The 288,358-nt window shown below is 37.4% G+C and overlaps 7 protein-coding genes across 21 annotated transcripts in view; 4 read left to right on the top strand and 3 right to left on the bottom strand.

Annotated features, from left to right (window-relative positions):
- The first annotated feature begins 7,706 nt into the window (after nucleotides 1-7,706).
- LOC137405367 (uncharacterized) lies at nucleotides 7,707-17,310 on the top strand. Its single transcript, XM_068091600.1, has 6 exons — nucleotides 7,707-7,749; nucleotides 13,110-13,237; nucleotides 14,901-15,008; nucleotides 16,391-16,493; nucleotides 16,673-16,796; nucleotides 17,178-17,310. Exons 1-6 carry the CDS (start codon nucleotides 7,725-7,727, stop codon nucleotides 17,215-17,217), a joined length of 528 nt encoding a protein of 175 aa, XP_067947701.1. The 5' UTR covers nucleotides 7,707-7,724; the 3' UTR covers nucleotides 17,218-17,310.
- A 10,344-nt stretch (nucleotides 17,311-27,654) lies between these two features.
- LOC137403826 (pre-mRNA-splicing regulator WTAP-like) lies at nucleotides 27,655-32,384 on the top strand. The gene is made up of 6 exons (XM_068089891.1): nucleotides 27,655-28,474; nucleotides 28,572-28,671; nucleotides 29,239-29,360; nucleotides 29,906-30,084; nucleotides 31,077-31,231; nucleotides 31,657-32,384. Exons 1-6 carry the CDS (start codon nucleotides 28,247-28,249, stop codon nucleotides 32,091-32,093), a joined length of 1,221 nt encoding a protein of 406 aa, XP_067945992.1. The 5' UTR covers nucleotides 27,655-28,246; the 3' UTR covers nucleotides 32,094-32,384.
- On the bottom strand, nucleotides 32,335-78,439 carry LOC137403824 (TELO2-interacting protein 1 homolog). 4 transcript variants are annotated; one of them, XM_068089888.1, is made up of 23 exons: nucleotides 78,397-78,439; nucleotides 76,458-76,656; nucleotides 75,756-75,892; nucleotides 73,119-73,188; nucleotides 71,152-71,297; nucleotides 68,880-68,992; nucleotides 67,382-67,478; nucleotides 65,712-65,880; nucleotides 61,931-62,124; nucleotides 59,498-59,674; nucleotides 59,227-59,349; nucleotides 58,670-58,789; nucleotides 53,889-54,073; nucleotides 51,160-51,296; nucleotides 47,553-47,718; nucleotides 45,081-45,434; nucleotides 39,117-39,222; nucleotides 37,912-37,994; nucleotides 36,998-37,113; nucleotides 36,561-36,648; nucleotides 33,909-33,995; nucleotides 32,843-32,923; nucleotides 32,335-32,467 (listed from the first exon to the last, which is right to left on the bottom strand). In XM_068089888.1, the coding sequence occupies exons 2-23, from the start codon at nucleotides 76,649-76,651 to the stop codon at nucleotides 32,396-32,398; spliced, it is 3,015 nt and encodes a 1,004-aa protein (XP_067945989.1). In that variant the 5' UTR covers nucleotides 76,652-76,656; nucleotides 78,397-78,439; the 3' UTR covers nucleotides 32,335-32,395. The 4 variants fall into 4 exon arrangements, 3 of the variants coding, with proteins under 3 accessions (XP_067945989.1, XP_067945991.1, XP_067945990.1); XM_068089890.1 differs by having other exon boundaries at nucleotides 45,264-45,434; XM_068089889.1 differs by having other exon boundaries at nucleotides 32,350-32,467; nucleotides 32,835-32,923.
- Nucleotides 78,440-88,717: 10,278 nt separating this feature from the next.
- Nucleotides 88,718-178,314, bottom strand: LOC137403917 (MAP7 domain-containing protein 1-like). 11 transcript variants are annotated; one of them, XM_068090034.1, is made up of 21 exons: nucleotides 178,212-178,314; nucleotides 171,266-171,424; nucleotides 163,990-164,148; nucleotides 161,741-161,848; nucleotides 146,391-146,515; nucleotides 135,966-136,188; nucleotides 131,134-131,343; nucleotides 127,834-128,016; nucleotides 126,511-126,639; nucleotides 124,827-125,015; nucleotides 124,021-124,139; nucleotides 123,501-123,647; nucleotides 120,129-120,197; nucleotides 118,852-119,188; nucleotides 118,043-118,209; nucleotides 110,833-111,042; nucleotides 110,433-110,618; nucleotides 108,660-108,900; nucleotides 107,588-108,002; nucleotides 100,504-100,693; nucleotides 88,718-89,781 (listed from the first exon to the last, which is right to left on the bottom strand). In XM_068090034.1, the coding sequence occupies exons 1-21, from the start codon at nucleotides 178,276-178,278 to the stop codon at nucleotides 89,569-89,571; spliced, it is 3,846 nt and encodes a 1,281-aa protein (XP_067946135.1). In that variant the 5' UTR covers nucleotides 178,279-178,314; the 3' UTR covers nucleotides 88,718-89,568. The 11 variants fall into 11 exon arrangements, with proteins under 11 accessions (XP_067946135.1, XP_067946136.1, XP_067946126.1 ...); XM_068090035.1 differs by lacking the exon at nucleotides 171,266-171,424 and having other exon boundaries at nucleotides 178,212-178,296; XM_068090025.1 differs by lacking the exons at nucleotides 146,391-146,515; nucleotides 161,741-161,848; nucleotides 163,990-164,148; nucleotides 171,266-171,424; nucleotides 178,212-178,314 and adding an exon at nucleotides 140,791-142,277.
- A 149-nt stretch (nucleotides 178,315-178,463) lies between these two features.
- LOC137403865 (WD repeat and coiled-coil-containing protein-like) lies at nucleotides 178,464-264,798 on the top strand. 2 transcript variants are annotated; one of them, XM_068089958.1, is made up of 15 exons: nucleotides 178,464-178,518; nucleotides 179,115-179,232; nucleotides 186,881-186,913; nucleotides 193,767-193,927; nucleotides 197,256-197,370; nucleotides 197,660-197,803; nucleotides 198,194-198,300; nucleotides 205,523-205,695; nucleotides 208,034-208,138; nucleotides 213,817-213,979; nucleotides 215,644-216,042; nucleotides 226,348-226,469; nucleotides 228,232-228,337; nucleotides 255,530-255,661; nucleotides 263,693-264,798. In XM_068089958.1, the coding sequence occupies exons 1-15, from the start codon at nucleotides 178,464-178,466 to the stop codon at nucleotides 264,175-264,177; spliced, it is 2,418 nt and encodes an 805-aa protein (XP_067946059.1). In that variant the 3' UTR covers nucleotides 264,178-264,798. The 2 variants fall into 2 exon arrangements, with proteins under 2 accessions (XP_067946059.1, XP_067946060.1); XM_068089959.1 differs by lacking the exon at nucleotides 186,881-186,913.
- On the top strand, nucleotides 223,460-223,881 carry LOC137404086 (uncharacterized; the record flags this gene model as incomplete). Its single annotated transcript, XM_068090242.1, has 2 exons — nucleotides 223,460-223,528; nucleotides 223,810-223,881. Coding segments are annotated over 2 exons (141 nt in total), but the record flags the coding sequence as incomplete, so codon positions are not given.
- Nucleotides 264,799-287,874: 23,076 nt separating the features above from the next.
- Nucleotides 287,875-288,358, bottom strand: part of LOC137403651 (POU domain, class 3, transcription factor 2-like) — a 6,137-nt gene continuing 5,653 nt past the window's right edge. Inside the window, exon 3 of the mRNA XM_068089629.1 lies at nucleotides 287,875-288,358. This exon is cut by the window's right edge and continues 671 nt beyond it. The gene's annotated coding sequence lies outside the window, so the exon portion shown is untranslated.

Genomic DNA, 288,358 nt, shown 5'->3' with positions numbered 1-288,358 from the left:
AAGTTCTCAGTGAAATGAAATGTAATTCACTCAATTCTTGATGAATTTTAAATCTTTTTTTAAAAAATTTTCTGCCATATTTAGGGCTGTGCATTTGCACCATATGTACTGCAGTAGATCCGCCCCTGTAATATATTTTATGTTTTTTACTATTATTTCTTTCAAGGTCAGCAGATAATTCGGATTTACTAAGAAAACTAAAAAGGTGGCATCTACTGGTAGGGAACAGTGCCAGTGAAACCAGAAACAGCTTTTGGTTCAAATTCCAAGTAAAGTGAAAATAGACTTCTCCATACCATCAGTTTCAAGAAATTTAGTTTTGAATTTCTATCACACTGTAATCAGCAGCTGTGTCAGTTTTGCTGTACATCAACATCATTATACTAACAGACAGCTGGTCATTGGCTACTAACAGACAGCTAGTCGTTGGCTACTAACAGATAGCTAGTCATTGGGTACTAACAGATAGCTGGTCATTAGCTACTAACAGATATCTATAGTCTTCGGGTACTAACAGATAGCTGGTCATTAGCTACTAACAGATAGCTAGTCATTGGCTACTAACAGATAGCTAGTCATTGGCTACTAACAGACAGCTAGTCATTGGCTACTAACAGACAGCTAGTCGTTGGCTACTAACAGACAGCTAGTCATTGGCTACTAAAAGATAGCTAGACATTGGCTACTAACAGATAGCTAGTCAATAGCTACTAACAGACAGCTAGAGATAGCTAGTCATTGGCTACTAACAGATAGCTAATCACATAGATACACAGATAGATTCATAGATAGATGCATAGATAGATACATAGATAGATACATAGAAAGATGCATTGATAAATACACAGATAGATATATAGATAGATTCATAGATAGAAACACAGAGAGATACATAGATAGATGCATAGATAGATACATAGATAGATACACAGATAGATGCATAGATAGATACACAGATAGATTCATAGATAGATTCATAGATAGATACATAGATAGATACATAGATAAATGCATAGATAGATACATAGATAGATGCATAGATAGATACATAGATAGATGTATAGATAGATATGTAGATAGGTATGAACTTTATCATCAGCAGTCAATGCTATTTAAAGCAAATTAGACGTGAAACAAAATTCCAAAAAAGAATAAAGATTAAAGAAATACTGAGTACGATGAAAGAGAAAAACTGTTTTGCATAATTCTGTTCTATAAAATGGATTGACCAGGTGTTGGTGTTTGGCATGAGGTGTTGGTGTCTGGTATGAGGTGTGGTGTATGGTATGAGATGTTGGTGTCTGGTATGAAGTGTTGGTGTCTGGTATGAGGTGTTGGTGTCTGGTATGAGGTGTTGGTGTCTGGTATGAGGTGTGGTGTCTGGTATGAGGTGTTGGTGGCTGGTATGAGGTGTTGGTGTCTGGTATGAGGTGTGGTGTCTGGTATGAGATGTTGGTGTCTGGTATGAAGTGTTGGTGTCTGGTATGAGGTGTGGTGTCTGGTATGAGGTGTTGGTGTCTGGTATGAGGTATGGTGTCTGGTATGAGGTGTTGGTGGCTGGTATGAGGTGTTGGTGTCTGGTATGAGGTGTGGTGTCTGGTATGAAGTGTTGGTGTCTAGTATAAGGTGTTGGTGTCTGGTATAAGGTGTGGTGTCTGGTATGAGGTGTTGGTGTCTGGCATGAGGTGTGGTGTATGGTATAAGGTGTTGGTGTCTGGTATGAGGTGTTGGTGTCTGGTATGAGGTGTGGTGTCTGGTATGAGGTGTTGGTGTCTGGTATGAGGTGTGGTGTATGGTATAAGGTGTTGGTGTCTGGTATGAGGTGTTGGTGTCTGGTATGAGGTGTGGTGTCTGGTATGAGGTGTTGGTGTCTGGTATGAGGTGTTGGTGGCTGGTATGAGGTGTGGTGTCTGGTATGAGGTGTTGGTGTCTGGTATGAGGTGTGGTGTATGGTATAAGGTGTTGGTGTCTGGTATGAGGTGTTGGTGTCTGGTATGAGGTGTGGTGTCTGGTATGAGGTGTTGGTGTCTGGTATGAGGTGTTGGTGGCTGGTATGAGGTGTGGTGTCTGGTATGAGGTGTTGGTGTCTGGTATGAGGTGTGGTGTCTGGTATGAGGTGTTGGTGTCTGGTATGAGGTGTTGGTGTCTGGTATGAGGTGTGGTGTCTGGTATGAGGTGTTGGTGTCTGGTATGAGGTGTTGGTGTCTGGTATGAGGTGTTGGTGTCTGGTATGAGGTGTTGGTGTCTGGTATGAGGTGTTGGTGTCTGGTATGAGGTGTGGTGTCTGGTATGAGGTGTTGGTGTCTGGTATAAGGTGTTGGTGTCTGGTATGAGGTGTAGTGTCTGGTATGAGGTGTGGTGTATGGTATAAGGTGTTGGTGTCTGGTATGAGGTGTTGGTGTCTGGTATGAGGTGTGGTGTATGGTATAAGGTGTTGGTGTCTGGTATGAGGTGTTGGTGTCTGGTATGAGGTGTGGTGTATGGTATAAGGTGTTGGTGTCTGGTATGAGGTGTTGGTGTCTGGTATGAGGTGTGGTGTCTGGTATGAGGTGTTGGTGTCTGGTATGAGGTGTGGTGTCTGGTATGAGGTGTTGGTGTCTGGTATGAGGTGTGGTGTCTGGTATGAGGTGTTGGTGTCTGGTATGAGGTGTTGGTGTCTGGTATGAGGTGTGGTGTCTGGTATGAGGTGTTGGTGTCTGGTATGAGGTGTTGGTGTCTGGTATGAGGTGTGGTGTCTGGTATGAGGTGTTGGTGTCTGGTATGAGGTGTGGTGTCTGGTATGAGGTGTTGGTGTCTGGTATGAGGTGTTGGTGTCTGGTATGAGGTGTGGTGTCTGGTATGAGGTGTTGGTGTCTGGTATAAGGTGTTGGTGTCTGGTATGAGGTGTTGGTGTCTGGTATGAGGTGTTGGTGGCTGGTATTAGATGTTGGTGTCTGGTATGAGGTGTTGGTGTCTGGTATGAAGTGTTGGTGTCTGGTATGAGATGTTGGTGTCTGGTATGAGGTGTTGGTGTCTGGTATGAGGTGTAGTGTCTGGTATGAGGTGTTGGTGTCTGGTATGAGGTGTTGGTGTCTGGTATGAGGTGTTGGTGTCTGGTATGAGGTGTGGTGTCTGGTATGAGGTGTTGGTGTCTGGTATGAGGTGTTGGTGTCTGGTATGAGGTGTTGGTGTCTAGTATGAGGTGTGGTGTCTGGTATGAGGTGTTGGTGTCTGGTATAAGGTGTTGGTGTCTGGTATGAGGTGTAGTGTCTGGTATGAGGTGTTGGTGTCTGGTATGAGGTGTTGGTGTCTGGTATGAGGTGTGGTGTCTGGTATGAGGTGTTGGTGTCTGGTATAAGGTGTTGGTGTCTGGTATGAGGTGTAGTGTCTGGTATGAGGTGTGGTGTATGGTATAAGGTGTTGGTGTCTGGTATGAGGTGTTGGTGTCTGGTATGAGGTGTGGTGTCTGGTATGAGGTGTTGGTGTCTGGTATGAGGTGTTGGTGGCTGGTATGAGGTGTGGTGTCTGGTATGAGGTGTTGGTGTCTGGTATGAGGTGTGGTGTCTGGTATGAGGTGTTTGTGTCTGGTATGAGGTGTTGGTGTCTGGTATAAGGTGTTGGTGTCTGGTATGAGGTGTTGGTGTCTGGTATGAGGTGTTGGTGTCTGGTATGAGGTGTGGTGTCTGGTATGAGGTGTTGGTGTCTGGTATAAGGTGTTGGTGTCTGGTATGAGGTGTAGTGTCTGGTATGAGGTGTGGTGTATGGTATAAGGTGTTGGTGTCTGGTATGAGGTGTAGTGTCTGGTATGAGGTGTTGGTGTCTGGTATGAGGTGTTGGTGTCTGGTATGAGGTGTTGGTGTCTGGTATGAGGTGTGGTGTCTGGTATGAGGTGTTGGTGTCTGGTATAAGGTGTTGGTGTCTGGTATGAGGTGTAGTGTCTGGTATGAGGTGTGGTGTATGGTACAAAGTGTTGGTGTCTGGTATGAGGTGTTGGTGTCTGGTATGAGGTGTGGTGTCTGGTATGAGGTGTTGGTGTCTGGTATGAGGTGTTGGTGGCTGGTATGAAGTGTGGTGTCTGGTATGAGGTGTTGGTGTCTGGTATGAGGTGTGGTGTCTGGTATGAGGTGTTGGTGTCTGGTATGAGGTGTTGGTGTCTGGTATGAGGTGTTGGTGTCTGGTATGAGGTGTGGTGTCTGGTATGAGGTGTTGGTGTCTGGTATAAGGTGTTGGTGTCTGGTATGAGGTGTAGTGTCTGGTATGAGGTGTGGTGTATGGTATAAGGTGTTGGTGTCTAGTATGAGGTGTTGGTGTCTGGTATGAGGTGTGGTGTATGGTATAAGGTGTTGGTGTCTGGTATGAGGTGTAGTGTCTGGTATGAGGTGTGGTGTATGGTATGAGGTGTTGGTGTCTGGTATAAGGTGTTGGTGTCTGGTATGAGTTGTAGTGTCTGGTATGAGGTGTGGTGTCTGGTATAAGGTGTTGGTGTCTGGTATGAGGTGTTGGTGTCTGGTATGAGGTGTGGTGTCTGGTATGAGGTGTGGTGTCTGGTATAAGGTGTTGGTGTCTGGTATGAGGTGTTGGTGTCTGGTATGAGGTATGGTGTCTGGTATGAGGTGTTGGTGTCTGGTATAAGGTGTTGGTGTCTGGTATGAGGTGTAGTGTCTGGTATGAGGTGTGGTGTATGGTATGAGGTGTTGGTGTCTGGTATGAGGTGTTGGTGTCTGGTATAAGGTGTTGGTGTCTGGTATGAGGTGTTGGTGTCTGGTATGAGGTGTTGGTGTCTGGTATAAGGTGTTGGTGTCTGGTATAAGGTGTTGGTGTCTGGTATGAGGTGTTGGTGTCTGGTATAAGGTGTTGGTGTCTGGTATGAAGTGTTGGTGTCTGGTATGAGGTGTTGGTGTCTGGTATGAGGTGTTGGTGTCTGGTATGAGGTGTTGGTGTTTAGTATGAGGTGTGGTGTATGGTATGAGGTGTTGGTGTCTGGTATGAGGTGTTGGTGTCTGGTATGAGGTGTAGTGTCTGGTATGAGGTGTGGTGTATGGTATAAGATGTTGGTGTCTGGTATGAGGTGTTGGTGTTTAGTATGAGGTGTGGTGTATGGTATAAGGTGTTGGTGTCTGGTATGAGGTGTTGGTGTCTGGTATAAGGTGTTGGTGTCTGGTATGAGGTGTAGTGTCTGGTATGAGGTGTGGTGTATGGTATGAGGTGTTGGTGTCTGGTATGAGGTGTTGGTGTCTGGTATAAGGTGTTGGTGTCTGGTATGAGGTGTTGGTGTCTGGTATAAGGTGTTGGTGTCTGGTATAAGGTGTTGGTGTCTGGTATTAGGTGTTGGTGTCTGGTATGAGATGTAGTGTCTGGTATGAGGTGTGGTGTATGGTATGAGGTGTTGGTGTCTGGTATGAGGTGTGGTGTATGGTATAAGGTGTTGGTGTCTGGTATGAGGTGTGGTGGCTGGTATGAGGTGTTGGTGTCTGGTATAAGGTGTTGGTGTCTGGTATGAGGTGTTGGTGTCTGGTATGAGGTGTGGTGTATGGTATAAGGTGTTGGTGTCTGGTATGAGGTGTGGTGGCTGGTATGAGGTGTTGGTGTCTGGTATAAGGTGTTGGTGTCTGGTATGAGGTGTGGTGTCTGGTATGAGGTGTGGTGTCTGGTATAAGGTGTTGGTGTCTGGTATGAGGTGTTGGTGTCTGGTATGAGGTGTGGTGTCTGGTATGAGGTGTTGGTGTCTGGTATAAGGTGTTGGTGTCTGGTATGAGGTGTTGGTGTCTGGTATGAGGTGTGGTGTATGGTATAAGGTGTTGGTGTCTGGTATAAGGAGTGGTGTCTGGTATGAGGTGTGGTGTCTGGTATGAGGTGTTGGTGTCTGGTATGAGGTGTGGTGTCTGGTATGAGGTGTTGGTGTCTGGTATGAGGTGTTGGTGTCTGGTATGAGATGTAGTGTCTGGTATGAGGTGTGGTGTATGGTATAAGGTGTTGGTGTCTGGTATGAGATGTTGGTGTCTGGTATAAGGTGTTGGTGTCTGGTATGAGGTGTGGTGTCTGGTATGAGGTGTGGTGTCTGGTATAAGGTGTTGGTGTCTGGTATGAGGTGTTGGTGTCTGGTATGAGGTGTGGTGTCTGGTATGAGGTGTTGGTGTCTGGTATAAGGTGTTGGTGTCTGGTATGAGGTGTTGGTGTCTGGTATGAGGTGTTGGTGTCTGGTATGAGGTGTTGGTGTCTGGTATGAGGTGTTGGTGTCTGGTATGAGGTGTAGGTGTCTGGTATGAGGTGTTGGTGTCTGGTATGAGGTGTTGGTGTTTAGTATGAGGTGTGGTGTATGGTATGAGGTGTTGGTGGCTGGTATAAGGTGTTGGTGTCTGGTATGAGGTGTTGATGTCTGGTATGAGGTGTGGTGTCTGGTATGAGGTGTGGTGTCTGGTATGAGGTGTTGGTGTCTGGTATGAGGTGTGGTGTCTGGTATGAGGTGTTGGTGGCTGGTATGAGGTGTTGGTGTCTGGTATCAGGTGTTGGTGTCTGGTATGAGGTGTTGGTGTCTGGTATAAGGTGTTGGTGTCTGGTATGAGGTGTAGTGTCTGGTATGAAGTGTTGGTGTCTGGTATAAGGTGTTGGTGTCTGGTATGAGGTGTTGGTGTCTGGTATAAGGTGTTGGTGTCTGGTATGAGGTGTGGTGTCTGGTATGAAGTGTTGGTGTCTGGTATACGGTGTTGGTGTCTGGTATGAGGTGTGGTGTCTGGTATGAAGTGTTGGTGTCTGGTATGAGGTGTTGGTGTCTGGTATGAGGTGTTGGTGTCTGGTATGAGGTTTAGGTGTCTGGTATGAGGTGTTGGTGTCTGGTATGAGGTGTTGGTGTCTGGTATTAGGTGTGGATTTTCCAGGGAAGTAGAAATGTAATGTGTGGTCAGGTAGCTTGGGGATTGGAGACAAGCTACATGTTGGATGGCTAAGTACCAACTTGTAACTTTAGCTTTAAACTTTATATCAGTATAAAGTGAGAGTAGAGAGGTTGAGGTTGCATGAGTTCTTATTTATTTTTCAGATTCCAGTGTTGAAAACAGGTCAAGATCACCAGTTGCTCGATAAGTTTAACCAAAGAATGACCAATTTAAATTTACAGCACATGTGAAACATTTGAATCAGTGTTTATTATTGTTTTTGATATGTTCAAACTAGTCTGTGAGCATTTTTTTTCTTCTCATTTTCTGAAAAAATTTCATCTGTAGAATGGAGACAATCTAGCATGCGTGCAAATACCATGCAGGCATCAAGAGCTGATTATGTGAACATCAGTAGTACGGAGACAATCTAGCATGCTGCAAATACCATGCAGGCATCAAGAGCTGATTATGTGAACATCGGTAGTATGGAGACAATCTAGCATGCCTGCAAATACCATGCAGGCATCAAGAGCTGATTATGTGAACATCGGTAGTATGAAGACAATCTAGCATGCCTGCAAATACCATGCAGGCATCAAGAGCTGATTATGTGAACATCGGTAGTATGGAGACAATCTAGCATGCCTGCAAATACCATGCAGGCATCAAGAGCTGATTATGTGAATGTCACCTCAAACACTTTGCTTGAGGTGGCATTGGCCTTGATCTTGCCATGTTTGATTAGTTTTCAACTTTAACTGACAAGAATACATTAAGGACCTAAGGCTAAGATAAGTGATAGTGTGTGAAACGCCATCTGTGCGCATCATTATGAATTAACAGTTTTTCAAAGCTGTTTGAGCGTTCAAGATGAGGCTTGTCCTTCTTACTTTAGGTAAGCACTCACTGAATTTATCCTTGTAATAGCAGAGAAGTTGTTCCTTTTCCTATAGACATGAATAATCACGCATATGTGATACGATTAGTGAAAATTTCCATATGCACAATAGAGATAGAACTGTCAGAATATAGAAAGTCTGAATAACTGAATAAGATTACACAACTACCTCTCATCAGAGCATGAATAGCTAAACTGGAAAATATTTTCTCTCATAATTTTAAAGATATTCCAGCATTTTATATCTGAGAAATACGCTGCTAAGAATATTGATGCATTTCAAATTCTCGTTAACAACTATTACTGTACTCTCCTAATAGAACTACATGTTTGCTGCTGGTGCATACAATAAATAATTTTGTTGGTAATGCATACTAAAATATATATATATGTATATATAAAACAAGTTATAGAGCAACTAAAATTTATTGCACTACAATATTGTTTCGTATGGTTTACAGTAAAATCAAAAACACAGCTTTGATTTTACTGTCATATATATATATATATATAAAAAAAAAAAAAAAATTGTTTCCTCACCCCGGATACCCCGTATGGGTGGTAAATTCTGCTCTAACTCGGGTCTCCTACCAGAGACCGTGGAGTTTGAGCACTCGTCTCAAGATCTTAGCTGTTCCCAATAGCGCACTTTTCTGCAACTCACCTGAGTTGATTGTTGTTGGTATTTGGGCAAGCCACATTTTATGCGCCGGTGTTATTGCGCCCAGTGCCCCAATCACTACTGGGATTACGGTTGTTCTTACATTCCAGCATTTTTCAATTTCTTCTCCAAGAGGGAGATATTTTTCTACCTTTTCTTTTTCTTTGCTATATATATATATATATATATATATATATATATATATATATATGGGGAATTGAGTCATATATATATATATATATATATATATATATGACTCAATTCCCCATAGTTGGATACTTGAGTGCCTCAGTATGTACAATGTTCACCCTGCTCTTGTGGCATTCATCAAGATGTCAATGACCAAATGGAAGACGGAACTGGAGGCTAATGGCAAAAAGCTGGCGAGTGTACAAATTAAGTGAGGCATCTATCAAGGTGACTCCTTATCACCGCTGCTCTTCTGCATATGCCTAAACCCTCTAAGCAATATGTTGGAGGAGACTCAATATGGGTACCAGTTTAAGAGTGGCACCAAGATAAACCACCTCTTCTACATGGATGACATCAAGCTGTACGCTAACAAAGAAAGGGACATTGATTCGCTAATACACCTCACTCAGGTATACAGCAAGGACATCGGAATGACCTTCGGTATTGAGAAATGTGGAAGGCTAATTCTTAAGAAAGGCCATTCTATGCTCACAGATGGCCTGAGAATGCCAAATGGTACCATCAAAGATATAGAAGAAGGGTACAAGTACTTGGGGATTATGCAAAGCAACATCAACCACGAAGCCGAGGTACGTCACAAAGCCATTACCGAATACAAGAAACGCCTTCGGCAGGTCTTACGGAGCCAGCTCAATGCCAAAAACCAAGTCATGGCAATAAATACCTACGCACTGCCAGTAATAAGATATCCAGCAGGCATAATAAAGTGGACTGAGGAAGCCATCAAAGAAACAGATATAGCAACTCGTAAACTGCTGACCATGCATGGAACACTCCACCCAAAATCTGATACTACTAGATTATATCTTGATAGGAAAGATGGTGGTAGGGAACTCAAAAGTGTACAGCAGACAGTGAAAGAGGAGGAGCAAAGCATCAAAGCATATGCAGCCTCCATGGCCATCTCAGATAAGTTGCTAGGTGAATTTCAATTGGCTGCTCTTACAACAGACCTACGCCCTGATGATGAGGAAATTGACTGGCACACGAAACCTCTTCATGGTGCTTACCACCAACAAATATCCAAGGTTGGCGATCTTCACCAGACATATATGTGGCTGAACAAAGGAAACCTAAAGGCCAATACAGAGTCGCTAATCATGGCAGCCCAGGAGCGAGTGCTCCCAACAAGGCAACTCCAAACGAAAATCTATCACACTAGAGACGATCCTAGATGCAGACTGTGCAAAGATGCACCTGAGACCATCCAACACATCATCAGTGGATGCAAGCAGCTAGCAGGGAAGGCATACACTGAGCAACATAATCATGTCGCAGGTGTTGTGTATAGAAGTCTATGTGATGAGTATGGCCTTAATAAACCACAACACTGGTGGGAAGCTCCTGGTAAGGTCAATGAAAATTACCGCGCTAAGATCCTCTGAGACTTCTACATCCAAACTGACAAGCATGTCCTAGCAAACCAACCAGATATAGTGGTGGTAGACAAGGAGAACAAGAGGGCTACTATAATAGATATAGCAGTACCCAATGACTACAATATAGCCAGCAAAGAAAAAGAAAAGGTAGAGAAATATCTCCCATTTGGAGAAGAAATTGAAAAATGCTGGAATGTAAGAACAACTGTAATCCCAGTAGTCATTGGGACACTGGGCGCAATAACACCGGCGCATAAAATGTGGCTTGCCCAAATACCAACAACAATCAACTCAGGTGAGTTGCAGAAAAGGGTGCTATTGGGAACAGCTAAGATCTTGAGGCGAGTGCTCAAACTCCCAGGTCTCTGGTAGGAGACCCGAGTTAGAGCAGAACTTACCACCCATACGGGGTATCCGGGGTGAGGAAACAATTTTTTATATACATATACAGTACTTTCATTGAGTAGTCCATAATCATTCTTATATAAAAAATGTTTTACATATGGTTCCATAAAAAGTAAATAAATAAAAAGGTATTGCCATGTGGTGTCATAAGCGCAAAAACAAAAATTTACCCAAGGAAGACTCACAACTCCTAAGTTAGGATATACGTACATAGTATGTCTTCATTAGACATTAAATGCTTAGCTAATGGGCAGCGGCTACCCCAACACTTCATATAGATGGGTGAAACGCCTCTGAGATGTTATGACAATAAAACCTGTTAGGTTTAAACCTGTCTTACTGCAAATATGTACTACTTACCTGTCTATGGATATGATGCCTCTTAATGAAATCAAACATTTGGTCGATTAAAATGTAGAGCAAAACTTGTTCACGTGAAAGCAGGGTTTAAACAAGGCTGGCTATCCGATTGGCTGCAATGCTACTCGGTTGTTGCATAGCAACAATACACAGCTATAAAACTTGTTTTCTATAGCAACTATATTGCTATAGAAAAATAAAATGAACTCATCAATACAATTATAGCAAACAATTGGAGGTTGAAAAAAGATTCCATCAAATGGAATTTGAACCCTTGACATTTAGCTTGCCACCACCTGTGTGCCAAATATTCGCTCTCCAGACCTTTACAATGATTGTGCGTTAAGTTATTTTCTCCGCTTTTTTGACACACCCTCGCCCTCATTGATGCTCTCACCTGGTACTCAAGATGCTCTCACACGGCACTCAAGATGCTCTCATACGGCACTCAAGACGCTCTCACGCAGCACTCAAGATGCTCTCACACGCCACTCAAGATGCTCTCACGCGGCACTCAAGATGCTCTCACGCGGCACTCAAGATGCTCTCACACGGCACTCAAGATGCTCTCACACGGCACTCAAGATGCTCTCACACGGCACTCAAGATGCTCTCACACGGCACTCAAGATGCTCTCACACGGCACTCAAGACATAAAGGGTACTCGCTAGTCTAGGATAATTTTCAAAGCGAAATACCTGTAGACAGTATGAAGTTTATTTGAATTTGTTTCCACTGATTTATTCACACGACCATAATCTGTATATTTATGGCAGGTTACTCGATTAAATTCGTGTACAAATAGACTCGTCGCTATTGTTCAACTTTTTAAACAGTCGTATCTAAACACCGCTCATTTATCCCACCTCGTTCTATTCCACCCTTTATGCAGCTAGAAATTTTTTCCCAAACCAGCTCTTTCTACACTCAAACATTCCTTCAATATCTCAATTTATGAACTCTTTAACTTTCTCTTACATAGTCAAATAAAGTTGTTCAAAAGTCTGGACACGCATTTAATACTTCAGTAAACAGCCTGCCCATACCCCTACTCATCTTTTAAGTTCATACAAACTTGCCTGCCCATACCTCTACTCATCTGCTAAATCCATACAAACAGCCAGCCCATACCTCTAGTCATCTGTTGAGTCTATATAACAGCCTGCCCATACCCCTACTCATCTGTTAAGTCCATACAAACTTGCCTGCCCATACCTCTACTCATCTGCTAAATCCATACAAACAGCCAGCCCATACCTCTAGTCATCTGTTGAGTCTATATAACAGCCTGCCCATACCTCTAGTCATCTGTTGAGTCTATATAAACAGCCTGCCCATACCTCTAGTCATCTGTTAAGTCTATACAAACAGCCTGCCCATACCTCTAGTCATCTGTTAAGTCCATGCCAACAAGGGAAGGTGTAGATATAGCTCTTGCCAACACCGTAACATACATGTAACATTAGCGATGACAGGTGCCCCTTCATTGAGATCTACCTTCATCCCATTGCCAAGGCTGTGATGTGAGCATTTTCATATGGGATGCCTTGGATCAAGCCTTGGATCAGGCCTTGGCATTCGTGTTAAACTGATGATGATAAGCGGATGATAAAAGATTTGACACTTGACTTTGTGGCGCACGCGGGAAGCTTCCGCGCACTCAGAGGATAAGCACTGACGACTCCCATTTCACTTATTTATATGCAAATAAGTTATGTTACTTAATGTTAGACTAGCTCGGTATTTATATTACTACCTTTACTTACATATATTTTACTTTCTTTAGCGCTGAGGCTACACTTTTGTTCCCATGTCTTTAACATAAAGACCTGTGATGAGATAAGCATATTTTATTGTTTATTAATTTATGAATTTGGTTTCTTGCATATAATTTGATTTGGTATGTTTAGTTCCCCACATTGTTTTAACTTATGCATTTACTTTTAAACTTTTAAAATTATATACAATTACAAGAAGTATTTATTATTAAATTTTAAAAATGTGGAATAAATTAAATGAAATATAAGACATTCTCTTAAAATATTGACATATGACAGAAAATCTCAGGATGGATTTATTTTGTATTTAAAATTTAACTTTATAAAGGAAGCAGCCTGCTAGCACTTTTTATGTACATGCTGTCTAGGAGGTCACTTCCTGTTTCCGCTGTCTGTGATGTTGAGCAGCAGATTACACATCCTGCTGGTCCATGATGGGATATAAACTCTCTTCTATACTGCGGATCAAAATCATACTTTTTACTTAATTCGCAATAAGTCTCCGCGATGCTGTATATTATTTCTCACAAGTACATGTAATAGCTTTCTTACTATTTCTAGCTGGAATATTGACCTGTACTTATGGAGAAGTACTTGGTGATGGAGTAGATGTCGCATCGATGCTTCCGCTACTCCAGAAGCTGAACGGTTTAGCGAGTGGATATAATGGACCTGATAACGTCAAGGATGTAAGTTAAAAATATCTTCCTCACTAATTCATTTCTGGTAAACAAGCTGGTCTTTCCCGTAGGTCAACTTCTCACGCGATTGCTGACACCTAGGATGAAAAATATCTTTTATTTCACTATTAAATTTTTCCAATTAATTCTTTTGGTAATATGAACTCATTTTATCAAAAACCAATTAATTCAAATTGATGATTTTTGACCTCATGTTTTTGAAGTTGAACTGGCAATCATATCTCAAGGAGTTGTTAATTTGTGTTCTCAAAGTATTAATTTGTGTAAGTTAGAAGCAGCGCCAAGTTGTTTACTTGTAACATTTATTGTAGGCCTATAATAATAATATATAATAATATATGTAAATAAAAGTTATAGTTTGTAAGGTCTAATAAATATCTCAGGCTGCAATTACAGGCCAAGGCCTAAATAAGGTCAAGGATAAACAGAGCATGGCCACTTGATTTCAGCTTGTCTTTTTTTATTCTTGTAAGCAACCACCATTAAAATACATGTATATGTAATACTAAGCCATTGAAATATATGCAATATTTATGCTACAGTATTCAATCACTGCGCTTTCCTGCTTCGAATGGGTTCGGCGTGCTTCCACTCTGTATAAAAAAAACTGAAAAATTTGAATGCATTCGACGCTATTTCCCTTCGGTAAATTTTTGCGAAGGCATTCACTGTGAGAGTACTTAAACATAAAAACGCATACAGCTGATGGATCCAAATTGATCATAATCGGCTAAGCTCTCCTCAGAGGAGGTACAAAATTTCCACACACAACCACGAGGGTCTCTGCTATGAAAATATTCTACTGCCACTCACTACTGTTTCTGCTTGGCTTTTTACCTGCATTAACATTTGCATGCCAAGGATGGGTTGCTCCAATTAGAATGATGAAATGATTACTTTTTAGTGCAACTAGTTGGCTAAGCAGGAATTAAAAAGTGATTGTGAGTCAAAAGCGAGTCTACTTTAAAAAGTTGTGTTTTTAGGGCTACATCGTGAATCTTAGAAGGATATTTATAGCAAAATTCCGAACCGTTGAAATAGTATGGTGCGAAATCGTCGGCACTGGGCAGCTCTGAACCCATACAAAGCATGGAAACACAAAAATAAGGCTTGATGGTAAATTGCCTAGTTACTATTGTTCATGTGTCTGTACATCTTTTCACTGTCTAAGGTTATGAAATCAGTCTATGATTCTGATGAAGATGTAGGCTCAGTAACAGTTGAAGTAGTTACGCAGATGTAGGTCATTTGTTATGCAAATGTAGGTCATTTGTTCTGCAAATGTAGATCATTTGTTATGCAAATGTAGGTCATTTGTTCTGCAAATGTAGATCATTTGTTATGCAAATGTAGGTCATTTGTTATGCAAATGTAAGTCATTTGTTACGCAAACGTAGGTCATTTGTTATGAAAATATAGGTCATTTTTTATGCAAATGTCGGTCATTTATTATACAAATGTAGGTCATTTATTATGCAAATGTAGGTCATTTGCTATGCAAACGAAAGTCATTAGTTAGCAATTGCTCTTGTTAAGTTAAATGTCAGCTTGCTGCGTCACTTCCTATTATGGAAACGATCACAGACAGTTATTACAAAAAGGGGCAACAGCTGCCCATTCTATCAGCTGCCGCACCCTTCTCTAATTTTAGACAGTCATATTTGGAAGGTCAATTAGAATAACAGATCAAGGTTTATGCAGCAGAGTGAAAGACCTCGCCACAAGCTTCTCCAGTACTAAATGTGCCAACTCATCCGTGGTAAAACTCTAGCATTTCTTCAACTTTCTGTATAAAGCTGCTGTAACAACCACAATGTTACTTTACACTTGCGAAAAACTTTCAAGTAGCAATAAAAACCAGCCTTGCTAAATTATAAGCATGACATTTGGGCTAAACAGGAAGTGCATGAGTATGTTACATGTAGTAGCTGTTATTTCTTGACGAACAACAACCCTTTTATTAGTGTTACAGTTTTAACAAGGAACTCTATTTACAAAATAGTACTTTATTAATTCTACGAATTATTCCAGACATCTCTTGTAGCTTGTCATGCACTAATTAAAAACAAACAAGTTGAAAAACTCACTTCGCATTATTTATTAATCAGAGTGATATTACAGCTCGTTGTTTTACAGCTTACAGCTTTTCCGGGGAAATATAACTCCAACAGTGTTGATTTACCTAATCAATAAATGTCATCTTAAAATTCAACCTTAAAAACTTGTCCATCTTTAATGCCACTTGATCTTGGCTACGTATAAATAATTAATAAATGGTCTTTTAATAAAACTGTCAAGTTCGCAAGAGACAGCCTCTCTCTTAAACTCACTGATAAGTGTTTAAACATCACCATACTAGTGGCAGCTGTTGCATTGTGGTTTAGAATACCTGACCTGCAAACAACAGGTTGAAGTTTTATTCCAAAATAAGAACACTAGTGGTGACAGGAATAACATCCAACCTTGAATTGCTCTCTACAACTGGACATGTCTCCAATTGTTTAGGTTGCTTGGCAACTAGACTCAGAAATTTCTAATCAAGATCCCGAGATATTGTTTGAGCAACAATGCTGGTGATGGCGATGCTTTGCTATTTGCATTAGAAGCCATGGATGGTGATGTTTAGAAGCCATGGATGGTGATGTTTAGAAGCCATGGATGGTGATGTTTAGAAGCCATGGATGGCGATGTTTTGCTATTTGCATTAGAAGTCATGGATGGTGATGCTTTGCTATTTGCATTAGAAGCCATGGATGGTGATGCTTTGCTATTTGCATTAGAAGCCATTGATGGTGATGTTTAGAAGCCATGGATGGCGATGTTTTGCTATTTGCATTAGAAGTCATGGATGGTGATTTTTTGCTATTTGCATTAGAAGTCAGGGATGGTGATGTTTAGAACCCATCGATGATGATGTTCTGCTATTTGCATTAGAAGTCATGGATGGTGATGTTTTGCTATTTGCATTAGAAGTCATGGATGGTGATGTTTTGCTATTTGCATTAGAAGTCATGGATGGTGATGTTTTGCTATTTGGATTAGAAGCCATGGATGGTGATGTTTTGCTATATGCATTAGAAGTCATGGATGGTGATGTTTTGCTATTTGCATTAGAAGTCATGGATGATGATGTTTTGCTAGGAAGCGACAGCAGAAGCAAGCTCAGAGCTCTTTACACTACTTATTCGACTCGGAGAGATCAGCCACGATGAACTCGGACTAAAGCCAGCGACTCCGGAGCCAAGTTTGTATTTTATGCTAAAATTTGGCCATGTCTTGGACCTCAGTATAACTTGGTGAAACACTTGTGGTGTGAAATAAAAAAAAAGTGACAAACACGGTTTAGCATGCCTATATCAGTCTCCAATCGCTGAATGTTTAAAATGACAGCCATATTTAACTTGTCTCTGGGTCTGTTTGAAGAAAGACAAGCCTGTAGGGACAACTTCTCAGCAAAGAAATGCAAGCTTCACATAGATATGGGACATTGCAATCCATCGAACCAATTCTTCAAGTGGATGCATATCAACTGCTACAAGTCATGCGGGTGGGTGTCACATCTTGTTGAGATGCTATTCAACATCTTGAGAGAAATGTTTGTGTGAAACTACTAGTAGGTGTACTAATTACCTGGATGCATACATTTGATCCAGGGATTGCGTTTCCTTGAATAAAAATACTACCTATTAAGTTTAGTCAATGCTGTCAGCTAACTGGAATTAATCATTCTTAGTAGCTTACTAGCTTACCATTTCTTAGTTTACTCTCTACTTTTCATGCATGGTACATGTGCGTGTGTGCGTGTGCACGTGTGCGTGCGCGCGCGCGTGTGTGTGAGTGTGATCAGCATATTAAGTGTGCACATATCAGAATATATGAGAGTTTTGTGCAAACTATTTTAAGATGAATACTTTTGTTTCCGTTGTAGCGGTTGTCTTACCATAAAAGAAATAACTGGAGCAAACTAAAATCTTCACCTACAGCAGTCTTTCCTCCACCTAGAGCGGCGTGCCCAAAGAACTCCAATTGCTGTATATTGATCACTGCTGCCTGTTTGTTATGTAATAATAATAACACATAAACAATAAAATGAAAATACGGGCAACATAAACTCCATTTTCAACAGGTTAAAGCAAAGAGACCCATGACCATCTTTTCCTTGACATAGCCATTGGCTTTATTAGTTACACATAGATTGATAAAAAGAGGACAGAGCAAAAAAACTATTTCGATGCATATAAAACCAGCATAATGTAGCTTTTTACAAGCACACCTTACCAGTTTCATAGGAACATTCTCTCCATGTTACAGGGCTTAAAGTTGGCTTGAGTAGCTTAAGAAGGTGCATTAGTATTACATTTACTTGAGCGCATGGGGCTCCTTCTGACATTTGGACAGATTTACTTAAAGCTACAGTTTACACCTTGAAAACTTTTGTTACCCAATTGTCATTACCTATCGGTATATCCTATCACAGGCGGCCTGTGCTAGGTGGTGCTGTTTCTCTAGGTGCTTCCCGCGATGAACTAAACATGCAGCAATTTCATGCGGCGGAGCCAGGTCCTTTTGGCTTGCCACCATGAATGTTGAGTGTACAAGTGAAACCAAGGAATGCATTTTTATACTTTGCACAGATTGTAAACAAAATGCTTTTGAAAACTAAAAAAATTTCAAAATAGAAAACATAAAGGAAGAACTTTGACAGAAAACTTAAGTACTTAATGATATAGCTGAAGCTGTGATGTACCACGAGGAGAGGACAAGTCTAAAGTATCTATATATGCAGCCTGGTTCAGCTCACACTACAGATCTAGGAAATTTCGGTTAATCCATGAACTCTACATAACTCTTGCGACTTCGTCGTAAGTATCGCAACTCCAAGTCTTTTCGACGTACAGACAGCTGATGGCTCATTCAGAGGAATATCAAAACATTAAAAAACCAAGTAGGACTTTATTAAACACCTTAATAGTAAACTAGCGCTTAGAGTGGTCTGCGCAATAAACTGGAGCCATTTGTTGAAAAACTGAAATTCTCATTTACAACATTGTTAATCAGTGTAAATTTAATAAATAGACATAAATTATATATTAAATTAATTCTCATTTTATACAGATTTCAAATATGTAAGCCAAACAGTCGTACAATAATTTTTTTGAATCATCAGGTAGTCTAAATTCTAAAGATTTCATTTTTTTCATGTTTGAAGATAACCATCTGTACAAATATGATTAGACAACATCCATTTTTATTTCATGTCTTAGTTTGAACAGCTCTTTGAGCAGCATTAGGTGGACCGGCAAAGAACCATGGGGGTTAATTGGCCAGCCTTTCTTTTTACGAACATCTCGACGCTTTCTGAGCTCATAACAAGTTTCTTAAGCTGTACAAAATCTAAAAACTCTTTCTCATTTAGGCCAGAATTAAAAATAGAGCAGACAACTCTTGTTGTTTCATAGTTACAACATTACTGTGAATGTTTTTTTATTTGACAAAATAATAATTATATAACATTTGCTACGCAAGTCTCACCACTACTGTAGCGTTTGTCTCTAAACCAAGGTGCACATTTTATAGTCTCCAAAAAAGTCTCCTATAAGAAGCATTTTTGAATGCAAATGTCTACAGAACAATTAAAAGTAGAATTTACGTGTCCCAGCAGACAGTGGTGGCACAATCCCTATATATCACTATCTATATATTTATTTTTCAAAGCATGTCTGTCGTCTGTGTGTCATTCCGTCTATAGCTATTATTAGAATAGCTGTAGCTGGACAACATTGCTGACGCAACGTCATGGCCTACTGCCATTAAAAGCCTAGCGCCTATTAACTAGCTTACTGGAATTACTAGCTTAGAATTAGTAAGCTTATTAGCTTACTTAGTTTAGGACTATTTAGGACTAGTTTAGGACCTTCAGGACTATCAACAATTAGCCAATACCTTTCAGGGCTATCAACAATTAGCCAATACCTTTCAGGGCTATCAACAATTAGCCAATACCTTTCAGGGCTATCAACACAACATAAAGCTAATAAGGTTTACCAAGGAATGTCTGGTATTTAGCAATGTTATAGAAAAAAAGTTGTGTCAAGTTTGAGAAATTTTAAGAGCACTCTTTAAAAGGTTCCTAAAAGTTAAATTGTGACCTTGGTATGACAATTCAATTTAGAATGACTGAATTTATGTTTTTTGTTGTAGCTATGCGTGAGGTCTTAAAAATCATCATAATGTACTAATACAATAGCCTCCTAAATATAGCTGCACAATGTGATTGCGGCACTATTTGAACTTTTGTTGATTATAAACACTCTTACCAGTAAATACAGTCCTACCTCTACACGCGATTGACCCTACATGCAAATGCAAAAAACTCACAATTTGAGCTGAATTTTTAGCAATTTTTTCTTGAAATATGTACGAGTAATTTTTGAGCTAAGAGCATACGAGCCAGTTCTCAATGGCCATTATATGGCTAGAGAGACCGCTTTTGAGAAAAGCATCGTTGGATATTTCTCCTTGAATCAGTTTGAAAAAAGTTTTTATTAGGCTAGCTAAATGTCACAATGAACGCGAGGCGAAAGCGAATAACCGGAAACTGATACTTAGAAATATGATGACAAAATTGAAGTAAGTTTAATAAAAGATTAAAACTTAGCTTCAGGTGTTTGTTTAGTCAGCTAAATTTATTGAAATTAAATTCAAAGTTTCTATTACGTAGAGTTACACAGTTTAGTTTACCGAACGCGTTGTTCTCAAATCTTCCTCAGACCGCGTTATCCACAAAGTCATCTCGAAGGATGTCTGCGGGACACCTTCACCAGCACTGCCCCTAGCTAGCAGAAACAACGCAGTATGTTTTAATCAACAGGTGTATATTTGCTTTACTTGAAATACAGAGAATAGGATGTATGATCAAGAAAGTGCAAAGTAACTCTGTCTGTGCCTTTGCCTGGCTTTCATATAGCTTGTTGAGGGCTTCGGCTCTGCCTCTTTGCGAATTGGTTCCAGATTGGTGGTAGTGCTGAGCCGATCTGAACTGGGTTGACTTTACGAGTTTTTGTTAGCCTGCCTTCCACCACACATGAATGTTGCATTTTATAGCAGATTGTGGCTAGTTGATGATTTTCTCATCACACACACAGAATACAATTAGTCAAAGCACTTCATTCGCAAGTGATTACATGTACACAGCAGCACTGCGCTAATTCAACTGACTCATCACATAACACACAATTGCTCTATCAAGCCTACTGCAATGTTTACATAAACATTCCTGTGGCACCTACTCACTGCGGGCGCTGTCAATGGGCAACTATAGTTGAAGCTGACAAGAGTAGGTGGCTGTAGGCAATACGCACACTGACGATACAGTACAAATATTAGCAAGCATTACTTACACAGCAAAGCATTACATAAAACACAAGCAATATTAAATGGATACTACTTCAACATGTTCAGACAATTCCTATTTACATGAATACTACTTCTACATGGTCAGACAATTCCTATTTACACCTCCTCCTGATTTCTAAATCACATCAGTCAATTACATAAAAATCAGCCAACCATTGTGGTGGGCGGCGTTCTCTATGGCTGATACGAGCCTCATTATGGTCTACTATTTCTTGATTAGCATTGTTTTCGTTTCCAATGTCTATGTCATTGTCGTCGTCGGGTGGTAGTCGGTATGGTAAGTCTATAGAAACTTTTGTATCACTGGCTGGATTACTTGGTGAGATTCGGTGACAAAGCCGCAGATCTGCTATGTGTCGTGGTATTTCATCTAGATGAGCAGCAGTGTTTGATAAGAGTGCTGTGATTCTGCCAGTCGGCCAAATCGTAGTACACTCTGACTTGACCGGCTTCACATAAACTATATCTCCGGGCTTAAATGGATTCAAGTGTGTCTTGGCATGTCTCAGTGAGTTGGTTGCAGTGTCAGGCAGCGATCTTAACTGATAGTTGAACAGTGATTCAGCGGGTACTACTTTAGCAAAATTTGGAGTGTGGTTGTACCAATACAGCATCTCCTGAATACTTCCGCCAGTCCTGGCTAACATACATTTTATAGTCCTATGGTTTCTTTCTACAATCCCATTTCCTGAGGCTTTATGTACACAACTAAACAAGTGCTGCAAATTCCATTTTTTAGCATACGTGGAAAATTTGTTACTCCTATAGCATGGCCCGTTGTCAGAAAGTAATTGCACTGACGAACCTCGTTCACAAAATAACTGGTCTAATTCCGCAACTACTGCTTCAGATGTTTCATTTCGCAGCCTCCTCCAGATTGAAAATCTGCTTGGTCCGCAGTCTACTACGGCGAGGTATGCTGCTCCATCGCAGTGTGTAATATCTGTGGCTAGTCGCCACCAGTTATCTTCCATAATTAGACTTTCTTTTTCCCACTTAACAGGAGGTAGATCGACACGCTTGCATACTTGACACTCTGAAACAACCTGCTCAACATCTGCACAACTCACTGCTTGATCACACTTAGCCTGTGCTGCATAAAGTGTTTTGTCAACTCCAAGATGGTGTGTGTCATGCAAATTCCTTAACATATCTCTGATTTTAGAGTCTGCAGCATGTGTACACGCAGCAGCACACACCCTTTCCTTCAGCCACTTCTTGGGTACTCGTGTAGTTTGTCAGCAATATTGTCCTCTGATCTGACCAGTCGTATTTCCAGGCTCAACTGATAAACCTCTATCAATTCACTAATCATACTCAGCCGTCTGCGTATAATCATTTCACCAAGGCCACCTACGTACTTTTGGCCTTTTTGCATCAGAAATGATCAATTTTACCCAGCCGTACACTGTTGCTGAGTCAGTTATAAGTACTATCTCCGTCGCACCTCACTTAATTGCCATGCCTAACCCTTTGATCACTGCTTCCAACTCTGCCACCTTAATATGCATTCCCTCATATTTGCGGAGCCAACTTTCATCTTCTACTTGCTGACCACCTATTTCCACAGTTGCTCCAACAGCTAAACTGCTAGCATCACACCAAACTGTTGCTCTTTTGGCCTTAGAAACAACCCACTTTCCCTTTACTGGGCCCTCTCGATTCACACGTTCCACTACTTCTTTTAACATTCCCACAATGAACTTTGGAATCATCTCATTCCAATCATACTCACTTGACCTGCGTTTTAAATAGCTGCAAGATACCCATAGCTAATTTGCAACAGAATAATGGCTTGTCAATTTGCCACATACAGAGAAAAGTTCACACACTGGTTTGGATATTACTTAGATTATATCATTGTCTCACGATCACATAAGTGCCGAGTCCTGGCAAATGACCCGCAGACCAAGCACTCTGGCATTACGTATGCTCTCAGGCTCCTTTGTCTTTAAACCGTATCTCTGCAAATGGTTTCTAACCTCTGCTACAGTTACCATGTCTTGATTGACAATGATGTCATCAATATAGTGATCAGTTCCATTTCTTACCGTCTCACTCAGTGATAGCACCCTAGATAGGATTTTAGACATTATTTTCGGAGCGACATTCAACCCAAAACCCATTCTTGTCATGACATACGTCTTGTTACAGTAGCGCACCACCTGAAACTTTTGCAAATCTGTAGCCACATGTAACTGCAGATAGGCTTTTTGCAAGTCTAGCATGCATACGTTATTGCCCATCTGTCGCCACTTTCTAAGCTTTTCTTGACAAATTGCAACATCCTGGCCTGGATTACAACTAATATAGTCATTAAGCTCTCGACTGTAATCCATCACTGGTCTAACTTTCCTTTGTTTGTTGGGCTGGAACACTGCCATTAATGGAATTAGTCTATCTACAGTTCCATGTGTTCCCTCATCGTGTTCCACCAACCAACCATCATGGATCCACTGCTCAATCTCGTTAATGTACTGTTGCTTAAAGTTTTCCTTGATAGTGTACTGAGCACACTGATTTGACAAGGGTTCATTTCCTTTCTACTTCCACTTCACTGTCCACTTTTCACCATCAAAATTTGCTGTGAAGTCTGAATCATCTACCTGACACTTTAGCTGTGGCGGTTTTGTGCATGTTGCTACCTGGGGTGCCACTTCCTTGAAAGATACATCACCTTCTTGGTTAATACATACACCACCAAGCTTCTTTATGCCATCCATTCCTAAAATGAACGAACATCCGTTCACTAACGTTTTTGATACCAAGCAGCGTAGGCCCACAGTAACTCCATTGGCACTAATGTTCAGATCTACTTCACCTGCACAAGTTGCTACATTTCCATCAAGCATAGTCACTCTGATTTGATTTTGTGTACATCTTCTACCAGACAGTCTTAGTAATGTAGTGTTATGCCCAACAATAGTACTGATAATTGACAGCGTCGATCTTACTGATTTGATTTGGGGTGAGCATCCGACGCATATGCTCCCTCTGTTCCTTTTTCCGACTCTTGTGGACACATGTTTGCAAGATGTTCAGCTGAATCGCAATTGAAACACGTATCTGTTTAACGGTGTTGTTATTCACTTGCTTTGGTGATGGACAGTTTCTCGCTAGATGACCACTACCTTTCCAATTGAAGCAAATTCTGCCTTTTTAGTTCTGTTTAATGGTAGCTGCACACGCATACATTGGCCCAGATGACTTACTCGCCATCATAGCTCGGGCTTTCCCAACAATTTCGCTCAATTCCAAGCTGGCAATATTAGCTGTTGATCGTAGCTGCAATGAAATGTCACTAGGTAAGCCAGCAACAAAAGCACATCTCAGGATCGGTTCTGCAGTCTGTTGTCTAGTCAAACTCACTAAGCGTCATAGATCTGCTAAATATACATCCACTGACTCACCGTCTAGAAGCACACGATTGCATAGCTGATCATATGAAGCAAACGGGTCTGAACTAAACGCTGTAGATAGTTCAGTTTTTATTTTCTGAAAGTCCTTTTTTGTTTCAGTAGAAAGCTGTTGGTAGAGTGCAAATGCCGATCCAGATAGAGATAGAGGTACAAACTTGGCTAGATCTGTCACCTCTTGTAATTGTGCAACAAGTTCTAATTTATCAATCCATGTAGAGAATTCACCGCTAGTCTGATAGTCCTGGTAGCTTTTGATAATGTCAGAAAAACTAACGTTCGCTGCTATTGTCCCAATAATAACGCCGAAATAATGTAGCTTGTGGCTAGTTGATGATTTTCTCATCACACACACAGAATACAATTAGTCAAAGCACTTTATTCGCAGCAAGTGATTACATGTACACAGCAGCACTGTGCTAATTTAGCTGACTCATCACATAACACACAATTGCTCTATCAAACCTACTGCAATGTTCACATAAACATTCCTGTGGCATCTACTCGCTGCGGGCACTGTCAATGGGCAACTATAGCTGAAGCTGACAAGAGTAGGTGGCTGTAGGCAATACGCACACTGACGATACAGTACAAATATTAGCAAGCATTACTTATACAGCAAAGCATTACATAAAACACAAACAATATTAAATTAATACTACTTCAACATGTTCAGACATTTCCTATTTACATGAATACTACTTCTACATGTTCAGACAATTCCTATTTACACAGATCATAACCACTAAATAGGTATTTGTTACTGGGTGAGCATAAGTAGTGTATTACATTTATTAAAAACACGTTTTTCACTTTGATATCTTATCTAGGAGTTTTTTATATAGTGGTAACGGCTTAATTTGTACTTATTTGTTTTATAAAAGAAATGGTGCCTTGAGATGCGAGTAAATTGGCATATGAAGTTATGAACACAATCTTAGAATGTATTAAGCTCGTATGTCAAGGTGCGACCATAAATATAGCGTCACAAACTGGTATCGCAGCATTTATGCACATACAGTAGACGCTCCTACAACGTATACCTCCTATAACATAAATTCCAGATAACGTTATTAATTTATGGGAAGTTTTTGCTTCGTACTAAGTGAACAATTCCAAATAATGTTTTCATGAATGAACATGGAGAAACTATGTAGTTCATAACTAATCTGAATCCTCGCACAACATCAGTGTTGAATTTGCTTTGTCATCTTATTCTATGTTGACTATGTTCAGTTTGTGTACGTTTGCTTTGTCACGTGGGAACCAATTTGATTATTGCTGGTTCAGGTACAAGTTAAGGTGTTAATCTGTTGTTAGCAGTACTAATATTTACCATTAAAAGTTACTTCTTTGTTCTATAACTCCAACAACTAACATACACAACCATAAACCTATTAACTATACTAGTTAATAGGTCTATGTACACAACTAACAAAATTCTATGCAATAATATTAATGAACCAAGGTTAAAATAGCCAATAAAAGTTACCTCCTTACTCGAATGGTCGTCTGTGTTTGCTTGCACAGTCCATACGGCTCCATACGCGGAGAATCAACTGATGATGGAGAAGGAGGCTCTATAGGTAGGAAAATAATAGAGGCTCCAGAGGCAGAGGGAAGAGAGAGGGAAGCTTCAGAAGCAAAGGAACGCACCTCAGCAGGCAGAGGGAGCCTCAGCAGGTAATTGAGAAAAAGAGAGATAAATAGATCGACAGATGCTGAGTCGTCGGAGCTGTTCTCTCTAATAGATCCCTCTGTTAGCTTGTGAGAACGCGTTTAGGTACTCAGTTTCTGTTCTTTATGTTGCAGAGGGTTAGCAGTTGAGTGAACCCATTTTAAATTGCGGCTGTCTCGCTCGGCTAGCAAAAAGCTGCTCGGCTTGTCGCTCGTCTCAGGAGGCGAGGTTTAAATAGGTCATAGGAGTGTAATGATTGGAAATGGTGACTAATTTCACTTGTCTTGTACAGGTTTGATATCTTTTAATGGTTTTCTGGCATGTCAATTGATGTCTCTTTCCCCATAGGCTCCTTCCACAGGAGGTTTCTAAGCTGCTTGTAGATGAGTATACCTATGATGAATGTCTTTATTGCTAGTTCTCTAATGTCTTAGGTGTCATATTCATAGTAATATTGTATATGTCTCTGGTGTTTCGATGTTTCTCCATTATGCTATCTGCTTTTGCTAATCTATATGTATATACTTCTCAAAGGGTGTGTATTCATTCGTCGTTGTATATGTCCAGCTATAGCTATTAAAATTTTGGAATAAAGAATCCGTAAAGCAGAAGATTTGATCTTGGAACCTCTCCTTCCATTAATATTATTGTTTAGAATTTAGTTAGTTGTGTATTTTAATTGTTGTACTTATAGAATAAAGAATTAACTTTTACTGGTAAATATCAGTATTGCTTACAACAGCTTAACACCTTCACTTGCACCTGCGCAGCCAAGTCGCATAGACAGAAAAGAACAATTCCCTTTCAGTGCAGCTGAGGCATCAGGTGCAGCGCGTATTGTGACAAGCTGTTGTTTTGTGCACTTCGCTCGCCAGAGGATAACTCCGCATAAACAACAGTTTATCAAGACAGGCTAACCTCAAGCTGGTAACTTGTGTTTTACACTCATCATATTCGCTAGTGTTCCTAAAGTCACCAGAAAGCATGATCAAGAATATTTATCACGTTATATCACAGCCAGGACAATTCTTATTGCATTTCCTGAGAGGATGTAACAAGGTAATACTTTTTACTTCAATATCATTATTATACAAAATGCCTTTTTTATTTGTTATTATTCATATAGTTGATGCTTTATTTTCAGCTACCTTTTCAAGCGTATGTGCATTTCTGCTTTATATCTGTTATATACTCATTTATATCAAATCATAATTTGTTGTTAACATTTTATCTGCTACATATTATTGGGAGTTTTATACATCTTCTATGCTACTCTCACTTGCTATCAAATTTGCTGTTGCCTTTTCTATTATTTACTTTTCGTTTCATTTTAGATTCACGATATATCGGTATATGCTTATATATCAAATAAACATACTATTCACATACAACTAACAACCGATAATCCGTTGGATCTCAAATCTATTGGGAAGTGCAATACAGCTCTTATCACGTAAAACGGATTATGTATTTACGTGGTAGAAGCGCCGACTGTACTCGGAACAAAGATTCAAGAGTTGTAGTCTCTTAGCTATGTGCTAAGAGCTATGCGCTACTCTCGTAGCTATGCTAAAATCTTCACAATTTGCAGCAACACGAAACTATTTGAATTACCTACCTATCCCCCACGATTGCGCATGCTCCGTTATAGCTTATCGGCCATTTGCTTTGCAAATGGTTTAAGACTTTTGCTAAACGTTTCTTTGTTTGAATTCTAGATTTGACTTTACACTCCTTTGGAAATACACAATTAAATGTTTTTTTTACAGTGATGATTGTTTTATGCAAAGTAACATATACAGCTATCCAAATGGCCTTGTCCGGCTAACGTACTGCACGGTTGTTATTTTGACTTTCCAATATGGACGACGTACATGTAACACACGGATATCTGAATTGCTTGAAAATCGTATTCCATGATTAATGCTATGTCAGAAGTCGCCGTATTTTTCATTTATTCTATATGAAAACAATTCAAAACAAGTTAAGTGTAATATTTTCGGCAGAAAAGCAAGCCGTAATTTTATCATGTTTTTTTATTTGTTCAGTAATGGATTACTATCTAAAATTCACACAAAATAGTAACTATTGCAATATTGATTGGCACATGACAATTCATTTTACGTTATTACAGTCTATCGTCCATTATTAAGCGTTCACTGTTAAGTGAGTGTCAGTTGTCGAGCAAGATTAGACTAACTTTCATTTCTGGTTAAATGTGAAAATCCATAAAATCGCTTCTTCATTGTAAGCCTCATAAAAGTCAAGGATGTGCAGCTTATTAGGATTTGCAGTCAATTCTTACAACGCCATTAATTAGTCTTTAAATTGCTATTTTAATGTATCTGATCGTATAAATAAGAAAACGAAGTGCTTGTTCAAATTTCTTCGCTCGTAATCCCTGACTGGTTAAGACTATTTTGATTGCCACCGTGTTCGCATTTTAAGGGTGTTTTTCAAATCAAATTTGGAGACTGGTTACAGCTGATGTTTTCACTGAGTTGTAGTAATTTTGCAAATTTTTTATTTACATTTAATCATTTATCTTTTGCTACATGTGTGCTGGTCTATTTTATAGACACTGAATACAGGCTGCTGACTAGTTATTCTTGTCTCCTTCACCTACACAATTACTATATATGCACATCCAATAGGGTTGTGTACATATCAAGTATGACAGAAAGTGATCAAGCATCTACTGATGATATAAAACCAGTGAGTATGGTCTCAGTTTGGTGTATAATTTGTTGTATTAACTAGTCACATACTAGTTAAATATCTCAAGTTTTAAAATACTGTTTTGTTATTACAGGTGCGAATACCAATTGAGGAGTTAGAAAAACTAGACAAACATGATTTGATTGACCAAATCAGTTCACTCTTCGATTATATCTCATCACAACAGCCTGAAGGTGCATTTTTTCTCAATTTTATTTTCTAATTTTGTTTGCTATTTGTCAAATGTTCTATTAAACTTTGCACACAATAGGACAATATGTAAATGAATTGATTTTCCTTCATTGAGTTAAATTCATACTTTGTCTATTTCGTAAACGAGTTCTAATTAAAGCAGATGTGACAATGGTAGATTTTATGAGACGCCTTGCCTAGTAGATATATTTTAATCAAAAGTAATCTCCTTTAAGTATTACTGCATTGTTTTTTTGCTTGATATTTTCAAAAACCTTGTTTAAGATAATGTACCATTTGTCACAAAAACAAATCTTATTATCAGCAATATAATATTGGTGTGTTGTCATTCCTTGTGATTGGTAAAGCTACGCCTTGTAATTTAATTCTTTTACGTGCCATATTAGCTTGCTATTGTACTAAATCGACCTATATGTCTGTATGTAAATGCTGTACCATCAGAGTAAATCATTTATAGGATCAAACATTTCAGATCTAGTTGTATTAACCACGTGAGTTTATACTTTGTCGGTCGGTTACTAATTTAGCCTCCTATTTGTCTCTGACAGACATACAAGCTCTGCGGGATGCTGAGGAAAAATACAGGCAACAGGTGACAGATATAACAAGGCGAGAGAGTATGTTACTCAAAACACTCACAGAGAAGGAAAGGGAAATATCGGATCTAGCGGTAAGTAGAGTTCACTTCAGCAATCAACTGCCGATATGGTATTAGATGGCGCAGAGCATTTATAAGCCGCAAACACGCTGAGGCTGCTAAACTCCTACTCTTCACGCTGGAAAACCCAATGATGTTCTCTCTTGTTTTAAACTGCATTGTTAACAGTTAATCAACACAGTTGGTCTCCATTGAATGCAAATCATCCAATTATTGTATTAAGATATTATAAAAGGTATTGATTAAATTGTCAAGCATCTTATGTAACATCTCTTGTTGAAAGCGATTCGTTTGTATTCAAAAAGTATGTCATAAATAAAATTCATCAGTATACTTGATGCAAAGCAAAATGGTTGCATAAAAAGGCACCAAGGAGTACATAATTGGCATAGCTATCTTGTGATATTCTTGACATTCCTGTATCTTGTAGTAACTGCTTGTGTGCAAATGGAATTTTGAATAATCTAGACAAAGCTTTTTGCATATAGCTCATGTAATTATGTTGCAGTTTTCACTTGAATGGGGCATCTTACATCTTTATTCAATGTTTATTGTAGGCGCAAATAGAAGAGCTAAAACAGTATCAACTACCGAGTACGAACCAGCTAAGGACTATGCTTGTAGAACCCACTGTCAATGTTGTCATCAACAGGCTTAAAAAGGAACTAACCAGCACAAAACTTCGTCTTGAAGAGTCGCAAAGTGAACTCAATGCTTGGAAGTTCACACAAGACAGGTGATTAGCCAAAGCGGCAACACTCCTGGTCGTACGTGCGTACAGAGAGTTGAGAGAAAAGGAAAATAATATATGAGGTATAAGAGGAGATCATTCTCCTGCGACCACTGCGTAACATCTCTACGGTAACATACAAATCTTCTCCAAGGTCATTGCTAAATCAACAGTAGTCCGTCACATCACCACGGTAACATGCAAATATTCCACAAAGCCGTAGCTAAGTCGGCTGTGTCTCTGTACGCCAATCATCTTCTGATCAGTGGGCATACCAAGGTCAATTTATTAGTTAGGCAGCTATATCACGAATGTTGCTCGTGCCTCATTCTAACCCTTGTTTATTTCACAATTTTCACATGTTGAACCGAAAATATGTGGAGGCGAGTGTCTCTATGAGGTCACTTCAGGCTGGATGAGCATTAAGGTTCTGCAGGGCATAATAATCCCTGACAGTTGGAGAAATCTAAAATGGTAATAGCAAATGCAATTCTTGTACGATATAAGAGGAAGGCGTGTGAGACAGTGAAACATGCTCAACTCTGCACTGACAGACAGTTTCCTATAAGAACTGTGGCTGTAGGCAGATGTGTAGTTAACTGTCGGAATCTCTCGAGCGCACAATTGCAAATTTTAGTGAAGGTTGTACATACTGTCTATAATAATACAATATGTACTTATTTCTGTTATCATTTTTAATATCCAACATATGACTGCTTCATTTCTTTATCAATGCCTTCTCTTACATGTAGATGTTACATTACCTTATACTGCTCTATTCTCACTTCATGCTTAGAACTGCTTAAATGGCAAGCCCTAAAAGTTTGGCTTGTTCTACAAATTCTAGTATTGCATGTTGACAATATTAGGTCTCACTGTCCATCATTAATATATGTAAATGGTGCAGCTCCATCGGACCAGCTAAACCAGAGACAGAATGGCGGGTTTGGAAAGATTTTTAGATGTTTAACTATTTGTTTTGTTTTTCTATATATTAGCCAAACGGGTAAACAGCTGATGGCCAGATGTAGAACATTGCTCAAAGAAAACGAAGAGTTAGGCAAGCAAATTTCCCAAGGCCGCATAGCCAAATTGGAAGGAGAGATTGCACTTCAGAAAAAACTTGTTGAAGAGATGAAAGTTGCTCAGAATGGTGTGTATAGTGGAACACAGCATGGCACTGATTCTATATTTGGCTGGATTTTCCGTTGTATGACATCCGTTTTCTAGGAGGTTAAGAATTTTGAGTCTCAGGTCGCTTTCAATTCAGGCTCTGTATCATAATTTGTTCTACTGTAACTTTGCTGGACATAATAATGCAATCACAGTGCTAAATCACCCTTTCAAACCTATTTAGTTATGCAGGCATTGTTCTTCTGGCAGTTAATATTAATTGCAACAAAAAACACTGCAATGTTGCTTCGCCAGTTTTTGTTTTAAACCGTAACAAAATTTTTATCAATGTATAAGTAAGTGCTCGCGGGTCTCTCCTTTCAATTTGTCTCTTATAAGTTCAAGAACATTTCATAGTTACCAGTCTTTCTTCAAAGATTGGGTTATTTTGCATGTTGGTTGCAGAGACTGAACTATTTGTGGTTGAACTGGATGATGACACAGAAGGGCTCCAAACGACCATATACCTACTTCAGCAACAACTGAAGGAGGCTAAAGAACATATAGCATCGCTTGAGCAGACCAATTCCGGCACTGCCAAAGGTAGTCAATCCACAAACAGTGTGCAACCAATGGTTGAGCCAATGGAATGTCATACCGATCAGTCTGATGGCACAGTCTCTAATCATACTCATTCAACGTCAGTCAAAGATTCACAGCCAAATGAATTGAAATCCTGCAGCACTAACGAAAAATCCATTCCAAATGGTGACGTATCATTACAATTAGGCACTAAATCCGAATCGGTAGATCCAGAAAATGACACAACTGGGAAGGTAGATGATGCATTGACTACGGGTATAAACAAAAATGGCTTTCCAGAAATGATGGTGGCCATTTGAATACTTTTAGGTCTTGTATATACATGCCGATGGCTAAGAAACCGTGCTTGGCAGAAAAGATCGATGTGTCTACAACTTCTGTTGAATTTGTAATTACAACTCTGTAAAAATTATTTTTGTCAATGAATTGCATACAGCAAAGCGTGGTTGTGATATTTGTTGGCAACTTTCTACCGCAATATCATTTATGCAGTTAGCATTTGTTGTATCAAGTTGATGTGATAGGGCATTTAAATTTGTACAGAATTTTATAAATGGATGAAATAATAAAATATACACAATGCACTGAGAGCTCCTGCGCTTTAGCTGGTCCTTTTCACCCATTCCATCAGTGTGTTCAAATTGTTCACGAAATCCCTCGCTCCTGTACCAGTCTGCAATGCGAAGCATTAACATGCAAAGTCATAAACATGGCATCTGCAAGCAAGATCTATAGAAAGATAGATTAACTGAAGTAGGCTAAACGCTTGATTGTATGTACTCGGTTTTCAGTTGAAAAAGCTATAGAAGGAAACCAAGAAAAGTGGTGGCATCTGGAAAGATTCAATGGTGAGATACAAGATTGCTGTCACTCACTGGAGTACAAAATGTGTAACTTGGCAGACAGTTGGATCAGACAGCTGTAAAAAATCTAGCAGCCTAAATTAGCAATAAGGGTGAGCCGAGTCCATGCTCTCGACACTAACGGAATTAGTATAGTGATATAATCATATTCACAAAATGTATACAAAAATTGGCTACCTGCATACCTTGGAAGAAAAATTATTTGCCAAGTACCACACCAGGTGACCATCCTCACTGGATATTTGCTGCAGAGAGCTTAAAGATGCCTACAAGCCACAAAAATAGGTGTGGTATGCATCAAGATTAGGAAGTCACATACAGTCATACCCCCGACATACGAACTCATGTCTTCTGGGACTGTGCTCGTATGTCAATTTACCTGAGCCTCGAGGCACTATTTTCTATATAAAATAACTAGGTACAAATTAATCCATTACCATATTATAGAGAAACCACCTAAACAGGCTATTACCGCGGAAAACGCTATTAATTGTTATATTTCAGTACCTACGCTAACATAGTAACAAATACATAATTAGTTGTTATGATCTGCAATAAAATGTTCTATCATTATGTACACTACTGTATGTGGCTTTTATCTTTGAGACAGACATTGTGGATGAAGGCAGTCTGAAAGACATGAGAGCAAGGCATTTGGAACACTAAACTCTTGAAATAGAAATTTAACTTCAGTAAATTTAGCATACTAAGCACACACTTGAAGCTAAGTTTTAATCTTTTAAAAAACTTACTTTAATTTTGTTGCCATATTTTTTAGTACCTGTCTCCGGTTATACGCTTATGCCTTACATTCAGTAAACTTTTAAAACTTGAGCCTTTTGAAAACTTTTAAAACTGATTCGAGGAAAAAGACCAAACAATGCTGTTCCCGAAAGCAGCCCCTCACATACTTGGCCATATAGTGTAATGGCTATTGAAAACCAGCTCGTATCTCAAAAATAACTCATACCTCGCATGTTGGGGCGCTTGTATGCAGAGGTATGACTGTACTAGGTGATGAAACAAAATTTGGCACAGATTATGGAGCAGTAGTTTCTGAATTTAGTTTTTATGTATTAATGGAGATCAACCATGATTAAAAAACATTCATAAAAATATAAAGATGGCCCTTGGTAATAACACACTCAAATATAGACGTTTTGCCGAAAAGGGTAATACAACAGCAAGTACTTGCTCTCTAATATGCATCTAGCAGCATACAAAATAACCAATGACTGATCAATTACTGACCTGCTGGAGCTTGACTGGTTGGTTTACTGACAAATAAGGCAGGCATGCTAGCACAACAGACTGGAGCAAGTTGAAGCTCAGTTTCAGCTACAACATAAAAAATGAACGTGTGTTCAACATAGCCTGAGACAGTCTGACAACAGGGGTCAGACCGTCTCAGGAATACAGCGACAGAAGAGAGCGATAAAAATACAGTGATTGGAATCGAAGAGATTGATAGCTGCGGACTCTTAACCTACAGCAGTGATATTTTGAACCTACAGCAGTGATATTCTGAACCTACAGCAGTAATATTCTGTACCTACAGCAGTGATATTCCTAACCTACAGCAGTCGTATTCTGAACCTACAGCAGTGATATTCTCAACCTACAGCAGTGATATTCTGAACCTACGGCGGCGAGATTCTGAACCTACATCAATGACATTCTGAACCTACAGCAGTGATACCTTGAAACTATCTGTCAGTATATTAATTCTGTATGACCTGGAAGGTTGTATACACAAGTAAAAAAATACAACCACAGCGTTGCACAAAAGCTACCAGTTGTATAATTAATTAAGAAATCTTTATAATGAAATGCAAATGTGGCATTCGTACAAAAAGTTACGATAATTGTCAAAAATGTTAATACTGATGGTGAAGAAGATAGATGTAGGAATAATTATGAGGCAGTAATTATCAATACAATATTACTCACAATTACAGAGAAGCAGGAATTATCAATACAATACTACTCACAATTACAGAGAAGCAGGAATTATCAATACAATACTACTCACAATTACAGAGAAGCAGGAATTATCAATACAATACTACTCACAATTACAGAGAAGCAGGAATTATCCAACGACCAAACACAAGCGAAGCGATTGTTTGGGAGCTTTATGATAAATGCATATGTGCACACAACTCACAAAAATAATTCATCAACGGTCGTCCCAAACCCTTGTACCGAAATCCCATCAAAAAATTTAACCATTTTTGTGTGGAGTTGTTTAAGTATAATAATGATACAAAACACATATAAACCTATTTAAATATGTTACCAAGTCTTTGAAAAGTGTAGACAATATCCTAAAACTTACCCATCTGATCGGATTATACATAAATAGAAAGGTTAGTTTGGACTAAAATCGTCATTAAAACCTGACAAGCCTTTTTTAATCAAAATTAAGGCCGACCAAAAAAACACCCATAAAGCCGTGCGACAGATGGTAGAACCATAAAGCCGGGCACATTTCACGAAAAAAACTAGTCACTAGTCTATGGCTATCACTAGTCATATGACTAGTCTATCACTAGTCTAAATTTCACTAGTCTATGGCATTGTCCAATTGCCGAAGGTTTCTGTAATAAACGTAGAAGTACTGAAAAGTAATCGTTATTTTTGCCGACAACTCTGACATTTTGGACACTTATAATGAGTACTTTGGTATTCCAACTGATGTCCAAAGCAGTAAAAGTAAAGGAAATAACGATGATATGTTTATAACGATTCTTATAAGATTATTACAATATTTAATTATAAGAATAATTATTCGATTTTATAAGATTATTATAAGATTTAGTTATAAGAATAATCATTCGAATTTACAAAATCGAAGTACATGTATATAGTGTCTGATGGTGTGCAATATGTCACTGTAATTATTTTTTTAAAGATTTTGTTGATGATACTACGGCTGTGCCCAATATCGCTGTACTGCCAAGCCGTTTTTAATATCTGCAAAATTAAGTAATAGGCCTACATTTTCTTATAGATATACCGCTATTTCTATGACAACCAGCTAAAATCTGTTTGATTTTTAAACTCAGCATAATTTTTTGGATATAAATACAGAAATCTAGATAAATATCACAACTTCTTGATATTGGTTGCTATGACGTTTTGAAATGTAAACAAAATTGTGCATTGGTTTTCATTTCTCAAGCTTTAACACCAGTTTTCTCAGAACTATGTTTTCGCACTAATGGTAAACATGCATTCAGTTTATTGACCATGAAATCTGCTGTAATTAAGCTGGAATCAAATTTTTTTGCAAAATAACTGAGAATTTTCTCCTTCTGCTAGTGTACATAACTCTAAATCTCACACACCCGACTTAACCATGGCTTTTTTTACATGACCATTTCTTTATTTTGCTCCTGTTTGCAAAAAACTTCCAGACACACGTGAATGCTAAATAATTGCTAATGCTTGCTTTCTGTTACAGATACTGTCAAAACCATTCTACATTCAACACAACCAACTTTAAAACTGTGTATATTACACAGCATTTTGCCATTTTACTTCTAATGTTGCATTTCTCCTATTGCAGGGAGAGATATAAACATATAATCTTTTCCTTCCATTATTGCTGTTTGTTGTACATAATAACACCCAGTACATTACAGCTACCATTGCAGCTACCATTGCAGTTCTCCTATTGCACTGCAGTGCCATTCGACTGCTAATATTGCATTTTTCAACCAGCATTACCCTTTCTTTTTTCCATTATCACTTTGGTCATGGGCTGTATGACAGGGAAATTTCTAGTCAATACAATATTACTCACAATTACAGAGAAGCAGGAATAATCAATGCTATGCTGTTTACACCTACATAAAAGCAGACGCTGTCTACACTATGTTCTCACCATTGGCTACTTACGTCTATGCATAGTTTGCCAATGGTCTCAAGGAGGACAACTTGAAGTCTGTAGTCAAGTGTGTGCCGGTAGGCCTTGCCCGTGTTCATACTGGCCAGACAACAGAGATGAGAAATCATAGTCAAAGTCACTTCAAGTAACAACATGAATGTTCTACAGAATCCCCCATGATAAGCAGGAGCCCAGTTTTTAGATTATGATGGAGTTTTCAGGATTGTGTATGATCTGCTAGTTAATGGAAGGAAACTATTTAAAATGAGCCCTAAATGATTCAAATCACAGAGCAAAACAATCCAACCACGCAGTACAATCGTGAGGGGACCACAATTTGGAGCGTAGACCAATAACAAAAGACAACATTAATAGCCAACAAACAGAGGGCCACTAATTTAGTTCAGATGTTACAGACAAGTAACGCTGAGGGGATATCACAACTAACCTTGTGACAGCTCTCTTTTGTAGGAGATCAGTAAAAGCTGGTATGATTTCCTTGCCAACCCTCACTCTAACAAAGTCTTTGGAAAGATGGCCGAGCACCGTGAGACAATGAGTAGCCTGTCAGGATTAGATTTCCAATGAGCAGCTCAAGAATCACGGACTAAAACTAATTTGATTCAGAAGAAAAGATGCTCCGGATATAGTTAAACTCTCTTTATTCCTCGAGTTTATTCTAAACTTCGAGCTAATAGTTGACTCTACACCCAAAGTGACTTCTTTCATGTAACGGTAACAATAAAAACTTCCTTTAACTGAGTTTTGTTTATTATTGCCTTTTTACATACTATTACTACCACTACTACTGCTATCACTACTACCACCACTATTACTACTACTACTACTCCTACTACTACTACTCCTACTACTGCTACTACTACTGCTGCTGCTTCTACTACTGCTATTACTCCTACTACTACTACTGCTATTACTACTGCTACTACTAATACTGCTACTACTACTACTGCTACTACTACTACTACTGCTATTACTACTACTACTGCTATTACTACTACTACTGGTACTACTACTACTACTGCTGCTGCTTCTACTACTGCTATTACTCCTACTACTACTACTGCTATTACTACTACTACTGCTACTACTACTGCTTCTACTACTGCTACTACTACCGCTGCTGCTTTTACTACTGCTATTACTCCTACTACTACTACTGCTATTACTACTACTACTACTGCTACTACTACTACCACTATTAATATTGCTACTACTACTGCTTCTGCTACTACTACTGCTGCTACTACTACTACTGCTGCTTCTGCTACTACTGCTACTCCTGCTGCTACTACTACTACTGCTACTCAATGAGCTTGTTACTTATCTGTTCCTCTAGCATACCTGAATGACGACGAGTGGTTCGGAGTCTGAAAATCTTTTAGCAAAACCAGGCCAAACTTCATGCACAGCAGGTAGGAGTTCATCTGTAATGAATTTTGATGATGATAAAAAACGATTTCAAAATGAGTGAAATGAAAAGAGTTCATGATGAAAGGGATCAAATAAACAAAAGGTTCAGCCATACACAAGAAAATGGGAGGAAACACTGTACTCTAATCGGCAAGCAAATTCTTTTCAACTAAAAATGGAGACAGTAGGTTGCCATTTGTCCATCATCAACATATTCAAGGTAACAACTGGTTTCACTAAAAGTGGTTGTATTCTCATAATAAAAACTCAAATACAGCCATATGTTATGAGTGGTACCACCACTGTACACATGATAATGGCCAGACATTCAACGTATGACGTCAAACTGTGCCTAATTGCTGATAAGGGAGAGATTAATTAATGCTTCAGTTTCCTGTTGTTATTCATACCACACCTCAGTTTTTATTTACCATGATACTAGCACCCTGGCAGTCTCAAGTGCTGTAAAAGAACGTCAGATGTGCCAATGACGCACAGATAATATGCACAGAGATTTTGCAACCCTGGAAGGTAAATGATTGGAGCAAGTGGGAGCAAGTGCTGAATGGCTATGCCGAATATCATGGGTTCAAATCTTGTACAGAGTAATATTTTTCCCAACCTCCAACCTAGGATTCTGGATAGACGTGCATAGTGTTATTGTATTATGGTAAAGAAGATATGCCTACCCATTTATGGAGTTCCACGAATTATACACAAACTGATGCTACCGTTATGAATATTTAAGGAAGAATAGCGATAAGACAATTATCCAATGATGAACCAAACCTTCAAATGGATAAAATCTGCCTGTTCTGTGTTTGATATTTGACAATTTCAAACTAATTGCGAGTATGCAAACTCTCAGGGGAAACAACTTCTAAAGCGTGGAAGCTCTGTCAAATTGTTTATTGGGACTTTTATTTTATGAGGGATACCATTTCCTTCAGCATAAAACCGAAAATCTTTCAAAATTTTTATTTTTCTATATGGAACCCTTTGCATTAAAATTAACACAAAATTAAACCCAATTTGATATCAGATAAATTTTAAACCTTCAAAGCAATTTTCATTATGAAGCATTTTACATCTATTCACTCAACCTTGATATGTGAATACAGACCACAAGCACGCACCTTGAGAATGTGAAATTACAGTCAAAGACTCCTGGATTATATTGATGGTTAAAAGACGAATCTGAGGATTAGAATGAGAGATGAGATGTCGACAGCGATCCAATACCTGCGAAAAAAGTTACTAAGTTACAAATGCAGGCATTGGCCAAAGATAGGTACCATATTTTCCAGAGTAAAAGTCGCTGTTTTTTTCATAGTTTGGCTGGGGTGTGTCTAATACTCCGCAGTGATTCATGTGTGAAATTATTAACACGTTATTACCAATCACTACCTTGCATCTCCTAGGCATGCTGTTGACCAATGTATATAACCTCTCGGAAGTGATCACCCTGTATAATCAGGAGTGATTGCCCTGGAGTGATTGCCTTTATAATTTCTTCTATCAAAGAAACTTTGGTTGTTGGTTTGCTCCTTGCTACTTGAGTCTTAATCTGCTGCCATAAATTATCTATGGGATAAATATCTGGAGACTACGCAGGCCAGCTCAATACTGTAACTCTGTTTGCTTTGAACGACTCCTTGCACCATTTCGCTGTGTGACGCGCTGACTGACATGCTTCTCCAGCAGATCTCCTAACATACTGACTGACATATTACAGCAATATTTTGCAGATCACAGTTAGATTCATCACTGAACATAATTTTTCTCTACTGCTCTAGACTCCAATCTTTGTGCTCCTTGGCCCACTGCAAACGGGGTTTTCTGTACACACTAAAAAGCATGGGTTTTTGTTCTTAGGTTTCCTTGCCTCCAAACCATGCTTTTGCAAAATCCTCCTTGATGTTCTTGCCGCAACAGATAGATGTTCCAGTTGATTTCCTAAGCTCTTTTGCAAGTGCAGCACTATATTTAAACTGATCTTGACGACAATTTTTGACCAAAATACGTTCATCTCGTGATGTGGTAGCTCTTGTCTCCTTGATTTGCTGTGATTTGATAGTGCCCTGTCCTGCTTGTACCTTCTTATGGTATACCTGACAGTTGAGATGTTCTGTCCTCTCTGTTTAGCAATAGATTTATAACCTATCCCTTGCTTGTGAAGGTTCACAGTCACAGCTCTCTCACTTCAAGGTCTTTAACCATTTTCGCAATTAAAATTTAGTGTGAAAAGACCTCAAGCGCACACTGAATTTATACTACTCCAAATCTTTCTAACTATAGAATAATCCCATCACTGACTACGGTATGTCCTCGCCTTTGTTAAACTCCCTTTTGTTAAACTCCCCATTTGTTAAATTCCCCTTTGTTAAACCCCCTTTGTTAAACTCCCTTTTGTTAAACTCCCCATTTGTTAAATTCCCCTCTGTTAAACTCCCCTTTGTTAAACCCCCTTTGTTAAACTCCCCCTTTGTTAAACTCCCCTTTGTTAAACCCCATTTGTTAAATTCCCCTTTGTTAAACTCCCCTTTGTTAAACCCCATTTGTTAAACCCCATTTGTTAAATCCCCTTTGTTAAACCCCCTTTGTTAAACTCCCTATTTGTTAAATTCCCCTTTGTTAAACTCCCTTTGTTAAACTCCCCTTTGTGAAACCCCCTTTGTTAAACCCCATTTGTTAAACTCCCCTTTGTTAAACTCCATTTGTTAAACCCCATTTGTTAAATCCCCTTTGTTAAACCCCCTTTGTTAAACTCCCTATTTGTTAAATTCCCCTTTGTTAAACCCCCTTTGTTAAACTCCCCTTTGTGAAACCCCCTTTGTTAAACCCCATTTGTTAAACTCCCCTTTGTTAAACCCCCTTTGTTAAACTCCCCTTTGTTAAACCCCATTTGTTAAACCCCATTTGTTAAATCCCCTTTGTTAAACCCCCTTTGTTAAACTCCCTATTTGTTAAATTCCCCTTTGTTAAACCCCCTTTGTTAAACCCCTTTGTTAAACCCCCTTTGTTAAACCCCATTTGTTAAACTCACCTTTGTTATACCCCTTTGTTAAATCCCGTTTGTTAAACTCCCCTTTGTGAAACCCCCTTTGTTAAACCCCATTTGTTAAACTCCCCTTTGTTAAACTCCCCTTTGTTAAACCCCATTTGTTAAACTCCCATTTGTTTAACGATAGGTAGTATTTGCCTACCTAAAATTGATTACTTTATGTTATATTGCATGAGTTTGGGAATCGAACATATGCAACAAAAAAGATTTGTGTGAAAATTTGGAGTCAATCTCTGAGACTAATTCCTCAGTAAAAATGGTTTTTATCGCTGTGTTTCCATGTTTCGAATGAATGAACACCCTAATGTTCAACGATTCGGAGTGCACTTTATCGATTTTTCCAAGGCTAGCGAGGTACTCCTTGAAACGGAACTTGTTAAAGTGAACTCGCTTTCGGGTCACAGTCACTTTTCAATTCACACTTCGTACACTTGTTGCACTAACTCAGCCAAAATACATGATCAGAATCTTATTCATTATTAATAATACTAGATGAATGCCTAGCGTTGTCCGGGTATTAAAAAAGACTTTGGACAAATTAATTTTAATTTAACATATACAACGTTTACCATTATAACTTTTAAACTTCATATAATGAGAAAAGTGTTTTTTGTGCAGTTCAAATGAGTCAAGAAAAAAAATAAAACAACTGTAAAGGTTTTAAAACTTTTTCAAACAGCTGCAACTTTTAAATTTCATATAATGAAGGAAGTGTTTTGGTGAAATAAATCAAGGGGAAAAATAAAACGATAAAGGTGTTTAAATGTAAATGTGAAATCATTAGCAAGTAATAGCTAAATATAGTCTGTTTTGCTACGATTACAATGAAAAATGATATGGTATTCAATTATATGATTTTACTTTGTTTCAGTGTTGGCAATACTCGTATAAGGCGAAAATATCATATATAGTGGTATAAAAACCCATAGTAAGTATCTAATCCAAACACTGCCTGGTAAAAATCATCATCAATATTAACAAAACAATATGTTAACCTAGTTAACAATATGTTAACCTTAGTAACTATAGCTTAGCTACCTACAACAACTTTAATGCATTTTGTGGTAACGATCTGCAAAATAATGTAGCATCACAATGTGTTACGTGCAGTACTACCGTGATAGTAGACCTTCGAAACAGACGTGTAACATAAACGCTGAATCTAACTTAAATGAATTTAGCTTACTACACATACTTAAAGGTTTACTTGCAGTAAAATTCACATTACCGTTATTTGGTATCAAAAGATTCCCCATGTCTTACTCCGTTGTATTGTAGGTGCCAAATATGTGGAAATGTGATTACAAGCTCTTAAAAGCTCAAAAACGAACAGTTAATCGCAGCTATCATGAAAACGCCATAGGTTGATATTAGGTAGGTTATTATCTCTACTGGGGAGAGCTTTACTAGGTATTATCGATTTGAATCCATCATCAGTGAGCGTTTCTATGAGGTCGAATAGTAATCTAATAGTGTATGCCTTTGCACAAATTTTGCGAAGCAAAATGTCGTCGAATTCGTTTGGGTTATACGGCTTCTATGATTTGGAGTGGAAGCAACTGCACATCCATTCCAAGCATGGAAACCAAGTAATTGTTTGAAGTTTTAATCTCATTAGAAAGAGTTGATTTTGAGCTTGCTAAGGATATGCAGTGTGCATGGCTTAAATAGATTATGCAGTAAGTAGTCTATGCAAAGTTATCGTAAAACCTCTATTTAAACGCCATGGCGTTCTATTTTTCAACCCTTCCCATGGTGGTGGTCAAGTAGGAATGGCCTTCAAATAGAGGCTGCCGTTATATTTTTCAAATAGCTCGTTAAAAAGTAAATTTAACCCTTTTAGGAGCAAAGCGAATGTCGCCTATATTTTGCACTTCCCTTCGGGCAGAGTGACATCCCTTTTGGATGCAATAAATCTGCTAACTTGTCAATGATGTCTAAATAAATATATGCACTGGGAAGTCGAGAAATATCTCTACCAGTTGATATCTATTGCTTACAATTAACCTTCGATGATATTATAGCCTGTGGCCCTGTGCACTGCTTTGCAATTTGATGATACTTTTAATTTTTTATTTCATTACCAATTTGAAGGTGTATTTTCATTTTCTAACTATATTTAACAATGTTGCGTAAAAGCTCATTGCAATCATTGACATGTTTGCTACAGTTTACAGCCAAAACTGACTTTTTAAATGCGATAGAAGAGGAGTTACGAGTTTCGATCCATTGTAAGCCGTGTTGAGATAGCCGCAACGATGCTATTAAATAATATGTTATAAATCTGCAAATTTATAAGTTATACAACAATAATCTATCAAATGCTACAATTACACATTCAAGAACAAGTGACATAAATGAACCATACTTATATTACAGGCAGAAACAAAGCTAACATTTTTAAAACAAAAATATTTGTATCGATTGCAAGGCCATTTGCGTTCTGATTGTTGCTTTCCATGGAACGAACGAGCATCTCCTAGCGGTTCAAGACCTTTCACAATGTTTCCTGACCTCAAATCTTCTTCTGCGGTACTGAACTAGTCCATATTAGCGCCCAAACAGTTGTTTGAGCAAAGCAAAACTTTTACGCGTGGCATTTCGCACAAATGATAAACATTTAGCAGCATTGCTAAGCACAACTTCTAGTCTAAAACTAGCCGTTCATATACCATCATCAATGTAATCTGTTTTCCACATACATCGAAGTATTCAGACCGCATTAAACAAGGACATACTATTAGCCTGATACAGTTATTAATTATTTTTATGGTGCTGCATTAAAGTTGGAAAACAGACTTCGATAAGAACAGAAACAACGAAAGAATTGATTGTTATTGATGTAACCGAATCATTATTAGTACAATTTTGAGGACACTTTTGTACTGATCATTTGCTATTGTGGGTTCGCGAAAATCAAAGAATGTAAAAGTGGCGGTCAAATGGAGGTAGCATTCAAATAAAGGAGGCGTTCAATTAGAGGTTTCACGGTAATCCAGCTTTTGCTAAATGGACTACCGTAAATTCTGTAGTATAAATCGACAATTTGACACCAAATTTCAAGATTAAAAATCTACCCACAACTTATACGGTGGTACATTTTTCATGACACAAATTCTAATAAAATTCAACTTCAAAAAACTATCGCAAATCTAAATTATTTGATATGACATATAGGAATTTATTTATAAAATAGTAAAATACTAGTAATCCTACTCAACATGAGATGGATGAAACACCATGAGATAGAATCAAAGTCCCACTCTTCGCCATTTAAATCGTCATGGCTAGGATTGCCTTCCGGAATAACGCGTTTTATTTCGAGTTTGATGCTTTTGCCGTAGTATCTGCCTACAAGCCCTTCTGTCTACAAGCCTATCATCTGCCTTACACACTTCAGTAATTTATTTGGTACATTCACTATTGTCCATCCATTTTTTCTTGTACGTGAATCACGATTCTTGACAGAAATCTGTCTTGCAGCTTTGCTTTTCTGTTAAATGCGTACAAAACTATCAGAGAAAGCAGTTTAGTTCTATTGGCGAGGCGGGCCAATACGACGGAGAGTGCTGTTTTCTTGTCCTGTGGTCTTCGCAAGAACTATTCTTTTCTCAATCTTTTGGTAATTGTTGTGTTGCCAACGGCACCAAAAAATTTTGGCATTTTTGCTGATGGCGTTTTTCAAAACCATTTATTCAGCTACGCACATCCCACCTCTGATGCCGACTGAACTATTAGCGATCAAGCGATTTGAGCCAGAGAAGGGGGTCGACTTATACAGCAGGTACACGTCAAAACCAAAATTTTTTAGTCAAAATTTAGACCTCGACTTATACGCCAGGTCGACTTAAACACCGGAATTTACAGGCAACAAAGGCAGGGGTCTTAATACTTCTGGCTAAGACTGTATACTCTCGAAAATACGGTACATGAACTTCTTTGATCAACCATTGATAAATATTATTTAGCCATCATATTACTAGACTAACCACTGAATCAGCGAGTCATGCTCAAATATACATGTAAGCAATGATACCTTTTTAGTAAGTCTAAAAAACAGGGGTGGCTCTTTCTTCTCCACCTCAGGCATTGGCTTCTCCACAGTTTCATGTGCTTCTTCTTCATTCAAATCCTCTTCCTCAAGCGCGAGGTTAACATCGTCTGCAGCCAGTCGTGTTTTGTAGTAATCTATTACATAATCACTTATCCGCTTGCTCACCTCTTGTGCGGAGGTTTCACGAACGTCCCTTATCGCCTGATGGAAATCTACAACTACGTGTCCGGAAGGTTCTCGAGAAAACCAAAGAGACAGCTGTCTCGTCAATGTCTGAAGAACTTTAAGGAGTGACAGAGCTCCGTCAGCATAATTCTCATCCATCGTCAACAGAACCTGAAAAGTGTAATGCCATCAGACCCAAGGAAACGATAAGTTTATTTGTTCGAGCAACTCTATGAAAGCTGGTAAAGCACATGCTTGCAGTTGAGCAGAGAAACGAATGATGAAGACTTTGAAGAGACTGTCATTTACTCTGTACGTTCTATATATCTATGTCTGTATATCTATATATCTACTGTAAAACCTCTAATTGAACACCATGGTGCTCCATTTTTCAACCTTTCCTCTATAATGGTGGTCAATTGGAGGCGGCGTTTAACTAGAAGCTAGTGGTCTATTTTTCAACTGGCTCGTCAGAATTTTCGGAAGATAAATTTAGTCCTATTATGGGCGAAGCGAATGTTGCCTGTATTCTGGCCTAATTTTCTCGGTGGACCGATATTAAACATTTTGAATGCAATAAATCTGCTAACTTACCTCTAACTTGTCAAACATCTCTTAATGAATGTGCATAAAAAAACTGAGAAATACCTCTACCAGTTGATACCTATTGCTTGCAATTGACCTGCGATGATATTATAGCTTGTGTCCTTCTTTGTAATTTGTTGGCATTTTCAATTTGTATTTCATTATAGGCCTAAATTTGAAGACATATTTCTATTTTATATCTTTATTTAATATTGTTGAATGAAAGCTCATTGCACTCACTGATATGTTTGCTACAGTTTGCAGCCAAAACTAGCTTTTTATGTGCAATAGAAGTAGAGTTATGAGCATCGATCCGTTGTAAGCCGCATTAAAATAGCCGCAAGGATGCTATTAAATATCACGCTATAAATCTGCATCTTTATAAGGTATACAACAATAATCTATTAAATGATAAAAACAGATATTATATACATGTGTATATATAATACAAATTTATAAATTAAACAATGATAATCGATCAAATGTTACAAATATATATTCATGAACAAGTGACATAAGCCAACCATACTTATATTACATGCAGAAACAAAAATTGACGTTTTTAAAACAAAAATATCTCCATCATTTGCTCGGATAGCTGCGTTCTGATTGTTGCTTTCGATGGAACGAATATCCTCTAGTTATCAAATACCTTCCACAATATTTTCTGGCCTCAACTCTTCTTCTGCACTGCTGAACTAGTCAATATTACCGTCCAAACAGTTTTTTGACACAGCAAAACTTTCACACGCTATATTTATCACTAATGCAATGCGTAAGAGTTTTGCTCACAATAAACGTAGCCGTTGGTCCAAAACTTGCGAACCGGTTTCTATATGCATGTTCTTCGCGGCATTAGGAGCGCGTTAAACAAGGAACCACTAGTAACCTGAGACAGTTAGTAGTTATTTCTGTGGCATTGGTTTCGAAGTTCCATCTACCATCGTTTTAAACCGTTTTTATATATGTACATGTACTTCGAAGTATCAGGACCGGGTTAAACAAGGACCTACTATTAGTCTGAGACAGTAATTATGTATTTCTATAGCATTGCTTTGAAAGTTCATCTACCATCATAAATTTAAACTGTTTTTCAAATATGTAGGCTACTTCGAAGTAGAAAGACCGCTTTAGACAAAGAGCTACCACTAGCCTAAGACCGTTATTGATTATTTTTATGGTGTTGCTTTCAAAGTTTTAACGAAAAAAGAAGAGAAGATTTGAAATTGGGAAGTAATTGTTATTGATAGAAACGATTTTGTGGACACTTCTACTGATCAGTTGATAATATGGACTCGCAAAGATCGAATAATGTCAAAATGGTGGTCAAATAGAGGTGGTGTTCAATTGGAGAGTGTCAGACTATTTTTCATCTCTTCGCTCAGGGTGACGGTCAACTGGAAGTGGCGTTCAAATAGAGGTGGTGTTCAATTACAGGTTTTACGGTATATGTCTATATATCTATATACCTGTATCAATAAAGTCTGTATAAATCAATAGATTAATGTGGACATCTATGCCTACCACCAAAAACTCTACAACCTGAGGACAACCAAGTCAAAGTTAAATATGTGACAATCAATGCTCTGTACACTCGATCCCAGTGTGTCCAACTACATGCACCCATGCTACACCATATATATAGCATTAAGTTACGATGATCTACATACAGGATAGATGTACAAATCAACATTCTATTGATACCTCTATGATTATTTGATCTATATATGGTAGAATTGTGCTTTGGGAATGAATGAGAATGCTGGAAAGTACAGAGGGACTGGTTGGATATCTTTGCAGCCGTCTAATGTTCAGGGATAAAGCATTACAAAGGTAGTTTGAATGTTTCTCAATGAGCTCTCCAGTGCCACTGTAAAACACATAAGACCCATGATGGATTAAACTTTGCTAAACCAGGTAGTAGATAAAAATTTAGAGAAAAATTCAGTATAAAACATTACAGAAGTATATCAATATCTTGATTGAGGTTCTTATCAAATATATAGAAGGTATGAATATATATATGCTTGCTTGCAGCTGACCAATGCAAAAGCAAAAAATAAATTAAAGCATCAAACGAGTCTGGTAAAACATATTTCATTTGTTCTAATTATATATACATGATGAGAGATGATGGGAAGGAATGGAGTAAGATGTACATGACAGAGAGATGATGAGAAGGAATGGAGTGAGATGTACATGACAGAGAGATGATGAGAAGGAATGAAGTGAGAAGTACATGACAGAAAGATGATGAGAAGGAATGGAGTAAGAAGTACATGACAGAGAGATGATGGGAAGGAATGGAGTGAGATGTACATGACAGAGAGATGATGAGAAACAATGAAGTGAGAAGTACATGACAGAGAGATGATGAGAAGGAATGGGGTAAGATGTACATGACAGAAAGATGATGACAAGGAATGGAGTGAGATGTACATGACAGAGAGATGATGAGAAGGAATGGAGTGAGATGTACATGACAGAGAGATGATAAGAAGGAATGAAGTGAGATGTACATGACAGAGAGATGATGAGAAGGAATGGGGTAAGATGTACATGACAGAGAGATGATGAGAAGGAATGGGGTAAGATGTACATGACAGAGAGATGATGAGAAGGAATGGAGTGAGATGTACATGACAGAAAGGTGATGAGAAGGAATGGAGTGAGATGTACATGACAGAGAGATGATGACAAGGAATGGAGTGAGATGTACATGACAGAGAGATGATGAGAAGGAATGGAGTGAGATGTACATGACAGAGAGATGATGACAAGGAATGGAGTGAGATGTACATGACAGAGAGATGATGAGAAGGAATGGAGTAAGATGTACATGACAGAGAGATGATGAGAAGGAATGGAGTAAGAAGTACATGACAGAGAGATGATGAGAAGGAATGGAGTGCGAAGTACATGACAGAGAGATGATGAGAAGGAATGGAGTAAGATGTACATGACAGAGAGATGATGACAAGGAATGGAGTGAGATGTACATGACAGAGAGATGATGAGAAGGAATGGAGTAAGATGTACATGACAGAGAAATGATGAGAAGGAATGGGGTAAGATGTGCATGACAGAGAGATGATGAGAAGGAATGGAGTAAGATGTACATGATAGAGAAATGATGAGAAAGAGTTGAGTGCGAAGTACGTGACAGAGAGATGTTGAGAAGGAGAAAAAGACAAGAAGAAGAGAGAAGAACGAGAAGGGAAAGGAAGATAAGAAGAGACAGGAAAAATAAGAAAGAGGGCAGTGACAAGAAAAGAGAGATATTGATAATACCTGTAGTGCAAGGAGGGCAGTGACCAGGAGAGAAAAGGAGAGAGAGGTTGATAATACCTGTAGAGGAAGGAGCGCAGTGACAAAGAGAGAAAAGGAGAGAGATGTTGATAATACCTGTAGAGGAAGGAGCGCAGTGACCAGGAGAGAAAAGGAAAGAGAAAGGTTGATAATACCTGTAGTGAAAGGAGGGCAGTGTTCAGGAGAGAAAAGGAGAGAGATGCTGATAAAACCTGTAGTGCAAGGAGGGCAGTGACCAGGAGAGAAAAGGAGAGAGATGCTGATAATACCTGCAGTGAAAGGAGGGCAGTGACCAGGAGAGAAAAGGAGAGAGATGTTGATAATACCTGTAGTGAAAGGAGAGCAGTGACCAGGAGAGAAAAGGAAAGAGAAAGGTTGATAATACCTGTAGTGCAAGGAGGGCAGTGACCAGGAGAGAAAAGGAGAGAGATGCTAATAATACCTGTAGTGAAAGGAGGGCAGTGACCAGGAGAAAAAAGGAAAGAGAAAGGTTGATAAAACCTGTAGTGAAAGGAGGGCAGTGACCAGGAGAGAAAAGGAGAGAGATGCTGATAATACCTGCAGTGCAAGGAGGGCAGTGACCAGGAGAGAAAAGGAAAGAGAAAGGTTGATAATACCTGCAGTGCAAGGAGGGCAGTGACCAGGAGAGAAAAGGAGAGAGATGCTGATAATACCTGCAGTGCAAGGAGGGCAGTGACCAGGAGAGAAAAGGAAAGAGAAAAGTTGATAATACCTGTAGTGAAAGGAGGGCAGCGACCAGGAGAGAAAAGGAAAGAGAAAGGTTGATAATACCTGTAGTGCAAGGAGGGCAGTGACCAGGAGAGAAAAGGAGAGAGATGCTGATAATACCTGTAATGCAAGGAGGGCAGTGACCAGGAGAGAAAAGGAGAGAGATGCTGATAATACCTGCAGTGCAAGGAGGGCAGTGACCAGGAGAAAAAAAGGAGAGAGATGCTGATAATACTTGTAGTGAAAGGAGGGCAGTGACCAGGAGAAAAAAAGGAGAGAGATGCTGATAATACTTGTAGTGAAAGGAGGGCAGTGACCAGGAGAGAAAAGGAGAGAGATGCTGATAATACCTGTAGTGAAAGGAGGGCAGTGACAAAGAGAGAAAAGGAGAGAGATGCTGATAAAACCTGTAGTGAAAGGAGGGCAGTGACCAGGAGAGAAAAGGAGAGAGATGCTGATAAAACCTGTAGTGCAAGGAGGGCAGTGACCAGGAGAGAAAAGGAGAGAGATGCTGATAATACCTGTAGTGAAAGGAGGGCAGTGACCAGGAGAGAAAAGGAGAGAAAGGTTGATAATACCTGTAGTGAAAGGAGGGCAGTGACAAAGAGAGAAAAGGAAAGAGAGATGTTGATTATACCTGTAATGAAAGGAGGGCAGTGACCAGGAGAGAAAAGGAGAGAGAGATATTGATAATACCTGTAATGAAAGGCGGGTAGTGACCAGGAGAGAAAAGGAAAGAGAAAGGTTGATAATACCTGTAGTGCAAGGAGGGCAGTGACCAGGAGAGAAAAGAAGAGAGATGCTGATAATACCTGTAGTGAAAGGAGGGCAGCGACCAGGAGAGAAAAGGAAAGAGAAAGGTTGATAATACCTGTAGTGCAAGGAGGGCAGTGACCAGGAGAGAAAAGGAGAGAGATGCTGATAATACCTGTAGTGCAAGGAGGGCAGTGACCAGGAGAGAAAAGGAGAGAGATGCTGATAATCCCTGCAGTGCAAGGAGGGCAGTGACCAGGAGAGAAAAGGAGAGAGATGCTGATAATACTTGTAGTGAAAGGAGGGCAGTGACCAGGAGAGAAAAGGAGAGAGATGCTGATAATACCTGTAGTGAAAGGAGGGCAGTGACAAAGAGGGAAAAGGAGAGAGATGCTGATAAAACCTGTAGTGAAAGGAGGGCAGTGACCAGGAGAGAAAAGGAGAGAGATGCTGATAATACCTGTAGTGAAAGGAGGGCAGTGACAATGAGAAAAAAAGGAGACAGAGAGGTTGATAATACCTGTAGTGCAACGCCTGACTGACTATGGCTAAACCAGTGACTGCTGTCTGTTTAATCAGTACATTGTCATGGGAGCATGACTCCAGTATGGAGTACAATGAATGTAACAAGAGCTCTGGGTAATTCTCTCCAGTAACCTATAAAGTGAATGTATCTAGTTAGACAAGGCAAGTTATCGGCGCAGGGCTTAACTCACGAGACATAGTAGATAAAGAGCATTTTGAACATGCTGGGTCTTTATCATCAAGTGTATTTGCGATGGAGTATATTTACTATTATAAGAGCTGTGTCTGACTTGTTTGTCTGAAGCCACACCGAGTTGTTAGTAACAGAAATGGTTCCAATGAGATTTGGACCCAGAACTTTCAGATTGCTAAACTGACACTCTACCCGACTGATACCCTACAATTTATCACACGGAACATGTTTAAAGGTTTGACCATCTTCACACTCACTTATGGTAAATGCATGTTGATAAGCGTTGATATATATACATATGGGTCATGATCACAGAAACCATGGTTAAGTCGGGATTGTAAGATTTAGAGTTATCTACATGAGCAGAAGGAGAAAATTCTCAGTTATTTTGCAAAGAAAATTTCGATTCTAGCTTAATTACAGCAGATTTTATGGTCAATAAACTGAATGCATGTTTACCATTAGTGCGAAAACATAGTTCTGAGAAAACTGGTGTTAAAGTTTGAGAAACGAAAACCAACGCACAATTTTGTTTACATTTCAAAACGTCATAGCAACCAATATCAAGAAGTTGTGATATTTATCTAGATTTATGAATTTATATCCAAAAAATTATGCTGAATTTTAAAATCTAAACAGATTTTAGCTGGTTGTCATAGAAATAGCTGTATATTTATAAGAAAATGTATTACTTAATTTTGCAGATATTAAAAACGGCTTGGCAGTATCGCAATATTGGGCACAGCCAAATCATCAACAAAATCTTTAGAAAAATAACAACAGTAACATATTGCACACCATTGGTCACTATATACTTCGATCTTGTAAATTTGAATAATCATTCTTATAATTAAATCTGATAATAATCTTATAAAAATGAATAATTATTCTTATAATTAAATATTGTAATAATCTTGTACGAATCGTTAGGAAAATATCATCGTAATTCCCTTTACTTTCACTGCTTTTGACATCAGTTGGAATACCAACGTACTCATTATAAATGTCCAAAATGTCAAAGTTATCTTTAAAATCGGCAAAACAGAAACGATTATATTTATCGCACGCCATTTTTCAGTACTTCCTGTTTAGCATAGCAACAGTTTTAAGGGGTTTTTTACGAGGGTTAAAGACTTCTATTGGCTAAACTGACTTCAGATTCAGAAAGATTACTCTTTGATTGGTCCAGATGAACGTGTTACAAAAATCGTTACCAATATTATAAATTCAGTTAGTGCAATTTCAAAGTCGGATAACTCAAATTCCAGATTTGCGACTTAACCATGGTTTCTGTGACTGCGACACATATATTGACATACATGTATATATGTTTATATATGCATATACATATATATGTAAAACATATTTATGCATATATGTTGACATATATTGATATCTGTCAAATACCTTTTAGATTTGAGAGTTTGGGGCGTGAAATGATTAACTTACAGTTTATGTCTTCTATTGTGAATTTCAATCTAATATGTACAGCAGATAATCCGACAACATAAATAATCCGATCCCGGGAACGTTTACATAAAAGGTATTTTATGTTACCGAACATTAAAATAGGCCTGTGTTTAAATTGCCTAATCCATTCTAAGATCTTCCTTAACTCACTCTTTTGGCCTTTTAAAAGGAGAAACTAAACTTCACTTTTTAATTTAATTACCGCATAATAATAGGGTCTTATTAGTTTGTATCAACAAACTTCTTTTTTTTTACTGATCACTTTCACATAGTTTAGGGTCCATGATTACGGTAATTTTATATTAAGTTGAGAGGAGCCCCACTTTCACATAGTTTAGGGTCCATGATTGAGTTAAGGGGAGCCCACACCTTCAAGGTCAAGGTCTATGCTGAAAAGTTGAAAAAGTATTGTATATGTTAAAAATGAAGTACAAAATAAATATATCTTCACTATAATAAGAACGTTATTTGTCTGTCCGACGGCGGGGTTAAAGGTTAAAGGTCAGGATAAAAGACTGGTGTCAACGAAACTCCAACTTGATGAATTCGGTCTGGCAGACCGACACTCTAACACCTGCAGCAATTGACTTCCTTCAGGTATTCCTGAATAATTGAGCACATACTCATTCTCTGTGCTTTACCAGCACACCTGACTATCTTTCATGGCGAACTAAACTACCGGGGTACTAGTATATACATGTATATAATAGAGAGACAACTATACACCATTTTTTCCCCGACATATGGAGAGAGAAGCAGAGATATCAGAGAGAGCAATAATATTTTTAAGACTAGCTATGGAACTCTCGTTGTTCACATCGAATTTAAGAACTTGCACAAACTTGATGCAATGAAATTTCTTACATAATACGGAAGCAAAAACTTTACATAAATTCTTAACGTTACGGAAATTTACATAAAAAGGTGTATTTTATAGGAGAGTTTACTGTCTATGAATCAGGTAGCAGAGCAAATTGAACTTGTATATAGAGATTTAAGTATATTTATAGAAAAAAGATGACAGCTCACTAATACCCAGGCACCCAGGCTAACAGCCTTACCTCATGAATGGCAACAAATCCCTCCAATATGAAGCAATGTAGTTGTGTATTCTCATTTCTCTGCGATATGCTCAGTCTACTTCCATTCCTAGCCTCAGACTGGAGTCGTCTGTACCAGTCTGTGTACAACTCCAATATGCTTCTACATGTGTCTACTACACATCGAGAGCCCTCTTTACCCTCCTCTAACGAATAAAAACGAATCAAGATTATAGCCATTGAGGTGAGCAATAACAAGTGACATCGGAATGGGAAGAATTGTGAGTGTGTAGAGTTACCATGTGATAAGGGGTGTGTAGTTGTGTTACCATGTGATAAGTGGGTGTGTAGAGTTGTGTTACCATGTGATAAGTGAGTGTGTAGAGTTACCATGTGATAAGTGGGTGTGTAGTTGTGTTACCATGTGATAAGTGGGTGTGTAGAGTTACCATGTGATAAGTGGGTGTGTAGAGTTACCATGTGATAAGTGGGTGTGTAGAGTTACCATGTGATAAGTGGGTGTGTAGAGTTACCATGTGATAAGTGGGTGTGTAGTTGTGTTACCATGTGATAAGTGGGTGTGTAGAGTTACCATGTGATAAGTGGGTGTGTAGAGTTACCATGTGATAAGTGGGTGTGTAGTTGTGTTACCATGTGATAAGTGGGTGTGTAGAGTTACCATGTGATAAGTGGGTGTGTAGAGTTACCATGTGATAAGTGGGTGTGTAGAGTTACCATGTGATAAGTGGGTGTGTAGAGTTGTGTTACCATGTGATAAGTGGGTGTGTAGAGTTACCATGTGATAAGTGAGTGTGTAGAGTTACCATGTGATAAGTGAGTGTGTAGAGTTACCATGTGATAAGGGGTGTGTAGAGTTACCATGTGATAAGTGAGTGTGTAGAGTTACCATGTGATAAGTGAGTGTGTAGAGTTACCATGTGATAAGTGGGTGTGTAGAGTTACCATGTGATAAGTGGGTGTGTAGAGTTGTGTTACCATGTGATAAGTGGGTGTGTAGTTGTGTTACCATGTGATAAATGTTTCAATAGACGTTCAAGTGTTGTAGATTAATGTGGGTGCTCTTTGTTAAAAGAGATAAGAATTCTACGCCGGAGGCCATAGTAGCACACTTCTGTTTCGCTTAGGGACACTCTTTCAAAAAAAGCAGGACTGAAATATGAAAAAATGTTTAAAATGGAATAGGTGCAACAAAACTTGCTTTACTTGCATGTTTTTTGCTGTTTCCATCTTGCGGGTGACGCAAACTTGCCGATTAACTGCGTTGTGGAAACAGTACATGAAACGTCCGATTAACTGCGTTGTGGAAACAGTATATGAAACGTCCGATTAACTGCGTTGTGGAAACAGTACATGAAACGTCCGAGTGTACAATAGAGACTATCATAGTAAATACATCGACGACATGCTATAAATCCATTGCAATACGACAACCTAACGAGAACTGCTGCGACATATAACTGCCTACTTTGGGCGGGTTACGGTAGCATCATCCTGCATTAATGTAATTTCATTATTTTAATGCGAAGGGTTAAACTATAACACAAGTTGTTTTTCTGTTGTGCGTTCACTTAAACAAGCCTTCAAGTATTTATGAACAATTTCACAGCTACCGGATTCGTTGTTTTGTCGACACATCTGACGATCTATCACAATGAACGAAATTTACTAGAATGTCACAGAAGTTGTATATATGATGAATATAACGCAATAAGCGCATTGTTTTTTTCTCTCTTATATGTGGCAAGGTAGGTTACCATTCAAACCAAATTTGAGAACTTACTCGACTTGACAATTTACATTATATGGAATTTTTTACATAGTAAAAAAGAATATGTGAAATAAAAACTTCACATAAATTCTTTACGTTATCTGGAACTTACGTTATAAAAGGTATACGTTATAAAAGCTTCTACTGTACATCTTCTAAGCGATTATCAGAGAGCACATATTGCATTTCACTTATAAGTATAACAACATTCCCTAAAAATTTGTTGTCCAAGGAAATGCAAGTTTCGAGGGCAGTTGAGTGAACCCAAGGGAAACATGGCACCAGCCATTCAGTTTGCCTTTCAAGTGCCTTTTACGTTTCAATTACTTGGAATGTTTGTTAGACAGTGCTGGGATGCAATCTCATAATCAAAGACTTGTAAGACTCTTAGGCTAAGAGGCACGAAGAAGAAGTGCTACAGTCTGAAGGTGATGAAAGGTGCTGAAGCAGAAATAACTTCGGCAAATATATGTCAAGAATATGATGTCCTTCAGGATGAGCTGACCTCATAAAGTTGCAAACAATAAAAATCAACCTAGATTATAGGCTAAGCAAGCCTTACTTCAGAAATTGATTCCTGAAGGTGTGGGTGTTATTATATACAACAAAAAGCAATAATGAAAGGAAAAGATTATATGTTTATATCTCTCAGCCTGCAATAGGAGAAATGCAATATTGACCAATATTAGAAGTAAAATGCACTGATATTATTAGAATATATCTATATTAATATAATATATATATATTATATGCATATTATATATATATAATATGCACTGATATTATTAGAATAACCAATATTATCAATATAGTAATAATATAAAACCAGTGCACAATTTTGTTTACATTTCAAAACGTCATAGCTAACAATATCAAGAAGTTGTGACACTTATATAGATTTTTAGAAAATCTATTTAAAAAAGTGTTTGGTCATGACAAACAGCAATAATGAAAGGAAAAGATTATATGTTTATATCTCTCCCCCTGCAATAGGAGAAATGCAATATTAGAAGTAAAATGCACTGATATTATTAGAATAACCAATATTATTAATACAGTAATAATAGAAAACCAATGCACAATTTTGTTTACATTTCAAAACGTCATAGCTAACAATATCAAGAAGTATCAAGAAGAATATCCAAACTTATAATTAAATACTGTAATATCCTAATCTCATTAGAATCGTTAGAAAAAAATATCATCGTCATTTCCTTTACTTTCACTGCTTTGGACATCAGTTAAAATACCAAAGTACTCAAAAGTTTCCAAAATGTCAGTTACTTTGAAATCGGGAAAAAAGAAACGATTTCTGTACTTCTATGTTAATTACAGAAACCGTCGCCAATTCGACAATGCTATAGACTGGTGAAATGTGCGCGTTATATTTCGTAAAATGCGCACGACTTAATTTTTCTCTTTTCTGTCGCTCAGCGTTTCGTTTGCCGGTTTTAATGTTGATAAAAGTAAGGCTTGGCCAGTTTTAATAACGATTTTCGGCCAAATTAATCTGTCTATTTATGTATAATCCGATCAGATGGGTTAGTTTTAAGATTTTGCGGGAATCTTTCAAAGACTTGGTAACATGTTTAAATAGGTTTGTATGTGTTTTGTATCGTTATTATACTTTAACGACTCTACAAAAAAATGGTTAAATTTGTTGATGAGATTTCGATGCAAGGGTTTCGAATGTGTGCACATGCATTTATCATAAAACTCTCCAACATTCGCTCTGCTCGTTTGTTCGTGGGATGATATGCATATTATAAATATATTATATATATACTATATGCATATTATATATATATGTATATATAAAATATGAAAAAATCTTATCACATTATATGTATATATAATGTGCAAAACTGCAATTAAATCGATACAACTATGTGAACAAGAACATAGAGTGAGCAATAGAAAGAACATGGATTGAGCAATAGAAAGAACATGGAGTGATCAATAGAAAGAACATGGAGTGAGCGATAGAAAGAACATGGAGTGAGATATAAAAAAACATGGAGTGAGATATAGAAAGAACATGGAGTGAGCGATAAAAAGAACATGGAGTGAGCAATAGAAAGAACATGGAGTGAGCGATAGAAAGAACATGGAGTGAGCAATAGAAAGAACATGGAGTGAGCAATAGAAAGAACATGGAGTGAGCAATAGAAAGAACATGGAGTGAGATATAGAAAGAACATGGTGTGAGCAATAGAAAGAACATGGAGTGAGCAATAGAAAGAACATGGAGTGATCAATAGAAAGAACATGGAGTGAGATATAGAAAGAACATGGAGTGATCAATAGAAAGAACATGGAGTGAGCGATAGAAAGAACATGGAGTGATCAATAGAAAGAACATGGAGTGAGCGATAGAAAGAACATGGAGTGAGCAATAGAAAGAACATGGAGTGAGCAATAGAAAGAACATGGAGTGAGCAATAGAAAGAACATGGAGTGAGATATAGAAAGAACATGGTGTGAGCAATAGAAAGAACATGGAGTGAGCAATAGAAAGAACATGGAGTGATCAATGGAAAATGCTGATTAAAGACTGATGATGAATAGTATTCTTATTCACAGGAGAAATCTACTAGGTGAAAGTTGAATTTGCGAGCATTATGTATCGCTGCCATCGTGAGAGAAAGATAAATGGCTATAAATATTATTGAATTGACAAACTAACTTTACAAAGTGCTGACAAAAATCAATTTTACGGAACTATGATGGCTTTAAACAAAAAGTTTTAGTTTATGCTGCAACCTTCTGAGAATAACAACAACAATCGTATAGAAAGATAAAAACTGAAGCTAATTAATTTCATAGAGGAACAGACCTGACAGCAAATCAGAGGAATCAAGGGGCGAAAAATTTCAAGATGATGTATTTTGTATACTTCGGCTAATAAAAGTGGTACTATAAGAATGTTGTATAGGAAATGTTCCGAGACATCAATAAAACTACTGAAGTGCCTCACCAGTTTCCAACAGATTAATTTGTTGTTTAAACTGACCTTGAGAGGGTCGGATGTGGTACAAGACACACTCGTTGAGAATTATAGCACACTGGAGTCTATTTTGTGGGCAGCATTGGAAGTCTGTCACAAAATAGTCTGCCACCAAATATGTGTCACCTACAATAATCTGTCACTTGTCAAAACATCAAGCCCTTGTGCCACAAACATGTTCAGCAAAGGCAACCCCAAAGATGACTGACACGAAGTTTAAGCATTAACTTACCTAAGAGAACTAATATGCTTTGCAAAAAAACGAAGGAAAAGCAGTAGGGATGAAAGATGCAATAGTTTCTACTAGTTAGTAATTCCTACTGGTTAGTAATTCCTACTAGTTTGTAATTCCTACTAGTTTAGTAATCCCTACCAGTTAGTAATTCCTACTAGTTAGTAATCCCTACCAGTTAGTAATTCCTACTAGTTAGTAATTCCTACTAGTTTGTAATTCCTACTAGTTAGTAATCCTAACCAGTTAGTAATTTCTACTAATAAGTAATTCCTACTAATTAGTAATTCCTTGTACAGAATACTGTGTATTTGGTAACTCCTTTACTAACTGTATTTAATGATCGTATGAATAGCAGTCCTTATCTCCCGCCACACAGAATTATCTGCGAATGATGTAAACTGACGTCTGAGAACAGGAAATTCCTCACTACCGGCTGTCAGCTTGTGAGTTTCTAGACAAAATAACAAACCACAGATTGTCAAAAGCCTCAGCTGTAATGGCTTCCTTTCTTTTGTGATATCCTCAGACTTGAATGTTTTTCTATATTATTTCCAAAAGTTATCAAACCATGCTGACTTAAAATATGATCACTTTTGTACCTGTTTGGGATGAATCCAAAATACTGACAGCCGTGATATCAAGTTGCAAAAGCTGGCACAAGGCCAAGCCGATCCTTCGGAGATGACTGTGACATCGCAAAAGTGCATCCACTTCCGACTTCAATGAGTTTAAATAACCATTAAAAATCTTCAAAGCAGACAAACCACCTGTCTCATCTGCAAATAGACCAGGTCAGAAACCTAATACTAACTGTTAGTTCATACTTATCTCATCTGCAAATAGACCAGGTCAGAAACCTAATACTAACTGTCACACTTTTCAAAAAACAAAATCATGTTCAAAAGCACAGGACTGTCTTCAGTGGCACAAAATCTTCTTGCAGTGTGATGAGCGGGTTGCTAATATATCACATCTATCAATCACATCATCAATCATGTCACACATCTATCAGTCAGTCATCTATCAGTCAACGAAAACACATCTATCAATCAATATTTCTATTGATTGATAGATGTATTTTCACATATACATGTAATTGATGCCCTATAGTGAACTCATTATTTGACTATAGGGCGTCAAATAATGAATTGGTTCTCTTTCATTCCTACTATCTTCAAAAATGAGCAGATAGATTTATTTTGATCTACAGGCAGACATCAACAAGCTGATACTTCGTTCTGATAGTTGTAGCGTATAGCGAAACCGTCGTATGCTGGAGCAAACCTATAGTCTTACCTGTATAACTCGAGATATGAGCTGACTTTTTAGTAAGCTTCTTCTTTGAGATACGAGTAATATTTGAGATACAAGCATATGAGCCGGTTCTCAATGGCCACCACACTATACGACCAAGTATACAAGGGATAGCTTTTGAGAACAGCATCGCTTGGCTTTTATCATTGACTGAGTTTGAAAAAACCTTTAAAGTGTTGGCTAATAGTTAGAGTGAATGCGAGGCAAAGAGCATATGGAAACAGATACTAAATAAATATGACAACAAAATTAAGGTTGTCACAACTAAACTTCAAGTGTGTGTCAGCCAAATGGTCAGCTAAATTCATTTAGGTTAAATTAAAAGTTTCTATTACGTAGGATCACAAAAGTTTAGTGTACAGAACGCGTTGCTCTCAAATCTCTCTCAGACGGGAGCTATCTACACCGTATGTCCCGAAGATAAAAGCTCCATTCGGTAGTGTACATAGTGATTTTACATTTTATTGCAGATCATAACAATTAAATGGGTATTTGTTACTTTGTTAGGGTACGTACTGAATTATAACAATTACAAAAATTTAACAGGTGACATGGTAACAGATTAATTTGTGATTAGCTATTTTATATAGGAGGTAGTGCCATGAGATGCGAGTAAATTGACATACGAGCGCAGTCCTAAAACGCATTAAGCTCGCGTGTCGAGGTACGACTGTATATATAGATCAAAGTGTTTGTTCGTTGGTCTGTTGTAAGCATAGACCTATTAACTATAGTATAGTTAATAGGTCTATGGTTGTAAGTCTAGCTATAGCGATAAAATACGCGCTTGCTAACGTTGGGATCGGAAAGACGGCATCTAGCGTAGACAGCATCGAAGGAGAATAAATACCGGAAGTAAGAACGTGTCGAGACGTTCTTGGTGTCGGGCTGGCCACCAAGGACGGTCCGATCCCCATTGCCGAACCACCATCACAGTCGGCCAAATGCACGAAGTGTCGAAACGAGTCTCGTGGCTCTTTCGACCCAAACACAAAGATGCTTTGATTAGCAAAGTACAACAAAACTGCTAGAATTAATGGGTAGAAAAGCTACTCCGGTTCATTTATAGTAGCGATAAGTTAATTCTTTTTATCACCACTTTATCATAGGAAGGTGCGAATAGAGGTGTAATCTTGGCAAGACCATGTTTAGTTATACAAGATCAAACTTGATTGAACTAACACTAGATATACAGTAGCTTACATTAACATCAAATTCTGTATTTGTAATTATTTTCACAATTGATTTTCTAACAATTTTGTTATTTTGACTAACGAAACTATAAAATTTCAAAACATTTTACGTGGCATGTTAAATATTACTTTGTACGCTGCGAGAAATATTTTAACAATGTTTTACATAGTTCCTCACGAAATTTGTTACTAGAAGTGATGATAAAGCAAGGTATAGTTGGTATACAAAAGTGTAGTTCTCCATATGAACTCAGGATTAAACGTTATCCAGAATAATATTGCATAGAGTATGATGGTAGACGGACCCTCATGCTGGTCCGTCTACCGTCAGAATCAGCTAGAAAAAGTAACAAATTTTATATGTTACCCGCAATCATCACGATTAGACCTATTCTAATTAGTCAACAAGATAACAAATATTTGCTATAAGAATGAGAATTGAATTACGCTAGCTGCAACAAGAACGGATTATCAAATGCCGCGCCATGGATCTATGCTGTATATCCAATCGTTAGACCCACTCACTATATCTAGACACCTTTCTCGGTAAAGTTGTAACAACATCATACAGCCTCTGTTTCAACACCTCAGACACCCCTTCAACTTTATCTTGTACATCCCTGAGGCTAGCCTGGCTGTGAGAGGACAACTCTTCATGCACGTCACATATGCTGTGCGTTATTACATCTAAGAGGACGCCTTGACATCCTTCCAAATAACTGCAGTAGAAAAATAGACATGATATGTGTGACCCTCGCTGGTCCCTAGTATCGTTATATATACATGTATAGACATGACATATGTGACACTCGCTGGTCTCTAGTATCATTATATATACATGTATAGACATGATATGTGTGACCCTCGCTGGTCCCTAGTATCATTATATATACATGTATAGACATGATATGTGTGACCCTCGCTGGTCCCTGGTATCATTATATATACATGCATAGACATGATATGTGTGACCCTCGCTGGTCCCTAGTATCATTACATATACATGTATAGATATGACATGTGTGACCCTTGCTGGTCCCTAGTATCATTATATATACATGTATAGACATGACATGTGTGACCCTCGCTGGTCCCTAGTATCATTATATATACATGTATGGACATGATATGTGTGACCCTCGCTGGTCCCTGGTATCATTATATATACATGCATAGACATGATATGTGTGACCCTCGCTGGTCCCTAGTATCATTATATATACATGTATAGACATGATATGTGCGACCCTCGCTGGTCCCTACTATCATTATATATACATGTATAGACATGATACGTGTGACCCTCGCTGGTCCCTAGTATCATTATATATACATGTATGGACATGACATGTGCGACCCTCGCTGGTCCCTAGTATCATTATATATACATGTATAGACATGACATATGTGACCCTCGCTGGTCCCTAGTATCATTATATATACATGTATAGACATGACATGTGTGACACTCGCTGGTCCCTAGTATCATTATATATACATGTATAGACATGATATGTGCGACCCTCGCTGGTCCCTAGTATCATTATATATACATGTATAGACATGACATATGTGACCCTCGCTGGTCCCTAGTATCATTATATTTACATGTTTAGAGATGACATGTGTGACCCTCGCTGGTCCCTAGTATCATTATATATACATGTATAGACATGATATGTGCGACCCTCGCTGGTCCCTAGTATCATTATATATACATGTATAGACATGACATATGTGACCCTCGCTGGTCCCTAGTATCATTATATACACATGTATAGACATGACATATGTGACCCTCGCTGGTCCCTAGTATCATTATTTATACATGTATAGACATGACATGTGTGACACTCGCTGGTCCCTAGTATCATTATATATACATGTATAGACATGATATGTGCGACCCTCGCTGGTCCCTAGTATCATTATATATACATGTATAGACATGACATATGTGACCCTCGCTGGTCCCTAGTATCATTATATTTACATGTTTAGAGATGACATGTGTGACCCTCGCTGGTCCCTAGTATCATTATATATACATGTATAGACATGATATGTGCGACCCTCGCTGGTCCCTAGTATCATTATATATACATGTATAGACATGACATATGTGACCCTCGCTGGTCCCTAGTATCATTATTTATACATGTATAGACATGACATGTGTGACACTCGCTGGTCCCTAGCATCATTATATATACATGTATAGACATGATATGTGTGACCCTCGCTGGCCCCTAGTATCATTATATATACATGTATAGACATGACATGTGTGACACTCGCTGGTCCCTAGTATCATTATATATACATGTATAGACATGACATATGTGACCCTCGCTGGTCCCTAGTATCATTATATACAGGTATAGACATGATATGTGTGACCCTCGCTGGTCCCTAGTACCATTATATATACATGTATAGACATGATATGTGTGACCCTCGCTGGTCCCTAGTACCATTATATATACATGTATAGACATGATATGTGTGACCCTCGCTGGTCCCTAGTATCATTATATATACATGTATAGACATGATATGTGTGACCCTCGCTGGTCCCTAGTATCATTATATATACATGTATAGACATGACATATGTGACCCTCGCTGGTCCCTAGTATCATTATTTATACATGTATAGACATGACATGTGTGACACTCGCTGGTCCCTAGCATCATTATATATACATGTATAGACATGATATGTGTGACCCTCGCTGGCCCCTAGTATCATTATATATACATGTATAGACATGACATGTGTGACACTCGCTGGTCCCTAGTATCATTATATATACATGTATAGACATGACATATGTGACCCTCGCTGGTCCCTAGTATCATTATATACAGGTATAGACATGACATATGTGACCCTCGCTGGTCCCTAGTATCGTTATATATACATGTATAGACATGATATGTGTGACCCTCGCTGGTCCCTAGTACCATTATATATACATGTATAGACATGATATGTGTGACCCTCGCTGGTCCCTAGTACCATTATATATACATGTATAGACATGATATGTGTGACCCTCGCTGGTCCCTAGTATCATTATATATACATGTATAGACATGATATGTGTGACCCTTACTGGTCCCTAGTATCATCATATATACATGTATAGACATGATATGTGCGACCCTCGCTGGTCCCTAGCATCATTATATATACATGTATAGACATGATATGTGTGACCCTCGCTGGCCCCTAGTATCATTATATATACATGTATAGACATGACATGTGTGACACTCGCTGGTCCCTAGTATCATTATATATACATGTATAGACATGACATATGTGACCCTCGCTGGTCCCTAGTATCATTATATACAGGTATAGACATGACATATGTGACCCTCGCTGGTCCCTAGTATCGTTATATATATATGTATAGACATGACATGTGTGACACTCGCTGGTCCCTAGTATCATTATATATACATGTATAGACATGACATATGTGACCCTCGCTGGTCCCTAGTATCATTATATACAGGTATAGACATGACATATGTGACCCTCGCTGGTCCCTAGTATCGTTATATATATATGTATAGACATGATATGTGTGACCCTCGCTGGCCCCTAGTATCATTATATATACATGTATAGACATGACATATGTGACCCTCGCTGGTCCCTAGTATCATTATATACAGGTATAGACATGACATATGTGACCCTCGCTGGTCCCTAGTATCATTATATATACATGTATAGACATGATATGTGTGACCCTCGCTGGCCCCTAGTATCATTATATATACATGTATAGACATGACATGTGCAACCCTCGCTGATCCCTAAGGCTGTTTCCATGGCACAAAATGGCGCATCGTGTGTGTCACCATGATATTAATATATGCCCCGAATGGCGGTGTGTCACTATGATATTAATCTATGCCCCGAATGGCGGTGTGTCACTATGATATTAATCTATGCCCCGAATGGCGGTGTGTCACTATGATATTAATCTATGCCCCAAATGGGGGTGTGTCACTATGCTATCACTGTGTGGAAACTTCGTATATGTGAATGTTTACGAAACTACTGAGAGCCAATATAGTGACAGCAAGAGAAGGCAACACCCGCCAATCGACATGCTTATCAGTCTTCAACAACTAGCAGTAGCAAAATGGACATAACCGGTAACAGGAATGCGGAAGAGTTATCCATTCTATTTTTGGAATGGAGTCAGAGCCCTTCTTCATACCATCAAATCCCTATCTATGTTTGCTGATATTTAAATCCCCATACTTGAATGAGGTTTCTTACCAGTTGCAATTCAAGAGTATCCTATGAGACCATTTGAGCAAGCCCAACCTCACCGAGTAAATCGGGTGGTTCATGCAGACCCCTGCCACCTTCTTAACAACTGCTGATATATTCTTGGATACTTGGTCATACCATTCCTTGGTCTTACTCACAATGAATTTGCCATCTCCTAAAACAACAATACTATATATTCATTAGGCTAAAGAAGCAGAGCCAGTCAGAAGTAAAGTATACGCACCTCTTACTTAAAGTACTGCTGAAATGGTAAACTGACCTTGTTGATAGATGCTGAGTACAGACTAAATTTAGGAGTTAAGATGCAAAGCAATTCTCATATACAAGTTTATGTGATGTCATAAAGCACTAACAATTATCCCTCATTTTATGTAACAATAAATTTGGCTGAAACTTTCAAATGCAAAACGATGAAGCGTGCTAGTGAGAGCCCTTCAACTGTCGCCTGACTATCTCTAGCAACCTGGCTCTCCCAACCTACACAGACTTGAAGGCCCAGGGTGGGAAAAATTCATGATATTCTTTTGGAAATAGAGTAGTTTTTTAATTGAAATCAACTTTTCTTGTTTTCTGTGAACTTTTTGATAAATTTGATATTTTTCGGCTCAATTTTGGTTATGCCTGTCGGTGCATTACTCTGCACATCAGAATGTTGGTGAGCCCTTCAGTCTTAGTGACTTACATGCTTTGATCTGACAACTTCTTATATTTCTTACATTCAACAGCCGTATAAAATCATAATGTGTCATAGCTCTACCCAACAAACTATATGTAAGTTAGTTGGGTAGAGCTATTAGTAGTTTTACATAAAAATACACTATGAAATATTTAAGCACAATTTTCTTTGGTGTGATCGATGCAGTTGGTCATGTGAAATATAAATACCAGCATTTTAGTAGGAGTTTAGTAGCTAGCCAGTTTCTTTTTGTTGAATGAATGAAAGCAAAGGTGGAGAATACTCTTCAATGATTGCACTTGAGCTGATTGTAGCAAAAGGTGGGAAGTCATAATATCATTCATTAAACAGAGTAGGGGGGACTGTACCATGTACAGTTGTTACCTCACAATTAACTAATCACACTTCGAGGTTTACTAAATAAACTCACACATCCTAATTTTAAAGTCCTTTTGTGGCATAGTACTTCCCCATGCAGTCGATCATAGTACTTCCCCATGCAGTCGATCATAGTACTACACCTGCAGTCGATCATCTCCATCACACTTGCTAATTCACAGCAGAGGAATGTTTACAGATTTGTTAAGCACACATCAAAACAAGATTGTTTGTCAAGAAACACAAAATTGTGAAAAACTAAAAAATAATGATTATTTTGCGAAAAAATCATGATTTAGATCAATGACTTGGATAATTTAAATTCATCTAAGTCATTCGACGATTTAGATGATTTGACTTTTTCGTGCCAACCCTGATAACGCTAGTAAAAAGTGACATATTTTCAACAGTAAGAGGTCACCATCCATAAATCTATATGACTGGTTAAATGTTACTAGATTTGATTTGGTTACCCATAAATGTTAGGAATTGAATGCCATCAACTCCCTCTGCTCCTCTGCTGCACAGACTGGCAATGCACGACTGGCGATGCTGGCAGCTACCGCATCGCTAGTCTTGAAGAGAGGTATAAAACTCGAACCTGAAGACAAGTTGATAAAGTGTTTAGCATCTTCACTGCAGTCCTGGTCTCCTGAGAGGGAGGTGATGAGTGTGCTCTGCATCAACTCCAGAGCTGCCTGTACGCACAACAGATATGTTATCACACCACCCTACATAGAGGAGCTAGGTAGAGCGCATGATCACACCACTATAGTCTTGTCAAGTACAGCCTGTTATCACACTACCCTACATAGGGGAGCTAGGTAAAGCGCATGATCACACCACTATAGTGTTGTCAAGTACAGCCTGTTATCACACTACCCTACATAGGGGAGCTAGGTAGAGCGCATGATCACACCACTATAGTCTTGTAAAGTACAGCCTGTTATCACACTACCCTACATAGGGGAGCTAGATAAAGCACATGATCACACCGCTATAGTGTTGTCAAGTACAGCCTGTTATCACACTACCCTACATAGGGGAGCTAGGTAAAGCGCATGATCACACACTATAGTGTTGTCAAGTATCCTGAATCACTCTTCAACAGAAGCTACTAACATTTGTAAAAACTTGATACAGTCAAACCTCTTCATATGACCACCTCAATACTTGAATGTCCAACATATGATGTAAAATTATGCTACACTTAAAATAATTTGTAGTGCACATTGCTCAAACCATTGCAGTATTATTTGTAAAAGTGAAGAAGCAGGTAGAAACTATAGACACAGACATCTAGATCATTCATGTGAGGTAAGTTAGTGTAGACTTCAACTAGTCTAAAGTCAGTTACGATGCGCATCTCTATAACCACCTCTATCTCCAATCCTAAGCATTGTTGTGCCTACAGATGCGTTTGGATGTTTCTAACATCCTGTAGCAGCAATAAACCTTTTTCAATGATTATCATTTCATTAATTTTGTTTTTACATACAATTCAGCATTATCACATTTAAGTTTTTACATATTTAATATAACATAATTTCTATCAATTCAAGTTATCATAAGTTTGTGAGTTGTGGAACCAATTAAACAAATTACAGTGAAGTCTTATGGAAATACCTAACTCAAAAAACGATGGTTTTAACATATGAAACAGATCTTGGAAAAACTGAAGTCTGTATGTATGTAGAGATTTGACTCCAGCTATACTTGGGCAGTAATAGTGATCCCGGAATAGTTATATTATAACCATAATCTTCTATATATTAATGCTATAGTGTGTATTCATTTGCTCCTTCGCTGTCTGTCATACTCTTCGGCCATGGCAATAGTTTGAAATAAAACATTGTTGCAAGCAGGATTTAAACTCTTAACAATCGGTTAGCTCGACTGACGGTCTATGACCAACACCATTCAAACGCGTTGGTCACCCCCTTTAATGACACGAGTGATGATCGCTCATGACACACAGGATTGCCAGGTACTAGAGAGCATAACACTCTGACCTCTCCGTCTTATTGTTAGCTACACAAATAATAATACGGAGAGGTTGTAGTTGTACGCTGATGAAATACGATGGCCTGATGACTTACCACTAAGATCTTTGACTTCTCTCCAGAGGCGGTGATGACTTTGGTTAGATTGAGAGAGATGCCAGGAAGATAACTTGGTATAATCAGCTCAAGAAGCTCAGTCAACTCCTTATCTAGTAGCCATAGCATACCCATATTCTAATATTCTAATGTTTCATGTATCACTCAAAACAGAACAAAATACATATTAAAACTAAAAGAAACCAAATATGCGTTGCTATTATCAAATGGCTGAACTCGAGAACCTGACCATAATTTCAAAAAAATTGTTAACCAAACATTGTTAGATTGATCCATTATTGCTAAAAAGTGCACTTGGAGCAGAACAAGAATGTGGATAGCAAAAGCGAGATTATGCTTGTCTTCAGATCAGGCAAGTGTTTTTATTACAGTAAAAGTCAAATATGACCTTTTTGAAGTGAGAACAAATAAAAAAAATCGCCTTTAGCAAGAATGAGCAAGGCACATATTTTATATCGCTAGTGTGCAAATATAAGTTTAACATGGTTTATCATAAGCAAATCCACCTGAAATCCATCCGACTTCTCAAAATAACCAGCAAAAAACTTACACAAAAGTATATTTTACTTACAAAATCTGCATGATACTTTAATTCCAGGATGAACATAAGTATTGCGTACATACACGTGACTGACTTACTTGCTGTTCTTTACTCGCTGTTTTTGCGCGCAGTTTGGTTTCCTGGTTTTCATTATTTTTACTTGTATATTTGTTTTATTTGGTTTCATTTCCTTTTATTGCACATCATCACATTCTTTCTGTCTGTACGTGGTTTAACATCCTCTGTATATGTATAGTTTCACTTCCTCTTATTGCACATCGTCACATTTTCTTTGTCTGTATGTGGTTTAACATCCTCTGTATATGTATAGTTTCACTTCCTCTTATTGCACATCGTCACATTCTCTCTGTCTGTCTGTACGTGGTTTAACATCCTCTGTATATGTATAGTTTCACTTCCTCTTATTGCACATCGTCACATTCTCTCTGTCTGTACGTGGTTTAACATCCTCTGTATCTGTATAGTTTCACTTCCTCTTATTGCACATCGTCACATTCTTTCTGTCTGTACGTGGTTTAACATCCTCTGTATATGTATAGTTTCACTTCCTCTTATTGCACATCGTCACATTCTCTCTCTCTGTACGTGGTTCAACATCCTCTGTATATGTATAATTTCACTTCCTCTTATTGCACATCGTCACATTTTCTCTGTCTGTACGTGGTTTAACATCCTTTGTATATGTATAGTTTCACTTCCTCTTATTGCACATCGTCACATTCTTTCTGTCTGTACGTGGTTTAACATCCTTTGTATATGTATAGTTTCACTTCCTCTTATTGAACATCGTCACATTTTCTCTCTCTGTACGTGGTTCAACATCCTCTGTATATGTATAATTTCACTTCCTCTTATTGCACATCGTCACATTTTCTCTGTCTGTACGTGGTTTAACATCCTTTGTATATGTATAGTTTCACTTCCTCTTATTGCACATCGTCACATTTTCTCTGTCTGTACGTGGTTTAACATCCTCTGTATATGTATAGTTTCACTTCCTCTTATTGCACATCGTCACATTCTCTCTGTCTGTACGTGGTTTAACATCCTCTGTATCTGTATAGTTTCACTTCCTCTTATTGCACATCGTCACATTCTTTCTGTCTGTACGTGGTTTAACATCCTTTGTATATGTATAGTTTCACTTCCTCTTATTGCACATCGTCACATTTTCTCTCTCTGTACGTGGTTCAACATCCTCTGTATATGTATAATTTCACTTCCTCTTATTGCACATCGTCACATTTTCTCTGTCTGTACGTGGTTTAACATCCTTTGTATATGTATAGTTTCACTTCCTCTTATTGCACATCGTCACATTCTTTCTGTCTGTACGTGGTTTAACATCCTTTGTATATGTATAGTTTCACTTCCTCTTATTGCACATCGTCACATTTTCTCTCTCTGTACGTGGTTCAACATCCTCTGTATATGCATAGTTTCATTTCCTCTATTTACGTTTGATTTCATTTTTTCTGTCTCACTTTGCCTGCTGAAATGTGGCTTCACTTCATTTCACTTGTTCCACATCCACGCCACTCCATTACTACCGCTTCTAGACTTATTTCATTTCTAATGCAGTCACAAAATATTACACCACCCACATACACATAGCTATACTTTCTCTCTTTAGAAAAAGCTACCGATACAATTCTAATTTTCTTTGCAAATCAGCACAACCAATCTTACCCCTTCGGCTGTTCAGTAACACAAGAAGAAGCTGCAGCGAGAATAATCTAAGTTTTATGAGCTTCTCTTTTGCAGTGATGTCAAGCAGGCCTGCCACAAGCCCGCCATAGAGCGGTAATGATTCTTTCAGCAGAGTAGAGTAGCAGCTAAAATATCAATTGTAGCCCAATGTAAGACATTTCTCTCAAAAATACAAAAAGTTAATAGCTTGCTATACATGTACAGATCATACAGCATCAAATCTCATATATGTTATTTAGCGATCATCTAAAAGTTTATAACAATCTTCTACGTTTTATATATGACTAGCCGAATGCTTTGCGTTACACTGGTAATACAAAATGGTTCAAACTGTGTGGGCTTTTGCAAAGAAAATTTATTTTTAATTGCTCAAGTTGTTTTACCCAATGAATTTAAATAACTTAAGCTAGTAACTTACTATACTAAGAGCTGTTATTATAATTTAAGCCAGCGTTAGAAAAAATATTACATTTTCATCTCTCACGCAATCATGATCTTCAAAGTGCACTAATAGCAACCAATAATATTTTCGCAAGCGCTGCATAAGTTATTCCACACAATTATTCCATAGCATGAAGTAATGGTTAGCTCGCCTCTCTGTAGAATATTGTATATATATATACTGTATATATATGTATATATATACTGTATATATATACTGTATATATATTTTATATATATATATATATACTGTATATACTACCAGAGACACAGAGATACAGTATATATATATACAGTATATATATACATATATATACAGTATATAGATGTACAGGTTAGGCCAAGTACTGAGTATCTGCCATCCACTAAACATGAAGAAAGATACAACCTGCTGCCTGGATCAAATTACTAGTTATTAAACAGGAAAAACTAAGAGGATAAATCTGGGCATTCAGTCGAAATGAAGTAAAACACCTGACAAAAGTCTAAAACCAAACTCTCAGAGAGTGAGATGGTGCGCTGTAGTACCACTCAAGAGCAGGGACGAAAGAACTTATTTTTGGGCTAACAGCAGAACAAAAATATCATTTAGTTTAGACCATTTCCTGCCTGCTAGACTACCGCTCTGCACTGCTGAGAAAACGAGTACAGATGGAGTAAAAAGCCAGAGTCTCCTAAATCCATCGAAATGCCTCAGAAAAGTAGTCAAATTACCAACTCGTGTATTACCTGACCTAGAAAAGTTAGTGCTGCGGTGTTTCCGCTTTGGTACTCAGTTGAAATTAAATCAAGAAATAAAAACTTTATGCCACAAAAAGTAGAAACAGATAGATGACAAGAAAGTACAACTCTAAGTGAGTGATAAGAAAACAATAGGGCAGTCATTGCTGACATGGCCTATTGACCTATTGCAGAGAGTATGATACTGTATGTAAGCATAAAAACATAATTTCAAAGTATCTTTTCTGACAGCGGAGCAAACCTTATGTACACTCTTGACAAACTAGAGACTTACACAGACCTTACGAGAGACTTACACAGACCTTACTAGAGACTTACACAGACCTTACTAGAGACTTACACAGACCTTACCAGAGACTTACACAGACCTTACTAGAGACTTACACAGACTTTACTAGAAACGTACACAGACTTTAGTAGAGACTTACGCAGACATCACTAGAGACGTACACAGACCTTACTAGAGATGTACACAGACCTTACTAGAGACGTACACAGACCTTAGTAGAGACGTACACAGTCATCACTAGAGACGTACACAGACATCACTAGAGACGTACACAGACATCACTAGAGACGTACACAGACCTTACTAGAGATGTACACAAACCTTACTAGAGACTTATACAGACCTTACTAGAGACGTGCACAGACCTTACTAGAGACTTACACAGACCTTACTAGAGACGTACACAGACCTTACTAGAGAGTTACACAGACCTTACTAGAGACGTACACAAACCTTACTAGAGACTTACACAGACCTTACTAGACAATTAGCAAACAGCGGGTTCAGTGCCTCCACAGCAGCCAGCTTCACCTCTTCGGGGAATCCTAAAAACAAGGAAACAATATAAAAGAACAGATCATGGCAGCACACGCACCACACAGTGATTTGTAAAGCTGCACACGCACCACACAGTGATTTGTAAAGCTGCACACGCACCACACAGTGATTCGTAAAGCTGCACATGCACCACACAGTGATTTGTAAAGCTGCACACACACCCCACAGTGATTTGTAAAGCTGCACACACACCACACAGCGATTTGTAAAGCTGCACACACACCACACAGCGATTTGTAAAGCTGCACACGCACCGCACAGCGATTTGTAAAGCTGCACACACACCACACAGCGATTTGTAAAGCTGCACACGCACAACACAGCGATTTGTAAAGCTGCACATGCACCACACAGTGATTTGTAAAGCTGCACACACACCACACAGTTATTTGTAAAGCTACACACACACCACAGTGATTTGTAAAGCTGCACACACACCACACAGTGATTTGTAAAGCTGCACACGCACCACACAGTGATTTGTAAACTTTTGACGATTTGATTATTGACAGTCGACAGTGTTAATAGTGTTAATAAAGCCATACAATGACATCTCAAATCCAATTCCTAAATGCACAGCTATCAAAGATTATACTGGAAGACTTTAAAGAATAGAGAAAGCATAATATTATTATGCTTTATTAGTTATCTTGAGGTGTTGACTGATGTTCTAAAAAAAGAATCAAGGAGATTGACCCACTAGAAGCTGAGATATAGACAGCCAAACACAGATCTACCTAATAAAGAATCAGAGGAAAAACCCTTCGAAAATCCCGAAAACTGTGACATATGAAATCGACTTAATGTTCATGTGCCGGAGTTGCGCACCCTTACCGCCGTTACGTAAAATGATTGTTTTGGCTGCGAGATGTGAAATGCTTCTCGCGATAGTAAATAATTTACAGACTAGCTCTGGTTTATCAGGAAAATCAAGCAAACATTGTGTGGTAAAGGCATTTGCCCACAACCCCTCGCCATGATTTTTCAAAACTGAAGAGCAGATTTTGACTATTGTGCTTCAAATTTTAACTCGATCTCCACGGATATGCTCCGAAGATCCTCTGTTCAACAAACGGCGCGTGGATAGTCTATATGCGACATCCGCGATTGCAGGTCATTTAGAATAAGAATGTGAATTTTTGTTCAATCATCATTTTTCTATTGTGTATCTACTGCAGCATTCAGTTGATTTTCATGATTAGCGTCACTATTAACAGACTGTAAGTTCACTACAGCCATAATCTTAAAAAGAATAACTTGACCGTGCTGCTCTTGCTGTAAGAAAAAAAAACAATAACTTTTGATTTGATTTTTCTATTGATCTATTATCTTATCTATGATTATTTTTATGATTAATATAATAATCATAATGCATATTATACAAAATAATAATATAACTGCGTATAGAATAATGATGTAACTAATATAATTTGTAGAAAGTGATAGCAGAATGTTGCGAAATAATAGATGCGTGTAATTATTTTATTCTAAAACTAATCTACACGTCAGAGAGACTGGTTCGGAATTCAGAGCAATGATTGTTAGGCCCAATTTGATTGTTCTATACTTCCAGGGATTAAACCAATTAAAACGCTGTGATTGTTATAGGAGAGCGCATTAATTGGCTTAATTGACCAATGGCACACAAGTCGATTTCATACGTCATATATTGATGATTACCAAAACACTTATGTTTTGTGGTAGACCTGTGTTTAGCTGGCTATATCTCAGCTTCTGGTTGGTCAATCTCCTTGATTCTTTTTTTAGAACATCAGTCAACACCTCAAGATAAATAATAAAGCATAATAATATTATGCTTTCTCTATTCTTTAAATATCAAACTTAATGTAATCTCCTAACTAATCATACATGCATGGACATATGCATTCAATCCACTATCAATGTGTTTAACCTTGAGCATTTTAATAATTACTGAGACCTTTCAATAAATAAGGTGAATTTATTTATAAAAACTATATTATAAGTAGAAGCATAATATATATAATGGTTGAATAATAATGGTTGAAAGTTGATAGTTTACGTAATCTTTACTCATGACTGACATGATTACTTTTGCAGATTAAAGGGCTCTTCTTGAGGTTTTCCAAAATTGTCGACTAAAAATGGTGCTCCAGAATTTAACAGAGATCAGTCATGAAATTTCAGGTAACGGGAAGGTGAGATTTGCAAAAGAATGGTAACGGTGAATAGAACTTTTTTCATAGATAAATTCTTCTTATTTATTGAATAGCCTTTTTATTAATGTAAACATGTATGTTACTGCAAGCCAATATACAACTGTCAGAATTCGTTTGAAATTTAATAGTTGTTTTTTTTACCTTTTGAATAGAAAGTTCAAGTCTAAAATTATACTGACATCTTATGCAGGCAATCAGAATAAATTTTATAATTTGTTTGTTTTCTCGTTGAACAGCAATCATAAGTATAAAACTCATGAAATGGCAGCCAAAAATTAAAAAGTATTTGCTTTCTTGTTGGCCGAGAATGATATGCTGAATCCTATTGGATGACATCTGCAGATATAATATCTTACCAGCCTTCCTATTGGGTGAAGAAATGAAGTGCAGAATGTTGCTAAATAAATCAAGGAATATGCTAGCCTTTTGAATAGAGACTTTGCTGAGTAATGTGGTGAGGCATTCCAGTGATTTGACGCAGACAGCTTCGTCACTAAAAACCATATGCAAATAATATGCATATTTATATGCATGTATGTTTATATATTCAACTTAGAACCGAATACCACACATAAAACACTACAAATTCTTAAAAACATTACTCTTGCTTTTTTCACGTAACTTGTAAACAAGAACGAGTGAGATAACAAAAAATTGCCTGATGCAACTAAAGAACAATGATATTAAATGAAAAAGAAATCTTTATTTCCTCTATTAATCTCAAGCTTATTGTATCCTTACGGGTGAAGACGCTGCTCATCCCGTAGTAAACAACTAAATACAGCAAAAAATTACAGTCGAGTTTCCTTTATGAGACTCAAATGCTCAACACATCTACTGTAGTCTGCTCTACTGTCTCTACTGTAGTCCAACCGCTGAGATGACCGCTGGAATGCTTTAGCCTTTGAATATGCAAACTTGTAAATGCACTTTCTTGGCAAAGATAAGAAGGTAATATAAAATAAATGTCTATCAAAGCTGCCAGGTAGAGAATTACAGGACACATTAGTTAAGTGTTTGGACAACCATAAGGATTTAGTTTGACGAAATTGACCAACCGTGCAGCGTATTGCTTGAGAACAAGCCGAAGTGGAAATGCAATATATTCATGCAACTCTTGCAAGACGCTGTCACTGAAAGTTTTCTTTAACAGCATCTGCTCTAAATTGGTAATGGCTGTCAGATTATGTTCTTGAGTGACTAGTATACAGATGGGTCGTAGCTGCTGGAAGGCAGCACTTACATCAGCCATTTAGCCTAAAATAAGAAACCGACATGAATACAAATGTAGCTGATTGTTATTACTGTATAAACTTATAATTATCATATGCATTACCAATGGTTGACTGGTCTAAAAACTGATAGCTGAGACCATATTACAATTATATAGCCAAAGTGAATCACCACTTTACCGTATACTTTTTCATGCAAAAGCTTTCAACAATAAACTTTTAATCAAACCGATTCTCTATTGATGTAAAATGGTGTTGTAACTCATTGAACCAAGGGCTTTTAAGCTAGCTAAAGACTCGATATTAACTGTAGGTTCTGGAGAAAATCGGGCTAAATTATCCTTAATGAGAGAAAGCAACTCTGTAGGAAAACCTACAGAGATTAATGGAGCTATAGTATACAAAATGTAAGGTTACCTTCAGTCTTCGTGGCTAGCTTCAGCTTAATCTATTTTGTGTATCTATGTATCTGTGCTCTCTAACAATGGCAGAAAATTGACAAAATCTGTGAGTAAATCCAAAAAAATATGCCTTTTTAACAAATGAAATGACATGGAATGACGTGTGATCCTAAGAACAGATGTGGCAGAGGAAAGGCTCTAAAATCAGCGTGAAGCAACAGTTCTAACATCTAAAATCTTGGATTCCGGCACCCTGAATGTCAGCAGATCGACCATCAATCCTTAGGTGTTTAAAAATCAAATTCTTGCTTTGGCAACTGAATTGCAAAATTGATTCAAAGAATATGGTTGTTAAAACCATGAAAATGACATGTGTCAACATTTTACTTTACTAAGTTCAGAAAAAAACAACACTTAGGCAATATACATGCTATCTTACATTTCTGCTTGACTGAGTCTGCAATGTTGTCTGTTTGATATGAAGACAAGCACTGGGTTATACCCACACTTTACAAAGTTATCCAGCAAACTGCAAATGTGGGTTGATGGTAAAATAACGAATACCGTCAGTTAGCATTTGGACTTATCAATAATGTGCACTTCAACTATGACTGAGAAATTTAAAAATTATTTATGAATATATACCTTATGTCAAGTTTCCAAAAGCTAGAATCATTTTTAGCATTTATTCAGACCAGCACAGGCTTAGCCACACTTTTGTGCAGAAGTGTAGTGCACTGCTGCTTTGTGTGACTGGCTTTTGTTTTGCTGGCTTCTTTTTCTTCTCTGTCGTTTTTAGGGAGAAAGCTATTGTGATACACTGTTGTGGTTTGCACTGAGATGGGCTGGCCTAGACACTGAGACCATGAGAGTTTGGATGAAGTTGTCTGGTGGATTCATAATTTCATTGTATGATTTTGTTGAAACAGAATAGATCTCTTCCAAGCTGAAAATTCTCATCAGCAAGCGTAGCCACTGTTGCTGTTTTTTTGTTGCAGCGGGATAATATCAAGTTTTTCTATGTTTATCTCATGTATGACATTTATACCCTACCGTCTAAGTAAATATAACGAATCGGCTTATACCTTGTAATATTTTTCGAAGCAGAAAACTGCAACACTGCTTCCAAAAAAATCTTAATTCATTCACAGCTAGAATATACGGCAATATACGTGTTGCGATTGAAAACTGACTGAATGGCTATTACCAATAGTTTTCGGATGTGCTTCGAATTTTGCATATCAACAGCATGTAGCTTGAGAAAACGAAACGTGTTTTACAGCTTAATTCGGAAAGTAAAATATGATCATCATTTATTATTGTTTTGCTTGAAGTTTATAAAGCGAACTATGATGGATACATACGGCTGCTGGTATATTTTTCAGCAATACGCGCTCTTTCTTATCCACAGCATTTCTACGAGGCAAATGTTCAGCTTTTTTGCTTCTAGCCAATAAAAATAAGGTATTTGCATCATTCGCCAATCAAATTTATTAATTACAAAAGCATTAACTATGATCGCTAACTTTAATCTCGATGATAGATTCACTAGCCAAAAGTTGACAACAGGCTACGAAACTAGGTAGGTTTGCAAAATCGTATTGGTCCTATTGGTTAGGACGTTTATTATGCAACGTTTCGATTGGTCAGATACATGATAGATTACGGATATGAGCGCTCGCTAATGGTGGTCATATGTAAAGACCGGGCACGCAAGCTACAGGAAGATGTTGATCGTTTTCACCTAGACATGATTATATTATTTTACACGCCAAGCGATACAGCTCAAATTTATCTGTAACAAAAGTTTACGAGTACATGTACAAATTTTCTATCATTCACACATTCAATACAAGCCGTCATCGAACGATCTCTTTCATCAATTATGGTTTTGGCGAATCTGTTCAAAGGCATCTTTATGTTGTTGGTCAGCGTTTTGTACGCTGTTGCTACTCTTGCTGTTGCTAAATTAATAGACAGTTTATATGAAAGTTTTCAAACGACCACAAAAGGCTTACATATAACATCTTGGATTTCAGACGAGCATCGCTCTACTCAAGCTCTTGGCCTAGCTTTTCCATTGACGGAATATCCTTCAAACAATCGCAGCATACCTAGTAAGTGAACTTCGCTAAACTATTTTGTAACTCTGTGTTGTACAGTTTATATGTCATGTTAAGTATTATAAAGCATTTTCAATATTTCATAAATTTCACATAAAACTTGCTTAAAAGCAAGTTTAATTCACATAAAAGTGGCAAACCTTCGTTTATCTTACAGATCGTGGTTCTCAGAATGGTAGCATTAAGCAAGCTGCAACAAAGAATGATCCCGAAGGAGAACTTGCCTGGCGTATCCATGAAACAAGAGCGTATAAAATGCCTATCTTGTAGCAACTATTTTCGGTTACAAATTTTACTATTTCAAGATCTCATTATTTTATATACTCTTCTATCTAGTCATTGCCAAGCACTTGACTTACCCTTCAGAAGTACGAGTCAACTGACGTTTTTGTACATTGCAAGTTGATTTGTTTGGTTATTAATTGTGCAAAAGCCAGTTTCGGCGAAAACTTTGTATAAATTATTTTTGTGTGATATTCAACATGTCAGGCTGTTGTACTTGATTATAGACTGTTTGTGATTTTTTAACCTAAATAAATCATAATCACCGGGTTTGGCTCCATAAAACATAGCACATTTCCAAAAAACTGCAATTGTGTAAACGTTAATAATGTAAAGTTTTAAATATTGTTTTGATTAATAGAAGTTTAATAATATAGAAGTTTTGCAGTTGTTTTCAATACAGAAATGTTTTTTCTATGCGTCATACTGAAAGCTTCGCTGTTACAAGCAATGCATTAATTATTTGGTGTTACTATGCAACTGCTCTGAAATTCCCGTAATAATGTCCAGCATAGACTAAACAAAATATTTTAAATCCTGAAAATAAGTCATAGGTTGTGAAACTGAGAAAGTTGTGCAACATGCATAAACAATTACCGATAACTATCTACAGCAGATTATTTGCGCAAGCTTCCTAAATCAAAGGATAATTATTAAGACTAACAGCATATTTGTAACTGCTAATCACTATAATGATCGTGATTAGACCCCAAGTAGACTATTAATCATAATAATATAACTATTATAGTATATTATTATTTATGTAATTTTGCAGACATCTAGATTCATTCAAAAACTTGTCATCTACCATTATGCCATCTACTATTATCTACCAATCATGCCTCCTATTTAAACGCTTGTAAAGTTGGCACTGTCAGTTGATCCACAATATCAACATCTTACTCATGCGCAGTTTTAGCGCACATGCGGTTTCATGTTTTGAAGAAAGCGCATTTGCAGTATGCATGAAGTACTGGGTTTCAGGTAATGTGTTGTGGAAGTGAATGCACAGAAGATTGCAGCGGACAATTTACAGTAAGTGCGTGGTCGCACTAAATGTCTACTGCGCATTAGAAAGTTCTAATGCTTTGCAAAGTTACTTAGCGCTACAATGATGCAGTTATAATGTGCGACAACCCCGGTTAGACCAAGGTTCAGTGTTAAAATGAACGCCTTCAGAGTTGTTTGCTGCTTAAAAAAGATGCGAGGTAGAAGATGAAAGATGCAATGTTTTGGCATACGAGTGTTGTAGAGGCAAGCTAAACTGACTGCTTGACAGCTTGACCTTACTTGTGCATAGGGAGTGACACATCCTCTTCAGTTTCAATAAAAACTTGTGATTGCCCTAAAACCTCTAATTGAACGCCACCTCTATTTGAATGCCACCTTCAATTGACCGCCACCCTCTAGAGAAAGGTTGAGAAATATGCCACCTCCATTTATCCGCCAATTTGACATTATTTGATCTTTATGAGCCCATAATACCAACTGATCAGTAGAAAAGTGTCTACAAAATCATATTAATAACGAATTGTTTATATCAATAACAATTAATTCTCTCAATGTTAATTCCAAAGCATTTCATTTTTTTCGTTAAAGATTTGAAAGCAACACCATAGCAATTATCAATAACGGTCTCAGGCCAGTAGTAGTTTTCTGTTTAACGCGGTCTTTCTACTTCGAAGTAGCCTACATATATAAAAATGGCTTAAATTTACGATGGTAGGTGAACTTTCAAAGGAGCGCTATAGAAATAATTACTGTCTCAGGCTAATAGCGGTTCCTTGCTCAAGGAAAAAGATACTTTTCTGATACTTCGAAGTACATGTACATATATATAAAACAGTTTAAATTTACGATGGTAGATGGAACTTTGAAAAAAACGCCATAGAAATAACTAATAATTGTCTCAGGCTAATAGTAGTTCCTTGTTTAACGTGGTCCTAATACTTTGAAGAACGTGCGTATAAAAACCGGTTCGCGAGTTTTGGACCAAAGGTTACATTTACCTAGCATACTTTTAATTGTGCTAAATGCAGCGCATAACGTTTTGCTCGGTCAAAAATTGTTTGGACACTAGTATCAACTAGTTTGGTGGTGCAGAAAAATATTTGAGGCCAAAAGATATTGTGGAAGGTACTGGACAACTAGAAGATGCTTGTTCCTTCGAAAGCAACAATCCAAACGCAGCTATCCGAGAAAACGAACAAAATATTTTTGTTTTAAAAAGGGAATTTTTGGTTTCTGCGTGTAACATTAATATGATTCGTTTATGTCACTTGTTCATGAATATATATTTGTATCATTTGGTAGATTACTATTGTGCAGATATATAAATATACTTATAAATATGCAGATTTATAGCATGTTATTTAATAGCATCTTTGTGGAATTGTGGCTATCTTAACACAGCTTACAATGGATTGATGCTCATAACTCCACTTCTATTGCACATAAAAAGCTAGTTTTGTGAGACCAACGAGCTTTTATTCAACCATGTTAAATATAAAATAAAAATATGTCTTCAAATTTAAAATGAAATGAAAATTGAAAATGCCAACACATTGCAAAGAAGGACACAGGCTATAATATCATCGCAGGTCAATTGCAAGCAATAAATATAAACTGGTAAAGGTATTTCTCGGTTTCTCGATGCACATTTATAAAGAGATGTTTGACAAGTTAGAAGTAAGTTAGCAGATTTATAGAATCTAAAAAGTCTAATATCGCTCCACTGAACAAAGAGAGCAAAATATAGGTGACATCCACTTCACCCGTAATAGGACTGAATTTATCTTCGAAAATTGAGACGAGCCGTTTGAAAAATAAACCGCCAGCATCTATTTGAACGCTGCCTCCAATTGACCGCCACTATAAAGGAAAGGTTAAAAAATAGAGCGCCACAGCGTTCAATTATAGGTTTTACGGTATTCTAAAAATACAGTTTGGATTTTACAAATTGAAATTTTAATTATTATACACATAACTTTGGAATGGCCAAGGCCTCTGGAAATAAATTATATAAACACATCTTTAACTGGTTGTGTAAGGAAATACCATGCTATATACCCATATATGTCATGCTATATATCCATAAATACCATGCTATATACCCATAAATACCATGCTATATTCCCATAAATACCACGCTATATACCCATATATGTCATGCTATATAGTATATATGGGATATATACCCATAAATCTCATGCTATATACCCATATACACCATGCTATACAGCCATATATGCCATGTTGTATACCCATAAACATTTCTGAAGATCAATTTCAAAGATAACACCCTTATTATTCAAAATGGTTTTAAAACAGTCACCTCTGGAGCTACCACCATAATACAAAAGTTTTTCACCACTCTCATGGATTTTGCTATGCAATAGTTGCGTTTGAAAGGACATAGAACACATTGTAACCAAGGAATGTGTTAGACATGTGGCATCTTGCTCAAGTCACCCTCCCAGACTAGTGAACATAGCCTTTGCTAGTGCCATAACATGGTACCGGCTAATCATGAGTTAGCCGGCACCATGAAGTCTCTTGCCAGGCAGTTGTCCTAACTGCGCACAACGGAGAATGCCTTATAATAATCATAGGTGAATGACTGCATACACCGCTGAATACACCACGAAGGCCAGGCATGGCCTGCACTTACTATGTATAGAGGGGAGAAAGCATCATGTCTCTATCATGCGCCAGGAGCCTGATCGTAGTAATTACTGGTTTTCCTCTTATTGTGTGTGCTTCCACAGTCGAGGCGTTGACTGGTTGGGAATCAAGTGTAATTCGTGTACGCAGTATGTTCTTAATATGTTTCGAGTAACGCTCTCTACATTTGCATTACCAATACATGAAAAACTCTAGGAAAGATTGCTAGTAGCACACATTACCTTCTAAAAAAAATGCACAATGAATTTTAAAAGGTTACTTATTTTTAATGCTCAATGTCTGGGAATAAAGCTTATATTTCCAACTATTTGGTTGGAAATATAAAGCATTTTAGTGACCATAAATTAAGATTTACTCACCTTTGGTGACTAGATCTTTGTCATTTACACAAATAGGCCATGGGCCAAGGCAGTTTATCTTGCATTTCCGTTGGCACTCCCTTTCAGTGACAATTTCTGCAGTGATTTAGACTAATTTTGGTATGGAGAATTCAAAACTGAAAAGTTGCCGCTGCTGCCATGCCCACTTCTATGATAAATTTGATAAAAATGAGATTTTAGCATTTATCTCCTCTGTAAATAAGACTTCTATAAAAGCATCAGATTTGCAACTTTTATCATAATTATTTGGCAGTGATTTAGAATGTCAGTGGTAAAGTCAAAATTCATCTTTTTTCTATTTTTGAACATTCCATATCCTACGATTGTTACACGCACATGTAAACTATACATATGTATATACGTATATGTACATGTGTATATAATTGTATGGTTTAATAGCTTTATTTAACAACAAAAAATTCAAAACACTATAATTATGTTTTATAACCTGACAACGATGAATCATAGAAAATAATAAGAACGCTGCAAGCAGTGTGAACATGGTGATTATTATTAGCATTATTATTAGTACTATTGTTAGTAGCTAATATCAACAGTTACAAAAAGAGCTGGGATATTTCAAAATATCACATATCTTAACTATTTGAACAATATGTTGAGTTCTTGTCCTCACCATCGGCATCTTCTGCTACTCTCGCTTCAGTTTTGTCTTAAAGCACGCATGTGCAAAGCTCTGTGTAAGGCAGCTTTGCCATGATACCGGCAAATCAGTTTCCTCGGTACCTGGATTTTTGACACGCCCATAGAACTGCTTGTAGAATATCAGGTGGGGCGATGATTCTGGTGCGACACTTTACTGCATACTCATATTTTTTCTTACTCAGTATCCACCCATGTAAAGAAGGACATGGTGCATTGACAAGCTATGTTGTTGCCTCTTTTTAGATCCATGTAGGTAGCTGCTACATAATTGACACAATGCACATGTTTTTTCAGCGATTGAAGGGAGGGACCGGCCTAGACCTAGACACAAAATGCCTGTCCCTTAGTCAGTTGAAGTTTGTGCCATTTTCCTGGGTATTATCTTCTTGGCCATAGAGTCTGCGTGTGTAAGTCTCACAGAGGGAATAAAATTGCCCCGAAACTTCAATGATTCTCAGACTCGACTTAATTTGACGAGTTTCCTACGACTCTTTTTCCCTTAGCCTGCAAAGGATGAAACTGCATCACAGCTAGAGAAAACGTGCAAACCTATGAGATTGTCACATTGGAAGTTGACCTTCAAGCTTAGTAGCATCAGTAGCTCTATTCTTGCAAAAGTTTTTGATCACAAAATCCCCACAAGCAGCCTTGTACTTCTTAGTATGAGCAATAAGCACATCAAGAATGGTATCAGCAAGTTGACGGATGGTACTGGCAGACAGGGCTTGAATAAGCCCCATGGCATCCACAAGGATGGCCCCACATCCTCAATAGCTTGGAATCACTGCATTTATTAGAGTTTGATCATGTCTGCTATATAGATGAACTAGTCCTCTGAGAAGGTTTCTAACTCACTTGCCCTCTGAGAACCTGGGCTGTAATATCCACAAACTGCAGTTAGAAGCACAGCTCACTGCTTGTTCCCTTACATAAAAAGTTCCACGATACCATAGGTAAATAGTGAACAATCTTAATTGATTTTGCTGAGGCAAGATTGATCAACATTTTCACCAATTACGCAGTTGTGTATCGAGAATTACATTACGCAGATATACTTGTCATAACACTTGTAATGAGAGGCCATCGCTAAAGCAACCACATCTTGATCAAAGTTCTACAAAGTACACGTTCTTCTTGTTTGATGGTAGCAGCATTCTTCAATCCATCTGCATATATGTAGACAGGTGTGCCACTCCTGTCTGGGCCCTGTGAGGGCCATAGTTGGTTGTAGGGCAATATGATGCCGATCATTGGTGTTACTAGTTGGTTTGCAAAACAATACAGGGAACTGCTTATCAATTACTTAATCATAGTCAAAGCAACTGAAGAAATCATATCTTAGGTTAATTTACTGGATGGATGGATGGATGGACATACTAGCAGACAGTTTTGGCCACATGAAGGACAGCTTTGCATATAGTTGATTTGTGTGAGTAATATCACACCTTCTTTTCACAAATCATGCATACTTGTTTAAATGTAGGTCTTGATGTGTATAAGTGGACAGCAGAATTGAATCTTGTGACTGTTTTGTGGCTCATCTTCATCTTGACAAGATGTATCAGGATGAGCAGGTTTCCAACTCTTTTCATGTGGCTAAATGATTGCCAGGACAACATTGAGGAAATCATCACCACTTAGTCAGCTTAGACCAATAAACTAGAGTGAATACATGCATTATTTGTCCATTTGATAAATGAGGGCAAGACTAATGGTCAATGCCTTGCTGGATTAAAATTTAATTATTTCTCAAACTGAATACAAGCATCTTGATCAGTAGCTACCACTGCTGGTTTGTACGGATTACAATGTCTGCACTTCTTCCATTTTAATAATGATTATTAATTATGTAATTAAATTACATAATAATTGTTTTATAGAATAATTATGAGTCCCGCTATCTCACCTTAAATGTTTGAGTAGTAAAGTATTGCAAGTCTAAAAACATACTCACCTCACTGTGTTTTCTTCTACCAAGCACAATTTTTCTGTTGTTAGTCAGTATCAGATAGCGTCTTCAGTGAATCTGGGAGCCCTTGCAGACAAGTTGAAGGCACATATACCATTAGAAACAGGCCTTTCAGGCTCTTTAAAAAATGTTTTTCCAGCTTTCTAGACAGTGACTAGGTGTTTGACCTGGGTGCTTAGTCAATGTTTATCAAATTAATTTCCTGAGAGCCACGTATGGGGGCTACACAAGTCATGTCAAAGCTTATACCATGTCAAAGCTCAAACCATGAATGCATTAATCTTGTATCTTATTATTTTCTATGATTCATCAGTGTCAGGTTATAAAATATAATAATAGTGTTTTGAATTTTTTTTTGTAAAATAAAGCTATTAAACCATACAATTATATGCACAAGTACATATATACATTGTACATGTATATAGTTTACATGTGCGTGTAACAATCGTAGGATATGGAATGTTCGAAAATAGATAAAAGATGAATTTTGAATTTACCACTGACATTCTAAATCATTGCAAAATAATTATGATAAAAGTTGCAAATCTGATGCTTCTATGGAAAGAATCTTATTTACAGGAGAGATAAATCCTAAAATATCATTTTTATCAGATTTCTCATAGAAGTGGGAATGGCAGCCACGGCAACTCTTCAGTTTTGAATTCTCCATACCAAAATTAATCTAAACCACTGCAGAAATTGCCACTGAAAGGGGGTGCCAACGGAACATCATTTCTAGAGCTCTTTTGCCTGCTCAGCCCATAGCCTAAAAGTAAGAACTTTTCTCAAGATACCACAGTTTTGGAGAAAGTTCCAACATTTAATTCTCAATTGTCTATCGGATCGACCAATAGCCACTCCGAGTTTTTAGCTTTTTCCAAAAATGAAAATTTGAATATCATATACTGGCATTATACTTGTTCCATTTGCTCATTTTCATCTCTCTGCCTGCAACTGCTGTTCCTTTGCAAGCTTTTCATAATTCTATTTTAAAAAAATCGACTAGATGAAGCTATCGATGTTTTCAACTGTGAGCCTTTCATGTGGTATGAGAACAACAAGCAGACAAGCCAAAGTGCTCGGTCTCAAAAAACATGCATGTTGGGTATTTACCATTTATCTGGCTACAGACGGAATGCCCTAAAACTATTAATCAATATTAACTGACAACCTAAATGTTTCCGCAAGTCTGTTCGTCTGCAAAATAGATAAATTGAACCTGTGTGAAAAAGTGAACATGAGTTGCACACATCAAAAGACAAGGTTTACGATTGGGATGAACGGACCAACAGCCATCTCAAAACAATATTCTAGTTTACCTTATAATTATGAGGGTTGAACCGTCAATTTACGAGTTTGTACTTTCACTATAGACGTATAGTTCCTGTCTGTGAGAAAAATTACATCAATTTTTTGAACACTCTATTGCAAAGCTGCAACATTTGTTGGTTGGTCCTGATCTCATCCTGATTAGTTCATGATCTCTCTAAGATCAACCAACTGCCTCTAACATCTCATTCTAAGCATTGATCTCTATAAGACCAACCAACTGCCTCTGTAACGTCTCATTCTAAGCATTGATGAACACTAAGGTGATAAGTGCAGCAACCCAATCCGAGCCATATTAAGGTCAGTAGGTCAGTACATTGGGTTGCTAAGGTCAGTACATTGGGTTGCTAAGGTCAGTACATTGGGTTGCTAAGGTCAGTACATTGGGTTGCTAAGGTCAGTACATTGGGTTGCTAAGGTCAGTACATTGGGTTGCTAAGGTCAGTACATTGGGTTGTTAAGGTCAGTACATTGGGTTGTTAGGTCAGTACATTGGGTTGTTAAGGTCAGTACATTGGGTTGCTAAGGTCAGTACATTGGGTTGCTAAGGTCAGTACATTGGGTTGCTAAGGTCAGTACATTGGGTTGCTAAGGTCAGTACATTGGGTTGCTAAGGTCAATACATTGGGTTGCTAAGGTCAGTACATTGGGTTGCTAAGGTCAGTACATTGGGTTATTAAGGTCAGTACATTGGGTTGTTAGGTCAATACATTGGGTTGTTAAGGTCAGTACATTAGGTTGCTAAGGTCAGTACATTGGGTTGCTAAGGTCAGTACATTGGGTTGCTAAGGTCAGTACATTGGGTTGCTAAGGTCAGTACATTGGGTTGCTAAGGTCAGTACATTGGGTTGCTAAGGTCAGTACATTGGGTTGCTAAGGTCAGTACATTGGGTTGCTAAGGTCAGTACATTGGGTTGCTAAGCTCTCAAAAATGTTCATTTTTGTTTTGTTATTCTTATTTCAACTTCATCATTACATGAAATTCTAATCACATTTTTTTGCGTTGCGACGCTGTGGCCACTTTGTCAATTTTCAGTACACTCTTTCAGATCCCATTTTCCTTCACGAGCAACATTTTTTAAAATAAAATTGGCACCCCAAAAACTGTATCAAATACATTTGATGCTTGCAAGTAAGGTATTAACCCAGGGCTGTATTTATCTAATATTCTCATGTGTAGACTTTGTGGCAGTCAAATGTGTGTCAAGGACAGCGGCCCATGACCGACAGCAAAAATAAAGGCTGCCAATCAGTTTGAAGCAAAGTATATTTTGACTCATTGATCGACATTGGAATAAGTATGCTTTGCCTAAAAACAACAACAGTGACATATGACATCTGTGTAATTATTTATATGTATACATATTACTGATACTCAATTAAACGCTGCATAGCGAGACAAAGCTTCTGAAAGTGTAATGAACTTGATTAAAAATGACTGGATCACCACAACTTTAAAATTCGACCCAAAAAGTAACCGAAAGTTTTTACAATTTTAAACGGATGACAGTATTTCTGTTCATTACAGACACAGAGTCGACCTACAATGGTACGGAATGTTATCACCACAGTACAATCATAAATGTTGTAGGAGCCTTGGCTATGCTTAGCTCTGAGAAACTCTGAACCACCGGAATACTATAAAGCACTTTGAAATGAATCGGTAATACAAAATTGCAAAACAAACCTAAAATCATTCCAAAAAGGTAGCGGAGCCAAACTAAATTATTTACAATTTTGTACCCTGACACAGGAAGAACACTGTTGGCCCAAGCCGATGCTGCCAGTATTTGGCGATGTGGTCAGAGTTTCCCAGAAGCCCTGCGACACATGCAAAGGAATGGTGACAGCCAACCGCTATGCTACAATACATGAAAAACTTGACAGCACAAATTATAACAATCTAAACTGCCCCGGCTATCCGAAGGAATTATATCTCAGTCTATACATAATCATAGATAAATACCGACACCAGCCAAATAGCGGTGCAAAATAAAAGCCTACATTGAATGCCATAAAGCTAATTAAATACTATTTAATATAACAGAGTTGTCCTTAAAAAAAACGAATCGTTTGAAGGACATTATTTTGATTGGTCGAGTACAGCTAGACCATGTCGAGGGTGTATGGCAAGCGACCCTCAACCATTTGCCAAATCTGACCCTCATCACTCTCATCGTCCTGGTTGCCCTCCGCAATGCCAAGTCCTGCAAGAGTCGTGAGCGTCTCTCCGTGACATTTCATCATGATTTGATCCAATTTACTCCATGATTCGTCTTGTAATAAGGACACGGGTGACAATTCTCCACTAGTGAACTTCTGCGAACAAAACAACATGAATGATTTTCATGTAATAAAATTCCAATGTTAAATGTTATTAAATGTTACATAAATGCTGTTATTTATGTTTATAGTTATTTTACAACATTAAAAGAATAAACGTAATAATTATATTTATATTATGTTCATTATTGTAATGAACAATGATCCTAGGAAAACCTCACTACTAGGTCATAAATTATCCAACCCTTACATATGTGTTTTATTACAACAAAGTTACTCCTTGTATTTTCCGACAACAAAAAACTATTTGTGGTGTTAGTAAAGCTAGGTTAGGTATGGGCGGAGATTTTTCACCATTTAATATAACTTGCGAGGGCTTCAGCAATGACGGTGGACATCACCCAATTGAGCAATGATGACCAACCGTCTGTGTGACTATGGTGAAAATTGATAATGACCAAAATGCAAGATGCGAATTTTGGCCAGAATGAAGGGAGTAGTGCACCGTAAAAACCACCAGTCATACTAGTTACTGAGATCGCCTATCAAACACCAAATCTCAGGTAACCCATGGAATAAGTAGAACCTTATACGGGGTGCCTCACATAAATGACAGGAGTTGTCCACCCAATGAGTAATAAAATTATTCACATAGTAAAAGAAGTGTGTTGCGGGGTTGTTACGCTTGAGACTAACTACTATATATAACCAAAATGTTGCAATCTCTACTTTCTGTTTATAAGTAATAAATATACAGTTCCATCAGCATAAGCTACTCATACGTTTACACAGCATTCGTATTTACACACTTTTTGTTGAGTTGTGAAATACTTTGTTTATCAATTGCGCTGTGATAGTAACAATGACATATCATACAAATCTAATGTTGAGATGCACATTCATTCACCTCTGCTCGCACACAGTCTTGAGAGGTAAACATAGCTGGTCACTGCAGTCTTACGATGGTGCGCACACAGTCTTGAGAGGTAAACATAGCTGGTCACAGCAGTCTTACGATGGTGCGCACACAGTCTTGAGAGGTAAACATAGCTGGTCACTGCAGTCTTACGATGGTGCGCACACAGTCTTGAGAGGTAAACATAGCTGGTCACTGCAGTCTTACGATGGTGCGCACACAGTCTTGAGAGGTAAACATAGCTGGTCACTGCAGTCTTACGATGGTGCGCACACAGTCTTGAGAGGTAAACATAGGTGGTCACTGCAGTCTTACGATGGTGCGCACACAGTCTTGAGAGGTAAACATAGGTGGTCACTGCAGTCTTACGATGGTGCGCACACAGTCTTGAGAGGTAAACATAGCTGGTCACTGCAGTCTTACGATGGTGCGCACACAGTCTTGAGAGGTAAACATAGCTGGTCACTGCAGTCTTACGATGGTGCACACACAGTCTTGAGAGGTAAACATAGCTGGTCACTGCAGTCTTACGATGGTGCACACACAGTCTTGAGAGGTAAACATAGCTGGTCACTGCAGTCTTACGATGGTGCACACAGTCTTGAGAGGTAAACATAGCTGGTCACTGCAGTCTTACGATGGTGCGCACACAGTCTCGAGAGGTAAACATAGCTGGTCACTGCAGTCTTACGATGGTGCGCACACAGTCTTGAGAGGTAAACATAGCTGGTCACTGCAGTCTTACGATGGTGCACACACGAAAAAGAACTAAACATCTCAAATCAACATTTGAATGCAACAGAACAATCTTTAAACTTCCTTGACTTACACATGCAACGACAGCCAGCAACCTTTCTTCCTTTTAACAAATTAGACTGACTCAACTATAGATATAATAAACCCTATTTGTTACATCTATGGACTCAACTGACTGACTGTTGGACTGCCAGGCAAACATGAAGTACAGGTGACAAGTTCAATGCTAGTGCAACAGAGAACTAGAATGAAGCCAAATTGAATGGTAAAAAGTATTTTAAATTGCTATGAGAGAAGGCAATGTACTGTTACTACTGTATGTGATATCTTGCTGGCTAGGTCCTAGTAAATATGTTACAATATAGGATGTGTACATACCGTGGCATGTTACATTACAGGTTGCTTGTACTACATGGTATCTTACATTACAGGTTGCGTGTACTACATGGTATGTTACATTACAGGTTGCTTGTACTACATGGTATGTTACATTACAGGTAGCTCGTACTACATGGTATGTTACATTACAGGTTGCGTGTACTACATGGTATGTTACATTACAGGTTGCGTGTATTACATGGTATGTTACATTACAGGTTGCGTGTACTACATGGTATCTTACATTACAGTTTGCTTGTACTACATGACATCTTACATTACAGGTTGCGCGTACTACATAGTATGTTACATTACAGGTTGCTTGTACCACATGGTATGTTACATTACAGGCTGCTTGTACTACATGGTATCTTACATTGCAGGTTGTGTGTACTACATGGTATGTTACATTAGAGGTTGCTTGTACTACATGGTATGTTACATTACAGGTTGCGTGTACTACATGGTATCTTACATTACAGGTCAACACAAGAGTTCAGCACTGATCAACTTTCGCGGAAAGCGGCAGGCAAAACCTTCCCAAAATGCATTGTACAGGTGATGGTCAGCATTTCTGAAATGGCATGGCGAGCGAACATTTTACCGGTATGGGATTATTAATGATGCAGCTTTATGTCAACAGAAGCCGCCGAGCCTAGCATCGCAAGTGTTGTGCTGCACAAGATTACCGCCGGGATCTCGCACGCGATATGGGAACCAGGCTTTATATTACAGATATTATATTATTATATCTAATACAATATTATTATTTTGTACCAGATGGTATGTTATCTTACAGGGTGTGTGCACACTACATCAGTCATTACCAATATGTAAGCATAGTCTACAATTCAGGAGGTATAGACCAAAGACCAGCTGTAAGATAAGTACCATCAATTGTGGACATGTTGAGAAACAACATTCCCGACTATGAATCATATCATGGTTATAATCTCGGCAACCAGCCTAGCGCTAATACTTCACATACTCATGGGCTACCGAGGCCTAGAGCTGGTTGCCGAGACCGTCTTACATAAATAACCCTGGCATTGCAATTTTAATCAGGGATTCTCCTACAGATCAGTTGCGCGAGTCAGTGAAGCGTGCACGACGGCGACGCCAGAGTAGCTATGCGTGACATCATAGGGTAGATGATTGACTATCAGGCTGCGCTAAGGAAAAGTGCGTGTGAGCTGCATAACAGGAAGCGCGCAGTTTAAAATAATCAACAGACGTCACACGACAGTACTAAGTTCAGAAAAATAAGTGCCTATCAACCAGCCAGGCGTGAAGTCATCAACTAGAGTCGTGATAAGAATAGATAGGAGAGCCTCTCTGGTGCAACATATGAACTTTGATCCCTTCCCAGACAGTCATAACAAAACACGAGGGCAAAGGATGATACACATGAAGCCTGCCTTTATCCCTCTTATCATCTACTCGCCATTTCTATACATAGTTGACCTCAAAGGTGAAACAGTCAACACTCTCTTTTTTTGTTGTTCTAAAACATGATAACTTACCTAAACCAAAAGGTAAACAGATATAATATATATTTTGTATCCAAACATCTCACGGATTGACTTAATTGGCTACCAACTTCAGCATTACAGCCTTTTCATGAATTCAAGCTTGTCCCTTAGTGACAGTTAGCGCAGAGAAAGGAGAGATTTTAACAATAAAAAAATTTGCCTGTTTGTCTTTTTGAAAAATGAAATGCTCAAAATTTTCACTGATATCAGTAATATTCAGTATTTATTTAAAACAGGTATACAGTAATACTTCAACTTACGAGTGATCCAACGTACGAGAAACTTGAGATACGAGCCAGCTTTTAACCAAGTTTTAGCACCAACATACGAGCCATGTTTGAGATACGAGCACGTGAGTCACTTGCCAAGTATGCCGGAGGTGTTTTATGAGAACAGCATCACTCTGTATTTTTCAACTGCTCAGGTTATACTTTTGTATCGTGTTTTTTTGTGTGCGCGATTTTCAGTGCAGAATTATGCGAATTAAAAGTACTGTACGTAGACCGAAAGTTTGCCAGTAAAATGAAAGATGAAATGCAAAGAATAAGCAAATGATAACAATTAATATTAAACGGAAAATTATTGAAAAATATGCGAAATGTGTATGCGGGATTGAGCTAGCTCAGCAATATGACAGAAATATATTCACAATTATCAAACAGAAGGATTATATTCAGGGCATTTATTTAGTTCGCAAAATGACTAACCATAGTTTCTAAACGGCGCAGCGATCTTCACGACCGCTGATGGAGAGACTGCTCAGGCATTGGATAAAAGATAAACAATTGGCTGGTGACAGCGTAACTGAACGATGCTATGCGAAAAGGCCGGTGCTATCTATCAAAACAATAAACATTCGGACAAGTTGGCTAGTGGGACAAGTTGGCTAGTGGTCGTATATTAACCGTTTGTGACAACACCTGTGTTCGTCCTAATTGCAACATGTGGAAAGGGCGACAAAGGCAAACGTCCTCAGATAGGTTTATCTTAAAACGGCCGGCTAGCCGTGAAAGCGAAACAAAGGAAAATTAGCTAACCAGCGAGAAACTTCTAACTATGAACGCCGAAGAAATTTTAATTACGTTAAGTTGAAAATAAAAGTTTGCTTTTAGATTTGCTTCTAAGTTTGTCTTTTAAAACTGATAAATCGAACTTTATCAAAGTTAACTGTTGTAATGAAGGATAACTCGCTATAACTCCCTAGGATATCTCCCTCTCTGGCAAATGCTAGCGTTAGCTGCTATTGTATGTATTTAGTTTTACATTTTAATTAATCACATTTCCTTGCATTATTTTTTATTTGTTGCTTTTTAAAAGCTTGTGGTAAGTTAGGACAATAACCAACATGTTCTTTCTGTTACAATATCTTGTTTTGCGTGTTTGATTTGCATTTTTTAGAGTATGGACACTAATCAATATATATTTAATTGTTCTGTATATAAATAAAATGCACCAGCATGCGAGTAAATTGACATACGAGCTCAGTCTCGGAACGCATTAAGCTCGTAAGTCGAAGTATGACTGTAGTTACATGTTTAATAAAGTGAAAAAAATTTAAAGCAATTTCAATTTAAAACAAGCATCCGTTCCCTACTAAATTGTTAAATCTGAGAATTACAAAGAAAAAACAATTGCTGCAGTTATAAGTCTGCAAACTAAAATAGATAAACCAACATAAGACGACCTCGGAAGTTTTTTAAAATGTGAACCTTCTATGGCTTCAAAAACGACAATCAACTCGACTTAAAGAACCTTAACTTAAAGCCCTAATTGCCGTGTACATATCACATAATCGAGCTACACTTGACTGGCCTAAATACAGCAACAATATGTAAGTTGAACAGTTTTTGTGTGCTAAACATGGGCCTAGTTATAAGATGAGATCATCAAATGACCTGTTTCTATCACAACAGTACCTTCAGAATTTGCTTTAACAGTGAATCCACTGCCTCCAGCCAATCACGCTTTTCATATCATGAATGGTCAAGCCTGACAGGCATGAGAATTAATTGAAGTTTTGCCCACTATCATAAATACTCTCTAAGAATCATTATGCTGCAGCCATAGATATATAAACCTTTATATATCTATGGCTGCAAAATAATGATTCTTAGAGAGTATTTATGATAGTGGGCAAAACTTTAAATAAATAAATAAATAAACCTTTATATATCTATGGTTGCAGCATGCTTTTAGCAAACCGCGCAACAATTTTATAGACCACTAAAAACTGAAGTCTCAAAACGATTTTGTAAATATTTTATTGATAATTGTCAAACTGTTAACAAAAACATGGAGAACAAAGTGTAGCACACTGGACAGGGATTCTCATAACAAGCTTAAGATGCCGCTCAACTTTGCACCAATTTGTATAAAACTATTTAAAAGATAGAAATTTTCCTTTTTAGTATCTAGGTGTTCACACTATGTTTTTTCGTTCATTTAAGAATACATTTCATCATTTAGCTGCACACTGTGTAACTTGTAGTGGTTTATGGTGACTGACCACTACTAGAAAGTTAGCCATTAATGATAGTAATCAGATATCCATGAGGTATCATGATACCGAGAGACTGTAAAGTTATGATTCACAGTGAGTGTCCACGAGATGACCGAGTGTCCACGAGATGACCGCCATCCGTGTCTGTGGCCAGTAAACAGCGCAAAGGTCTGTTTGGGTGAGTTGGTTAGCTGTGACTGCCCATTTAACTTGTATCAATCATTTACAAGGGCCTTCCAGCTAGTTGGTTACTAGCCTGCGTAATATTAACTCTCTCATTTATAACGACTAGCCTTAGTAGCTTCCTTTACCGAGTTAACACATAAACCCAAACTTTTGCCACATCAAATTTAGGATATTTGGTTATTATTTTGCCAAACAATGAGCCTCCTTTTTACTCAGAATTCACAGCATGACATCGCGGTTTCCAATTTTTGCTATTTTCAGTTTAGAATACATGAAAGGAAAAATTGTAAACGTAACCTAAACGTGTGTTCTGCTAGTGGAACTCTTCAACATCCAAGCTCAGATATTTTGGATAACTATATTTTTATATTAAAAAATAAGGAACCTGCATTTTAGTGAAACTGCGAAAACAATAACATTTTTTGCATTCGGTTTCCCTAAAATAAAAAAAAGGTTCTTGTTTGTCAAATGCATTGATTCTTGTGCAGAATTTTCTGCTGATTCAAAAAAACTTTAGATTAAAGCTCCATGACAAAAACTCTAGCCTTATTGCAAAAGATGCCTAGCTATATAGCTTCATACCTTGGATTAAAGCTTTTTTCAGCGTCGATTGATTCTGTCAGAATGAGCAAAATGATTCCTTAGTAAAGGAGATTATCCCACGACCAAACACGAGCGAAGCGATTGGTTGGGAGATTTATGATAAATGCACATGTGCACACAACTCCCGAAAATTATTCATCAACAACGAGACGAATTCTTGTCTCAAAATTTCATCAACAAATTTAACCATCGTTTTGTAGAGTCGTTAAAGTATAATAACGATACAAAACACATAAGCCTATTTAAATATGTTACCAAGACTTTGTAAACCTTCGACATTATCTTAAAGCTTACCCATCTGATCGGGTTATACACAGATAGACAGATTTATTTGGACAAAAATCGTTATTAAAACTTGCTAAGCCTCACTTTTATCAAAGTTAAGACCGGAAATTGAAACGCCGAGCGACAGAGAATAGAACGATTAAGTCGTGCGCATTTCACGAAAAAATAACGTGCACCATTTCACCAGTCTATAGCATTGTCGAATTATCGAAGGTTTCTGTAATTAACGTAGGAGTACTGAAATCGTTTCATTTTTGCGGATTTCAAAGTAACTGACATTTTAGACAATTTTGAGTACTTTGGTATTCTAACTGATGTCCAACGCAGTGTAAGTAAAGGAAATGATGATATTTTTTTCTAATGATTCTTATGAGATTACAATATTTAATTATAAGTTTGGATATTCTTCTTGATACTTCTTGATATTGTTAGCTATGACGTTTTTAAATGTAAACAAAATTGTGCATTGATTTTCCATTATTACTGTATTACTATATTAACAACATTGGTTATTCTAATAATATCAGTGCATTTTACTTCTAATATTGAATTTCTCCTATTGCAGGGGGAAAGATATAAACATATAATCTTTTCCTTTCATTATTGCTCTTTGTTGTATATAATAACACCCACACCCAGTACATTACAGCTACCATTGCAGTTATCCTATTGCACTTCAGTGCCATTTGACTGCTAATATTGCATTTCTCAACCATCAGTACCCTTTCTTTTTTCCAATATCCCTTTGGTCGTGAGCTGTATGACAGTGGAATTTCTAGTATATATATATACATATACATAGCGATTTTCACAACAGAGATTTTGTCATATTTTTAAAGTAATGCTTGAAAATAATGCCTAACATACTAGTGCTTGACAACAAGCACTGATGAGAGCTGATGAGAGGTAGCATTACCTGCCGGAGTGAGAGAACCACTAGGAATAACCAAACAGTATACTGACAGCCTATTTGCTGGCAATTATTATGAAGCAACAAAAGAGCTGTTATTATACATCAGGCACAGGTTATTATACTTCAGGCACAGGTTATTATACGTCAGGCCCTGGTTATTATACATCAGGCACAGGTTATTATACATCAAGCACAGGTTATTATACATCAGGCCCTGGTTATTATACATCAGGCACAGATTATTGTACATCAGGCACAGGTTATTATACATCAGGCACAGGTTATTATACATCAGGCACAGGTTATTATACATCAGGCCCTGGTTATTATACATCAGGCACAGGTTATTGTACATCAGGCACAGGTTATTATACATCAGGCACAGGTTATTATACATCAGGCACAGGTTATTATACATGGCACAGGTTATTATACATCAGGCCCTGGTTATTATACATCAGGCACAGATTATTGTACATCAGGCACAGGTTATTATACATCAGGCACAGGTTATTATACATCAGGCACAGGTTATTATACATCAGGCCCTGGTTATTATACATCAGGCACAGGTTATTGTACATCAGGCACAGGTTATTATACATCAGGCACAGGTTATTATACATCAGGCACAGGTTATTATACATCAGGCCCTGGTTATTATACATCAGGCACAGGTTATTGTACATCAGGCACAGGTTATTATACATCAGGCACAGGTTATTATACATCAGGCACAGGTTATTATACATGGCACAGGTTATTATACATCAGGCCCTGGTTATTATACATCAGGCACAGATTATTGTACATCAGGCACAGGTTATTATACATCAGGCACAGGTTATTATACATCAGGCACAGGTTATTATACATCAGGCCCTGGTTATTATACATCAGGCACAGGTTATTGTACATCAGGCACAGGTTATTATACATCAGGCACAGGTTATTATACATCAGGCACAGGTTATTATACATCAGGCACAGGTTATTATACATCAGGCACAGGTTATTATACATCAGGCACAGGTTATTATACATGGCACAGGTTATTGTACATCAGGCACAGGTTATTATACATCAGGCACAGGTTATTATACATGGCACAGGTTATTGTAGGTTACAGTTACGTGTCCGCACATCATTCAGCGCCATAGAGTAATCGCGGTCGAGACTTGCTAACAATAAAGTATATGGTTAAACACACGCCTGGCCATCAACAAGTTTTTATAATGACTAACTTGGGCTTTTTCTTAGCATAAGAAATCTGAACACTAAAGCAGTTTACATATTATTTGAGACAATTAAAAAATGCATCGATAATGCATAAGTATCAAAAAATCAAAAGTATTGATAATTCAAATGCATTGATAATGCAAACGCACTGATAATGCCACTGGATTGATCGCGCTAATATTTCAAGCCAGTATTGGGTTCTGAAACAATCACAGTCTTTTGTGTGTGTGGAACGTAGCACTAACTTATTGTTGCACAGAAAATGCTGTAAGAAGTGTTGATAGAACCCTTGAGCTCGGATAATCTTACCTTCAGCCATTTTTAAAACTCATGAGCAGTTAATTTCAAATTCCAGCTTTTGGGGAAGGCTAAAAAAGCTTGTAATGGATTTAAACTTCTTTACCGTAATAAGAAGTTAATATCAAATGACTTATGGGAGAGTAAGTCCATGTTGAGTAGAATTGCTGAGACAAAGCTGTGCATTGATAAACGAAATAAAGACTTCACTGTGATTACATACAGACCAATCAAAAAATGATAAAACCAGGTGCAGTGAATTAATAGAACGGTGGAGGCCAAATCTCTACTGATTGACCAGCTCGGAGCCGTATAGTTTCACAGAGTTCCGCGACCAACAGAAGAGTATACACGCTTCCGTTGGTCACGTATATGGGCGCTTGCTCGTTTCCAAACAAACAGGCCTCGACTACTATTTTTTATATAAATTTTAATGGATGCAACACTAACCGACACAAATTACTCCCATTGGCAGTCGCTCTGAAATTGATTGTTGTATTATACACCATTTGAATGAGGACAAAATGTCCTACAAGAAACTACAAATATTTTTTGTTGTAAAAGAGTAAATGCAAAAAAGTGAGATGTTGAGAGCAAGGTAAGAATATTCCATTAGAGATCAGTATGTCGATCGGGTTTGTTTGGAAACAAGCGTTTTTGTTTGCGGTTTTGGTAGCGGGACTCTGAAGCTATACGACTCTGGACCAGCTTGGGAGATAGAAGTTCCAAAATGGATACTGCAAGAGACGTGATTTTGCTGAGATATCTTTAATGATCTTATTGCCATAGCTAGCAGAAACAAACTTAGCCGCATTTCACTTGTTGGTGTAACTGAAAAAGTTTCAGATGATGTAGTAACTCGTCTATGACCTATCCAGAGCAGTTGGTAGCCACAAACAGGCTTATTATCTATCTGATATATTTCCAATCTTTTACCAAAGCTTGTGTTCTCCAGCTTATAAAGTTACTAAGAAAACATTCTGAATATGGGTACCTGTTTATCATAGGTAGTGTGCCTTTTCCTTGTCAACACTAGTTGAAGGGGTAAAATTCACGGAAGGCATATAAATCATGGAAAAGGGAGTGCAGAGAGAAACCATAGCCAAGCAGTCGCGAGTGTCCATTTAACAACAAGCTAGCTAACACCAGCTACCTGATCATTCACCGGTAATAAACTGCGGGGCGTATTAGCAGCATGCAGCGTGTCCCCACCTTCAGTGTGTGCAGAACTATCATCAAAAGCTATGAAAGGAGCAGGGTTAGCAGATGGCACTTGAGATTGCTTGCTTGATAAATTCAAGACTTCTTCGAATGCCCCATGCTCTTCATCTGTGATGCCAGCACTGCAAATAATATGAGTCATATGGTGACATTTGTGACAGCCATCGTCATCCCTCGACATGTACAACAAGGGCCTTGGAGGCCAAGCCGATTGTCTCCGCTGACTTATTACACGAGTCACACCATCATTGCATGGGCCGCCCATGCGATGATGCAATTTTGCATCACGCTACTATTCAGTAACTGGTGAGAGAATAATATTGCCTTTCAAGGCAGGTTCACACTACAGCGGGTCATGGCTATAATATTATAAAACTACCTTGATATCACCCTGAATCAAGGTAGTTTTGATCAACAGGAACAACAAAGTAACTAGTCACTATCAATCAAAACCAATTACAACTAATTATGATGGGCCTATAGGCTAATATTAGCATGTTTCCATTTAAAGATCTGGTTGCGTCAAAAAAGTCAAATTAATTAAATTAAGACCAATAAAAGGCTAAAACACCAGCTACAATTTGATGTCATTTTTATCTTTGTAGACCAGCCCTGTCCAGAGATATATGCGTTTGAATGAGGCCATCTTTTAAAAAGCTCACATTCCAGCGGGTGTTTCATTCGTGACGTAACTAGTGATACATCTGAAAAGAGTCAATGAGCGATAAATATTGATCGCTTCATTAGCCAATCATCAGCACGAAATTTTTATACAGGTTGTAATAAATGTTATCACTCGTAAAACTCGTTGTCTGTGATCTCAAATTTAGGGATTCTACTCTATTATTAAATCGCATGAACATCGATATTTACTAAATTAACATCGGTACTTTAATTAATTACTCGATCGACACGTTTTATTGACGAACAACAGAATTGTAATAATTGCTGTAAAGTTACTGCGAAGGTGACTCCAAGTTTTCTGGGCATCAGGTGGTTAAAGTGCTACGGAGGAAGATAGGAGAATGGAGGTAAATTTATCTTTTACTTTGAGTCTTCTATAGATATACTGTTGAGTTTACATTCAGATTATATTTCCCTGTTTGAGGTTATAATGTAATTTCCTGGGCATGCGAGATACGTATGTACAGTGAGTTTTTGATGGCTTCTTTTTAATCCATAACATCTAGCAATACAATGGTTTAGATTGATGAATATACTAAAGGTAATATTTTTAGTACTCATTAGTACATGTACTAATTAATAAAGTTATAACTTTTTGCTATCACCAATCATCAGATTATAATTTTTTATTATTTCAACTAGCTATATTTGTTTCAAATTTTCTTTGGAAGTTTTATCTAGTAAATTAGATATATGATTTGACTTTAGATGTTCACTTCTCACTTGTAGAAAGTGAAGAAAATCGATTGATCAATGTAAATCTTTAACTTCCAGAACCAAAGCTTCGAATCGTTGGCTTGGCGTACTTATGCATTTATTAAACATTTATTCATTTTTAAAATTACACTCGCAATCTATCAAACTCTCAATTTGAAAGCTTTCAGTAGATACGAGTTAGAATGACATAGCTATGAATGACATACTTATTGTATTTGTTTTACTGATTACAGGATGTTTATGTGGTCCTACCAGCCGAAGCAGCTTTGTCAGTGTGGAAACTGCCATAAATGGGAAAGAGAGACTTGAATGTGTGCTGCATAAACCATGTTTTGTTTGAGTTTGCTGCAGTAGATGAATTTGTCTTATTGTATGAGCTGAAACTGTGTGAGTGGCCACGACTTGGATTATGGATAGATATTTTAAAATAAAATCTTTATGCCGAAATGAAATTTTTTTGCTTGTAAAAATTGAATAATGAAATAATATTGTTGAAGATAATGCAAAACATGATTTGCAAAACATTGAATATATTATAGCCCCGTTGACACATGTGCTGAAATCTTTTCTGATAGATGGATTTATGAAGTGCAATCAGAGCTGCATGGACGGCACTTTTACATAGCTCGACCATTTGTTTAGTACTTAAATCAACTAATCAAATGTGACCAGTGAATTTTTTCTACACATTGATACCAATAATGACTCGATAACGTTGAGAGTTGACAATACAATTTTACTTACGGTAGTAAGAAACTAGTTTTCGGTGTGGGCAATGATATACAGCCCCACCCCAGGATAGGCGACGGGCATAATGTGGGCGGGGCTTTTGGGAGGCTGTATATCATTAGTGTGGGTAGCGACAGAACTGTGCCGATACAAAGACCTTATTCTATATAGTTTGCTTGACAGAATTACCGTAGACCGGTAGAATTGGTAGTCGGAACTAAGATGTTTACACAGCATTTACAAGAAGCTAATATGACAAGTTTTTAATTTTCCTTGTTTGAGGCCTTAAGCCATTGGTAATAATGTATCTGTAACTGGATTAAAAATTTTATTCTAGCCAACACGAGCAAATACAAGATAAAATATATGCCAATAGAGCCGCGTGGGACTAGACTTTTATCGCAATAGCTGATGTGAATACAAGAGATAGAGACAGGTTGTATCACGTGTTACATCATTTTGGGCAAGTCTGAGAATGTGTTTTTGGCCTGAGCGTGTTTACCGCGATAGAATTTTTTTGATTTTAATCTTCAAATATCTTGACAATGAGATCGCCTAGCACAACAAACAACGTATCATCTGATAGACAAAGAAAAATACTTTCTTTTAAAATCAACCCAAATTTGACGCAACCACATCTTTAATAGACAACATGGATAAACTGATATATTTACGACTATAAATAAATTACTGCTGTACACTCAATAGTTGTCAGTGGCCACACCACCAAATAAATTGTGCAGTTTTTAAAATGGCAGGATTACTGGTAAAAAGTTTGCAAGCCGAACACAAACGATACAGGAATTGGTATCATCAATCAATATTGGCCAACTGCTTGTGTAAACACACTTTTCCAACTCCATCTTTGTTACGATTAGCAAATACATAATTGGTACACCTGATGGGAAAAACGCACAAACTAACTTGACAAAACTTGATTCAAATCATTGCGCAGTAAGTACTTTGGGTTTCCTTTTCTGTGAAATGTAATGAAGGTTAAGTGTCGTCAAATTTTGCATCTCAAAATAAACACCCGTGAATTAAAACGGTTCAAATGGGACGTAGCTGAACAAGATGACTGCTGTTTACACTTTCATGCAACCTCATTCGTCGAAATATTTTCACAAATATACTTCTCGCATTCAATAAAACCCATGTCTATTGTCCTTACTTATTTCATCATAATCGTCGTAATGATGTCACTTTGAGCACTGATATCTCAAAACCAACAGTAAAAATTCATTATATTTTTAACCTTAGCTCGAAGGAGTGCATATCATCCTCTGATAAACATGACAAGCCTGTTGGTCAACTGTGATAGTCGGAAAATGCTGCAGAAATTATTCGCGCTGTTTGGCAGGAAGTATGGGTCACATGATCAGATTACGACTAGATGATTAGACCAAACCGAAACAAAACTGTAAAGCAGCGAGCATCTATATTTGATAAGGGCTTTTCGGTAAAACCTGAAGTGTGTCATAAACTAGTGCTATGAGAAGTTTTATATTGAGCATTTTATTGGCCTTTCAATTCACATGATAACATCACGTATCAAAAAATAACCAAATTGCTTGAGTATGTCAGAAAAATAAACTGATTCCAACCTACGGCGTTCTCGTGATGGCGGTGATTAACTGTTCGTCTTTGAGCTTTTAGCTCAAGTACCGACCATAACAACTTTTTAAATGACCGTCCATTTCAGGGATAATTGAGGCAAGTGGCTCCCCAAATAAATCAAAAGGTTATCAACTAAAGCTGAACAATGCATACATTTTCTAAAAGCTAACAAAGTGAAGAATCCAACTATACCATAATCTAGGTTGTAAATGTTCATTACATACATTATCTTTGACCGTACATCACGGGGAGACAATTTCATAAACTTTTTCTATTGTTTTAGGAGTTGTAGGCAAGGGTAGTGTTCTATTCTTGAAGGTGTTCTTACAGAATCCAGCAAGACTAAGTGTGAAGAACATCTGCACAAAATTTCTAAAAATTATCTTCATTATTTTTCATTTTATTTTAAACTAACAAAGTTAAAAATAAGGAGAGAAAACAAACTAATAATATTTGAGTGTACAGACTGCACTAGATGAACGCAAACAGAGAATTACAGGAAAATAATATTATTAATTAATATTAATAATTTACTATATAATATAATAAAATTTTATAATATAAAATATAATGTAATAGTATATTAAAAAAATATTAATACAATTAAAAATAATTAAACTATTCACAGCTTATAAGTAAAAATCTCATAGCAGCCTAAACGACAGCCCATTCAGCTCGTCTCCCTCACTCTGACACTTTGTAGAACACCAACTACCGGATACACAGCTAGAAAAAGAAGACAAGCATTGCAACATTGATTACAACCACCGTTGGACCAAGAATTTGTTGATAAAACAATTACAAGAGCAAGATAATATTGAGGCTACATACCAGCTGCTTCAATATTTGTTCACTCATACTGCATACTAGCACTATTATTATTAGTCGTGACAATGACATGTATAAATGTAATAATGAATTATTTTATTTATATTTTTACAGGCTGACACATGAACGTGATCTAATCTAACCCACTCACAGGAATGAAAATTTGTTCTGCTCAGAAAAAACAACTCTAGATCAACTTTCATGTGACTGACTACAGGTTGAAACTTCAGTTTGATGTCTAATTCCGAATGTGACTGTGACTAACGCTCTAATGAATTACAAACACCGACGAAGAAAAAGCTAGTTAAAAAATAAGAATAATAGTTAAAAATAAAAAGCTAGATAATTTTACTTACATTCTTCATCATTTGATTCAGAAGAGCTTTCAGAGTAATCATCAGTCTGGTCGGCCTTAAAATCACTGCCATCACAATCTAAATGACCTAAAACGTCTTCCTCGTCCATACTGAGAGTAGCGGTTACGATCCTTTTCTTGAAAATAATTTCTATTTGCTAAACGTGTAAAACGGAAATTATCACGACTCAAACTGAAAACGTATCTTTGTTTTGTTTCCTTTACAATGATTGGGTAAACTGACAAATATGAACTAATCAGAAAAATTATAGAGCAATATTGTAACAGCCGATTTGATCGGCTCGGTCAAAACAAAATCAAGCTGAAAAGCCAATTGAATCGGCTTGGTCAGAATTTGTTTTAAGAGCTTGTAATAACATTTCTACATATTTGAACCTGCAACACAGCAGAGTAAGACCCATATTTCACCCCAAATGGCGCGAACAACTTAGGCAGCATTTTTCGACCATTACAAGTGACCAATATGCTCGTCGTGTTTATCAGAGGATGATATGCACCCTCTCGAGCTAAGATTAAAGAAATAAACTGATTTTTGTGCTAAATTTTGAGTTATCGGTGCTCACAGTGACAGCATTACAATGATAATGAACTAGACGCGTAAGGACAATAGACATGATTTTATTGAATGCGTGAAGTTTATTTGTGAAAACATTTCGACGAATGAGGTTGCAGGAAAGTGTAAACACATCGGGTTGAACTTTGTCATAATTGAGCCCTTTTGAGAGGGATTTCAACCTATTACCGTTTTCGTGATGACTGATCAATTGTTCGTTTTTGAGCTTTCAAGAGCTTGTAATCACATTTCTACATATTTTGAACCTGCAACACAGCAGAGTAAGACATGGTGACACGTTTGACACCAAATAACCGTAATTTCATTGTTTTAAGTCAACCTTTAAAACTGAATAACAAGCTTCATCCATGAGAAGGTTCTTCTATCACTACCACTCGGTATATCACTACCAATCGGTATATCACTTCCACTCGGTCTATACCTACCACTCGGTCTATCACTACCACTCGGTCTATCATTACCACTCGGTCTATCACTTCCACTCGGTATATCACTACCACTCAGTCTATCACTACCACTCGGTCTATCACTACCAGTCAATATATCTGTCATGCGTGGTTAACCACAATGATGACAAGCCCAGTAGCCATTAAGGAAATGCTCAGCAACCGGCAGCCAGGGTGCGAGTCATATACTGCTGCTGACACTTGCACCAACCACCAGCCTTCCCAAGTAGTGACATATCAGCTTATAAAAGACAGGACAGCTAAAAGTATGGAGCATCAGAATACATGAAGCTGCGAGCTTGTGATCACTTTATAAACTCTTTTCACAAAAGCGTGACTACCAACAATGACCACAGGAGGAAATCTAGCTGTAGCTGGATAACTCTTACTCTAATAGAGAGCTTACAAGTCGGTGATCCCAGTTGAGCTAGTAAATACCTCAGCCACGCTATCATACGTCTTTTGGAAATGCAACATTTAAGTAAATAATGACACATTCATTTATCTATGAAAAAGTAGATGAACAAGCTTGTCATATTAAAAATGTCCCCGCTGTAATCCCTAACAAATATTTCTATGTCTTGTTAAAAAAGCTGTGATGCTAAAATTATTAGCCAGCACAAGGAATTGCATACTTTGCATACTGATTGGTTTTCAGATGTTAAGAAAAGCAGTGATGTCCTTGATACATATAGTTTACGCACCAAACAATTTGAATGGTTCTTTTAAATTTGGGTGTTGCCTTCTATTGGGTCATATAAAATATTATACAAAACACCTCAACATGATTGACAGAGACCCAGAGTTGCTCGCGCGATGTAAATCCTAGCAAGCTTCAGAAACATAATCACAGTTAGATATGAAGCTAAAGTACGCATGGTGAAAGCAGTTGAAACTGGAATTTTTCAGTCAGTAAGGAAAACGAATGAGCCAAGCAGGACACGCCTCATCAGTCACGTACACATCACAGCCCAGGAGTCTTTCAAATCCACTAATATAAAAGGGAGAACTACAGCGAGAAGAGAGGCTATGCCATAGGACCAACCTTCCATTGTCATTCGTTTGGAGACTGTGTGATATTCCATTCTGTGTTGAGGGAATCAGCCCATTTTCTACTGTGACATTTGTAGACGCATTGCCATTCACATTGTTTGTGAGTATCTCTACATTGTCACCTTGAAGTTCATTGGCTGAGCCAATCGATTGCACACTGTGATTGGCCATCTCTTTTCCCGACAATTCATCGTCTAGATTTGTCAAGTTGTCTTCTTTCATGTATACCAAAAATGCTGAATTGTCCCCCTCAATCTCTACAGACAGCTCTGATTGGTCGGTTGGAGTGTGCTGAGGCGCAACAGTCTTATGTTCAGGACTAGTTTGTGAAGAATTTGGCTGACTTGGAGTATTACTGGCGGAAGAGTTGCTGGAGTTGTCGTCGCTGCGATCGGCGCTTACCTTGGCTGCAAGCACATCAACACCAATTATTCTACTACAATGTATTACTAGCAAACTGCATCCCACTTGATATCTCATGTGTTTTAATTTCTTTTCATTCACTATACAATACAGTATAGTGTATCAGTCAGTCATACAATACAGTATGGTGTATCATCAGTCATTCAGTATACTATAAGGTACGGTGTATCATCAGTCATTCAGTATATCATACAGTATGGTGTATCATCAGTCATCCAGTATACTATACAGTATGGTGTATCGTCAGTCATTCAGTATATTATACAGTATAGTGTATCATCAGTCATTCAGTGTACTGTATAGTATGGTGTATCATCAGTCATTCAGTATACAACAAAGTATGGTGTATTATCAGTCATTCAGTATATAATACAGTACAGTGTATCGGTCAGTCAATACACTATACAGTACATTGTATCAAATATAGAGCACTTAAAAATAAGATTTTGTCTAAACTTTTTGCGCTGCAGAACTGTTGATGATGGTCGGTAATGCAAGACTTATTTTGAGCACAACCGGTGCTGCGATGACTAACACTGCGTGCTATGACTAACCTGTGCCGTTATGACTAACCAGTGCCGCTATGACTAACACTTCGTGTTCTGAAACTGTACAAAAATGTAATCAGACAAGCAGCTCACCCATTAGATTGTTAAGTAGCGGAGAACTAAACTTCTTCTCGGAAGTCGTCTCTGACTTGTTAGCCATGAGGCCCTGCAAGAGCGGAGACTTGAAAGAGCCTGAACTGGTCGAAGGAACAGGAGAGCTGGACGTCATCGAGCCGGTCATGGATGTAGACAGGCTGGCTGGTTCCGACGTAGCCTGAGGTCGATCCGGGGTGGGGCTGCCGGTCTTCACCCTCTTCATTATCATCTCTAACTTCTATAAGCAAGCGATTAATGGTCATGAACAGTAGAGGTGGAACGAGACATCTCCAGTATTGACCTGTCTCGTCTCGAATCAATCTCTTCTCGACCTAACTATTGCCAAACTTGAGACAGGAAATAGAACTAGAGCGCCTGTGCACGGAAACATGGCTTCTCGCGCAGACCTGCCAACCCAAGAGTGGGGCAATGCGTGAGATTTGGTTTTGGGGCAATTGATGTATCAATGATAGTATATATAAAATCGTGGAAATTGGGGCAAAAATCTCACGCATTTCCATTTTTTCTTTGGGGTGATTGCGTGAGTCTCACGCCCAATGCGTGAGAGTTGGCAGGTATGTTCTCGCGGTAACAACGACTCCATATATTGTAATGGATTGCGGGCAACTGCCTTTAAAGTTATACCCGGTCTGTAACAACCTGTTGTTATTGATTATGTTGGCCACCGAGTCTAATCATGTAGTCCAGACAACGGCCCTGTTAATATATTGTAGTCCGGTTCTGTGTCCTTAAAACAGATATCGGGACGTATCTAATTACCCTCCAGATAATCCGATTTAATAAATAAGACTGCTGCGGGTAAAATATCTGTATTTTATCGTATCGTGTCCAAACACCAACTGCCATTCATAAAATTCGGGCCTCTTTTATATACTACCAATTGTGGGTAATACTTGCCCGAACACGGAGAAACGAACTAAAGGCTGTGTCGACCATAGTCCGTGTTCCGGGTAACAATGACAGTAATGTTAGTTCAATATAAGAATATAAACAGTATATCACATAATTTAATAAGTACAATTTAAATATAATTCACATACTACTGTTAATACACAAACCAAACTTAGCACAAATGAAACAATAAGAATGAAAATGTTATCGTTTGTTCATTTAGTTGTGGTACTTCTTTGTAGATCGACGGCTATCGGTTTCATTACACATTTCATTACAATTTAAAGTAAGACCTATTCACTAGATGGTAAAAATATACATATACAAAGCAATATGTTTATAATAATTGTTATCAATCAATCTCAAAATTCTGAGAAATATCTAACTTCGCTATTTTAGAGCTGTTTGTGTCACTTTTGTTTACAAAAAAGACATGCACATCGCTATTAAAATGTTGTATTTACATCGTTTACACAAGGAGAAAATTCACTTTAAAAAGAGGTTTATCAATTTCATATATCAAGTTTGGACTGTGGTAGTCCTTGTGTAGTGAAATCATCACCAAATGCTCATTATTTTACTGTCTCGAGTCTCGAATTTTTACAGGACACTGTCTCGAGCCTCGTCTCGAACTTAAAAAACCTGTCTCATTCTACATCTAATGAACAGAACAGTGAGCAGTGACTCGAAACAGTGTTTTTGCTACGCATTTTGCACATTACAATCACACATATATACACGCTGAAGTGAGCGCTAATTCTCTTTACTTAAACTGCGATGCAAATTATGTGGGAGAACAACGAAACAAGAAACGCCAATGAACAGAAGATAAGAACTAACAGAATCACGTCAAACAACCTTTTTTCTCTCCAGTTTCTCCTGTTCCTCCTTAGCAATTCTCTCTTGCTTTTCTTTTTCTTTCTTCTCAGCATCAAGGCGAGATTTCTCTGCCGCCTCCTCCTTGGCGAGCCTCTCACTTTCCATACGCTCAGCCTCCTCCTTGCGACGCCTCTCCTCATCCTCTATGGCTTTCTCGAGCCTCTCCTGTGAATCGTCGATTCAGAAAAAAATTCTCATTGAACTTAAAACTATCCAGTTTTTAATACACAAACCATAAAACAAAATGTGATTAACCACAATACAACTAGTAAAGTTTTGCGCATACTAATCAATAGACATAAATTTTTATGTAACTGTCACCTGCCACACCTGCCATATAATATCACCAGCCATATGACTATATAGTACTTTGACCAACCTGCTCCTGTTGCCGTGCCTCCGCCATTAGTCTATTCTGCTCCAACTCAAACTCTCGCTGTCGCTCTTCTTCCTCTCGTAGCCGCTGTTCATCGGCAAGACGTTCCTGCTCCTGACGCTGCCTTTCTTCCTCAGCCTCCTTTTCGGCCTTCTCCCTTGCCTCTCGTCGCTTTTCTGCTAGTTTAGCTTTGTATTCCTCCATTTCAGCATCCTGTTATTACATTATATATGTCAACAGTGAGCCAGTGTCTCATGGAGAGGGGACAACTTCACCAGTGTAAGAAGGCCATACAAGGAAGAAGTGACATGGTGGTTAACAGCACCGTTGATACTTGATGGAAATGGTCAACTAACTTAAGGGTTGTCTACCAACACAATCGCAGAACCAAAAAGGTTTTTACAAAAAAATATTACCAAGATATTCCGAGTTGTTTAAAAACATCAAATTAGACTTTAGCTGTTAGTTGGTTATCATTAGTTACGTAGTTACTCTCGATCAAAATACGACAGTAAATTGACTATTGTTTGACCAAATGGTTGTGTGCAAGCTCAAAAAAGCATGCATACAGCTCAGCATGCACACAGCTCAGCATGCCAGCGTGTGTGACACAAATTTCATGGCCAAAAGATGGATGCATTATGAGCTCGATAAAAATATAACCATGGACCGATTACCAAAATATAACCAAGGACCGATTACCAAAATATAACCATGGACCGGTTACCAAAATAAAACCATGGACCGGTTCCTGTCAAGAAAATACTGCTCATGAAAGAAAGATTGACATGATATACAGTGTTTGCATGCTTTGAATGAGTTCAGAGTTGTCCGCTGTTGACGAATTCGCACCCTACTATTTCGAAGATTCGGAGTTGTTTGGAGTTGAAGGTTCCAGGATTCATGTATTTATCAAAACAGATCTTGTTGAAGTAGACTCACATCAAGGTCTCTGTCCCTTTTTGATTCATGCGTAGTCAACTAGTTGTACTAAAAAGTAATTATTGCGTCATTCTCGTACTAGCAACCCATCCAGAACATGTAGATGTTCATGTAAAAAAAGTCAAGCAGAAACGGTAGTGAGTGGCAGTAAAAAGTTTTGGTAACAAAGACCAGCATCGGTTGTATGTTAAGTTTTTTTTACCTCAATTGGGGCGAGCTTAACCGCGTACCGATTCGGATCCATCAGCAGTGGGCCAAGTAGTAGTAAGTAGTAGTAGCAGTGAGCCAAGTAGGAGTACTCTCTTAGTGAATGCCTTCGCACAAATCTAATGAAGCGATGGTGTCGAATGTGTTCCGATTTTACCGCTTCTATGATTTGGAGTGGAAGTAACTCCAAAACCATTTGAAGCACGGAATTGTGCCAAAAACTGGCCACAACATATTAGAATAATAAATACAGTAGATGCTCCTATAACATATACTTCCTATAGCGTAAATTCTAGATAATGTAAAGAATCTATGTGAAGTTTTTGCTTCCTACTACGTAAAAAATTACATGTAACATAAAGTGTTAAGTCGGGCGAGCTCTCAAATTCGATTTGAATGTTAATTTAGCTCGCCGCATTTGCTAAGGAAAAAACGACGTGCATGTAGCGTTAAATTTATTATATATACAACTTTCGCACCAATCTAGTTCGTCGTGATAGATTATCAGATGTGTCGACAAAAAAGAGAATAGGACAGCTGCACATAGTTCATAATTACAAAGGCAATCGATTGGTGCAGGTGTTACATCGTCGGTCCACCAAATCGAATGTCATGAGTTGGAGTATCATCAAGAGTGCTCTTATCCTGATCTTGACCCCCGGATACAGATAGATGATAAACAGGTAGTACCACTTTTTGTGAATCACTTTGTTTTGCTTTATTGTAGACATACAAAATATTTGTTATTAGTTTTAGTTTGCAGAACACTACTGTTTAGAAAGAATAAGCAAGTTATAAATGAACGTCGAAGATGTGCGCTTCCATTAATTTATTGTACAATTATCGAAATCATGGTCAAGGAAATTGATAAGAAAAAGGAAAAAATTTGTCGATGCAGACCAATGATACTCCAGTTACGGTACAGCTTGCAAATTAAAAAAGTTAAGTCAAGTTTTTCCTTTACGCATGGCCAAAGGGGTCAGTTTGGAAAGATCTTGCAATGGATTATGCAATTTACAAATACAGTGCACCCTCAGGATACGATTATTCTGATATACGATTTTCCCCCTCGTGAAGATGAAAATGGCGAAGTTTTCACCTCATCATACGAATTTTATTTCAGCATATGAATTCAAGAAAATTTTGGCCCGAGTTCAAATTTGGCGGTCGATGTGCTTATTACGTATGCCGAAATAAAAAAGACACCGAAATACGGTTCGCCAAAAACAGTTTCACATCGTTCAGAAAAGACACGACTGAATTTTCTCAGGTCAACATTCCACATGGGAAATTTTGTGAAAAGTTCATAAGCGAGAGCAAATATTCATTTTTAGCGTTTTACTCCCTTTTACCAAACTTTTATTCAGCATATGAATATAACTACAAGTATCTATATTCAATTGGTTAACTATGGAATCTGACACCGATACAAACGTTACAAGACGAAGGAAAAAAATGATTTCCATGACAAAGTTGGAGATCATAAATAAATAGGAAGAAAGTGCCCTCATTGTTAATACTGCCAAGGAATATGGTCGCCACCAATCAACAACTGCAATTATTATTAAAAACAAGAAATCCATTGAAGCAAGGACAAGGAGCTTACAACTGCCGACTCGAAGGAGTTGAAGGCTATGCATGGGATCAGCATTCAAGAGGAGCAACAATTTAGTGGTGGTGAGGAAATAAAAGAGAAAGAAAAACTTACATCGGCAGAAATCAAGGAAGCTATAAGTTGGTATGAAAACCTTACTAGGCTCATTGAAAAAAAACGTCCAGAAAAGGTTCTCACAGGCCGTGTTATGGGCAACATTAAAGAAAGGTGCATGAGCTAATTTAGAGAAACTTTAAGGAGTCTTCAGAAACAGACTTCATTGAATAGATTTTTATTCAAAAGAAAAGAAGTGTTAAAAAGCACAGATGATAACAGTGAATCTAACAAAAGCTAGAGATGAAAGCGTAACTGGAGAAGTGCTATTAGATTAGGTCTTTTAAAAAGAATCTTCAACTTTAAGTGTTTAATTTACTGATGTGGACTGGTACATATATACATACCGTACAATACATGTATAATGTATATACTTATTTATCTTCTTTGGGTGGCATGTTGTTCATGTTTTATCCATTTCATTTTGTTTTATTTCACGTTCTATTGATTTCATTTTGATTTTATGTTTTATTTTCTTGATTAATCATGTTTTTGCAGGTCTGTTTTCTACTACATAAATACAAATCATTGCATGTTACATACAACACATGTATGTTACTCATATATAACTAGCTACTCAAGATAGTTGACACATCTACATCACTTTCTGGAATTTGCTAAAGCCCATTTATACCCTCAGAGATGTCAAACTCTATTGTACAAGGAGCCAAAATTCAAAACTCAATCTAGGTCGCAGTCCGAACAGGATAAACATTTATTGAACACACTAATACTACATGTCTTCGGAACATAAATATGAATAAAAACAGACCAGAATATCACTCTGAAACAAACTTCAGGTGTAGTTGACGCTGTAAGTACGCAGCAAGGCAGCTGAAGCAATGCATTATAGGATCTGTAGTTCTGTGCACTATTATGTCATCAGTGCTCTATATCGATGGGCCACGATTAACAATGTGTAACGATCTTGCGGGGCAAATCTGATCACAAGGCGAGGCGGATGTGTCCCACCAGCCGTGAGTTTGACACATGTGCTCGAGGGTATGAAAACTTACAAACTTAAGTATGTATGGTTATATTGATTTTTGTGCAAATTTCATACATAACCAACTACAACTTTTTCTGGATCTTTCTACAAGCGTTAGCTAGCGAAAAATTTTCTGAATTGTATCAGCATTTACAGTGCACAAGCGAACATCATCCTCAATAAGTGATCAAGAAAGCATTCTTCTACATTGCACCAAGTTAGCTTGTTTTCTTAGAGCACTATCTGCACCAGCAGGAAAGCTGTGTCTTCCTGGCCATTTTTGCTTTTCAGGACCCAAAAGTGGTTTCTTTTTTTTTGATACGGTAGAAAAATTGGAGTTGCGATCCCTTCAACAGGACTAGACAACTTCTTTTAGCCTGCTGAAGAAATTCCATTTCATTACGTAGTAAAATTTATTTTCAGGTGTACAGTAACATATTAGCATTGATACGTCTTTGCCTCCTCTCTACTCTACCCGCTACATGTACCAGCTCAAGTCACTCTAATGGTATGTATGTACGTAGTGTATAGTAGCTAAAATTTCAATTTTCTTTTCGATGGCCATTAAACGGTCAAGTGTGCGGAGAGGCCGGTCTCAATAACTGCATTGCTCGGTCTCCTTTTTTGTTGAATTGGATTGAAAAAGATTTTAACGTGACACGCTAAATTTTATAGTAAAAGTTAAGACAGAAACTAATAAGAGATAAAACTTCAGTGATAAAAAGTTAAAATTTAGTAAAATAGTTAGAAATACATACTAAAACTTAGGTTTAAGTGTGAGTATAGTAAGCTAAACTTATTTGAAGTGAATTCGAAGTTTATGCTATAAGTCTTGAAGGTAAGAAATCGTTACCGTACGTACTGCATTTAGTACAGACATTATAATGTTGCATTTTATTGCAGATCATAACCATTAAAATACACTAAATACTAGAAATTCCACTGTTATACAGCCCACGACCAAAGTGATAATGGAAAAAAGAAAGGGTACTGTTGGTTGTTGAAAAAGTAGTTCTCAGCAGGAATTGACAAAGTATAGTGTAAATGAGACTTGTTTGAAATATAAATAGAAATGTTCTAGAAATAGCTTGAAAAGCTTGGTTTAATACAATAATAAATCCCACCTAATCACACAAACAATCACACCTAATCTACTACTATCTCAACCCTGTTTTACAACGATAAAAAAATATTAATTAAAGCTGCAGGCCTAACCTACTGTAATGTATGTAGTTTAACAACAATAAGGAAACATGTTTATTATAACTCTGAAATGCAAAATTAAAAGTAAAATGGCAAGCTACTGTGTACTATACACAGTTTGAAAGTTGGTTGCGTTGAATCTTTAACAGAAAGCAAGTATGAGCATTCACGCATCTGAAGGTTTTTAGCAAACTGCTGCAAAATAAAAAATGTTCTCGTCATAAAGGGGCATTGTAGTTCGGCCTTAGCTTGTGCATAAGTTGTAAAGAATTTCGGCTAACGTTTTAAATAATGAAACCTTCAGTGATTGGACAAAAAAAAGCATAGGCTGATAAACTGTGTACCACAATTTCGCACCTGTAATTCGGTCTACGCCTCAAACGGTCTATGTTTATTACAGAAACCTTCGAATAAATTCGATTACAAGTAAACAATGTCATAGACTGGTGAAATGAGCACGGTTTTCTCGTGAAATGTGCACTGGTAAATAGTTCTACTATCTGTCGCACGGCTTTATTGGCGTATCGTATTGGCGTATCAGAGAATGAGAGGTCGGAGAATGAGAGGTCGGAGAATGAGAGCTCGGAGAATGAGAGGTCGGAGAATGAGACGTCGGAGAATGAGAGGTCGGAGAATGAGAGGTCGGAGAATGAGAGGTCGGAAAACGAGAGGTCGGAGAACGAGAGGTCAGAGAACGAGAGGTCGTGGAACGAGAGGTCAGGAGATGAGAGGTCAAGAAATGAGAGGTCAGGAAATGAGAGGTCAAAAATGAGAGGTCAAAAAATGAGAGGTCAGGAAATGAGAGGTCAAAAAATGAGAGGTCAAAAAATGAGAGGTCAGGAAATGAGAGTTCAGGAAATGAGAGTTCAGGAAATGAGAGGTCAGAGAACGAGGGGTCGCGGAATGAGAGGTCACAGATTGGATTAAACCGAGTGTGACCTAATGCGGCACCATAGATCAACTGACAAATATCAGAACTTCACATTTACAAAGGTTCATCTTTGAAAAAATCAATAAAACTCTGGTCATGTCCGTGGCTACATGTGTTCTTCCCAGGGTTGGAAAATACCACAGTTTTTATGAAAAAACCAAGTTTTTTTGGTTTAAACCGGTTTTTATGGTTTAAACCGGTTTTTATTCTTTTTATAATTTTATCAAGGTTTTTGCAATTTTAAGTCTAATTAACATCACTTACTATTAATAGCTGCATGATTGAGTATTGAATACATATGTGGAATCATCTGTTAAAGATGGTACTGTGGGAGTTATGGGAAAAAAAGGGAAAACATGGAAATTTCAATATGAGTCTTAAATCAAACATGATCGATGAAATACAGAGCAGAAATCTTATCACATAAAGTGAATATATTACATACAGCGCTATGTATAAGTAGAAACTTTAATCCCAGTGATTAGTCGTGTGGTAGTGTAGAGCAAAGCATAATGCAGATGCATTGCTAGTGTTTGGAGCAGTGGCAGATGATTCAACTTCTATCACCTGAATATTAGCATCACTGTCTAAATTGGTGTTTTAGCTCGACATTTTGCTACGTGAGCTTTAAGCCTATCTGCGTGACCTCGCGTTGCGACAGCATACCTATTACATTTTGCCTTAAAACCTTTGCCTTTTAAAACTTTTCAAAACACAACAAACTTGATAAACTGAATTCTAACAATCCAACGACTTTAGCTTGTGCCCAATAAATGAAATATTAGTTTGCAAACTTAAAGCTTTTGCCCAAAAAAGGATCTTATTGTTTTAATTTCTAATTATAAGTAATCCTTTTTCAATGGCCAGACTTGAGAAAGTATTCATTCATTATTAGAAACGATGATTGGATTAGTATATTTCACATGGTTTTTATATTTCATCAGTAAAGAGATCATCATATCACTTGATAGAACCAATTTAAAATGAAATTCACTAATTCATTGTTGTGCTAGGATATCATGTAGTTTCAACTTGAACTCTGCCATCAATTTGCTACTGTGTCCTAAATAAACTTCCACAGCTGATAATTACAAATAATTGCATTTCTACCGCACATGAACCACTAGGAGCTTAAAATATTATGTTTTTCACAAAATCATAATGAAAAAACCATAAAAACCGGTTTTTTCGGGTTTAAACCAAGCCAACCCTGCTTCTTCCCGCCTAATCATACCTTGGCTGATCTCTTTGACTCTTCCTTAGGGGATGGTGCAGTGACTGATACAGTGCCAACTTCACCCTCCGTGGACTTCTCGACATCAACATCGTTCTCAGCTGCTGCCTCAACAACACCAGTCGCCTTAGTATCTTTGGGTTTAGCAACAATCTCAGCTGTTGGTGCTAAACGAAAAAAGAACAACTCAAAATAGATATTAACCCAAGACTTCTAGATTTGCTAAACTATTGCTTCTATGCTATATAAGCCAAACAATGATAAGAAAGCAAGCACCAGGATAAGCACCAGGATTAGCACCAAGCTGCCAAGTTATCGCTAAAGGTTTGACGAAAGCTCAAGATACAGACAGAAGGTGAAGTAATATCTGCTTAGTTTTTGGATTTAAAAGTTATATACAGCTTCGACATAAATATAATTTTATAATAATAATAAATTTAGTACATTCAATTTTGTGTTTTTTATTTGCATAATCAACGCAAGAGTTTAAATGTTTTTTTTTATGCTTGTATGGCTTCAACAACAATAAAAATGCTTTGGTACAATTCTTCTGATTAATATTCAAGAACACAACTCCTTCTGTTAATTTAAGGGTTGCATGTAATGTTGAGTTTATGGCGTTAGCTTACTGGCATGAAGGAAATATTGACAACGGAAGTTCAAACTGGCTTTTATAATAAAACAGCAGCACGCTGACTACAGAGAACACATCAAAACTGGAGATATGTATCAAACAACTTCTGCCCATAGAAACTTTCACTTAATAATATAATGAGGCAGAATTCATCAAACCAATAAAATCTACCCACTCGTTGATCTGGTGCCTTTAGGAGAAACACCGCTGTTAGAATCTTTGCTAGCTCTCCTACTACCTCCTGGCATTGCTGCTTTGCTTGCGGGTTTCGCCTTATTTGTGGGTGTAGCTGACTTGCCTATTGATGCTGCCAGTTTGCTGCCGGTGGACACAGCAGGTTTACTACTAGTGCTCATTTTATTGGGTGTTGAAGTTTTTTTTGGAGCAACAGGTTTTACAGGGTCAGTACTCTTGGACTTGGCTAGAGGCGCGCGTGTAGGAGCCTGCTTGGTAGAATCAACTTCCTTTTTGTTGCCAAGATGAGCTCGAGATATATTTCCAACTGACCTTGCCTGTCAATATAAATGATAGCATTCTACGTCCTACCTGTATATCGATGAGCAAGCAATACTTGATGCTATGCTAAACTCATCTATGCTAATATAGTTGAAAAGATCAGACAAGATAACCCTCCTCTCCCCCTGCCCAGCCTTCCTTTTTCCTTTGCCACAGCAGCAACGGGGTAACCATCATACAGATGCACTCCACAAAATTAACAACTCTGAGAAAAAATTTATAGAGCATATGATCACTAGGGAAGAACTGCAAATGTAAAATTCCAGCCTCTGGGTAAGCACAAGTTATTAAAGACATTAGTACTGAAGATATCAATGCTCAAGTCGTATAATACTGAAGATATCAATGCTCAAGTCGTATAATACTGAAGATATCAATGCTCAAGTGATATAATACTGAAGATATCAATGCTCAAGTGATATAATACTGAAGATATCAATGCTCAAGTGATATAATACTGAAGATATCAATGCTCAAGTGGTGGAGTAATGAAGATGCCAATGCTGACCTGCTAGAGGACTGAAGATGTCAATGCTGAAGTTTTAAAATACTGAAAATATTGACGTACATGCAATTGCAGAAAGTGCAAAGATGAAAGTCACATCACAACGCTATATTATATTATAGTGCTATAGTATAGCACTATAATATAGCACTATATTATAGTACTATATTATAGTACTATAATATAGTACTGCAACACATAAAAATAGAAATGTCCTACTTAAGATCGAGCCTTTGGATCGTACCACATCAACTCACCTCTTGTCTAACAGCTTTAGTGACATAAAGGAGATAAAGAATAAGAATGAAACAGAGAAGACGTATGCAAGCATGGATAGCTGACTGGCCAGTACTCACAATGCAATACAAATAATAGTAATGGCAACTGCTGAGTTTTGGGTAAGCGCACACCACAACACTCAATTTACGAACCTTCCGCATTCGACTTGGGCCGACAGCATCTGCTGCCGATGTCACTAGACTAGTTGACGCACACATAGACTACAAGAATCATTAGCAAGTTTATATTGCGGAGACAAAAAATTCCAAGCATCATCATTGAAGAGAAATCCTTTTTTCTAGAGTAATGTTATGCCTGTCCCTTATAAAGCAAGTTACTGCAGACAAGTATAAACAGGTGAAGTGTTGCTGCAGACAAGTATGAACAGGTGAAGTGTTGCTTCAGACAAGTATGAACAGGTGAAGTGTTGCTTCAGACTTCAGACCAGTATGAACAGGTGAAGTGTTGCTTCAGACAAGTATGAACAAGTGAAGTGCTGCTGCGGACAAGTATGAACAGGTGAGGTGTTGCTTCAGACCAGTATGAACAGGTGAGGTGTTGCTTCAGACCAGTATGAACATGTGAAGTGTTGCTGCAGACAAGTATGAACAGGTGAAGTGTTGCTTCAGACAAGTATGAACAAGTGAAGTGTTGCTGCAGACAAGTATGAACAAGTGAAGTGTTGCTGCAGACAAGTATGAACAAGTGAAGTTAAATTACTGAAGGAATCGACAAAAGTAAACAGCAAATGTGCTACAAAAAATTCTTTTTGTGTTGCAATGCCTATGAAAAATATACATATTGGCTGATTCTTGAACATACAATTTGCTTTGCTGTTTTTTTAAAAAGACAATTTTATTTGTAAGTCAGGTCTTTAGTATGTCTGGTCAGCCTACTTTGTCATAACCTTTACTTGTGTGTAGAGTCAAACCTCTACACACAAGTACAGTCAAACCTCTACATACAAGTACAGTCAAACCTCTACACACAAGTACAGTCAAACCTCTACACACAAGTGCAGTCAAACCTCTACACACAAGTACAGTCAAACCTCTACACACAAGTACAGTCAAACCTCTACACACAAGTACAGTCAAACCTCTACACACAAGTACAGTCAAACCTCTACACGCAAGTACAGTCAAACCTCTACACTCAAGTACAGTCAAACCTCTACACGCAAGTACAGTCAAACCTCTACACGCAAGTACAGTCAAACCTCTACACGCAAGTACAGTCAAACCTCTACACGCAAGTACAGTCAAACCTCTACACGCAAGTACAGTCAAACCTCTACACGCAAGTACAGTCAAACCTCTACACACAAGTACAGTCAAACCTCTACACACAAGTACAGTCAAACCTCTACACGCAAGTACAGTCAAACCTCTACACGCAAGTACAGTCAAACCTCTACACGCAAGTACAGTCAAACCTCTACACGCAAGTACAGTCAAACCTCTACACACAAGTACAGCCAAACCGCTACTGACAGGTACCGTCAAATGACAATTCTTCACATGCAGAGATTTATCTGCATGCCCCGATAATGCTCAATAATCTACAACAAAAACTAAAACTAATCATCACACTTTTTTCCAGTAAATTTAAATTGTTTGATAAAAGTCTTATTTTTTCACCTTGACTGCAAGAAATGATTTCAATGTATTTCAAGAGCTGATTCCCAGCATCTATTGTAAAGTAACACAGTAGATGCTCCTATAACGTATGAGCGTTATAGGAGTGTAACGTATATAATGCTCGTATACCTTCTATAACGTATACCTCCTATAACGTATACCTCCTATAACGTATACCTCCTATAACGTGTACCTCCTATAACGTATACCTCCTATAACGTGTACCTCCTATAACGTATACCTTCTATAACATATGTCTCTTATAGCGCATACCTCTTATAGCGTATACCTCTTATAGCGTACACCTCTTATAGCGTATACCTCTTATAGCGTATACCTCTTATAGCGTATACCTCTTATAGCGTACACCTCTTATAGCGTATACCTCTTATAGCGTATACCTCTTATAGCGTATACCTCTTATAGCGTATACCTCTTATAGCGTATACCTCCTATAGCGTATACCTCCTATAGCGCATACCTCCTATAGTGTACACTTCCTATAACGTATTATAACGTAAAATTACAATTCATTATGTATGAAATTTATTTTCAAATGTACAGCAACATAATTAGCGTTGATACGTTTTTGCCTCCTCTCTGCTTTGCTCGCTACATGTACCAGCTAAAGCCATGTTACTTCAAAGGTATGTACGTCCTGTATAGTAGATAAAATTTATTTTATTTCGGTAGCCATTATTAAATGGTCAAGTGTGCGAGAGGCTGCTTTCAATAACTGCATCGCTCGGCCTTATTGATTTAGGTTGCAAAAGGTTTCAACCAGTCACGCTAAATTTTATAGTGAAAGTGCATATAGGAACTGTTGAAGGATAAAATTTTGTGATAAAAAGTTGAAATTCAGTAAAATAGTTCAAAATACGTACTAAAACTTAGTTTTAAGTGTGGGTTTAGCAAGCTAAACTTACTTGAAGTGAATTCAAAGTTTATGTTATGCGTACCTTTTGAAGGTAAGAACTCCTTACTGTACGTACTGAAATACACACATTATAATTTTGCATTTTATCGCAGATCATAACCATTAAACTACACTAAATAGTAAATACAATACAGTTACTGTAGGCAACTATAATTACTAAAGTTAACATACTATTTTGTTGTTAACAAAAATGTACACATTTTTATTAAAGTTTGATGATTTTTACCAGGGGATGTTTGCATTGTACAATTACAATGGTCTCTATAGCCCTAAATACGAATTTTTCACCATACGATGCCAACCCTGGAACGGATCAAGATCGTATCTTGAGGATGCGCTGTATCAGGTTCGGCGAGCTCTCAAATTCGATTTAACGTTAATCTATCTCGGCGCGAATTTACAAAAAAGCCACATGTATAGTGTTATATCTACATATTATATACGTATACAACTTTCGCAACAATTTAGTTCGTCGCGATCGATCATCAGATGTGTCGACAAAATAGAGAAGGGTAGCTGCGCATTGTTCATAAATACTTGGGCGATTGATCGGTGCAGGTATTACAGCGTCGGTCCACCAATCTGAATGTCACGAGTTAAAGTATCATCAAAAGTTTCCTTTTATTCCTTTGGAAGTCAAGTGAGTTTGGAAAAAGCTTGGAATGGATTAGGACATTTCTATGTATTCTACTGTTCTTATGTAAAATCCCTATAACGTAAATGTTTCTGGAACAGATTATTTACATTGTAAGAGCGCCTACTGTATTATTACTACACAATTCCTACATGCACATAAAATTCCCTTCGAAATACTCCCGGAGCAATCAAACCCGTTAGAGAGGAACATGGTCACTGCTGTAACTGCTAAGTCTGTAATTCTACAGGATTTCATACAATTTGCCCTAGTTGATAGGAGCTATATACAACACAAGCCATTGGTGATTCACCTTGGACATAGCCTCTGCTTTAGCTGCTCTCTGAGCTTTGCTCGGTCTGTCTAGGGTCTTGGATCGAGACTCAAATGTTGCCTCTTCAGCTGACTTGGTAAGAGACGAGTTTCTAGTTGCAGACGAACTCCTGCTTTTCAATGAGCTCTACAAAATGAAAAACAACTGATCAGCTTTCCACTAACCGCCGTGAAAGCCAATTTCGTGTTTTAAAGTTTGACTCCGATTTCAAGCAAATAGTTAGCTCGAATTGGGGCTTGGATTCTGAGAAGTCCGTACCTCAAGTTGCTCGTATCTCAAGTTGCTCGTATCTCAAGGTATTATTGTATTTTAAAACGAAGACAACTAAGGCTGTACGAATCACCTTGAACAAATTTTCACACTTAACATCACGGACCACAGATAATGCTAATAAATGACGGAATTCTCATGATGCTTGTAAATATCAAAAGGCAGCTCGAGTCAAATACAACATTATCAAGATGGTCAGACGTAGTAATTCGACTCTTTTGTGCTCTACCTTTACTGATGAGCTACTGTCAATATCTGAGCTTGCAGATTTCGTCATCAAATCTGATGGTTTTGCCCTTGGCTTGTGATCTGTTGAGCCGCCAACGGCGGGTTTCTTATTAGTGTCAGCTGAAAAAAGCAAAAAAATGAACTGCATTAGCTTAACAGTTTCTTTGAGGTGAAATAGAACACAACCAACATTGTCAATTATGTCTACCAGAATAAAAATGCAACATAACTCAAAAAGCATATCGATACATCCTAGTTTTTGCAGTTTTAGCAGTAGCAGAGAATCGACTGAATTCGAGGAGTAAAGCTGATCCTCCAGTAGGCCTAATTTCACATAGAGCAGGCCTAAATGGAGCAGAGATATATTCTTTGAAATAGAAAAGCGAGTTAAAATAGTGTTAAAGCGAGTGAAATCAAATGAGCGGTGTGACTATATGAAACACATTATCAGCAAGCACTCTCCCAGCGCCTAGTATAGGACAGACTCTATGGAGGCAACAGTCAGAATAAAGAACTGCATCCGTCGTAATAAGATGAATCTGAGGAGCTGAATTGAGCGCAGCAGCAGACCTGGAGAAATACTGATGCCAATGAACAGATTCTTAATTTCTACCATGGGACCCCTCAGATTGGAAAAGCTTGGATACACTGGCATAGCGAATGCTATAGTCAAGGTATTAGAGCCAGATAGCAAAGCTACTCAAGTGCGCCCTACCACAGCAATAAAAAATTTCTGTGCTTAAAAGGCGCAGCAAATGGAGGTTAGCTTAGCAGACAGAGCCGAAACTGCATTGCGAGAACATTTACATGATCTCCGTGGATGAGACAATCCGAGTTTGCTGATGTCTCCAGTCGTCATAGATCGAGAACCCATTGCGGTGGAGCGGGGGGCATTGAGAGGTGTCTGTCGGTCTGGACGTTGAGATTTAATGAGTTCAATGGGAGGAGAGCGAGGAGGGCGGGGCTTACTTACAGAAGATAGGTTGGTATGAGAAGCTGTAAGGCACAGTCAAGTTGTATGCTTATAAATAATATAAAATAATATATAATAATATTTAACAACAAGAAACAGTTAGAATGCACTCAACATAAATATCAACATAAAAACTGCATTTGAAACAGTATAAAACATTACGGGAATAGATGGTCTCGAAGAAACATTATATGAGTTAATAGCAGGAACTGTGGGAAGCTGTATGCATATGTCATTCAGGAAAAATACAAAATGTTACAACTGATCCAAAGAAAAAGCAACTTAAGAATACTATGGCAAACTTAGCTACACGGCATACCAAGATGCTACTTAGCTACACGGCATACCAAGATGCTACTTAGCTACATGGCATACCAAGATGCTACTTAGCTACATGGCATACCAAGATGCTACTTAGCTACACGGCATACCAAGATGCTACTTAGCTACACCGCATACCAAGATGCTACTTAGCTACATGGCATACCAAGATGCTACTTAGCTACATGGCATACCAAGATGCTACTTAGCTACACCGCATACCAAGATGCTACTTAGCTACATGGCATACCAAGATGCTACTTAGCTACATAGCATACCAAGATGCTCCACAAAAGCACATACAGTAGGCGCGCCTACAATGTAAATAATTCGTTCCAGGAGCACTTATATTACATTATAGGGATTTTTAAAAAACAGTAAAATACATGTAAATTGCCGAATCCGTTCCAATATTTTCCCAAACTCACACATACAAAAAGGAAAAACTTGACTCATTTAATTTGGGAGCTGAACCTATATTAGTTTGCATCGACAACTTGTCTCATTTTTATGATCAACTTCACTAGTTTTATAGACCGTGATTGAGGTAATTTTAAAATAAGTTGATGGAGAGCGCACACCATCGACATTCTTTACAACGATTTGCTTATTTTTCTAAACAGCAGTCTATTCTGTGAAGTAAAACTAATAACAAATTTTCTAAACATCTACGTGAAAGCAAAACAAGATAGTTCACAAAAAGCGGTACTACCTGTTGGTCGTCTATCTGTATCCGGGGGTCAAGATAAAGATAATAGAGAATTTTCGATGATACTCCAACTCGTGACATTCGTATTGGTGGACCGACGATGTAACACCTGCACCAATCGATCGCTTTTGTATTTATGAACAATTGCGCAGCTATCCTATCCTCTGTTTCGTTAACACATCTGATGATCTAACGCGACGAACTAAATTGTTGCGAAGGTTGTATATATAATAAATACGACGCTACAAACACGTCGTTTTTTTTTTCTGCCAGTGCGGCAAAAGAAGTTAATGTTCAAATCAAAATTGAAAACATGCCCGACTTGACAAGAAAAATCTTCACATAAATTCTTTACGTTATCTGGAATTTACGTTATAGGAGCGTCTACTGTATTGTACTCCGCCTACACCCTACCTTAAGAGAATGCGATAGACATATTACATAAACAATTAAATATTACATTACGTATTACATAGATAATTAGATACCGGATAGAGATGGCTTAGACTTGTTCTTGTCGAGAGGCTCCGCCTGGAGTGACCTTGCAACACTCAGCCTAGCCACACTCTTCTTCAAGTTATCGGGCAATTCTGTAGACTTGGCCCTTGTGATAGGCGCTGCAGACACGAAGACCAATTGAATAACTACAGCCAACAATGTAGTGGTAGAGTGGAGTAGGCATGAAAAATGCTGCCCTGCTGAGCTTTATCTATCGAGGCTAAGATGAGCTGGGCATATACCGTGTTATGTATTATCCACACAGAGCAGAGCTACCAACTATCACATTACAGAGTGTATCTTAACCAATCTCTATAGGTTACACAGAATAATTTAAACATTCGAACTTACACTGTAAATACATACAAAATGTTCGCAGTGATTTTAATTGCAATCTCTTATGCCAGTATATATTATGGTACGGATTTCTAACTAATCATGACGCATAGCGATGCAATAATGAAAGAAAATGCATTCTACAGAGCTATGGAAACATTTGCTATGGAAACATTTGCTATTGCTATGGAAACATTTGCTATTGCTATGGAAACATTTGCTATGGAAACATTTGCTATGGAAACATTTGCTATGGAAACATTTGCTATTGCTATGAAAACATTTGCTATGGAACATTTGCTACTGCTATGGAAACACTTGCTATTGTAGAAGGGTGAATGATGAAAAAGAGTACACAAAGCAGGGTCCAGGTAAAGCTGCATAGCTGCGTACAATGATTGCGAAAATAGCCTTGGAGCACAAAAAAGCCTCAAAAAATCCAAACATCTCATGCAGAAATCATCTAGCTACTAATCTCTCTACTGTTAGTTTAAGGAACACAAGATTCATGCAGGTCATTCGATTTGTTGAGATCTGCTAACAGACAAATTATCAAATGAGTTTAAGAGCAACTTTTGACTCGCAATTTACTGGTGCAGTATGATAACTCCCAAGTATAAAACTTGTACTCTTTCAAAATCGAATTATTTAGTTGGCAGTAAGAAGACCTGCCAACAACCGCTTTCACGACATTAAAAATTCTGTAATCACCATCCGACTCTGCCTGATACAAGCATCAGCAGTGTCAACCAATCTTGACAGCCTCATTGGATAAAGGAATGGATGTTTTGACCCTTTCTTAACAAGCGCTTAGGAAAGTAGAAATTCCACTGCAATAAGACCTATGCATGCAAAAATCAGGAAATCGTGCTTCGGACCTAAGAAAGAGCTCATCACCAGACGGACGACCTTCACCCAAGCCACCGAGCAACAAGCATGCAGTGAATTAACGAACAGCGTGTGATTGGACCTATTACCTCCGCCACCCTTAGCCCCAGGCCTGGTAGCTGCACTCGGACGCGTCGAGCTCCGACTGAGTCTGTCCCCAGCCGAAGCTGACTTGGGCTCCGAGGAGCGAGAGCGTATAGTGCCCTCGCCAGAAGAGCCAATGAGCATTATGGGAGAGAAAGAGATGCGAGGTTTCCTTCGTTGTCCTAAAGCTGTGCAAATTGTAATAATAGCAAATAATACAAGATATTAAAATGAAGAGCAGCAACAAAAGAGAATGCTAGCAGGATAGAGACTACCATGGATAACACAATCACACAGTCAGATACGTCAGGTACGTCAGGTACGCCACGCAGCCAAAAGAACTTTCAATGATTCTTTCATTAGCAAGAACACTCTTTCATCAGCGAAGGACTCACCGTATGAGATAGTTTGTCTGGCATTTGCTACATTTTTGGGAAGAGCCTTACTAAACCTATGCCAAGTATTTAATGATAGTATTAGACTACATGTATAATAGCACAACAGACTATAGTAGCACCTGACTATCAATGGCAAGGAGAGTGTTCAAACCAGCGGTAATTTTTGACACCGATATATTCATGCATTACATTCGTCTTATATATATATTTTTTTATCGAGGTAAAAATCATGTTTTAAACTGCATTAAATAAATGGCAGTAAAAATATAAAACATACAAAAAACCATAACGATGAGAACAAAATATTATCAGCCAATGCAAAACTATGAACGGTTTAGTGATACAAAATATGAGAGACTAATGTCTGCACAGAGCACTATTTACATTTCAAAATATATGAGACTAATGTGCGCACAGAGCACTATTTACCTTTCAAAATATAAGAGACTAATGTGCGCACAGAGCACTATTTTTACTTTTCAAAATATGAGTGACTAATGTGTGCACAGAGAACTATTTACCTTTCAAAATATGAGAGACTAATGTGCGCACAAAGCACTATTTACCTTTCAGAATATGAGAGACTAATGTGTGCACAGAGCACTATTTACCTTTCAGAATATGAGAGACTAATGCATGCACAGGTTTGCACATAATTGAGCAGCTACTTATTATCTCTGCTTTATTGACACTTCTGCTGGCTCACGGCAAAATAGACTGCCAGAATACTAGTATATATAACGGAGATAACGCTACACGTCGTTTTCTCTCTCAAGTGGGGCAACAGGGAAAGCAATATTTTTAGGCTAACCACGAGCTGCCCATTATTCAAATCGTATTTTAAAACTTGAGCCGACTTCCCACTTTACGTTACGTGGAAATATATAAATATGTTATGTTACATGGAAATATATAGATATGTTACGTTACGAGGAAATATATAGATATGCTACGTTACGTGGAAATTCTCAGGTAATACGAAGCAAAAACTTTACATAAATTCTTTACATTATATGGGATTTACGTTATAGGATTTCTATGTTACAGAAGCGTCTAATGTTAATCAAAAATGTAACAAATCCCTTGATTTACCCAATTATGCCAAAAGTTAAATTAGACCTGAACCCATTTTTGGTATTATGTTAGGTTCAGAAACTGATGAACCAGTTTTTTGCAACGGAAGAGAAGGTGCAAAGATGTGCAAACGTTAGAAAATTATTCTATAATTAATGTACTTGACGACAAAATCAACAATCCTGCCAGTCTCGATGTATATAGCTTTACTTCTGGCACACCTTCCAAAGCACTCAGATGAAAGTCATCGAGTTTGTACAGTCACCTTGTCAATGAAATTTGATGAGCCACCTGATGAGTGGGAAACCCTTTCTTGTTTCCCCGCTCAAGCTATAGTCCGACCTACACAGTTATACAACTAACTTTCCTGCTCAAGCTATAGTCCGGCCTACACAGTTATACAACTAACTTTCCTGCTCAAGCTATAGTCCGGCCTACACAGTTACACAACTAACTTTCCTGCTCAAGCTATAGTCCGGCCTACACAGTTATACAACTAACTTTCCTGCTCAAGCTATAGTCTGGCCTACACAGTTATACAACTAACTTTCTTGCTCAAGCTATAGTCTGGCCTACACAGTTATACAAATAACTTTCCTGCTCAAGCTATAGTCCGGCCTACACAGTTATACAACTAACTTTCCTGCTCAAGCTATAGTCTGGCCTACACAGTTATACAACTAACTTTCCTGCTCAAGCTATAGTCTGGCCTACACAGTTATACAACTAACTTTCCTGCTCAAGCTATAGTCCGGCCTACACAGTTATACAACTAACTTTCCTGCTCAAGCTATAGTCTGGCCTACACAGTTATACAACTAACTTTCTTGCTCAAGCTATAGTCTGGCCTACACAGTTATACAAATAACTTTCCTGCTCAAGCTATAGTCCGGCCTACACAGTTATACAACTAACTTTCCTGCTCAAGCTATAGTCTGGCCTACACAGTTATACAACTAACTTTCCTGCTCAAGCTATAGTCCGGCCTACACAGTTATACAACTAACTTTCTTGCTCAAGCTATAGTCTGGCCTACACAGTTATACAACTAACTTTCCTGCTCAAGCTATAGTCCGGCCTACACAGTTATACAACTAACACTTAGATCTGTAGATAATGGGTATGCTCAACAACCCTACTTATTAGTACAGTTAGATTAGGAGTTATCTCATTTTTGTATTAATGGCTAAAGGTTGTCCACTCATGCATGACCAGACAACTCTACCCAAAGCATGTCAGCTCATGCGCGTGCGTGCACAGCTTACTTTTAAACTAATGCACAGATGAATTGCTTGCACAGTGGTATGTTTCAGCAGAATTACTGAGCACCGATACGAACAAACATAAATTTTTTGTTAACTAAATCTGTATAAAATATTAATTAAATAACACCGGCCAGTGGTCAATAGAGCTCCACGAGGCATGTCTTTAAATATTTTCAGAATGAACTTCTATGAAAAGGTAGTCTGATACATGATTTCATAAAACTAAAAAAGTATATATTAATGTCTATTTTCAGGCATAAGATTACATGATTTTATCTCTTCTACATTGATCTACAGTTCGGTGACCATAAACAATAACAAACCTCTCAGGTTTACAAAAGGTTTAGACGAAAGAACAATTATAAACTGTTTTACATTGATGCCTGTGACTATTTGATTGTTCTCAGCCAAATCAGCGCCATGCACTACACTATCTCTCTCTCTCAAGCCACTACTTTTAGATAGAATCTAAGAAAGGAATCAACAAGTGAGAAAAAGATCACCAAAAAAGAAAGACAAACATCTCCATGCAAATTGGTTTAAAGAAGACCCTAGTGGTGCTACTTACAATGTTCAACACCTTCACTGTTAGACAAGCTAGTGTTTGCACTAATACGACGTCGGCGTGCAGAGGCGTCGGGTGCCCGTCTCGCACTCGCGCTGATGTTGGTTGTGCTCTTAGACAACGGCCTCGCTATATACATAGCCGAGGTCTCCGAAGTTGCATTGCGGGGTGAGTGCCCGTCACCGGGAGTTGCTGAACCAGGTCTAGGGGAATCTAAACAACAGGGAGTAAACCAAACATGTCAAAAGAACCTGAAGCATGCACATTGACTGTTAGGCATGCTTACACAACAGCTGTAGTATGCACACATTGACTGTTAGGCATGCTTACACAACAGCTGTAGTACGCATGAAATGAACTTGAATGCATAACACCAAGGCAGCATGCTATATCCTATGAAAAATGGCAGCACAACGTCAGAAAATGTATTTCTTTGTATCGCTATGTTTCCATGAAGCGGATGATGCAGATTGTCAGTTGCGCGCACCTTGAGTCACCATGCGATAGCAAAGGGATAAATGCTTCAATGGAAATTCGCATGTTGGGGATTAACGCGGGCTTTTTTAAAAAAGGATCCAGATTTTTATGCCAGAGCTCATAGCCATGCATTTGCAACTGCTCAAAATGAAATAAAAACTGAAGTGTAAAAATGTTTAAAATGGAATAAATAGCTAGCATGGTATTTTCTTGTGCATTTTTCCTTAGGGTTGTTTACATCTTTCGCAAGCATGAAAGATTCGGTGAAAATTTGCGAGTAATAAAACTCGCGTCTTGATGATACAAACCTGTGGAGTAGCCGTATCATGGAAACATAGTAATTGATCAGTATTTAATGTGGAAGACAAATGCATGAACAGACAATTACCCAAAAAAATGGTCTGTCTCAGCACTAGTAAAAAGAGGCTGACTCCCACTGCAGGCAAGCGAGCACAAGGAAGCAGAGGCAGCGCGTAGCAAGCATAGGTGCACCAGTGGATAAGGGAAAGAGCTCAAGTGCTGAAGGCAACAATGCTGTATAGCAAGAGTCATATATCATATATTAGACGCTGCCGTTTCACCAGCTTAACAAGTCAGCACTCCTTAAGCAATTCAGCGAACTTTCCAGCGATGCAATGGTGAGTGGTTAAATAACACACGCTGTTAGTGGCAGGATTAATACAAAATATGGGCTCCAACAAAAACAGTTGCGGCGTCTTCGCTATTGTTGAGCATACCCGTACCTTGTCGCCGAACAATGTAAATAGGTGAGGTGGGTCGGCTGCCACCGAACACTAGCTCCATGTTTGACAGCAAATCTGATTGCGTTTAAAAAAACGCAAATAATCACACTGGTTAACATTATAAAAGCGCAGAGTATTGTCTGCAGCATTTAGTCAACAGAGAGGAAATACATGTAGAGAGTGCAGAGAAAACTGAATCTGTATAAAGAAATGAGTGCAGCGGGTCTAAGCACTAGACTATTTTAAACAATATCAACAGGTTCCATAGTCAAGTGTGAAAACATGGTAACTGCAGCAGAAATTGCGATCGATTCGAAAGCCATTATATTGGACTAAATTGTGTGAAACACTTCTGCTGGTGTTATCAAGCTTTCAGCATCAATATGAGCAATTGGGGCACCATTGGCTCAGCTTTGGTTTCCATCTGTTGTGGCTCAACTAAAAGGAGCTATCCACGCAAAGATAAGAACCCAGTTATGCACTCATGCGCTATCGTTCTTTCAATGAGTTGGTCAAGGAACTTTATATATTAAATGCGTATGGTAATTGTCAAACAATTTTGAAAAGAAGTTCATAAATGAGAAGTTAGGAACCAAGGCTAAGCACAAGCCAGCTGGGTGCAAAACGCGTTCGATTTAGGCATTTTTTATGATTAAAAAGGGCGCTTGGACAAATCTACACAGGCATAGGAAAACTCATTCATAAAATCTTATTCATTTTATAGTTTCGTTATTGGCATTAAAATAAAAAAAATAGAATATGACAAGTTATTTGGGTTTTTAACTGCTTAATTAAATGTGATTGGTAGAGATAGCCGGTGTTCCTCGATTGGTTGGAACCTGCGAAATGGTTCCACGAAGAGCAGGACTACGGCCGCACCGATGGGAAAGGTGAGAAATGGAATGTTAACTTTCAGTGACAAACAATAAGTGGCAAATAAATGGAGAGACGAAAAATAAAATGGCTACGATGGAAAGCGACCAGAAACTTATCAATTAGGAATGAAATGTCATCTTGTGAGTGATTTAAACACCTAAATTACAGCTCAATAAATTTTTCGTTTATTTTGTGGATGATAGGGGTGATATGTTGCAGAGAACTTCAATAGAAAAATATTTCGACTAATCAATACAAATAACAATGCTTCGCTCGCTAGTGTCTTCTGTCAGCAAATATATATATTCGCTGCCTCCACACAGTACATTCTCCTAAATAATACAAATAGAAGTTGAAAGAAAGTTTATAAACACGTGTGACTGACATGTGTATGCATTTCATAAGCACTTCATACTTTACATAATACCCTACAGGATGAATTTATTCGCGGAGTTATATTTTGCGAAAATTGTCTTTTCATGCATATTCGCGGATGAATTTATTCGCGGTTGAAAACTGCCACTCTCTAGAAAAAGTTAACTCTATTGCGGCTAGTATTAGAGTTATTCCTACGTATGCGCACACCGCGTGTTCCGATTTATATTTAGCTTACAACTGCGAGGCAATCATGCTAGGCTACGGTAAACAACTTTTGCTTCGTCCAGAGGTTTTCACGAATATTCATCGCTTTGGAGGCCTTTGATAAGCCAACAATTTGTGGTAAGTAATGAGTTTTTTACATTTACTAAATTAGTTGATTTTTACTTTGGTTCTTCGGTAAACCGCAATACTTATTTTTTCCATCCCTACCGCTTCATTATTTGTTTTAATGTAAAGACAGATTTTTCATCATACACCGAAGAACAATGATTGCAAGGGTGGTAGATGTCATTCTTAGAAGATCACCAATCATTCAGGGAGGTCTGGAAATTGAGGTTGAAGTGACCGCAGCTACTTACGAGAAGAATATATCTGTTTTTAAAAAAGGAACAAAAACGCCTTTACGAGCACAAATCGTTGGCCAACCGGCAGAACTTTGCAATAGTAAGCCACGAGGAGAGTTCTGATGATAATTTCCTTACCAGCCATGTAGTAGCGAGAGAATCGCTTTCAACACCTACCCAAGACAGTGACAGAGCTGCTATTACCAAAATAACTAGTCAGAAAGCACCATTATACGCTAGTATTCACATATCAAGAGCACCAGTTTAATTTTATTGCTAGACAACCGCCATACGGACTAAACTGTTTATATTTACTCCATTCATCGTTTGTAAAATTTTATTTGTAATATTTTATTTGTACACTCAAGTTTGTAATAAATTATAATATATCTATACATGAAATAAAATATATAATTTAATCATGTTTGCTGCAGCGATATCAAGGAGTTGTTGTCGATGACGGGGTCTAGGTTGACTGGTTGCTTCTCTGCCAATATTCCTGCCTTGATGAATATTACTGCTTGTCTCTAGTTTTCGTAATCGGAGTAGGTTGTTTCATTCTCAATCTGCAGTACACACAAAAAAGAAAAAATATTAACGAGTGTTGAGGAAGTACAAAACAATAGCTGAAGTATTTGATGAAAGCGATCAGTTTTTAAACAAATGAATTAACTAATGCAGTTGATTATGGAAAAACGTATCTGCACTGCAAATCAAATACATACCATAATGTCCAGATCAGAATCATGATCGTCCTTGACTTTGGTATTAGAGATTGATGGAGTTGATTCTAATGTTAAAAGACTAGGAAAGCTTTTTTGCAATGCTGAAGCCGTGCCGAATAACTTGTAAAAACCTTTTAATATATTTGAATAATTTATTGAATAAACTTTGAATAATTTTGTAAAGTTGACGCAATGGCAATAAAGCTCGAAGCCTGGCGATGAAAGTTTTGGAACTCGGCTACGTGTAGTACTTCTGCCTCGCGGCTATTTTCGCGATGACGCCATTCTGCATATCTTGTGACAACCTCGAATAATTTTGTAAATAAATGTGATGCATTGGCAATGGTGTTAGCTCAAAGTTCAGGCAATGATTTTAAAAAATGTTTTGGAACTCAATTACGTTTAGTATTTACATTAAAAACTACGCTAGCGACTAGTTTTAAATTTGATGCAGTAGTTATTCTCTCTTGTGATTAAAAATAGAACTAATTATTCACGGAATTTAATAATTCGCGGAATTCACTGTTCACGAAATCACGAATTTTTATGACCAACGAATATTTTCATCCTGTAGGGTATATATATAATATTACATGTGTAATTATTATATTATACGTATAATATACATTAACATGCATATTGTAATAGTATATATGCTCATGATATAGTTTCCAATGAAGTCACCTATCACATATTTTATATAAGGTTTAATTTATACATCGTTTTTGATGACCTCTGATAAGTTAAAAAAAGAGACTTTGTTTGGCGATGAAAAGGTCAGCCAAAGAGAAGGAGCGACGCGCAGTATTCGGAACGAACACAGTGGTGTCAGCAGGTGTGATTGGAAGCGTGTACCCTGCACATCGCTGTCAAACAGCCTGTGAACCTACAAAACTGCTGTTCAAAATGTTCGGAGTATCACAATTTGCACCCTGCTGACTGTACAATGGAGAGAGAGAGCGAGTCACACCAACAAAAGGTTAGGAAGAGAAAGACAAGGAGTGTTAGCTTGCCTGCATGAGCACTAGCCGCCCGCCTCTGGTACGCACGAAACCGTGGACAAACATTACCCTGGTCAGCCTCATCACCCGATGTCGCTGATTTGCGCATGGCTGATAAGTTGAGCTGCGACATGGAGCGAGTTCCAGGCGATGATGTCAGTATAATATCCTCAAATCTTGGAGCCGAAGAACCAAATCCAAAAGATTCATGTTTTCCCTTCTTCATTCTTGCCTCACCTTCCGCTTTGTTCGCTCTCTCCAACCTCTTCCTAAGGAAGTTACGCTTTCGTTCCTACAAGCATGAGATGCAACGATTTATAGCAAAAACTGCATAGCCTGTACTCTCTGAAGACTATAGCCTTTACTCTCTGAAGAATATAGTCCGTACTCAGACTATATCCTGTACTCTCTGAAAACTACAGCCTGTACTCTCTGAAGACTAGCCTGTATTCTCTGAAGGCTATAGCCTGTATTCTCTGAAGGCTATAGCCTGTATTCTCTGAAGGCTATAGCCTGTATTCTCTGAAGACTATAGCCTGTATTCTCTGAAGGATATAGCCTGTATTCTTTGAAGGCTTTAGCCTGTACTCTCTGAAGACTATGCTCAAAATATATTTATTACACAACATTTCACAGCCATAACAAAGCGGGGGGGGGGGAGTACACATTGTAGTTTACTAAAACAATTTGTAAGAGTTGTCTACCCTCGATTGACTGATAACTACAAACTACAAAGCACGCTTAACACAAGCCATCTAAGCTAATCAGCTAATCTAATCCAGTCATAAGTAGTGGACATATTAACCCTGAACTGCTACTGTCACAGCTTTCACAGCGCTTATGGTTTAAAAAGCCCAATTGTAGCTGACAGTTTGGGGTTTTGTTCATACTGTGATACATGCAGCAGTCGACCTCGCAACATCGCTGGAAAGATTCAATCCTGAGAAGTGATCATTACGCAATAAACATACAAATCCCAGCAAAAAGCTCTTACGCATGACTAGTAAAAAACAATCAGGTACAGAGGAGTCACATGAAGATGGAACTAGTGACACTCTGCATAAACTCCTACGCTGAGTGAAAACTAGTGATGCTACGGTGCAACACGGTGACAGTAAGAATAAAGATGTTATAGTGAGGAAAGGATAAGTAGAATTTATAGACTAGGTAAATAAAAAAGGTGCATTAACTAAAACAATTGGCCACTACAAGCCTATCATTCTCACATCATAGTTGTTGCGCTCTGATCGCCGTCCCTAAACAATAATGAGTTAAGTAAACCCTGGCCTTGCGTATGTCATCTGATCATCTGAAACAAATAACTCTACTCAAGTCATTATGAGTTCCAATATTTTAGTACATTCGTGGTAAGGTCTCCAAGGTTACTTTCACAACTAGCTTACAAATGTGATACACAGTAGTAAGGAGCAATAACAAGCTAGACAAATACCACATTGAGTTGCTGTTTGTGACACAAACTTAATTGTCAAAAAGGTTGATAAAATGAAAGATTAATAAAAATATAATCATGGACCGAAAAAAAATCTAGAGAAATTGGATCGACACGATTGTTACGATATAATTTTGAAGATCGACCCTGTCGAGAAACTATTGTTTATGGATTATAATCGACCTTCAAACAATCTAGCCAATAGACAAATTTACTAAAACAGTTTTCTTGACAAGCCATAAAGATTATTTATACGCATAACCCAAAGTGTTTTCAAACATATTTCCTTATAAAACCAGCAGACATGTTTTGTGCAGTTCTCACCACACCTTTTCACTTCTGATAACACCATCAAAAAGTTTTTAGACAAATTTAATAAAAATCATTTCCATGACATTCAGAGCACTGCATAGACTTTCCTCTAACTTATTCATACTCCTTATAAGTATCCTGCGCAGAACGACGATGACTACTACAGCATAACATTTGCAAGTATAAGCAGTTCATCTATTCAAAAAGGAAGCTGAAGTGCGTGTCTAGTAATAACAATCAGTTACCATGGTTTCCTTTCACCTCGCAAAGATATGAACTACACGCTGCATAGTAAACCTTACATGAACCAAATGGTCTGTTCATAACATAAGACGGGACACCTAAAATAATAGACCACATCATAAAAGATAGTTAAATCCCATTGTAAGTTTTGAGTCACAAATCCTAGTAGGTAATTAGATTATGAATAAGTTCATTGAAAGAGAGAGAGAGAGAGAGTCATAGTTGTTATTATAAGCTAGTAAGATTCCGTCTATCGCAATGCCAGCCATTGCGATAGACGAATCCCTCCTCTCCAAGCCTTTGCCAGTGATATGACTGTACGGAGTATCCTGTATTGTTGATTATATTCCATTAGCAAGCAATTATATATTCACGTACATTGTGGCAGAGATTAGCATACAGGCTCTCTAATTTAATTAATTATTATTAACGGATATATTTATTGATGCTCAATCGCAGATGGAGTAACAGCTAGTATTCCTTCTGAGGTCACCATGGAGTGCCCCTAAAGAGCATCCCTGAAGAGCAGGAGTGGGGGAGGGTTACAGATGTGGACTAGTAACAACTAAATCCCTGACTGGAAGATAAACAACGATCTCTATACCAACACTCGGCTAAAATATTTAGTATCATAAGAGCCGCGCCTGTCCAAAGCCACACTTAAACGGAGAAACTTTCGACGGGAATCAAACGCATGACTTTTGTCTTGGTAGACCAGCATTCCACCGACTTGGCCAATCAACCACCCATAATATATGTTAGGACTTCCCTGCTCTTCATAGGAGTCATTAGTGATCAGTCATTATGTGTAGGCAGATTTCTTTAGAAACATGCGACGTTCCATCATCAAGTAGAGTATTTGGGTTACAAGCCGTATATTTTCAAGCCAAATTGATGATACATTATAGACAAGGTTGAGCTTTATTATTGACTAAAGGATACTGTTTGAGCTGTTAAAAGTCCTTTGAGCAGTGAAATGCTGAACAGATTATTATAACCCGTTGGATGTTCCCTAAAAGCGTTTGGGAAATAAACTCGAGTCAGCAAGTCTGCACTATTCAACAGTCAGCCAACCCTGCCTAGGTACCCAGGCAATGAAGGATGAGTGAAGACGCTCCTAGAGGAAATCCCTACCCTGCCTAGGTACCCAGGCAACGAGAGATGAATGAAGATGCTCCTAGAGGAAATCCCGATCCTTGTCTAGGAACCCAGGCAACGAGTGATGAGTGAAGATGCTCCTAGAGGAAATCCCTCAGGTCTCATCTGGTTAGAGACTGACACACTTATTACACGGTTTGAACTCGACCAAGTATTGCAAGACATTCAGCTTGAAAACAGCCCCATGAGTCTGGACTTTTATCACAAGATGTTGTGACAGGGTCTGTTGCTGAGGATCTTCAGCAATAGCTGACCTGCGACCCCGGCAAGTAACTGTTACATATGAAGTAATCGTGAGTTGGGACCTTTACACAACCTCACATTCATGTCACGATCAGAGCCTTTCTACTGTCGAACCAAAAGCGCGAAAGGTGAAAATAATTTGACTCCATACCTAGCTGATGACACCTGGGTGTAAGAATAGAGAGTAGATTAAGGAAGTTGAAGACGGGCACAACCATCAGCCCTTCCACAAGCATGCTAATGAGACACAAACTTCAAATAGTAGTAACTAGTACAACTAGTAGACCAGAGATGACATAATAAACTCTGGTAGTCAGCTGATTGCGAATCCTAATTAACATCTCACATCACTTGATGGGAATGTCAACAGGAATATTAAGATGGCTCAGCTGCCGTACCAGGCATATTGCTGCCGTGCATAACTCATGTTGCTAGCGTACAGAGCTCATATCGCTGCCATATAGAACTCATATCGCTGCCATATAGAACTCATATCGCTGCCATATAGAACTCATATCGCTGCCATATAGAACTCATATCGCTGCCATATAGAACTCATATCGCTGCCATATAGAACTCATATCGCTGCCATATAGAACTCATATCGCTGCCATATAGAACTCATATCGCTGCCATATAGAACTCATATCGCTGCCATATAGAACTCATATCGCTGCCATATAGAACTCATATCGCTGCCATATAGAACTCATATCGCTGCCATATAGACAGCGTGTTGCGCATATCTGCAGCTGTCAAGTAACTCTAACTGAAGCATTTCTGAATGGTTATTCTTATTCAGTCCATACAAATGTCCATATCTCATCATGAGTACATTTGCCTAATAAAATATTATAACAAAAAATCTGAAAAAAAGATACAAAAGTACAAAACAGATTTTTATGGCTTAATATGTGACTATGTCACATATTAAGCCATAAAAAACCATACTGAGCCATAAAGTTTGGTACTTTCTAAGAAGCTATTTATTCGAATGTAAAGCATATGCGACCATGTATCATTGGTCGCATATGCTTTACATTCGAATAAATAACTCCTCAGAAAGCACCAAGTTCCAAACAGTAGGAAATTTTTGAATAGGCCTACCTATGAAAGGGCCAGATTTAGAATTGTAAAACAATAGCGCATAATTTATGCAAAAACTTAACAAATGTAAATAATTGCTACTAAAACTGCGACCATGAAGTGTTTTAGTTGACATTGATCAATATTGGTCTGAAAACTTGAGAATGCAAGAAAGTTTGAAGTTATGACTTGAAATAAAAACATTTGAAATAACAAATCGCTACGTTACGAAGTTGAAAAATGTTTGCAGAGAAAAACGTGGGTAAATCAACTTGGCATAGCTTAGTTTCAGTCTAGGTTGATAGAAGCTAGGCTAACAGAAGCAGGCTAACATAGCTTAGTTTCAGTCTAGGTTGATAGAAGCTAGGCTAATAGAAGCAGGCTAACATAGCATAAGGTTACCAGTATAGCTCGTTGGATCCGATCTTCACGCTTGAGATTCACAGAATTCCTCGACTCCATGACATCCACATGCAGTCCAGCTTCTCCCCGATAGTCCACAAGATATCTCGCCACTTCCGAGTCCATACTACTTGCAATCGATATTTGGTCATCTTCCCTAGTAGAACTGCGACGTCTTCGCCCGACCATATCGTGCAAAGAGTCCGCCCGATGGCCGTTGTTACAACAGGAACAGTTGTTTGTTATAATAGGCACATATACGATCGTCTGATGGCCAGAAGCGGGGGATATAGGACTGCCCGATTGTGACATACGATGTTTAGGACTATCAGCCGGAGACTGTAAAGGAAGGGCACTAGAGGTCCACATTTGATAGTCAGTGGGAGAGACTGGCATCGCCATCCTATATTCCGGTGGTGACATCACATTTGGTACCGATCTGATCAACGGGTCAGCAGGTGAACTGCGAGCTAGCGCATCGGCAGATGCCAGATTTGCGATATCAACATTGTCTGATGATGGGGCAGAGGCGGAGTTGAAATGACTTTGAGAGCAAACATCATGGCCTCCATTGTGAGTAAAGTTGTTAGAATCCTCACCTTCATGCAATCCACTGGCTCTATTGTCCGAGCTAGTCAAGTGAGTGTTAGTTGACCCTGTCATCTTATCTAACCTACTCTCGGCTGCATAATTGCCGTGCACTGCTCTCGACTCTCCTATGTCAATATCAATGCAATGAAGTTGCCTATAATCTTCACTCATGTCAGTCATGGAGTGTCGCACCGCCTCATCTGCCTCACGTATTGTCTGCTCAAGGTATTCCAAACCAGAACTGTGTGGATAAACAGTCAGCGGTAGTGCAGACTTGACCTTCTCCGCCGAAACATTCTCATCCCAAGATGACGGTATCTTTGTGTTCTTTGAAGCTTTACTATGCTTAAGAATACTTTTTCTTGAAGCAGGATTCAAAGTCGGTACATTTGAAACTGTCGCCATACTATTAGAGTTGATTACCTTCTCTACATCTTCCTGCATACATAACCGTTCGTTCTCCTCAAAATCTAACTTACTCAATCGATCATCATCGATTAGTGAAAAATCCCTGCTATGACTCCTTAGCTCTCCGTTGTTCCGACTGCGAGCCACACTTTGTAAATCGCACACGTCGTGTTTCATAGTATGGTTGTTGATAACATCGTTGAAATTAGAATCGGTAATCATAGCCGACTATACGAGTGCTGTATTGTAACTTTACTTCACTACTGACAGTGCAACACTTTTACATCCACCATGTAAGAGGCTGCACAAATCTATCAAGTGTGACACAACTCATAGCTCCTTCGAGAGTCACATAAAAGAGTAATGATCCAGTAAATTTAGTAAAACATCGAATATTCCAAGCCAGTAGCCAAACCTCAGCTCTCTCTGAGCTAATCTCGGATAAGCCTCCGTAATTGGTAGTCCTGATTGCTAGACTGACCGGCGATTGCCTTTTGTTTATGAACGAGTAGAGTAAGCACATCAGTGGAGAAGACTGTGATTATTTTGGCATCCTACTGTAATGATTCAACTCAAGGCTCCGCCCATGCTAGGTACTATACTATAAAGCTCCGCCTATAGGAGCACGCACCACTCGTGAACAGCAAAGTCGTCTACAGGAAATGGAGAGTACTTCAACAAAGCACATTTCTACTACTACTTGACGATCGATAATGTATGAGGAAAGGTTTAAACAATATTGGGGAATATGTATTGCATTACCATTGAACAGGGCCTTGCTCAAATTTCTTATGCAAATGTTGATACACTGATAAAACATACCTAATTCAAGATATAGCGCACTCCTGAGTATCGACATTTCATGAAAGAAATTGTGTTAGTGTTACCTAATCCACTAGCAAATCATTACAAAGAAACAATATCTGTCATCACAATGACAAGGGACACAAAACGAAACAGGCAGGAGGCAACGTGTGACATGTGGACATGACTCAAAGCCAATGCTAGAAGCATCTGGACGGAATAAAGAGCTCATTCCAAAAATGAGCATAAACAAATATGCTGTGATGCTAGTCTTGGTGCCAAGTGCCTTGGGGGGACATTGCATGACGTATCTCAATGTTAGAAGAAACACATTGGGTGTGCCAACTAGGTGATCTCTGATTGCGCGACTAACTAGACTGACAAATGAATATCTTACATGGCAAGTGCCAATATTAAATTTTAAATGGCATCGTAGTGACACGACTATCCACATGGCGAAGGTTAGGCATTGCAAGTTGATATAGCCTAACTTGTGTTTTATCGCAATATCGTCGCATGAGTGGATAAAAGCGTTACTTGAAGCCTCCAGAAGCTTGCAAAAGGTGCCTTTAGCATAATTATTTTGATGTTGAAGATGAAATTACACAAAATATTAGTAGATTTTATCAGAATTTATCAGTACTTTTCTATCTTTTGCAATTGTCTTTGATGTTTGAGACAATCTGGCTGCTGCTACATTTCAAGATTAAAATCGATAAAACTTGATCGCGACAAAAATGCTCAGATTGAAGAAAGTGCGAATACGACGTCTCTAGTTGCAAAGAGACCAACAGAATAAAAATGTAGTCTGGGCATGGCTCTCTTGGAGGGGGAGAAAGAGAGCCTGGGACACATAGCAACACCCGGGGAAGACAACTCTAAAAGTCGACTTCTGCAGTCGCTAATATCACAATCGTTATTTCCGAATGAGTATCATGTGACGGTCTTATTTATGATCTACGCGAGTATTATGTATTATTTTTAATCTGAATTGGCAGCAAACAAACGCTGGTTGGTAAATATGAAATGTTGGTTGCATAATCAATCAATCAAATCAGTTATACTATTTCACATGTTTAACTAATTATGTGTTGATTTAACTATAATAAAAAATTGAACCAATTAAGTAAAAATTTCACAATAACAATACAAACATAGCAAACGAATAGCAATAGAACAACAAAAATGAATCGCACGCTGCTAGTAAAGAAATGTTTATCTAGTAAAAAGTAATCTCAGTTTTATTTTACTCCCGAGTATGCCATCTGAAAGCAAATAGTCTTTCCGAAGCCAGTAGTCAGAACTATAAATTGATCAAAACCTGTGATAATATGTTGTGAAGCTTGAGACTGTTCTGGTCTCAGTGTGACTATGCCTAGCTTTGATGACTTTTGAATCGCTCCATTTTTTATCAGTATTTGAAATGAAAATGCAAACGTGAAAACGCAAGAGAATAGTAACCTATGGTTCTTATTGTTTTGTTATTAAACGGGGTATTACATAACCAACCAGCCTATCAAAAACATAGGGCCTTTTACTAGATCGAGTCACGTGACCGTGACGATAGGCACCACATCTAATACATCGCGAGATCTGAATCTATCGACACGCTTCCACTAGTATCAGCCTGAGCGTCATATGTAACATATGTCGCTCGTTTTGCAGAAGTTATCTTACCTTTTTTTGCCATGTGTCCCAGGCTCTTTTTCTCCCCCCCCCAAGAGAGCCATGCCCAGGCTAATAGAGATGCATAACACTGCAACTTGAACACAATAGCCGATATCAATAACGAAAGAGACAGGCAGCCACGTAACTAGTGACGTCCTTTCGGCATGTATTTTTCTTTCGAGTGATTTAACCGCGATCAAGTTTTGTCGATTTTAATCTAAGCATCCTGGCAATCAGATCACTTAAACATCAAAAGCAAAGATAGAAAAATACGGATACTTTCAGATAGAATCTACTTAAATTTTGAGTAAGTTTATCTTTAAAGATGAAAGTTACTGAAAGACTTTTTGAAAATATGTCAGTACATGTGCTCAAATAGGTTTAGCAAAGGTGAGTGTGTAAAAAAGGAGTTGCCAGAATATTACTTAAAGTTAAAGAAAAAATGGTTCTAAATTTAGCCAATGAACAATTGTATTTAATGCGTTCAGTGACCCATTCAATGAGCTGCTATTTAAATTCACTAACAAATTGTTCACCAAGCACTCTGTCAACAGATCACATACATTCCTACTATTGTACCAATTAACTTAGTACATATATGAGTTGCTGCTATTTCAGTCTGAATTAACAAGAGGGGATGTATATTATAGACCACAAACTTGTCTCAAACAATGAGGTGGGTTCTACCTCGAAGAGCTAACTATCTATAGCTAGACGTACGCTCTTTATAACTTCATAGCTAAGTATCTATAGCTAGACGTATGCTCTTTATAACTTCATAGCTAAGTATCTGTAGCTAGACATACGCTCTTTATAACTTCATAGCTAAGTATCTATAGCTAGACGTACGCTCTTTATAACTTCATAGCTAAGTATCTATAGCTAGACATACGCTCTTTATAACTTCATAGCTAAGTATCTATAGCTAGACGTATGCTCTTTATAACTTCATAGCTAAGTATCTATAGCTAGACGTACGATCTTTATAACTTCATAGCTAAGTATCTATAGCTAGACGTACGCTCTTTATAACTTCATAGCTAAGTATCTATAGCTAGACGTACGCTCTTTATAACTTCATAGCTAAGTATCTATAGCTAGACGTACGCTCTTTATAACTTCATAGCTAAGTATCTATAGCTAGACGTACGCTCTTTATAACTTCATAGCTAAGTATCTATAGCTAGACGTACGCTCTTTATAACTTCATAGCTAAGTATCTATAGCTAGACGTACGCTCTTTATAACTTCATAGCTAAGTATCTATAGCTAGACGTACGCTCTTTATAACTTCATAGCTAAGTATCTATAGCTAGACGTACGCTCTTTATAACTTCATAGCTAAGTATCTATAGCTAGACGTACGCTCTTTATAACTTCATAGCTAAGTATCTATAGCTAGACGTACGCTCTTTATAACTTCATAGCTAAGTATCTATAGCTAGACATACGCTCTTTATAACTTCATAGCTAAGTATCTATAGCTAGACATACGCTCTTTATAACTTCATAGCTAAGTATCTATAGCTAGACGTACGCTCTTTATAACTTCATAGCTAAGTATCTATAGCTAGACGTACGCTCTTTATAACTTCATAGCTAAGTATCTATAGCTAGACATACGCTCTTTATAACTTCATAGCTAAGTATCTATAGCTAGACGTACGCTCTTTATAACTTCATAGCTAAGTATCTATAGCTAGACGTACGCTCTTTATAACTTCATAGCTAAGTATCTATAGCTAGACGTACGCTCTTTATAACTTCATAGCTAAGTATCTATAGCTAGACGTACGCTCTTTATAACTTCATAGCTAAGTATCTATAGCTAGACGTACGCTCTTTATAACTTCATAGCTAAGTATCTATAGCTAGACATACGCTCTTTATAACTTCATAGCTAAGTATCTATAGCTAGACGTACGCTCTTTATAACTTCATAGCTAAGTATCTATAGCTAGACGTACGCTCTTTATAACTTCATAGCTAAGTATCTATAGCTAGACGTACGCTCTTTATAACTTCACAGTCTTGTGAACAAATAAATTGCCAAACAGGAAACTTTGAACTTTGAGTAAAAAAGTCGAATGTATCTCCCGATATCTCTCTAATTCCGTCTCAAATCTTACCTCCTCATCCAACTCTCTGCGCTTGCGTCGTTCTTCAGCAGCCCGCTGCCTTTCCCCGTCCTTAGACTTTAGATCTTCCATTCGTTTCTTTCTGATTTCTTGTTGCTTACTTCTGAGTTCTTCGGCTGCAGCAAACGACAACAGAACTAACTACCTACCCAGTTAGATTCACTTCCAATCAATTGGCAGTACATATCCAGAGCATGGAAAATTTAGGTTTGTCTCCACCAACAGTATGACAAATCCAAATTTCAAAACCTAACGACAATTTCTTGTTATGTACTTCAAAATAATTCTAGCCTAACCAACTAGTGACCAGCTGGTTTTCCCAGTACTTTTTGTCATCTTAGCTTATCCTGTGGGCATATCGTAAAAATGAACGTCGTTAAAAGCCAGTGAACAAAGACGGAAGCACCATCTTAACCCTTTCGCCGCCACAGATGCATTTTTGCGACTTTCCCAGCAATTGCGTAGTAAGTTCATTTTATTACTCATTGACAACCTAACCCACGATCTTTAGAACTTTTATGATATTGACAACGTTGTCCGAAGATATCTCTATAAAATTAGCCTAAAATAACGAAGCAATTCAAACCTTTGTTTAAGAACTACTAACCTAAAAACGAATAATTTTTGTGTAATTTCATGAAGTACCGCGCGAGTCAAAAAACAGGCAATTAGTTATGTTGATGACATTATAGCCAATCCAGATTCAGATTTTCGTGACTATACAAATAATTAAAGTAGCAGCACTGTCTCTGATAGTGGCAAAAGTAATAGTTTTGTAAGAATAAAGAACATTGCGGAGGATCGTTTTGGCTTCACATCGATCATAGCTTCACATAGCTTTATCATCGCGCAAAGTATAAATCCATTGAATTTTTATTTAGCAATATTCCCACGAGCGAAGCAATTGTTTGGGAGATTTATGATAAATGCATATGTGCACACAACTCACGAAAATTATTCATCAACGGCCTTCGCAAACCCTTGTACCGAAATTTCATCGATGAATTTAACCATTTTTCAATAGAGTCGTTTAAAGGTTCACTTGCAACAAAATTCACATTACAGTTATTTGATATGAAAAGATTCACCATGTCTTACTCTGTTGTGTTGTAGGTGCCAAATATGTGGAAAGGTGATTACAAGCTCTTAAAAGCTAAAAAACAAACAGAAAATTGCAGCCACACGAGACCGCCGTAGTTTGGATTCTCTTCCCAAAACGGCTCAAATGAAACGTAGTTGTGAGAGATGGTTTCTGTTTACACTTTCATGCAACCTTATTCGTCGAAATATTTTCACAAATATATTTCACGCATTCAATAAAACCATGTCTATTGTTCTTACGCATCTGTTTCATCGTCATTGTAATGCTGTCACTTTTAGCAGTGATATCCTATAACTTACCGTAAAAATTCGTTCAATTTTTTAGCCTTAGCTTGAAGGAGTACATATCATTGTCTGATAATCATGATGAGCCTGTTGGTCACTTGTGATAATCAAAAAGTGCTGCAGAAATTATTTGCGAAGTATTAGGTCACATAATCAGATTACGACTTACCGATTAGACCAAACCGAAACAAAACTGTAAAGTAGCGAGCAACTATATTTGATACGGGGTCTTCGGTAAAACCCGAAGAGTTTGTCATAAACTAGTGCTACGATAAGATTTATATTGAGCTTTTTATTGGCCTTTTAATTCACGTGAGAACATCATGTGACAAAACAATAACCAAATTTCATGGCTACGTCATCGAAATAAAGAGATTCCAATCTACAGCGGCTTTTTGTTTTTGATCTTTCAAGAGCTTTTAATCACATTTCCACATATTTGGCACCTACAACACAACAGAGTAAGACATGGTGAATCTTTTGATACCAAATAACTGTAATGTGAATTTTATTGCAAGTCAATCTTTAAGTATAATAATGATACAAAACACATATAAACCTATTTAAATATGTTACTAAGTCTTTATTATTTGTAGAAAATTTCCTAAACCTTACTCATCTGATCGGATTATACATAGATAGACAGATTAATTCGGCCTGAAATCGTTATTAAAACTTGGACAAGCCTCATTTTTATCAAAATTGAGACCGGCAAATGAAACGTCGAGCGACAGAGAATAGAACCATTAAGTCGTGATCATTTCACGAAAAAAACGTGCACATTTCACCAGTCTATAGCATTGTCCAATTGCCGAAGGTTTCTGTAATTAACGTAGAAGTACTGAAAAGCAATCGTTTCTTTTTTGCCGATTTCAAAGTAACTGACATTTTGGACACTTATGAGTACTTTGGTATTCCAACTGATGTCCAAAGCAGTGGAAGTAAAGGAAATGACAATATTTTTTTACCGATTCTTATGAGATTATTACAATATTTAATGATAAGAACAATAATTCGATTTAATTATAAGAATAAGCATTCGAATTTACAAGATCGAAGTATATAGTGACCGATGTTGGGCAATATGTTACTGTTATTGTTTTTTCTAAATAGTTTTGCTAAATAGATTTTCTAAAAATCTATATAAATATCCCAACTTCTTGATATTGTTAGCTACGACGTTTTGAAATGTAAACAAAATTGTGCATTGGTTTTATATTATTACTATATTGATAATATTGGTTATTCTAATAATATCAGTGCATTTTACTTCTAATATATGCCAATATTCCATTTCTCCTATTGCAGGAGGAGAGATATAAACATATAGTCTTTTTCTGTCATTATTGCTGTTTGTTGTACATAATAACACCCAGTACATTGCGGCTACCATTGCAGTTACCCTATTGTACTGCAGTGCCATTTGACTGTTTGTATTGCATTTCTCAACCATCAGTACCCTTTCTTTTTTCCAATATCACTTTGGTCGTGGGATGTATGACAGGGGAATTTCTAGTGGTTAAAATGTTGGAAAATTAAAATATGTAACAAAAATGTTCTAGATCAAGATTAAAATTGAAAAAATTCTGTATACATGTCAAGAAGCAATATCGGCAATTTTTTGGTAAAATGGCTGGCAGTAGGAGGACAGCTGAATTTTTACATGGGCAGTGACAGAGTTAAGCAATTAATTAAAGCCCCTAATTAAATAATTACAAGAAAGGGCGTGGATACAAGTGTAACTACCCTAGGACACTTATGTATTCGCCTCATCTAACTTTTGCGTTTTCGCGGAGTCATCCTTTCACGAAAATTTCATGTGCGAAACTAAACTATCATAACGAACGAGCGAAAACGCGAAATTAAATAGCTTTGTTCATTGATAGTCAGGCCTGTATTCACTGGTTGCAAGTTGGGGCGGCTAATGTTAGGCGACTAGTTATGAACACCTAGGGGTGTGGAGGGTGTAAGCCCCCAACAGGTTTCTCTCATGTAGGGCCTCAGCCGGGCCTCTCATGTGAAGTTTTAAAAAATTTTATCAGAAAGTATCAACATTTTTCTATTTTTTGAGATTTGTTTTGTTTTAGGTGATGTGACTGACAAGACGTTTTTAAATTAAAATAGGCAAAACTTGACCGCAGTTAAAACGCTCAGAAAAAAGACAACTTTTTCTTTTGAGCGTTTTAACAAAGATCAATTTTGCGGATTTTATTAGTTCATTCGGAGGTTTTTACGCTTTCGATGGGATATGGCCAAGCGGGTGTTTGGTAAAAATTGATCTTTTGCAAACCTTTATAAAGGTCGTTAACAAGAATATATATTGCCACTGATGATGATAATAATGACGCCTAAGAACCTCTAAAAGTTGATGTTTGTCTCTATGGCTTGGAATGAAGTGATATTCTACAGCGATAAAAACCGTGTCCATGGCCGTTGGGCAAATAACTTTTCGGATAAATGATGTTGAGATCGAGTTATATGAAGCAATTTATCATTGCGTTGGAACTGACCAAACAAATCTGTTCGAGTTAACCTTGTTTTTGAGATGAAATGTTAAATTTTATCCGATGGCGAGTTATCCGAGTTTGACTGTACTTAGCTGTGAAAAATGCCCAAAAATACGGGCCAGTAATGATAGTCCAAAAAACAAATGGCAGCAAGCGATCAAATTGCATTATCGACCTTGCCCACACCATTCTATCTGCGGTTCACAATTACAAACTAGTCCAAATTGAAATTTTCTTTATCGCTGAACTGAACCTGAGGAATCTCATTATGTTTGTTCCACTGCATCTATTTTCATATCACTATATTTTCACACTCATCAGAGCTGCGAAATTAAGTTGCTGCGAAATATTTCTCTGTATGCTACTCACGAAACTAAATGCTAGAGAAATATAAGTGTCTTAGGGTATTTTGATTGTCACAAGACCAACTCTTATTGGCTACACAAGTACCAACTAGGGATAGGTGGTAACCTTGGTGATGTTTTATACAAAGCACTCTCTATTTTATATATAATAGCAAATCTAGCTATAAATTCGCCATGTAAGCCATGCCTTCTAAGAAATTGCCATCTTGTATGGTCTTTGTCCATTTTTATCAGTTGTAAAAATATCGAAATGATGTCCTATCACTTTTGATAAGTTTTCATAACAAAGTGTGATTGATGCTAACATAGCCAATGAGATGCGAGCAAAGCATCATTATGAACATACACCAATGTATTGGAGTAAGTGCTATTGAAGGCTTGTGCTAAACGTTTGCTTGGCTCAGCCAATCATTTCCATCTACATCATATGTCTTATTATGCCCATACATCAGTGCCAAACATGGGCCTGTGTAGCAGTGGTTCAACATAAATTGGCAAGTTTATAACCATAGCATACAGGTTTGCAGCATAGTGATGGGCCAGCCAAGCCACAGCCCATTTTAGCTAAAGAAGAACTGCCCTTTCAGCGCCCATTGATTTAAGGAGAGCAGCCATAAAGTGACAGGCCTGAATCAGCCTGAATCAGCAGCCTTTCTGTGGCCACTCCCCTGAGACCAATGACTGTAATCTAATTCTGCTCCGGTAATGAATGAGAAGAGCTTCCATACGACACGAGTGAATGTTGATTCTTGCTACTGCTAAGCTGGTCTATATTGGAGGCCATCCTTGTGTCAGAGTTCATCGACCAAAAACCTACAGCTAATAATACTCGCATAAGCTGATAATCTATTGCTGCAGGTTGCCTTGGCCGAGATGACATAAAAAGGTAGACAGACATGGGAAGAGAGGGGTGGTGCCGGGGTCCCAATCGGGAAAAGCCAGAATGATTGCGTTGCTCAGCGGATAAGACAAAATTTTTAATATATGCACTTGTGGCTGACTTCGTATAAAAATTTATATCAAAGTTCCAAAATTTTTTCAATGACTATTATATGGCAGGGCAGCACCAAAATATGACAACTTTGTAAACATATAATAGAAGATCTATGAGTCGTAGCCTACTGATTATAAAGGAAATGAGTTGAATGAAGTCTTTTGCAATAAAATACAATTCTAAGAATCTATCGGCACCAGAGACTGGGATGGCCTGAGTGGCAGCAACATGATGTACCACTGCTACATGGAATGCTTGCTGATCTTTAGTCTAATATATATATATATATATATATATATATATATATATACTAAAGATGATATATATATATATATCATCTTGCAAATTCCTTCCTTGAGATATATATATTTGAGTGTTCTGTGTCATCTGTTATACTGTGCTTCTGTGATTCGGTCTATCCAGCTATAGCTAATAAAATCTTGGAATGAAAAGCTCGCATCGTGCTTTATTTGAACTCATCTGAGCATTTGAACTCATCTGAACTCATCTGAACTCATTTGAGCGCATCGAACCACAAAGCTACACAGAAATTACAATTCGTGACTCTTGTCATATACCGTATACTCTTTCCTCGATTGCACATGCTAAATGACATATTAATTGATACATTGTGTTCACGAGTTAGGATGCCCCTGTTATAACAAATTTTTCACTAAACTCGATGCTTTTTCGTCTCACAATACTAGAGCGAATTTGTTTTCCGCCATACGATATCAACAATAATTTCTCTCGAAATTAAAATTTAGCGATTGTTGTACCGATTATGAAGAAATAACAAAAATGTTGATATGCTATTTTTATATGATTTTTATATTTGATATGCTATAGTTAAGCTTTATCCGTTACGGTAAAATCCGATTTGCAAACAGATGAGTGATAAAATTTTGGTTGAAAGTTTAAAGTTTGCTAAAATACAAACTAAAAATTCCTTTAAGTAAGTGTTTATTAAGCTAAATTCATTTAAGTTATATTCAGCGTTTATATTACATGTCTGTCTCGAAGGTAAGAACTCACCACGTAGTACATTGAAATGTTACATTTTCTTGCATATCATAACCCCAAAACACACTACAGTTATTGTAGGTAATTATAGTTACTAGGTTACCATATTGTTTTGTTACTTAATATTAAAGACGATTTTGATGATTTTTACCAGGGGTGTTTGCATTAGATAATTACTATGGTTTCTATACTACTTAATACCATATTTTCGCCTTATGATGACAAAACTGAAATGAAATAAAACCATATAATTGTATACCAAATAATTTTCATTGTAATCATAGCTAAACAGACTTTATTTAGCCATTACTCGCTAATGATTTCACATTTAAAAGCATTTACAGTTTTATTTTTCCTCCTTATTTATTTCAACAAAATACTTCCTTCATGAAATTGAAGAGTTACAGTTGTTTGAAAGAGTTTGAAAACCATTAATTGTTTTATTTTTTCTTGTAATTCATTTGACCTGCACAAACAACACTTCTCATTTTTTTCACGAAGTTTAAAAGTTAGAATGGTAAATGTTGTATAAGTTAAAAATAGATTTTTTGTCTAAAGACTTTATTATTACCCGGGCAACACTGGGCATTCAGCTTGTCGAATCATACAATTAGAAAAATCTTACATGTATGATGTGGTAGGGGGGGGGGGGGGGGGCGATGAAAATGAATAGGGAAGCGCTGGCATAATGGATGCATGTCGTAAACTGTAAATGGGAGTTGTTACATTGTATCTGCAAAATTAAAATGAATGTAAAAACAATCATAACAACTTGACGTACTAAAAGTTACCAATATTTTAGCAATTTAATTTTTTCTTTACCATATATAACTAGAAATTCCACTGTCATACAGCCCACGACCAAAGTGATATTGGAAAAAAGAAAGGGTACTGATGGTTGAGAAATGCAATATTAGCAGTCAAATAGCACTGCAGTGCAATAGGATAACTGCAATGGTAGCTGTAATGTACTGGGTGTGGGTGTTATTATATACAACAAACAGCAATAATGAAAGGAAAAGATTATATGTTTATATCTTTCCCCCTGCAATAGGAGAAATGCAATATTGGCATATATTAGAAGTAAAATGCACTGATATTATTAGAATAACCAATATTATCAATATAGTAATAATATAAAACCAATGCACAATTTTGTTTACATTTCAAAAAGTCATAGCTAACAATATCAAGAAGTATCAAGAAGAATATCCAAACTTATAATTAAATGTTGTAATCTCATAAGAATCGTTAGAAAAAAATATCATCGTCATTTCCTTTACTTACACTGCGTTGGACATCAGTTAGAATACCAAAGTACTCAAATGTGTCTAAAATGTCAGTTACTTTGAAATCCGCAAAAATGAAACGATTTCAGTACTCATACGTTAATTACAGAATCCTTCGGCAATTTGACAATGCTATAGACTGGTGAAATTTGCACGGTTTTTTTTCGTGAAATGCGAACGACTTAATAATTCTATTCTCTGTAGTTCGGCGTTTCAATTTCGGGTTTTAACTTTGATAAAAGCGAGGCTTAGCAAGCTTTAATAACGATTTTTGTCCAAATAAATCTGTCTATTTGTGTATAATCCGATCAGATGGGTAAGTTTTAAGATAATGCCGACGGTTTACAAAGACTTGGTAACATATTTAAATAGGTTTGAATGTGTTTTGTATCGTTATTATACTTTAATGACTCTACAAAACGAGGGTTAAATTTGTTGATGAATTTTTGATACAAGGGTTCGTCTCATTGTTGATGAATAATTTTCGGGATTTGTGTGCACATGTGCATTTATCATAAATCTCCCAACCAATCGCTTCGCTCTTGTTTGGTCGTGGGAATATTCCATTGATTACACCAACCATTTAAAGGCAGAACACTACCATAAAAGAGTACTTCTATAGGAATAATATTTATGTAGAAATCGGCCATAATACTTCTTAAAAAAGAGGATGCTCGCCATCTTTGCAATGTAAATTTGAGTTCTGGTATGAGCAAAAATGATTATTTCTGAAAAACAATTAATTGTGAAGACCTTTATTTATGTCAACTTTGCTCTACACCTGTTGTCATGTTGTGTAATCCAAATGAGTGACAAATGAATAGACAATCATGCCAGCCGTCAATGCATGTATGTGAACACAACTTCCTGAGAGACACAGACTCGAGTGCTGCAACTGGCTGATATGAACACAGCTACCTTTTGTGGTTATGAATGTTGTTGAGATGCCCTGCTGCGCTGCCTATGAGAGTATCATAGCACTTCCTCCCGTAGTCAGTGCTGCCTATGAGAGTACTTCCACAGCACTCCTCCTGTAGTCAGCACTGCCTATGAGAGTACTTCCAGAGCACTTCCTCCCATAGTCAGCTTTGCCTATGAGAGTACTTCCACAGCACTTCCTCCCGTAGTCAGCGCTGCCTATGAGAGTACTTCCACAACACTCCCTTCCGTAGTCAGATTCAGAAAAGGAATAATGAATTATGTGGTTGGAACTAATGAATGGGCAGCTGTCAGTTCTACAGCAGCTGAGAGACAGCTGAGAGCAGGCGCTATGCCGCTGCCAGGCAGCACTGTGACTGAAGAATTCACGCATAAGATAGCTATAGATGTACTTATGACAAAATATGCACATGGGTCTAATGGAGTGGCCGCTCAGCCAAACTAATGTGCACGGAATGGAACAAGAAAACTATGGTTTTCATCAATCACCATGTTTCCATGACTCAGAGAGTTTCCATGACTCAGAAGATGTGGATTGAGAGTTGTGTGCACGTTGAGTTACTGAGCATTTGCATGTGACATTCGCATGTTGGTGAATTAGGGTGGATGCTTTAAAAAGATAAGTAATTCCACACCAGGGGTGACAGCGGCTCAAATCACAATACGAATGACTGTGTGGACATGTTTAAAATTGATGACTGTGTGGACATGTTTAAAATGGAATAGCTTGTGCGGCATTTTCTTGCGCATCATCCGCAAGCGTGGTTTCCATCTTTCACCATTATGGAACATTCGGTAAAAATTTGCAAGTAACTAAACTCGCTTGAAGTGTGGATTTTTGTCGTTATCATCTTGCAGATGAAACAAACCTGCGGATTACCCATGTCGTGTTGTCACTGTAGCACCACACCGTGTTGTCACTGTAGCACCACACCGTGTTGTCACTGAATCGCCACACTGTGTTGTCACTGTAGCGCCACACCGTGTTGTCACTGTAGCACCACACCGTGTTGTCACTGTAGCACCACACCGTGTTGTCACTGTAGCACCACACCGTGTTGTCACTGTAGCACCCCACCGTGTTGTCACTGTAGCACCACACCGTGTTGTCACTGTAGCACCACACCGTGTTGTCACTGTAGCACCAAACCGTGTTGTCACTGTAGCACCACACCGTGTTGTCACTGTAGCACCACACCGTGTTGTCACTGTAGCACCACACCGTGTTGTCACTGTAGCACCACACCGTGTTGTCACTGTAGCACCAAACCGTGTTGTCACTGTAGCACCACACCGTGTTGTCACTGTAGCACAACACCGTGTTGTCACTGAAGCACCACACCGTGTTTAAAGTAACCCCACACTACTCATCAGTACAGTACATAGGGTTGCAGAAAATGGAAAACATTCATGATCAACCCATAACTCATACCTACCCATAGCACTTTAAAATCCAGACACAAACTATTTCATCTCCCTCCTTGGTCATATATATGTACAGTAAAACTCGGATAACTCGACCTTCACGGGCCCGAGAGGATGTGTTCGAGTTATCAGAGTATTCAAGTTATGAGAACACTGTCACAAGTGCATGTTTTTATCAGTACATATACAAACTATATATAAATCAAAAGCACTTATTGCTCGTTTCAAGTTAAGGGGACTCTCATATGTTTTAACAATTTTTATCGGAAAGTATAAATATTTTCCTATTACTTGAGATTTGTTTGTTTGTTTTAGGTGATGTGACTGCCAGGATGTTTTCAGATTAAAATAGGTAAAACTTGATCGCGGTTGAAACGCTCAGTAAAAAAAGACATTTTTCTTTTGAGCGTTTTAACAAAAATCAATGATGCCGATTTTTCTATAAATTTATCTGAAGGTTACCCGCTTCTCCTTGCTTTCCGAAGGGCTATCCCCAAGCGGAAGTTTGGTTAAATTTGATTTTTGCAAACCTTTAGAAGACTCGTTAACGAAAATATTTTGCCGATAGCGGTAATAATGACGTCTAAGAATGACTAAAAGTTGATGTTTATCTCTATGGCTTGGAATAAAGTGATATTCTAAAGCGATAACGGTAGCCGTTGGGCAAAAAACTGTTCGAGTTAACGGAGTTGAGTCGAGTTATCTAAAGCAATTTATCATTGCGTGGGAGCGGACCAAACAAATCCGTTCGAGTTAACCATGTGTTCGAGCTATCCGAGGGCGAGTTATCCGAGTTTCACTGTATATAGATATGAAGCCATTTTACTAGTAACTGGTACAAACATCAGTAAAGAACTACCTGCCCATTCCTAGAGTGGCAGAGTCGAAAAACCGTTTTTACAGTTTAAACCTTTCTTGGCTAAAAAAGTTTATAAGAAAACTCTTGCTAGTTCATTCACATTTAATTGGAGCAAATCATCTAGACTGGAATAGACCAAGCCACTTGGTCATGGTATGTGTGTCTGTCCGTTAGTCCACATAAACACTGTTTCCACATCTTTTGCCCGATTTCATCCAATACTTCACACGCATATGCCCCGTGCCTTCCACCAAGTTTTGGTTTTAAAACTCTGTTTGCTTTTTGATAGCCAGCCTTTTGAACACCTACCTGCAGGCTATCTGATTCAACATGAAATAAATCCTGAGCATACAACCAGGCTTGCTGTTAGTTCTAATTAAAACTCATCTAGTTATCAGCAGAAAATTTCCACTCACATTCCTCTCCAGTAGTCCAACACTGACAACAAGTTGGCAGTCCATTCTCGAAGACACTAGGACCTACTAGACGAGTCATGGCAGTAGCTAGCGAGCCAAAATTACAAATCACTGGTAGAACACCTTGCTGAGCGAATAGCAACCCCTTTATGGCATAACCTCTCTCTTCTCCGTGTCAATAGATGCAAGTTTAATAGCAGGCAGTTGGTCATTCCCCTGTCTAGTATCTCGCACGCGTCTACCATTGCATCCTATCTCTTCTAAATTATTGATCTACTAATCTGCATACATAGACTTGGCTCACACGTATTTAGATTGAGATTGTGGCTCTGAGCTCATGCTGACTTAATGCTGCATGACCTTAGTCTACATCCTTCAGAAAGCCTGTTATATCATTGCAATTAACATTTTTTATGGCAGCCTTGTAAACAGAACAAAGCTCCTTATTCCCTAAGACACCATGCTCTGGGCTTGCAGGCTGTTCGTCTAGCTTTATAAAGCACAGAAGATATGATTGTTGTTATGCATAGTGAGCAGGCTGCCATAGGAAAACCAAGGGTAAACATAGGAGAACTTCAATTAGCAGTAAAGGAGCTAATTTTCCTCAACTGAGGTCGGCCATGTGTCATATCTAACCAAAGGTTTTTGATGGGTTTGGAACGAGCCCTAGTAAGGAGTGACAACACAACAGCAAAACTCCATCTTCCGATGCCGGAAGCTTCCGATGCCGGAAGCTTCCGATGCCGGAAGCTTCCGAGGCCGGAAGCTTCCGATGCCGGAAGCTTCCGAGGCCGGAAGCTTCTGATGCCGAAAGCTTCCGGCATCGGAAGCTTCTGTAAGAACTACCTGAAACCACCATAACCTAAAAGCTTGCAACAGACCAGCTTTGGTTATGGTCAAATTGAGTCGACAGGCACAACTGAAGCTTATAGTTGATTGGTTAATTCAAACGTGTTTCAGAAAGCAATAAATGCAATCAGGTGACTATAGGACAAGAAATAGCTAGAAATGTTAACTTCGTGAGAAGTTTGGGCTGGTGTGGTAGCTCTTGTATTTCATTACAACCATATACAAAGATTGACTAAGGAATATATACATTCCTTAGTTGTTTAATATATAATATATATTAACTGATATTGCCTTTTGCATTCGTTATTTTTTGAAGTTGTTTAAAAACTTTTTGCTACTATCACCTATTTTTTTAACTTGTAATTTTTAAATATGCTTAGCACTTCTATTTCCGTTTTTTCATTGCTAAAACAGTTGTCTGGCTAATGCTTTGCACGCGGACAATTTTATTATCTTGAGTAGGAATAGCCTCGACAATCAGACAGTCCAATATCTCATTTTTACTAGTACCGAGAGGTATTCAGTATAATCATATTCAAAGTTTTGATGGATAGCTTCTGCTGGAGCAGTAACCTTTTTTATACACACACTTCTATGCATGAATTGCTATTATTAATTCAACATAGAGTGGAACCTTGGTTCTCGAACATAATCCGTTCCAGAAAGTTCTTCGAAAACCGAGTTGTTCGAGATCCGAAACAATTATTTCCATTAGAATTAATGTATGTAAATTTTAATCCATTCCAAGCCGAGATAACAACTTCGTAAAGTATTTTTTCAACATTTTACACTATAAACCGTACTGTATACTACATACTATAAATAAAAGGGTAGATATAGATCGTGTTTATCTTTAATAAAAGATTTTCGATCAATGATGATGAAAACAAAAAGTAAACATTCAGTATGTTATGTTCTTAAAACATCAAACATATTCTACGTCAAGATACAAAACCAAAAAATGCGGAAATTGATAATGAAACAGCGAAAAATACAACAAATCAGTTACATCAAAAATCGTGTGAAAAAGAAAATATAAACAGCAATGGCACGTTTACTTGACATCTCTGAAGGAGAATCCTCCTCCAAAACAATTTAGGGTAATTCGACAGGAGGAGTAGTCTCTAGCAAATCTCTTCGGTAGAGGGATGTCGTCCTAGATGGTTCCTTCCTTTTTGTAAAGAACTTATAAAGCGTAACTTGCTTCTCCCTTTGTTAACGAATGTTTCCAAGCTGTTTCCGGAGCTGTTCTGAACATTCAATTCTAATGCAAATGCTCCGGTTTGGTCGAAAACTGAATTTATGTTCGAAATCCGAGATGAACAAGGGGTACAAATCTCAATTTTTTTGGTCGAAAACCGAAGCGTTCGAGAACCGAAGCGTTCGAGAACCGATGTTCCACTGTATTCAGGATTTTTATTTTGTTTTTCTCAGTTCGTATTAATTGTATCATTACCAAATCATCTTTTATTGCAATCATAGCAAAACAGACTTGATTACTACAGACTATTACTTGTTAATTATTTCACATTTACATTTAAACACTTTTATAATTGTTTTATTTTGGTCCTTAATTTATTTGACCTGCACAAATCACTTTTCTCATGATATGAAGTTTGAAAAATTAGAATGGTAACTGTTGTTATATGTTAAAAAAAAAAGTTTTCTGTGCAAAGACTTTTATTACCTGGGCAACGCCCGGTAGTACAGCTAGTATGTATATATAATCCCATGACCAAACAAGAGCGAAGCGATTGATTGGGAGATTTATGATAAATGCAAATGTGCACACAACTCCCGAAAAATTATCCGTTAACGGCCGTCACCAAATCCTTGCAACGAAATCCTATCAACAAATTTAACTATTTTTCAGTAAAGTCGTTTAAGTATAATAATGATACAAAACGCATATAAACCTATTTAAATATGTTACCAAGCCTTTGAAAGGTTACCGCAAATTCCTAAAACTAACCAATCTGATCGGATTATACATAAATAGACAGATTAATTCTGCCAAAAATCGCCACAAAACGCTTAAACAGCTTGGTTTATTAATAGTTTGGATCGACCTACGAAACGCCAATAAAGCTGTGCGACAGATAGTAGAACTATTTAGCAGTGCGCAATTCAGCACCAGAAAAACGTGCTCTTTTTCCCAGTCTATGGCATTGTTTAATTGCCAAGAAGGTTTGTGTACTGTTTGAGGCATAGACCGATTTACAGGTACGAAAATGTGGTACACAGTTTATCAGCCTATGTTTTTGTCCAATTACCGAAAGTTTTTCAACTTATCTAGAACATCAGCCAGATTTCTTTACATCTTATCTACAAGGTAGGGCGTTACTACAACGCCCTTTTATGACAAGAATATTTCTTTATTTCACTTGTTTGCATAAAACTTCCAGACGCGTAAATGCCAACGCTTGCTTTCTGTTACATATCGCTGTCAAAACCATTCTACATTCACAACACAACCAACTTTCAAACTGTAGATTACACATCAGCTTGCCGTTTAACTTTTAATATTGCATTTCAGAGATATAATAAACATATTTCTTTATTGTTGTTGTTAGTTAAATTACGTACAGTAGGTTAGGTCTACAGCTTGAATTAATATTTATTTTATTATTGTAAAACATAAGTTTGAGATAGTTAAATATTTATTTTATTAATAATTATTTCTGTTACATATCGCTGTCAAAACTGTTCTACATTCAACACAACCAACTTTTAAACTGTATATTACAATATATTTTACTTTTAATATTGCATTTCAGAGATATAATAAACATATTTCATTATTGCTGTTGTTATTTAAATTACGTACAGTAGTTTAGGTCTACAGCTTGAATTAATATTTATTTTACTGTTGTAAATAGTCTCATTTACATTATACTCTGTCAATTCCTGCTGAGAACTACTTTTTCAACAACCAACAGTACCCTTTCTTTTTTCCATTATTACTTTGGTCGTGGGCCGTATGACAGTGGAATTTCTAGTTATATATACAGTATGTCGATGTATATTAGCAACGCCGGGCATAGATCTAGTAGGTATATATAGTATATATAGATAGTAGATATATAGTAGATATATATGTGTATATAGTAGATATATATCTACTAGACTTATGCCCGGCAAGTACAGCGCTTTATAATGGGTTTAATGCACATGCATACTTAGAAATGGCGGTTGTTTTGATGATTAACAATAGCTGAAACAAACGACTACTAGCGAAAAGTAGACATATAAACAAGGTCTGACAACTCCTGTATATACAATCTCTTACCTGTTTTTTGAGCTTCCAGCAACTCTTGCAGTTTTTTCTCTTTCTCTTTCTCCATCCTCTCTCGAGTCTCCCTCACTTTTTCTTCCCGCTCTTTTCGACTCAATGAGTCTAAATTGTCAGGATAAGAATATAAAAGAAAGCACATCGAGTTCATGCACATTGTAGCAAGTCTACCAAATGTTCATGCACATTGTAGCAAGTCTACCAAGAGTTCATGCACATTGTAGCAAATCTACCAAGGGTTTCTACCATGAGAAACTGTTCTAAAAATGAAGTTGGCCTGTTAATTAAATGATCTGTGATAAAAGTGTTACATTTTATAAAACTCTTTCGATAAAAATGTAATTCAGCGGTTTTAGCATTGGACTCTTCAATCATTCATTCAATCATTCCATTCAGTCATTCTCTTCAATCAGCCATATTACATTTCTGTGGAAATGTAATATATCAGAGATACTGAACACGGAGTTGTCCACCCAGAAATGCAACACCATCAGAATGTGACAACTCCTAATTTCCAACTAATGATGACCATGATTACTTTATTTTTTTTTTTTTTTACCTTGGAGCTGCCATTTGAGAAGAGCAGGTTTTCAAGATTTTCGCTCTTCACTTACCAGTCTACTGTAGAAACCTAGTTATGCGCGTATAGGTGGAAATTTGGGCCATGCAGCCATACAAGCTCCAGTGAACTGTATACAATTAATGCTCCTTATGGTATGCTTCCTAGAGCCAGACACTGTCATATATTGGATCCTCAATACTAACCACTCAGTAGTACTAAAGTCGCTGTCTCAAACAATAAATGATATGAATAGTTACACCACCATGTGAAATACAATCAGTGATATGAATAATTAGACCACCATGTGAAAAACAATCAGTGATATGAATAATTAGACCACCATGTGAAATACAATCAGTGATATGAATAATTAGACCACCATGTAAAATACAATAAGTGATATGAATAATTAGACCACCATGTGAAATACAATAAGTGATATGAATAATTAGACCACCATGTGAAATACAATAAGTGATATGAATAATTAGACCACCATGTGAAATACAATAAGTGATATGAATAATTAGACCACCATGTGAAATACAATAAGTGATATGAATAATTAGACCACCATGTGAAATACAATAAGTGATATGAATAATTAGACCACCATGTGAAATACAATCAGTGATATGAATAATTAGACCACCATGTGAAATACAATAAGTGATATGAATAATTAGACCACCATGTGAAATACAATAAGTGATATGAATAATTAGACCACCATGTGAAAAACAATCAGTGATATGAATAATTAGACCACCATGTGAAATACAATAAGTGATATGAATAATTAGACCACCATGTGAAATACAATAAGTGATATGAATAATTAGACCACCATGTGAAATACAATGAGTGATATGAATAATTAGACCACCATGTGAAATACAATAAGTGATATGAATAATTAGATCACCATGTGAAATACAATAAGTGATATGAATAATTAGACCACCATCAGTGATATGAACATATATAGGTGAGTATAGGTCAACATCTACCCTCAATCACTGCACATATCTAAACTATAATCTGCTGTATGTCGGTGTTAATCCGACAATGCATCGCTGATCGTCGGTAATAACAAATTACACACTATCCCAAATTCTTTTGCATTTATATCAACGAATGGGCCGCGGCATAACATTTCCTTATACAATGCTGTCGCAAAAGGATTAAAAACTAGTGTTGCAGCAACCATCATGAAAGAAACTACAGAGCAAGCAGTCCAGAACAGCCAATCACCATTGCTGAAGCATTGCGCATTTCACAGACTGTTAGGGATACTCTATGAAATATTGGGAAAATTTGACAGCTGCAATATTTCTCGACTTTGTCACGGCGATGCCGTCGGTTTACGGTGTATATAGTCGGCAAATAATAGATGAGAGGACAACTCCAACATATGGCGAAACAGTGTGAAGCAGCTTTAAGCGAGGGACGACCTAATCCATACTCACGAGGTCCAGTAGGTTTCTTGTTCTAACCACGTAGTTAGAAGACGTGATAAACCAACTGTAACTAAAATTCTGTGTGCAGGTCAGGGCAGTTGATAGTAGACAATATTCCACTAGTGAAATCAAGTTCAGTTCATGCTGCAACATTAACTTGAGCAGCGGTTTGATGAGATACGATAAAACAGTGTATAACAGAAATCAATAACACCTCTTCTCACCTGATCTTGAGGTGGATGGTTTGCCATTGGATTCTCCTGTCTTTGTGTCGGCTGAACTAGACTGTTTACTAACCGCACTGCGGGCAGTTGACCTCGAGCCGGTCTCTGAAGAACCTTGTGGGAGAAGGCCGGTATCTCCCTCGGCACTCACAGGATGTTCTGAAAACAGCCAATAGGATAAGCTAGATCGAGCATACATAAACTGTCTTATCTCTGAGGACTTCATGCTTTAGCCATGACCGACACCAGCATGTGGCAGCAATAAGGAAGTGGATCGAGGATGAAAAAGGGGAGACAACGCAAACAATTTAAGAACAGTCTCAACACAGTATAAGATTTTCCATACTAAAAGAGTTCCGACAAATAGAAGCAAGAACAATTAGTGGTTAGTGGTTGTATTTAAAGAAGAGAGAAAGCATAATATTATTATGCTTTATTAGTTATCTTGAGGTGTTGACTGATGTTCTAAAAAAAGAATCAAGGAGATTGACCAACTAGAAGCTGAGATATAGCCAGCCAAACACAGGTCTACCTAATAAAGAATCAGAGGAAAACCCTTCGAAAATCCCGAAAACTGTGACATATGAAATCGACTTAATGTTCATGTGCCGGAGTTGTGCACCCTTACCGCCGTTACGTATAATGATTGTTTTGGCTACGAGATGTAAAACGCTTCTCGCGATAGTAAATAATTTACAGACTAGCTCTGGTTTCTCAGGAAAATCAAGCAAACATTGTGTGGTAAAGGCATTTGCCCACAACCCCTCGCCGTGATTTTTCAAAACAGAAGAGCAGATTTTGACTATTGTGCTTCAAATTTTAACTCGATCTCCACGGATATGCTCCGAAGATCCTCTGTTCAACGAACGGCGCGTGTATAGTCTATATGCGACATCCGCGATTGCAGTTCGTTTAGAATAAGAAATGAGAATGTGAATTTTTGTTCATTCATCATTTTTCTATTGTGTATCTACTGCAGCATTTAGTTGATTTTCATGATTATCGTCACTATTAACAGACTGTAAGTTCACTACAGCCATAATCTTAAAAAGAATAACTTGACCGTGCTGCTCTTGCTGTAAGAAAAGAAAAAGATAACTTTTGATTTGATTTTTCTATTGATCTATTATCTTAAATATGATTATTTTTTATTATTAATATAATAATCATAATGCATATTATACAAAATAATAATATAACTGCGTATAGAATAAATGATGTAACTAATATAATTTGTAGAAAGTGATAACAGAATGTTGCGAAATAATAGATGCAAGTAATTATTTTATTCTAAAACTAATCTACACGTCAGAGGGACTGGTTCGGAATTCTCAGAGCAATGATTGTTAGGCCCAATTTGATTGTTCTATACTTCCAAGGATTAAACCAATTAAAACGCCGTGATTGTTACAGGAGAGTGCATTAGTTGGCTTAATTGACCAATGGCACACAAGTCGATTTCATACGTCATATATTGATGATTACCAAAACACGTATGTTTTTTGGTAGACCTGTGTTTGGCTGGCTATATCTCAGCTTCTGGTTGGTCAATCTCCTTGATTCTTTTTTTAGAACATCAGTCAACACCTCAAGATAAATAATAAAGCATAAAAATATTATGCTTTCTCTATTCTTTAAAGGAACTTCATGATTTCCTATTGCTGTAGAAGCCAACCCCCCCAGTTAGACCTTTGTTGTATGCTTGTCTGAGCACAGGACAATGTGAAGAGAAAACGTCGAATTACGTGAAGCCCAATAGGCAACAAGAAACAATCAACTATTTGTAAATGCTGTATCAAAGAAACCTCTTTTGATGATACTAGTCAAGTTTATTATCCCACAATACATTATTTAGTGTGTTTTGTTTAGCAAACACAGTAAAATATCCTCAGTGTAGGTGTGTGTTGTGAACCCCTATGGCATTTCCACAAATTGAAAAGTTATCAAATCTAGATATGCTCTGACCTGAGTTATACCTCCTAAATACTCGTACAAAAGAACGACGAGTGAAGGTAAAAGAATCATGAAGAAGCAAACATAAACATTGTACATCTTTTAGGACAGGACAAAAGTGTGAGTGCAATTTCATAATTCATTAGACATAACTCCTAAAAGCTCTGAAAAGTAGTACAGCAGACAGTCTTATTTAACTTTTCAGTTTCCTGTTTAACCAAATGAAAGACTACAAAAGCATGTGAGTTCGGTGCATTAGGAAAACTACTTTTTAAAACTGGCTGATGTGGGTACCATACTTTTTGGACTATTAACCGCACCCCTATATAAGCCGCATAAATCTGCTTTAATTCCAAAAAACTATAACAAAACAATACCTAGGACGCACCTTTGTATAGGCCACAGAACTCTGGACAGTGATTTTTAATACGGCAGCAACTTTGCTGGTTAAAGCGGAACAGTGCCATTAGGTACTGTTCTGTATTAACCGACACTTGTTAACCCAGTGCCGTTAGGCATTGTTTCATTTTTTTTTCTTTCACCGCTAGAGGCGTACTCACCGGAAAATCCGGTTAAGGTGCCCTAGCGGTGAAAGAAAAAACCACAGAATAGCCGTATTCTTATATAAGCCGCATGGCTCAAAGCATCAGAAAAAATTAGCGGCTAGCAGTTCAAAAAGTACGGTAGTTAAGTGCTGGCCTCAGAACAACCAACAATTCTGGCATCAGAGCTTCAGTTGTTAAAAGCATCCAAAGATGGCTGAGTACAAATGCTTTTGGTCAGACTCAAATATGTTTGACCATATGCAGCTAAAGCTCATTGGATTGGACAACATATTACAAGCCTATCTAATACAGCAGAGCCTTCCCTCATGAAATTTCCAAGCTACTAAACTTCTTGTAGAAATACTGCTGCAAATAATGTAAGGTGTTTCTAAATGCAAAACACGCTGCTAGCCGTTTAGTCGGATGGGCAGTTCGATTTGAAAGTGGCGTGGCTGAGATACTCCGCCATAGGCCGACTGAAGCAACTGCATGCCATCCCAGTGGCCTGCTTGTTTCCTGTAGGTACATACACCGCGTCTCACTCAGTTTGGGTTGCTAGCATAATTTAGCGAACACCTATCCTAGTCAGCTCAGAGCCGTATAGTTTCACAGAGTCCCGCGACCAACAGAAGCGTATACGGGAGCTCGCTCGATTTCAAACAAACAGGCCACGCCTACTATTTTTATATAAGTTATAATGGAAAGGCTGCAACATTAATCAACAAAAACTACTTCCATTGGCAGATGCTTTAAAATTGATAGTTGTATCATGAACCATTTGAAAGAAAACAAAATTTCCTACAAAAATCTACTAATAATGTTTTGTAAAACGTAAAGTAAATGCAAAAAAGAGCGGTATTGAGAGCGAGGTATGAATATTCCATTAGAGATCAGTATGTCGATCGGGTTTGTTTGGAATCGGACGTTTTTATTTCCGGTTTTGGTCGTGAGACTTTGTAAAGCTATATGACTCTGACAGTAGAGAGCTGTATAACTTCACAGAGTTTCGCTGCAAATGGATGCCTATATCGGAGCTCGCACGGCTCCAAACAAACAAGCCGCGCCCACTATTGTTTTATATATGTTATAATGGAGAGGCCGCAACACTAACCAACAAAAATTACTCCCATTGGCCGTCGCTCTAAAACTGATTGTTGCATTGTACACCATTTGAAAAACGACAAAATTCCCTACAAGAAACTACAAACGATTTTTTGTAATAAAGTAAAGTAAATGCAAGAGTGAGATGTTGAGAGCGAGGTAAGAATATTCCATTAGAGATCAGTATGCCGATCGGGTTTGTTTGGAATCAAGCGTTTTTGTTTCCGGTTTTTGGTCACGGGACTCTGAAACTATACGGCTCTGAGTCAGCTAAAGATAAGTCAACCAAGGTAAACAAACATATCGCAGTAGTTTTTATTTCTTGTCTGTTTACAGTCTTTATTTATTCTAACATGTATTATTGTTACGGGTTGCTACCATTATTTATGATTTATACAAATATTGCTTTAGTTTTGTGGGGGCATGGTACTATTTAGGGTAAAATCTGTGTATACTTACGAATTTTTTCTGCTTACGAAAGGGATTCGGGAACAAATTAATTTCTAAGTAGAGTTGCTAATGTATTAAATTTTGTTTTTTACAAACAGCGAAACTAATTGTGAGTAAGAACACAGCAAATCAACCATGAAACAAGTTCTGACCTAGCTGACCTATATAGCTGCCTTGGTTGAGATAACCAAACTTGAAGATTTGATTCAATTGCCATACGGCACAGCCTCCCTGTCACAATAAATCCTTTCAAGAATAGACCTTACACGGTATGGAATTAACCGAGCCCCTGTACTACTAGTTGTACTAAACAGCAGACTGCTAACGTCAGAGTCGGCCTCAACACAGATTGTAAAAATTGACCTAGAGTCTGAGTGCTCAAAGCAGCGTTGCTGATAGAAACCCACAATGTTTATACAATGAGCCAAAGTTCATACCAACAGGGATTAATAGGTTAACATACAAGACATAATTACCCCTCACAGCTAGTAAAACTACTAGCTCTTACCTATGCATTCCCATCTACTAGCAAACTCACTCCTTATCTTTTCAAATGGCAGATAGTAGCTAGTAGCAACAGTAGTCTATATGCTGCTGTAATAGCTGTTTATATGCTATCATAGCAGTGGTCTATATGCTGTCATTGCAGTGGACTATATGCTGTCATAGCAGTGGTCTATATGCTGTCATAGCAGAGGTCTATATGCTGTCATAGCAGTGGTCTATATGCTGTCATAACAGTGGTCTATATGCCGTCATAGCTGCAGTGGACTATATGCTGTCATAGCAGTGGTCTATATGCTCTCATAACAGCGGTCTATATGCTGCTGTCATAGTAGTGGTCTATATGCTGCTGTCATAGCAGTGGTCTATATGCTGGTGTCATAGTAGTGGTCTATATGCTGACGCTGACTAAACTTTTAGCTAAGCTTACAGTAATACTTTGTTCAATGATTTTAAATATTCTGACTAGATATAGCCTCAACATTTTGAGCGCTGATACTAGCTTTGAGGTATGTTGTCTGCGTTTATGACTAACATCTCTGGAATATTTGTGACTATTGAGTCTATGCATTGAGCCCTTTTATTAAAATTTTTTGCATAAAAGCATACAGACATACCTTGACAGAGTTGAATGAGTTTTGAAACAAAGCTTGTATGTCAAAGTGTTCGCATCCTAATGCGATGTTCTAGATATAAGATATCTTATATCTAGATAAAGCGACGTAAGATAATAAATAGAAATTAATCCGTTCCCATACTATGAAAACACACCTAAATACAGGATACTGCGAAGGAAGTCATGTTTTTAATTGTTGTAATTCAGTACCAACGCTCACAAAGCGAAAAAATTACCTATTTAGTGGTTACGATTTGCATTAAAATGCAATCTTACCATGTACAGTATTGTATGAAATTCCCACCTTTGGGACAGGCATCGTGGCTAATGGCGTTGTGAGAGAGACTTGACAGCAACGCATTCGGTACACTAGACTTTTGTGACGCTATGTAACATAACATAAACATTGAATTCAACTTAAATGAATTTACGTTTACTAAACACAAACTTTAAAATAAGTTTTAGTCTTTTACGAAACTTAATTTTGGCATTGTTCTAAATTTTTTATTATTTGTTTCCGGTTTGGTGCCTTTTGCCTTGCGTTTACTATAAATGTTTAGCTGACGTTATTAAAGCTTTTTTTAACCTGATTCATTGAGGATGACCGAGCTGTCGAGGTATGACTGTACCTTGAGATAACCTTGAGATAGCCTGAAACATGCTCACCAAAAAGATTTACAAAGTAAAAAGCAGTAAACGTCTGTTAAGAAGGTTTGAAAGAATTACTGACAACAATACCCTGCCATTATAGCCAATCAGCATTGAATCCTGTTAGCAGTTGTCCAATGAAACAACCACCGCAAATTCACGGATGGTAAATGAAACTGATAAAATGATCTTTGAAGAGTGGAACTATTAAAATACTCAGATTAAGATGCCTAACGGTACTGTTCCGTTAGGGACTAGGATGGAAAGCATCAATTATTACGAAACTGTGCCATTAGGAACTGTTCCATTTTAAACAGGAAAGTTGCTGCCATGTTAAAAAGCACCGCCCTGAGTTCTGCGGCCTATACAAAGGTGCGACCTATGTATTGTTTTATTATGGTTTTTTGGAAAATAAAGCAGATGCGGCTTATATAGGGGTGCGGCTTATAGTCCGAAAAGTATGGTAATCATAATTAGTATCATATAAAGAATTCAATTTAAGATCATTAAAAAAGTGACAATCTGAACCATTCCTGCAATATGATCAAATTTAAACAGCAAAATATATAACAAAAGTAGATGAGCTATTATATGTAGCTCTATATGAACAGGTTGTCGATAATCACATGTAACATGGGCTGGCAATCACTAAGCAGGCAGAGTGAATGTGTCATTAATGCATTGAAATTCTCGAAATTCAAAAACTAGGCTACATAGAACCTCCCCTGACTGTTTGAGAAGCTGTCTCCGAGTACATCTTGACAGGAATAACAATTTCAGCTTATTGAACTGTAGCTAATTGACGTTGTTTTGTTTACGACTCTAATGTCTCTGATCAACCAAATCAGACTTTAATGAGAAAATTTGAGAAACTATACGAGAAAACTGACACGCTGTAGTCCACACTATGATATCTGTAGTCCACACTATGATATCTGTAGTCCACACTATGATATCTGTAGTCCACACTATGATATCCATAGTCCACACTATGATATCTGTAGTCCACACTATGATATCCGTAGTCCACACTATGATATCTGTAGTCCACACTATGATATCCGTAGTCCACACTATGATATCCGTAGTACACACTTTGATAACTGTAGTCCATAGTATGATATCTGTAGTCTACACTATGATATCTGTAGTCTACACTATGATATCTGTAGTCTACACTATGATAGCTGAAGTCGACACTATGATAGCTGAAGTCGACACTATGATATCTGAAGTCGACACTATGATATCTGAAGTCGACACTATGATATCTGAAGTCCACACTATGATATCTGAAGTCCACAATATGATATCGGTAGCCTGCACTATGATATCTGTAGTCCACACCGTGTCCTTAAATGAATATACTGATGTATATGTATATAAATTAGTCATCATTGACCCAACAGATGTTGACATCTTAAACTCCGATGAAAGGAAGTTAGTCTTTCATTCTCACCTCCTCGTTTTATATCTACATTTTCTGCGAGTGATTGTTCAACCACTGAGCTTTCTTTTGGACTAGAAATAGATTCGTGTAACTGAGCCATAACACCATCTGTGTGTAATTCGACTCTCACGCTGTCAGCAGCAGAACTAACAGGTTCCGGACTCAGTTCTGGAGGATAAAAATGATCAAATCAAACATTATACAAACAATTGCAAATTATGTCTTTCGACTTTATCTTGCCCTGATCTTGAGAAGACTATCAAGGTCATTCGGAGGTGGCTACCGAAAAATGATCCGTGTCTTTGTAAACATGTATATCAATGTATGTCAAATATACTTTAAAATAACAATTGTTTGCGTGGATTTGCTAAACTTTCTGATAAGTTCAGCATGTTGGTCAAGCCTAAATTTTGTTACAAATCAGAGAAACTGATAATAGTTATAAGATCACCTGACCTACAAACAACAGGTTGGGGTTCAATCCCCAAAAAAGGTGACTGACGATGACAAGACTGGCATCAAACCTTACATTGCTCTCTGCAAATGGGCATGTCTCCAGTTGTTGAGGTTCCCTTGCCACTGGACTCAGACATGTCTCCAGTGGTTGAGGTTCCCTTACTACTAGACTCAGACATGTCTCCAGTGGTCGAGGTTCCCTTACCACCAGACTGAGGCATGTCTCCAGTCGTTGAGGTTCTCTTGCCACTGGACTCGGACATATCTCCAGTAGTCAAGGTTCCTTTACCACTGGACTTGGACATGTCTCCAGCGGTTGAGGTTCCCTTTCTACTAGAATCAGGTATTTCTCCAGTGGTCGAGGTTCCCATACCACTAGACTCCGGCATGTCTCCAGTGGTCGAGGTTCCCTTACCACTGGACTCAGGCATGTCTCCAGTGGTCAAGGTCCCTTCCCACTGGACTCAGACATGTCTCCAGTGGTTGCGATTCCCTTGCTACTGAACTTGGACATGTCTAGTTAAAATCACAGTGTTTGTGGAAAGACATATAGCCCCTCCTCGCAGTGAGCTAAAGCCTGGTTCACACTAGATTGCCCTATGTCGCTTTTAATCCCATAATATTTTAATGATCGTCTGTAATAATAATGTTGACACAATAACAATGTAATAACAATACGTTTACATTAGCGAATAGTCGGTGTTAGGTTCTCATTTTAAATGCGATCACGAAAACGATGAAATACCAGTCTTGCAGCAACTGTCATGAAAAAAAATATAGACTCAGCAATCCACGATGGCCACTCATCAGTGACGAAGCGGCGCACACTGAAAAGGCTGTCGAGGATACTCAGCGAACCATCCGAAAAGTTTGGCAGCTGCAAACTTTCCGAATGTATCCACATTGAATCAACTTTGCTATCACATACGGTGCACATAGTCGATGGATAATCGCCAAGAGGACAACGCTGACAGATGGCGATATAGTGTGAACCAGCCTTGAAGGTTGACTCGCAACAAAACTCACACTACAGTTATTTGGTATCAAAATTGAAATACCAATAAAAGGCTCAAGATAAAATGTCTTGTAACACTGGTTTATGACAAACACTTCGCGTCCTACTGGAAAGCCCTTATCAAACCTAGATGCTCCCGACTTGACAGTTTCATTTTAGTTTGGTCTAATCATCTAGTCATAATCTGATCATGTGACCCATACTTCCTGCCAAATGGCGCGAACAATTTCTGCAGCAATTTTCGACTATCACAGGTGACCAACAAGCTCCTCATGTTTATCAGAGGATGATATGCACTCCATTGAGCTAAGGTTAAAAATATAAACAAAATTTTAGGCTAAGTTTTGAGATATAGTGTATGTGCCCAAAGTGACAGCATTACAATGATGATGAAATAGACCAGTAAGGACAATAGACATGGTTTTATTGAATGCGTGAAGTATATTTGTGAAAATATTTCGATGAATGAGGTTGCATGAAAGTGTAAACAGAAGCATATCGTGTTCAGCTACGCCCCATTTGAGCTATTTTGGAGAGGGATTCTAAGCTACGGCGTTTTCGTGATGGCTGCGACTAACTGTTCATTTTTGAGCTTTTAAGAGCTTGTAATCACACTTCCACATATTTTGCACCTACAACACCTTGATACCAAATAACTGTAATGTGAATTTTGTTACACCCTATCATCTCAACAGATACCACTGATATCATACTCAACAGTGTTTTCTGAGGGATTGCTCACAACAAGTAAAAGATTACCTCCTCATCTTTGTATTGACTCATACAGATACACATACATGCACTATACAAGTACAGGCCAACCTATCCTTTCCTAGGCAATATGTTAACATTCATTAATACTATCAGTAACATCATGTCATTGTTAGGCCACAAACTCTCAAAAACCGTTTCAGCCTTTCTCAAATTTCTACCATTTATAGCCATGAGCTAGCAACTTTATGATGAGGGGAAGATGATGATTTAAAGGTCCATATCGTTTAGACAATAAATAAAATTAGAATGCTAAGGATTGAGTTGGTTAGCAGCTGAAGCTCCAAGCGGAAACACCCACTCAAACCAAGTTGTACCATTCCTCGCACAGCCCTCATTAATCCAGATATAGATTCCAAGGCAACAAACAAGCTCTCCATACCATAAAACTAACTCATATTAATAGTTCTAGTGAAGTTGAAGGTTAAAGGAGCGACACAGTAATATCACAGGCGAGTGTCCCGCTAATGTGACATCTCTACCAGCAAATCCAGACATACTTAGGTGAACACGCCTGCTATAAGTGTCTCTACCCACTTGAAAACATCTGTATGGGGGAACTTATGGTTTTCAACTACAGCTTAGAGAATCATAATACCGATAGTAATAGTAATAATAAGTGATAGTAATAATATGTGATAGTAATAATAGTGATAGAAATAATAGTGATAGAAATAATAGTACCGATAAAGATACCAAAAAGTCAACTTATTGTTTATCAAAGATAAACTTACACAAAATTTTATTAGATTTTATCAAAAAATATAAATATTTTTAACATTGGCGATTGTTTTGGATGTTTGAGGAGATCTGACTGCCAGGATGTTTCAAGATTAAAATCAACAAAACTTGATCACGGCTAAAATGCTCAAATTAATAAGTGTGATTATGACGCCTATAGTTGCAAAGAGACTGACTGAACAGAGAACCAATAACAATAGCCAATAATGAGAGAAACTGGCATGCGCCATCACATGTATTTCTCTTCTGAGTGTTTTAACCATGATCAAGTTTTATCAATTTTAATCTTAAAACGTACCGCCATAATAATAGAAAAATAGTAACAAAAACAAATAATAGAAAAATACTGATACTTCATGATAGAATCTACTAATATTTTGTGTAAATTCAGATTTAAGCGTTGTAGGCTCCATAGTTTGCAGAAACATTTACATGCATAAATAATGGGAACCATCCTTCGCATCCATTACCTGCCATCATAGCTATGGTGAACGGAAACAACCTCTTAGGCATTCTAAATGATCATTAAACAGGATAACTGTAAATTGCCTCTAAAGTTGCTTGGACACGTTGAAGAGGGGCAAGTAATCAATTCTCCTATAGATTACATGTTAGGGAGCAACTAGCCAATAGTACTACAGTCTACGGAGCACTAACACAAAGTGTAATTTACACCCGATTCCCACAGATTATAAACAAAGTAGATTGCGAGAGAATGAGACCACTCCGTTGAGTGAGAAAATACAATCAGTCATTATGAGCACTCTAGCCCAGCAGGCTGACTGCAATTGTACGGCAGCCAACAAATATTTCAGCAAGTACGAGTGGATGGAGTGGAATGTTGTGTTTTTTCAGTTGGCTGACTAATAACAAAATGGAGTTAGCTATAGATAGAAGCAGCACTCATGGTGTCATGCTAACACCAGCATTGTCAACATACCCCTTAGTACTATCCTTACCAACTAACCAATATGAATTGAAAATAAAAACCTAATGCTACCATCCATCGTGATATTAAAAGCATGGCAGGTATGCTTTAATTGGCTGCTAGCTATATCAACTGTGCATTGCTAGCAACAAACTGTGTCACATGAGAGAGTGCCCTTGCAACGTTGAAGCATCAAGCTTTTAAGCTCTGTGAATACCTGAATTCAACCTCTGTGATATGTGATCTAACAAAGTAATTGTGGTAGACATAATTATCTGGTACCAAATTTTATAGTGATCACACAATGTATTATAATCATAACTGACAGCAAAGTAAGAAAAAACTGAGAAAGAACCTTGACAAAAACCCCCATTCTGTAATAGTTTACTTTACCAGAGGTCGAAGTCCACACACTCTCTAATACCCAGGAATGTCTAGCTCTAGCGGCTTCATGTGACACATCAGGCAGGTCTTACAAGCTACGACTGCACTCAAGTAAGCTAGAACATGAACTGGGACGATAATCGATGCCCCAAGCGGTACTAATCAATAGGACTTGGTCATTCACAAATATTATAAATCATCATTGAAACTAAATCCTTTCAAGGTTGTTTGTTCAAGTTATCTAGATAAGCAACTACAAGTTCCTGTTTTTCCCATCCCACTAGCCATCATTAACCGCATCTGCATTTCACACAACTATAGAAAGATTTAAAAAAATCCAGCTAGTCAACCAACTCCCTGATTTTAGCTTTAGAACACAAATGAAATACCAAAGATACGAAGTAACAGCTACCAAACTTTGCATCTCTTACTAAACTGAGAGAAGAATAACCAAATCAACGCGAGTGTCCAATGCTACTCTGACAATAACTGCATAGGAAATGAATTCACACTATAACTGACTGGTAAAGTAAATTATGTAAATACAAGTGCTTAATTCGAGAAAGGAGTAATCACGACAGCTATTATTTAGTGTAAGCCTAGACAGCTTGTAAAATATTTTGGAACAAAAGTGTCATTGTATTGACACCAATCAATTAAAAACCATAATTGCTAAACGCCTGATACTGTCAAACCACTCACTAAAACATAGTCAAACAGGAAACCATCCATATCGAACTTCAAGGTAAACTATCATTGTCCAAGTAGTTTGAAGATTCAAATACGTATACTTGCCGTAAAAAGCCAACTGCTAAAATAGAGCTCAGCGTCACAAGTGAATGCAATATACCTGAGGGTTTCTCGTGAAACTAGCCAACCCTTCAATCCCAACTGATATTCAGTCCAGCAACTATTCCTGGAATGCATAATTTTAAACCCACCATCCACAAACCAAAACATCGTTAATGTTTAACAAGTTGAGTTTCGAAAAACACTTACATCTGAATTAATGCTACTGATAACAACAAATTTGTAGATTTGTTTTTACTAAAAGCTACCCAATACTGGTAGAGAAACTAGAAAAGGCAAAAATATCTCAGTGATATCAGCCAATCTTGACTGCAATTGAGAAGGAAAAGGAACAAAAGAGAAATGAAAAGAATTATCTCATTATGTATGCCCAAAAATACTCTCATCAGTCCCAGCACTCGATTTTGAGCTTGAAAATATAAAATATGTGAAAATAACACGCTCACCAAACTGTAACTAAACCAATTATTCAAGTTTTTTCTGCTTTACACTTCACCTAATTAGACGGGAGTTGACAAAAACACAAATAAGAAGTTGAGAACTCTGATGAGAAACAACTGATTAACTATTATAGTCACCCATCATCCTATTCACCTACCATCCTATCACCTATCATCCATTATGAAGATATATTTCACTAAACTTAACATATATCAAGACAAATTCACATTTTTAAATATGTAGAAACCTAACAGTGATGTAGAGTAATTAGGTGACTGTAGGCAGATGACAGTAAGATGAGTGCTCAAGACTGACCTAGCTTCTACAGCTATCATGCAAAAAGACTTATGGCTATAAAAAGAGCTGGTCGCATGAGTGACAAAATGTAGCATACATTGAGGCGCAGTGCTAAGTCTATTCTAATCGTCTTCCTTATGTTCAGTTAAGAGTTCAGATCTTCAACTCTTTAATTCCAAAACCAAGTTTAAACTTTTGTTTCACTTGTTATAATTACGGTTATTTTACAATAATGAAACATAGCGCTATGATGGTTTATGGCGTAGCTGATGCTTGAAGTGCACGTGTATCAAATAAATCTACGATCAAATAATGAAAAATGCATATGTTGCACTGTAATAAAAAATCAAGTTTAAGAATATAATATAGAAAACACCATAACCAATAAATTGACTTAAATACAGATTTCATCTGGGTTAGGTAAAGGCAATATTAGCCTATAGATATATTTGTATGAATGTACAGCAGACTGTACACTCCCAAGCTAGCAAAAATCTTATTTCGGTCCTAGCTATTTCTACTGTAAACTAGACATTAACAAACAAACAAAATTGTATACACTAACCAACCATTGAAAATATTCTAAGGCTACGCAATTTAAAAAAGTACGACAAACCAATTTTGTGTTCTATGAAATGAAGTATAGCTAACACGACTCGCATGCCAGAAGTTCCCTCCTAAAAATCTGACCCAATCGCACAAGCGAAAACTTTCGATTGCATGCATCACCAAAGCCAGATAGTTTTCGTATCACAATATTAATCGTGCTTACAATAAATTAAAACACCGCTATCACGAACGAATGATGAGACTACCGATGCGGCATCGAAACAATCTATTGACTACAGTTTATAGGAAGATAACAGTTATACAAATTAAACATGTATTGTTAATCTAAATTTACTGCTTCAAATTATTTACAAAAGCAAAAAGCTCAATATATGTGGCTACGTATGAAAAAGGAGTAAATCTGACAAGTTCATCTGACAAGAAACTCGGTGGTGTTTGCAGTACTCATTTTAGTTCCGATAACACATATATTAGAATTTGAATGTATAGACAAAATTAGTAACAAACCTAAATCTCTAAAACATATAAGGAGCCACTACTACCTGAGTCAGCGTCGTTTAACGACGACTGTTCCTCGTTTATGTTATTTTGTTCTTCTTTTTCAGACATACTGGGGAAACAAAGTGACGTCACATGCTAACTCACTGTCGCGAAAGGTTGAAAGGTTTGTCGCTATAGACTGAGTTTCTACAAAATTACTTATATGAAGGGAACTGCTCAAACGCCTCAATTAGATAAGAACTCAAATAGCGTCTTCAATTTAGCCGTCGTTAGCTCGAGAGTAAGAACGCGCGATGGAGTTAGGGAATGTAGTTCTCAAGCGAAGTTCAATAAACTCATTATTTAGAGGTATGCTACATAAAATTACTTAATTAGTATTACAGTCGAGTATTTCAAAATTTTAAATGATGTTTTTTATTTGATTATGTATCACTTCCTCATCCATAGCTTGACAGCTTGTTCATTTTGTTTCTTACACCGTATACGACGTTATATAACAGAAAAAACTATTTTTCGTAGATTGACAGTTGTGTTACGCTTTTGGACTGTAAGGATGTGTGTTTTATGAAGAGCAGTAAACCTTGTATCTTAATTTCTTATATTTCGGCTTCAAAATATAAGTAACGCTAAGAGGTTCTCTCTTCATGTTCGTAGAGGCCCAACTCCTAATTAAGCATTCTAAACTGGCTTTAGGAAAGCATTTGTTGTACTAACCACAAAATTAAATCTGTAAAAAATAGACTGAAAATTTTTATATATAAGATTTAATAGACTGTTCCTCGAATTTCACTTTTGTGGCATGAACTATAAACCGTGACTATGCTGTCTATGCAACAAAAGTTTTCTTACTGCATTCCGATTTTGCTGTTCAATACACCAATCTTTAGACTACAACGATATAAAAATGTTCACATCTTTCAAATCATTTGTTTGTAATGTTTCAGCGGTACACTCTCGCCATGGACTAGCTTGGACAGATGGACAGAATGTTTTTCTTTCTCCTGTTGTTATCAAGAATGATACTCTCGAACAGGCTGACAGGATAAAACTTGGAGAGTTTGAGTAAGTTTTACAAAATGTTTGGGTTTTGTCTCAATGTATATATAATTTTTCTCATTACTTTGTGGATGTAGTTTTTGCTTTTATAGAGCTGTGGGTGTGTTTTTTGCATTCAACGAGGGTTTGCGTTGCTGTAATTTTACTTTAATCTGCATTAAAAAGCTGCTTATGAATTAAATCTTTATTGTATTTTCTGCTGGTTAAGATATTTCAGATAAGAGAATGTGCTTCGTAAAGTGAGAAGACTTTCTTTTTCTTTCTCTTTCAAGACTCAAAGTAAATCGTTTGTTTATGTTCTTGTGGATATGTGTTTAGCAGCCAAACAGCGATGAGTTTGTAACTGTTAAAGGCATGGGTATACATGTCATTGTATTTGGTCATCAGGACATTGTATCAGTTCTTCAGTAGATTCACAGGCTGAACAGTATGTTGATAACTTCTCAGCTATTTTGAAATAATATTGGTGTTGACTGTTATTAACCGATGCAATGGTTTAATTGATCTAGTTTATCTGTTTTTGGTAACCCTGAACAGCTGGATAGCGGCGACGACGGAAATCGCAATTAAATTAATAATTAGTCGGTAGTTTAAAATTGTATTGTGAATTAAACTGATTAATTTCGGGTTTATGAATTTGCACCAATAATTGAATTGAAAAATTATTTGCAGGAAAACCTAGATTAAATTTTGAATTAAAATACCATTAACATACATTTTGAATTTTGCATTAAATTACCAATTAATCATTCAGCAGGTGATGTATGTGATGTGGTGTGATGTAATGTATGTGGTGTGATGTGGTGTAATGTGTGTGATGTGGTGTGATCTAATGCTTGTGATGTGGTGTGATGTAATGTATGTGGTGTGATGTGGTGTAATGTGTGTGATGTGGTGTGATCTAATGCTTGTGATGTGGTGTGATGTAATGCAATTATTAATGTGCATTATTAATTGACCACAACTCTGCTGAACAGATGTTTTAATCACAAGTTAACCATTTCAAGTAACTTAAAAAAACACAGAAAGGCATCGAATGAGATGCAAATAATGATATGCAAATACATTCTGAATAAATAACGTTATTAGAGGAGTTTTTTGACCACATTCATCAGCATCAAATATTGATTGTGTAGCTATAACTTAATATGCATTTATTTGTGTCAGCTGGCTGCTGTCGCTGCTTGTGCAGGCTGTATATTAGAAAGGAATTATGTAATAATGGCACCCTGTTCAAACAGATTAGGATATATTGGCATGTTATCATATGAGTAAAAAAGATAAGTTAGAGGGCTGAATGATTATTCGCAGACATCTTATTCCTGTCATCCTAGACTGCTTCATGCCCATAAAATATCGTAAGTGTAATCACCTAAAAATAGAGAATTTGTAAGTATCCTTTGCCGCTACCAACTCTCGCACTCCACCCTTAAACACCTTTCACCTATTTGCCTTATGCAGACATAATTATCTATGTACTTAAATTTTCAGTCATTTTATACTTGTGTTTTGTTTTAAGGTTGGTTTTGACAACTCATTAGATTATAGCGCAGTCGCAACACATCATTTTGATCAATCTTTAAAGGTTGACTTGCAACAAAATTCACATTACAGTTATTTGGTATTAAAAGATTCACCATATCTTAATCGGCTGCGTTGTAGGTGCAAAATAAGTGGCAATGCGATTACAAGCTGCTAAAAGCTCAAAAACGAACACTTAATTACCGCCATCACAATACTGTCGTAGATTATTATCTCTTTCCAAAACGGCTCAAATGGGACGTAGTTGAACGAGATGGCTTTTGTTTACACTTTTACGCAACCTCATTCGTCGAAATATTTTTACAAATATACTTCACGCATTCACTAAAACTATGTCTATTGTTTTTACGCGTCTATTTCATCATCATTGTAATGCTGTTACTTTGAGCACTGATGTCTCAAAACCTTCCACAAAAATTCGTTTATTTTTTCATCCTTAGCTCGAAGGAGTGCATATCATCCTCTGATAAACATGACGAGTTTGATGGTCAATTTGTGATAGTCGAAAAATGCTGCAGATATTATTCGCGCTGTTTGACAGGAAGTATGGGTCACATGATCAGATTACGACTAGACGATTAGACCAAGCCACAACAAAACTGTAAAGTAGCGAGCATCTATATTTGATACGGGGTCTTCGGTAAAACTCGAAGTGTTTGTCATAAACTAGTGCTATGAAAAGTTTTATACTGAGCCTTTTGTTGGCCTTTCAATTCATGTGAGAACACCACGTGACAAAACAATAACTAAATGGAATGACAATGTACGGTGGCTTTTCGTTTTTGAGCTTTTAAGAGCTTGTAATCACATTTCCAGATATTTTGCACCTACAATTCAACACAGCAGAGTAAGACATTGGGAATCTTTTGATACCAAATAACTGTAATGTGAATTTGGTTGCAAGTCAACCTTTAATCATTTGAGAACTTTCTAGTAAGTGCCGGCTCACAGCGAATGTCATGGAAATTTCTATGAGATCAATATGTTTATACTTGGTGACTTTTCTGTTGTATAATTATGAATTCGTGCAGTCGTGGTTAACAATAGAGTTGATTATTGAGAGCCAGACTCCGTTATAGTGCGGTTTTTACAGCAAGATAAACAGAAAGTTGCGCATGATAAATGTTTGCCGCACTTAGTGGATGCTTGATATGGCTGCTCTATACTGCTCAATAGCTACAAATGAGAGTTAGCTAGTTCAGATAATGTAAAACTTTCATTCGTGCTGTATACTGCTCACATATACACAGATGTAGCACTTTGTAGTTTTACAGTGACAGTCTAATCTGTGTAGTACTTTAGACTGTATTTATAAAATAACAGGCTTAGCACAAAATTGGTGTGATTCACGGTTGTTACATTGACTTGTTGGAATTACTGTCAACCCACCCCCGACATACTACAGTTCAACTTGGACATACTACAGTCAAACCTCGATATACTACAGTCAAACCTCGATATACTACAGTCCAACCTCGACATACTACAGTCAAACCGTAACATATGTAATTGATCAGTTCCGATGTTTGCTGCGTACATATGTTGAAACCATTAGTTTTGCAGCCAGCATTCACATAAAACTATATTATATTTTGTTTCAGCTGTTTGTTAGATCGTGTTTTGTCTCATAGCCCATCAAATGATGATAAATATTTTAAATAATAACATAAAATTAAGTGCATTTTGTAAAGCTGTGAAAGACTAAAACTAAACTCTTAAATTGTGTGTAAAACTAAATTACCAAAATGACAAGTATTCAAAAGAGATTTTGGTTGTTACTGTACTTTAGAGACACCGGGAAGAACGGTCGAGACAAGTCTAGCTAAACTTACATAAAATATACTGTAGTTTAGCTTAATTTACTTCAAATATCCTTTATTATTTTACTTTTTTTTAATTGTGCCTGTTTTTTTTACTAAACCGTAATGTTTCAAGAAATGTTGGATGGTGTACATTGCAAATAACTTCTTATGTCAATACAGATAATTTGTTAAGTTTTTGTCATATATTAAAAATATGTTTACGTAGAAGTGATGGTAAGTCGAAGATTTACCGTAGTTGTTTACTACTAGAACTAGCATTTGTGTTATATAGGTGAAAGGTGGAATATTTACAACAAAACAGAACTGCATAAAATGATATACATGACACACGGCTATTAGTATGAATGATGGAGATTTATTTTGTACATATGTGACATTTTCGATCAGAATTTTGAATACGACAGTACTGATATCATTCGATAGTCGATCGGGCACAAACATGAAATTAAATACCGAAATTGATTACAACGGTGAAGCGCACGAGGGTACTTTGTCTGACTGAATCAAAAGGAAATGTAGAGACAATTCTTACCCGAGAATGTCTGCGTGAACTTTTTTAGTTTTTCACTTTCTACCGATTGCCCTTTGCAATAACCGGAAATTGTAGATTGAATTTGTTTCGTTCCTGTTGCAAGCGGCATAACGGAAATTACGAATAAAAAAATGAATAATGGATTTTTAAATGACATTTGAAAAAGTTTCAAAGAAAGAACAAATGCAAAAGATAATTCATAATAAAATGTACATATTTAGCTTTAATCGCGATAAGGCTATCGTTACGGTAGATGATGATAAGGCTATGGATGGGCTAAATAAGATAAAAACGGCTTGGCCTTATGGTTAGGCGTGAGTGTTTGCATACTTGCAATTGGGGACTTTACATTGCTAGATTTAATAGCTATAGCTGGACATATGGATGACAGAAACCAAATGACCAAAAAAAAGACAAACATTGAGATTTATATATATATATATATATACTCATGCTACAGACAGTACTGTTTCGGCTATTGAAGCCTCATCAGTGCAGCTCAGAGCTTGGGCAAGGGACACAAATCCCATTACCCATGAGAGTTGACTTCCTGCCACGAAACAACTAAGTTGCCTCGCAGACTTTAAGAAAGTCAATGTGCTGGCACCAGAGTGCTCAAATCACAAAAGTGATGAGCTTTGCACAAAGGCTAATAGTGCCGCACCTCTCACAGAGTGCTCAACCAAACCGAAGTGAGGGAGCATATACTCATGCTACAGACAGTACTGTTTCGGCTATTGAAGCCTCATCAGTGCAGCTCAGAGCTTGGGCAAGGGACACAAATCCCATTACCCATGAGAGTTGACTTCCTGCCACGAAACAACTAAGTTGCCTCGCAGACTTTAAGAAAGTCAATGTGCTGGCACCAGAGTGCTCAAATCACAAAAGTGATGAGCTTTGCACAAAGGCTAATAGTGCCGCACCTCTCACAGAGTGCTCAACCAAACCGAAGTGAGGGAGCATATACTCATGCTACAGACAGTACTGTTTCGGCTATTGAAGCCTCATCAGTGCAGCTCAGAGCTTGGGCAAGGGACACAAATCCCATTACCCATGAGAGTTGACTTCCTGCCACGAAACAACTAAGTTGCCTCGCAGACTTTAAGAAAGTCAATGTGCTGGCACCAGAGTGCTCAAATCACAAAAGTGATGAGCTTTGCACAAGTTAGTACATCCTATAAACACACAATGATTATACAAACAAGTGAGTACATCCTATTAACACACACTGATTATACAAACAAGTTAGTACATCCTATTAACACACACTGATTATACAAACAAGTTAGTACATCCTATTAACACACACTGATTATACAAACAAGTTAGTACAGCGAACTACACGTGAAAGAATGCAACTGGAATTAAATATTCTATATATATATATATATATATATATATATATATATATATATATATATAGAATATTTAATTCCAGTTGCATTCTTTCACGTGTAGTTCGCTGTACTAACTTGTTTGTATAATCAGTGTGTGTTAATAGGATGTACTAACTTGTTTGTATAATCAGTGTGTGTTAATAGGATGTACTAACTTGTTTGTATAATCAGTGTGTGTTAATAGGATGTACTCACTTGTTTGTATAATCATTGTGTGTTTATAGGATGTACTAACTTGTTTGTATAATCAGTGTGTGTTAATAGGATGTACTAACTTGTTTGTATAATCAGTGTGTGTTAATAGGATGTACTGATTTGTTTGTATAATCAGTGTGTGTTAATAGGATGTACTAACTTGTTTGTATAATCAGTGTGTGTTAATAGGATGTACTAACTTGTTTGTATAATCAGTGTGTGTTAATAGGATGTACTGATTTGTTTGTATAATCAGTGTGTATTTATAGGATGTACTAACTTGTTTGTATAATCAGTGTGTGTTAATAGGATGTACTAACTTGTTTGTATAATCAGTGTGTGTTAATAGGATGTACTAACTTGTTTGTATAATCAGTGTGTGTTAATAGGATGTACTCACTTGTTTGTATAATCAGTGTGTGTTAATAGGATGTACTAACTTGTTTGTATAATCAGTGTGTGTTAATAGGATGTACTAACTTGTTTGTATAATCAGTGTGTGTTAATAGGATGTACTAACTTGTTTGTATAATCAGTGTGTGTTAATAGGATGTACTAACTTGTTAATATAATCAGTGTGTGTTAATAGGATGTACTAACTTGTTTGTATAATCAGTGTGTGTTAATAGGATGTACTAACTTGTTTGTATAATCAGTGTGTGTTAATAGGATGTACTAACTTGTTTGTATAATCAGTGTGTGTTAATAGGATGTACTAACTTGTTTGTATAATCAGTGTGTGTTAATAGGATGTACTAACTTGTTTGTATAATCAGTGTGTGTTAATAGGATGTACTAACTTGTTTGTATAATCAGTGTGTGTTAATAGGATGTACTAACTTGTTTGTATAATCAGTGTGTGTTAATAGGATGTACTAACTTGTTTGTATAATCAGTGTGTGTTAATAGGATGTACTAACTTGTTTGTATAATCAGTGTGTGTTAATAGGATAGGAAATAGAGCAATGTCTAATTACTCAAATATCGATACAAAATTTTGTTTTAGATTTGTCGATTTCTTATAAATATCATGTAAATCCACTCACAAAGACCCAGTTACATCACACAAAAAGTGAATGCTTATTACTCACATGTTCACACTCAAGTCTGTGGTACAGCACTATGACTGCATGAATCAGACTTAACACAAATAAGGGAGAATTTTTACTCGCATCGATATAACATTATCTGATATAAAAATATGCACATTTGTTCGCGATAACTCAATGATATTACCAATGTGCAAAGTCAATGTCGATGGAATCAGTTTATAATGTTTGAAAAGGTCTAGTAAGTGCTCTCAGGGTCATGTGATGAGTACTATACTCTGCGTGTCACTAGATGGGAATACAATCTTGTTGATTGTTCATAGTCCTTATATCATTATACTTGATGCCCTAAAAACTTATTTACCAGTTTCATTGACCTCAAAGTTTCTTCTGTGACCATATGCCAAAGTTCGGCAGGTTCAGAAACTTGTAATATTTCTGATTAGAGAGGTTTAGCCCCTGTAGACATTGTATATCTATACTATGTCTACAGCAGCTAGAGACATCTTTAGATATGTTTAATACTGAAAAACACAGGTTACAGGGCTTTTCTCCTTTTTGGAGAGTGATGCCAGCAGCAACCATCTTAAAAGGGTGGTGTTGGCAGCAAACATTTCAAGAGGTTGGTGTCAGCTGCAAACATCTCAAGAGGGTGGTGTCGGCAACGAACATCTGAAAAGGGTGAGGCCGGCTGCAAACATCTCAAGAGAATGACATCGGTAGTAGCTACCTCACCTGAATGGTGCTTGCATTAACCATTTTAAAAAAGGGCTGCTCGCAGTGAACATCTCCGGAGAGAGAGACTGCCACTGGCACCAACCATCTTAACAGAGTGGCGCTGGCGGCAACTATCTCAAATATGTTTATTGTCGATAAAAATAAAAGAGGAGACAGTTTTTTAATGTCGTAAACAGTTAAGTACAACTGTTAGCAATACCTTCAGAAACTATTTTTTGAACAACCACCTAAACTGGCTAGAAATATAGTCTTCAAAAAGGTAAGGGGTTTCCATACTGAGTATATGCCACTGAGTTTCAAGCTAAGTATTTTCTCCTTGCCATGATCTCTTGTGCTACCTGTTATCAGTGCTTGACTTGTGAATTGCATGTTTTATAGCGCAGCAAGAGCTCTTCAAATCGTTTCGGATCGGTTTGTTTCTTTTGCCTTTCATAAATAAACTCGCTCTCCATGTTGTAGAGTGTTTGATTCTTTCTCTCACACATCTGTAGGCTTGTACCTTACTATCTAGGATGCCTGTAAGCTTCTAGCAGCTTTTCAATGCAGCAAGCCATTGTGTAGCTAACACTGTTATAGTCGCTCATGTTTGTATTGTGTTGTATTTTGTTTGGTATCCCAATTTTGTAGCTTCAAATATGGGTAATTTATGTATAAATTTTACTTCAGTTAGCTGTACCATTAGGATGGGCAAAAGTAAACATCAACAGGTCTTTTAATCAATTTTATGCGTATATTCATTTTATTATTAGTTTTTTGTACGCTTAATGAAAATTTATGAAAATATCTCATCAATTTTATAAGTTTCCTGTACAGTGTGTTGTACGGAAATGCACAACACATATAAATGGTTTGTTCAGATTTCAAAATATATATGAACTAGTGAAAATTATGACTTACCACTTTTAGTTACTGACAATTTTAACGTAATTGACAATTTTAACAGAAATGTTGTTTTATGCTTTCAATGAACTGTCATAAGTGTATAAGAATGGAAACCCATAGCCCCCTGTGCATCATTAACTCAGGGGTGGCCACACATCAGCCTAGTCCAACCTTCCAACCTGAAGCTTTGGTTAACAGAAGCAGTTAGAGTAATCAGTTTAAACTCTTGCAGACGAGTGACTTTGGTTCAGGAAGTTACCGCCGGAGCTCACAGCTCATTGGATAATTTATTATTAGTGAATCTGGTATTTACTTCATTTCTTCTTAAGTAATTGATTCAATTGATATGCAGAACCCAACAAATGGAAACAAAAAATGGCTGAGACAAGGTTAATGTCCGAGTTAAGTTTTGAGACAAGTAGGAGGCTCTTTATAAAGTATATATATATAAGTAGGAGGCTTTTTATAAAGTACATATATACTAGAGATGCCCCGATTCTGAATTCACCAGCCGATTCAGATACCGATCCGATATACCGATTCTTATTGAAAAATAATCCGATTCAGATCTTTTGTGTTGCATAGATAGTTGTTCAATTTATTATGCAAGTATAAACATAATGCAAAGAAAATATAAATGTTGATTTATTTATTTTATTTGTTTGTATTTATGGAAAAAATATACTTGTATATACATATTCACATACTGACATACAGTGCATGTAGTAACAAAACAGTCCCTGTTTCTTGTAATCTGTAAATAAAGGCAATTATTGTTAGTGGTACAGTTCTATCTCTGATAACAAAGTCTCTCTTCTGTTGCTGGATGAACTTCTGCTCCTGTACAAGTTTAGAGAAAATCATCGTTTCTTTTAATTACTGTTAGTGATTCAGTTCTCTCAGTAAGAAGTATCCTTCTTCTATCACTATCGATGTAGCCAGTCATACTGAAGGGGACTCACTTGCCACAGATGATGGAGGACAGGCTAAATATTGATAAGCCACTGGGGTTACGGTTTTTTGTACGGTACAAACGATACATTGTATTGTTAGGATCAAGAGAGTGGTAGATAACTTTATGCATCAACTGTTTAAATTACTTTCGTAATGCTGGTAAATAAAAATATTACACTGCGTCTTTGTCTCCTATCTTTGTTATCTTGCTCATGATTGACTGCAATAAATCATATCGCTGTAATTGGGAAATACCACACTTTGTGATTACGTCCTGACTAAAGCAAAAAAGTTCCTCAGCTGTGTTGATCAGGCTATAGACATGAAATAAATTGTGTGGTAGGTCTGAAATTTATTAGGTAAAAGTAAGGAGCTTGCAGCTAATAATTTTTTATTAGTGTAGCAGGCTAAAATACGGTTTTCTGCAAAATAGTTGATCTGTAAAAAGTATCGGAAGTTTCAGATAGTTTCATAAAAGATCGGTCGATACCGATTCAGATACTTAACATCCATATCACCACCGATACCGATTCCGATACCAAAATCGGGACAACTCTAGTATATACCAGTAGGATGCTCTTTACAAAGTATATATATACAAGTAGGAGGCTCTTTATAAAATACATATATATATATATATACAAGTAGGATGCTCTTTATAAAGTATATATATACAAGTAGTAGGCTCTTTATAAAGAATATATATACAAGTAGGACGCTCTTTATAAAGTATATATATATATATAAGTAGGAGGCTCTTTATAAACTATATATATACAAGTAGGACGCTCTTTATAAAGTATATATATATATATATACAAGTAGGACGCTCTTTATAAAATATATATATACAAGTAGTAGGCCTTTTAGAAATCATCGGTTGGTTTGGCTGAGGTATGCCCACTTGCCATGTTTGGTGTAGTTGTCGTGTGGCCACGGTTTTAGAGTTCAAAGGCTGGAGTCTTTCTGACTTCTATAAACATGTTGTTGGTCTGTATATTGTATTATTGAACCGTAATTCTCAATAAATGTAGCAACCTTTTATAAAAAGCTCATAATATTTCCGCTGTCGCTACCAGAAATGTTATATTATTATGGATTGCTATGGTTCTTAATATCAACTCTTACAACAACTGATTGTGGACCAGGCTTGTTGGCACATCCAGAGCTCATTCTTACTCTGCATTTCTATGCTTTGAAACGGTTCAGAGTTGCCCGCTGCCAACGAATTCATACCCTACTAGTTTAACGATGCAGAGTTGCAGTATAGATCTTTCCAAGATTTACACCAGCTGTATCCCTCAAAACAAATCTTATTAAGTTAGACTCTTTTTCTGGTCACTTTACAATTCATGCGTAGTCAACTAGTTGTACTAACTTAGCCAGGATACCTGATAGCAACTTTATGTTATGTTCCTTATTGCTGGGCTCTATATTACAAGATATCAACAGAATTTACTACTTGGAATTTCCTACTATTTACGTGGAAACAACTGCGAACCCATTCAAAGCATGGAAACAATGTGTTAGAAAATTCACTGCTGAAATCGGTGCGGCATTGGAGTTTTGATAAACATTGTGAATAATGCACACTATTTCTCATATATCATATGAATCATTATGTGAATTTCACACCCATGTTCAATATGGATCCTTCTAGTTGGGCTGATACGATAGCGTGAAGTTTGAGTTACTAAAATATTGTTTATTAAAAAGGAACAATTATAGTCAATCATTTCATAGACATTGCCCTATCCTAATGGCACAGGTCATGCCTTCATGAGCCCTTTTATCAATCACCTGACTGTCCACCTAGTAGTCGGCAGCTACTATGCTGAATTAGGAGACTAACCAACTTTCTCCGATGATTTATAGCATTCTATTTAAATAATTACCACACAAACTTTCCTCTTTACAAACACCCTGAGCTTTTGCACACCAGATTTGTCTTAAAATAGTCCTTCTAAAATCTTTGTGGTTCTCTATGATTCCAAATCATTTTAGTGGTTGGTGCTTGTACCTATGGATGTGTTATGTCCATGCATATGGAGGTGGGTCTGACCTCTCGCCCTTTATTGCTAAGCATCATTCATTTCTTCATGTATAGTTTAGTAACATAGTTTTTTTGTTTATGTTTTGGAGATATTCCGGGTGCAACGATGAGTTTTTGTAATGTGTTTTGTGAAAAAGGAGTTATTCCCTCCATCTAAATAGTGCATGTTTGTAAAATAAGTATAAGCCATAAAGTTTTAAGGTTTCTTTAATGCTTTTATATAAGCTCAACTTATCTTTGGTTCATCACTTGCAGAAGACATTCCTTGCATCATTAAATCTACTGCATGTCTACTGCATGTCTACCATCATGTCAGCCATCATGTCAGCAGCATATTGGCAGCGACAACAGTTTTAACCCACTGAATTGGTTAACAGTCTTAAACCAGCTCCTGCCATACATCGGTTAAAGGTTTTAAATCTTTGGTCAGCAATAGACACTCCTAGTGCTTTCCGTAAATTTGCTGACCAATAATTCCGTAAATTCGCTGTTCTAAATAATAATTAACTTACATAGAGAAAAAGTCTATTCGTTATCGAAACTGGTCAGATTTAACTTAATTCAGTTTTTTGAGGTTAACAGTTCATCTATGCTTAAATTCTTAAAAACATCATTGCGCTTAATACGGAGTTGTTTCTCTATCATTGTATGTTGTAACAGCTGCTGGTGCAGTGATGAGGTCTTGCAAGGGTGTGACTTTTTGTGCTTGTTATGACATGATTTGTCTTGACTATAGCTATGTAGTCTGTGCTCTGAGTAATGTGTTGTCACTCACTGCTGATGGCCGCTGAATTAAAATTTTAATATTTTAGAACCAAAGGCTAACAGTTTATGTCACAAATTTATCTGTTTACACACTTTCATAGTGATCCTTGTAAAAGTTATTATTCTCTAGTCTGTACTTGATTTGCCTTAATACTTGTATGCTATGGCAGTGTAAATAAGGATATCCAATGCAACAATTGCCTTTTTGTGTTTGTGGTGTTGTGTGGATACATCCATGTGGTGTCGTGTGGATACATCCATGTGGTGTCGTGTTTGCGTAACATCTATTCACGGTATAATTAGTAGTTTTTGTGGACTCCGGTTTTATGTAGCCCAGTTGGTTTGTAAACACAATTTTCGCTTTGAAAAATAGCAACATCTACTTTTTTCTCTAGGTTAGTGAGTTTGCAAGTTTTTGTGTTAGTACTTTCTAATAGCTTATTGGGAATGATTTTTGAATCATAATGAAGCAGGAAACCAAAATGTTGATATTCAGCAAAAATCACCATTTTTCGTCTACTTTATCATCTAAAGGCTGACATCATTTTAAAGGTTGACTTGCAACAAAATTCACATTACAGTTATTTGGTATCAAAAGATTCACCATGTCTTTCTCTGTTGTGTTATAAGTGCCAAATATGTGGAAATGTGATTACAAGCTCTTTAAAGCTCAAAAACGAAAAGCCGCCGCAGATTAGAATCTTTTTATTTCGATGACGTAACCACGTAATTTGGTTATCGTCTTGTCACGTATGTTCTCAAGTGAATTGAAAGGCCAATGAAAAGCCCAATATAAAACTTATCGTAGTACTAGTTTATGACAAACACTTCCGGTTTTACCGAAGACCCCGTATCGAATATAGATGCTCGCTACTTTACAGTTTTATTTCGGCATTATTCAATCGTCAAGTCGTTCTCTGATCATGTGACCCACTACTTCGCAAATATTTTTTGCAGCACTTTTCGATTATCACAGGTGACCAACAGGCTCGTCATGATTATCAGATAATGATATGTACTCTTTCGACTTAAGGTTAAAAAGTTTAACGATTTTTTATGGTAAGTTATAAGATATCAGTGCTAAAAGTGACAGCATTACAATGACAATAAAACAGACGCGTAAGAAAAATGGACATAGTTTTATCGAATGCATGAAGTATATTTGTGAAAATATTTCAACGAATAAGGTTGCAAGAAAGTGTAAACAGAAACCATCTCTCACAACTACATCACATTTTGGAAAGGGAATCCAAACTATGGCGGTCTCGTGTGGCTGCGATTTTCTGTTCGTTTTTGAGCTTTTAAGAGCTTGTAATCACCTTTCCACATATTTTGCATCTACAGCACAACAGAGTAAGTCATGGTGAATTTTTTCATATCAAATAACGGTAATGTGAATTTTGTTGCAAGTCAACCTTTAAAATTAAGTCTATTTGTACCAAAATAATCATGATACATTTTGTTTTCAGCTATTATTTTGATGTAAAAACCAGTTTTGCAGCCAAAAGACCTCGAGCTCCATGCAAGCTTCAAGCTGTAACATAAAGCAGTCATTTTGTTTGGGTAAAACAGATGTATGATATACGATGTCTATGCATAGGCGTATGATATATGATGTCTATGCATAGACGTATGATATACCATGTCTATGCCGATGATTAGCCAATGCATGAATACAAGATTAAAGCACTTTGGAAGGCCGCAATTCCTAAGCATTTTCCCCCCATCTAGTCATCATGTTACGTTACCATGGTTATCCAACATGGCAGCTCGTTAGAAGACAAGGTTTAAGCAAATTCCACAAATACCAAAAGATTTTACACCGTATTTATACGTCTCACATTCATTTTTGACCAGTTATAACATCACAGCAATAGACTTGCGTGTATATCTTGTAGACTACACTAGCAATAGACTTGCGTGTATATCTTGTAGACGACACTAGCAATAGCCTTGCGTGTATATCTTGTAGACTACACTAGCAATAGACTTGCGTGTATATCTTGTAGACTATACTAGCAATAGACTAGCGTGTATATCTTGTAGACTACACTAGCAATAGACTAGCAATAGCCTATATTGCTATACTACTATACTGTATATCAGCTTCCATTCAAAGGTTCTTTTCTGAGCATTTTAACCGCTATCAAGTTTTGCAGATTTTATTCTTGAAACATCCTGGCAGTCAGATCACCTAAAACTACAAACAAAATCTCAAAAGGTAGAAAATAACTAAACTTTTTGATAAAAGGTTTTTAAATTTGCCGTGAGTGACCCTTTTATGTGGTACCATTGCCCAAGACCCAACTTTTCTTTTCATCAGAAAGTGCTTCTTGACGGTTTGGCGTGCTCTGCTATCAACCATTTTAGTACTATGTTTTTAATCTATGATATTCACAGATTTTTACTAAATTATCTAAAGAAATTATCTGTAAGATTGTTAGGTGAGTATTATTTTTAGTAGCTTCCTCTTAAAATACTTTTGTAACTGTTCATCATTAAATGGCTATATCGAAGGGGAAGTAGGAACTCCTCCATCTCAGCTCATGTGGATATTAGAATGCAAGCTTGAAGGCTGATAGGTGAATGTTTATTGTCATTGTTGTACAGGGCTATACAAAGTCTATGTTGGAGCTGTGACTTTCAAGGTGGTTGGTGTTACCTTTGTGTCACCCAGTACCAAAAGGTCTCGATATGGAGGGTAGAGAACACAACTCCAAATTTGAAGCTCAAACTTGTGAGAAAGATCAGTAAAAGTCCTCTTCCACAAGGTGAGTGTTTTAGTTACTCTTGTAGTGCATAACCCGATTTTTGCTTATAATTTATATTCATAACTCTGTTTAGTTATTCTTTCAATACATAATCGTTTGTTTAGTTATCCTTTTAGTGCATAACTCTCCTTTGAGTTATCCCTGTAGTGCATAACTCTATGTTTGCAGGTTAGTTATTTTTTCTTTGTGCCGCCACGAGAACATTAGCAAGTTTAAATCTCTCATTTCGTGCTGTAATGTTCAGATTAAAGTTGATGGAGTTGAAAAAGCTACAGCCTGATGATTTTTGTAGACTCGAGCAGGACACACTACTTACTTCTATCTAATTCTGACGACTACATTGGCAGCGTTGCGCCCCGTGAGAAATCATTGTGTTATAACTACCGTAAAACGTCTAATTGAACGTCACCTCTATTTGAACGCCACCTCTAATTGACTGCCACCCTGAGAGAAAGGTTGAAAAGTAGACCGCCACTCTCCAATTGAACACAACCTCCATTTGACTGCCACTTTGACTTTATTTGATCTTTCTGAGCCCATGTTATCAACTGATCAGTAAAAAAGTGTCCATAAAATCGTATTAATAATGAATTGTTTATATCAATATCAGTTCATTCTCTCGTTGTCCAATTCCAAAGCTTCTCGTTCTTTTTTCGTTAAAACTTTGAAAGCAACACCGTAGCAATAATAAATAACGGTCTCTGGCTAGAAGTAGCTCTCTGTCTAACACAGTTTTTCTACTTCGAAGTAGCCTACATTTATTTAAAAAATGGTTTAAATTTACGATGGTAGAGAACTTTGAAAGCAACACCATAAAAATAACTACTAACTGTCTCAGTCTAATAGTAGTTCTTTGTTTAATGTGGTCCTAATACTTTGAAATACATGCGTGTAAAACCGGTTCGCAAGTTTTGGACCAAAGGTTACGTTTACTGAGCTTACTCTTATTGTCCTAAATGCAGTGCGTACAAGTTTTGCTGTGCCAAAAAATTGTTTGGTTGCTAATATCGACTAGTTCAGCAGTGCAAAAGAAGAGTTGAGGCCAGAAGATATTGTGGAAGGTATTGGACAGCTAGAAGCTGTTTGTTCCATCGAAAGCAACAATCAGAACGCTGCTAACTGAGCAGTCGATGGAAATATTTTTTTTTAAAAACAGTAATTTTGGTTTCTGCATGTAATATGTGTATGGTTTGTTTATGTCACTTGTTCATGAATATATATTTGTATCATTTGATAGGTTATTATATAACTTATAAATGTACAGATTTATAGCATATTACTTAATAGCATCCTTGCCGCTATCTTAACACAGCTTATGAAGGATCGATGCTCATAACTCCTCTTCTATTGCACATAGAAAACTAGTTTTGGCTGTAAACTGTAGCAAACATATCAGTGAGTGCAATGAGCTTTTATTCAGCAATGTTAAATATAAAATAAAAATATGTCTTCAAATTTAAAATGAAATAAAATTTGAAAATTCCAACAGATTGCAAAGAAGGACACAGGCTATAATATCATCGCATATCAATTGCAAGCAATAGATATCAACTGATAGAGATATTTCTCAGTTTCTCAATGTACATTTATTAAGAGATGTTTAACAAGTTAGAGGTAAGTTAGCAGATTTTTTGCATTCAAAATGTTGATTATCGCTCCACTGAAAAAAGAGAGCAAAATATAGGCGATTTCCGCTTCACCTGTAATAGGGCTAAATTTATCTTCCGAAAATTCTTATGAGCCATTTGAAAAATAGAGCGCCAACCTCTATTTGAATGCCACCTCCAATTGACCACCGCTATAGAGGAGAGGTTGAAAAATAGAGGGGCATAGTGTTCAATTAGAGGTTTTATGGCAACTGCATAATTGTTCAGCTGTGCAGCAAGATAGTCGAGTGGCACAGTTAGGAGTGTCCCTGGATTGCTAAGCCAAATATTTGAGTTTGATTCTTGTGCAAGATACATTTTTCCTAACCATTAGCCGTGGCTTCAGACAGACAAACACGGCTCTTATTATAGTAAAGATATAGTAATAACTAATCTTATTAAGGTGAAACTTTGTAGTTGCAATATTTAGCAGCTCAACGAGTTAATGATGGGTAAACCCATATTTTTTCAGTTACCTGTTTTTTTACATGCAACAGCTATAAATCTACTCATCATAGAGAGTAAATCAATATAGAATCATGGTGAACTGTCAAGCTGAGTACGAAAAGCTATAGTTGCAAGTAGCTAGCAACTAATCGCACTGCTACCTTGTGGGACATTCGATCGCGATCTTACCATGACTAGATCTCTCTCTCTCTAAGTCACTACAATCAATCGTGATCTTACCATAACTAGATCTCTCTCTAAGTCACTGCAATCACTCGTGATCTTACCATGACTAGAGCTCTCTCTAAGTCACTACAATCACTCATGATCCTACCATGACTAGATCTCTGTCTAAGTCACTACAATCACTCGTGATCTTACCATGACTAGAGCTCTCTCTAAGTCACTACAATCACTCGCGATCTTACCATGACTAGAGCTCTCTCTAAGTCACTACAATCACTCGCGATCTTACTATGACTAGAGCTCTCTCTAAGTCACTACAATCACTCACGATCCTACCATGACTAGAGCCCTCTCTAAGTCACTACAATCACTCGTGATCCTACCTTGACTAGAGCTCTCTCTAAGTCACTACAATCACTCACGATCCTACCATGACTAGAGCCCTCTCTAAGTCACTACAATCACTCGTGATCCTACCTTGACTAGAGCTCTCTCTAAGTCACTATAAAATACAACAACTTTACAAGACTTCATATAAGATATCAACAACAGAAATTGCTAAGGAAGCCATTATGAGAGCATAGGAAAAAAATCACACCACTTGGGAATCGGACCCAGATATTTCGATTTCCCGCCAAGCCCGCTGCCATCTGCACGACTGAACCACCTTTCCACATCTAACAATAATTATGCAGATAGGTATTACACATGACTATCTCTCACGGCGCACAGGACTCCCAACATACTTACTAGTTTGTATATATCATATACTACTTTTTTATTTTAAATGAGCTTTGTTAACGACACAGAGCTGTTCGTACAGCAAAAGTAAGACATAACGAGTTGCATCATTTCCCGCTTTCATTTGTGATTGTAAGTTGAGATTAAGATAAGGGCATCAACAAACCAAGGAGCGGAGGCATATGCTGCCTCTCCTTTTCACATTCATATCTCTTCTCCAATAGCTCACCAGTGGTTTTTTTGCAGTTCAATGGTATAGTTATATTGCTCACAGCTGCATCACACTCTTGATATGGCTATATTGGCAGGCTGTCTGTGGAACCCTGTGAGAGATATCCTTGCTATAGCCACAGCTGAACAGTGCAATCTCTACTTCAGGCACTCAGATAAGAAAAGCTCATTGGCACTTCCTATACAAACCAAGTTAGTTACTCTAAAGGTCATATAGTATATGTAGGTCCATCCTTTCACTGTTAGATTATTTACCTTATGTATTCAGGGCATCTTATGGGCACCTTTCAGGTATTGAAGCTTCTTGAAGTAATGCCAGACGGTAAAACTGTTAATGTGTAAAGTTTTGTTTTAATTATGTTATTGAAGTAAAATAAATTTTCATTATCACCAACAAATCTCTTCAGAGTAGCAAGTTTTTGGTGTTGCTCTAAAAATGTTTTATGTCAGTTAGTTAACGCTCTCTCCTGATGTTTCACAGATATGGAGTCTTGCGAAGTGCTTGCTGGTCTGAACAGGGGGATAAACTGTATGTTGCTACTAGCTCTACACTCTGGCTGTTTGATTGGTCGAACATAGACAGCAAAATAAAAGAGTTCACTTCGGAAGAGTCAGCGCTGAGAGGGTGAGAATGATACGATGCATTATGGTCATCAACCCTGTGACACATTGCATAGCTGGAGTTTCCTTCTCCAGCTACTAATATAGTATACTATAGGATGTAGCAGTGAAGATAAGAGATTCCTCTTAGCAGCAAAAAAATGATTTGCACTAACCTTATGGCATTAAAGTAAGGAGTTGTCTGTTCATGCTGGATAAACTCCAGATTCTCTGTTCTTGTAGCCATGACTGTAGCCATGACTTCAGGAGTCATTTGTTAGTAGTCCAGTAGATAGCTAATGTACTGGCTATGGATCACCTAATGCAGAAGTTATCTGTTAGTGTCATGTTTGTCAAGTGAAGGTGAGAGTTGTCTACTCACAACAAGACAGTTATTATTATCTACTCTATGTAGGGGTGAAGGTAATGTTCTGGCTATGGTTGCCATTGGAAAAGACTATGTGCTTATGACAAGGGAGTTACCACTTGATAAGCTGGTGACAAAGCCTCAGCTTGATATAGGTACTTACACTATGTTAATAAGTACCTCTGCTTGATATAGGTACTTACAGTGTGTTACTAAGTACTTCTGCTTGATATAAGTACTTACAGTATGTTACTAAGTACTTCAGCTTGATATAGGTACTTACAGTATGTTAATGAGTACCTCTGCTTGATATAGGTACTTACAGTATGTTACTAAGTACTTCAGCTTGATATAGGTACTTACAGTATGTATGTTAATAAGTGAAGTACCTCAAATGTCTCAATTGAGACAGACGACTTACAGTCATACTTCGACATACAAATCATTTGAGAAACAAAGAAAATTTGGGGTAAATTCTTTCTTGAAGTATGAGAAAATTTGAGATACAAGCATACGAGACAGTTCACGATGCAGCTGAGTATGCCAGAGGCTGCTTACAAAAACAGCATCGCACAGCCTTTCTCATCAGGTCAAAAAGGATTTTAAAAGTTGGCTAAAAGTGAAGTTGAAAGCTAGTCTAAATGCGAGGCAGAAAGAGTTAAGTCTGTAAAAATAATAAAAAATGAGCATGAAGCAAAAATTAGGGATATGTTTAGTGTAAGATTGAACAGAATTGTAAGTGTTTGTATAGTGTCTTTCACAGCGCCGCTACCGTCTGTCTCGAAGGTAAGAACTCCATACAGTACTGTACGTAATAATACTACAGTTTAATTCAGATCATAACTATTAGATAAGTATTTGCTACTTTGTGAGGTGGTGAATACCATAGTAATATTCTGTTTGTATTTTTAGAGGGTGGAAACGGATCGATTTGTATTTAGTTATTTTATAAAGGAAAATTTGATTTGACTTGTGAGAGAATTGACATACGAGGTCCCGGAACGCTTTATGCTCGTATGTCAAGGTACGACTGTACTTTGTCTCGTCGTTTATCTATCTATTTGATGGATAGTGCTTATTCGCTTGTGTGTTTCCTACTCATATGGTTTTAGGGTAGGCCAAACATTGGAGTTAGCCTGAGCAGTAAGGGTGGTTATGGGCGGTTCCCTGCCCGATTGTCAATTTTTCTAGATCCTGTCTGCTGTGTGGAATTGTATCCTGTCTCCTGTATAGAGTTGTTTCCTGGAGGAAAATTATGACTCATCTCGGGAAATCTGCTTTTTATTTTCCAAAGACTTTTCACTCTTATCTACCGGTTAACAGTAGTTACTAGAGTTCTTTATTAAGCCTACACTTTTAAAATTAAGAGTTGTCAGCTCTTACTTGCCTCGGCCAATCATTAAGACTTCGTACCAGTGTTGAACCTATTTCTAAATGCAAGGGACTTCTAACAAAATCTAGCTAAGTGGTGTCATCAATAGTTTCAATTCTGCTCGGGAAATTATCTCCTCTTCCTGCTAAAACTAAAGTGGACCTTAAATGTCAACAGACCCAGCTCTTAGTAGATACGGATAAGCATCTATATGACTCAATTAGTACTCACTTCACTGAACCCTCAAGTTTCATGCGCACTGTTCATGGTATCACGGGAGACTTCTCACCTCTTAGCTATATCATCAAGTCTTACACATCTATCTACTTGGATGATTCTGTGGAGTGTTTGATATGTGGAAATGATGGATGGTTTACCATTGTGTTTGTGACCTTTTATCTCTTTCATGTCTTTTTTGAAAGCTTTGGTGGATTTGTATCAAAATGCTTTTGGCAGACAGCTTTAACTATACTGTACCTTCATTCTTAGGTATATTAAGCCTAAAACCATATGATTAGAAAACACTTTGCTGATGATGTTGAAGTAATTGATGCTATAAGTAAATACATTATGACAACCCAAGAATTTTTCCACTAAAAGAATCAATAAATAGATATGAGAAACGCATAAATAAAATTGATTAGGTGAAATCATCCACACACAAGCTAATAAGAACTATATACTTGGGGATGAAGGTACAGTATATAGTTAGGGATGAAGGTACAGTATATACTTGGGGATGAAGGTACAGTATATACTTGGGGATGAAGGTACAGTATATACTTAGGGATGAAGGTACAGTATATACTTAGGGATGAAGGTACAGTATATAGTTAGGGATGAAGTTACAGTATATACTTAGGGATGAAGGTACAGTATATACTTAGGGATGAAGGTACAGTATATAGTTAGGGATGAAGGTACAGTATATACTTAGGGATGAAGGTACAGTATATAGTTAGGGATGAAGGTACAGTATATAGTTAGGGATGAAGGTACAGTATATACTTAGGGATGAAGGTACAGTATATAGTTAGTTTTTGCAGTCTTCATATTAAAAGAAAAAATTGATTTCTTTCTACTTTTTCAGACTTCAGTCATCGGGTTGTTTAATAATTCTATTGCATTTAAAGAATAACGTAAATCGTGAATTGCTACGACGATGCAAATGTGTTTTTATGCTTAAGTAACCATAGAGGTTTTAACGTTTCAAGGCTTTCTACTAAATGTACAAATAGTTACGATGAAATTCTAGATAGTTATTGGCTGAGCCTTGCATTGAGCATTTTAGTAGGATCTCTAAATCTGCCTCTGATCTGATCCCATCTCATTAGCTCGCATTCTTCATGTTGTTTTAAATCACTCTACATATCAAATTTGAAAAATGTGGACATGCACATGCTTGAACTAAAATTTTGTCAGCCAAGTTTTTTCCTCAAAACCTTCTGAGTATATATTTTAATGAGACTGGTAAGTCAGCGTATTCTCTTCTATATTACTCATCAGTGTTTCAACTAAAAATTTGTGATGCTCTTCTTGTTTATTGACTCCAAATAATAGCGAAAAAGTAATAAACAAACACTGTAAGTTAACACTTTCAAGCCTAACCTTGCATATACAAGCATGTCCCTCTGTTCTACATCATATTTAACAACTTTACATTGATTGCGAAAGTACATAAAATAGTACAATTCCCTTTTGAACTGTGTATCATTTTGAATCTCTAAACTTGTAGAGAATAATGAAAAAACGGACATTAAGTAGAGTGAACAGTCCTTAATTCACACTCTCTCAAATAAGTGATGGTTTATTTCACTCTCTCAAATAAGTGATGGTTTATTTACACTCTCTCAAATAAGTGATGGTTTATTTACACTCTCTCAAATAAGTGATGGTTTATTTACACTCTCTCAAATAAGTGATGGTTTATTTACACTCTCTCAAATAAGTGATGGTTTATTTACATTCTCTCAAATAAGTGATGGTTTATTTACTCTTTCAAATAAGTGATGGTTTATTTAGACTCTCTCAAATAAGGGATGGTTTATTTACACTCTCTCAAATAAGTGATGGTTTATTTACACTCTCTCAAATAAGTGATGGTTTATTCACACTCTCTCAAATAAGTGATGGTTTATTTACACTCTCTCAAATAAGTGATGGTTTATTTACACTCTCTCAAATAAGTGATGGTTTATTTACACTCTCTCAAATAAGTGATGGTTTATTTACTCTTTCAAATAAGTGATGGTTTATTTAGACTCTCTCAAATAAGGGATGGTTTATTTACACTCTCTCAAATAAGTGATGGTTTATTTACACTCTCTCAAATAAGTGATGGTTTATTCACACTCTCTCAAATAAGTAAATAAGTGATGGTTTATTTACACTCTCTCAAATAAGTGATGGTTTATTTACACTCTCTCAAATAAGTGATGGTTTATTTACACTCCCTCAAATAAGTGATGGTTTATTTATTCTTTCAAATAAGTGATGGTTTATTTACACTCTCTCAAATAAGTGATGGTTTATTTACACACTCTCAAATAAGTGATGGTTTATTTACACTCCCTCAAATAAGTGATGGTTTATTTATTCTTTCAAATAAGTGATGGTTTATTTACACTCTCTCAAATAAGTGATGGTTTATTTACACTCTCTCAAATAAGTGATGGTTTATTCACACTCTCTCAAATAAGTGATGGTTTATTTACACTCCCTCAAATAAGTGATGGTTTATTTATTCTTTCAAATAAGTGATGGTTTATTTACACTCTCTCAAATAAGTGATGGTTTATTTACACTCTCTCAAATAAGTGATGGTTTATTTATTCTTTCAAATAAGTGATGGTTTATTTACACTCTCTCAAATAAGTGATGGTTTATTTACACTCTCTCAAATAAGTGATGGTTTATTTACACTCTCTCAAATAAGTGATGGTTTATTTACACTCTTTCAAATAAGTGATGGTTTATTTACACTCTCTCAAATAAGTGATGGTTTATTTACACTCTCTCAAATAAGTGATGGTTTATTTACACTCTCTCAAATAAGTGATGGTTTATTTACACTCTCATTGTCATTTGGCATTTGGCATTGTCAAGGCAATGCAAATATGTCGGCAAAGATTGCAACTGTCAAATTTGCCCGGTAGTTCGCCGAGTATCCACGACAGCCTGTGCACTGTGCACCACTTTGGCGATGATGATTATCTGTCACGGATTGCTTGATCTATATTTTCCTTCATGACAGTTGTTGCGGGACTAGTATTTCATTGTTTCAGTGATCTGATGTTTTATAATGGAATGTTATGAAGGGGACTACTCGCCGATGGGTTTGTGATAGTGTGAACATTGTTATTACTAACGACCACCATAATATTGAGATTAACGCTGACACACAGCGATAAAATATGACCTATCTTTTAGGTAGTGCATGCGTATATAATACAGTCATACTTCAACTCACGAGCTTAATGCGTTCCGAGACTGAGCTCGTATGTTAATTTGCTCGCATGTTGGTGCAATTTATTTATATATAGAACAATTAAATATACAGTCAAACATGGATAACTCGAACTTCAAGGGACCGAGCAAAAGTGTTCGAATTATCAGAGCGTTCAAGTTAGCAGAGCACTGTCACAAGTCCATATATTTACTTATTTATTAGTAGATACATGTACATATACAAACTATAATATAAATCAAAAGCACAAATGGCTTGTTTCAAATTAAATGCTTCTAATGTAAAGTTTAAAACGTTTTCATGAAAAAGTATAGAGATTTTTCTATCACTTGAGATTGGTTTGTTGTTTGAGGTGATGTTATTGCCAGGACGTTTTTCAGATTGACATTGGCAAAACTTGATCGTTGTTGAAATGCTCAAAAGAAAAGACATTTTTTTCTTTTGGGGTTTTACCCACGATCAATTTTGCCGTTTTCTCTTGAAGTTTATGCAGATTACCATACTTTATCTGGGATTCGTTAAGAGCAACACTCCGAGGCAGTTCAATTAGAAGTTTTACGAGGTTTTACGGTACATTCTATATCACTCACGCTTTTTTAATAGATACTTATTGAATGTACACACGTATTCTGTGTTTAGGTCAAACGATGAATAGTTTTTTTGTAGCTCAGACAACGTATACGTTTAGTTACAAGAATTTTTAAGACGATTTAAACATTCAACATTCCGACGTTGATTCAACACGGAATCAACGTCGGAAAACTATTCATCACGGGCTAGCTGGGTTACGCCACGCACTCAAGGATTTTCGCCACGCACATACAAAACAAAAACAACATGCGATTTTTGTTTTGTATGTGCGTGGCGAAAATCCTTGCACGCGTGCCCCGGCTAGCCCGTGCTATTCATCGTATCGCAGTATAAATCAAATTTCACCAAACTTTTAGAAAAGTCGTTGACAAAAATATTTTGCCGATGGTGGTAATAACGACGCTTATGAATTACGAAAAGATGAAGTTTACCTCTATGGCTTTGAATAAAGTGATTTTCTAAAGCGATAACAACCGTTTCGGTAGCCGTTGGGCAAAAAAACAGTTCGAATTAACAGTGTTGAGTTCGAGTTATCTATAGCAATTTATCATTACGTGGGAACGGACCAAAGGAAATGTTCGAATTAACCATGTGTTCGAGCTATCCATGGACGAGTTATCCATGTTTGACTGTATATTGATTGGTTTCCATACTCTAAAAATTGCAAATAAAACACTCAAAACAAGATATTGTAACAGAAAGAACATGTTGGTTATTGTCCTAACTTACCACATGCTTTCAAAAAGCAACAATTAAAAAATAATGCAAGGAAATGTGATTAATTAAAATGTAAAATTAAATACATACAATAGCAGCTAACGCTAGCATTTGCCAGGGAGGGAGATTTAAGTTATCCTTCATTACGACAGTTGACTTTGATAAATCTGGATTTTATCAATGTCTTAACAGACAAACTTAGAAGCAAACCTAAAAGCAAACTTTCATTTTCAACTTAACGTAATTAAAATGTCTTCGGCGTTCATAGTTTGAAGTTTCTCGCTGGTTAGCTAATTTTTCCTTTGTTTCGCTTTCACGACCAGCCGGCCGTTTTAAGATAAACCTATCTAAGGACGTTTGCCTTTGTCGCCATTTCAACATGTTGCGATTAGGACGAACACAGGTGTCGTCACAAAGGGTTAATGCACGACCACTAGCCAACTTGTCCAAATGTCTATTTTTATAGTTTTGATAGATAGCACCCGGCCTTTTCACATAGCATCGTTTCAGTACGCTGTCACCGGCCCATTGTTTATCTTTTAACCAATGTCTGAGCAGTCTCTCCATAAGCGGTCGTGAAGATCGCTGTGCCGTTTATAAACTATCGTTAGTCCTTTTGCGAACTAAATGCCCTGAATATTATCCTTCTGTTTGATAATTGTGGATGTATTTCTGTCAAATTGCTGAGCTAGCTCAATCACACATATATATTTCGCATATTTTTCAATAATTTCCCGTTTAATATCAACTGTTATCATTCGATTTTTCTTTGCATTATTTTTCATTTTACTGGCAAACTTTCGGTCAACGCACAGTACTTTTAATTCACATAATTCTGCACTGAAAATCGCGCACAAAAAAAACACGATACAAAAGTATAACCTGAGCAGTTGAAAAATACAGAGTGATGCTGTTCTCATAAAACACCTCTGGCATACTTGGCAAGTGACTCACGTGCTCGTATCTCAAACATGGCTCGTATGTTAGTGCTAACACTTGCTTAAAAGCTGGCTCGTATCTCAAACATGGCTCGTATGTTAGTGCTAACACTTGCTTAAAAGCTGGCTCGTATCTCAAGTTTCTCGTATGTTGGAGCACTCGTAAGTTGAAGTATTACTGTACATGTATATAATGTGCCCATATATTTGGTTGGTGATCTTCAAGTCCCATGTATCACAATTATTCAAGGATGACTAGAGAAGTTGATATGAACTTTGATATTTTGTTGAAGATATGTCTCACGCAGCCAAGTCTCCTACTGATGTGCTTATGAATCTCAAAGCCAACAGTCCTGTTGACACGTCTTCCGCGAGCCTTCTTTTGGTCGCAACCTCATCTGATATCAAGGTCATTTCAGAGACGAGCATCATGGGACTTTTGGCACCTGACCTTCTCTCTTACTCAGTATGTGTCTCTTTGAAACGCTTGCTGTTTCTCCAATGGTAGGCTGTCTCTCCAATGGTAGTCTGTCTCTCCAATGGTAGGCTGTCTCTCCAATGGTAGTCTGTCTCTCCAATGGTAGGCTGTCTCTCCAATGGTAGTCTGTCTCTCCAATGGTAGGCTGTCTCTCCAATGGTAGGCTGTCTCTCCAATGGTAGGCTGTCTCTCCAATGGTAGGCTGTCTCTCCAATGGTAGGCTGTCTCTCCAATGGTAGGCTGTCTCTCCAATGGTAGGCTGTCTCTCCAATAGTAGGCTGTCTCTCCAATGGTAGGCTGTCTCTCCAATGGTAGGCTGTCTCTCCAATGGTAGGCTGTCTCTCCAATGGTAGGCTGTCTCTCCAATAGTAGGCTGTCTCTCCAATGGTAGGCTGTCTCTCCAATAGTAGGCTGTCTCTCTCCCCTATCTTCTCCCTCTTCCCCTCCCTCTCCCTCTTCCCCTCCCTTCCTCTTCCCCTCCCTTCCTCTTCCCCTCCCTCTTCCCCTCTCTTCCTAACAACGCTAGATATGCCGAGTTGTGTAAACTTGACCTAGTCACTCACTCAAACATTCACCCTACACTTCTGTTCTGTTCATGTGTCTCTAAGGCACTAAAACCATTCTGTATCATTAATCCAGTTTTTATGTATGATTTAAGTTTTTTCATTTAGTTTTTTATATAAATTGTTTTAAAGCGGCATTTAATAAGTAGGTATAGTAGGTTTTTATGCTGTAGAACAAATGAAGCAAATTCTAGTGAATTGCTATATAACTATTGCTTACAACATACAACTGATGTAACATATGAAGTGATTCAAAGATATGATTGCATCAAATTTTAATTGATTTTAAACGAAAGTATTTCTTTTGTCTATCAGTTGATATGTTGTTTGTTGTGTTAGGCAATCTCATTGTCAAGATATTTGAAGATTAAAATAGACAAAAATTGATCGCGGTAAAAACGCTCAGGAAAAAAGACATGCCCAGGCGTGCCCAAAATGATGTAACTAGTGATGCAACCTGTCTCTATCTATCGTATTCACATCGGCTATTGCGATAAAAGTCTAGTCCTACGCGGCTCTATTGGCATATATTTTATTTTGTATTTGCTCATGATTGCTAGAATAAAATTTAAAATCTAGCTACAGATACGTTATGATAAATGTCTCAAACGCCTCAAATAAGGGAAATTAAAAATTTGTCATATTAGTTTCCTCTAAATGCTGTGTAAACATTTGAGTACCGACTACGGTTCTGCCGGTCTACAGTAATTAGGTGGTTGAGTTCACTTATTTCATTGCAGCCTTTGTATTAGCGAAGTTCTCTGTTGCTATTCACACTGGAAACTAGTTGCTAGATAAATTAAGCAAGCCGCATCTTTGGAAATAATATGTTGGAATATATGGCGAAACCAACTGCATCGCTAAAAAGTCATGTATAGTCAACGTTATGGAGTCATTACTGGTACCAATTTGTAGAAAAGAATTTACTGGTCACATTTGATGAGTTGATTCAAGTACTAAACAACCGGTTTTATGAGTTGACCAAAATAGTGATTTCTTTGTAATCAATCAACCCCATGATTCTGTCAAATGGTTAATAAAGCCATTTTTGCACCTGGTTGGCAGTTAACATAACATTTATGTTATGTCAGCGATAACATTTATTATGACCTATATAACATTTTTTGTGCTGATGGTTTTCTAAAGAAGAGATCTTATATTTATCGCTCGTGGACACGTTTCAAATCACTTGTTATTTCACGAATGAAGCACACGCTCAAATCTGAGCGTTTTAAAAGATGGCACAATTCAAACACATATATCTCTGGACAGGGTTAGTCTACAACGACAAAAATGACATCAAATTGTAGCTTATGTTTTAGCCTTTTATTGGTCTCAATTTCATTTGATCGACTTTTTTGACGCAATCACATCTTTAACATATGAAATGATTTAACATATGAACTGATTTAACATATGAATTCAAGTAGAATAAGTCCTGATCACACCGGCTGGTATCCCATTATAGCAACACTAGAGAAGAGCACAAAGGACATCATCTGAATAGCTCCATGAAATAACAAATTTTGTTAACATTTTTCATCACTTTTTATAAAATGATTGTTTATCAACAGCAGCTTCATGACCATATTGGCAGATGAGATCACATTGGTGAAAGTTTATTGCAACCTTAAGAGCATCTTCTTCCAATTTTTTAATAACTGGAAGGAGCCACTTACGGAATCCATTAATGAGATGCGAGCCACAAATTGTGAACGAAATTAACAAATTTTAGTGCATAAATCTTATCTAAACTGTTACAGTTCGACGGAAACAAGCAGCTAGTGATTGTTGGCAGCAATGGCAATAGCACCCTCCAGTTCTTCACTCTCTCCGGTCTCGGAACCTTTGACAAGGAGTATGACATAGTGAGTTTTATTCTTGTTCCGGAGCCCACATCCTGTTTGTCATTATTTCATTGTTTGCTAGTCGACAGGTAATTAAAAAAAGACTAATTGTGCGGAGTGTTTGTGTCTGGCCTACTGGTCATTACTACGCAGGTGTGAGATGGAGAGAGCTTGCTTCATTCTCTTTCGTAAAGTTACAGTTACGTAATACCTGCTAGGTACAAGTTTGGGCGTTTCGCGAATACCAAGCATGCTGGTGCCATAAACTGGCTGTTCTTTTGTTTGTTACCAATTCTCTGCTATGTTGTAATGTGTCAGTTAAAATACTCATCTGCAACTTGCATTCGCCAAGTAGTCTTTTGTTACTTTAGCAAGAAAATAGTCACTGTTTCCACCTGGAGTTACAGATTTAAAATATAGATTTCTGATGATAGACTGACATCTCTCTTTACTAATGGTGAGCTACGGATCATGTGGGGCGAGCAGCTTCGACCAGTGCTCAAACAAGTGCACACAACTCACAAGTGTGAGTTGTGAGAGAACTCGTGTGATCATGCATGCAGTTATAGGGCAGACAGCTGGGCTAACTTTCACACTTTTTTTTCAGCAGAATCATTTTTATGGAAATCTCCGGCTGGGACACTAGTTGGGTTATTTTTACAGAACTTGAACTGCTATAAAATTTTGAGCGATCTTTGTGAATTACATAGAGCTATTCTCATAGGGTTATTTTCATAGAGCTATTCTCATAGAGTTATTCTCATAGAGCTATTCTCATAGAGTTATTCTTATTAATTCCAATCAATAGCAGTTTAACTACATTTTGTTAAAATTGAAAGACGTTTTTTAATTGTCAAACTAAGTTGCCATATTAGTGTCAAAAAATGGTTTTATAACTTAAAAATCTTTGGAATGCAGATGACCACTGCGCTCCTCAAGCGCTCCAAAAGTTTATTTTTTCACGCAGCTAGTGTTTCTACAAATTCCACATCGTAAAGTCAGGGCCTTCTGGTCTGCTTAATCTGGCACTCGTCCACTAAATATATACTTGTATATCTATGTACTGTTGCTATTTTGAATTTGTCCTCTAACCTTGTTGTCTTCTAACCTTGTTGTATTCTAACCTTGTTGTCTTCTAACCTTGTTGTCTCCTAACCTTGTTGTCTCCTAACCTTGTTGTCTCCTAACCTTGTTGTCTCCTAACCTTCTTGTATCCTAACCTTCTTGTCTCCTAACCTTCTTGTCTCCTAACCTTCTTGTCTCCTAACCTTCTTGTCTCCTAACCTTGTCTCCTAACCTTCTTGTCTCCTAACCTTCTTGTTTCCTAACCTTGTTGTCTCCTAACCTTGTTGTCTCCTAATCTTCTTGTCTCCTAACCTTGTTGTCTCCTAACCTTCCTGTCTCCTAACCTTCTTGTCTCCTAACCTTCTTGTCTCCTAACCTTCTTGTCTCCTAACCTTGTTTTTGCTGAAGTTGTATTCTCCTTCTCAAGGCCACGATTGATTTCTAGAATGCGTTTTTTAAACTTTTTTTAAAACAGCCACCAAAATTGTGCTCAAAACGTTTTTAGTAAAAATTACAGACATCAGAGTATCTATTTGCTACTGACTGATCTGTTGATGCTAAATGTACAACAGTTCAATCTTATTTCAGCAATGAATAGATGTCTGGCTATAGAGTCTTATTTCTGATGAGATAATGCCATACCTCGGAAGCTATGTTTACCCATCCGATGTTTGTAACTAAACGCCACACCACTTATAAATGGGACAACTCCGCTGAGTTTTTTGCATCGATGCTCCATTGTCAAGAGTTTTTTTCTTATTTGCATATTTTTTATCGTGTTCTATAAACGCTTTTGTTTAATGGCTGCTGGTGAGTCGCCGCAAATTCACCTCTCAGACCATTTTTTATAGCCCTACATGTCGGGCTTAGTTGTCCATCTACTCAGCTTTTATACAGTTTTTGAGAGTTGTATACTCCTGTCACACAGTTGCCAAGTGCTACTCTATTGTTAAAAAATGCAAAACACCAAAGTTTTGTATTGGCTGTTTTTATGTGTGTATGTGAGTGAGCGTACTAGTCCAACTTAAATATCAATACTTTTCACAAGATATTTTTCAACAATGAGAGAACGCTTGGCATTTTTTAAGTTTTAAATTTTAGCAAGTTAGAAGGAGATTTCCTTTGCTTAATGATAAACTTGGACAAAGTTTAGTAGATTTTATCAGAATCAGTATTTTTCTGTTATATGAGATTGTTTCTGGTGTTTGAGCGGATCTGACTGCCAGGAGATTGTTTCTGGTGTTTGAGGTGATCTGACTGCCAGGAGATTGTTTCTGGTGTTTGAGCGGATCTGACTGCCAGGAGATTGTTTCTGGTGTTTGAGCGGATCTGACTGCCAGGAGATTGTTTCTGGTGTTTGAGCGGATCTGACTGCCAGGAGATTGTTTCTGGTGTTTGAGCGGATCTGACTGCCAGGAGATTGTTTCTGGTGTTTGAGCGGATCTGACTGCCAGGAGATTGTTTCTGGTGTTTGAGCGGATCTGACTGCCAGGAGATTGTTTCTGGTGTTTGAGCGGATCTGACTGCCAGGAGATTGTTTCTGGTGTTTGAGCGGATCTGACTGCCAGGAGATTGTTTCTGGTGTTTGAGCGGATCTGACTGCCAGGAGATTGTTTCTGGTGTTTGAGCGGATCTGACTGCCAGGAGATTGTTTCTGGTGTTTGAGCGGATCTGACTGCCAGGAGATTGTTTCTGGTGTTTGAGCGGATCTGACTGCCAGGAGATTGTTTCTGGTGTTTGAGCGGATCTGACTGCCAGGAGATTGTTTCTGGTGTTTGAGGTGATCTGACTGCCAGGAGATTGTTTCTGGTGTTTGAGCGGATCTGACTGCCAGGAGATTGTTTCTGGTGTTTGAGCGGATCTGACTGCCAGGAGATTGTTTCTGGTGTTTGAGCGGATCTGACTGCCAGGAGATTGTTTCTGGTGTTTGAGCGGATCTGACTGCCAGGAGATTGTTTCTGGTGTTTGAGCGGATCTGACTGCCAGGAGATTGTTTCTGGTGTTTGAGCGGATCTGACTGCCAGGAGATTGTTTCTGGTGTTTGAGCGGATCTGACTGCCAGGAGATTGTTTCTGGTGTTTGAGCGGATCTGACTGCCAGGAGATTGTTTCTGGTGTTTGAGCGGATCTGACTGCCAGGAGATTGTTTCTGGTGTTTGAGCGGATCTGACTGCCAGGAGATTGTTTCTGGTGTTTGAGCGGATCTGACTGCCAGGAGATTGTTTCTGGTGTTTGAGCGGATCTGACTGCCAGGAGATTGTTTCTGGTGTTTGAGCGGATCTGACTGCCAGGAGATTGTTTCTGGTGTTTGAGCGGATCTGACTGCCAGGAGATTGTTTCTGGTGTTTGAGCGGATCTGACTGCCAGGAGATTGTTTCTGGTGTTTGAGGTGATCTGACTGCCAGGAGATTGTTTCTGGTGTTTGAGCGGATCTGACTGCCAGGAGATTGTTTCTGGTGTTTGAGCGGATCTGACTGCCAGGAGATTGTTTCTGGTGTTTGAGCGGATCTGACTGCCAGGAGATTGTTTCTGGTGTTTGAGCGGATCTGACTGCCAGGAGATTGTTTCTGGTGTTTGAGCGGATCTGACTGCCAGGAGATTGTTTCTGGTGTTTGAGCGGATCTGACTGCCAGGAGATTGTTTCTGGTGTTTGAGCGGATCTGACTGCCAGGAGATTGTTTCTGGTGTTTGAGCGGATCTGACTGCCAGGAGATTGTTTCTGGTGTTTGAGCGGATCTGACTGCCAGGAGATTGTTTCTGGTGTTTGAGCGGATCTGACTGCCAGGAGATTGTTTCTGGTGTTTGAGCGGATCTGACTGCCAGGAGATTGTTTCTGGTGTTTGAGCGGATCTGACTGCCAGGAGATTGTTTCTGGTGTTTGAGCGGATCTGACTGCCAGGAGATTGTTTCTGGTGTTTGAGCGGATCTGACTGCCAGGAGATTGTTTCTGGTGTTTGAGCGGATCTGACTGCCAGGAGATTGTTTCTGGTGTTTGAGCGGATCTGACTGCCAGGAGATTGTTTCTGGTGTTTGAGCGGATCTGACTGCCAGGAGATTGTTTCTGGTGTTTGAGCGGATCTGACTGCCAGGATGTTTTAAGATTAAAACCAACAAACTTTTAAGGTGGTTAAAACACTCGGAAAAAAATTATGTGCCTGTCTCTTTCATCATTGATCTCGGTCATTGCGTTCAAGTTGCAGCGTTACGCGTCTCTATTCTATATTGTATACTGGGTTTACAAAGACAAAAATTACATGGAATTGAAGCTTGATGTCTAGTTTTATATTGATATTATTTTCATTTGCATCACTTTACCTTCAATTACGCTGCCTTTTATCTAAACAAAAGTGAGGCAGCTGCCTACTCTGATAATGTTGCGTTTAAATGGAGGTATATACTCACAGTAGTTTGTGTAACCGTGTAGTGTTTGCTGGTCTCATGCCTCTTTGAGAAACTCTTGCTTAAGTTTTCTTTTTAAAATTATTCTTCATATGATGTTTAAGGTATTTGAAAGCCGCCATGAAATTTCATTTCAGCATTGAAAAAGAATAATAATTGTTGAATAATAAGAATTAATAGTTTTGTTAATAGAATAATAGAAATATCCTGAAATAGCGACTTACATTAAGTTGATATATCTATTGATTATCAACAGTAGGTATATTGTAGTACATCTATGCTTTATATATGAGCCCAGACTCTAGAACCCCTAGACTATTTTGTTTTAAAAAGACATAATCATTATGATACTACAATAGAGTGATTTTAGATTTATCTGCACTCTGGTTGTATAATGTGCCTGCTCCTCATTATCGCAAAGACTTGGGAGAAGTTTATGATGATAGATTATGGGTAGATAAGAGTCTGTGATAACCTAGTTTTAGATGACTCCCTGACCTCAACTCGCAGCTGTTTTTATAACTGTTTTTAATGTTGCATCGAGATGCAACATTAAAAACAGTTATATAGTATCTTTATAAATAGTTTTTAGGCTATGATATCCAACCGCTTGTTGTATGACAGATTGGTTTGGCAATTATTAAAAATATTTTAATTGGATTCATCCGCAAGTCATCTTCTAATCAACTGATCAATTACATTATATCTGATTATATCTGATCATCGAAAGCGTTTTTGAAAGGATAACTCGAGATTTATGAATATGTGTGCCTGAATGAGTGCCCATCGTGTAACCAACATTAGCTATAAACATCCCGACCAGGTGGACTCAGGAGATCTACAACCACTCCCGAGTCTAAAGATATGATTTCAACACCATGTCCTGTCTGTTAGCTTATAGGGCATCGATAGGTCTATAAAAAGCGTGTTACGAATAGATGCACGTTACGAATAGGTGCATGTTACGAATAGGTGCATGTTACGAATACATATAATACAAGCATCTATATTGTTTGCTGGTCAACAGCTGCTCTCTCTTATCAGCTGAAGGCAATGCGTAGGTGCTATATTATGATGGCATGATTGAGAGGCGATGAAACGTAGTACGCAAGATAAAGTCTCTTTTGTGTGTTCCATATCTTAGGTGATAATTAGTGCACGACTGTCACGACTGTAGCCTCTGAGCTTATGGCTACAACTAATATCTGACCCCCAATGCGTTTGCTTTGCCTATAGATGTTACCGGCTAACGAGAGGCCTAAAGGGGTAGCGAAGGCGCCTGTCAGTTCTTCAGTCTACATACTCATAGGGAAGGTCAACGCTGAATCCGCCGCTCTCAGCGTTGACTCCGACGCTGACTACGAGCTGAAACTGAGTTTGACGAGACTCTCTTCTGCAGGTGAGAGTTTTCTTCACTTTGTGATTAGGTTTCTCTTAGGTGATGGAATGTGAAAGACTTAGTTGTACAATGGTACGTCTACCAGAGCAGTGCCATTTCACTCGGGTTACTAGCAGTGGGAACAAACAATATACAAGTATATATATATATATATGATTGTAATTGTTACTTTAGCGCTTATTATTGTAATAGCGATAATATCGGCATGGTTGCTGTGAGGAGATACCGGTATTGAAACAAAACCACCTCACGTTCACAAGGTTTCGATTATGTATGCCAAAGATCGGGTCTAGACACGATTGATCGATACATCGACTACAAGTTTTTATATCGAAATGCTGATTGACATTTGGTTAATGTCATAATGGTTATGACACAGTTAATGTCATAATGGTTTTAATATTATCAATATGTTATCAATATGTTATAGAACTCAGGCTGTTTCTTAAAAGAAGATCCATATTAAAGGTATTAATAGTGGTAATATTTTCTTTGGAATATAATTGTTGTCCGTCCTATCAAGGTTGATGACTCAAATCTGCAGAGTACATTTCCTCACGGGAACTTGGACCATTAGATCACTAGCTAGGTTGTTAAGCTCTAGCAACGATGTTGTATGGTGTCACAAAGGTCAAACCACCAAATTTTTAGCCTGTTAGAAAAATGATTTTTCATGTTTTTGTCAATAAAATGGCGTTTAGCATTGAAGGGTTAATGATTACTTGTATTCTCCACACACAGTGTCAGAATATTTGCTATTCTTGCCCACTTTGTTGTATGCAGTATACTTCCACATGTCTAAGAATTGATTAAATCACAACTTGGGTGGCTCACATCGTGAGTCACGGAATTTATGGCAGGCAAGTGTCACAAAGGCACCTTCGTGAAGTGTCAAAAGGCAAGTGCCCAGTCATTGCTAAATAAAGGTTGTTTGTGATAGTTGTGTGCCCAGAATTGTTTTGCAACAAATCGTGGTTTAGCTTTTTCGGTGGTTAGAAGTAGCCTAAAGCACCGTGAAATTGACAGTTTGTATGGGGTTGCGTATGTATCGCCCCAACCCGCCTTATCTGATTGTTCGTATATTATAAATTGGTGTCACAAAGGCTCTCAAATAGTGGGAATATCTGTAGAAACTACTGAATGAGAAGTTGTGGTGTAGTAGTTCAACTAGTAAAAACTTGCATGCAGTTGAGTTACTCTCCTTTTAACCACATTTTGGAGTTGTCTCCATAATTCAATGTTAGTTGGAATGTCTCATAGAATAGGTTAGCTCAATACTTAACTGTTTGACATGCACCAGCAGGTTATACTAAGGTGTGTTATGTCAGTTCGGGCATGCGCTAGAAACACTGGGGCAACATACAATCAAGGGTCAAAATAACTTTGTATACAACGGCATGTCTCTGCTTTTATCTTTCTTCAACATTTTAAACCCGTCAGGTTTTGTTGCGTGACCAATTATTCGTCTGTCAAACTCTGTGTTTCTAAGTTTCTTGGCGAAGCAATGCCTCACTCAGAGCCATTTTCTTTTGGCTTGTGTCCCTTCTATAGCTCTTAAGTTCTACCGGGAAGGGACCAAACAATTTCTAGACAGTCTTACCCAAGTTGTCAGCTGCACTATGGTATGCGCTTGTTGGTTAATCCTTCTTACTCATTTATTTCAGATTATAGTTCTAAAGTCGGAATGGAACACTCACCTCAAAGCACAGCCAAAATAAACAATATATCTTCATCATCATCCGCCATTGAGGAGTTGTCTTCTTCATCAGGTGATAACGTTTCATTGAGTAGAATGAGCAGCAATAAAGATGAAGATCTTTTCAAGTCTTTATCTCGTAGTCAGGTAATACCCGTCGATGACAACAGATTCTCCAGCCAATCACGGTCTTCTATTAGTCTCGATGGCCAATCACTCGACAGCCTGCAAGCTACATCTGTCGACAACAAACATCAGAATGATATAAACGGAGAAGGAAGAGCGATTGTTACTGGTGACAGTCACTCGTCTTGGAGAAATATAACAAAGTCTGATGAGAGTTTTGTACACGAACACACGGAAGTGGGTAGGGATTTGTCTTTTCTATTTATAGCCATTGTTTAGATACTGTATGCTTGAGGGTCTCTAGGGTTGGTAGGAGAGAAGGTGGTTGTTGGCCCGTTAGTCTCGCACGCCACAAGTCTCGCGCTCTTCTGGGAAGCATTTTTTTTATTGAAAAACAGACCTAAGAAAGTTGATATTACTTTGCCAACTGAGTTATTAAATTGCATATTCAGCTCGCCAAATGGGCACACGAATGGGCACGCCATTATTGCGTGTCTTTCTAGAACTTAGTCTATGGCTACTAAATATCATAAATAGCAAACCTCTTTTACTGAGTTCATTGGCTAAATGTTTCAGGTCTCTTGTACTTTGTGTTGAGACTTGCAGACCTCTTTTACTGAGTTCATTGGCTAAATGTTTCAGGTCTCTTGTACTTTGTGTTGAGACTTGCAGACTTCTTTTACTGAGTTCATTGGCTAAATGTTTCAGGTCTCTTGTACTTTGTGTTGAGACTTGCAGACCTCTTTTACTGAGTTCATTGACTAAATGTTTCAGGTCTCTTGTACTTCGTGTTGAGACTTGCAGACCTCTTTTACTGAGTTCATTGACTAAATGTTTCAAGTCTCTTGTACTTTGTGTTGAGACTTGCAGACCTCTTTTACTGAGTTCATTGGCTAAATGTTTCAGGTCTCTTGTACTTTGTGTTGAGACTTGCAGACTTCTTTTACTGAGTTCATTGGCTAAATGTTTCAGGTCTCTTGTACTTTGTGTTTAGACTTGCAAACCATGTTCTCTTTTTGTAATGCTTGAAACATTTTAAAAATCAACAAAACAACAGATCTATGTTTGTATTATTTTTAATGGAATAAGTTTAATAATATTTTACATGATTCAAAACAATGACAACAGTCTGATTGGTTGATTGGTCTGATCGAGTCCCTCCGATTGAATGAGCTGTTCTATGCATAATTGACAGGGTTTGACTGTACCATCATGCAAAAGACAGATACGCTGAGACAAATCTGAATTTTGTTTGTTACATTTGCCAAAAAAACAAAACATCGCTGCTTTAATACAAATTGTCTGTATCTCCTCGACCTCATATACTACAGTCTCCATCTCTGAATCTCTATTACTCTCCTTGGTGTTCTCACCATTAGCCCAGACGTTAAAGCTCTTCATAATATTTATAAAGAACATGTAAACCAATTTTTCAAAGCAAAAAGGTGATTTGATTTTTAATTTTCTCTCTGGAATTTAAATTGTAACTCTAGAGAAGAATGTGAACTGGTATCTTTTTTGATAGCTTTTTGTTGTTGGCTGAAATGCTCGAGTGCTGCAGGTGGCTTGAAGGTGGCTGGAAGGTGGCTTGAAGGTGGCTGGAACTACCCTCGTACTTTCAATTCTTTTTACCAGTCGTCTCTCCTTATCCTGTCAGATTTCTAATTGCTATCGCTGACACCGCGTGTACACCCTCTCTTTGATTGATTCCTTCTATGCGTTTCTCTTCCTATCCAATTACTCTCTAATTCATAATGTCACGCATTGTCACTGACAGTCACTGACAGTTGCAATTTCTTGAGGTATGACAAGATGAAATGGTATATTGCAATTAGACTTGTTTTTGCGTACTATAAGCAGGAGGTAGCAGCTGTTTTTCTATCAGGTTTGAAAAATTGTTACGACTCATTCAGTTCCTTACAAGACCAAAGTTGTAAGAGACATTTCCTGTTCTCCCAATAAACGATAACTCGAATTACTCACTCGAATTGGGCTGCCAGTAGAGCTAAAACCTTTTTCATGCTGAATGCCGTTTGAAGGTAGTGCTGAAATGAAGCTGACAGGAAACTGACAGGACTTGAAAGGGAGCATTTGGGCCACTAGACTTGCGCCTGTCTTACACTGCAAATAGGAATGTTTGATTTGTTTTACATTTGGCCCCAATTTTGACCAATATGGACACTGACAACATAAACTGGAGCCACTTTGGGCAAGTTCACATAAGTTTTGTCAATTTAAAATGGATGTCAAGCATTTTAAATAATTAAAAATGTACATGTAAAAAGTTATTGATGTTTTAGCATTTTTAATTGTTTTAGATTTCGTAGTTTATTAACAATGAGCTGACTATACAGACAGTTAAAAGGTCAAGTACTATATATAACAGAGAGTGTTTCACAAATTAATATACAGTTATACCTCAACTGACGAGATCATATGTCAATTCACTCGTATCTTAAAGCACTATTTTATATATAACATAACTGTATACAAATTAATCCGTTCCCATACTATGAAAAAACCATCCAAAAACAAAATATTACTGTGGAAAAATGTGTTTTTAATTATTGTAATGCACTACCTATGCTCGCAAAGTAACAAATACTTGTTTAGTAGTTATGATCTGCTATAACATGTAACATTACTATGTGCAGTATTATATGGAGTGCTTGGGGCCTGTTGCCTTGCTTTCACCATAACTTTTAGCCATTCTTTTAAAACTTTTTTCAAATCCATTCGACAAGAAAGAACGAGTGATTCCGCTTTCGAAAGTGGTCTCTCACATACTTGACCATTTAGTGGACATTGAAAACTAACTAGCGTGCTTGTATCTCAAGGCAGAAACTTGCTCGAAATTCTGCTCTTATCTCAATTATATACTGTAGATTTTAAGACAGTACACCAAAATGTCACAAACATATCTTGAAACATTGTCACATCCCATATTAAATAATAGCATCTGTGGAGCGTCTGTTCTAAGGTATATCATAGAGCAATTTTAGACAGCTATAAAAATAGATGTATAAAAATACTCAAGTTTAGGACATAATCAAATTATAGGAATAAAATTATTGCAACAGGTTTGATTACTGAAAAATTATGTGAAAGGTTTTACAAACCGCTCATATTTATACTAGTTGCTTTCGTATACACGTTGTAAGTGAGAATGTATTTGTCTATATATCAATTGTGTGGCGCCCTGTCGCCACTGGTGTTTGAAAGCTAATCTTCGACATAGCTAGCATGCATTGGAAATATTGGAAATGAAGAAAATTGAGTCAACATCACTACCGTAAGTCCTTATGCACAAGCCGTGCGGCTTGTCGTTGGGAGCGGTTCTGGTTCAAGGTCATAAGCCGCGGCTAAGCCAAGTTTTTAAAACTTACGTGGGGCTCAAGGCGGCTTCTCCATAAATGCGGTCTCTGCTCAGTTCCGTGCTATAATCATAAAATCGCAGTCATGATACACTTTTATGTACGGGGTTTTGGCGATCCTACTCATTTATTTTCAAGGTCATGTTTATGGAATACTTTAGACTAAAGAAGAATTTATCGCTCATGTTTAATTCTCCAGTCATAGGTTATTAACACCTTTTCATTCTTGTCTGGCATCTTTCCATAAACGTGAAGCCCTCTAACAGCGCAATACAAATCTAGTTGAGACATGGCAAGTAAGTTCTTGATGCAAGGGTTTAAGAATTTCAATTCGAACTTGGAAGTAAAAGAAAATTCTTTTCACATGTACTGATGTAGCCTGTTTTCTTATTCAAGAGGACGGGAGTATAACGAAACCTGTCTCAACACTCTCGCTCTCGAAGGGGTCAAGGACGACAAAACCTCACTCAGTCATTAGCCGCTGTCTTTGGGCATACACGGCTTGTTGGAGGATTATTTTGTCTTTCGTGAGTCATTTGTTTTTGAGCACAAGCCGCACGGCTTGAGCATGAGGATTTACGGTATATATAATAAACTATCACAGATGCGTCGATTCTATCTCTACCGAGGTAGACCGTCATCATCGAAATTATGCATCAACAAAGCATTTCGTCAGTATTTGTAGCCAGGCCTTGACAAACCTGTTGAAAACTTTCAGTTCAAGTTATTGCTAAGAAAAACTGAATTGTTAACAAAATTAAAGTTTAGTTTATTGAAATACATACTAAAACTTGACTATGTATGTGTTTAGTAAGCTACACTTATTTATGTTAAATTCGGCGTTTATGTTGCACTTCTGTCTCGAAGGTAAAAGCCATCTACGTACATACCGCACATAGAACATACCGTACATAGTACATACCGCACATAGTACATACCGTACATAGTACATACCGCACATAGTACATACCGTACATAGTACATACCGTACATAGTACATACCGTACATAGTACATACCGTACATAGTACATACCGCACATAGTACATACCGTACATAGTACATACCGCACATAGTACATACCGTACATAGTACATACTGCACATAGTACATACCGCACATAGTACATACCGCACATAGTACATACCGCACATAGTACATACCGTACATAGTACATACCGCACATAGTACGTACCACACATAGTACATACCGTACATAGTACATACCGCACATAGTACATACCGCACATAGTACATACCGTACATAGTACGTACCACACATAGTACATACCGTACATAGTACATACCGCACATAGTACGTACCACACATAGTACATACCGTACATAGTACATACCGTACATAGTACATACTGCACATAGTACATACCGTACATAGTACATACCGCACATAGTACGTACCACACATAGTACATACCGTACATAGTACATACCGTACATAGTACATACCGCACATAGTACATACCGTACATAGTACATACCGCACATAGTACGTACCACACATAGTACATACCGTACATAGTACATACCGCACATAGTACGTACCACACATAGTACATACCGTACATAGTACATACCGTACATAGTACATACCGCACATAGTACATACCGCACATAGTACATACCGTACATAGTACATACCGTACATAGTACATACCGCACATAGTACATACCGTACATAGTACATACCGTACATAGTACATACCGCACATAGTACATACCGTACATAGTACATACCGCACATAGTACATACCGTACATAGTACATACTGCACATAGTACATACCGCACATAGTACATTGTAAGTAATATTACATTTTCTTGCACATCATACCCACTAAGTACACTCAAGTTACTGTATAGTAACTTTTTTACACAAAACTCTATGCGCTAATTGCTATTATTTATTCAACGAATTTGTGCTTTTTATTTAGTTTTCTCAGTTTGTATTAGTTATATCATTACCAAATCATGTTTCATTGTAATCATAGCAAAACAGACTTTCTTTTGCCATTACTTGCTAATTATTTCACATTTACATTTTAACACTTCTACAGTTGTCTTATTTTTTTCCTTTGTTTCAAATGCACAAAACCTTTTTTTTATGACATGAAGTTCAAAAATATAAAGTTTTATCTTTTCTCCTAATTTATTTCAACTACACAAAACACTTTCTCGTGATATGAAGTTTGAAAGTTAGAATGGTAACTGCTATTATATGTTACATAAAACTAAATTTTCTGGTCAAATAATTTTTATTACCCGGGCAACACCAGGCATTCAGCTAGCATAGTTATAAAATGAAAATATGGCTTCAAATTGAAAATGAAATAGAAAACCTGAAAGTTCCAAGAAATTTCAAAGCAGGCTATAAGATCATAAGAAGTTAATTGCAAGCAATAGATATCAACTGGTAGAGACATGTATCAGCTTTTTTGTGCATATTTATTTAAAAGTCTATGACAAGTTGGAAGTAAGTTAGCAAATTTTTCGCATGCATGAGGGTAAATGTCGCACCGTCTGTAGGAAAGTGCAAAATGTAGGCAATATTCAATTCGCTCGTGAAAGGGTTAATTGGTCTCCTCAACACTCTCATAGGGTGTTTCAAAAATACGACGCCCCCTTTGTTTGAAGGACTAATAAAGCGCCGCTACTTTAAGGGAAGAATCCAAAAGTTGCGTTCAAATAAAGATTTAATGGTAGTTGTCAATTAAAATCAATTATTGAATAAATTTATTCGAAATAGTGAGTGCATATAAATTGCTTGTGAAAACATTAGCACACACGAGCGGTTGTAAAGCCACCAAAGCATCAGCACAATGTTAAATATTAGCCACAAAAAGGTCGGCCTGTAGAGCTCTCCTTATTATCTATATGTGGTCTATGTGGTCGAACACTATATCCCATGTGGTCGAACACTATATCCCATGTGGTCGAGCACTGTATCCCATGTGGTCGAACACTATATCCCATGTGGTCGAGCACTAAATCCCATGTGGTCGAACACTATATCCCATGTGGTCGAACACTATATCTCATGTGGTCGAGCACTATATCCCACGTGGTTGAACGCTATATCCCATGTGGTCAAGTACTATATCCCATGTGGTTGAACACTATATCCCATCTAGTTGAACACTATATTCTATATGGTTGAACACTATATCCCATGTGGTTGAACACTATATCCCATGTGGTTGAACACTATATCCCATGTGGTTGAACACTGAGCCTGCTCAAACCTTGGAAGAATTTGATTACATGCATTCTCCTATTTTCCTCCTCATTTTCACTTGATGAAAGCATTGTTATGCTTTATTGACTGGAAATTTGATGTCTTATTCTATCTGTAAGGGAGTTAACAGGGTAATACTGCCTGCTCTATTGTTTGGCAGTTGATATTTCACTTCCTTTTCTATGTGGCCGTGTTCCATTATGCATTCATTTTAGCATAACGTGGTTAGAGTCTTTCATCACAGAAAATACTTGCAGTAGGTGTGGTTACTTGCTCTTGCCTGTTTTCTAATGTGTGCAATGGGCGTATTACTTGCTGCTTACCAAAAAGCTCATTTTAAATATTCTTATTGCGTAGATCCACGCAATAGTTGCATTTTAGCGCACTCGTCAGATGTCGCTCGAATGCCTCTAGATTTCTTATGTTCTACCCATTTTATCATCATTGTTATAGAAGGGTGTAATTAACAAAATAGTTAAAAACGTAGCTTATTATATTGTTAGACAAGCTGAAAGATGTTTTCTGCACTTTTGTTAAGTGTCAAAAGGCAAGTGCCCAGCAATTGGTAAATAAAGGTTGCTTGTGATAGTTGTGTGCCCAGAATTGTTTTGCAACAAATCGTGGTTTAGCTTTTTTGGTGGTTAGAAGTAGCCTAAAGCATCGTAAAATTGACAGTTTGTATGGGGTTGCGTATGTATCGCCCCAACCCGTCTTATCTGATTGTTCGTATATTATAAATTGGTGTCACAAAGGCTCTCAAATAGTGGGAATATCTGTAGAAACTACTGAATGAGAAGTTGCGGTGTAGTAGTTCAACTAGTAAAAACTTGCATGCAGTTGAGTTACTCTCCTTTTAACCACATTTTGGAGTTGTCTCCATAATTCAATGTTGGAATGTCTCATAGAATAGGTTAGCTCAACACTCAACTGTTTGACTCGATAATATTAGCATTGTGCATAATGTTGTATTGAATGATTCGTTAACTGTAAACTTACTGGTGATATGCTCGTACATGTACATGTACTCTGGTGATATGCTCATGCTTGCACTCTGGTGATATGCTCATATATGTACTTGTACTCTGGTGATATGCTCATATATGTACATGTACTCTGGTGATATGCTCATATATGTACTTATACTCTGGTGATATGCTCATATATGTACATGTACTCTGGTGATATTCTCATATATGTACTTGTACTCTGGTGATATGCTCGTGCTTGTACTCTGGTGATATGCTCATATATGTACTTGTACTCTGGTGATATGCTCATATATGTACATGTACTCTGGTGATATGCTCATATATGTACTTGTACTCTGGTGATATGCTCATATATGTACACGTACTCTGGTGATATGCTCATATATGTACTTGTACTCTGGTGATATGCTCATATATGTACACGTACTCTGGTGATATGCTCATATATGTACATGTACTCTGGTGATATGCTCATATATGTACTTGTAATCTGGTGATATGCTCATATATGTACATGTACTCTGGTGATATTCTCATATATGTACTTGTACTCTGGTGATATGCTCGTGCTTGTACTCTGGTGATATGCTCATATATGTACTTGTACTCTGGTGATATGCTCATATATGTACATGTACTCTGGTGATATGCTCATATATGTACTTGTACTCTGGTGATATGCTCATATATGTACACGTACTCTGGTGACATGCTCATATATGTACTTGTACTCTGGTGATATGCTCGTACACGTACATGTACTCTGGTGATATGCTCGTGCTTGTTCTCTGGTGATATGCTCGTACACGTACTCTGGTGATATGCTCGTACATGTACTTGTACTCTGGTGATATGCTTGTACACGTACTCTGGTGATATGCTCGTACATGTACTTGTACTCTGGTGATATGCTCGTACACGTACATGTACTCTGGTGATATGCCCGTACATGTACTCTGGCGATATGCCCGTGCTTGTACTCTGGTGATATGCTCGTACATGTACTCTGGTGATATGCCCGTACTTGTAATTTTACTCTGGTGATATGCTCGTACACGTACATGTACTCTGGTGATATGCTCGTACATGTACTTTGGTGATATGCTTGTACACGTACTTGTACTCTGGTGATATGCTCGTACACGTACTCTGGTGATATGCTCGTACACGTACTCTGGTGATATGCTCGTACATGTACTTGTACTCTGGTGATATGCTCGTACACGTACTTGTAGATTTGAATGGAAAGTGTCCTAAAACAAAGTACAATACAATCAATTAAATAAATGTTTTTTGTTTCTTGTAAACTCCTGTGATATTGTAACTTGCGTGTGAATATGTAACTTCATTGATAAAATAATTATATATCGTGATTTTCACAAATGCCTCAAAATCAACCGTGAATAGTATCAATATTGGGGCGGTCAATTATGTCAATTATGTCAATATTGTGGTGATGTGACAGAAATATCCCCATCCCAAAAGGAGAGTTTTACTCAAGTTCCATAAATTTGTATCTTAGTCATTTTAGCTGAACTTTCCACTTTCTAGCATCCAATTACAATGTGTCAAAGGTTTCTCCCTATTTTGATGTATATGTACTATAGACGAGTAGGGTGTGTAGTCAGGTAGCATGTGTAGATGAGTGACAAGTATAGACCAGTAACCTGTATGCAGTCGCCTTAACATAAAATTAACCTTGCTCTCCTCAGTCATTCAAGAATAAATGGTAGCTTCAGTTGTTGCTATTTTTATTACTTCAAGATGTTCACAAACAGTGAAATCACCCACCACTACCGAGTATGTTTTTACTTAGCCTCATGACCTCACCTCTTAAAGGTATAGGCATCTATTCATTAGATCACAGTAACACAGAAACGCCTAAAGTTTAATTTGTTCTATTTAAATCACTTAGAGGTATTGCTGTTGTATTTTCTTTGTTTTACTGCAGCGTCACACGATTGGCAACACAATTGTTGTTAAGAGAGTATAATTCACATTGTGGAAGCTATTTTTGGGATCCAACCTGGTCAGATTCTTGTTGATGTAGCATTTGATACGCAGGCTCTGGTATATTACGCAAGAATCATTGACTCGCTTTCATCTTTCGCCTATCAGCTGTTTCATTCAGGCAATTTAAGATCTCAGTTCTTTTCGGCCCACCAGCTCTGATGGAATGGCTCTTATTTCCATTTCAAACATCTCTCTTCACTTCAGCAAATTGACTGCAACTAATAGTTTCCTTTACTTGTGTTGGTGTTTCTACAGCTCTTGATGTCCGATCAAGAGTTGGCAGGAATCCATTTCAATTTTTCATTATCCCTGTTTAATCATACCATGACATTTGTTAGGCTTTGCTTCTAGGTAAGACAACTCCATGGCTATAGCTTTTGTTGTGCTGAGCTATGCTCAGTTATGTTTGTTCACTAGAACTCAAACTAGAATATTTCATACCATAAAAGGTGTTTTGGAAAACAGCAATACAATGTTCATTATTGGAGCTACGAAGTCAATCCTAGCCTTAGGTTACTATTACTTGGAGCACTGGTTGTTTCTATTGTTCTTGAGTTCTGTAGCACGCATTTCGACTACAGCTGTCCTAACTATTCGTACTAGTACCCTGGCAGTGCGGTGTGCCGTGAGTCATAATCAGGGGTAATAAGTAAGTGCACAATTATTCCGACCAATCTAGAAGTAGTCGATTGACACATGGGTTAGAATGTCAGTCTAGCAAGCTAAACGTTACGAGCTCAAAGCCTGTATGGTGGAATCTTTTTTTACCAACAGCTAACCGTAGCTACGGACAGACAGACACGTCTCTAAGTATAGTAAAGATTGGAAAAACAGAGGAGAATTGTTTCAATGTTTCAATTCATGCTTAGTAATGCTTTCTCTGCTCTTACACTTTTATAACCACACTGTTCTACTGCAGAACTTGATAGTTCAAGTCCCTCAACGGTACGAAGAAACATTCAGCCAATCGTTGAAAGTCCGGCAGTCGATGATTTAACCGATGCCAATATCAAGGAGATCACAGACACCCTCGACAGCCAGGTCAGTCTTTTACTGATTGCGAAGTTTTGCAGATCCTTTCGCAGTTTTTTCAACGAAGCAGAGAGGTTTCTTGTCAGCGCTCATCTGCGCAAATTCCAGATCTTAGAATTTTATTAATTCCCTGTATGACCAGACAACTAACATCAACATTCCCTGTATGAATACCAGACAACTAACATCAATATTCTTTTTCAAAATGGAAGTACGACATTTATGCATTCTGACAGGAAATATTTTTATGGTATTTTTGTATTGTGTGTGTATGTTCATTTGTTGGTGCTACATGGAATTGTATTGTGTGTGTTTGTCCATTTATTTGTGCTACATGGAATTGTATTGTGTGTGTATGTCCATTTGTTGGTGCCACATGGAATGCTTGTAAAGGCAACAGCTTGTCACTGAGCTTGCCAGGTGAGATATACCTGTGTGAACACTGGACTATGTAATGTACAGGAGATATACTTGTGTGAACACTGGACTATGTAACGTACAGGAGATATACGTATGTGAACACTGGACTATGTAACTTACAGGAGATATACTTGTGTGAACACTGGACTATGTAACGTACAGGAGATATACTTGTGTGAACACTGGACTATATAACTTACAGAAGATATACTTGTGTGAACACTGGACTATGTAACGTACAGGAGATATACTCGTGTGAACACTGGACTATGTAACGTACAGGAGATATACTTGTGTGAACACTGGACTATGTAATGTACAGGAGATATACTTGTGTGAACACTGGACTATGTAACGTACAGGAGATATACTTGTGTGAACACTGGACTATGTAACGTACAGGAGATATACTTGTGTGAACACTGGACTAAAAGAGGTATGAGGTGAGAGAGAGAGAATATTCGGAATATAAGTCAAATTTCTTTAGCCCAATTGGCCGATGTAAACCATGACAGTGTCTCTGAAGAGGAAGTTAATTATTTCTGTTCAGTTACGAAGTTATGCATTTCTTATATTGAAATGAATGACAAGCATTTCGATCACTTTCAAGTATATTTATAACTAATAGCTGGCAGTTCCGTGCAACTTGAGAGACCATCATGTGTAATGCACAATTGCTCCATGTTGCAGCGAGGCGTTTGAGTGGTGCAGATGGCTACAGACGGACAGGTTATAGTAAAGATTGGCTATCCATATTTTAGGAGTTGTGTCTCCTATAGTTATTCTACCAATACTTAACAGATTATACAGAAAGATTAAAGGTAGAATACTATGAGTAAAGAAGTACACTTACTGAAGTAATGTTCATGCAGACAATAAAAGTCAGTCCCTCCTCAAGTCTCATAGCTGGTTATATTAACCATTAACCAGTACTGTTCATTCCGCTATTTATTTGCCTTAAAAACTGCAATTTATCATCCACCATCTGCGGTATGTAAATGTAAGTTTGATCACTAACAAAAATTAGCTATATAGAATGACCGGTCGTTGTGACCTTCGCATTTGTGAATGTTGCAGGTACGCTGCTTCTATCTAGATTAGCTATAGTACTAACTGTCAAAAAAAGCTCCAGTACGTGTGTGAACGGAAAATTCTGAAGTATAAGGCAGCATGTGATTTGTGTGGAGTTTGTGCACTGTCCTATGGAAGCCAAGCTTGAGAATAGGTGTTAAATTTTAATAGTGGTCTGTGCTATGTAAGATTTTCTTAGTTTGGAGTTCATTCAGGCATCTGCTCGATGAAGGGTCTCTAACCATTACTTGTTACAAAGGTATATCTCACTCCTTGACAGGCACAGATGATATGCCAATTGAGGAGAAGAGTTGAAAAGCTATCTTCCACCTTGGAGGAGTGTCATATGGTCTCAGCTAACCAATACCAAGACATGTCTAGTCCTGGTATGTTTACCATATTGTTAATTTAGCTGCGCTGCCGTCATGTTTTGTCACCCGCCATCATGCCTTATCATCTGCCATGATGCCTTGTCACCTGCCATCATGCCTTGTCACCTGCCTTCATGCCTTGTCACCTGCCATCATGCCTTGTCACCTGTCATGATGCCTTGTCACCAGCCATGATGCCTTGTCACCTACCATCATGCCTTCTCACCTGCCATCATGCCTTGTCACCTACCATGATCCCTTGTCACCTGCCATCATGCCTTGTCAACTGCCATCATGCCTTGTCACCTGCCATCATGCCTTGTCACCTGCCATCATGCCTTGTCACCTGCCATCATGCCTTGTCACCTGCCATCATGCCTTGTCACCTGCCATCATGCCTTGTCATCTGCTGTGATGCTTTGTCACCTGCCATCATGCCTTGTCTTCTGCCATCATGCCTTGTCACCTGCCATGATGCCTTGTCACTTGCCTCGATGCCTTGTCACTTGCCTCGATGCCTTGTCACCTGCCATGAGCTAGTCATTTCAACGCTTCAAAATCTTTTCACTCTGCTATAATTATGTGCGAGGCGGTAGGAAACTTCCACATGTGTCAGCAAACAGGATTGCAACCCAGCTTGAACTCTTATGCCTTTTGTTATAGGATCGTTGAATGCTCCCGGTAATGGGCAGGGTTTTTAAATTGATACATTAATTTAAGTTAATATTTTAATTTAAATTATTACTATATTAATTTAAAAGTAGTGCAGAGGGATAAGGTAGACCTGCTATGTGTCAGCAGTGAGTCACGGTGCTTCCATCGTGCGGATTTGGAATTGTGTGCACGTTGAGTTATCGTGCAATAAGTGCGTCAATGGATATTCTTATGTTGTGAATTAATGCAGGCGCTTTGGCAAAAAAGATAAGGAGTTCTACGTCGGAGGTCAGAGGTCATAGGTACTCCCATGTAGCTTTGCAGCATGTGCTCAAATCGCAATAGGAATGACTGAAGTGTGGAAATGTTTAAAATGGAATAGCTTGCATAGCATTTTCTTGCGCATCATTCGCAAGTGCCAGTTCCATTTTCCACAAGCATGAAATATTCGGTAAAAATTTGTGAATAACAAAACTCGCTTGACTCGCGGGTTTCCGTTGTTTCCATCTTGTGGATAATACACACCTCTGGATTAACAGCGTTAATCTGGATTAACAGTGTCATGGAAACATGGAAACATTGTGAATGAGCTCAAGACTGAAGCACTTGACTCGAGCTGAAGACATATCAGGTGTAGAGTTTATGCAGTCAGCCACATGTATGATACATCTATACACCCGCTCTTCAACTTTTTTGTTTTCATTTGACTAAAGTTGTATTTCTCATACATTTATTTCTTATAATACGATAGCATCAGTAAGTTTGATTTTGTTGTAAAAATGAAATAAATAATATCTAATAAAAGTAAGCTTGCAGTTTAGTAACCAGAATCCTATTCGAGATGGTCAGCACCTTCAAAGATACTTACAGATCACCTAATTACGAATTTGTCCACAAGATGGACAGCTAAATACAGCTGTTATCACTCCCATAGACTGGCATACGCTGCACCTTATTTCTAGCATATCCTCAACTTGCCATTACACTACAATTTTATAATAAAAATCTAGAGTATGCAGTGTATGTTATCAGTTAGGTAGATGAGTAACAGATGGCACTCATGCTGGTTGGTTTATAGAGACCCTTTACATCATAGCCAATAAATCAAGTTTTAAAATTTAGCAGTAGTTGCCCCCACTTATGCTTTCCGCTCTCATACACGATCACTAAACCTGTTTGCACAAGACGCCTTGAATCAGAGACACCGGAGACACCGATGCGCTCTCACAGATGATGCGCCTTCGGTATTTCTAATTTGCATTTTAATCACATTTTCTTGTCAACTAGTAGATAAATAAGTGTTACGTATAGCTAAAGCTGTCAAACTCTCACAATTGAACAAAAAACAATCTGTAAGTTTTTGAAAAAATGCCAAAATATCTCGAAGCGTTTGAAGGTGGCTGGTTGCACTAGAAGGTGTTGAAACGCTTGCCAAGCTTTAGATGATCCTCTGTAATCTATTGTCTTTGTGTTGTCAAACAGTTTCTACTGATTGATTAGTGGATTGATGAGATATTTGAAATAGCGTTGGTGAGTGAGGCTAACCTCCTCGCTAGTATGTCATATTTGTCACCCGAAACAAAAAATGGATTTTAAAAGTTATTCGTGTAACAGAAAAAATATATGACATTCAAATTGCAGATTGGGTTAGTGAAAATCAAGTTTATTTTACGTTCCGTGTAGGCTTAAACGCAATGATGCACTCATCTGAGTAATACCTTAGTCTTATTCATATAAAATAGCTTGAAAAGGTAGGTGTTTGTTTCTATGCGCATTACATGTTGTCAGCAGTGTCTAACGTGTTTTTCTTAACATGGGAGGCTTCTACATTGCATAAATCTTATTGAATACTCCTATCTCTAGTTGTACTTCCTGTGTTTTCAAAAGTTACCAGAAATGGCGTTCCGGTCATTACAATAAATAGAAAGCAATGACAGAAACAACTTTTGCTCTCATTGATCAGTATCATTGATCAGTCTCACCATATTTGGGACAACTTAATTTTCACTAATGGAAGCTATTCTATCATTATATTTGAGACTATACACTCGTTTTTACAATCTTCAGACCATAGCAGACTTTGAACTACTACCCATCACTATGTTTTCATTATACGGATTTAGATTCGTGCTCATGTTGGGTTAGCACGTTGGGTTAGCACGTTGGGTTAGCACGTTGGGTTAGCACGTTGGGTTAGCACGTTGGGTTAGCACGTTGGGTTAGCACGTTGGGTTAGCACGTTGGGTTAGCACGTTGGGTTAGCATATTGGGTTAGCACGTTGGGTTAGCACGTTGGGTTAGCACGTTGGGTTAGCACGTTGGGTTAGCACGTTGGGTTAGCACGTTGGGTTAGCACGCGATAAGTTTTCAATGGACATTCATGCATTCGCATGATGCAGATTAACACTTTGTTAGCAAAGATAAGAAATTCTATGCTGGGGGTCATAGCATTGCAGTCGGAACTGCTCAGATCGAAATAAGAATGTTTAAAATGGAATTGTTTGCCCATCATTTGCAAAACCCTTTCCCCCCTTCTCAAGCGTGAAACATTCGGTAAATATTTGTGACTAATAAAACTCGTTTGACATGCGGGTTTTTGTCATTTCCATCTTGTGGATGACCCAAACTTACGGATTAATCGCATCATGGAAACTTGCGGATTAATCGCATCATGGAAACTTGCGGATTAATCGCATCATGGAAACTTGCGGATTAGTCGCATCATGGAAACTTGCGGATTAATCGCATCATGGAAACGGAGTGAATCTTTGACTAGCCTGTTACTATGCTATTTACTGGGATGTCTACCTGACTATTTGATATATTATATCTGGTTCGCTCTATGATGGTTTACTGCTTGTGACCTGATAGTAGGTATATTTGCTGATTGGCTAAGTATTTTAATCACAGGTGTCCTTTAGCGGGGATATTGCCGAAGCCGAGACCGGGCCGTAGTCTACACACACAAAAAAACAACAAAGTTCCACGTAGTTCTGAGCAAAAACAAAAGTATCCATCCAAATATCTCACCAATCCGATGAGCAGCACACACAAAACTAAACCAATCGACAGCGCCACCCATCATGTCAAAATATTCCAAGTTTCAAGTCATGTCTTGCACAACTCACCTTATGGTTTGTCAAAACTTGTCCCAAAGTCCCTATTAATTTGAGACTGTCCAATAACCGTTTTAGAAATGGTTGCCGCTAGCCTAGCCTAACGTTCTGATTCAACATCTTAGTAACTATCGGGGCATTGCTGAGTGCTCCTGATCTTTTTTAATCTTTCTTAAGCATGCAAGAACCAATCAAAATCGGGTTAACGCTATTGTAAACAAAACTTAAGAGGGACTCAAAAAGATCGTGAGAACTCAGCAATGCCCCGATAGTTACTAAGATGTTGAATCAGAACGTTAGGTTAGGCTAGCGGCGACCATTTCTAAAATGGATATTAGACAGTCTCAAATTAATAAGGACTTTGGGACAAGTTTTGACAAGCCATAAGGTGAGTTGTGCAAGACATGACTTGAAACTTGGAATATTTTGACATGATGGGTGGCGCTGTCGATTGGTTTAGTTTTTGTGTGTGCTGCTCATCGGATTGGTGAGATATTTGGATGGATACTTTTGTTTTTGCTCAGAACTACGTGGACCTTTGTTGTTTTTTGTGTGTGTAGACTACGGCCCGTTCTCGGCTTCGGCAATAACCCCGCTAAAGGACACCTGTGATTTTAGTGTTTGTAAGGCAGCAGCTTTACCAGATGATAATAGTTGGTAACAGCTAATGGTTCTATGAGGATGGTTCTGAGGCTCTCTCTGGAAATAGTCTGTAAATGTCACGCTCAAACACAGCTATAGTCAAGTCAATCGATGGAAGAAGCCCATCTATAATCTACCGTAAAACCTCTATTTGAAAGCCATGGCGCTCTATTTTTCAACCCTTCCCTTAGAGTGGCGCTTCATTATAGGTGTCGTTCAAATAAAGGGTGGCATGGTATTTTTCAAATACCTCGTCTGGATGATGAGAAGATGAACTTAACACTTTCACCGGCGAATCAAATGTCACTTATATTTTGCACTCTCCTTCAGGCGGTGTTACATTAACCCTTTTAGATGCAAGAAACTTGCTAACTTACCTCCAACTTTTCATAGATTTTTTAAATAAATATGCACGAGGACGCAGTTATTCATGTCTCTACCAGTTGATATCTATTGCTTGCAATTAACCAACCATGGTCCTATAGCCTGTTGAAATTGGTTGGAGCTTTCAAGTTCTGATTTCATTTTAAACTTGAAGGTATATTTTCACTTTATAACTATATTTAACAAGATTACATAAATGTTCATTGCAATCATTGACATGTTTGCTACAGTTTGCAGCTAAAACTGGCTTTTTATGTGCAATAGAACAAAAGTTACAAGCGTCAATTCATTGTAAGCTGAGTTTAGATTACCGCAATCATGCGATCAAATAATATGCTATAAATATGCAAGTTTATAAGTTTTATAATGTTAATCTATCACATGCTACAAATATATATTCAAGAACAATTGACATAAACAAACCATAATTATAATACATGCAAATGAGGTGATGTCCAAATAAAAGTAGCGTTCAAATACAGGTTTTACGGTACCCTGTGCACTTTTCATAGCTGTCGCTCATGGTGAATGTCAAAAATGAAGTTAATATTGATAATAGTTTCAACACTGCCTTGAGGCCCAGTTACAATGTGATGCCACTTGAGGAGGGGTTAGATAACTTGGTTATATGTCGATTGAAATTTTACATACGACGCTGACCGTGAGCAACGCGCGTAATCCACAAAACAACACATCTGAACATGATTTTTTACATAAATATCTGAAACTCGTTAAAGTTCTATTTAGCAACACTTTCATTATGACCTTATGACTGACCTTAGCTGCCTCTTGTGTTTACACTGGTTTGGTGAACAACGGTAAGGAGCAATGATGCGATACCAAGAGTTGTGTGCTCGTTTCTTAAAAGTTATGTTTTAGCTTTTTGGCAATAATTTTATTTCAAACAAAAATGTTTTCTAAGTTATGCCATGCAAGAATAACAAGAAAGGATACCGGTTAGTCAATCAAATCGAATAAATGGTTTGTCGTATAAAGTTTCCATACCTTTCTCTGCTAAAACAGCGGATATTAGTTGGAGCTAGCGATAATGTTTTCTGAGTAATTACTAGAGGTTGTATCTAATTTGTTCACATTGTGTAAGCCGAAATGAGTTTTTAATAACAGCTAAAGTGAAAAATGAAGCAGCTCATTATGTTGTTCATGGTATAGTCAGCATGCTTGCTTGAGTTTATTAAAAATGCGTTTAAATTACATATCTAAATTTCCATTACATAAATGTGGCAAATAGGTGATGAAATACAACTGCCCTTCGAAGAGTTATCTACTTTTTATCTGTTATTGGTTTAAATTGAAGACAAAACACTGAAATTGTTGTAGTAAACAAGTTGTGGATTTCGTTATTCCACTGTTAACCACATACATTAGTTTAACCTTGTGCTTGTTATAGCCTTCGTCTGACCAAACAAAGCCAATCCATTCTAAGGTTTTGTTATAACAAAGGTAGGGTATGCACAGTAATTGGTTCTGTCAGCTACTGACATGATATCAATCATTCTCTGATGTATTCACATAGACCATAAGATGGATAGCTCGGGTAGCCATGTCCATCACATACTATTGGGGTTCCCTGCTAGGGGTCAGCTAGGGGTCAGTGTTGTATTTGGGCATCTTTCAGGGGTCAGTTTTGTATTAAGGCGTCTTTCAGGGGTCAGCGTTGTATTGAGGCATCTTTCAGGGGTCAGCGTTGTATTGAGGCATTTTCAGGGAGTAGGCATTGTATTGAGGAATCTTTCAGGAATGCACTGTGCATGTCTATGTCTATTTGGGGCACCCTTTAGGTGGTAGATATTGTATTGAGGCATCTTTTAGGGTTGCGCTGTGCATGTCTATTTGGGGCACCCTTTAGGTGGTAGGTAGTGTATTGAGGCATCTTTTAGGGTTGCGCTGTGCATGTCTATTAGGGCACCCTTTAGTTGGTAGGTATTGTATTGAGGCATCTTTCAGGGTTGCGCTGTGCATGTCTATTTGGGGCACCCTTAAGGTGGTAGGTATTGTATTGAGGCATCTTTCAGGGTTGCGCTGTGCATGTCTATTTGGGGCACCCTATAGGTGGTAGGTATTGTATTGAGGCATCTTTCAGGGTTGCGCTGTGCATGTCTATTAGGGCACCCTTTAGTTAGTAGGTATTGTATTGAGGCATCTTTCAGGGTTGCGCTGTGCATGTTTATTTGGGGCACCCTTTAGGTGGTAGGTATTGTATTGAGGCATCTTTCAGGGTTGCGCTGTGCATGTCTATTTAGGGCACCCTATAGGTGGTAGGTATTGTATTGAGGCATCTTTCAGGGTTGCGCTGTGCATGTCTATAATCTTGTAGTCTAATGTTGTCTAATGTAGGCCTAATTAGTTGTATGTCTAATTAGTTTAGTCCTTTTTCGAGTTCTCTTTCCTTGCGCTAAAAAGTACATTGAAAATAGGAAAACCCTAGTGGTTAATATCTGCTGCCATTTGAAGCACGTGCTGGAGTATATATAGTTGATAGGTTTACATCTATTATATTAAACCTCAGAAATAGGTTTCCATTTATCTTGCTTGCCATTCTATAGCCAATGGGCTCTGCCGAGTATCTAGGCGGAGTATCTAGGTGGCAAGCTGTTAACAGGTGCTAGAATAAGATGTTTTACTCTATCCGGCAACTTGGATTTGAGTTTTTCATGAACAAGTTTTCCTAGTAACACCTGTTGCCGTGTGTCACGGAGGTGTAACACTAACCACAGTTTTAATTTCATTTTAAACCCAGAAGCATATCACTAACTATCTACTCAGCTAACTAACTATCTACTCGTTTTGACATGACCACAACGTCTCTCCGCCTCTTCCTCTAGCAGAACCTTGCACTGTAGGTTCTAGGTTGTTCATACAGGTTGTATGATTTATAGCTGAGGGAGAGTCAACTTACAGCCCTTTATGCAAGAGTTATGATTAATGATTACATCCCGTAACAAGGCCATTTTCACATCGCTGCTGTTCTCGAGAATGTCTTATATATTTATAGCAATTTATTGCAAAACTTCCAAATCCCTTGCATAAGAATGCCAGCCACATTACTAGATCTTTGCATGAGCCTGAGTAATCCATATTTAATACCTTTTAATATCTGTACTTGATAGCGCTTAATAAATATCTCTACTAAAAGATGAGGAGAAGGTAATCCGTGTTCCTGATCGGATGAGTACATTCTTATCTTGTAAGGAAATTTTTGAGTTTATGATTGCTATAAATGACATGAAATTACTTCTGCTAACTGATAGATTCGCAACCCCTGAAACCTGCTTATGGTTATGAGCTCAGCTGGCTGTCTCAGCATACAAGGTAGAGTCAGTTTAAAGAAATGTTCTCTATTGTAGCATCCTTTTCAGAAACCAAAAGTTATCCTTTTGCTTTGTAAGTTTTTCCTTTTGTAGTGCGGTCTTAAGGTCAAAGAGTTTGGCACATTTGTTTCATGACATCAGCGATAGGGCCTGTATGTTAAGGTTGTTCAAAAAGATTTGGCATCACTTCATCTCATCGGCTAATCATGTAAGCGCCAACCCACTCTTGTTTGTTGAAGAGTGACCTGAAATGTCTCGCCGACCACTTTGGCAATTATATTCATGGTAAACAAAGATAGACAAGAGTTACAGAAGAAACCATGCTCAATTTGTGCTTGTATGCAGCTGGTGCAGGAATTATTAATATAAACTGGCTGCTGAGGTGATGGAGTTACAAACAAATAGAATAAAGCACCTTTATCGGATTTGATTGTAGAAGAAGGCTATCATTATATTATATATGAATTAATTATATTTTAGTAGATGGTAATCATTTACTACTTGCATGTACTATTGCACTTCAATTCTCTCCACACGTTGGAGTAGGTATAACTTACACTTTCACGCGTCTTTACCAAACAGAACACAGCTTTGAATGTTTTCCTACGCCATAAAAAATACCAGCAAATTGCGGTACTTTCCATTGTGATAAAGTATAAAGAGGTCTTTAGCTGTGACAGTTACACAACCTGCCACAATCAAAAAGGAACTTAGCCTACCTTGAAACTATTGACAAAAGAATGCTGTGGCTCCTGGTATTTGGGGGAGTGTAAAAGTACAACACATGAGAATACACTTCAGGTCAGCAACAGGTCATAAATGCTGCCAGACTCTAGCAGATCATGTTATTTCTTTTGAGATATTTGAAATGATGAAATTTACTAGATCTTACTTTAAGCATAGTGTTGGTGCTCCTAACACATGGTGTTGGTACTCTTAACACATGGTGTTGGTGCTCCTAACACATGGTGTTGGTACTCTTAACACATGGTGTTGGTGCTCCTAACACATGGTGTTGGTGGTCCTAACACATGGTATTGGTGCTCCTAACACATGGTGTTGGTGCTCCTAACACATGGTGTTGGTGCTCCTAACACATGGTGTTGGTACTCCTAACACATGGTGTTGGTACTCTTAACACATGGTGTTGGTGCTCCTAACACATGGTGTTGGTGCTTCTAACACATGGTGTTGGTACTCTCAACACATGGTGTTGGTGCTCCTAACACATGGTGTTGGTGCTCCTAACACATGGTGTTGGTACTCTTAACACATGGTGTTGGTGCTCCTAACACATGGTGTTGGTGCTCCTAACACATGGTGTTGGTGCTTCTAACACATGGTGTTGGTACTCTTAACACATGGTGTTGGTGCTCCTAACACATGGTGTTGGTGCTCCTAACACATGGTGTTGGTGCTCCTAACACATGGTGTTGGTACTCCTAACACATGGTGTTGGTACTCTTAACACATGGTGTTGGTGCTCCTAACACATGGTGTTGGTGCTCCTAACACATGGTGTTGGTGCTCCTAACACATGGTGTTGGTGCTCTTAACATGTGCCCTAATATTAGTTATATTGCTCATGTGTGATGTGCCTTAATATTAGTTATATTACTCATGCGTAATGTGCCTCAATATTAGTTTTATTACTCATGTGTAATGTGTCTTAATATTAGTTATATTACTCATGTGTAATGTGTCTTAATATTAGTTATATTACTCATGTGTAATGTGTCTTAATATTAGTTATATTACTCATGTGTAATGTGCCTTAATATTAGTTATATTACTCATGTGTAATGTGCCTCAATATTAGTTATATTACTCATGTGTATTGTGTCTTAATATTAGTTATATTACTCATGTGTGATGTGCCTTAATATTAGTTATATTACTCATGTGTAATGTGCCTTAATATTAGTTATATTACTCATGTGTAATGTGCCTCAATATTAGTTATATTACTCATGTGTAATGTGTCTTAATATTAGTTATATTACTCATGTGTGATGTGCCTTAATATTAGTTATATTACTCCTGTGTGATGTGCCTTAATATTAGTTATATTACTCATGTGTAATGTTCCTTACTATTAGTTATATTACTCATGTGTAATGTGTCTTAATATTAGTTATATTACTCATGTGTAATGTGTCTTACTCATAGTTATATTACTCATGTGTAATGTGCCTTAATATTAGTTATATTACTCATGTGTAATGTGTCTTACTATTAGTTATATTACTCATGTGTAATGTGTCTTACTATTAGTTATATTACTCATGTGTAATGTGTCTTACTATTAGTTATATTACTCATGTGTAATGTGTCTCAATATTAGTTATATTACTCATGTGTAATGTTCCTTAATATTAGTTATATTACTCATGTGTAATGTGTCTTACTCATAGTTATATTACTCATGTGTGATGTGTCTTAATATTAGTTATATTACTCATGTGTAATGTGTCTTGATATTAGTTATATTGCTCATGTGTGATGTGTCTTAATATTAGTTATATTACTCATGTGTGATGTGTCTTAATATTAGTTATATTACTCATGTGTAATGTGTCTTAATATTAGTTATATTACTCCTGTGTAATGTGTCTTACTATTAGTTATATTACTCATGTGTAATGTGCCTTAATATTAGTTATATTACTCCTGTGTAATGTGTCTTAATATTAGTTATATTACTCATGTGTAATGTGCCTTAATATTAGTTATATTACTCCTGTGTAATGTGTCTTAATATTAGTTATATGACTCATGTGTAATGTGTCTTAATATTAGTTATATTACTCATGTGTGATGTGCCTTAATATTAGTTATATTACTCATGTGTAATGTGTCTTAATATTAGTTATATTACTCATGTGTAATGTGTCTTACTATTAGTTATATTACTCATGTGTAATGTGCCTTAATATTAGTTATATTACTCCTGTGTAATGTGTCTTAATATTAGTTATATTACTCATGTGTAATGTGCCTTAATATTAGTTATATTACTCCTGTGTAATGTGTCTTAATATTAGTTATATGACTCATGTGTAATGTGTCTTAATATTAGTTATATTACTCATGTGTGATGTGCCCTAATATTAGTTATATTGCTCATGTGTGATGTGCCTTAGTATTAGTTATATTACTCATGCGTAATGTGCCTCAATATTAGTTTTATTACTCATGTGTAATGTGCCTTAATATTAGTTATATTACTCCTGTGTAATGTGCCTTAATATTAGTTATATTACTCCTGTGTGATGTGTCTTAATATTAGTTATATTACTCATGTGTAATGTGTCTTAATATTAGTTTTATTACTCATGTGTAATGTGCCTCAATATTAGTTATATTACTCATGTGTAATGTGTCTTAATATTAGTTATATTACTCCTGTGTAATGTGCCTTAATATTAGTTATATTACTCATGTGTGATGTGTCTTAAGATTAGTTATATTACTCCTGTGTAATGTGTCTTAATATTAGTTATATTACTCCTGTGTGATGTGCCTTAATATTAGTTATATTACTCATGTGTGATGTGCCTTAATATTAGTTATATTACTCCTGTGTAATGTGCCTTAATATTAGTTATATTACTCCTGTGTGATGTGTCTTAATATTAGTTATATTACTCCTGTGTAATGTGCCTTAATATTAGTTATATTACTCATGTGTAATGTGCCTCAATATTAGTTATATTACTCATGTGTAATGTGTCTTAATATTAGTTATATTACTCCTGTGTAATGTGTCTTAATATTAGTTATATTACTCATGTGTAATGTGCCTCAATATTAGTTATATTACTCATGTGTAATGTGTCTTAATATTAGTTATATGACTCATGTGTAATGTGTCTTAATATTAGTTATATTACTCATGTGTGATGTGTCTTAATATTAGTTTTATTACTCATGTGTGATGTGCCTTAATATTAGTTATATTACTCATGTGTAATGTGTCTTAATATTAGTTATATTACTCCTGTGTAATGTGCCTTAATATTAGTTATATTGCTCATGTGTAATGTTCCTCAATATTAGTTATATTACTCATGTGTAATGTGTCTTAATATTAGTTATATTACTCATGTGTAATGTGCCTCAATATTAGTTATATTACTCATGTGTAATGTGTCTTAATATTAGTTATATTACTCATGTGTAATGTGCCTCAATATTAGTTATATTACTCATGTGTAATGTGTCTTAATATTAGTTATATGACTCATGTGTAATGTGTCTTAATATTAGTTTTATTACTCATGTGTAATGTGCCTCAATATTAGTTATATTACTCATGTGTAATGTGTCTTAATATTAGTTATATTACTCATGTGTAATGTGCCTCAATATTAGTTATATTACTCATGTGTAATGTGTCTTAATATTAGTTATATTACTCCTGTGTGATGTGCCTTAATATTAGTTATATTACTCATGTGTAATGTGCCTCAATATTAGTTATATTACTCATGTGTAATGTGTCTTAATATTAGTTATATTACTCCTGTGTGATGTGCCTTAATATTAGTTATATTACTCATGTGTAATGTGTCTTAATATTAGTTATATTACTCATGTGTAATGTGCCTCAATATTAGTTATATTACTCATGTGTAATGTGTCTTAATATTAGTTATATGACTCATGTGTAATGTGTCTTAATATTAGTTTTATTACTCATGTGTAATGTGCCTTAATATTAGTTATATTACTCATGTGTAATGTGTCTTAATATTAGTTATATTACTCATGTGTAATGTGTCTTAATATTAGTTATATTACTCCTGTGTGATGTGCCTTAATATTAGTTATATTACTCATGTGTAATGTGCCTCAATATTAGTTATATTACTCATGTGTAATGTGTCTTAATATTAGTTATATTACTCATGTGTAATGTGTCTTAATATTAGTTATATTACTCATGTGTGATGTGCCTTAATATTAGTTATATTACTCATGTGTAATGTGCCTTAATATTAGTTATATTACTCATGTGTAATGTGTCTTAATATTAGTTATATGACTCATGTGTAATGTGTCTTAATATTAGTTTTATTACTCATGTGTAATGTGCCTTAATATTAGTTATATTACTCATGTGTAATGTGTCTTAATATTAGTTATATGACTCATGTGTAATGTGCCTTAATATTAGTTATATGACTCATGTGTAATGTGTCTTAATATTAGTTTTATTACTCATGTGTAATGTGCCTTAATATTAGTTATATTACTCATGTGTAATGTGCCTCAATATTAGTTATATTACTCATGTGTAATGTGTCTTAATATTAGTTATATTACTCCTGTGTGATGTGCCTTAATATTAGTTATATTACTCATGTGTAATGTGCCTTAATATTAGTTATATTACTCATGTGTGATGTGCCTTAATATTAGTTATATTACTCATGTGTAATGTGTCTTAATATTAGTTTTATTACTCATGTGTAATGTGCCTCAATATTAGTTATATTACTCAATTGTGATGTGCCTTAATATTAGTTATATTACTCCTGTGTAATGTGCCTTAATATTAGTTTTATTACTCATGTGTAATGTGTCTTAATATTAGTTATATTACTCATGTGTAATGTGCCTTAATATTAGTTATATTACTCATGTGTAATGTGCCTCAATATTAGTTATATTACTCATGTGTAATGTGTCTTAATATTAGTTATATTACTCCTGTGTGATGTGCCTTAATATTAGTTATATTACTCATGTGTAATGTGCCTTAATATTAGTTATATTACTCATGTGTGATGTGCCTTAATATTAGTTATATTACTCATGTGTAATGTGTCTTAATATTAGTTTTATTACTCATGTGTAATGTGCCTCAATATTAGTTATATTACTCAATTGTGATGTGCCTTAATATTAGTTATATTACTCCTGTGTAATGTGCCTTAATATTAGTTTTATTACTCATGTGTAATGTGTCTTAATATTAGTTATATTACTCATGTGTAATGTGCCTTAATATTAGTTATATTACTCATGTGTAATGTGCCTTAATATTAGTTATATTGCTCATGTGTGATGTGCCTTAATATTAGTTATATTACTCATGTGTAATGTGTCTTAATATTAGTTATATGACTCATGTGTAATGTGTCTTAATATTAGTTTTATTACTCATGTGTAATGTGCCTTAATATTAGTTATATTACTCATGTGTAATGTGCCTCAATATTAGTTATATTACTCATGTGTAATGTGTTTTAATATTAGTTATATTACTCCTGTGTGATGTGCCTTAATATTAGTTATATTACTCATGTGTAATGTGCCTTAATATTAGTTATATTACTCATGTGTGATGTGCCTTAATATTAGTTATATTACTCATGTGTGATGTGTCTTAATATTAGTTATATGACTCATGTGTGATGTGTCTTAATATTAGTTATATTACTCATGTGTAATGTGTCTTAATATTAGTTTTATTACTCATGTGTAATGTGCCTTAATATTAGTTATATTACTCATGTGTAATGTGCCTTAATATTAGTTATATTACTCATGTGTGATGTGTCTTAATATTAGTTATATTACTCATGTGTAATGTGTCTTAATATTAGTTATATTACTCATGTGTAATGTGCCTCAATATTAGTTATATTACTCAATTGTGATGTGCCTTAATATTAGTTATATTACTCCTGTGTAATGTGCCTTAATATTAGTTTTATTACTCATGTGTAATGTGTCTTAATATTAGTTATATTACTCCTGTGTAATGTGCCTTAATATTAGTTATATTACTCATGTGTAATGTGCCTTAATATTAGTTATATTACTCATGTGTAATGTGCCTTAATATTAGTTATATTGCTCATGTGTGATGTGCCTTAATATTAGTTATATTACTCATGTGTAATGTGTCTTAATATTAGTTATATGACTCATGTGTAATGTGTCTTAATATTAGTTATATTACTCATGTGTAATGTGCCTTAATATTAGTTATATTACTCAATTGTGATGTGCCTTAATATTAGTTATATTACTCCTGTGTAATGTGCCTTAATATTAGTTTTATTACTCATGTGTAATGTGCCTCAATATTAGTTATATTACTCATGTGTAATGTGCCTTAATATTAGTTATATTACTCATGTGTAATGTGCCTCAATATTAGTTATATTACTCATGTGTAATGTGTCTTAATATTAGTTATATTACTCCTGTGTGATGTGCCTTAATATTAGTTATATTACTCATGTGTAATGTGCCTTAATATTAGTTATATTACTCATGTGTAATGTGCCTTAATATTAGTTATATTACTCATGTGTAATGTGCCTTAATATTAGTTATATTACTCAATTGTGATGTGCCTTAATATTAGTTATATTACTCAATTGTGATGTGCCTTAATATTAGTTATATTACTCCTGTGTAATGTGTCTTAATATTAGTTATATTACTCCTGTGTAATGTGCCTTAATATTAGTTATATTACTCATGTGTAATGTGCCTTAATATTAGTTATATTACTCAATTGTGATGTGCCTTAATATTAGTTATATTACTCAATTGTGATGTGCCTTAATATTAGTTATATTACTCATGTGTGATGTGCCTTAATATTAGTTATATGACTCATGTGTAATGTGTCTTAATATTAGTTATATTACTCATGTGTGATGTGCCTTAATATTAGTTATATTACTCCTGTGTAATGTGCCTTAATATTAGTTATATGACTCATGTGTGATGTGCCTTAATATTAGTTATATTACTCATGTGTAATGTGTCTTACTATTAGTTATATTACTCATCTGTAATGTGCCTTAATATTAGTTATATTACTCCTGTGTGATGGGCCTTAATATTAGTTATATTACTCATGTGTGATGTGCCTTAATATTAGTTATATTACTCATGTGTAATGTGTCTTACTATTAGTTATATTACTCATGTGTAATGTGCCTTAATATTAGTTATATTACTCATGTGTAATGTGTCTTAATATTAGTTATATTACTCATGTGTAATGCAGACATTTTTCATGTATAAATGGATGTAATATTTCCATACTCATTTCTGGTACAAGCTTTACTGACACACTACAGTTACCACATATTAAATTTGTCTCTGGATTAACTTTGTATATTGAAGTTTGAGTTTGTATCATTATTGTGTAATGCAGAAGTATTTGGTGTTTAAGTGTTTGGGGTATCATATTCTTTAAAGAATAATTTACACAAATTCTTAGTAGATTTTATCAGAAAGTATCTGTATTTTTCTAGCCAATGCGATTGTTTTTGGTGTTTGAGGTGATCTGATTGCCAGGACGTTTCAAGATTAAAATCGACAAAACTTGATGGCGGTTAAGATGCTCAGAAGAAAAATACTTGCCGAAATCATGTCACCAATTTTTATCGTTGCTCTAGTTGATATCGGCTATCGCGTTCCAGTTGCAGCGTTACGCAACTCCATTCTGCGGGTCTCTTAACAACTATAGATGTCATAGTCGCACTTTCCTTTGATCTGAGCTTTTAATCACGATCAAGTTTTATCAATCGTAATCTTAAAGCATCTTGGCAGTCAGATCACCTCAAGCATCAAAAACAATTGCAAATGATAGAAAAATACTGATACTTTCTGATAAAATCCATTAAATTTTTGTTTGAGCTCATCTTTAATGTCTCTTTCTTGTACAAGATTTACTCACATTTGCAGCTGTCATTAAAATATCATAATCGCATTCAACAAGTTGATTTGAAAACTCATCAATAAACTCTAGCACAGACCCTACAACAAGGTAAGTAGGTAAGTAGGTTTCATTAGTGTACTGCCCATTTAATAAACAATTACTGGCTCAGCTGTTCTTACCACAGCGGTGTCTCGGGTGTCTCGTGGTTAGCCTGGTCCGGCTGGTGAGGCTGGCATAATTTGTAGGAAAATTAAATGTCAATCAATCGTCTTCTCGCCGGGTTTACATGGCAGCTGTGCTATTTATATATGCATCTCTTTGTCGCCCAATCCGTCAGTTTTTGGTTATGCAATATCTGTTTTTTTTGCTACTGTATCCTAGAACTGTAAAGTTGGTTTTTTGAGTTCAGACATTTTTTACTGTTTGTTTTATACATATTGTTAAATTCATTTGGTGAAACTTTATTTAAAAAAAACACCTGTTTCTGTTAATAATTGAAAGTTTTATTTGGTCATTATCATTTTGAGGTCATATAAATTTCTTTGTTGAAATAAATTGACTGTTGAATGTTCCAGCGTGTAATTGTAATAGTTGCGTTTCTACTTCCTAGCTCAGGTTCTATACTATTTGTAGTAGGTGTACAAAAAGTTGAATAAGAGGCCAACATCTACTGAAATGTTGTCTCAAGTTTCTTTCAAACGTCGATCAAAGTTTTTACAACAGGTTATTTTCACATACATTCTAAATAGTTCGCTAAATCCTAGCTGGCCATAGTTCGTATTGATTTGAGTTAATGCATGTGTAGATAACTTCTCGTGTGAGAGATAATCTCTACTGAGGTGCCTGCGGATCTGAGTGCACTTTCAAGTTTATTTAGGATTATGGAGAGAAAAACAATAGAAGCTTTCAATTAGCTGTCAGTTTTTACGCTGGGTTACTACATGAGCAGGCTTAGTGGTTGGTAAACTGACAAGGTCTGATTCATTTCATAGAGTTGGAGGAATCGCAGCTGAACAGTCGACTAGCCACCTTTTTATCGTCGATATGCAACTACTCTCTGTTATTATTATTTATAGCGTTATGATGTCTTATAGTAGACACCTTTTTATCGTCGATATGCAACTACTCTCTGTTATTATTATTTATAGCGTTATGATGTCTTATAGTAGACACCTTTAAGGTTTCTTAGAAAATAGTTTTAGCATCACTTAAAGAGTAAGAACAATATAACAATATTGTATTGTTTTCTGCTGCAGTCTTTGTAAGGCTCTTGTTACACTAGTTCGGTGCACCCAACATGTTGGCTCAGCACGAGACATCATATCATTGGTCTAGACAATGAAAAACAGACATATTCGGAATAAATGAAAACAAAATGTTATAGGAGGGTTGTTCTATGAAGCGGTTAATATTTTCACACAACAGCAACGTATAAAAAACAACTCATTTCACGATCTTTGACGTTTTTCCTGTCTCTTCTCCGCTATTATCTGATCGAACTGTGGTTCCTTTTGGGTAAGTGGAGTGTGCAGATCATTTTCAGGGTTGCTGGCGTTATGTTATTTATTTTTGATATATAAAAGAGATGGAAATCTGAATTCACATAGATGAGTTATTGTGACAACAAATACACCTTTTTTGTTTTCACAATTGATTCCTGCGCACCTTCAAACATCAGCTCGCACCACATCGGGGATGAGCATCCACAATCAAAAAACCTTGACATAGACTGAGCCCGCATGCGGATGTCTTTTTTACAATATTTTATACACCCCTGCTATTTTTTGATGTCGACGCTACTGGTTTAGAGCTATTTCTGTTTGTTCTTTTCTGTTATCACTGTATGTGTAAAGATTACTTGCAATGCCACCTCAGAGCTAACATGATCTGCTAGAGTCTGGCAGCATTTATGACCTGTTGCTGACCTGAAGTGTATTCTCATGTGTTGTACTTTTACACTCCCCCAAATACCAGGAGCCACAGCATTCTTTTGTCAATAGTTCCAAGGTAGGCTAAGTTCCTTTTTGATTGTGGCAGGTTGTGTAACTGTCACAGCTAAAGACCTCTTTATACTTTATCACAATGGAAAGTACCGCAATTTGCTGGTATTTTTTATGGCGTAGGAAAACATTCAAAGCTGTGTTCTGTTTGGTAAAGACGCGTGAAAGTGTAAGTTATACCTACTCCAACGTGTGGAGAGTATTGAAGTGCAATAGTACATGCAAGTAGTAAATGATTACCATCTACTAAAATATAATTAATTCATATATAATATAATGATAGCCTTCTTCTACAGTCAAATCCGATAAAGGTGCTTCATTCTATTTGTTTGTAACTCCATCACCTCAGGCAGCCAGTTAATATTAATAATTCCTGCACCAGCTGCATACCAGCACAAATTGAGCTTGCACAGTTCTGATCATTTTAACTACAGTTGTACCTTGACATACGAGCTTAATGCTTTATGGACTGAGTTCCTATGTCATTTTTCTCGTATCTCAAGGCAATATTTCTTATATCAAATAACTAAACACAAATTAATCCGTTCCCATACTTTGAAAAAACCACCTACAAACAGGATATTATAATGGAAAAGCATGTTTTCCCACGACCACACGAGCGGAGCAGAAGTGTGGGAGTTTTTATGATAAATGCATGTGCACACAACTTACGAAAATTATTCATCAACAATGAGACGAACCCTCGTCAAGAAATTTCATCAAAAAATTTAAGCATCGGAATTTAAAGTCGTTAAAGTATAATATCGATACAAAACACATTTAAACCTATTTAAATATGTTACCAAGTCTTTGTAAACCTACGATAATATCTTAAAACTTACCCATCTGATCGGATTATACACAAATAGACAGATTAATTTGAACAAAAATTGCCACAAAAAGCTTGAAAAGCTCAGTTTAATAAAAGTTAAGACCGAAAATTGAAACGCCAATAAAGCCGTGCGACCGATTGTAGAACTATTTAGCAGTGCGCATTTCACGAGAAAACCGTGCTCATTTCATCAGTCTATGGCATTTTTTACTTGCAATCGAATTTATTCGAAGGTTTCTGTAATAAACGTAGACCGTTTGAGGTGTAGACCGATTTACAGGTACGAAATTGTGGTACACAGTTTATCAGCCTGTGTTTTTTGTCCAATCACCGAAGGTTTCATTATTTGAAACGTTAGCCGAAATTCTTTACAACTTATGTACAAGCTAGGGCCGAACTACAACGCCCCTTCATGACGAGAACATTTTTTATTTTGCTACAGTTTTATACGCGTGAATGCTCTTACACGCTTTCTGTTAAAGATCGCTGATCAAAACCATTCTACATTCAAAGCAACCAACTTTCAAACTGTGTATAGTACACAGTAGCTTGCCATTTTACTTCTAATTTTGCATTTCAGAGTTATAATAAACATATTTCTTTATTGTTGTTGAATTACATACATTACAGTAAATTAGGCCTACAGCTTTATAACACTTTTATAACAGCTTTTATTTTGCTGCAGTTTGCAGAAATCTTCGAGACGCATAAACGCTCATAGGTTTTCTATTATTGCTGTATTACTATATTAACAATATTGGTTATTTTAATAATATCAGTGCATTTTACTTATAATATTGGCCAACATTGCATTTCTCCTATTGCAAGGGAGAGATATAAACGTAATATTTTCCTTTCATTGTTGTTGTTTGTCATGACCAAACACTTTTTAAATAAATTTTCTAAAAACCTTTATAAATACCACAACTTCTCGATATTGCTACCTATGACGTTTTGAAATGTAAACAAAATTGTGTATTGTTTTTCTATTATTACTATATTATTAAAATTGGTTATTCTAAGAATATCAGTGCATTTTACTTCTAATATTGGCCAATATTGCATTTCTCCTATTGCAGGGGGAAAATATAAACATCTTTTCCATTCATTATTGCTTATTGTTGTGTATAATAACACCCACACCCAGTACATTACAGCTACCATTGCAGTTATCCTATTGCACTGCAGAGCCATTTGATTGCTAATATTGCATTTCTCAACCATCAGTACCCTTTATTTTTTTGCCAATATCTTTGGCCGTCTCTTTGGTCGTGGGCTGTATGACAGTGGAATTTCTAGTTACTTGTTGTAATTCACTACCTCCATTCACAAAGTAACAAATACTTATTTAGTGGTTATGAGCTGCAATAAAATGCAACATTAATGTGAACACTACTGTATGGAGGTTCTTACTTTTGAGACAGACGAAGTGGCTAACGGCAGTGTAAAGAGACTTGACACGTAACCTACTATAAACAATGGTGTGAAGAGCCTTGACACATAACCTAACATAAGCGGTGATGTGAAGAGACTTGACACATAACCTAACATAAATGGCAGTGTGAAGAGACTTGACACGTACCTAACATAAATAGCAGTGTGAAGAGACTGGACACGTACCTAACATAAACGGTGGTGTGAAGAGACTTGACATATAACTTAACATAAACGGTGGTGTGAAGAGACTTGACACGTAACTTAACATAAACGGTGGTGTGAAGAGACTTGACACGTAACTTAACATAAACGGTGGTGTGAAGAGACTTGACACATAACTTAACATAAACGGTGGTGTGAAGAGACTTGACATATAACTTAACATAAACGGTGGTGTGAAGAGACTTGACACGTACCTAACATAAACGGTGGTGTGAAGAGACTTGACACGTAACTTAACATAAACGGTGGTGTGAAGAGACTTGACACGTAACTTAACATAAACGGTGGTGTGAAGAGACTTGACACGTAACTTAACATAAACGGTGGTGTGAAGAGACTTGACACGTAACTTAACATAAACGGTGGTGTGAAGAGACTTGAAATATAACTTAACATAAACGGTGGTGTGAAGAGACTTGACACGTAATTTAACATAAACGGTGGTGTGAAGAGACTTGACACGTAACTTAACATAAACGGTGGTGTGAAGAGACTTGACACGTAACTAAACATAAACGGTGGTGTGAAGAGACTTGACACGTAACTTAACATAAACGGTGGTGTGAAGAGACTTGACACGTAACTTAACATAAACGGTGGTGTGAAGAGACTTGACACGTAACTTAACATAAACGGTGGTGTGAAGAGACTTGACACGTAACTTAACATAAACGGTGGTGTGAAGAGACTTGACACGTAACTTAACATAAACGGTGGTGTGAAGAGACTTGACATATAACTTAACATAAACGGTGGTGTGAAGAGACTTGACACGTAACTTAACATAAACGGTGGTGTGAAGAGACTTGACACGTAACTTAACATAAACGGTGGTGTGAAGAGACTTGACATATAACTTAACATAAACGGGGGTGTGAAGAGACTTGACACGTAACTTAACATAAACGGTGGTGTGAAGAGACTTGACACGTAACTTAACATAAACGGTGGTGTGAAGAGACTTGACATATAACTTAACATAAACGGTGGTGTGAAGAGACTTGACATATAAGTTAACATAAACGGTGGTGTGAAGAGACTTGACACGTAAGATTTAATAATCAGATTTAATCAATGAAAACTTATTTTTAACAATCGTGCAGGCAGAGCATGAGGAGATAATTCCTCATCAAAACAACGCTAGCTCTGTTCTCACAAGAGACGACTGTTTGTTTGGTCACATTCACCATGTTTCCATGGTGCGCAGTACTGCGAAGCAGCCCCCCTCCGAAGTCGAGGGGATTGTACGTTTCCATGCTGCGCAGTGGTTTTCAGAATTTCAGCAAATTAGCCAGAGAAGAGAAATTGTATAAATCGAATCGCCTGATGGAGAAATAGAATCGATCACGGATACCGAACGTCATAAACGGTCTTTTTATGATTATGTCGTCATTATACTTTTATTTACAATACACATTCACAAGGTTTTACAAACCTTAACACACTTTTTACAAAGTAATATATTTTTAATAAGTATTTTTAAGTAATAAATTATTTATACGTTAATTCAGGACATGCCACCTATTTTTCGAAATGTGTTGGCATCGATAACAAAGTCCAGGAAAGTAATCACCTCATCATCCTCGTGAATGCAGACCATAATTAAATTTAGGTGAAAGAAGATCGGAAGAATAAAAAAAACAAGATTAGCAGGACAACCTTTGTACTAGTGTGTGGCCTTCGAAGAATCCGTATCCACGGCATGAGAGCTATGCGCAGCCACTGCGCAGCCACTGCGCAGCCACTGCGCAGTCGCTGTTTCTTTGCTGCGAATTTGCACTGGCTTCGCACTGATCAGTGCGCAGTGATTTCAGTGCGAAGACGCCGTTTCCATGATTCGGAGATAGCGCAACTCCGAAGCACTGCGCATCATGGAAACATAGTGATTGTATAGTATATCAGCCTCCACTGAAATAATTTTATGCAGATGATATAATTGTGTTTGTGAGTTTGACCCGTAGCTCTGCTGCATATAGCTAGACAAGATGGCCTGGCAGCAGGTGTGCTCATATTCACACCAATTAAATTATTCTTGGCTAAAATTGACTTATGCAAATGTAAAGTCAGCGTGAATATGAGTATGATAGAAATAGGAGAGCTATGTCACTGCGGCAGATGGCATTGATGTGTGACATCAATGCTTACGTCTGTGAGTTTAAGGTGGCTGTCTGTGATTGGTTTTACATGCTCAACCGATTGCTAAGGTTGCCAAAATCTTTTAGGCTTAAAAAAGATTCATGTTTTTGAAATGATTTTCCTGCCGCTATATCAACCTGAGATGATTTTCAGTCCGTTATAGCTAGTTATGCAAAAATATTGCTCTTATTTTATCACATGGCTTTAGTTTTGTTGTTAGTGGCATTTGATTGACAAAGTCCTAATAATAGTCCTATAATCGTCCTAATAATAGTCCTATAATCGTCCTAATGAAATATTTGTAAAATTAGCTAAGGTAAGAATTGCTAATGCAACTTTATAGTTATCAAGAGAGTATAATGTTACGTGTATACTAATATGCAAGTATTTGTTGAGATTTATGATTCCTTTGTGCTGAATGAGACAATTTTGGGCGTGTTTCTGTGTTTTAGTCTAACAGTATGGCAATGCTAGTTAGGGAGCTGCTCTCTTACTAGCTTTCATAGTAACGATGCACATTCTAATCTGTATAGACATAGATCTACACATATATGTATGTATATATATATGTATATATATATGTATATATATGTATATATACATATATATATGTATATATGTACATATATATTATATATATATATATTCTATACAAATCTCATTCTATACAAACCTGAGCTTGCAAGTTTAAACTCACAAAACGAGCTTGTGTCAAAGTCCAGGCATTCTAATAAGCACTTGATTTGCAATGCTGTGACATGAACAAATTAAATGGTTGTATTATATATAGCTGGCTTTAATCTTTAGGCTCCTTGATGTGTTTTTGCATACATTCACATGAGCTTTAGATCATTTTAGTTTTACCTGATGAATGGTAACAACCATGAAACTTTAAGTAGTAAACAGTTTTAAAAGTTTTCAGTTCTTAATTTATTTTATATATATATATAAAAAATATATATATATGTGTGTGGGCGTGTGTGTGTGCGTGTGCGCGTGTGTGTGTGTGTATTTAACATATAACATCATTTGCCATTCTAATGTTCAAACTTCATATCATGAGAAAAGGGTTTTGTGTAGTTTAAATAACTTCAGAGTAAATAAAAACAACTGTAAAGGTTTTCAAACTTTGTCAAACAACTGTAACTTTCAAACTTCATATCATGACAAAAAGGTTTTGTGCAGAGCAACTAAATTAAAAATAAATAAAGCAACTGTAAAGGTTTTCAAACAACTGTAAGTTTAAAATGTCATAACTTGAAAGAAGTGCTTCGTTAAAGTAAATTAGAAGAAAAAGTAAAAATGTAAAGGAGTTTAAATGTAAAATGATTACCAAGTAATGGTTAAATATAGTCTATTTCGCTATGATTACAATCAAAAATTATTTGGTATACAATTATGAGTTTAGTTAGTTTCAGTGCTGCATGCGAAAATGCCGTAGGCTATAGACGATCATAGAGTCGTAAAGAAACCCACAATCATTATCTAATGCAATCACCTCTTGGTAAAAATCATCGTCATTAAAAATATTACCAAAATGCTATGTTAATTTTGGTAACTATAGGTACCTACAATGACTTTAGTGCATTTTGTGATTTTGATCTGCAAAATAATGTAGCGTTACAATGTACTACGTGGAGAGTTCTTACCTTCGAGACAGACGTATAACATAAACGCTGAATCTAACTTAAATGAATTTAATTTACTAAACATACTTGAAGAAAGTTTTAGCATGTATTTTAATTAACTTCAAACTTTTAACAAAAGTGTTATCATTTATTCATTTGTGAATTGTTTGTATTATAACGGATACGGATAACTCGCCATGGTGAGTTCAGCGACACATATCTTTTAATATCGTGTATGATCAGTACACAAATCGCCAAATTTTAAGTTCGAGATAAATTATTGTGTATATCCTAGGGTGGAACAAGTTTGCCCTAAAGAAAAAAAACAACGAAGAAGCATCGTGTTGCATATAGTTAGTTCCTAAAATATTTTTAACAGAGGAGTCGTAACGCGTGGGCGCAATGCTAAAATAATTTGCTAATAATAATAATTATCGTGTGGCTTTTCATGAGTTGTTTACATGAGATGATTTTTGTATTGCAACTGAACTCGGGAGATATTTGTTGTAAGGACTTATTTTATTATTTTATTTTGTCACAAACTGACACCCTTCTTTATTAATTAATAAATTAATAATTAATTTCAAATGAAAACATTCAGCACCAGAATTCCAAACATTATTGCATTCGCTGTTTTTAATTCCCAGTCAATTTGTAGGTTCATAGTTTAGTATGTTTATGAATAAGACTGTGCAGAGCATTGGCACACAGAGTTACTGCATCGTTCCTTCGCTGTTTATTCTTTTATACACGCCGGTAGAGTCAAAGGACATGCAAATGACTTGGTAGAAGACGCATGTTAATAAGTCGGGATGCTCAAGGGAGCATATAGCTCATGTCAGTTCATGAATATATCTGCATGCGCATTACATCTCTTCCCTCTTTATACCTCTTTTCTTTCCCTCTGCTTTATCAGCCCCACACATTGAATTTGTTTGCACGGAAACAAGCCATATCTTGGCAACTCGATATACGTAGCTGCCGGCAGCAGTTGCATCTTATATAGTTTGGGAATGAAGTGATAGAGTGCATACAAACTTGGCTGGAGGTTGAGACAGTCTCTCCCTAATACACTGATGATTTAACGCTTTTTATCCGTTGCTATCGCCTCAAAATGACAATTGCATCTGTCTTATTGAAAATAAAGCACACAAGTGTGAGAGTTTAGTACCCGATGCATCCTTCGTCGAGAGATTAGAGCTGGGTGGAATCGATAGAGAGAAAGCTTGTAGGCACTTCACTCCGTTGAACATGTCACCGTTTGTTTAGATTGCTAATCCCTTTGTAGCCATTTTCTCATCCAAGCCCACCCCGCTTTGGCTGACGTGTGATGCCCGTTTCAATCGATGACCTCTCCCTGCTCTTCCCAATCTCTCTCAACATTTTCAATGGCCATTTTGTATTATTTGCACTTTCGACCTTATTATTATTATTTAACTTATGTTCCAAAGTCTGAAATATTTATTTTGAAATGTTTAATTGTATGTATGAAGTATGTTCTTTAATACTTGCCAACTTTATGAAATTTTGTTCTGTCTGCTTTTTTAATAATAATTTTAAGAATCTAAATTAATACAATTTGTGTAAAGCTTTCCTCTTTGATAAAATTGGTTACGTAAAGAAAGAGTTCCTTTAATCTCATATAACTGTTTGTTCACTACTTCTGCATGCAGTTACTCTTGTAGAGTTATAATAATCCAACCACATTTTTGGCTCCTTGGAGCAAGTAGGACCAGTTTAGGAGGATCTCTGAGGGATGTTACCTCTTTTCTCATAGTAAAAGCTGTAACCAAAACCTGTTCAGATTTTAGCTAAGAAGGTATTTACACAGTTGAACAGTCATTATTCTCACATTATTCATAGTTGATAATGAAGTTGTTGTCATGCGCCTCATCTTGTTAAAATGAGGCAGGGCCCTGGTGAGGTTATGTAGATAGGTCTGCTATTCAGCCAACATTTGCATTCCGCTCCAACGTAGCCTCTATGCATTTCTCTTCTAACTTATACATTTATGTACATTCTATTTGCCGTGTTAGCATATGAAAATATGAAAAGTCTCACTCCCTGGTTTGCTCTTAAAGGTGTTGGCATGTCGAGTAAATGATTATTCATTCGCCGTTGGTCTCTTGTAGAGGTGACCAACGTTAGCTTTCTCTCGGCTGATGGCCAAAAGACAGAAAAGAGATTTCTTTTGGATAGAGGTCGGTTGAAGTTGGATGTTCTGAAAACAGCATTTGCGGCTCCGTATCTCATTTTGCACTTGGGTAAGTAGCAAGGGATTGTGGGTCTATCTAATAGCTGTCAAACATAACTATGATTACAAGCTGTCATAATGGCTAACATGTAATCATAGCCATTATGGCATGATGGAGGAGGCAATTTCGAGAAAGATCATCTTCGGTCATGTGTTTTAGCGTGGAATGTCTATCTTATTCATAACTTAATGACTGTAAAAAATATTTAAGTCAAAACTATATTCTGATAAAAGCATTCTGATTGGATAATTGGACCATCAATAGTCAAATCTTGTGTAAGATCTGATGCCTAGCAGTAGTTGTTGCAAAGTTATCCTTGACCTACTATAGTCTGAGATTATGGAATTCACCATAGTCTGAGATTAAGAAACTCACCATCGTCTGGGATTAAGGAGCTCAACATAGTCTGAGATTATGGAATTCACCATAGTCTGAGATTAAGAAACTCACCATCGTCTGAGATTAAGGAGCTCACCATAGTCTTAGATTAAGTAACTCACCATAGTCTTAGATTAAGGAACTCAACATAGTCTTAGATTAAGGAACTCACCATAGTTTTAGATTAAGGAACTCACCATAGTCTTAGATTAAGGAACTCACCATAGTCTTAGATTAAGGAACTCACCATAGTCTGAGATTAAGGAGCTCACCATAGTCTTAGATTAAGAAACTTACATTTCGGTTAAATTTTCAACTTTAGTACATAGCACCCGCAGCAATGGCTATGCTTATGTCTTTTTATGTACTATTAACGGACACTTCCTGTTTCGTGGCAGACACTCCTGTTTTTTCGTACCTGTTGGTCAAGTTTTGAGAATTTTTTTCGGATGCTGTAAAGTGACAATGCCTGTTAGCTAATAAAATGAAGCGGCAACCCGCCCCATCCCCGCAACCATTTTCAGGACGACCATTTTCCAGACGACTATGCTGCTCAAAAGAAAATGTCTGCCGTTCTATGTTAATATTAATAAATACATGTTGGATGCAATCCATTTCGTCTCCTCCGTGTGCTTCTGCCCTCACTAATCCTACCCACTCTACTTCTCAATACTCCCTGCAATACTTCTCTGCTCTCCTAGCAATGTTGGCATATTGGCGAAGGTTTGTTAGATCTGTTGGCTTAAGCTCATGGAAAAGTAACTCTGCTCAAAAAAGGTGAACTGTTCTGTTGGTTAAACAAAACCTTGAGGTCCAAGCTCTGCAGATATATGACGTTGGCTTTCGGTTTCTTTCAAATACATGCGTACAAAGGTCCTTTACAGCCTTGCCACAGTATCTTACAGTTATGCCATCTCGCCGGGTGTATTATCAATCGGATTTTGGGATCATTGAACAAGTAGAAAAAAAGGCAAAAAAATTCCAAATTCTTAAAATTATATGATTTCAGGCAACTCCAACACGATTAACCAATATAGTGTATGTGCTACCTAAATTTATCTTCTGATAATGTAATGATATATACAATATTATATACAATATATATAAATATCAAACCATGTTATAATTTGCATGTTCAGTATGAACATTTTGGATATACGTAAATAGTTGCCCTTCAATTCTTCACTGTTCTAACGCATGTAAATGCAAAGAATCAGTATGCAAACATTGTATGAGTTTGACATACACGTACATTACGGCACTTTAAATAGCTTTGTTTCTTACTCGGAAGGTTTTTTGGTGATTCCATGTGATTGCACGGGCTGTGTTCTCTTAGCCAAACTGTCTTGTTGAAACAAAGCTTTGGCAACAGGTTCGTGCACCTGCTACTAGTGTCATGGAGTATGTCTAATCTTCTACTCAACTCTGACATGGCCAGCAGGTATCTTCAGTCTTGGCACGATGCATGCGCATTTGATCTTTGGCTGCAAATGACTTCCATCTGCTCACTCGACTCATCAGGGTCAGAATGAAACATTGCGGTGGTGAACAAGGGAATTGCATACCTTGGCATTCCTCCCAGGCGTCTGTATTTGCATGTTAGTGGTCTCGTATCCGTTAGCTATATCAGACACCATCAATTCTAAGGCACGATGCAGTCTCTCTCTCTCTCACTCTCTCTCACTCTGTTGTTTGTGCATCTATAATGTTTCTTCTCTCATTTGTCCTTGTGTATTTCTATGTTTGTTTTGTGAGTGTATGGTTTGCAGACACTTGAGTTCGTTGCTGTTCCTCTGGTACGACTGCATGCATTACAATACCTACTATTGTTTTAGGCTAGGTTGAGGCCGTTTCAATTCTCAAGCAGGTCTCTGGTCACGCTACTAGATGGAAGAGGCGCGAGGCAATAATAAATTTTAAGCGAAGTGTAATTAATATAAATATTATAGAGCTATTCTGATTGTACACGTTATAGAGATGTATTAACTTTTTTCTTATAGTATCATCATAGTATCATTATTAGCTATAGTTATTGTTGCTATCAGCAATTTGTTTATTCGATCGTGATTACAAACAAAAATGGTACTCGGGCATCGACAAAACTGTTTTATACCGTAAAAAGCGACAGTTCTACTTTTATTGTCTCACAAAGTACAACCTCAAGTGGCTTGGTTTCTTCAAGAAATTTTAAGGATAATTTGCTTCTCTCATGGTAAGGTTGATGTCCTGTAGCAACAGTATGTAATTGATTCGAAGTTAGCATATGAGGTTCGCCTTGCACATTGAATAAAATGAGTCCGCACCAGAGTGAAGACATCTTATTACTTCAGATGTCTATTCAATTTACTGCCTTCTAGTTGTAAGTTTTTGATGTTTTAAGCACTATTTTGTTTTACTATAGGTCCAAAGTGCTCAATGTGCGCTTATCAGGTGTAATCTTATCATTGTGGTACATTTCCAATGTTTCGCTTGAAGCTATGCATAAATTTATGTGTAGATTGTTTTGTTTCTAGTCCATCATATATCAACCAATGTTTATCATTCTATATGATACTTGATTACGAACTTCTATAGTGAACTTCTAAAGTGAACTTCTATAGTGAACATCTATAGTGAACTTCTATAGTGAACATCTATAGTGAACTTCTATAGTGAACATCTATAGTGTAGATTAACAGGAGTTTTAACCAACAAACATTTTATTGCAAACTTTGTAATAATAAGAGATCTTTTAGCGACATCTATATATATTATTTTTTTGTAAATACTTTTATATTACTGTGGAAAAGATGGCTGTAGTTTATGAATAAAATAACTAATTAATAAATAATAAAACAGTAGCGGAGGGAGACAACGAATTAACATTTTAATTTCATTAAATTCGAAAAACCCTAAAAAATCTTCCTAGAATTTGGGATGTTTGTTCTTAAAATTCATTACTGTTCAATTTCATGGTTAGCTCGGACATAAATAAACTACAGCTAATAATTGTAAAATATTGTGGATTTGAGGGTTGTTGCCTGCTAGATGAATATTGGATGGAGTATACGTTGAATTTATGAAGCAAACTTGATATTTCAGATCATTTGCTCTCCTTTATCTTTAGCTGTTACAGAGTTATTATTTCTATGACTGGATTTAAAGATCTAAAATACCATTGAAATAATAATAGATGTTGCAGAGTTTAGTATGCGAGCTTCTCTCAGACGCTCTTGTTAGATCATCACAAGTTGGGAAATGGGCACTGTTGGATCTCATACAAATGCCAACAATATTGTGATGTTTATTATACATGATATTATACATCCCTTTCCTATCTACCTCACCCTTCCTGCTATACCTCTACCACTTCCAGAAGAGGGAACCTTTGTGATAAGCAACACAATCACGAATATCGCTAACCAGACGATTTGCTAAAAAGCTGAAAGATAATCACTGTTTCCACGCTTCGATTTGGTTCGGAGTTGCCCACTACCGACGAATTTGCACCCGATTCCACGATTTGGAGTTGCACTATAGATCTTTTCAAAATTCACGATTTATATCTCAAAACAAAACTTGTTAAAGTAGATTCTTTATCAGGTCACGGTTACTTTTCAATTCAGGCGTAATTTAGGTGTAGTCAACTAATTGCACTAAAAAGTGATTATTTCATCATCCTAATAGGAGCAACCAAATGGCACGTAAATGTTAATGCAAAAGTAAAAAGTCAGAAACAGTAGTGAGTGGCAGTAGAATGTTTTCGTAACAAAGACCCGCGTGGTTGTGTGCTCAAATTTTTTACCTCCACCAGGGTGAGTGTATCCACCGAGATGAGTGTATCCACCGGGGTGAGTGTATCCACCGGGGTAAGTGTATCCACCGGGGTGAGTGTATCCACCGGGGTGAGTGTATCTACCGGGGTGAGTGTATCCACCGGGGTGAGTGTATCCACCGGGGTGAGTGTATCCACCGGGGTGAGTGTATCCACCGGGGTGAGTGTATCCACCGGGGTGAGTGTATCCATCGGGGTAAGTGTATCCACCGGGGTAAGTGTATCCACCGGGGTAAGTGTATCCACCGAGGTGAGTGTATCCACCGGGGTGAGTGTATCCACCGGGGTGAGTGTATCCACCGGGGTGAGTGTATCCACCGGGGTGAGTGTATCCACCGGGGTGAGTGTATCCACCGGGGGGAGTGTATCCACCGGGGTGGGTGTATCCACCGGGGTGGGGTGTATCCACCGGGGTGGGTGTATCCACCGGGGTGAGTGTATCACGATGTTGAATAGTACTCACACAGCGAATGCCTTCGCACTGATATAGCGAAACGAAATGGCATCGAATGCACCCAGATTTTACCATTCAGAGTGGATAAAACTCCGAACCCACTCGGAGCGTAGAAACACTGAATAAGTCCTACTGTTAATTTACCCATTGGCCTGCCAGAAGGCAAACCAGAGAGCATACCTCGCTAAACACTTTTAGTTTTCTGTAAGTCAAAAGAATGAAAGTTCAAGCAGTCTAGACCAACCAGTCTCACGCGGTTGGTTAGAACAATAGGCCCAGGAGATTGGGGTTACCTAGGCAATCACTAATGACTCTCCTGTACTGCCCTGAATCACCAAGCATTCTGCCAGCCTGCCAGATAGAACCACCAGCTCTCTTACGCAAACATCTGTCCAAGACTCGCTCACTCGTTCCTTTCTGTCTTTCTGTGAGATGTATTGTAGATGGATTGAGATGCCTGATTGGATTTTTATAGCAGCGGTTGAAGGGTTAAGGTTTTCTGCTGGAACAGGAAATATGGTTTGGAGAATATAAAGGCATTGTGATGAGCGTTTTATTACATTTTCTTTTGCCTCGGTACAGTTAATGAGCATTCATCAGTATTTTAAGAGGCCTTGTCACCATAACACCAAGGGAATTATGGTTACAAATCATGTCCTGTCAAAACTGCACACACACTCAAATCTGGCCCCTTGCCTACTCAACACGGCAACAATTAGTCTTATATTATTTTTAGACAGCCAAAATCATCATTTTTCATCCTTTCTCTCCGTTTATTAATAAGTTTTTCGTGCCATTCTATCATTCGTCATGGATGCTAAAAAGTTCCTTATCTCGATCGTTTCAATTAGCTGTTTGGAATTTTTATGGAATATTTGTAAGCGAGGCCCATTCCTCTTACCTCCCTCACTTCTAGCAGTATTTTTTGATTTAATTTCTGATAGACAGGATTCTATGAGTTTTAGCATTAATTATATAACTGTAAAGTTATCCAACCATTTGAGGATGATAGCACATACTTTTTATACAATCTATATATTCATTTACAATAACATAGCTTTATAATAATAACATAGCTTTATAATAATAACATAGCTTTATAATAATAACATAGCTTTATAATTTAGTAACATAGCTTCTCTTATATTTTGCTTGTGATAACGTGAAAAGCAATGCTGTTTAGAGGCTTGAACTTGCGGTATTATCTCTTCAATAGCAAAGGAACTTTTTGTACAATAGCCCATTGCTGGAATCAAGAAACATAGTGTACAAGATTGGCTCGCTCCTGAGTTACCAAACTTAGCAGCCAGTTCAAACTTGAGAAAAGAATCCATTCAGATATCGCCAGATAGTACATTCATTTCACATCAGGCGTTATAATAGAAGAGTTGTAACCTGTCACTAACACTGATCTTTGTGGCAGTGGTTATTCTATCAGTAAGCAACGCTGCGCTAAGAATTTCTGTTCTATTTATATAAAAGAAACAACTGGAAAGAAGGGCTAAAACAGCTAGAAGGGCCCTTCCAACTGAAGCTAGAAAGGCCCTTCCAACTGAAGCTAGAAGGGCCCTTCCAACTGTAGCTAGAAAGGCCCTTCCAACTGAAGCTAGAAGGGCCCTTCCAACTGTAGCTAGAAGGGCCCTTCTAACTGTAGCTAGAAGGGCCCTTCCAACTGTAGCTGGAAGGGCGCTAATGCAAGTGCGGTAGGTGCAAAAACGAAACAAATCTTGGATATAAAACAAAACTATAATGAAAGTTGTTCTATTAATCTATTTACAATAATCACGAATCCTTGTTAATGCTAACCGACCGCAATAATAAAATCAATATCATCACGGCTATATGCAACAGGTTATATGCAACAGACTATATGCAACAGGTTATATGCAACAAGTTATATGCAACAGACTATATGCAACAGGCTATATGCAACAGGCTATATGCAACAGGTTATATGCAACAGGCTATATGCAACAGGCTATATGCAACGGGCTATATGCAACAGGTTATATGCAACAGGCTATATGCAACAGGCTATATGCAACAGGCTATATGCAACAGGCTATATGCAACAGGCTATATGCAACAGGTTATATGCAACGGGCTATATGCAACGGGCTATATGCAACGGGTTATATGCGACAGGCTATATGCGACAGGCTATATGCGACAGGCTATATGCGACAGGCTATATGCGACAGGCTATATGCGACAGGCTATATGCGACAGGCTATATGCGACAGGCTATATGCGACAGGCTATATGCGACAGGCTATATGCGACAGGCTATATTCGACAGGCTATATGCGACAGGTTATATGCGACAGGCTATATGCAACAGGCTATATGCAACAGGTTATATGCAACAGGCTATATGCAACAGGCTATATGCAACAGGCTATATGCAACAGGCTATATGCAACAGGCTATATGCAACAGGTTATATGCAACAGGCTATATGCAACAGGTTATATGCAACAGGCCATATGCAACAGGCTGAGGCAGCTAAATGATTCCACAAGCTACGTTAACATCTCGACCACCCCAACCCATTGTTTGCCCATAATCTTCATGTTAGCCATGATATCTTGGTCAGACATGCCATCTCTCTGAACTCGATAATGCTTTAGATCAGGGATGGCCAAATAATTTTGGTCAGGATTCGCTACAGCCAAATCTGACAAATTAAAGATCCACAACGAGCTGAAGATGTGCATTTTTCTTTTTACCATATCTAAACATGCAATTATTTGTGTACATCTTAAAACAAAGCATCAAATACGATTTTAAAAACTTTGTTTATATACATCGCTGAATAAATGTGCTGTAATAAATATATCTGATATCAGTGAGAAACATGATGAGCGGGCTTTAACTTCACAATACTATCAAAACACGGTTTCCTGCTGTTTACAGCTACTCTTAAAGCTCATGAAGAGGAGTATTTGTGAGTCGTGTTCTATGATTGTTTATCACAAAGTTCGTTGCTAAAAACAGTGAATTTACAAAAGTTCTAAGGAGTTTACAAAAATCTTTTTTAAACCAAATTTTTTAAAAAGTGCTTCAAAAAATATTTTTTGACAGCTAACTTGAAAATCTGCAAAAAAAACTACAGTGATCCGGATCTAGATCTGCCAGTCGGCCATAGACTATTTACTTGTCCGTTCTGTCAAATCTTTATATGTACAGCTTCAAAGTTGTTTTCTAAAACAAATAATAGGCACATCTGATAGTTTTAGAGAAAATGAAACAGCGCTATGAATTATTTATTTTTTACATTTCCGTTGAATATTTATTTCTCAGCTCTTTCACATCAATTCATTGACTTGTTCTCTGATAATAAGAAGAGCCAAGATGTGCTGTTGTAATAACCAGTGTGTTTCTGTTGATACAGATGACCTGCCACTGGTGCTGACAGAGAACTTGGATGGTTACATACCGCTCAAATTTGAGACAGGCAAGGTTTACAGAGTGTCATGTGATGTTGCGTCTCGTGGAGCTCAGTCTTGCTCCTCGAGTAATCAAATTACCGCCTCTCCACCTGTCAAAACACGAGATTCGAGAGAGAAAGCTCTCTTTGATGGAATACTGTCAGCTTCTGCAGACGAAGAATTGAATTATGCTGCCAGTTCAAAGGATGTGTCTCAGCAGCCACAGGTCTCTGGGACAGCAGCAGAACGACTCAAGTCCATCATACAAAATGACAAGTCTGGTCATGTTCTTAAACGGTTGCACGCTGCCTCCAGGGGACAAGGGCAGGCAAGGCTGCCCGTTGAGGAGCCTGTGAAGCCACCTCGAAAAGGCACCCCAGGGAAGAGTTCAAAATCTGTTCGAGGAGATGATGGCGGGTCATTTATGGATGTTACAGCGGCAGTGTAGCCTAGTGTAGACGTCATCAGTTGTTCAGAGCTGCTGAATTATAAAATCCTTAGTTTAGGATGAAGAACTAACTAAAGGTTCTCATGAGTTTCCATTTGTGGCGGAACTTGAATGACGAAAGGCGCTAACAGGCTTGTCAGTGGTATTGTCAGTGAAGTACCGAGGAACCCACGTGTGTGACTTTATTGTGAAATGTTCATCTCCCATTTGTATTTCCCTTTCTACTTTTATTTTCATGCAAACCTTGGTGATTTTACTGTATCATGAGTTGTCTATGAATGTTTACGATGAGCCGTGTGATTCTCAGTCAAAACATATACGCTGACCCTACGCCGCGCATTCCGGAACAATCCTTCAGCCCATTATATATATTATATTATAACAGGTTTTGCATTTTCTTAGCGACAAATTCTCATGATCAAATACTTATATTCCTTATGCTATGCCAAAGGTCTTGCGTTCTCCGCACTATTTGCGAATGTAACAACTTTTGCAGATTAAGATGTATTTTTGTGCAATGTAATAATCCTTCATGAAATCTTTTTTATATTAGTATTGCTCATGCTCAGTGAATATTTTTGTTATAATTATGAGTATGAAATAAATAAAATATGAATTATATTCATAATAAGTCCATAACTGTCTCATCTTTGTAACATACCAGAGTTTATGTAATCAATCACATATGTAATAAATGGATGACTATATTATGGCTCCCATCGAGCTAAGGCGAGGGCTTGTACCTACTCACCCCCAGCTCACCCCCAGCTCGGTAACATTAGTTTTGACACTCCAAGCTAACAATAGACTAGAAACCACAAGATGCAGGTTTCTCCTTTCCTCTGTACCCATGCATCTGCTCAGCACCAACAACCTCTCACATCCTGCACTGACTACACCTAAACCCCCCAATCGTTATTCTTGTGCAACCTCTCCATCTTCGACGACTCGGCTCTTGTCTCCTCGCGCATCAGTCGAGTCCGCACACCTGACCCGTCCAAATTAATCGTCCATTGTTAGGTGGAAATGACTCGGACAGGAACGTTATTGATGTAGGATTGATTAGAGATGCCACTGTTATGCAATGAAGGTATTTGGCAAAAGTCTTTGAACGTTACAATTTTATCTATAAATTTAATTTACTGTTGTACAGGCCCTACTTAGATTTCTCATTTGATGGCTTTAGATATGGGGCAATCAGTTTCTGTACTTATCAAAGCTTTCTAGCAGAGGAATAGCTGTGTCATCACTCCGACACGTGAGCTTTGTGTTTGGCACAAGGTCTTACAAATGTCGCCCAAGGAACCATCTTTAGAACATTGCATACTTACTTCTTTATTTTTTAGATTTATTCTATTTTGAAACATTTTATTTTATCACTGCAAATATCTTTACTTTTTGTACTTGTCTGCAAATTGCCTGTCATATTTATTGCTTTGCATCGCTACGGTTTTGTAAAATTGTGTTGATCTGTTAGTTTCGACTTTTTCATGAGCAATATTTTTTCGATTGGTTTTATCCTTCAAAATTGTATAGCAACAATTGTATCAACCCATTTTTAGCAATCTTTGCAGGCTCACCACCGAGACATGGCTATATTGTTACTGATCCTTCAAGGTATCGACTTTTTGATGATCGAATTCGTTCGACTCCACGAGTCTACAGATATCAAAGGTATTTTGGGACATGGACAAAAAATGATTAAAAATTGCCTTTATATTATGAAAGTAAAAATATCGTTAGGTTAATGATGCCCTAGATATTTTCAAACTACAAAGCTATGATGACCAAACTTCGGATAATACAAAAATTTCAACATAACCCCATTATTAAAATTCGACCTGTTCAGCTACTCCAACAGACATCGATGCCCTTACACATATTAGCTCAATATCACTGAAGGCTTGTTGCCTTCTGTTTATTGGATCACATGACTGCAGTGACTCATGAGTGAAGGCGCGTTACTATGGTGTGTGTCGTAGCTATGGGGTGTTGGAAGGTTTATAGATGATTGCCTGGTATTGAGATTGCGCTGTTTTTTTGTCCAATTTCACTTCTTCCGTCTTTGCTCTTTCAGGACTATCCATCTATTTCACTCAGATGCAAGCCGGGTGGGATGAGCAATTAGGCACAGTTTGTGAGAATAAATTGTTTTCGTCCTGTGCACCACGAGTAAGCAACACTATGTGGAAAAAAATGTGTCACCATTTTTCGGTTTACAAGGCGGTTTAGCCAACAACTGCACCCTCTTCGTTTGTAAGCATGGTAAAAAACTTGATGTTCTGTCGTAAGAAAATAAGAGGAACGACAATTATAAGGTATTACGATGAAAACAAGCTAAAATATATCAAGCATTACTTGGTCAACTGATGACCTCTATCCATTGGTCAATTGCCAGCAGCCATTCATTGGTCTGTTGCTGACTCCCACACACAGCTAGAATATAAAGCAGGCCACCATTTCTAAGTCCGTAGTTACCCCATAAAGGTTACAACTCACAGAAGATGTTGCTACCGCTTTGACTGACATCTAGTGAAATGTATTTGTGTAAGATCACGTTTGCAACTAATCATGCATCTACTATAACACTATAAACAAACAAATGATGCTACAGAGCTGATGAGTTAAGGGTTGCTCTTAGCAATTCAACTGAAGCTCTCCATGTTTTAGGCTACAGTTATGAGAAGCAGCTGGCATAACCAAAGTATAAAAACTCGCAACAAAACGACTCCGATCATGCTCATATCAGTTCCGTCAGGCAAGATTGAAACTTGTATTTGATTGGACAGCATGTTTTTATCAAATGTAGTGTCTATTTTATTTTTTTACAAATAATTGATTCAATTGTTATTGAAAAAACAACAAATCGAATCATGCGATCACCAAATAAGAAATAGATGAACCGATGCCAATCTTCTTAGTTTGGTTCTACCCATATGGCCATTGCCTTGTTGATCTCCACAAGTTTCGATTTGTTTGCATGTTATCAAGCTGCTCACACCCAGGGCTTTTACTGGTAGCTCATTCATAATGAATTTTAAATGCTTTGTGTGATGCTACGAACATTGTCTAAAAACTTACAAAAAATGCAATGCTGTTCATGATCTTCGGAAATGGTATATGACCAACTTCACTACAAGATAAAAAACATGTCACTAAATCAATAATAAGTAATTGCTTTAAAAATTAACTTCTGCATAGCATATGACAGGATATTGCATAAGGCGAGAGGCTCAGCCATTGAGCAGACTACAGACATTTCTTGCCAGCTCAAAAAAACCATAAAAACTGGTTGATATGCAATTATTTGTGTATCAATCACCAATTTTTTACAGGCGTGCATCCACAAAAATGTAGTAAGTCTATTGTTCGCAAACTTCTAAACCTTGAAGTATTGTTCAACTGTGGATATCCCGAACCTGTATTTGATCTTCTTGTCATAGAAACATGTAACATAGATCCTGCCAAATAGCGAGAGTAACATAAAATAGACTACAGTAATCCCTTGCGGTAAAAACCATGATTTTATCAGCATTCAACTTTCCAGCTCTTCGCACTTTTTGAAAATTTCTCTACTAACAGTTTGATCGTACATGTAGATGATTAAGCAGCGCGTCTTATGGAATTCGACTCAGTCGGTTTAGGAGTTATCTACCCAGCCGATTTAGGAGTTATCTCAGTCGGTTTAGGAGTTATCTCAGTCGGTTTAGAAGTTATCTCAATCGGTCACAACATAATGTTGATTCCTTGCTAGGGTGCCTACATGACATTAGCAAAGGCCAAAAATAGCTTCCTTGACTTGTATATGGAATGTGTAGCTCTGTGGTAGTTAGTACACTGAGTGGTAGTTAGTACACTGAGTAGTAGTTAGTACACTGAGTAGTAGTTAGTACACTGAGTAGTAGTTAGTACACCGGGTGGTAGTTACTAACTACCACTCATGTTAGTACACTGAGTGGTAGTTAGTACACTGAGTAGTAGTTAGTACACTGAGTGGTAGTTAGTATACTGAGTGGTAGTTAGTACTCCGAGTGGTAGTTAGTACACTGAGTATTAGTTAGTACACTGAGTGGTAGTTAGTACACTGAGTAGTAGTTAGTATACTGAATGGTAGTTAGTATACTGAGTGGTAGTTAGTACCCTGAGTGGTAGTTAGCACCCTGAGTGGTAGTTAGTATACTGAGTGGTAGTTAGTACCCTAAGTGGTAGTTAGTACCCTGAGTGGTAGTTAGTACACTGAGTGGTAGTTCATCAAGCATTTCAATCAACACCAAGTTCTTCGACCTTTGACCCCTCCATAACTGATGACATAAGATTATGGTCTATGAGGACAGAATTAAAATAATTTTTTCAACTAGTTTTAGTATACAATACCTTCTATTCAGCACTTTAATGAGAAGTGCACAGATTCTAGTTTCAATTGCTTCTTGTCAATGACTTACATGAACTTAAAATGTGCTACAACGCAGCAGCCTCTTATAACTATGTGCTTATAAGAATATTGTGTCACCATGTCACCCAAGGTACAATTAGTTCTGAGAGTAAGAGAGAGAGAGAGAGAGAGAGAGAGAGAGAGAGAGAGAGAGAGAGGGAGAGGGAGAGGGAGAGGGAGAGGGAGAGGGAGAGGGAGAGGGAGAGGGAGAGGGAGAGGGAGAGGGAGAGGGAGAGGGAGAGGGAGAGGGAGAGGGAGAGGGAGAGGGAGAGAGAGAGAGAGATGTGCTCTTCGCCATATCTCACACCTTTGCTAGTCATTTATTTACAGCTTAACACACATTAGCGTCTGAACAAGATGCAGTAATGAGGACATGAGAAGCCGTACATATGCAACCAGCTACACACACAAGCCTTTTGACAACGGCATCGACTTGATGTACCGGGTGGCACTCGCATGACCTCTAGCAATTATTCTATTTCCAACTCACTCTTTTCTCAGAATGAGTTGCTTGTCAGTGCCAAAGCGAGAGCCGCTGAAAGAATAAATAGAGCTGCTGTAGATGAGAAAGGGCACCTCTGAGCAAGAGTTTTGCAGTTGTTCAGATAGTGGCTTTTTTCATCTCTCACTGACGGCCAGATAAACACAGCTAAGCCTTCCACAATTATATACAGAAACTAAATATAAATATTTTTTAGTATCTTTATTGAAATTAGAATTACTGTGCGATATGATTTATTTTTTATTCACTGTTATAGCCCTTGGTATAGGCCTACCCATCGCTTACGGAGTCTTCTGTCAACATTGAACTTTCTGTTCATTGTCATCGAGTTCATATGTTTTTATAGTTTTTTTCTCAACTTTTTAGTCACGATCAAGTTTTGCTAATTTTAATCTTGAAACATTCCGGCAGACCAATCACCTCAAACATCACAAACAGCAGACCAATCACCTCAAACATCACAAACAGCAGACCAATCACCTCAAACATCACAAACAATCAAAAATGATAAGAAAATACTTTTTGATAAAATCTACTAAAATTTTGGTTAAGTTCATCTCTAACCTAGCTAGCGTTAGGAGTGGTACATAACCTAGCTAGCGTTAGGAGTGGTACATAACCTAGCTAGCGTTAGGAGTGGTACATAACCCTAGCGTTAGGAGTGGTACATAACCTAGCTAGCGTTAGGAGTGGTACATAACCCTAGCGTTAGGAGTGGTACATAACCTAGCTAGCGTTAGGAGTGGTACATAACCTAGCTAGCGTTAGGAGTGGTACATAACCTAGCTAGCGTTAGGAGTGGTACATAACCTAGCTAGCGTTAGGAGTGGTACATAACCTAGCTAGCGTTAGGAGTGGTACATAACCTAGCTAGCGTTAGGAGTGGTACATAACCTAGCTAGCGTTAGGAGTGGTACATAACCTAGCTAGCGTTAGGAGTGGTACATAACCTAGCTAGCGTTAGGAGTGGTACATAACCTAGCTAGCGTTAGGAGTGGTACATAACCCTAGCGTTAGGAGTGGTACATAACCCTAGCGTTAGGAGTGGTACATAACCCTAGCGTTAGGAGTGGTACATAACCTAGCTAGCGTTAGGAGTGGTACATAACCTAGCTAGCGTTAGGAGTGGTACATAACCCTAGCGTTAGGAGTGGTACATAACCCTAGCGTTAGGAGTGGTACATAACCTAGCTAGCGTTAGGAGTGGTACATAACCTAGCTAGCGTTAGGAGTGGTACATAACCTAGCTAGCGTTAGGAGTGGTACATAACCCTAGCGTTAGGAGTGGTACATAACCCTAGCGTTAGGAGTGGTACATAACCCTAGCGTTAGGAGTGGTACATAACCTAGCTAGCGTTAGGAGTGGTACATAACCTAGCTAGCGTTAGGAGTGGTACATAACCCTAGCGTTAGGAGTGGTACATAACCCTAGCGTTAGGAGTGGTACATAACCTAGCTAGCGTTAGGAGTGGTACATAACCTAGCTAGCGTTAGGAGTGGTACATAACCTAGCTAGCGTTAGGAGTGGTACATAACCTAGCTAGCGTTAGGAGTGGTACATAACCCTAGCGTTAGGAGTGGTACATAACCCCAGCGTTAGGAGTGGTACATAACCTAGCTAGCGTTAGGAGTGGTACATAACCCTAGCGTTAGGAGTGGTACATAACCTAGCTAGCGTTAGGAGTGGTACATAACCCTAGCGTTAGTAGTGGTACATAACCTAGCTAGCGTTAGGAGTGGTACATAACCTAGCTAGCGTTAGGAGTGGTACATAACCTAGCTAGCGTTAGGAGTGGTACATAACCCTAGCGTTAGGAGTGGTACATAACCCTAGCGTTAGGAGTGGTACATAACCTAGCTAGCGTTAGGAGTGGTACATAACCTAGCTAGCGTTAGGAGTGGTACATAACCTAGCTAGCGTTAGGAGTGGTACATAACCTAGCTAGCGTTAGGAGTGGTACATAACCCTAGCGTTAGGAGTGGTACATAACCCCAGCGTTAGGAGTGGTACATAACCTAGCTAGCGTTAGGAGTGGTACATAACCCTAGCGTTAGGAGTGGTACATAACCTAGCTAGCGTTAGGAGTGGTACATAACCCTAGCGTTAGTAGTGGTACATAACCTAGCTAGCGTTAGGAGTGGTACATAACCTAGCTAGCGTTAGGAGTGGTACATAACCTAGCTAGCGTTAGGAGTGGTACATAACCTAGCTAGCGTTAGGAGTGGTACATAACCCTAGCGTTAGGAGTGGTACATAACCCCAGCGTTAGGAGTGGTACATAACCTAGCTAGCGTTAGGAGTGGTACATAACCTAGCTAGCGTTAGGAGTGGTACATAACCTAGCTAGCGTTAGGAGTGGTACATAACCCTAGCGTTAGTAGTGGTACATAACCTAGCTAGCGTTAGGAGTGGTACATAACCTAGCTAGCGTTAGGAGTGGTACATAACCTAGCTAGCGTTAGGAGTGGTACATAACCTAGCTAGCGTTAGGAGTGGTACATAACCTAGCTAGCGTTAGGAGTGGTACATAACCTAGCTAGCGTTAGGAGTGGTACATAACCTAGCTAGCGTTAGGAGTGGTACATAACCTAGCTAGCGTTAGGAGTGGTACATAACCTAGCTAGCGTTAGGAGTGGTACATAACCTAGCTAGCGTTAGGAGTGGTACATAACCTAGCTAGCGTTAGGAGTGGTACATAACCTAGCTAGCGTTAGGAGTGGTACATAACCTAGCTAGCGTTAGGAGTGGTACATAACCTAGCTAGCGTTAGGAGTGGTACATAACCTAGCTAGCGTTAGGAGTGGTACATAACCTAGCTAGCGTTAGTAGTGGTACATAACCTAGCTAGCGTTAGGAGTGGTACATAACCCTAGCGTTAGGAGTGGTACATAACCTAGCTAGCGTTAGGAGTGGTACATAACCTAGCTAGCGTTAGGAGTGGTACATAACCTAGCTAGCGTTAGGAGTGGTACATAACCTAGCTAGCGTTAGGAGTGGTACATAACCCTAGCGTTAGGAGTGGTACATAACCCCAGCGTTAGGAGTGGTACATAACCTAGCTAGCGTTAGGAGTGGTACATAACCCTAGCGTTAGGAGTGGTACATAACCTAGCTAGCGTTAGGAGTGGTACATAACCCTAGCGTTAGTAGTGGTACATAACCTAGCTAGCGTTAGGAGTGGTACATAACCTAGCTAGCGTTAGGAGTGGTACATAACCTAGCTAGCGTTAGGAGTGGTACATAACCTAGCTAGCGTTAGGAGTGGTACATAACCCTAGCGTTAGGAGTGGTACATAACCCTAGCGTTAGGAGTGGTACATAACCCTAGCGTTAGGAGTGGTACATAACCTAGCTAGCGTTAGGAGTAAACACACAGCTTTAATCATAAACAGACCTGTTTAAATTTTAAATGCAAGCCTAGAGTTTTGAGTAGAGCCCAGAGACCTGACTGTGTAGCTTTGAGCTGCAATAGAGGGTAAACCAGTGAAGTCAAGCTTTTAAAGTCATCATGAAAATATGTGCTTGTCGCGCTTGTTTTTACATAAATTTATGTTCTCTAATCTTTGAGTTACCGGAATTTGCATCATTGAACAAATTTAAAAAATTGTCATTTTGGTTTCTTATTTAAGATAAAAACAAACATACTTGAATTTCTGTAATATAAAAGTGTTTGTCACAATTTGACATCTTTTGTATTATTTAAAAATGATATTTGATATAAAAATTTTGACAATCTTAACTTGATTTTATCACTATTATACAGCAAACATGGTTCAACGATGTTGTTATTAATGTCTTTCCTCATCGGTAAGAAATAACCTCGTATCATTTTATTTTTAATAGTCATCTACAAATCTTAATTCCTCCCATGCCTTGCTAATAGCTTAAATCATGTTTTGACAGTCAGGCAGACTAAGTCAAAAACACTGATTAAAATTTAAAAAATACAAGAGTTCAAAGTTCATGTGGTTGGCGTGCTATGATCACTATTAAAGCTTTAGAAGGCAATGATGAGTTACATACTGTGTTAAGGAATTCAGAGGCTTGACAATGAGGGTAGCTTTGGAGCATCGATAAATATATAGGCATGAACTCACAAAGATCAACAACATAAGTCAAGTCGTTATATCGTTGTAATACATTTTTTAAGAATGTGCTCTGAAAAAACATTGCTTAGAGAAGCGCATCACTCCTCAAATATCGACTTTAACCCCTGTAAAAAGTAGTCATACCATTGCAATGCAATAAGTGTTGCTATGAAAAATTTCAGACAAGAAAATCTTTCCATAACTTAAAAAATTACCATTTGAAATATAAACATGTGTTTATAGATTTCTGCAACCCGTATTACTGATCTTGAGATAGCTGCTTAGAATGTGCCATGGACCAACTGAAGACTTGCACAAGACCATTCTTCGAGAAGGTTTTATTTGGTCATTCGATTGTGATTGCACATAAAAATGGCAGACAGCCATTAACAAAACTATATTATACAAATAAAACAATGACAGACACTAGTAGTGTGCTCACTTGAGCACAAGCACTCCAAAAATATTTCAGAAAGATTTTCATCTTTGAGGTTATGTTCAATGGCTTGCTCCAATCTTCCTGAACTCTTAGTAGTTCATGTGAAAACAATAACTGTGTGTATTGTTTCAAGGTCAGTCCCACTCAACACTCAGAGCATATGAGTAAGGGCAAGTTGTCAAACGATGTAAGGGCAAGTTGTCAAAAAATGTAGGGCCGAGTTGTCAAACAATAAATGCTGGAGTATATATTTATAGCCATAACTTTGTTTTATGAAATTTGTTTTTTGTTAATTCGTAAGAAACCAAACAATTGCACTGCAACGGTATTATTAATTTCGGCGTTTCTTGCCAAATAAATAACAAAACAACCAGGTATATGAGAGAGAGAGACTTTCTTTAGACAAATTCATTTTTTGCAGGTAGCTGCAGCAGATTAATCTGTATTGTTGTATTGACAAGCCCTTCATGCAGGCATGTGTGGTATTTAACTTGAATGAAGTAGCGATTAGGTTTGCTAGTGGTTGTCCCTTTTAGTCGACAGCATTTTAAGATTGGTATGGAAATATTGGCATTATTTATGATATTTTTTGTTTTACATTTATATATGTATAAGTTTTCACAGTCATGAGTAATCATCAACCAGCGGATGTTATTTGTTACACGCCGAACTAAAATGAAGAGACAGAAATCTGGAATTATTGAGTTGAACAAAAGTGTTTTAAAAGTTTGTAATCTAAGAGTATAACGAAGGGGTCACGAGTAATGAATTGTAGGTTGTAATGGCAGAAAGTTCACAAACTGAAGCATACTATGGTGGATGTAGTATGTGGGTGTCTAACATAGTGCTGACAGAAGACTGGTATGAACTTCTGCCCTCTATAACTACTAGTACTCAGGCAGTCCCATACGCAGTGAAAATTCGTCAGGTGTACTAGGTATGTGCACCCTTATTTTTTATTCAGAAATGTGATTGAGTGGTTCAGATGGTAGAGGGCTTGACTTTGAATCTGAATATCTAGATTTGATTCCTGTGCAGCGCAATACTGTTTTCCTCACAGGCTTAGCATGACTTTTGACAGGCAGACAAACTTTTATTATAGTAAAGACTAGATGAATTCCTGGCGTTGCATGGGTATTAAAAACAGCTTATAAGCTTTTGCAATTAATTTAGTTGCCTGCCACTCGCTATTAGCCTGGCACATTGCCAATGGCTAGTTTGAGTAAGCTAATATTGCTGAACTTACCAATAAGAGCCGTGAGAGCAAGCATAAAATGATGTTGCACAGTAACACGGAGCGGTATGCATATTTTCACCCACATAGTGACATATATCGCCCAATGAATTCATCAATCTCGCATAACTCAATGGTTTAGCATATCGGCTGGAGAGCGGGAGGTTCCGAGATAAAATGTTCTGGGATACGGATTCTTCATTCCAAGATTTTAATAACTACAACTGGACAGGCAGACATCTGAACAGATGACAAACTTTGAGATTTATAGATTAAAAGATATCTTTAGGTTGTAAAGGTACATCATACAGAATCTTCACATCTATTTGTTTTTGGTTTTTCTTGTAGACCTCCATTCCTCACATCCTCCCTCCATTCCTCACATCCTCCCTCCATTCCTCACATCCTCCTTCCATTCCTCACATCCTCTGGCCGGTGAACAGTTTGTCAACCGCAAAGGATCTTTATTAAACTAGCGGAGGTATGTTCAAAAACCTTACCTAAAACTTTAAACTCGTAAGATACTACAAGCTAAGCATATTATTATAACCTTATTATCTTATATACATGTATGAAAACAAACGACAACTTCTAGCATAGCCTTAGCTGCTTCAGCCCTAGAAAAAGGCTTCCATGCTTAGGATTTGGTTTGAAGTTGTTAAGTTACTAAGTTATTATGCATATGGAGCTTTCATCATTGATTTTCATGATGTATTTTTCCACAATTGTTTTACTTAATGAAAACATAAAATTCGACTAAAGTTGTATGGTATAGCTGGCTGCGACTATACTCAAAGGCCAGTGAAAGTATTCTGGTTGAACTCTTAACTAGAGCCTTTAAAGTGGAAGCTTCAAAAAATCCAGCAATTATACTCACTTTGATTTATCTCGGAGCGTTTAAATAGCCTTTCTCAAGACACTAATTGGTTCTCAAGACACTAATGGGCCAGTAAATTTTTATAGTTTACATTGTTGGTTCTCTGATTTCTCCTAATGAATCTAAACTCTTTGAATTGTAGATCACAGAAAGTGAACGAATCTCTTTTATAACTTGGTGATTCATTTTCGGGTTGTGATCCAGGTCTGTATCAGGTTTTGCTATTTTTATTAACTTCACCCAAATTGTTGTTTTTAACCAGTCAGCATATCTTACGTGACACCCTACCAATCGCTCGTTTTAATCTGATGAAAATCGAATGCTTCATATCATAACATATCCCATCATTACGTAACATATGATAGAGTCACATATCTTAACACAACATAAGATGACATATTATTGCATAACATAGTCTAATATAGCAGGAGATGCTATAACATATTAAGTTGGGGTTTGGAGTATTTATACGGTAGAACAATGATTAGTAGATTTAAGTTCAAATGTTACAAATTTGTCAACATTCAGTTGTCAGCATTCAGTTGTCAGCATTCAGTTGTCAGCATTCAGTTGTCTGAGTCTCATATTGATAGTAAAGCCAGTCAATGATGAACAACAACATCAATAACTCTGTATAAACGTAACAAAAGTGTAGATTCAAGAAACTATTTCTTGCACTTGCAATCTTGAATAAAAATAAAACATATTCTAGAATCTATTTCTTGCACTTGCAATCTTGAATAAAAGTAAAACATATTCTAGAATCTATTTCTTGCACTTGCAATCTTGAATAAAAATAAAACATAACTGCTGCTGTTCTCCATCCTGTACAACTCAGTTGACTTTATAGCTTCTCGCAAATGAAGACAAAACGGTATAACGAACGAATGGTGGTAACGTGATAGTCATATTCTTGTTTCCTGAACATCATCTAATGCCATCTTTATGATCCCTCACAACAAATGAGAGCTATTCGAAGGTAAACGTTCACCAGAACATGTCTCTGGTCAAACTTGCTGGCAGACTATTCCTGGAATAGATGATGTACAACTGCACGCAAGTGTTTGAACACTAAAAGGTAGAGTTTTGAGGTACTTGGTGAAGGCAGCGGTAGACAGGCTGCTGTTGCGGAAGATGATGCTCCTTAAAGATGAACTCACACAAACATTTAGGAGTTTTTATCAGAAAGTATCAGTATTTATCTATCATTTGTGATTGTTTATCACGCTTGAGGTGATCTGACTGCCAGGATGTTTCAAGATTAAAATTGTCAAAACTTGATTGTGGTTAGAATGCTCAGATCAATCGAAAGTGCAATTAAGACATCTATAGTTGCAAAGAGACCAACACTAGAAAGACACGTAACGCTGCAACTTGAACGCAATAGCCGATATCAACTATAGCAATGATAGAAGCTAATGATGTCATTTCACACGTATTTTTTTCTGAATGTTTCAACCACGATCAAGTTTTGACAATTTTAATCTTAAAGCATCCTGGCAGTCAGATCACCTCAAGCATCATAAACAATCGCAAGTGATAACAAATACTCATACTTTCTGATAAAATCTACTAAATTTTGTGTGAGTTCATCTTTAAGGAGCATCATGCTGACCTTGACCTTGCTATAATTATGCGGGTTGACCTTTGATGCTGTTGTTTGCTTCACAATCACTATGTTTCCATGATGCGCAGTGCTTCGGAGTTGTGCTCTTCGAAGTCGAGGGGATCGGGCATTTCCATGCTGCGCAGTGATTTCTAGCAAAACAGCCGGAGAAGAGATATTCTATAAATGGGAACGCCACGCGCCGCGCTTGCGCATAGCGATCATGCAGACCGAGCACCAGAAACGCTTTTTTTACGCTTTTCTCGTAATTATACTTTTATTTACAATACACCTTCACAATGTATTACTAATTTTAACACAATTTTTACAAAGTAACACGCAACAGGACGCCATACTGCTAGAAGCTACTTCTAGAAGGACAAGAAGACAAAATAGAAAGAGAAAGTTGCCTGTTGAATGGGAATCTGTTCAGTGTGCAAGTCTGTTTAGTTGTCATTCATTAGTAGTATGTTAGTTGCTTTTATTTTAATTTCTGTATGACATTTATTTTTTTCAAACAATATTCACAATACATATAACAATAAAATTTATAAAAATAATTGGAAATACAGTGCTAAAACATAAATATGCTAAAATATTAGTGTTAACACATACTATTCCGTTATTTCTACTCATCGTCTCCTCTCTCCCCACAGGTGACACCCTCTTGGTATGAGAATGTTTTGCCTAAGTCAAGGCCAGGTGTGTGGCTGCAGCATTTCAGAATGCCAAAAACCATTGTGGATGAGATTTGTGAGCTAGTACGTGACGATATGTCTCCTCAAGAAATATGCGTGAGGGAACCTGTTCCACTGAAGAAGAGGTAATGCCATTCATTTATTATGTCATGTAGGAATTGTGGCATACGGAAAACATGCCATATAGGAATAATAGTACATTTTTCAATATGTCTTGTAAAACTGTTTGGTTAATTGTGGCAATATTCTCTTATTCACAGGGTGTGCATAGCAATCTTCAAACTGGCTTCATGCTGCGAATATAGCAAAGTTGCAACAGGGTTCGGGGTCAGTAAGACTACAGTTCTTCGATGCTTGTATGCTTTCTGCAATGCCATGTCAAAAAAAAACATCAGTTCATCACCTGGTACTCAGATGTAGAAGCAGGGGAGATTGCTGATATCATCGAAGCTAATTACAAATACCCACAAGCCATAGGGGCTGTCGATGGAACACACTTCGAGATCACACCACCTGCTGATGGCATGGCTGATTTTCTATGTAGGAAAATGTACCCAAGTGTTGTCATGCAAGTGGTGGTTGATGTTCAGTAGCTGTTTAGAGACGTTTATGCCAACACCCAGGCAGTGTTCACGATGCCGCCATTTTCAGAAGATCAAAGCTGAGTACACTAGTGGTGCAAAATATGCCAAAACGGGATAAAATTGTTCATGGAGAGAGTCTTCCACTCCACATCCTTGGCGACCCTGCATACCCTATGTCTAGACAAATCATTAAAGGTTTCACAGGGGCCAACTTGTCACCCGAAAAGGAATCATTTAATGTTTACCACAGCAAAGCACGCATGTGTGTCGAGATTGCGTTTGGAAGACTCAAAGCATGCTGGAGAATGCTGCGAAGGTGTATTGATGTCAAGTATAAGTTGATGCTCAAGCTTATTACTACATGCTGTATATTGCATAACATGCTAGAAACTAAAAAAGTTGTGATTCCCGCCACCTTCACAACAGACTAGCAGATGAACCAGCTGAACGTGAACAGCCGCCACCTGTGTTCAATCATGAGCAAACTAGAGATGCAGTTGAGATCCGTGATACTATCAAGGAGTTCCTTGCTCACACCCAGCCATTACTCCGTCCCTTTCACGTGTAAAACCACATTTGAATTTGTGACATTAATTTTGTGAGTGAGTTCAACTAATTGTGTTACTGTATTCAATATTTATGTAAAATCTTTACAGAGTAGAAAATAATAATGTAAATAATAATTTCAACTGAACATACATGAACTGTCTCCAATACTTATGTGAAGTCTTTACATAGTTCAAAGTACTAGTCTAACGTGGGCACATTATACCCTGACAATTTATTACTGGCCAATGAGGTAGGTAGCCTTTCAGGATTGGTTGCAGTGTGGGGTGCATGGGGAAATATTGTGGTGGTGGGGTGGTATGCTTGAAGCGAATGCATTATTTGACGAATGGGTGGTGTGAGGAAATGTATTGCTGATGGTGTGGGGTGGGCTGGTGAAAGTATCATTAGGAGGTTGCGGAAAAGGGACAGAGCCCTGGAGGTGGTTTGGCATGGCATAAGGTGTAGAGGGTTGTTGCATGATCTGTTGCATAATAGTAAAAATTCCATTCAACATTGTCATTGAACTCTTTTCAATAATGGCAGCAACAGCCTTTAGGTCGTCTTGCCTTTGCTCTGTTAGTATCCTCTTCAACTCACGCATGTCCTCATCATCTCTCGACCTCTTTTTCCTGTTTGTCGAAGAAGATGAACATGCTGACACAGCAGATCTGGGCCTCTCCCGATCAGAGTCAACATCTGTTAAAATTGGATATTTTAAAATAAATTTATAAAGATTTTATCAACATGTCTTGTATTGTCGACCCAGATACTTTAAGTTATGACCACCCCACTCAAATGCAACACCTTCCTTACACAATTCAACAGCAGCTAGAAGGTCTGGTTTTACATGAAATCAAGTTCTGTTCAATGATTTTTAAGATCAATCACATAGTATAGTATGTAAATAGCATGTTTCACAAACCTTGTGTATTTTCTGCCTATTCCTCCGTGTCGATCTCTTTAGCTATGGGTCTATGACCCATAACCTCCTGAAGATTTTGGTGAAAGCGCCACGAGGGTGCTGGTGCTCCTGGATAACGGAAATGACAAATGTATCAGCGTGAGTATGAGCAGTTGTGTATGGTATATCACAAAGGTAAAATAACATATTGATAAAATGTTACTATTGTACATTACATGTTTTATTGCTATTAGAAAATAATTATTTTTAACAAAAATATGATAATACATCGTGTAATACATAATAGGTAAGTCAATCACCGACTATCTGCAAAATAGAATTAATTTTACGTGATAGGAAAGAGTATCTGGGACTTTGTTTGACCAAACTTTTACTTACCTGACTTTGATGCTTCAGCCTTGTAGCGTAGATATTTCGGCTTCAATGATTTCCATTTAATACGCCACTGAGCTCCTGTCTTTGGACTCCACGACTTCCCTTCACCGTCCGCAGTCCGCTCAGCCATCTTTGCAGCCAGCATATCGAATATTTTAATATTACTTTGGGACTTTCCATCTATCTTTTGAAAAGCGTTGGTATCAATAATAAAGTCCAAGAAAGTAATCACTTCATCATCCTCATAAGTGCAGACCATTATTTAATTGAAAGAAAATCAGAAGAATACAAAAGAACAATATGCGCGAGAAAACGTTCGTACGTGGTTATGGCGCTCGATGAATCTGCCTCCACAACAAGAGAGCCATGCGCTGCCATTGCGCAATGCCGTTTCCTTGCTGCGAATTTGCACTGGCTTCGCACTGATCAGTACGCAGTGATTTCGGTGCGAAGACGCCGTTTCCATGATTCGGAGATAGCGCAACTCCGAAGCACTGCATCATGGAAACATAGTGAGTATGTTACACTTTCATGCATATGTAAATAAAACCTGTGCTGGCAATATATTGCTCGGATAGTTATGTGTTGATAGCCATCTTGTTTTCCTTTTTTGTCATGAAAATAACTGTTGTACTGACAGACATTTTTAAAGTAACATTTGAAAACGGAAATAGGTCACACGGCTAAAAATAAATAGCCTATGAAAGTCAAGCGATGGAAATAATTTTTCACAGACATAAACGTGTTAAACCCAAAGGTGAAGCCAAGTAGGGAACACAACAGCTTCTGCAGCCAGGACTTAAAACATAGCCACCGAGTTCTAGGGGCATCTAGTTTTTACTTTCCGATTAGGGAATTTTTAATTGAATATGCTTTTAGATATATATTGCTAATGTGAGAATTGAATATGATTTTAGATATATATTGCTAATGTGAGAATTGAATATGATTCTAGATATATATTGCTAATGTGAGAATTGAATATGATTCTAGATATATAATGCTAATGTGAGAATTGAATATGATTTTAGATATATATTGCTAATGTGAGAATTGAATATGATTTTAGATATATAATGCTAATGTGAGAATTGACATGTAGAACATCGATGGTAAATCGCTGACTTTTCGACTGCTCAACTATATTTAGCCGAGTATTGGTATAAAAGAGTCATTGCATATCACATTACGCAATGATCAATTTCTAATTTTTCACGATGACACTCGACATATCTGAACCCAACCCTGAGTGATAGACCAAATGTACCGCCTTTGCTTGCATCCTTCACCTGATTGCCACAAGGCTGCTACATCTGGAGGCCTCCTTAAACCGCTCGTTTCTAAATATCAGATACGAGTCACCTACTCTACTCACCTTTAAAGTTTCTTTATTTTAATCGAACTGTCAAAGAAAAAAAGATTTATCATCGAGCGTTTGAGTGATTAGCCGCAACAAGTATCTGCAACAATTAATTTCTATCAAAGTTTTGTTATGGCAGAAACAGGAGCCGAATAGCTAGACAGGTCATGGTTGAGGGAATGAGACACTTCAACTCTGCTCTGAATAAAATGGTTTCTTCTACTCGCCAGGTGTAGGTCGCATTGCTTTTCAATTTCCAGCTAGCTAAATACTCCCGGCCACTCGGTGCTATCTGCCACTCGGTGCTATGGCTAATTAAAGCTCTTCAGGTTTTTCTTTATTCTTATTACGTAACATAATACAGTAATAATGAAGCATTAGGAGGCGTTAGCTAGATAACTTTCTTTTGAAATTGACTTCAGTGAAATCGTCTGAAGTCATTGAAAAATCATTAAAAATATGAAACCAGTGCCAAGGGGTGAGTTGTCACTTTGATGTGAGAGATTCGAGGTGTAGCAGCTTTTACGCAGCTCGCTTGAGTTCCGCAAGTATTTCTTATTAAGAAAATCCTTTGTAAATGCTGCAGATGCACAAAGAGATTATAACTTACCAACCAGAGCGAGTGTTATTATTATTATTAAAATTATTATTATTTTGATAAATGAATGTCAGCATCAATAGAATCTTCATAACCGAATTCACTAAGTTGCTAAAGCAATATATAAACAGAATCAACCAAGCGATTAGATTGGGGCTGTGATCAACCAATGATGACCTGATATTCTTAAATTTTGTAAATCAAACCAGATTAAACCTACCAAGTAGAAGAAATCAATAAAAGTTCAGTTGTTTTGGGGTCGAAAAAGTATCATGCATTTTTTTTCTTGTTTAATATAAAGCAGCATGTAAAAAAGTAGGGTTTGTTTACCAGCAAAATGCCGAATTGTTGGGGAGCCACAGAGTGTTAAAATATAAAACTAGTATGCTCGGTGCGCCATGAGAAATCGTCAATGTAATAAGTATGAGCTCAACAAGAGAGGTCGTCAGTGTAATAAGTATGAGCTCAACAAGAGAGGTCGTCAGTGTAATAAATATGAGCTCAACAAGAGAGGTCGTTCTTTGATGTGGAAAGGCGGTTAGTGACAAGGTGGCAGCGAAATGGCAGTGAGGAAGCAGAGAGGTAGCAGCGAGATGGCAGCAAGGTTCCTCCACTCAGGACAGATAAATAGACGGACAGACAAAGAGACTGGTATGGCTCTTATTATAGTAAAGACTACCTGAGATAGTCTAAGTCTACAACTGCGCTTTCTTTTAAAACCTTTGAGTGTTTCATAACATGATAATAAATAATAGATAAATTTTTTTGTCATCTTATATGACACCATAGCGATAATAATTGGTGCTACACACCCGAGTAATACTAATAAAATTGGTGTTATATTGCATCGTAAAGAATAAAAACAGTTGTTTTTTAGCAGTTTGACAAAGTGGAGGTCAAAACACACAGTTAATGACTACTAAAACCAATTGAAGGAATTGCGAGTAAAGTCATACTGCACACAGTATCTATGTAGGCCGCTCTCACTACTAATAATCTTTGTGGTCCAGCTGCTGCCAGGCTGCTGCCAGGCTCTCGTCGGCTGCTTGTGATGGCAATTTTCTTACATTTTCTCATTAAAAACAGAGAAATTTTTTGCTAAGCTGGTTTCGCTTTAACAAACACTAAATTTTGCAGCGTAAACAGACTTTAAAGATGGTCAGACTGCAGGCCATCTTATCCTTTAAAGATGGTCAGACTGGAGGCCATATTATCCTTTAAAGATGGTCAGACTGCAGGCCATCTTATCCTTTATAGATGGTCAGACTGGAGGCCATCTTATCCTTTAAAGATGGTCAGACTGGAGGCCATATTATCCTTTAAAGATGGTCAGACTACAGGCCATCTTATTCTTTATAGATGGTCAGACTGGAGGCCATCTTATCCTTTAAAGATGGTCAGACTGGAGGCCATCTTATCCTTTAAAGATGGTCAGACTGCAGGCCATCTTATCCTTTAAAGATGGTCAGACTGGAGGCCATCTTATCCTTTAAAGATGGTCAGACTGGAGGCCATCTTATCCTTTAAAGATGGTCAGACTGGAGGCCATCTTATCCTTTAAAGATGGTCAGACTGCAGGCCATCTTATCCTTTAAAGATGGTCAGACTGGAGGCCATCTTATCCTTTAAAGATGGTCAGACTGCAGGCCATCTTATCCTTTAAAGATGGTCAGACTGGAGGCCATCTTATCCTTTAAAGATGGTCAGACTGCAGGCCATCTTATCCTGACGTGCGCCTGACAGAAGTGCCTGGCGTCGAAGCTTCTAATAAAAGAATTCAGAATTCAGAAGCTTCTAATAAAGTCTTTAAACCGGAACTAGATAAAGTGCTGCTAATTTTCTAAGTTCAATTTGATGTATGTTGGTGCTCCTTGCAAACTTTAGTTTTTCCAGCTGAGATATGCCCACATTGAAGCCTAGTTTGGCTGCCATGGCGCCAACCCTATAAAGGTTGAAGGTCACTCGATACGAAATGTGAGGCTAGCATTTGTGTAAACTTTACCACTAATGGGGCAAGTGTAATCTTTTGTCCTTGACTTTTACGCAAATAAATTTTTACTATAGTTCTTTTAGTATAAACTGTTTATTTCTTAATATTCAATTGAATAATTTTATTTTTAAAGCATTTTTTATGTTAAATTCGTAATATTATTTTTAATTAACAAAATATTTTTTTTATGTTAAACATGTTCTCTGATGATCAGACAACCAATTGTTGATAAAGCTGCAGTCACACAGTTGAAGCTTTTCTAATAATATATGCAAATAAGCTAGCATTTGCCGCTCATGTCAGTAGCAGGGTCAATACTAAAAAACTTGCCAGCGAATTTGCTCAATATTTCTCTCGTGTGCTCCAGCTAACCAAACTGTAATGATACTCAGCAATTATTACATGTATGTAACCGCTAAACTGCTCAGAATGTTGTCTTTCCTCAGCAGCTCTTTCCCTCATTTTAAGTTATTTGTATTCACAAGTCAAAATGGCTAATCCCCCCCTCCTTCGCATTAGGAGTCCAAAACCCACAGAATAAGACTATGAAATCACACTCTGTCTCCCTTTAGCCACACATATAATGAATTTATATTACTCCTTATTTCTCTAGTCCAGCCTCACAGCTGTAAGCCATTTCTCTTTCCGATTAGAGTATATGTCATTTTATTTTCCAATAAAGTGGTGTAAACAAGGATTTAACACTTGTTCAAACGGAACTCAGATGGATTTAAATCGTGTGTTCAATCTATTAATTGCCGACCCGCTGTTTTCTATTGAATTGGCAAGGTCATCAATCAGGTCATTAGGATCAGCGATACTCGACTTCTCTTTGAAGCCATAACAACGCTGATAGGCAAACAAAGGGATGTTAACTTAACTTTTGTGGCTATACTATCAGATATAGAAGGCAAGAGGCTTGCAGAAAGCTATCACCTTTGCGTAAAGTACTCCCTGGACAGGTGCGGCGTTGTATCACCACTGCAAATGTGGCTTGTGTCACCATAATAACGCTCCTGGGTACAGTTTACCATCTGCCTATTGTTGGTGCAGTTACCTTTATGGACAATTTTTCTTCACCAGTTGTCTATTCCGATTGGTTGACTGCGGTAAGATCGGCATATATGACTGGTTGATTGTAGAATGTGTTGCAAATATGGAAATTCACTTATTCTACTATTCAATGGCTCAGATACCATCCCTAGAGCAAATCTCATCTGCCCAAGTGCTTGCTTGCGTTTAGTAGAGAAGAAGTAGTCAAAGAACTGATGGAGGTAGAGATTGCCCAATGACAGCATCGACGTGATTTATGATATCAACTATCAAATCTGAAACAAAAAGAAATATACAATTCATGCACATTTTTTTCTAATTGTTGCAGAGTTGATAGAAGCTGTATAACAGCCATCAACTCTGACCTTGCTCCGACCTCATGCTGACCTTACACAGATCAATACATACTTCAGCTTCATTTTCCAGCATTGAAGACTTGACTTTGAGAAACTGACAAAAGTCATCTGAAAATGATGCCATATGTTGCCTTTAGTGACCCGCTGCTTTTAATGACCCGCCGCCTTTAGTGACCCGCTGCCTTTAGTGACCTACTGCCTTTAGTGACCCGATGTCTTTAGTAACCCGCTGTCTTTAGTGACCTGTTGGTATTCCACCGTTTATGCTCGTAATTTAGCTCATATCCAAACATAAAGGGAAAGCTTTATTCACTCTTTTTATCAAAAGAGTTCTGCACATTCAAGTTCGAGCGTTCCGTCTTTAGCCTTAGAAATCTTCCATAATAGCCTAAGACCCTTATACTACATAGTTCAAGGATTGATCATGCAATGAAATATCAAATAGTAGCAGGTCAAGGGGTAAGAACCAGTTAATTGTTGAAATCAGCTAAAAAAGTTTGACTGATGTCATAGTGCATACAAGGTATCATTGTTCGACAGCGATTATCTCCTTTACAATAACTGCTATTAAATGAAAAGATACTCAAAATAGTAACTTTGATAACCAATTAGATGATGGCTAAAAGCAAGTTTCCTCAAATTTAATAATTTCATAAAAAAAACTTTTTGTTCTTTTGTGTTATTTCTTTTAAACGTATTTTGTCCGTTATTTAGTATTACTTAGTTGCAATTCAGCTGTTGTCAGTTGTTGTCAGTTGCTGTCAGTTGCTGTCACTTGCTAGTCAGCTGTTGTCAGTTGTTGTCAGTTGCTGTCAGTTGCTGTCAGTTGTTGTCAGTTGCTGATTGTAGCAACACAGTAAATCTGCGTAGTGTGAACATTTTTGTCTTTTCTCTCTTCAAGTAAGTTAGCGTGATTTAGCAACTGTTAGACTTAAAGCTCAAAGCTTGAAGACCGCCCGAAGCCGGTCAGAGTGATCTTCAGGTTAATCAAACTCAACCTAATACTTTTTTTATGAAACTTTGCAACCGTCGCTGGCGCTGTTCAGACGATGAGCTGATGATGTATTCGGTGCAAACCGCATGTCTTATTAACGGTTATTTAATTTGTTCAAATAACTCTGTTGGCTTTAATTTATTACACATTATTTTAGAAATATTGTCTGCAGCTCATGCAATTAACTTACCGTAATATTTGTACTAATTACGGAGAGCCTATGACATATCATTGGGCAGAGTGTAAAACGATGACTCGTCAAGCCTGTAGAGAAACATCCTTCTATAAGGTGTGTCAGAGAATAGCACAACCTGCATCCAGTGTTATTTATAACTGAGATGCTATTAAACATGTCACCTTTCATCGACTGCCCAGGCCTCTATTTCACACTCTTCAATCTTGGGGTTAAAAACACTCAATCGGAAGGGTGTATGGCAATTCCACTTTGAAATTTAATAGTTTTAACCAATCAACATGAAAGCCACTTGACTTGTTTTTAATCAATCAACCAATAATAACAACTTTGTATTGCGTAACAGCTGCCAGCATTTTAATTGATATGTTATGAGCAAATCTTTTGCATTTATATCATATTATAGACTATAGATTTTATATTATAGATGTGTATTTGTATTTGATCACTGTTTTCTCATCAGTTATTTTCCTTACCAAAATACATTTTTATGGTTGATTAAAAACTTGCGTTTATCAACCCTAATGCCATGATTCATTTATATACCAGTAACTGGCACCAGATACTTTTCCAAAGTATTTCAAGATGAGGTCAGAAGCTAAAATTAGGATACACATCTTCATGGCTTAATATTCGACTTGATCCGCTAAAAGGAATATTCCTTTACTAGCTGATATTTACATATACAATACCTCTGATTGCTGTGATGGCATAAATAACTGCGAACCGAACTTTGGTAGGAATGTTGACCATGAGTACATTTTCCGGAATGTTCTTTTTCGCTCCACGTAACATTAGTGCTCACCACATAAAGTTATGATGAAGAAATGAATTAAATAATTAATATAAATATTCAATTATCTATATTGAGAAATGTTATAGTATAAAGAGACATTAGGTAGACCAAGTATGTGATAAGGCTACAGATTCATAAAGCTCTCTCAAACCCTGAATTGGCAAATAAATAGGTCTGCTAAGACTATGCGCAGTTTGTACAAAAAAGATATAAACACATCGTGTTACCTAGCAATAGCGGAACAATATAGAACAAAAAAAAAGATTTGATTGCACAGTAAAGCCAAAGTAAAGCTGATGAATGAAGGAAAAAAGGCCATTGGATAAACTATACTTTCACAATACTAGCTCAGAAGTACAATAAAAGGAAAATAACTTAAAACTCATTTCGGTTAAGTTCAACAGAAAAATGAATAAATTTTCTTACCCTAAAAAATACATGATAAGGTAGAAGCACATACAGAAGAGCGGTAACACGCCTCTGTCTACTTAAACTTTTCTCAAAAGTGCTGGTTTGTGATTAGTTTACGATTGG

This window comes from Watersipora subatra, chromosome 9 (assembly GCF_963576615.1).
Source record: "Watersipora subatra chromosome 9, tzWatSuba1.1, whole genome shotgun sequence".
NCBI lineage: Eukaryota > Metazoa > Bryozoa > Gymnolaemata > Cheilostomatida > Watersiporidae > Watersipora > Watersipora subatra.
This window is presented reverse-complemented; position numbering and strand designations above follow the sequence as displayed.

Coding starts and splice junctions, on each gene's coding strand:
- LOC137403826 (XM_068089891.1), top strand. CDS start 28,247: ATGTTTTCACTGAGTTGTAGTAATTTTGCAAATTTTTTATTTACATTT. Junction 28,475..28,571: donor CTACTGATGATATAAAACCA/GTGAGTATGGTC, acceptor TTGTTATTACAG/GTGCGAATACCAATTGAGGA. Junction 31,232..31,656: donor GATGAAAGTTGCTCAGAATG/GTGTGTATAGTG, acceptor TGTTGGTTGCAG/AGACTGAACTATTTGTGGTT.
- LOC137403824 (XM_068089888.1), bottom strand. CDS start 76,651: ATGGCTGATGTAAGTGCTGCCTTCCAGCAGCTACGACCCATCTGTATA. Junction 33,996..36,560: donor TTGGCAAACTATGCATAGAC/GTAAGTAGCCAA, acceptor TTTATGTTGTAG/CTGAAACTGAGCTTCAACTT. Junction 32,924..33,908: donor AACCAGTCAAGCTCCAGCAG/GTCAGTAATTGA, acceptor TGTGGCTTGTAG/GCATCTTTAAGCTCTCTGCA.
- LOC137403865 (XM_068089958.1), top strand. CDS start 178,464: ATGGAGTTAGGGAATGTAGTTCTCAAGCGAAGTTCAATAAACTCATTA. Junction 186,914..193,766: donor CTTCAAATCGTTTCGGATCG/GTTTGTTTCTTT, acceptor ATTGTTGTACAG/GGCTATACAAAGTCTATGTT. Junction 198,301..205,522: donor AAAGCCTCAGCTTGATATAG/GTACTTACACTA, acceptor ATTTTGTTGAAG/ATATGTCTCACGCAGCCAAG.
- LOC137405367 (XM_068091600.1), top strand. CDS start 7,725: ATGAGGCTTGTCCTTCTTACTTTAG. Junction 15,009..16,390: donor AATGTGCCAACTCATCCGTG/GTAAAACTCTAG, acceptor ATGTTTTGCTAG/GAAGCGACAGCAGAAGCAAG. Junction 16,797..17,177: donor AACTGCTACAAGTCATGCGG/GTGGGTGTCACA, acceptor TTTCCGTTGTAG/CGGTTGTCTTACCATAAAAG.
- LOC137403917 (XM_068090025.1), bottom strand. CDS start 142,011: ATGATTACCGATTCTAATTTCAACGATGTTATCAACAACCATACTATG. Junction 131,344..135,965: donor GGGTGATGAGGCTGACCAGG/GTAATGTTTGTC, acceptor CCTGTTGTTTAG/ATTCCCCTAGACCTGGTTCA. Junction 111,043..118,042: donor AGTCAAAGAGATCAGCCAAG/GTATGATTAGGC, acceptor ATGTAATAACAG/GATGCTGAAATGGAGGAATA.